This window comes from Tauraco erythrolophus, chromosome 22 (assembly GCF_009769465.1).
Source record: "Tauraco erythrolophus isolate bTauEry1 chromosome 22, bTauEry1.pri, whole genome shotgun sequence".
Taxonomy (NCBI): Eukaryota; Metazoa; Chordata; class Aves; order Musophagiformes; family Musophagidae; genus Tauraco; species Tauraco erythrolophus.
In genome coordinates, this window is record NC_141486.1 from 1,032,263 (window position 1) to 1,320,620 (window position 288,358).

The window sequence follows — 288,358 nt, forward strand, 5'->3', positions numbered from 1 at the left end:
TTCCCCAGTCGTTTCTGGTTTGTTTGGAGGTGGGTCCTGGAGGTCCAAACAGCACCAGCAAAGCTGCCAGTGACCCCCATGGACCACCGCATCCTTGTGACCCCGCGACACTTCGATGCAGGTCAAGACTGACACAGCCTCTGAGCAGATTCCTGTCCCCTTCCCGTATTTCGGCTGTCATTATACAGCTGCCGAGGTCCCCGTCCTGTGGAAAGGAGTGAGCCTGCCCAGTGCCTGCCCAGTGCCTGCCCAACGCCCACACACCTCTTCTCCTGCGGAGAAGGCAAGTTTGGACGTGGAGCTGCTGACCTAAGTGAAAACCTCCGCCCACGCTGGGCAGAAACATGGTATGTGTGAGTCGAGAGCGTCTTGCCCAGTATCAGCTTGGGCTGCTTTAGCAGCATAAACCAGCTGATCCGAATCCATCCCGGTGGTGTGAATACACACGCTGCATCACAACACGCCGAACCCTTCCAGTTGGCCAAGCAGACCCGGTTAACGTTCTGCTACATCTACATGTCTCACTGGTGAGAGGAGCAGGTTCACCGTGCTGGCAACCAAGCGTGAGACAGAAGATGCTCTGGAAAATGCTTCAGGGAGCTTTGGGTGCCCCGGGGATGCAGGGAAGAGCCCACTGTAGGGTGTTACAGCTGATAAGGTCCGTCAAAGAGACTGCTGTGGAGATTTGGGTCACTTTAACAGATCCTTTCCCTCTTGGCAGCAAGACACTCTGCACTGGGTGATGTCCCGTTCACGTGCGTGAAAAACAGAAAAACCCAGACACTTTTTTTTTTTTTCCTAAAGGTTGTTTTATTGTAAAACCATAAATACAACACTGACATGAAAATCCTCAAGCAACGGATGCTTTCTTACAGTTACAGTTTGTCTTCTGCCTTGGCATCAACTCTGAAAAGAATGTTGCAGAAACATGTCTCTAAGATATCTCCAAATAACTGAGCTCTGGCCTGGAGTGCTCAGCTCGTTTGGAAGCTAAGTGGAACTATTCCTCCTCTCTTGTGGAATATTTCCATTCAGACAGCAACAGACTTGTAAAAACAGCAACATTTAAACACCTTGATTTTTTTTTTTTTCTTTAATAATCCTTTTCATTTGACGTCAGTCTAAGTTTCAAACAGCACTGAACTTATTTAGCTGTAAAAAAACCAAAACGAAACAAAACAAAATCCTAAAAAGGAAAAAAAAAAAACCAAAACAAAACAGAAGAACTTGAGTTGGCCTCAAGAGTTCATATATCACAATGAAAACCAGCAACTCAACCCCGTGCAATATTGCTCTCTATTGAGTCATTCGATCCACACCAACAATACATGAGACTTCAAACAGGTTTTGTTTTGTTTATTAACACAGCAAGTGTGACATTAGATAACCTTTTAAATACAGTACATGGTACAGCGCGGGGCCAGCTGCCCGCGCTTTTCCTCATTATGAAGACAAAGCCAGCGGTGGCGGTTTATAAAAATATTGTGTTGCTACAAAAGTATAAATTAATGCTACCGGTATTAAGAAATATTAAACACATAAAACTTATAAGGATTAAGAAAAATATTCATTAATACCTGTAGAAAACTCTGGCCTAAAAAAGATATTTTTTTTTTTGTATATTTTTTGTATATTTTTTTTTTTTGTATTTTTTAAGATGACATGAGATTCTTGCACTCGCAGGTAGAGACACACGCAGGTGCATCTGTGGTATTGCCTCGAACATCTGCATCTACAGAAAGGAAGGAAACGCACACGAGTTACTGAGGGGAGGGGGGTGAGGAGGGAAAGGAGAACATTAATCGTTTGCTTGATGAAACAACGAGAATTCAGCTCCCAACAGGAGGTTTCGAAAAACGAACGCACGAACGAGGAACAGCTTCTCTTTTCAGACTGGCTGCAAACAAGGATTTCCCGACGGTTTGGTTTGTCGGCACGACACTTCTCCGCACGATGCGCGCTCCTCCTGTACTCACAGCCTGGGCTAGTCACCTCTCACCAATGTCTCAGTTCATCCGTTATCAGTTTTCCTTTTAAATAATTAAAAAAAAAAAAAAATTAAAGTCCCAATAAGTTTAAAGGGACCGTGGGAAACAGCTCCTAAGACTGTTGCTCCTTCCGGAACACATGCCTCGTTCCTTGAGCGGAAAGGTCCTTCTCCAAAGATAGCAAGAAAGAAAAGTAAATCCCTCCTCCCACCCGCCAGCCCACTGGAAAAAAAGAAAAAACCAACCCATCCTGTCCACACACATTGCAGAGACCGCCACAAGAACCCCCAGAAGACTGAAAAATCAGCATTCAAGGCCGATGAGGCTGGAAGTGTCTTTTTAAGGAACTTTGGTTGTAAAAAGCAAGTTTGACATGCCTGTCCTCATCGACCCCACCGTAAAATACTCCTATCGTTAAGGCTGCGCTGCTCGCCGGGCACCAAGACATGCTGACCGCTGTCGAGGACGCTCGAACGATGGGAAGGAAGAAAATCCTTTCAGTCAGTGGCTGCCGTTGTGCACCAATGAGCCATTGATGCGACTCATTTCAGAAGCTATTCTAAAAAATTCAAACTCAGCTGCCCACAGATCATCAAACCCTCAAGGGTCTACTGGATACACCGCTGTCTAACGTGAGCAAAACTCTTCTGTCAAGTTATAAAACACAGGACTCTAAGAGGAGTAGCAAAAAAACCCAACCAACCAGCCAAACAGAAAACAAAATTAAACAGAAATCCTCCAAACATTCAATATATGAAATTAAATTTCAGGGCAATACACTCTCATTGGTTCACCATTTCTGGCCTAGCGTAAGCAAACTATCCCACAGTACTAACGAGGCATTCCGCTCGGGGCTGTGCTTGGCTTCACCTCTCCGGGTTTTTATCGTTGTTACTTTTGTTCAGCGACATCTCCGGAGGCCCCAGGAAGATGACAACCCGCGGCACGGGGACCGGTCCCATGCACTGGAGAAAGGGAGTTCTTATTGCTACGGGGCGACATCTTCAGAAGGATCTGACAAAGGACTGAGTCTCAGCTGATGTTTCCGCGCATTCCCAACGGATCCCACGGGTTCAAGATCATGGTGTAGCACAGAAAACTTTGTAGCACAGCAGAAGCAGCAAAACATTTAACACTCTCCCCCACCTCGACTCTTCCACCTGGGCAGTGTAAGGGTTGACAAGACACATGCTCCTCAGCTGGTGTTTTCCCCTCTGTCTTCTGCCCATCAGCTGCCTCCCCCCTTTACGAAACCTGGTCACATACGTACTGGAGTGCTGGGAAGGGTTTGGTGCCGGTGGAGAGTGGGAGGATGAGGAGGAAGATGGTCTGTGAACCCTCCTGGACCTATCGGGCAAGACCGGACTCAACACACAGGTGATCCTTTCCCACCTCGACATCCAGCCTCTGCTCCCTCGGCAAGGTCCAAAGCAGCCTTGTGCCTTACGGAGTGTGCTCCACGTAGCTGTACAGCCTGGCTTTAAATGACAGGGCTCAAAAAACATTCCCATAACAGACTCCTCCCAGATAAACAGATTTCTCCTCCCTGAAAAGGTTTCCCAGAATCTGCCTTTAGTGTCTTTTTGTTCATTTTCATCCCATTACTCCTAATCATTCCATAGGGAACAACTTGTCCCCTCCCGCGTGTGCTCCCTCTGAATGCTCCCAGGAGCTCCTCTCCACCTCCTTTAGCCAGAGAGATGCAATTAGAGATCCGAGTCCTTCCTCGGCACAAAGCAGCACTCCCAGCCTCTGAAGAACTTTTTGGCTGCTCTTTTACTGTCTCTGATGTACCAGTAACTTGGTGCTGTCCAGAAACGCACACAGCATTCTCCGAGTAGCACAATGTCTCAGTCACCCTGCTCCTGTGCAACTCTACGTCCTGGCTTGCCCTCCGTGGGATCCAGAGGGTGGAAACGGCCCCTCAGACTGGGTAAGGCCGAGTGGACTCATCACCACTATGAACGTACGTGGTAATTTCTTCTCACGCTAAACCTTCCATGTTATTGCAAGCAGTTGGAGAAAAGCAAACCAACCGACCTGAGACATCTCACTGAACACTGGACTAACTCAGATACCACAATTTAGAGCTCAAGCAACTTTCAGAAGTGTGTCCCCCCCCCCGCTTTATTTTCAGTCATTCCCGAGCTTTGAGAGCATCTGCCACAACTTCATTTGCAAAATTCACGTAAGGGTCATGACTCCCTGAGCTGCTTCTGGACACATTCTCTGATCAGCAGGAGAGAACACCCAGCAAGCACAGTTAAACCAGTGCAGGAGGCTCACGTGGATGCTTAAACCAATTTATCTCAAAGTTAAACTGGTTTAACAGACAACTGAATTAGACAAAACCTGAGCCTGCAGTCGGCTTTCACAGAAAGTTTTCCAGATTGCACTAGTTCAAACACAACCGAATCAGTTTTCGTAGAACAGACACAGAGCTTTGACAAAAGGAAAAGCTTACTTCCATCTGGAACTGACCCAGGCACAAGAACCCATCTTGCAAGCCAGAACACAACTACTGTCTACTGCTAGAGACATGGGGAGAAGAGACAGACACAGGAGACAAATCTGGGCTCCACGTTCTCCACTGACTCTCTGGCTGCTGTACTCACACAGAAACAACCGTCTGTTTTGAAGAGCTCTGCCTTTGTATCCCACTTTCTCAGTGTTCTAGTAACAAGGATCTTCAGACAGGACTGGAAGGTCGTTCATTCCTTACAGCTCATCTTCTGTTGGTGCCTTCTCCCCACCTGAAGATCATAACCCCTCCCAAAGCAAACTGTGAAGTCAGAAGTCTTCAAGGTCAGGCACAGAGTAAGCAGCAGAAGCAAACGAGTGCCTGGAGGACACATACAGCATTTTTGTATCCCAACATGAGTACAGGAAGGAAACAAGCAGAAGACAAATTCCCAGCATGACCTACCAGAGGACAATGCCAATTCTGAGGACTTCTCCTCCCAGCTCAAAGGGAGCAGAACCTCTTGACAGCTCTGGCCAAGCTAAGAGATGCTCTCCTCCCTGTCTCCCACCACAGGATGGGGAGTGCTCCTTACAGCACAAGTGCTGCCCATACCACTGAGCCAATCCTACTAACCTGGCAAATTAAGAGTTTCCAAAACTCAGACCTTGATAAAGTATCTGTGCTGCCTAGAACGTGAATCCAAGTCTTCAAGAGGGAAGGAGAAACAGGAGCAAAAGTTTGGCATTTAGGGTAAAAATGTGTGCTCCAGATGTGCTTCTCCTTTTAATGAAGCATAAGTACATCAGACAAACGTCAGCCCTTAGGACACAGCATGAGTAGCTCCTCCGAGCAGAACACCTTGTAACCACGTTTGAGACTCATGAGAAGCTGCGGCTTCTCCCACTGACTCGGTGGGGAAGGAGGCTGGTCAACCAGCTCCTCTTCTCACTGACTTCCCAGATTGCTCCGTTTTAGGGCTTTAGGTTTTATTTTGCTTTTTCAGCTGCTAAGTTGAGTTTTTAAGTCTTTGGGAGAATTTGGGAGAAACGAGATTTGGGAGAATCTCATTTACCAGACAACACTGCATGTCTGCTTAACATCCATCACTGGTGCAACTATAACCAAGTTGCCCTGGAGGTGACAGCTACTCGGACGGGGGAGAGGGCCAGTCAACCCCTCTCTTTGGTCGTCACAGCAAGAAAGCTCCAGATGGGATGTCAAAACCACACTGTAAAAAGGGGAAGGGGAGACCTGGGAGTTGAGGGTGACTGTGGCCTGTTTGCATGACCTGGCTGCGCAGCCTGGCATCAAAGGCTTGCACAAACAACTGCAATTTCACTTCATTCTCAATTCTGGGGCTTTAAACCTGTGCTAACTCAGCTTTGTCCACCGCCCTACCCTCAATGCCTTGCAGACAGCCAACACAACAAGCCTGAGTTGGCAAATCCCACAGAAGTTACCAGCCTGCCCCTTAGGAAAGGAGTGCTTGGGTTTGGAGTTCTCTTTTCAAAGGAACACAAGGGTTTTTGCACATTCACCCCAGCACCAAAGAGCCTGTGAGCAGCTCTCAGGCGAACCAAGCAAAAAAGTGTAACAAGCCATTAGGAGAAGGAACTACGAACCCTGTCCCCGGTTCTGCCCATCGGCTGAGCCGCACGGTACACACTCTGCAACCTCAAAAGCTAATCGTGCTTTGGATTCATCCTCCAGCCAAGTCTTCCTGCTGCAGGATACCTTGTGCTTTTCAGCGGGAACAGCAGCACAGCACAAACGCTTTGTAATCGGCACGCGTCTCACTTGGGTTTTCTGTTTGCAGTTTGAGACTTAGTCATTGCTTCTTACAGGCTTCTCCTGCACCGCAAGTGCAAACAGATGTGTTCCCACGGGCTCAAGTGGAGGCTGGGCAGGCAGGGTTTGCACGGGAGAAAATAAAACCAGCAAGAAGAAAAGTTGGCCCTACAACCAACACCTCCATTCGCAAAAGCTACTGCCAGAGAAGTAAGATGTCCAAGTGCCTCTGCCCTGGCAGCTCATTTTCAAGTGCTGCTACCCCTCGAGTTGTCAGTGGGGTTGTAAATCGCGTCTTTTAAGATCTCCACACGCAAACCTCACGTTTAGGAGACTAGTTTTGCCCTGCTGCCAGTAACAGCGCCGAGAGGTCAACCCAAAGGCTAGACTCAAGCTAACAGCAGGTCCTGTTTGCAGGCTGAAAAGGGCAAGCTAGCTGGGTGCCAAGAGCCGTCCTCACCGACCTGGACCTAGGGAAGGTCTCCAGCACGCAAACTGGCCCCTGTCTGAGCCCCGTGGCGGCGAAGCTGTCGCTTAGCACCCGTCAGGTTCAAGGCATCTGCAAACAAAGCCCGAGAGACTGGGTTTGCCATTTCTCACGTCTTGGGACTTGCAACTTCTATTACAGCCAGAGACGGGCAGGTGGGATCTTGCTTTAACATCTGTTCAACAGCAGCATTTCAAAAAGGGTCCCCAGTCTCACCACCGCATTGTCTGCAGCCAGAAAACGCCCCTGAGCTGCCGAAGGGCTTTGGCCCCCAGCCTGCCCCCTCGGAGCTGAGCGAGTCCATCCTCCCGGACCTCCGACGCTGCTCTGCTGCCACTGTGCCCGCAGCTCCAGAGCACACTCCTGGAAGCAGGAGAGACTACTTCAAAAATAAAGAATTTGCTTCAATTTGCCTCCGGGATGCAAGTCCCAGTGATGAAAAATTAACAGTTTGGCACCAGCAGTTGGGAATTGTCCAAGAGGCACCAAACCTGACAGCCTGCAGAGACCCTGTGCAGCACCCAGGAACTGTGCCTACGGGCACCGGACACAGCGGAGCACTGGCCTTGGTGGACAGCAGAGTGACTGAGATGTTTTTGCGTTATGATGATCTCTAATTGCATTTGGGGTGAGCCAGTAAGTGTGAACGTTTAAGGGCCCGTGGCCTTCCTAGCCAGAAGGATTCAGCAACATAACAAGTAGTGTAATGCACTGTAGGTATTAAAAAGACATTCGTGCTACTAGAGGAAACCATTCCAAATAAAATGGGAAGATATTCTTTGCACTCAATCAGGAGCACTTACATTCAGAAGGATCTTTGAGCCCATGCACTTCTCTAAGCTTCCTTCAAACCCCAGTTTGACAAAACTGATGATCTTTGTTCCCCTGAAAAATCATACACCTTGGTTTGTCCTTGGCCTTGTGAAAGTCGTTTTGAGTGTGTGTAGTGAGAAACTTTTTTACAAAAAGTTTAGGTACCAGGGTTCTCAATGGCAGCTGGCAGACCCTGGCAAGCTTGCTGGTGGCCCACAGACATCTGAGCTGTCACCGCTTGCTTGCTTTTCCTGGTTTCTAGCTTTTCCATATAAGCAACTGCTGTGGTTCCCATAAGGATATTATTTCATCACAAACGGGCTACGCTAGAACAAGTTTGAGAACCCCTGATGTACAAAATTCACAGAGAAGCTAATTAATGCTGGGAATTCAGAAAAGAAGTTAGGCTGTAAAAAAAGAAATCCAAGAAATGTAACAATTAGAGACATTTTCTGCCATGAACCATTTCTCTTAGTTTTAAATCAAACTTCTAATCACTAGCTAACATGTTAAACTCAAAACTGAGAGTGGAGACAGAAGAGTCACTTTTGATTTTTGGAAAAACCATGTATGAAAAAGTTAAAAATAAAACAGAAGAACTCCTTCAAGTCTCCCTTCTGATTTCTAAAGATACTGGTGTTCATAAAACACAGCTGCCCTGATAACATGCACTGTATGTCAAGAAGGCTGCAGACAAACGCCCTCAAGGTGTACAGTTATTCAAAGGAGCAAAGTCCAGTGCAGAACTGGTCTGTTCAATGTAGTCTGATTATCCATGGCAAGATGGCCCAGGGGACAAGAGGAAAGGTGGGGTGGAGGAGAAACAAAAGAAACTTCAAGTCACTTTAGATCTCAGCTGCCTGAAGACTTTAGAACATCAGCCTCCCATTGGTCTGCCCACTTGAAAACATGAGAAAGTCTGTCAAGTCCACACACTATCTACGGAAAGGAGCACGTTCCTGGCAGAGGGCTGTCTCTCTCACGTGCTCAGCTTTCCTTTCAAACTTAATTTTATATATATTTATATTTTTATATATATATAAAAAAGCACTTGGTTTCCAGGGGCATTCATAATGAGGTCCACAGTGTTTAGAACTTAAAATTCTTTTTCTTTGTTTGGAACAGTGTTTTAAAGTTTTGTTTTAATTAAAAGACAGTCTTAAAGCATGTTGGACTTCAAAAACATGAGTTTGTTCATGTCTTCTGGACTGAGTAGCCGTCTCCTTTTGATTAAGAGAGCCTGCTCACACATATTTACACATTCACTTCTGGCACCAACAGCAGGCACTGCTAAGAGCCAAAAGGCTAGCTTGGCTAGTTTTGTATGCTTTTGGGTAACACACGACCAGTACTGAAACAGGTCAGGGGTGGCCTGGAAGAGAGGTTCTTGCAAATAATCATAGACTTCATTTTTCCCGAACCAATCTTCTTCCTGAGCTGCTGTGGCTTCCCCTGCTGCCCGAGGCTTCTTGGTTGAAGGTTCAAATTCAGTTTCTTCTGCCCAGGACTCCTTCACCTCATTGATCAACTCACAGACCTTGCCAATGATCTCTTCGTGCTGGTATGGTGGGACGGGCCGCAGCTTCTGCTGAGGGTCTAAGATCATGGCTACCTTGTGTGCCGAATGAACTTTGAAGTTCTCCTTCAGCGCCTCCAAGAAGAGGTGGCAGAGTTTGCTGACTACGCCAGCATCGTTCGCTTTGGAAGTGAACAGTTTCTCCAGTTTGACGTAGGTGGGCAGTACCAGCTGCAAGGTGGGCCGGCTCTCGTTGCTCAACTCGATCACCGCCTGTTTCACCGGAGCCAGGATGGCTGCCAGGTTGCTGAGCAGGTGTTTGTTCAGGTTTTGGATGAGGTTCATCTTCTTGGCCCTGCTGTAGAACTCGCAGATCTGCTCGTAGCGCTCGTGGACGAGCAGGAGGGAGTCGGTGACCGAGTTCCAGCAGGGTGGGGGAGAGGTCTCTTCCAGGGAGCCAAAGGTCTCCTTCGAGAGGCCCGTGGATCCTGCCAGATCTTCACAGACATTCAGGAGCTCGATCACTTCGTGCATATTGCGAGCCTGTAGTGTTCGCTTGTTCAGCACGCTCTGCACTACCGAGTTCAAGGCACAGGCCGAACAACGCAAGCACATACCTGCCTTGGAGAACGCAGAGGAATTGACTTTGCAGTCTGTGACGTACACCGTCCTAATCTCCGACATCACAAACTCCGAGAGCACGTTCTGGACCCAGTGGTGGATAAAATCACCATTATCTCGAATGTCTACACCCTTAATTCCCAGGACGTAGCTCTTGATGTGGTTGCCTTCCACCTGATAAGCCGTCAGGATGTAGCAAGAATCGGGGCCGACGCTCTGGGAGTGGCAAGTGACACCGATGCCAAGGCACGCGTTGCTGCCCAGGGCGCAGGTGACTTTCACCTTCACTTGGTTGTACATCCGAGGCAAATGCTTCAGAGCCAGTGTGTTGAAATTGCCGAGGATTTCGGTGACGGAGAAGGCACCATAGCGAGCTCCGCTATCCACCAGGGTCTGTGCTAGCTTGATGAATTCCTTCCCGCTCACCACGCTCAGCGCCCCAAGGTCAGTGCACATCACCCTCAGGAGCCTCTCGGCAATGTTCTGCCGCTCCTTCTCTGGGATCGCGCTGTTCCCTACCGAACCGCTCGCCGATGCTGCAGTGAGACAGAAGGAGGGAGAGAAAGCACCAGATGAGAATCGCTCCTCTGCAACGGGACAGGGGAGGAAGTCTCAAAACGATTCTGAGAGAGACCCAAAGAGGTGGAACGTGTCCAGATGATGGCAGAGACATCTCCAACCCTGGATTTCTTTCCCCAAGGGTTTCTGGACAGAGGAACCTCCAGACACAGGTCTTGCCCTTGCTTACAGGAGCAAGGAGCTTACCTGCACGCTTTCCCTGGTGTGGGGACTGAGGCAGAGCACACACTACCTACTCACAATCCAGTGCCTTAACGAATGGCATCTCTGTGGTGTTCACTGGAGAAGTGCCTAGGTAAGCTATAACCACGTGTGCTGTTCGCTGTCCATCTCTACGGGCTGGCCGTCACCGATTAGGCCAGCTGGAAAGCTGGACATCTTTCCATTTCTGTGATTTGAGCCTTTTCTTTGAGACAGTTGTTTTAAGAGGAGTTGCTCCCTCCACCATCTCAAACAGCACTGAAGCCCAAGTTTCCATTTCTTCCTCTCAACTTCAGCAACCCCTTTTTGTGGCTCATTTCAGGCAATGTCAATGTCAATGTCATTTTTGGCTACAGCAGAACACAAAAGCACCAGGCTTTTCTATCACCCTTCCCTTAGGCTGCTCAGCTCAAGTGCTCTGGAACTGACTTCCCACAGGGCTGTACTTTACCTTGTCCCGTGCTGAAGCACAAGCTCACAGGACAAGCTGGGGATAAAGCCAGACACTGGCTGCCTGCCAGCCCAGCGACTGACAGGTTATGCCTACGTCACACCATGATGACTGAATTAGTTTTTTAACCCCAGGTTGGGAAGTCTGACCTTGGATCAGAAGTTAACTTCTTCCAGGAGTTCCCAAATGCATCTTCCTTACAAACCTTTCCTACCACCTCCCCAGGGTTGCCAGTACTTTTTGCATATGAGCGCTCCTGTAACGCGAATGGGTGCTCTGCTCTGCAGGACACTACATGAATTATGGATGAAATCAAGTGCAGTTAGGTGAGCACAAGGGCCTCGAGCAACGCCCATCACTGCTGCACCCTCTCTGACAGTGACTTGTTCAAAGCAGACAGGTAAGCCCAAGATGGAAGAGCAAACACTGCTACGTACTATTGTTGGCGTTATTTCTTTGGAGCTGTGGTTTCCACTTCTCTTCAACGACAGCTAGAGGTGATCTGGGCTGGCTAGAGGCAATATTGTTCTCGTTGTCAGCTGTGGGGCAAGAGACAGGGAGGTGTTAAAAGCACAAGATAATAACACTTAAAGCACAAAGAAGGGGAAACAGTACCCATCTGCTTAGCATTTACTTACGGTTCCCTTAACTAAGGTGACACCAATCTACTCCCTTCTCTGTAGCTTTTAAGCAGTTTTCAGTGAGATGGCACAGTGCCATCAGAAACTGTCTTTGCATTTGCAACCTATCACCTCCCAAACTGGGGCTGAAATGACAGTGGCTTTTCCCGTGCGACAGTGACACGGATGCCATCAGCGCACCTTGAGAAACGTCCCCCGGTCACCTGAAGCTGCACACCAGGAGGAACGTTGCTCGTGCAGCCCGACTTGTGCAACTTGCTCACTTCTGGAATGAAAGTGGGTGTAACAAACATTTATTCTTCTGTTGCCTTACTGCCTCTTTCTGCACCACAGGTGGCTTCTCTTTTCTTCACTGTTCAGTAAGTACTTTGTTTTTCAACCTACGCTCAATTCCTCTCACTACAATCTTCATATCTGGCTTCCTCCCACTACAGAGGGGGCCAACCTCCTCTCGGGCTGCTCCCTGCTGCCTCAGACTGGAACAAAAAGGAAAAAAAACCCCAAGTTTCTGGAGTGTGACCGAAGATCATTCCTCCCTATGACTGCAAAGATACCAACCGCCTTAGGGGTCTTTCTGTTCAGGCTCCCGTTTCTGTGTAACTGGGCTAAACATTTTGGCTGCCAATCTGATGGGATCTTTCAAGGAAATGCAGTCAAGATCAGTAAATTTTGTATCACATCCATGTTCTTTCCCCTCCTGTGCCCCAGGAACCTCTCCCCACACTCTAGAGGAAATTTTCCAGTTCTTAGTACGCTTCACTATGAAACTGTGCTCTGAAATAGGCTGTGAAGAAACAATAAAGCACACAATGAAGAGAGGTGGAAGAGGAAGGAGAAAGATGGAGAGACTGATGACTAGGCCGAACAGCAGGATGGAATTAAAGATGACAAAACAGGTCCTTTACTCATCACAGCTGGACTCAACTCACCTAAATTGTGAACATCTATTAGACACGCCTCTCTTCAAAGTGGCCCCTTGGTGCTCCTTTTACACTCAGTGGTGCAAAACAGGCTTAAGAGTGTGATTCATTCACCCAGGCAGAACTAGATGCTTCTTGTAGTACAAGATCCATCATGCTCTGAACTCACCTGGAGTCAAATGACTTCTTCTCCACTGATTATAAAGGGAGTCCAAGCTGATCAGCTCAGGTGCCAACATCTATAGCCTAGGCCCACCAGCAAGCAGTGAAATGAATCCTGCCCCAGCACTCCAGACAGCAGAGCACGAATTAGAGGAACATCTTATTAAGGCACACACAGATGCTTTGCTCTGCAGCCCAGGCTGATCTGGTGCTGGGCAGAGCAGCGTGCTGCCCATCAGAACAAACAGGATGAGGGCAAAGTTGCTCTCCTTCACGTGTAGCAATGACCTGGGAGAGAAGGGAGACCAGCCAGGATGTAGAGACAAGCAATGATGTGATGCAACTGCAGTGCCCCTCTTCCTTACGAGCAAGTCCTCTCAAATTTGAGCAGCAGTGCATGTTAACTGCTGGGGCATTCACAAACCTTGCTGATGAACAGCCACAGACCACAGCTATTATTAGGTCTGGGTGCTGCACTGGCCACAGACTGGATTGATACCTAAGAGCAATGCAGGATATGACAGAGCCAGGACAGACTCTGGGACTGCCTGGAGGACTGTATATGCCCAGGGAATTCCCTGGTCATGGCTGGTAGCTGGGGAGCACTGCCATGCTCAGGACTGCAGCCAGAAGTCGGTCCTTGCAGCAGGTGTGGAAGAGATGTGAAGAGCAGGAGGTGCTCCAGTGGATGCCAGCGATCAGATATGACACATCACTTTTCCCTCAGCATTTGCCTAGACCCATTGCTCTTGAGCTAATGCCACCACTGTCCTCAACTCCAAACACCTGTGGGTGGGCAAAGGAAAATGCTGGATGTTGCCTACTAATTTTGTTCATGGTTCAGGCCTTCCTTGTCTTGGTGAGGGGTGGGCAGAGGGAGAAACCCTCTATATTTCATCCCCCCAACTCTTTTATCTATTTCATAATAATTGGGGATTTATTACGTACAAGTATCTGCTGGCATTCAGTACGGCGTTAATGAGATTTGTGCATTTCAGCCTCATCTTCCTTATCAGGCAGTCTGTGAACTACACAGATCATGGTTCTTTAATTTCTCTTCATGCCTCCAATCCTTTAATCCAGGTTCAGCCTAGTCGTCCTTTTATTTTTTCAGCTCTAGATTGTAGGAAGGGCATTATATGGTAGCACTCGACCTGAACAAAGTACTCTAAAGGGAGTCAAAGCTGTATATTGTACAGTATAATTACAGAAACAAATTCCTTTGCCTGGTGTTCTGCTGTTCTATTTCTGCCTTTCAGCCTCCAATTTACATTCTAATTGCTTCTTCTCATTGTGTAGCTGCTTTATGGAGCTATAATCTCTCCTTATTACCTTCTAGCCTCCAGGCTCAGCCCTCTAAATGACTCAAGAGCCAGTATGTCCCTGCTTTTGCTCCTCGAGGCCAGGAGCACCTTTCCTGTCTTCAGCCACTTGTGAGAGGGGCTCAGTGGATGCATCCCATTCAGTTGGAAGAGATTAGCCCTTTGCATCAGGCACGATAAGCCAACTGGACTCCTGAACACACTAACTGAGGGAGTATTTGACCCATATGGGCTTCCTGTATCTCTGCATCCCATAACAAAACATTCCTTGAGCCAGGCATAGGGACTGGTACAAACAGCTACTATGCCAGCGTCTCCAGTAAGTGCATTCTATGGCACCAGTTCTGCTGACTACTGCAAGGTCTCTGCACCCCCAGATTTCAGAGACGTTGTGCCGACTCTGCTTCTTGGATACGGAAATCCCTGAGCTGTGCCAGGCTAAAAGGCAACAAACTGCAACCAGAGTCACTGCAAGTCCTGGGGAACCTCCAGGGCTGCTTTGCTTAAGTACAACATGCAGAGCTGCACACCCACCGAACCTGGCTGTGGCTTTCAAACCTGTTCATTTTATTTCACCCCCGTCCCACAGTAGCAAACCCCGCACCGCTCGCCCCCGGCTGCACGGATCTGGAGGAAAAGCTGCTGTTCCTCCAGAGGAAGAGGCAGGAGCACAGGACTGGCAAGCACCGTGCACAGGGATGCCACAGCCCAGGACGGCTGCTTTCACAGCGGGCAGCCTCGGTGACGCATACAGAAGACACGGACAAGCTTGCTGTCACTGTACCAGCGAGACGTTCGGGGGAAGCAGCCACGACAAATGGACTTACAAACGGAGCAGAGAGAGATGAGAAGACACAGGGTTTAACAGGAGTAATGCTGAGTTGGAGAGAGGGGATCTCTGCTGACACTACATGAGCCAGAACACCGATATCTGCTCCCTCCAGTCCTGGTCTGTGTCCAGAGTAACCCAGGTGAACAAGCCAAGAGGCCACAGGCCATTTGTAAAGAAGAGGGAAGGAAGCAGCTGCAGACAGCCCTAGCTGAAAATCTTCAACAGCTCACACCTCGCCAGTGAATTGCCATTCTCCCCTTTGATGCCCTGGCCTTGGTCCCTCCTTTGCAACTCCTCTACCCACTGTCACCAAGAGCTGTAGCTCCAAATGCTGCATTTCAGCACCGGAGACCAGAAGAAGGAAGAGGACGGTCAGGACGCAGCTTGGAGGGAAGCAGAAATTGCCACTGACAAACAGCAAGACCAGATCCCAACACCACGGAGTGTCGGCAGCGACTACCCTGAGCGGAGCTGCACCGCTCCTCGGTGTAAGGTGGAGTCCAATCACTCCACGTTAACCAGCTTACGCTCTAACAGAAAATAACATCCACAAAACTCACACCATCTTGTAACAAATCACCCTCCATGTCTATTCATAACATTACAAAGATGGTAAATAAAGGCACTGCAGAACAACACACAAAGCCTGCGCTAAGATTTGCCAATGAGGACTGAACTGGAACCGAGGAACCACATGGATGAAGAAGTCAAGGGACACTCATCAAAACTAGGACTAAAACTAAAACCCCAGAACAAGATAAGAGCTTCATTAAAATTACTGTTAGAGAATGGAAAATATGCTTTTCCTCAAGCTATTTGCCCTTCTGTGCCACTCCCCCCAGGGCTTACCTGCGGAGTGAGGACAAACGCAAGCACTGAACATACATCTCTGTCAGAGAACACAGGCCTGTCAAAGGTGAATTAGTGTGTAAACCTTTGTTAAACCACTTAAATTTTCATTCGAGAGGAAAAAAAAAAGAAAAAAAATTCTGCCAATACAAAAAAAATCCGATTTCTTAATTTTCGGATATTCTGAATGCTGTCTTTGAAACAGCTTTGGCTTTGAAATTTTAAAATTGTCTCTTATGTATTGAGATAGAAAACAGAAAAGGTGGCTTAGAAACAAAGTAGTGGAACTACTCCCCAGAATTTTCTTTTGTAGATAGCTGAGAAGAAAATGAACACAACTGATGAAATGGCAAATTCTTCTTCTGGGAACACATTTCAGTCCTTTGCAGAACTGCAGCAGACACAGTACGGCAAAGGGCTTGTGTAGGCAAAGGCTCTGCTGCCCTGCAAGTGGTTTTGCCTTGTTTGCTTCAATGAGGACTCCCCTTTTTGCAGGAGGAGGGATTTACTCGTTGTAGGAGTGACCCGTTAATGCTGACACAATGAGCATTCCCTAGGTACCTCTGGATAAAGGGAATGAGTAGTCTGATGTGCTCTGTGCATGGTTCCTCTCTTTCTATGGGAAGCAGCAATATTTATGAGATGCCCTGAGCCTCGCACTGTTGCAGCCACTGCTGTGTACTTCAGCCTTCGAGTACCTTTTTTGCTGCAGGTGAAGTTCCTGGGGCTTTGGAAGCCGTGAGCACAGAAAGCTCTATTGACACACAACGGGGTCAACACCAGGCAGCAGCGCAGAATTTAATTCTCCGCTTTAAGCGAGTCAAAGTGCCCAGCTTACCTGCGTGGGACTGCATGTGCTCCAGGAGATTGTTATAAAACTGGAACTGGATTCCACAAGCTCCACAGGTGTAAGGCTCTGTTTGGGAGAAATCAGTTCAGAAGAATTACACAGAGTACGCGGGGAAGCAGCACACGTGCACACTTCAGCTCGTACAGCAGCGGGGCGGCGCCTATAGGGCCCGCTCCTCGTCCCCTCAGCCCACGTGTGCATGGCACAGCAGCTCCTTAGAACCGAGCCCGCAGGGCTCGGGCTGCGATTCGGGAAAGCGGGAGGGCACGTCACTGCTTCCCGGGCTGGGGTCAGGCATCCTTCCACGTGCTTCCCTCTGCTGCCCCGAGAAGGCTGGGAACGGCAGAGGGACAGCTCGGGCACCAAAGCGAAGCACCTGCTGGTGTGTGTGCTGGGATCTCGGCCAACCTGCACTAGGGTTTGAGAGGCTGCCCCCTGACCGGGGCACAAGCTCATGCCTGCTGCAGGCTGCTTTAAGCGTATCCTCATTCTTTTCAAGCCTGAAAGCAAAGCATGGTGAATTAATGTTACATCCAGTTCTGTCAACTTCAGTCTCTGCTGCCTTTCCTGAGTAAGACAAGGAGCATCGGGTGGTCAAAACTCCTTTTTCTCAGAAGTTGGGGCATGGAGAAGTGCCGTGGGGGAGCTCAGCTTGGTTTTTTTTGTGGCTGTCAACAAGTGCAGCGAGACTGGGGAATGGTGAGTGCCACTGGGCTCGGCAGCAGCAAGTCGCCGGGGTTAAGCAGAAGTGGAGGGGAAGAAGCACAGAAATCAGAGCTGTGCCAGAAGGCTGAGAGCAGAGCAGGAGAGCCGTGTTGCCAGAGTAATACGGATGAGCTGGAGTCAGGAAAGAGCTGGCTGCAGAGCTCCCCCATGAGCTGAAAGAGATGCTTAGTTCTGTTCTAACAAGTATGTTGAAAGTGCGTTTTTTCCACTGAATTAACCTAACAGCAAATGTTTGCAGTTGCTCCTTTAAACAGCATTAGTTGAGTGCATTAGTTGACAGATGTAACTGATATCAAACTACAGCAGCTGAAGTACGTTAACGTTGCAGTTTGCTTCTGTATCTCCAGGTATACCAGCACACTGCCACCATTTACGCTGTGGCATTTTGTTTTGGAACAGCAGAATGGACAAATGCATTTGGTATACAAAAAACTTTGCATGTAAATGCCTGGCACACACACAGAGCAAGGTCTATTGCTACAATATGCCAGAAATCTGTGTCTACGTTCAAAGGTAAAAACATATTCTGCATCCATGAAACTTAAGAAATCTATTGCACATAAGCAAAACCACCAGCATCCAGGATGGAAGAACCAAAATACAGGAAAGCCCAAGCCTGACGTGGCTATAATCTCTAAGATGTCTATCTCAGGTAGCAAACCCCAGAATTCATCAGATGGCTACGGGAAGCTGTGAGGAAAAACATCAATGACACCACAAGTGGTCTGTATAAGCTACAGTTATATGCCATAAGGTTAAACGCCCTGCTGTGCCTTTCCCACAGAACCTACAGCCCGCTGGAAAGCTGGAGCCAGCTCCAGCTGGAGGAGCTCTGCTTAGTGCTTTATTTAACTCACTGTATTTTCTTGTGATGCTACTCCCGGGCTTGGCTGTAGTGAGGAAGTTTGGAAACGTGGTACTTAAGTAGCTGCTTGTGAAAAAAGGGAAGGCTTTGGCAGCTGAGTGGCATACTTTGGAATTTCAAGACTGGGAGGATTAACATGGACTGGCTGTTTCGGTTGAAATCATCAGTAGTGAAAGTCAGCTGTGGTAAAAGGCCACAAGAGGCACAATGTAATCTAATTGTTTAGACTCCCTTTTGTAATTATCAGAGGACCAGACCCCACAGGGGTGCAGACCATCCCCCTAAGTACATATTTCCATGTCAGATGACTTGTGTTACAGATGCACCTATTTGCCTCTCCTGCTTACGGAGCCCAGGCTGCTCAGATGGAAATGTCTCAAACTAAGTGGGTTGACTTCCCCTTCAAAGTGTCAAAATTAACATTTCCTTATTCTAATGAAAGAAGTCACATTTCAAAGAGCCTGCTGAATGCTGCTGACAGGTTCCTGGCAGGGTCAGAGGAGCTCCGGTGCTGCAGCCAGGGCAGCTTACAAAGCTACCACCCCGTTCCTTCCCCACTGCTTTGCTGGAGCCCCTTCCCCTGGCACAGAGCTGGGAGAACACAACATGCTGTACATCTCCGGTGCTTCAGAAAGTCTGAAATTTAGAGATGTCAAACCACAGTTCCCTGGGACACTTTCAGGTCTCCGTGTGCCATTCAAACGTAAGCAGGCATATCCATTCCCTACCCATCTCTGCCTGTAGTAACCTTGGCCAGAGAAAGTGGTGGTGGAGCAATCCATGCTTCTCTGCTGCCATCCAAGGACGCTTTGCTGCTCCCAGACAAGTACACAAACTCCACGACTCCCCTAGAAGCAGGTTTCCAAGCAGTCACCAGAACAACTCTTCCCCCACGCTCAGTTACAGGGGAAGTAAATCACTCACACCCAGCACTCTCCAAGCAGCACATTTCTCACATTCATTTTTCTCTCCTGTTTCACTACATCCTCACATTTCCTCCTCTGCTTATTTTGTCTCACTGAGCTGTTTTACCTTCCTCCTGTTTTATTCTCAGCTGTTTTATCACCATAAAGCTGTGCTGTCGTCGTTCTAGCTCTCCCCTTGCCTGACTCCTCTTCACTCCCAACCAGTCTTTTCTGGGTTCTCCCCATCTCCATCCACCATGCAGTGACCATCAAGGTCTCCACAGTTCCTTGTCTCAAGCTCATCCCTCTGCCACTACAACATACTGTGTACGCAGTGCACTCAGTGACTCTAAAAGATCTCTCAATTGTGATTCTTCTCAGAAAAATCCTGTAGATGTTTCATCCCATTTCCAAAAGCCTCCACTTCTGTTTACTACAGAAACGTCCACCCCTGGAAACGAAACCACTGCCTACTTTCAAAACCTAATTTTGCATTGTTAAAACATTTTCTGAATACTTTTGAGACAGAGAATCATAGAAGTCTACAGTTTGCCAGAAAGGAAAATGAGTTAAGTTAAAACTAAGGATAAAGTTCAAATACATCCAACAATTCAAAAGTCTTTCCTAGGAAGGAGGGAAGGGACACTTGGGAGGATGTGCAGAATTCCCGTGCGAATATACTTCCCTGAGCTTTCTCAACCCTCACACTTGAGATTTCAGCTTCTAAGCCCCTCAGGCTCCACAGCGCAGAGAGCTGGGAACAGTCAGACCAGCTGAAAGGAGGGTGGGATGCATCAGTGCTAGGAGAGGGAAAGGGATCTGGAAGGTGGAGAGAAGAAAGGGGCAATCTGCATCTGAAACCAGGCAAAAGCCACCCACCGCTGCAAAAGAATTGCTCCTCCAGGCTGGTGCACGCAGCAAGTAATTCCCCCCTCCCTTTGATTTCTGCTTGCAAAGCAGGGAGAGCAGCTCTGCTGTCAGCTCAGAAACGGCACAGAGACTTGCAACCTGCAGCAGGACCACTCAGACAGCCCGTCTCACGCTGCCGGAAACCTTCTCCTCACCTCCTCAAACCCTTCCTTGCTCCTCAGCAACCAAGTCCTCTTGCGTCTCCACATCTGAGAGGGTGGGATTGTGGCAGGAGCAACAGCACCCCTTTTTGATGAGAAAACCCAGCCATTTACCCCATGGGCTCAGACATGTCCTGGGCTCTCCCCTGGGCCCGTGGGCCTCTCGGCAACACCAGGTGCTTTCTAGCTCTGCTCCCTTGGCATGTGCCGGGGAGAAGGGTGCTCCGCTCTCCCCAGCCTTGCTCTGTTTGCATCCCCCACAGCAGACACGGCTCCCTCGCTCTGTACTCGGCTTGCTCAGGCTGCGGGTTGGGACTCTGCACCTGCAGCCACAGCTCCAGAGCCCTGAGCCCTCCTGGGCTGGTGCATCATCCCAAGACCCCAACAACACCCAGCGGGCACGCAGGGCTGCCACGCTCACACAACCTTCCTTCACACTTGTATCCCAAGGGAGTGAAGGATAAATTCACCAGGCTGCATGAGCAGCTTTCCTTTCCTCTCCTTGTTTTCACAGCTCGCTCCCAGTAACCACTGCTCAACCCAGAGCAGCTGGGTGATGGGAGGGTCTGAAAACAGCCCAAAGCTCACCTTACACAGCCACCAATGGAGGAAGGAGACAGGCACAGAGCTCGCCGAGGCTGCCTGCAGAGGACTCTCCCCTTTACAGCCTGAAATCCCGAGCTCTGGTTGCTCTCGCCTTGCTGGCTGGGCTGGGACCCAGGCACAAGGTCCTGCAGTTTGCACGGAGCAGACCGTCCCCTACCGCCTGCCGCTAGTGCATCCTACAGACTTCACGTTAACAAATAAGCCATTAAACCCCTGCAACGCTCAACTCTAAGCCTGTAGCTGAGCTAAACGTCTCGGAAGATGGAATGCCAGGCTGCTATCGTTCCTCTACCCACCTCCAGAACACAAGCCTTTCACATAGCCAAGACCAGAGCTGTGATGCTGGGGCCGCAGTTGGAGAGACTGTGTTTTCTGCAGGCCTTGGGATACATCTCAAGCTCTCCCATGGGTTTATATTCAGTCATAGCTATGATGCACGTCCCTGCAGTGGCAGGAAAAGCTGGAGAGCCTGTGCAGCAACAGGGAAATGGCTCTGCCGGACCCCTAAAACACGCTGCTGCGCAGGGAGCCTTGCAAACAAGGTTCTGGGCATCTCCTGTCCTCTGTGTTCTGCCACATGGCTGAACGTGCATGGGAGAGGTTTTGTTGCAGAAGGAGTGGAAACAGGCTCTAAGTTTTCACAAAAGGATAAGAAATCATGAATTGGACCCTCAGAGAGTTCAGGCCACCACATTAGCCCTGCTGCCTCTCTGGCTCTGTGTTGTTGCTGTATCTTCAGAAGCCCTCTGCAATCCTGTGGCCTAAATTTGGCAGCAGAAAGTCTGTGCATGAAATGGCAAATGTTGCGTGGGCCAGACCTGTCTGCGCAGCACCAGGGAAGGCAGGGAGAGGGTACAACAGCAGCGTATGGCAGGCGACCAGCTGCACAGTGCCTACGCCAGCCGCTTGCTATACATCCACCACCATGATCACATACCTCCTCCTCCGGTCCCTCCACCCTGTCCGTCCCCTTCCACTCAGGGCTCGTGGCACAGACCCAGCTGCCCCCTCCTCCCACCGCCTGCCATGCCGAGGAGCAGACCCCAGCGCTCGGAGACGGCCGTCCCTGAAGCAGCACTGCTGTCCCCCCTCCAGCGACCCGAGGATCACACTGTGCTGAGCCAGGATCCTGACTGTCCAGCTCTTCTGAGGTGAAGTACTCGGAAATTTGGGAGGAGGAGGAGGAAATCACTCTGAGCATGTCCTGTCTGCCGGCAGAAAAGGGCTACTCTACAGCCAGTGGATCTCAGCGGAGTCTGACTCTCGCTCCTGAGCTCTCCCACAACGTCGAAGGGTTATACAGCGGAGAGCACAAACGAACCTGCTGCGAGCAAGCAGTGCCGTCGGAACCGCAACATCCATCCCAGGGCACTTCCAGCAGCCTCTTGCAAGGCCAGTGTCAAACTCAAGCATCGCAGCATCCCTGAACAATGGCATTTCATCCTCCTATCAAGCACCGAAGAGCTTTCCCCCCAAAACAGAAGAGACATGACTCTGAGGTGCACTGGGTGTTGGCTGCTGAGCACCAAGCACTCCTCCTCCCGAAAAGCATCCTTCTCCAGAAAAAATGACCTGCTTTGTGAGTCAGGACTCTCTGCTCTGAACGAGATGTGCCATCACATCACCCTTACTGGGTGCCCAGGTGCCCTCTGATAACACCTTTACAGAAACCTACAGCACCAGCAGCTGCTGAAGCCTCTTCAGTCTCTTGAGCCACGCAGAACTAATGCTCGCAGTTGGTTGCACAATTTAAAACATCTCTCCCCAGGGCTATTATTAGACACTTTTATTAGTGCTTTATATATTCCCAGTGAAGAAGGCTCCAGAGCAAGGCAGCGGGCTGTATAAGCCAAGAAAGAGAAAAACCAGTACTTGTGCTTCAGTTAAATAAATCACTCTAATTCCCATGTTAACTCTCATTGCCACATCTAAGCCAGCGAAAACAGCAGAGCCTGGTTTGAGGCCAGGAGTGAAGACGAGTTGAGAGCTTTTAACAAAAAGTTTCAACAGAAAACGCCCTGAGCTGCTTGTGCACGAGTGAAACCCAGCTGCCAGCTCAACGACCGATGGCAGCGCAGGGAGCAGACCCCCAGGCCTCAGCAGAAAGGACCCACATTTCAACACTTCTGTCCACATTCTGATGAAAAACAAATGCAGAAGAACTGTAAGGGAAACTTCTCAGTATTTTTTGCCAGATGTTTCCAGCTTTAGCTTTAAGAACAGTGTAACTGCATCTTCCCATACCTTTGACATAAACTGATGAAACAATACACTCGACTCAGCAGCAGTCTCCTAGAAAAACACCATCACACACCGAAATAAGTTTAAGTTTCTTGAAAACAGGACTTCTTCCACCTGCACCCATGTCAGACAATAAAAGAGGTGCTACATAAAGAGGTGCTACGAAGCATGCTTTAAACAGGGGAGTCCTGAATGCAACAGGGTTGTCAAATTTGTTGGCACTAACTGGATTTCTCTTCCAACGTGAACCCTCACGTTCTGAGTAAAGCTCTCACTTCTTTCTCAGATTTGTAAGAGAAGAAAGAACAAGCGTCCTCCACCCCCGTGGCCATGCTCAGGGTGCAGCACTCAGGGCTGTCCCACACTACGGGACAGCAGTCCTGGGTTACGAGGTTGGTGCAGACAGAAGCACCCCTAAAATCCAGACGCGAGCCGAGCAGTAACCACAGTCAGGCGAAGGAAGAAGATCCGCCTGCTGAAAGCATCAAGGACACGGGGCAGAACCTCGAGCAGACATCACCTGCGTCTGCCCATCCCAAACCTGCTCTCCTCCTCCTCCTGCTTGCTCACCACCATGTCCCGGGCTCCTGTTTCGCACCTGTGCTCTCAGGCCAAAGGGAATTGTCTCTGCAAAGGTGTTTCGTGAGCTGAGCCATCGAGACAAGTTTTCCTGGGCGCAAACGTAACTTAAACATGGGTTCATTTTCAGTCGTCAAACCTTGGTCTCTCAGGACATGTATTATGGGCATATTTCACAAAACTTAACTCCCAGAAGGCTGTAAGTGAGTCTAAATGGGCCAGTAGCCACGCACTGCACGGAAACACCCTGAAGGATTTCTGTGGCATTTAAATCTGCAACCAGAGCCACAGAAGTGAGGCGTCTTGCTCTTTGACACCTGGACTCATAATAAAAAAACATTTATTCACGAAAAATGCTAAGAGGGCAGGCCAGCACGGCTGCAGGGTGGAAGCCCCCGCCTTTGCGCACCACAGACATCCATCACACTTACTTTGTAAAAGCGGGAAAGGATTTGTAATCAGGGGACTCGTGGTTTCTGCAAAAAAGAAAGAGATTTAAATATTGAGACTGGCAGAGACCTGGCTGCATGCTACACAGCTCTGCCTATCTGCTCACTGCGCCCTACCCTTGCTCTGCACTTCCACGTCTAACCGTGGCAGGGTGGGGGTCTCCGTTTACTGCAAATAATGACACGTCCAGCTGTGAACTTCCTCAGTGTCTTGCTAAGGTTCTCATGGCTGGGAATCCACGGAATCTGCGTCTTTCCTTCCCATTTTGAAATGTCCAGAGATTTTAATAGACACTCTATGCTACAGTAATGGAAACGGTCACGTGGGGAGGGCCCGCAGAAGGGGGCAAGAAACTCTTTACAAATGTTTCTTTTGGAATCTCAGATGCAAATTCCCAGATTGACCATGCAGCTTCCTCAGACTGAAGCAGGGAAGGAAAAGCATGGTGTTTTAGCCTCACTGGATGGAATGCCGAAGGACAGAGTTCCTAAGCAGCGCTCGTTACTTCGGGCTGAGAACACAGCCTTTCTGTTGAGCACACCCTGCAGACTGCCTCTCTTAGGAGTTTAAGGAAAGGAATTTTAAGGAAAGGAATGGAAACCCTGGATGCTCAGGGAGCCCCCTGGTCAACCAGAGGCTGTCTGCATCCACTCCGCGGTGCGCTGGAGCAGAAGCGACTCTCAGAGTGTCAGACCCTGTGCAGTTTCCTGCAGTTTCCAGGTGTGGTCCTTTAGTGTCAAACCCCTGCAGAGGGGAAGAAACCATCAGGGTTAAATATTCCACCATCAATTCAGGGCATTTACAGAACGGTTCCCAGGTCCAAAGTTATGAAGTGACGCATTGGTGAATGAGGCTCTCAGGGCTGACTGGGACTGGTTTGCTTGGAAGGAAAATTGAACTCATCGACCTCATCGGTCGAGCACAGTGAGCCTTCGCGCGAAATATTTCAACCTGAGCTGTTGAAGAGGGCTTCAGCTGGCAGGGCCAGCCAGTAAGGAATGAAGATGAAGGCATGGATGATGCTTGGCGAAGACATGAACAGACAGTGCTATGGAACGGGTATGCATGGAAGGCACCAGCTGGATACAGAACGCTGCTGATCGCTTAACACACTTCTATTACTCAACGTTGCAGTAAAAGTGCTATTTGAAGCTGATGAGGTCTGTATCTGGAGGAAAATCTTCACTGAAACAGGCTCCTACTGTGGTCCTACTGAGCAGCTGCACAGGGCGGGCTCCTCTAGGTACCATTCTTTCACTACTTGTGCCCTCTGCCTCAGGAAGCATTGTACTGACTCAGGGAACACATGGATGCCCACTGGACTGTCGCATGGCTTTAGGCTTTAAAGGGCTCTTTCAGCATCCTAGAGGCAAGTAAGCTTTTGAGGGCCAAAATCTGACATTTTACTGTCCCCCTAGAAGTCAACTTGATCTGGAAGAGGCACACAGCAGCGGCAGACACCACTTCATACACCACAGTGAATTCCCAACATACTCTCTGGCTGCTTTCCAGCCAGAAGTGCTAACGGAGTCTCCTCGTTTTGACTGACTTCCTATACACATGAAAACCATGGTCAGACTGCAGCAGGAGTTCAGGCCACTTGCTAAACATTGCTACTATGGTATTTTAAGTGAAGAAACGCTGCTGGGATTTTTCTGGTCTTTATATTATGGGCCATTTTGTTATCCATGCACTGTAATGTCTCTGCCTCAGCACAGTCAGTCCCACTAAAGTCAACTACTCAGAGAACAGTCACGGAAGCGTCATAGTTTGAATGATTAATGATAATTTGTCTTGCTTTAGAGATCTGCTAATCTTTCACTCCATAGATTCTCCAGGCAAAACTGGAGCAAGAGTTCACCTTTTTCTGCCCATATATTGGTCTATCAGTGACCTTTTTTGCCACGTCCTGCCCAGCCCCAGCCTGGCACAGTATCTGTGCTTGAAGTCTGCAATCCACAGCTCATATCACTGGTTATTTGCTCCCAGTTTTGCTGACTGCTCACACTCTTGCCTCAATGTCTTTCATTGTATTGTCTCAATGCCCTTCCCAGTGTCCCAGAGCTCCTGAGCAATTGGCAGGATTTCACCCACAGAGACTTGCCACTGAGCGGTTATTTTAACCGAGATATCCTTCTTCCTGTCTACAAGTTGTCTGTTCAACATGTCAAGTCTCAAACAACCTAAATAGATGTGGCACCAGAAACAAACAGTTCATTCCTGGAAAGCTCAGTTCCACGCAAATGCCCAGCAGACACAGCGATTCATATTTACGTGAGCGAGCAAAGTGACACTTTATTAACTGAACCCTCTCCCTATGTCACTCTTCTTCTACTGGTGAGAACTGCACTCAGATGGTAATCCTTCATCTGGGGACATCATTTTTAGGCTGCTTTGAAAAATGCAGCCCTATGCTCGTGCAATTGTGCGGCCCCTTCATCAGCATTAGGTGCTCTGCACAGCTCAGTTACGACAATGTGGGAGCTCACATCGTGACAGCCTCACCCTCTTCCTCACTCTTCAAACTTGGTCATTAGCAGGATTGCACCTCCCAGCTCAGTGGAAAGGCAGCAGGAGCAGGCTTGTACCGTCTGCAAACCAACTAATAGATGAGAAAGAGATTTATCAAAAGATGAACCACCTGAATGAGGTTTGTATTTTGTTCTTCAGTCCAGCTGACATAACCCGCAAGACAGCTGGGTGCAGAGGCGTAGGGGGCTGGCTGTGGTAACATCCGACGGCGATCAACAATCAAGAATTATTATGCCCCAGGCATTAGAGCTGTATTCACCCACCAAAAAACCCGGCCCCAAAGTCTTGTCTTCCCAGAAGAAATCCAACCAGGTCTGAAGCTGCTGTATGATCTGTGCTCTGCGTAACTACAGAGAAAGCGCAGAAGAGGATCTACGGCCAACAACAGAGAAGGAGGAAGATCCCAGTGTTTGTAACGCACCTCGCTGACTCCTCCCATACGTGCACCATGACCGCCTCCACTCTCAGTGCAAACCAGCTTTTTTGGACTAGCTGGCAGTTTGAGGACCTGAACATCCTTCATCTGTAGCAAGACCATCCACTTGCTCAAGCCTCATGAACACACAGTAATGCTGACAACAGTCTCAACATAATGATGATAGTCGCTTCATCCCTGAAGTCCGCAGTGGGCACTGCTGGACGTCTTAGCCTGGCTTTTCATGTGGGTGCACTGCAGGACCTGGCATCCTAAGGGCAGGAGTAGGAACCGAACTCCTGTCGCTGCAAGAGTTGCATGGGGGACTGAAGCAGACATCATGTCTGCTCCCATCACCAGCTAACAAAGCTTCAGAAGAGATTTATATCACGAGTTTAACGCTGACTTGCACTCTGCCTTCTTGCTGCTTTCCATAAAACTAAAGGTTAGTTCTGCTCAGTTGCTAAGCAGGAAAGACACACTACCTATTTCTGTTTAAGAGACTACCCTGTTTAACACCGCTAAAACCACTGGTTTTATGTGGCAAGCTGCGAATGAGACATTTCTAATTATCCTTCTGCTTGAAACAGTTCCATGTTACAACTGCATGGGAAAAAGGATCCACAATATATTAGAACCATGGAATGGTTTGGGTTGGAAGGGACCTTCAGGATCATCTAGTTCCAACCCCCCAACACCTTCCCCTATATCAAGCTGCTCAAAGCCTCATCCGACCTGGCCTTGAACACTTCTAGGATGCTGCTTGTGTACATTTTCCCTAGCTAGATACAACTATTTTAAGTGTGTTGCATACACAGGAAAATAAAGTGCACTAGTGAAAAAAATGTTTTGTGCTTATAACTGGTTCACCAAAAAGAAATACAGCACATGAGATCAGGAAAGGACAGACTAACAAGTCTGTCCTTTCTGAAAATCCCGCTAAGTGTATGTTTAAAATTTGGTCCTACGACCTTTGAATTTTGAGAACTGGTACTTCTCAGTCTTTAAAAAAATTTTTACTTCTAAATTGAAAGAAGGAAATTAATTAATGTCTTAATCTCACCTTGGCTTGGCATGAACAGATCAAAAAAGAAGATATTTCCCTCACTCCTCTAGCCAGTTGGAGACAAACACTGCTGGGAAGAGAAGCTTCCCTGTGTAAATATGAACGAAAAGCACTGACATTTTAAAAACCATAAATGCTACAATTTATTTCACTGGAACTTATGACAGTAATAGTTACCTAATGCAGCAGATGAAATTGAGACATATTTATACAGCTTAAATCAACCTTGAAAGTTAAAAATATTTCCCAATTCCCTACATAATTTTAAATGTTGTCTCATTCACATTCAGAACATTTAGCAAGTTTAGACATCAATACACACTGTCAATTTCAATCAGTTTTTTGCTTTTAATGGCTGTATTTTAAGTTATTGAACTAAAGAACTTTGTTTTTTTCCATTTTGCTTTATTTTTTTTTCTTAAATCTCACAATTTCCTTTATCCCTCTTGGCCTACAGGTGGTGCAACTGCAAATTCATTTTACTAAGGGGTCACCTTTAGTGTCCAAAACAACAGATCAAGGCTGGATTATGTTGCAAGTTAGAGACAGTCGTTGCCCCTGAGGCTTTCTGAAGTCAGACAAAAAGTGAGACAATGGAGAGACCCAAAAGCTTGGGAAGTAACACATCTGTGGTTACACACGACATCACCGCAGGGCCAAGTCTGAAGAGTCCCAGTCAAACGCTGCTCTACCCACTCCAGCCACACACGGTGGCAGAGGAAGGCAGCAAGCCTTCACTATCACTGTAGAATGGTTTGGGTTGGAAGGCACCTTGAAGACCACCAAGTTCCAACCCCCTGCCATGGGGTTGGAACTACACCAGGTTGCTCAAAGCCTCATCCAACCTGGCCTTGAACACTTCTAGGGATGGGGCAGCCACAGCTTCTCTGGGCAACCTGTGCCAGTGCCTCATCACCCTTAGAGGGAAGAATTTGCTCCTTAGATCTAATCAAAATCTCCCCTCTTTCAGTTTAAAGCCATTGCCCCTTGTTCTATCACTACACGCCCTTGTAAAAAGTCCCTCTCCAGTTTTCTTGTAGCCCCTTTAGGTACTGAACACAATAGGTATTGAACACAATACATGTATTTACCCCTTTCCAGGGCTTTTTGCTTCCCACGCTCAGGCTGATAATCACTACCTTTTTTAAGAACAGTATTTCACAAGCTGGCCTTCAAATATTTTTGGAATTTAGTACTTAAAAACCCAGCACACATCAAGACTCAGCAAAATTACTACCATCAAGGAGAGTTTTCCTGAAAGCAGCTTAACAGCATCTTAGATTATTAACAGTTTACACATCACAACGAGCCAACTCCCTCTTTCGAGATCAGGGCATGTCACTGTTTTCTGGACCCTGCTTAGTTCAGCAGTGAATAATCACAAGCTTCATGAGACTTGGGACCTCTGTGTTGGCTGCCTGCACTCCAGACGCGGCACAAGGAAGCAATCTGCACATTTTAATGGACATTATTTTTAAAGCACTGTGAAACTTCCAGGTTTCATCAAAAAGGAAGTTTAAGGGTCTGTGGAGACTCTTTCCCGTTAATACAAAGGACACTGTCCCAGCCATGAGGCGGACAGCAGCGGAAGCCCTCCTCCACCCACTCTGCGGCTCCATCATGCCCTGCCGGGAAAAGGCGGCTGTGCTGGTAGATGGACTCAAAACACAGCCCCAAAGCAGTGTCTGCACTGCAGAACAGGAACCATTGCTGGTTTATGGGCAGTGAAGACGTCAGGTTACTCAGATACGCCAGGTACCTGCACTCACTGTGACAAGGACTGGGGCTGTGTATAGGGAAGAGGCATCTGAAATCCACATTTTGCCTTCTAGTTGTCTTATTCCCACTCAGGAGTCCCTACAGCATCGTGCCCAAGTCTATTTTAGGTGCCTTTAGCTGCTGACCTTCCTGCTCTGCTTGTCCTCCTCCTCACTCCAGACATGAGGTGGTTTGTGGCACTGCAAGTCAGGATGGTGACACAAGGAAAGAGCATAATGTACCCGCCTGGGTGGCCTAAAAAACCACTTCTGCTCTCTTTGATATCACTGTGACACAAAACTCACATCCACAGAAAGCAAGTGCTGCAGGGAATCAAGCATTTAACAAGGAAGGCCAAGCCACACAGCTCTCAGGCTGCTCAGCTGGGACCTACATTTACCTCCCAAACCTGGGACTGTTCTTCACAGCAGCAAGAGCTTGGTGATAAACAGCAGATGGGAGTGGGGAGGACGGAAGTGTCCGTCCTTCTGCCATTCTCAGCCACATTATCACCAGCTGCTTCTCTGCCTCTGTGAAATCTGCTGGCTGGAGCACAAGAGAGGACAAGCCAACAATGCCAGAATTACTCCCAAGAGTTCACATCACACGTGAACACTGAGCCACACAGAGTTTGTCCCACCACTGAAATACAGCCACGGAAAGAAGGAAAATGGGGAGGTAAGGACAAAAATGGAAAAGTCTTCAAAATGGAAGTTCTCGAGAGCTCTGCTTGGACACCCAAGCATGCAGATGCCTGCAGAGCTTTCCATGGCCTCTCTAATCACCTGTGCCACTCAGAGTGTGACATGGCGATGCTCCCTCAGGCTGCTATCAATCGGAACATTTAGACTGACTCCTAAGAATAAGAATAAAAGAGAAGAAATGGTTTGGTGAAAAGAGTTGGAAAAGAGCACTGAATGGGACACACAGGAAGCAGCACAAAGATGGAGTCAAGGGGGGAAAGCAGGCTGAGGAAGAAAAGAGGATGTGGGATAGATAAGGGAAGGGGGAAAGGGAAGATGTTTATACATCCCCATGCACCAGTCTGGCTTTGAGGAATGCGGCAGCTGCCTAATGCAGAAAAGAACTGCTTCCAACCAGAGCCCAACTCCCCTCAAACCAGTCCTGACAAGCTCCTTCCGTTTCCTGGCTCAAGAAAAAGTTTAGGTGAGGACCCTGCAACCCCCCTGAAGCCTGCCAGGCCCTAGACTAAGCCACTAAAATAAGCTGACCATACACATGGTGCAGACAGAAACACTTCTTACAATGAGGTGAGACGAGCAAATCATAGGAAACTCACTACTCAATTTTTAAGAATTTCTGGCTTTGTTTTGATTTTTACTGTGAGCTCATGTGCTTTAAACATTACAGTTCAGGTAGAAACATGTTCAGAAGGATGAGTGTGATGTGAGCTGGTACAAGGAGATGGCAGGGAGAATCTGTGGGATATGTCACAGCAGCAATGGGTCAGCATTTAGTGTGTTTCAGACAGAATTCAGTCTTGGGCTATTCAATACAGCCACTCTTTCCTTTTGTGTGCGTCTTGCCAGTGGCTGCTGGACCCCTCCTGTACTAGAAGTTCACTTCCCCTCCTGCAGCATTCTTGGCTTTGCAGAGGAGCTGTTTGATACGAAGGAGGATAATTCTGTCACTCCTCTGTAGGCTCTGCAGGGCTCGACAGGAACAATAAAGGACCAACGTAAGGCTGCTGCTTTCAAAGGGCCCCAGAGGAGCCAGGAACCCAAACGGTATATTGGCATTTAAAGACATGCACTTAAAGGCTCTGAAAGCCTTCAGACAAACCACTCATACTACCCACAGAGGACAAGACACGAGGAGGAGACCTGCTGAGAGGCAAGTGGCCACTTTCAGAGCAGTAAGTCAGGCTAGTAACTCTTGGCAGTCAGAGAACTTCACTGGTTTGTGTCGTGTCTAATGGCCTGGCTGGGCTGGCGGCAGAGAGACGCGGTCAGCCCCTAAGGAGTCCTGACTGCTGCTACCCAAGTGGAACAGGACTGAAGAGTACAAGGGCCTGAAACACAGACAAGCTCACCTGATGGGTTCTGCTTACATCTCTTTTCTTTAGGTTTTTCTGTCCCCGAATGAACAGCTGTAATTGTGGTGAATGCTCAGATTAGTACAGGAGTGTTCTCCAAAACATAATGCACAGTATTTTAGTAACAAGTAACATTCTTCCCATTCACTGTCACCCAATCTGCTATTGCACGTTGGTTTTCCAACACCACTTCGTTCCTTATCAACATGGTTCCAGAAAGCCCCTTAATTCCTTCAGAGGCAGACGTAAACCTCCCACAACAGATGCTATGTAACCTGCTCCAGGGAGAAACCCCTTCCCTTACCTGTCCATCCCGGCTAGCAGCATTGCAAACACCACATGTTCTGGTACTCTTGAACGAGAAATGGAGGGAGGCCAGCCTTTTCTGCTGGCGTGCTATTTATCTCTGCATCAATATGCCGAAATATTTCATCTGGTCTGTCTGTTATGCTCCAATTAGGGAGCATAAGACAATGGCAGTGTCCCACTTCAAGGCAGGGGGACGCATTGGCCGGATAAAAATCTTGTACAGAAAACTGCAAATGGTGTACCTAAACAAAATTGCCTAGGCCATGGTCACATTTAGTTACTGCCACTTGGCCTTAAAACTCAAAGGGGGCTCCAGAAGTGGGGTACATTTGAATTCCTTTTAGCACGTGTATCCTGGTCCCACATCTACACATTTGATAAGCTGTGACCTCCATGCAGCAAACCCAAACAGCTGGACTGCTGTTACAGTGATATGTGAATAACCTGCCACATTTAGCATCGCTGCAATACGCAAACTGCTGCTCTACTCATAGGGCTCAAACTTCTCTTACTTGTTGTGAATGGCTTTGCTTCACAAGGACTTCACTCGTGCACAGACAAAGAGCGAGTACGGCTTCATCTCCGTCCATATTCCCCTTTCTCTACGTCTTTGCTCCCCATTGAATCATCTGTGTTAAACTACACGGATCTTGGGAGCAGGATCCCCACATCATCATTTTTTACAGGCTCTGGAGTGCCAGGAACCTGGGGAGGACGGCGAAGGTGGCACCACCCCAGGAAGGCTAGCTGCCTGCTAGCTTAAAGGAGGTACCCCAAATACATAAACAATCGCTGGTCACAGCTGAATCCTGCTCTGGAGGGGAACGTGGTAAGCAACAGCAGGAGGGAGTGAACACACTTACCGCTGGAGTTCTGAGAATTGCTGTTGGTTTCTTCAAAGTTGTTTTGCGCTTTGCCTTCCACTCTCCTGCTGAAAGCACTTTCTGCTGGGTGGAGAACAAAGCAGGGATGGTGACTGGTCAATACCGGATGCAGAACCACACACACAGGAGGCAAGACAACATGCTCCTGCACCACATCATCGCATACCCTGAACACAGCAGAAAGGTCAAACACCTCATTTGGGAGGCAAATGGGCCAGACTCATCGATGGGATAACAGGCAGATACTTTTCTTGGATGCCTTCTGGCTGAGGTGGCCCAGATTGGCTCTTAGGGAGCCCATGAACACCAGTCCTGACTGAACCACAAGGGTCATGGCTTCCTTCCCTGCCAAAAACCCCAAACCCTTATCTTCCTCTTCCTTAAGACAATATGCAGCCCTTAAAGTCTCTGGCACAGGTGACCAGGCCTGCAGAATGAACATGGGTCGTCACCACAACATGCAGAATGTCACCCACAGAAGCACTATGCCAGCTCTCTCTGTGCTTCCCAGGAATTTGCATTCCCTTCCGAAACACCCTCCCTGAAAGATTCAAGCGGAGGACTGACGGGCTGTCTCAGAGGCCGCCCACAATGTCTGGAAAAGCTACGGTAGATCCTCTGGTCCTCTGTGCTTTCCAACAGTGAACTCCCTACCCTACCCGTCCCCACGGCCAAGCCTGCAGGCCCTGCTGCTCTGCACCGTGCTGCCAGCCGGTGCTCTTGGCAGTTCACTTGCTTCGCACACTTCAGCAACAGCACAGGGCAATTTCCCAGTAACTGTAATGGGAGGGCTCCTCCAGCATGCAGAGGTGGTTCCTGACCCTGGCAGTAGCTGCAGTGACCTGAAATGTCACTGCATGGCACAGCTGAAGTCCCTCCCACCTTCATAAGCTGGTGTCCATAACTTCAACAGTTCTAATAGGGTGAGGTCTCGTCTCACTTCAACTAGGTTTGCAGTGTCTGGGCAAACGTATTTACTGTAGTGACTCAAAGGATAAACTAGAAATAAAAAAAATGAAAGGTGAACTGGCCAAACTAACGTGTGTGGTCTATGCTGTATAGACTCTTACCACATGTGGACTCATTCATGGAGTCCACTATCACCCAATGGGTTCATCTGAACGTGGCTTAGCAAGGCTCTGCTGCGCTCAGCAGCGTGCAAACCGTACAGGGAGGGAGTTTGGGGAAAGAAGTCTCTCATTCAGGAGCGACGGGGACTGTTGAAAATTGGTATCAGATCATGACTCCATTACGTATTTCTGCAGACCACTGGAGTGGTCAGAACTGCTGTCATGACTTTCATAAACGGGACCCAGCTCCCTGCAGCCTCCCAGGCTCCCTGTGCTGAAGCGTGGCTCAGACACATGGGCTTTACGTCTGCTGTGGCTAGAAAAGCCCTCAACTGCATGAAGTTCCCAGTCCATGAATTTTGGTCTGGCCAGTCCTTAGTGGACCCTTCCATGCCCTGAGCAGGCTTCTCTTCTCAAATTCTCTATCTATGACATTCCTAACTCTTTCTAAAATGCAGGAGGACAGGAAAATTTGGTAATCAAATCAGTTAAAACAGAATCATATAAAACAGAGCTGAAAAGGAATTGGAGACATGATCTAGTCCATCCTCCTTGACAGATAAATAATAGGAACAAGAGGCCTTGAGTAAGTAGAACATCAGATGGCACAAGGGGAAAAAGACACCACGACAAAATGGATTAGGCCAATCTACCCATCAAGAGACCCAGGTTCAAATCCTGGCTTACGTCACAAGTGAAAGTGAGTTGGAGGTCTCAAAAAATGTTTGGAAAAAATTTGCCTGGTGGTTTTGTCCTCGTCCTCTACCCTTTTCTTTTTCTTTCTTTTTTTTTTTCTTTTTTTTTGCCAAGTCTGGCAATAAATAAAACTGGTTTAATGCACCTCCTTGGACTTACTGTACCCATCAAACAGAGGAGAGGGCAGCTGTGTCTCTGTAAAGTAAAATTATCCATGCAGAGTAATTAAGTGCTACTCTACTAAGCGTCTGTGCACAGTGGCAGTGGAGTGGTACTCCACCCTCTCTGGTGGTACTCCACCCTCTACCTACCCAGGCCCACGTGGAACACCTCTAACTGCAACACTCGGAAGGCATCCCTTCTGGAGACTGTCTTCCTGATAGGTGCCATGGTCAATGTGTTTGCACCAGAAGCTCAAGAAGCCGCTCAGATTGCATTTGTACAAGACACATCATGGAAATGATGCCACCAGATAGACGGGGTGGAATCCCCAGACTGATGTGAGAAGATCAATCTACCAGGCTCAAGCATCATGTGATTCCTTCCTCCGTACAGGAAGAGAACAGCTCAAAGCTTTAACCAAAGGTACTGACACACACTTCGTTAGAGAGGTGGGGGGAAAAAGTGCTTTTAAAATAAACATCTTCCAGTTAAAGCTCAGATGAATCTGGCCTCTGACCCAGGAAGGCTCCAGTTTTTCCACTTTCATAAGAGACATGAAACTGGAAGAAGTTGTTGCAAGTTTAAGCAAATAACGAAAAATATTTCATTTAACTCCTAACTTGGTTGAACTCAATGGACCTCGAATTAGTAATAAAATCATCTAAATGTTTAATAGGTTCATAGCAACATGGAATCTCAGGGCTCATTGTAAGAAGACTCACTCACTTTAACATCTGGTAGCTGCAGATGTGCGTGTCATCTAACAAAAAGCATCCTTGTTCAGCATCCTGTGGCCTGGAGAGCCACCACAGCCACCTCTGCTACTCGGCTTCTGGCCACGCCAGACGTTTCATGATCATTTAAACACCATCTGCTTAACCAGCCCTTCTTCTGCTCTGAGATGGAACATGTACCTACCAATCCCACGGATTTAAGAGACTGCTTCTCTGCTGCCTGGACATAGGAATGCTATGTCTCACATCCTACTTATTAATAGTTATTTTTCAGTGCTCTTTGCATTCTTTTTTTTTTATCTTTTCTCTTTTTTTTTAATGTTTGATCTTGTCTGGAAGGAGGAAATGGGGACTATGGGAGGATCAACCTTAACTTGAGTCTTCTAACACTTCTGTAATGGTTCTGTGCCATTAATTTTTCTGCTGGAGCCCAGCTTATCTCTCAGTGGTTCCTGTGGGGAGTGGAGCACTGTGAAACCACCTCGACTCCAGTTCACTTCCTCAGGCCTAACCCTGAAGATATTGCCTTGAGGGAAGCAAACACTAAATGCCAAACAAAGCTGAAAACCAAACAAAAATCCCCGTACCTGACAAACCACTACATCAATCCTTGTCAGGAAACTCTCCTCAGTTTGTGACACCAGGATTTGAAACAGGGTCTTTTGTACCTCGTGGTTAGCATGATGCTTAAAAAAAACCCAACTTGTCACTGGGAAAAGGCTATAAAGACCTACTGCTGATCTAAATTTCTATTTATAATGTGCCAAATGATCTAGTCCTCTCCACTGCTTCTGCGACTAGCTTTTCTGGGACAGTCATGGATGGAGCAGACTGAGTCCAGGAAGGGTCAAAAGCCAACTCAGGGTGGGACTGGACACTAAGCAGTTAAGAAAGCTGATGGTAGAAAGGCAATTGGTACCTGTAATGGCCTTGCTTCCTGGGGATCCAGAATTTGGAGCGCGGAACATCTGGGATTGGGATGCCGGTGGGACACCGGAGGGGGTGCGGTGCAGGAGGGTAGAACATCGATTTATTGAAGCCGGTGTTTTTTTGCTGGATTGGCTCGCCTGTGTCTTCACTGCCACGAAGAGTGGAGATCGAGAGAACTCTGGATATGAACACTCAGAACTAGTGCCTGGACAGTCAGTCAGCTCCCAGATCGTGTGCCTTCTGGGAAGGCTGCTTTCTAACAGCCATGCTCGTCAATCCCTTGCACAGGGAGCTGGCAGCAACTGTGGATCCACCGATCCCATGTAACAAAATTGTTTTCCCCACTCACCCAAGGGGACAGTTTCTTGAAGCTTGTTCCCTTCCACACCTTTATCTGCCACGTGACCAACCCATTCCTCCTCCAGCAGGAATCACCCCATCCATCCAGGAGTACTATCTGATTGCCACGGCCTGGCTGGGTGTACCTGCATCTCTGTCCTCCATTTCTACGTATGCAAGAGCTTGAATTTTGAGAGCAGGTTTCTATGTTATACTCAGAGCTCTGAATAGGGAGAAGTTTACGTCTTTGTTACCCGAGCCTTGCATAAATCCTAGAGATCTCCAGCTACATTCCTTGTCTCTTTAACCAAACACAAAGGAAAGGGGGGTGTTGGTAATGGAACGGAATTAGGTGGCAGAGTTCTCGTCCTGCAAGTCAGGAAAGGCCTTTTGGCTCCCATCTCCAGACAAGTACTGGTGATGTGGAGAAATTCTGAGTATGACTGGGATATGCTCTTTGAATGTATCTGCATTTCGGTCTCTGCAAGGCACAGTGAGGATCAACAGGAATTTTCAATGCCAAAAGTCATATGCCAAACCTTCACGAGGACAGCCCTTTGTCTCGGCCACACGGTCTAAAAAACCAACCACAAAAATGGAGAAACAACCTAACAACCCCCTTCATTCCGCATCGGCTTCCTCTGCGGAAATGGCTCCTGAAGCCCAAGTCCCATTCCAACCATCTGCCATGAAGAATCACTAAGAAACAAGGTTCATATAACCCACAGCCCAAGCTCATGACCGGTAATTTCTACAGAGTGATATTTTGGGATGCTGGATGGATTAACTCTAGCACCCATTCATCCTTTACAGTGTAAGTCAGAGACACGTAATCCCATTGAGCAGTTCTCCATCACGGACTGCCAAGGCAGCACAACAGCCTGTCTATCAAACAGGTGAGGAGAAAAGTCACCCAGTCTGGGACTGGATGCTCATTTCCAAAATTCCATGAGACATTATACACCCAGAACGTGAAGCGATCTCATCTTTCCCTGTCAGCAGCCAGCAGCACTACAGAGCGAGAAAACAGTTTTTTGCCTTTTTTGATCTGTTACACAGATCCCAGATGACATTTCCTGTAAATGTTATTGTACTCCTGCTGGAGATTCTGCACTAGCTTTTGTCACAGTTTACGTCAGAATACTTCTCCTCTGCTTGGTATCTGGCCAGTTGAATGGGCTTGCTTTTGCTTCCTATACTTCCTTTCCATCTCCATGGATAATGCTCCTCCAGCTGCCAAACTACCAGCAAAAATGTAGTCAGATATGACAATTTTCACCTTATGCGTCATCTAGTTTCCCACGAGGCCCCTTCCCACCATTGCTGCCTTATTCCCCATCTCTGCCAAGAGAGGCAGCAATCAGCCAACTATTCAGTGTCAGAAACAAAGAGCATCATCATGACTCCTCTGCACTCCAGATACTGCTCTCTTTCTGAGATCTGAAGAAAAATGTCTCAGTGCTATGAAGACCTCCAAAATGACTTCTTTTTCCTCCCAACTTAAACAAACAGCAGGTCTTCAAATTCAGGCCCAGCGAGAAGGCTGCTCCATCTGACACCAGGCAGCGTTTGAGCCAGTGAGGCAAGACAGACAAAAGAATTTAGTTCCAGCAGCATGGAGAATGCTAATAATTCATTGAAAAAAAAGTTTTAGTCTTTAGTTCAGGAGATGACAAATTCCCTCTGAAGACTACGCAGTGCAAGTAGAGACAATCACGTAGCTCCTCTGTTCTGCTCTTGGAAAGGCATCTTCACTGTGGAACTCGCTGCCTCCACCTGATGAAAAGGCCAAGTTCAAGGTATTTCCAAAAATGAAAATACTGAGTTGCTGAGTGGTTAAAAAAAGCCTCCTGCCTCAGAATCCACAGCTAGACAGCAAGACTAGAGACAGCATTGAGGACAGATGATCTCTTAACTGCTGCTACGAAGTTTTTTAAACTTTCTCAGAAAGCTTTTGAGATATGCCTCAGTTAAGGCTGACATATGGGAGAAGAGGGCAGGAGAGGACCAATGTAGAGGGTGAGTCTCACTGAATGATCTCCAGTCACTTGGTAAACTCAGTGCACTGTGCTACAGCTGCACGGAACGGAACATGGTGTGCTAAAGGATACAGATGATACAGGTGATACTTAAAAGATGGGGGACTCCACCCTGGCAGCACAAAAAGAGCTTGTTCATTGCCATGCATGGTCATGATGGCTACGGAGGAGCTCCAGGGGCAATGCTGTAGCTCAAAAGACTGAGGTACTCCTTGGGTACGCAACCAGGGCACTCTCTAAGGGGACTGGGAGGACAATGTTAACTCTGAGTTCCTCCACCAGACCCAGTGTTGGTGCACGCCCTTCACGAAGGTGGTTAACAGACCTGAGAACATTCAGATGAGAAAGCATGAGGATAAATAAAGGATGAGAAAAGCATACCTTAAAATGGAAATATCAAGGTACTCCCTTGGCTTAACGGGGAGGCTGGTCACTTGACAGCAGGCTGTACAAAGCCCTAGTAAGGACAGACGTTTGGTAACTTAGTCCTCCTTCCCCTGGCAGACAAGTTATAAATAGGATCCAGTGTCTGAAAGCTACAGCTGGAGATATTTTTAGTCTTAATTTAGTGAGGGTAATAATTCATCAAAGTAATTACCTTAAGAAGTTGCTGCATTTTCTGTCACTCTTACCAGCAAGATTAGCTGTCTCTGAAACACACACATGAGCATTTATCAAGGCTCCTATAGCACACGTCACTCTGGCCAGTCCAGAGATCACCACGGTCCCTCCTGGCTCTCCTGTCTTTGATAAGGCCTTCAAGCTCTGCGAGTGGCAAAATGTGACAGTCAAGTAGAAAACCTGGCAGACATTTATTTCAATACGTCTCCTCGAAAGACAGATAAATCCACACACTACCATGATGCACCACCACAGTAGAACAGAGATCAGATTAGCTCAGTAACTTCGTTTCTTCCAGGTAAAAATTCAGGCTAATAATTTGTCTATCACATTTTTTTCAGAAACATCTTGCCAGGATGCGTAAGGAACCAGTTGGATGGTTCAGATGGAATTACACCATCACCTCTAGAGAAAATCTTATCTTTAATGAATATGATGGAGTATGATTCCTTAACAATGGCCTGAAATTCAATATGCTGAGTGGAAACCTCTGCTATTGGTAAGATGTCTTTCCACAGGAAAAACCCTGTGCTCAAACCTATCAAATTCTTAATGTGCTTCTTGACACACAGAAACAAATATTGGCAGTGGAACCTGTTGCTAAGGCACTGTGGGATGAGAGAGTGGGAAAAACATCTGAACTCACAGATTTCACTCACTGAGATGGAGGAAGCAAAGACACACCATCCAACTGGAATTTGGATCTGTTTTTCTCTTGGTCAGGCAGGGCCTGTGTGGAAACTAGATGTGCTACCAAAAAGGATCCCTTTCCCTAAGAGAAAAAGCCATGATGGCAGCCTTTAAGAAACACTGTCTTTAGGCACTTTTGGTGAACAAATTCTATCCAGTGTCCTTCACAGTAAGAAAAGTAATTGAGCAGAGAGGCTTGATGAACTTGCTTTAACTTCTCAGGTGTCACGGTGGATGTAGGTCTCTGTCCCCTAGGGAGAAAAGTAAGATCACGGGGCTGTCAGGGCAGGGTCTTTGACAGCCCTCCCCCTGAGAGAGGGAAGCAAGTCAAGACCAGAGATGACAACCAGGTTCAACCAAGAGTCCAGATCATCAGGAAGTTCACGGTGATGAGACAGATCCACGGTCAAGCTAGAAAGTCAGTCCAGAGGTCACCGCCAGGATCAGCTCTGGCAAGGATAACCAGGGCCAGGCACATACCAGTGATCCTCAGGAGGTCTTGAGAGATGAGACAGCATTGACGTCAAGCTGGGAAGTCACTCTATGGGTAGGGGTGCAGACTGATGGGATCCATCATGTCTATGACTGAGCTGGAGACCAATATCTTACAGTGCAGCTCAGGCAGGGTCTGACGATCCAGAGCTGAGCTGAAACAGGGGGTATGAATGTGGGTGGAGGCCCCATGCGAGGCTGGTCAGGGCCATTGAGATCTATTAGTGCACTCAGGGCCCTGACATCACTCAACATTCTCATTCTGAAAGCAATGGACATGGATAGATGTGCAGGTTTTAGTGCTCTCACCACATACCTCCATGACCTTGACTGTTGCCTTCTCTGCAGTTACCAGAAGACGATTCAGTGAGTGCACACTCCCGAGCTTGGACTTACCAAGCTAAAGCCCACTCTTGGTGGCTCTTCTAGCCAGTCCACATCCCAAACACACTATGTTTTCTCTGCACTGTAAACATATCATCTAAGAACGATCACAATATCCCAGTCTCTTGCAAATATAATTAAATAATTCCACCTTACAGAGCCAACAGAGCCTGGAGAAGGACAGAAAGAAATCTCTGGATCCTCCCCCTGTGCAGCTCCGTTCAGGGACATTTCTAAAACTGGGACAATGAAAGTGCCTACAATCCACTTCTTTTGGAAAGAGCCTCTGACACCCGTCTTAGAAAGAGTGAACAGGCTGACAGAAACAGGCTAAGAATATGTATTTTAAAAGAGTAATAGCCCAGTTCTAAGCATATGAGAGAGTCCCTACTCCTCACTAACAAAAGGGAACTTTCGAAGGAGACATTTGGCATTAACAATTCCAGGGAACCCCACAGCAGACCTCTTTTCCAGACAGCAGGTATCCAGCAGCATCGACCAAAAATCATCCTGCAAGGTCCTATTAACCATGCAGGATATGAGTCCAGGTTTTAGCCCATTTTCAGCAGTTTTTTATCCACTATTAGAGAAAACCACAAAGACAGGCTCCGGAAGGGAAGCTTGCACTCAGGCAGAGACCCAGAAAGCTGAACTGGTAATGCTGAAGCGTTTTCCTTACCCACTCCCACTCCGGCTAATGTTTCAGCATTTGCCTTACAACCACATGAACAAGACCAGGGTAAAAACACAGTCTCAGCTCTACTGGACTGCTAGGGCCAGAGAAAAGCCAGCTGAGCTTTTCAAAAGTCATGGTGTTTACAGCTGCCTCACAGGACGTTGGTTTATAGGAAGAGCAGAGTCTGAGCAGTATAGAGGTGGGAGGATGTACTGGCCAGCCTGTCTTGGGAGGTAATCATGCCCTCTCCTGTATGTTCATCAGGTTAGTGGTTTATCACTGTAAATCATAAATCTTACTGGTCATAGGAACTAGGAGAGGAAAAAAAAGTTTATTAAAAAAAAAAGGAAAAAAAAAAGTTTATGGGGAGGGGGTTAAACCTTATGAAAATATTATCCTGATCTGATCTGAAGTGTCCTCATAGTTCAAGGTATTTGCTGAAAGGAGTGGAAACCTATCTGCACATCTTGGTGGCTGCTGGTCCAGTCTGCAGCAGGGGCAGCTTCTTTTGCTTTCACAATGGTTACTGCAGAAACCATGGTGCAAGAACGGCTTCAAACCCAGCAGCCAAAAGAATGTGCTTCCTCCTCCAAAACTGGCTGCCAGTAGTCAAAAAGTGGCCATCAGGACCCCGCACCTGCACTCTGCAGAGGGAAAAGGGCAGTATCTGTGTGGGCCACTCGTACCCGCAGCCAGACCTGCACGGGCCACTTCAGGCAAATACCTCTTAGAGAGGACCAGTTGTGTTTTTCTTTTATGCTGGAGAGCCTGGATCGGAACCAGCTGTTACTACAGATGGTTGGGAAGGTGGAGAGATATCCATAGCGATAAACCCTCTTGAAATGGGAAGTACTGGGAAGATAAGAATCTGCTGTTGCTGAGCAGAGATCCGATGCACAGTCCTCAGAGCACACTGCTCCTTAGCTATCTGTACAGGGGTGGACTAGAGACACCAAAACCTTGGTGTCTGAGGGCCCACCTATACTAGGAGATTGACCTACTGCTGATCACCACCAATGGCTTTTCTGAGGACCTGAAAACACCTGAATTAAGAGGCAGAGTTTGGGGGTGCAGGGATGTTTAGAAATAACTGTTATGTGTGCAATCATCAGCAGTGGGTTAGTTCCTTCAGGCAGATGGGAGATAATAAGACTGACTTTGTGATGATGGTGGTAGAGGTATTTTCTGCCCTACACCTTCTACCACAACCTTGGTCCATCTCCATGCTTCAGAGAACCTGCATGGGAACTGGCAAGAGCCACCAAGCCTTGAACCACCTTAAAAGTGAGAGTCTGGTGGACTATGTTCCCAATCTATTTCTATGTATGTCTAAAACTAATGCTGCCTTATTATCATAACTTAAAAACCTAACTAAAGCTGACTGTGGCGAGGAAGGAGTGTGCGCTCCCTCTGCTGGCTGCGGATGAGCAGCTAAAGAAACCCACGGAGCTAACGAGCTCAGCTCATCCATCCTCATCATCAGCCAAAATGCTGGCAGCTGGACGGGCACAGGCGACGAGCAGCCGTGCTGGCTCACAGCACTCAAATCGCAATAAAGCACAGGGCAATGCTATGAAAGAAGCATGAAGTTCAGGCGTAAAGAACTTCTCTGAACACTTTTAAAGCATCCAAACCAACATGTGGTAAGAACTTCTCTCAACTATTTCACTAAAATTTTGCACTGAGTTATGCTTAATAGCTCATTAAAACCTCCCCTTTGTCTGGGGAGTGCAATCGTAGTGTCCCTCCAGAGTGCGGATCGTAGTGTTGTGTAGTATGCTGAGAAGTGCCTTTTCCCCCAAAATAAATATTCTCTTGCCTGTGATTTAGTAGCAAGCTGCCAAGGTAATTAAATGATTTTGAAAACCAGTTTTAACTCACTGTCTGAAATAATTTCTCAGAAGCTCATAAGAAAAATGCTCCTTCCTTGGCACGTATGTTCACTTACGATTTAGGGGAGCCCAGTAATTCTGTGCATTGCTTCAGCTCAACAACAAAATCAAGTATCAAACCCCCAAGGAACATGGGTAGAATGGCATGGACTCTGCTAAAAGTTCAGTGACATGACAGACCTAACAGTAACAGTGCCCCTCTGAGAGGAGATTCCAGCTCAGCCTTACAGTGCCCTGGCCAGCACACGATCTACGTCCTGTCATCTGCAACCCCACAGGTCCAGTGGAAGGATCCACAAGCTCCTGCAACCCTCGTGCTTACCACCAACCACTGTACATGACAGTCTGTAACGAAATAGATGTGCAGCAGGATACTCACTAATAGGTGCATGCAGCGCCACATGCTCTTGGTAGGGAGTGTAGTATTTGTACTGCTTGCCACAGAATTCACAGGTGTAATTGCCAGTTTCTGTGAAGATGAGACAAATACAAAGATCAGAAAGGAGTGCAGCATCCTCACACAATCACTGACTTCCTCATTTTTTACACAGAAATCGGCCAGGCGACAAAAACTAGAGCATATTCCTCATGCACTTGGAACTCATCTGCCCTGTAACTCACACATCCTTTTCCCCAACAAAGGAGACAGTTAAAGCTGGTGTCCAGAGTGACGGACCATGCATAAGAAGTCCAGTAGAACTGAACAAGCTACAGGAGATTATCCCAAAATTACAGCAAGTAAGCATGCAAAACAAAGGAGAGAATCCATTTCTAAAGTCTGTATCACAGATGACACAGTTTTGTCTTCCAGTTACACACAGTCTGTGATGTGTGGACAACAGGAACAGTCAAACTAGAAACAAACTGTCAAGTTCAAGTCTTAATTACAGAACTTCTATATCAAGATTGTAGATTTCTCTTGCAGGAGGAAGGGCTTTTCTGCAATAACTGCACTAATTTCTGCTTTAGGGGTACTTGAAATAATGACGTAGCGTAACCACACACTGACACCTCCTGCTCCTGCCCATGCTGGGAAGTATAGAACTAACAGCAAGCTGCAAGCCAAAGGAAAATCCAGGGTTAATCAATAGTTTCCAAAATGGAGAATTCAGAGAAATACTTCGGCAAAGTCTGGTCCTCCCTTTGTTTCACTCTGATCTGTTTGATGAACTCACCACAAAGGCAGTGTGAATGTAACCACCTGTCAACCCTGCCAAAACACCTTAAGACCCTCTCCAATTGCTACCAGTTTGCTTTTCTCCTGAACCTCTCTCTTTCTTCTCTTTGCAGACCTCTTCAGCAGAAAACGTCACAAAGCTGAATTTCTTGGGACAGGGCTGCTGGTGTTTGGTGTTCATTTGAACCTAATGTATCTTTCAGCATCCCTTATGTCCCAACACCTCTGTGTAACACAGTGCCTTCTGGTTTTCCTAGACGTACTCCAGCTCATGCCAGATTTGAAACCCCTTGTGCTTTCTCTTTCACATTGGAAGGTATATAATAACTCATACTTGGACCAATCTTCTGGAACGGTTCCGGCTCCTCCTCCTTCACTTCATCCGCTGCTATGACAGCCTGGTCATAGGGGTCTGCAAGAGAACAGAAGCAGCAAGAGAGCTGACAACACCCTCAGGTTTTCCTTCTACAGCTGCACGGGCACTGAATGCTCCTGCATCTGTAATGACATTTTGATCTGTAACAAGATTTCAAGACAGGAATTATAAACTCAGTGACCCCTCTGTCTGACTTGTCCCTCCTCCTCCTCAGGCGCCCCAGGACTACCCCGCTTCCAGCCCAGTAACATGCCTAGTTCTATCATGTTTAAAAAATACAGAGAAAGACTGATCATACACATTGCAAAGCCTGATCCATATTTTCTTCCAGTGCATCTGCTCTCTAATGACGTTATACTGTCTTAAAGTAGGCACGGTAATGCAGTCTGCAAGCAAGTCAGCTAACAAATACTGACCAGTGACTTTCTACCACCTAGCACAGCTAGCAACAAATCAGAACCAACCCAACCCATTTTATAAAATAATTTAATTTATGCCTTGAACAATTCACTACATCACCGAAGACATGAAACACCTGCTTCTTTTTACTTTCAGAAGCCTGAACAATTGTATGTACAACAAAAGCCTGGTATCTACTAGGGCTGGGCATCAACCTACTGTCTGCAGACACAGGGAGGGAGAGAGGATGCTCCCTCTCCCGCTGCAATCCGTGACAAAACTCCCTTGGCTCTTACAAGTGTAGAATCGGACCTGCTGTGCCCGAGCTACTGAATGCTTGAAAAGGTTTGTGAAATAAAGCACACGAAGGATCTCAGCTTACCTGCCCGGTTTTCTGGGGCCCCTTCCACACTAAAAACTAATACAGAATAGAAGAAGGAAGGGAAGAAACAAAACAGAAATTAAATCCTCTTAAACGGCCTTGTTTTCCTCCTGTATTTCACGCATCGCTTCAGCATATGTCAGCCCCACAGCAAAAACCAGGCTCTGTGCCCCAGTCCCTCCTCTTCCCAGCAGCATCCACACGGGAACTACTGGAGCATGCCCAGCCCTAACACACACAGATTTTCACAGCCTTTGTTCTGACGCTGACACAGCCCCACGTGAAGTTCAGACGCACAGCTGCCCCGCACTTGTGTTTGCCAAAACAAAACCAGCCCCTTGGAGGAACCGCGACACAGTGTCCCTGCAAGACACAAGTGGAAGCGGTTTCCAAAGCCCTCTCGTGACCCTAGGCAGAGCGCCCTGAACCACAGCTACAAAGACACGTTTCTGACAGAAGCAGACATGTCCATCTCACAGTGACTTTCAGTCCCAGTAATTTAATTTTGGCTCCCCATGGGAGGAAGGGAGCTTGCGGTGGTGCACTGCAAGAGAATGCTCGCTGTTCTTAGAGCACGTTCAGATGGCCACACATTCCAGTTAAAAACAGCAATTTTTTTGGACATGACGTATTGTGAAAAAACACTTGTTTTTCCAAGACGGTCCAACCATTCAAAACCTTCAGCTTTCCAAGCAGCCTCTTTCTAAAGCTCTGCCAGGGCTCCCTCTTTGGCCAAGTGAGGACAGGCTTGCAGCATACACAGTGAGGGTTTGGAGTATCTGTGGCCTCTGAGTCGAGGAGCTTCAGACGCCCAGGAAGCAGGGGGCAAGCCAAAGACAGTATGTTGTTGCTTCTATTTCTCCCAACATAGAAAGAAGAAACACTGCTTTGGGAGGAGAGCATCTGCTTCTGTCCCAGTGTCACCAGCCCAGGCCACATCTACATTCACAGAGGAAAAACTGGCCTGTAAGGTCCACTGACAACTGCATCAGTTCACTACCACAGTGAATAACAAGAACGAAACAACATTGCTCCACTCTGAAATGAGATTTCTCACAGAGGAGCATGTTGGGAACAAACCTGTGAAGTCAGAAACCGAAAGGCAACCAACTCTTGCCCAGCGAGTAGCCAGACTGCCACTTCACCTTGAGGCACTCAGTTCTAGCACAGCCATCCCAACCACGAACCCCAGTGCAGGTCCCAGCAGAGGGTGTTATGTTGATGCACACAAAGAGAACCACGCACAGCAAACTTCTTCCTGCAGTGCCCGGGGACTGTGCCACCACTGAGAAAGGCGAGCGAGCCGCGCCGCGCAATGTCCGGTACATCATGGGCTGCACGGTCCTGCAGAACCACGTTTTGCCTTCCCCAATGACTTCCCTTTCTCGTTTGGGTGTCTGAGTGTCAAAACAGTACTCACCATCCACGGCGTGTAGGTCTCTGTGCTCTTGGAAGCAGCTGTAATATTTATATTTTTTCCCGCAAATGTCACACGTGTACCTAAAATTGTCTGTAGGAAGAAGAAAACAGGCCACTTTAGAAACTATGAGGTAAAAGGCAAGCAGTCCAGACAACGCTGCTCAATCAGACACCTCCATGCAGTTCCACTCATCCCACCTGCTCTGTCAAATCTCTAAGGCACACGGACAACCACTGCTCCACCACGTCCCCCGCGTGCCACACGCTGTACAGCTTGGGGCATATTCTGATTTGTTATTTCCTATTCCGGCAGCTCTGCTCTCCAGCACAGCCTCCAGAAGACCCCACAGCATAGAAGACACAGAGCAGCAGGCCCTGCTGGAATCTCCTTTGGAAGTTCAGGGCTGCACTAGGCAAGTACTTGTCAGGATGGAGATTTAACTGGCAGAAGTGAACACAGAGTCAACCTATGAGCTGTTGGAAGTCAAGGTCTTAATATGCCAACTACAACATGGACTAGATGTGCCTACGTGCTCATCCCACCCTCGGTTCTCACTGCTGCTGCTTGCTGATCACTAACTGCATCCAAGATCCCGTATGGGCACTTTATAACAAACAAAACTGAAGAGAACCAACAATCCAAAGCACGCGGGACAGTAAGGTGCTCAACGCACAGGACCGATGGAACCTGGTTTCATACATTTGTACCCTAGACCGCCTCTCCCTTCATGCCAGCAACAACAGACCCTGTTCACAGCTGTGTGCAGAAGACAGACAGATGCAAAAAAGCTCAAGATGCTTATGGATTCGTTCTGGTCTGACTGAGGACAATGAATCTCTTCAGCTCAGCTGTCACATCAGCGTAAGAGGAAAATGCCACTTGTCGACTTGGTGGTGTTTTCCACCTCCTGGTGCTGGACAGACCCCTCGGGGTACAGACCAACACCCTAAATCATCACTCCACTGCAACCTGCAGCACCGTACTTGCCCAGCCGACCACAGCAGCCGATGGGTTGCGTGCTACCAGCCCACTGCAAACAAAGTGAAGCACATCAGCTCGTGTGGCCACAAAGGATCTCGAAACCAACGTGTTTTACTTCACAACGGAGCAAGACAGGAGTGTGCACATCAGCTACCGTGACTCCACAGATGAGCTGCCCTTCAGCGAGCTCCCCTGCAGCACCTCGGCTGTTTGCATTCATTTATTTTACTTCTCAGTAATTTTATTTTTAAAGTAAATAAATGATTTTAAGCTGGCATGCATTGGTACAGTCTAATCACCCACTTGGGTTCACTACTGCAGTCCCTCAGCACATGGGGTTTCAACACTAAACGAAGAACCACTTTCCGCCCTTTATTCTGCTTGGTGGAATAAAAATAGAAGCTGTGGTGATCTATGAGATAAAAATGCCAAATATAAAAGGTGTTAAACAGTTGAGCACTGGAACTTTACCCCTGCTACCAAAAAATATTGGTATCTAAGTAATGCTAAGCTAGATCAAGGGATTTTTAAAAGTGCAGGCTGAACAAGTGAGACAGAACCCAGGTGGATACGCTGAGATGAAAAGGATTTGCTGCTTCAGACAGCGCCCTGCTTCAAGAAGAGAAGGAAGAGAAGTAAAACAGACTGTGAGAAGATTCAAGTGATTAAAGCACTGGTGGGTCAAATTTAACTATGTTTCATTATATAATCTCATGCAGTCTCCTTCTGTGGTCACACAACAGCGCTGAGGGGCTCAGTCTACCCTGGACTCTTTCCGACAACACAAAACATCTAAGATTGCTAGTGGGCATCTGTATACCTGTTGCAAAAAAAATAGTCAATTATTGGCAGAGAAAATTCATAACGTGTCATTAGTAATCAGTCCCTCATCGCTGGGGACCAACCTCCTTTCCGAAGTGCAACGAGCCACGCGGCAGCTGAACTGAAGACTAATTCTTCAAAGGAGTACCAAGAACCAAGCACTTTCAATATCTCCATTTGGAGGAAGAAAACTATTCTGGCCTTCATTTGGAAGAAAAGTGCTCAGTTAATAAGGAGAGTTGTTAGAACAGAATAAAACTGAATGCTGGGGGCACACCACTTCACAGACTCAGAGACACGGCTCGTTGTAGTCTCTGTAATTTAGGAAAGATTTTGGGATTCTCCCTGTCAACAGTGGAGACTCGCGTAGCACACGCTGGGTATGACCACCTCCTTCCCTAGGCAGTGTGGGGAAAACAAAAACACAATAAAAAGTGTGACAGCACGCCCCAAGAGAAGAGGGCTTTGCTTGTTTTGTTAGGGGACTTTTTCCCCAAGGAAGAAGGACCTCCAGAGATCACAGTGAAACAAGTCGTCAAGAGAAGAACGGATTTGTTCCAGCTGGTACTGCTGGTACTAAGCTCTGCCTTGACTCTTTAAAGGAGATAACACCCAGCAGACAGTGCCATGTCTCAAAGAGGTTTATGGAGAATTCAGAAAGTATCAAGAGACTGTCGACGTGTAGCTAAACTTTACCCTCCCTGAACAACGGTCACTCTTCCAGGGCTGCACCCAAGTGCCAGACTTCTTCCTTCTCACCCAATAAAGGTCTTGCTGCCAGCCACCAAACCCTTCCAGTGCTGCTCCCAGCAGCAACAGCTTTCTTGGCTAGAAACTCATGGAGCAGAATTAGCCCACACGCTATTACTTTTCCTGCTCTGGATTGTAACTACTGCACCAAGGCAGACTCCAGCTGGGACACCAGACCCAGTAAATCTAACAACACAGCTTTCAATGGGAAAAGCTACAAGGGACTCCAAGTCCTCAGGTGTGCCTGCAAGCCCACGCTGAAACTCTCCATCCCTAAACCTCTGAAGAGATGGTACCAGACACAGCTAAAACAATGCTACTTGGAATCACAGAATCATAGAATGGTTAGAGTTGGAAGGGACCTCAAAGATCATCTAGTTCCAACCCCCTGCCATGGGCACGGACACCCTCCACTACACCAGGTTGCCCAAAGCCTCATCCAACCTGGCCTTGAACACTTCCAGGGATGGGGCAGCCACAGCTTCTCTGGGCAACCTGTGCCAGTGCCTCACCACCCTCAGAGGGAAGAATTTCTTCCTTAGATCTCATATAAATCTGCCCTCTTTCAGTTTAAATTCATTGCCCCGTATACTGTCACTCCACGCCCTTGTAAAAATTCCCTCTCCAGCTTTCCTGTAGCCCCTTTAAGTACTGGAAAGCTGCTATAAGATCACCCCAGAGCCTTCTCTTCTCCAGGCTGAACAGCCCCAACTCTTTCAGCCTGTCTCCATAGCAGAGGTGCTCCAGCCCTTGGATCATCTCCGTGGCCTCCTCTGGTCCCGCTCCAGCAGCTCCATGTCCTTCTTGTGTTGGGGACTTAAACACGTACTTAAAACACATCTGCCCAGATTCAAGCTCTCTATCACAAGGTAGACATTAATGCAGTGCAGCTCCACCAAAAGCAAAAACATACCAATGGGCACTACTAGGGCTTAAGGAAAAATACAGGCAAAGATACTAATCAGCCCACTATCACCGAGGTTCAGTGCTGTCCCTTACTGATAGAATCACAGAATCATAGAATGGTTAGAGTTGGAAGGGACCTCAAAGATCATCTAGTTCCAACCCCCCTGCCATGGACAGGGACACCCTCCACTACACCAGGCTGCTCAAAGCCTCATCCAACCTGGCCTTGAACACTTCCAGGGATGGGGCAGGCACAGCTTCTCTGGGGAACCTGTGACAGTGCTTCACCACCCTCTGAGTGAAGAATTTCTTCCTTAGATCTAATCTAAATCTCCCCTCTTTCAGTTTAAAGCTATTTCCCCTTGTCCTATCACTACCCGCCCTTGTAAAAAGCCCCTCTCCAGCTTTCCTGTAGGCCCCCTCTAAGTACTGGAAGGCTGCAATACTTAAAGGGGGCCTACTGGAAATATTCAGGCACCAGTCCTGCAGAACACGTCCTTGCTGCAACCTGAGCAATCACCATATTACACTGCTGCCAACCTACAGTTTCAAAATGCTTAAAAGACATCCAGTTAGAAACCAGACTCCAGCAAATATCATTCCTCTTTCAGGCTCCTGCATCCTTCCAAGGGGAACAGCGACTCCAGAAAGAGGTCTAAGGAGTAATGGCCTTATACACTTGATCAGCCTACATTTAATGCTGTGAAATACACCAACCAACACACAGCATCACATCTTACTAGAAAAAAAGGCAACAGTCTTGTTGCAAGGCAGTTCCTCAGATGTAAAGGACTGATGTACTGACATGGCAAACAAGCAGGTTTTTCACATACTCCAAGATGGAACTCCATGGGACCCGAAAGCATTTTTGACCACTCTGCTTGCAAGTGCACCTCCAGTAAAAGACAGGGAACGTGCTGCTCTTCTCTGCCTGTCTCCAGGGGCTGCTGGCAGCGGGCTCCTGGCGCACAGTCCGTGTTCAGCAATGACTTGTAGCTGGTGCAATACTCTGCCCGAGGGATGATCAGCCAGGACACCTTTCTTCCCAGATGCTGAATTAAATATTTTGAGATTTTTTTTGGTTGTTTTGTTTCAAACACTCAGCACATAGGAAAGCACGTATTTCATTTTGGCAGGAGAGAGAGGGCAGAGAACACATGCCCGACAGCAGCAGGCAGAAGAGGCTTCTTTCCTTAGAGCACTTGGCCCAAGGCATCATGGATTTTGCTCTAGAAACCCAGGAAAGGAATGATAGCAGCTAGAAATTTGTTGAAAGGTCGAGACTTCTGTATCACAAGTTAAAAATACAGATCACTTAATCCACCCTCCTACGTGCAGGAATCTGAGACCACAAAACGGTGTGCAAAGCAGTTTCTGCTGGGTTCAAAGAGCTCTGCACAGCATCACAGAAACCCAAACTGGGAACAGTCACATACATCATCCAGATGACACGTCTTGTTGAGGGTTCAGAACGATGGGGTCTCCAGATAGCGAGCTATGGGAGCTTCTTAAGGACTTCTCCAAGGTAAAGAACAATTTTCACCCAACCCAGAGTTCACACTGACGTTTCAAATGGAAGAAGCTGCAGAACCTACTTGATTGAGGAGCTCTCATAGCAACTAGGCACTTTGCAGATACTCTTGAATCCAAAGTGATCCTACTCTTATAGACCACTGCAGAAATAGTTGTCTAGTAGGAACAGCCTCCAAATGTGGAAGGGCAAAACTGCTGAATATAAATAGGTTACAACGGCCTGTTGAATTATTCCTAAAATCCAGCAGTGTTCCAGGTCCCAGCCAAGAAAAAAGCAGCGAAATTAAAAAAGAAGAGAGGGCAGCCTGGATAGCACTACTTGCCTTGTGCCACGGTCAGAGTGGCACCTTTACACCAGAAGGTTTGCGAACAGCAAAGAAAGCACCAAACTCCAGGAATTCCACATTCCTCGCTCACCTTGGGAAACAAGATTTCCCAAACAGTTCAGAAAGTCCAGCAGGATCTCTGAAAGGAGAGGGAGGCTGGATTTCTTACACTTAAGCCTGCTGCAATACATTTATCTGTCATCTCTCTATCTGAGGTTGTGATGTTTCTCCCCACAAAGAGGCTTTCTGAGTGAGGCTTATGTGACAATGGGATATCAGCATCATCCCTCCAGCCATGGCCAGTGGATTGCAGGACAGTCCATGAGATGCTCTGATGCTCAGTCTCACACTCCCTAACTGTTTCCTGAAAATCTGCCGGCAGATGCTGGAGTCCTTACGAGTCCTGCTGGTAATGAACACAGAGAGCTGGAGCTGCTGAATGGCTGTGTAGCAGTACCTGAAAAAAGCATCACCTTTCCTGGGATGTCTGCCTCACTGCAAGGAACCACGAGCAACTCCCAACACTCTTCAGTAAGAGCCAAAGCCACCACGACTAAAGCACCTGATGCAAAGAAACAGGAAAAGCTGGCATTTTCTGAGAAATGCTGAGAAAACACCTTTCCGAGCCGTGTCCAGAGCACAGACTACCTGAGCAGCCTCCCCAGAAGAAGACCCAGAGTGCAGCTACTGCTTCCATACAACACAGCAGGGAGTGAAAACGTCTGGGACCCTCACTTGTTTCTGTGGATTCCACCCAGGGCAGCACAAAGACAGCTCTGGAGAGAGGCTTCTTCTCCCTTTCCGCAGCCAAAGGGGCACCTAGATGGAAAGGAACATATTTATGGTTTCCTAAGCTAGCATGACATTCCCCGCGCAGGTTCACGGACAATTCTTTTGACCTAACCCTGTGGCATCTTTAGGGGCTTCCTTCTAGATGCTGGACTGGCAGTGGCGAGAGGCAGGATGCAAGTTTGCAGACAGAGAGCTCACTGCCTGTAGACCTCCACCTACTCCTCCTTCAAACTGTGCTCCAGCACAGAAGTTACTGCATTTCACAGCCAAGTAGAGAGTTGTCAGAAAAATCAGTTGCAATCTACATCAGAGCTCAACTTACAGGTGTCTAACGGCAGAATTCCTTGAAAAGGGAGCAGGACTGAGCCCAAAGTCAGCAGCAACCCCTTAAGAGGATTAAAGTATCCAGAGTTATATTAGTAAGGATTAAATAACAATAAAATCCAGAAATTTGGAAAGGACAGAAACCCTCACGCACAAAGGCACAAGCCAGCTCCTAAGTGGGGGTTAGGAAAAAACTTTCCCTGTGGGCAAACTATTCCAACATCACTTATTTCATCATTTTTCACTTCCTTCCCACAAACACTTGGCCTTTGTCAGGAACACATTGGCTTAACCGAGCCCGCTGCCTCCCATGCTTGGCAAAGGGGGGTCCTCAGGCTGCAAACTACCAAGCCAAGAAAAAGGTAATCCCAAATCCCTTGAAATTACCAAAAAATGGTGCAAGATGTTAGCTCCCCTTAAACTGGCAAGGGGCTAAGTGGCAGGTGAGAGGGCACGGAGCCACAGGCTTGTGGTGGGCTCTCGCTGAAGCATTTCAGAGCTAATCCCAGCTCCTAAGAGCAGTTGCAGGTGCACTCAGTACAGGACTGACTTCACCTTACAGTATTTTTTAAGCTGCTTTCCAACAGGTGGCCAGTGAATCCTATGAATTCTGTGATACTTCATCCAAACCACGTGTCAGCTGAATGTATCTGCACGATGGAGATGTTAATGCTGACCAGCCAGGGCTGAATGTAATCCCTCCAGGTTTGGAAACTTGATGCCAGACTAGCAGGAACTTCAGTACGGAGGGGAATCTCCTGAATTAATTTCTGAAAGACAGCTCCCCTGTTCAAGCTAGTCTGATGGTCATATATGGTGATTTTTTTAAAACACTTTGGGGGAAAAGGTGTTTTGGGTACTACTCACTGGATGTTGAGAAAGAAAAGACTTCCCAGGCATTCTCAGGATGTTACACACCGGTGAATTTCCTTCTCCCACAGTTAAAAGTGTGTTAAAGTTGAATCCAAACAGACAGCAAATATCAGCAATTTAAAGCAAAAATATTATGGCATTTTATGATTACCCCTAAAACCAGCATTATGAACCAGGATATTCAGACTCCATGACAAAATTCAGACACACCAGACAATATAATTAACGCCAGCAGATCTGGTTTTGTATTTCTTCATTCTGGTGTCACTTCAGGGCAGTGTTTGATTCTTTTTTATTCAAATTGTAACTAAGTGTAAGATAAAAAAACATTGAAAAGAGCATGTTAAGGTGCTACCACAAGCAATTTGGTGTCACTTCAGTGTAGTATTTGATTCTTTTTTATTCAAATTGTAAGTAATGTAAGGTAAAAAATGTTGAAAAGAGCATGTTAAGGTGCTGCTACAAGCAATTTGACAGTGAACAGCCTCAATCTTGCATAATTAAAAAAAAATAGGTGTACTTGTACATACCCGGCGTGTTGATGCTGGAAGATTTATCTTTTATACCAATAAGGATGCTGAATCTCCATCTTCAGTGAAAATCTCAACTCAGCCCACATTGTGGAGTTATGTACAACACACAATAAAGGCCGTTTCATTTTAACCTCCTTTTGGAATCAAAATGGTTCGGCTGGGAACACACCACTTCACTACTTCGCAACTGTTCAGATTAAATGATGCTGCACAGAGAGTTTCAGAAAGGGAAAGGAAACCTCACCTTGACTTTTTCCTACTCATTTGTCCCTGACTAGAAACTTTGTTCTTACTGTGATTTCCAGATGGGAATTCACATGGAGTATCACTGCCTGCTTTCCAAAATGGAAAGGAAAAGTGATATTAAATGACAGAGCAGCCCTGAAGAAGAGATCCTGGCTCCATAAAACTTCATAAAGAATAAGACCAAATTAAAATAAGCTAGGAAGGATGCAAACTCCTCCTCTCTCCAATCACCCACGACAATCAAGAACTCTAACCTTTTTGCTTAGGTTGAAAGGACGAGGTCTTAGGAAGGTAATCCCTGTATTGCTCTGCCTTTCCTGGTTACGAATATCCTTGGAAGTGAAAGTACTCAGAATTTAAATACTTAAAATACTTAATTTCTATGCCATTCAGGTTCAATGTTTTTGAAATGCCAACAAGTAGCTCAACAGACAAAGGTTCAGGCTGAAAGAATTTGGAATAATTAATGGCATTGCTGTTTGTACACCTTTTCTGTGGCTGAATTTCAACCCATGTTGGAAGATGGAAAGTGTACCCCTTCTTAACGAACGGTGGAGGGATGTATTTCTGTCTTCAGTAAAGCTCTCCTGACATTTTGAGGACAAAGTGATGGATGATCAGAACAGTCTGGGATTACTAAAATTCTTAGCCTTTTTTATTAGAATAAATCTATTTATCCATCAATTTTGCTGCCTAGGAACTCTGTAAGAGATCTGTTGCAAAGTATTAACATCTGGATTTCTATAAACATGGCCTATTTGGTCAGTATTTGGGAAAGGGGCAGAAATTTAATTTCTATGGGCATATTAGGAATTTTCTGTATAAGATCATGAGAAGATCACAGATTTATAGAAAACTTGAAAGCCTCCTTTTCTAAAACCTTAGATTAAAACAACCTTCAGAGAAACTGGTCCTCTCCACAGTTATGGAACTGCAGAACTTGCACAAACATCAAAACTTCCAGCATGACTGCAAGTGTGTCATCCTCCTGAGCACCTTATGTGGCTGCAAGGCAAGACACTCAACAGGATACCCAAAGTGAGCACATCCAGAAAGAACTCTTAGTATAACAGTTATGTCAGAAGAGCAACTTCAAATGCACCCCATTAAAAACCAAGTCCAGGAACTGCTACCTATTTCACCCAGCCTCAAAAAAAGATGTTGGTGCTGTAATGTGAAGGCACTGGGTCAGAACTAGCAAACAGCAGGAAAGAAAGGCAAAGGGAAATCGATCTCCCACGTTACAGAAAACTGGGGAAATGCAGTGATGAACTCTGGAGCACCTTTCCTATGAGGACAGGCTGAAAGAGTTGGGGCTGTTCAGCCTGGAGAAGAGGAGGCTCCGGGGTGACCTTATAGCGGCCTTCCAGTACCTCAAGTACAAGAAAGATGGGGAGAGGCTGTTCAGGAGGGCCAGTTGTGATAGGACAAGGGGTAATGGTTTTAAAATAGAGGCAGGTAGATTCAGATTGGATATTAGGAAAAAATTTTTTACCATGAGAGTTGTAGAACACTGGAACAGGTTGCCCAGAGAGGTGGTGGATGCTCCATCCCTGGAGACGTTCAAGGCCAGGTTGGACGAGGCCCTGAGCAACCTGATCTAGTTGGAGATATCCCTGTTCCTTGCAGGGGGGTTGGACTAGATGACCTTTGAAGGTCCCTTCCAGCCCTAACCATTCTATGATTCTATGATTCTAACTCTCTCCCATTCCAGCCCTGCCACGTACTCAGAGAAGGAGAATGCAAGAGCAAGACAGGAGCAACCTGTGTTAAGGTGCAAAGGACAGCACTGCACCCTGCCAAAAGTCTTGTTCCAGGGGAGAATGAACGACCCCAGTCCCAGAGCGGCGAAGAAATACGCTTTTGTGAGAGGCAACAACTACAGCACTGAAGGAACACCCCTCAGGCCTTAAGGCAAACAGAGCTAAATTCCTTATTATTTTTCTAATGTCCTCCTCCTGCACCAAAATTTATCATTCTTGGTCTCAGCCCACTGGTCATTTAAATTTGAAGATGAACATATTCATCTCCTTGTTAGGCAAACGGGAATCTAAAGAGATTTTACCTACTTAAAATGCAAACACATTAGAAAAATAAAATTCATTTTTAAAGCTCTCCCCAAGGAGCGGGAGAATTATTAAATAAGAACATTGGAAAAATTAATCACAAAAGTTGTAGATGACTAACCGTTCACTCTGGCACGTGTAGGTGGGTGTGCAAGCACACACACATCATTTACATCAGGCTCTTAATTGTGTAATAAGTTTTACTGAGTACAACAGTGGAATTTTCCAGTTTTTGCTCTGGTGCCCTCCAAAAAGTAAAAAAGCCAAAATTTACTGCAAGGAAACATTAATACTTAAAATTAATGAAGAAATGGAGATGCTAAAGGTTCTTCCTTCACCTTAAATTAACACCAGCAAACCACTATCTTTCCATCACCAGTCAGAACTCTAAAATCACCATATTCTGTATGCGTAAGGTCTGGGCAAGAAAACCGTAATTTTGGATATATTAATTTCATAGTTTAAATTCACAACTCTCAAAAAGTTTTTGCACATGCAAGGCATTAGCACTTTGCCTCCACAGTTACGGCATATTCCAGCCCACATCCTTGCTTCCAACCTTTCACTGCTTTTTCAAATAAATTCCCTCTTAGGCTGAACTTTCTCATGCTTAGTCAGAGCCCAAAGGGAAATATGTTTTAAAAGACCAGGCCAATCATTTTTTATTTATGGGGTTGTGAAATATTTACTATATATTCCATTTTGAAAAAAAAAAAACACAAACCAACACAATTTTCTTTTCTTCTTGTAACTAAATAATGCCACACAGTGGAGACACACACTCCTCCTGGATGCTGTCCTGCACACAGGTGATGGGTCTGAAGGCATTTAGCCAAGAAATTGGAAAGAAAAACATTTTGTTGGCAGCCTACGACATCCTCAAACCCAGATGAAAGTTAAGTGTCCCCCCTACAATCGAATGCCCTGTCTTAGCCCAGCATCCAGCTACAATCTAGCACACGATAAGCAAGTATCATACTACTATGAGTGGGGAAGAAGAAAATCAAGCTCACAGATGACAGCATAGTCATATTTCATTTTCAAAAGACATGCCCATCACCAATCTGATGAGAATTGCAGACAACTGCTAGGAGTTGGGATATATTCACAACTAAAACATATCTTGCATTGAGGCATAAATGCTTTGCTACGTCTAGGTACGTGGTAAGAGGGACTGAAGATCTGGCAAACAGAAACGACTCAGACATCGTAAGGCACCCACTAAAAAACTGCCACAATGTGGGAGCTTCAGGAAGAAATTTTTTACATTGAGGGTGCTGAGGCACTGGACCAGGTTGCCCAGAGAAGCTGTGGCTGCCCCATCCCTGGGATTGTTCAAGGCCAGGTTGGATGAAGCTTTGAGCAACCTGGTGTAGTGGAAGGTGCCCTTGTCCATGGCAGGGGGGTTGGAACTGGATGATCTTTCAGATCCCTTCCAACCCAAACCGTTCTGTGATTCTATGATCCAGCATGAGAGCGCTGAAGAAGCTGGCAATGTCCCTGGCAGCCAGTTCTGCTGTACCTATGCCATGTGCTTCCCTCTGGGTTATGGCAAAGCTCAAGCTGGGAGTCAGGCTCTGAACCAGGGACGGTGATGGCACTCAGCTACGAACACAAAAACTGAGATACTGGGTTGTCCTGTCTGCTCCATCACGTACATAGCTGGGACTGGAGTACCTCTTCTGAAGTTCACCTTGGTACCTCTTGTATTATAATGATATCTACCCTTAAACACAGGCACTTGTAACGCTGTGACACTGCAGCAGATCCCGTGCCTCCCTGCCTTCCTTGGCATCTGCTCCTATGTGACACAGCACAAGGAAAACATGCCGACTGGCTTTTCCTTCCCTTGATTGTGCTGGTAGAACTGGCAGTCCTGGAGTTGAAATGCTTCTCAGCATTTTATAATTGTAGCATGCAGTATAATTTTGGTCTGCACTACTGCAGTCTGTCACTCGAGAGGAGAGGGAAGTGTAGTTCCTCCCTTTCTCAGCCTCTTCTTGAGGGTCTGTTTTGAGCTGGAGAGGATGCTAAAGCCTGGACTGCACCAAAAGAGCTCCAGAACTCTTCGTATCACCAGCTGCACCCTGTCTTCCCTGGATGACGTATTGGTCTTTTTCTCTTTGTAGGACACCAGTACCTGTGTGAACCTTCAATTACACAAACTTTGTACCCCCAACGCAATGACACAACAGACTTCAATTAGGGAAAGCAACACATAATACACTAAAAAGTTGCTATGAACTGGGAAGGGTGATCAAGTCTGGCCACAGAGGGAAAGACAAGACTTTCAGTTTAATTGCAGCAAAGAGGAGCTAAGATTGGCTACTGGCAGAAGGTCCCACCTGGGGCTGGCAGGGAAAGCACTGGGAAAGGTCTCGTGTCTGAGAGGTTGAGGAACAGTCTGCACAGTGCACTTCTGAAGAACACATTAGAAAAACGACCTTGAGGATGCTCTTATCTATGCAGCAATGAAACCTTCTGGAGCCCAAATCTACTTTTAAAATTCTTGCAAGCTCACAGGTGTCAATGCCAGCCCAAATTTTTGACAGTGACAAGTACCAATACCACCTAGCCATTTTAACCCTGTCTTTGTGCAAGGGGAAGGAGCCCTCTTGAGATGACCAGAAGGGAAAGTGCCTTCAAACGCCAGCTCAGAGTCATGAACGGTAGTTTCAGGAGCAATCAGCAGCTACTCCTAATGAACAGACCCTGGCTGTCCTCACATACAGTCTGATGAATTCCAAGGAACTCAGGCCAGCGCCTTGCAGCAGGCTGAGCTTGTCTCTGGCACGGTCCTTCCCACACTTCCCGCACCAGGGTCCCTAACTCCAGTAGCTCTGCCAGTAAGACCCCAGCACACGCCACGTTTACCTGACCACGGGGCAGCGTTTCTCCCTCCCTCAGCAAGCCCAGCTGCAAACCACCTGCTCTGTGGGAGACAAGAGGGAGGCTACAGACCTGCCTTCTGCTGCCGCTGCGCAGGGCAGGGGGTTACTGCCCCTCGGCTCAGCTCTGCGGCTGCTCCCGCTGCGGCTGTGCTCTGCCAGCTGCCACCGGCCCCTGCTCCGCAGGCTGCTCCAGCCTGGGGGGGCTGGGGCTCCAGCCTGGGGGGGCTATGATGCTGCTGACCATGGCTTGGATGTAGCCCCTCTCCCATCTGTGCTGCCGCTGTCCTCAGCCTTGCCTCAGGCACGTCCTTGGTTCCACCAGTTCCCATATACCTTTCTCCCCAGTGTCCAGCCACAGGACCATTAAGGGCTCTGGTAAATTCATTTTTTTCCAATAAATACAGTCACTTCTCCGAACCCTTCAAAGGGCAACATGGAGAGACTCCTGCCTCTTTCCAGGAGAGATTCAGGCAGGACACTCCCTCTTCAGTGCTAGAACTTCCCACCCACTCTGGAAAAACTTCACTCCATGATGGTCTGGGAAGAGCCGCTCCTTGGGGTATATGCAGGTGATGGAACACTGTGACAGAATACCCAAAACCCACTTTTTGCCCCTTCTGCAACTTGATAATAATAACACAGCAGGGTGGTCTGAAATACCTACTAAATATCATCAGTTGTGAGAGATCCTAATAAGGATTTTCAAAAATTATTTGCAAACAGGAATAATGGGTTCCAACACAACAGAAAGGCCAACAGACACAAAGGAAAAACAGGCTGTGTTACTTGGGATCAGTCTTGGGATTTTGTGGGATCTGACCCAGGGGTTTTCAATCTGTGGGGCTGGCCACAGCAAGCACAAATGTACTAGGAAAGTTGCTCCCATTTACGCTAGAATTTCAGGCATGAGTGAAGGAAGCTCTCAGGCGCTGCCAGGCAGAGGATGGTCTGGGCTTTGATGAAGGGAGTGGAGCATCTCCCTTCTGAGAAAAGGCTGAGGGAGCTGGGTCTCTTTAGCTTGGAGAAGAGGAGACTGAGGGGGGACCTCATGAATGTTTATACATATGGAAAGGGTGACTGCCATGAGGATGGAGCCAGGCTCTTCTCACTGGCATCCAATGACAGGACAAGGGGAAATGGATCTAAGCTGGAACAGAGGAGGTTCCGCTTAAACATGAGGAAGAACTTCTTCCCAGTAAGGGGAACAGAGCACTGGAACAGGCTGCCCAGAGAGGCTGTGGAGTCTCCTTCTCTGGAGATGTTCCAAACCCGCCTGGACACATTCTGGTGTGATCGGATCTAGGTGGTGCTGCTCCAGCAGGGGGATTGGACTAGATGGTCCTTTGAGGTCCCTTCCAATCCCTGACATTCTGGGATTCTGTGACACAGACAGGATTTGTACGCTGGGCCCTCAGGCATCTCCCAAATGGGGGAGTCTGCCGAAGAGCTGTGTTGGAGTAACCTGCTGGCAGCATGAGCACAGGGATCCGCTGAGAGAGAAACAGCACAAAATCCAGCTTTGCCTCTTGAACAGAACTGCACGCACACAAAGCAGGAGACAGGAGACAGAAAGAACGGGATCTACCAGAAAACAACCATTAGTGGTCTTTAACCGCCAGCAAATGTCACTGAATTGCCATAGTAACAAACTGCAACACCACGAGGAATGAGAGCAAGCGGAGCGTTTGAACTGGCTGTTTTAGTAGAACTGTTTTTTCACGTTGTCTTCCTGCACATCCCAGAGTAACTGGCCGGTGGCATCCCAGCAGTCCGGCAGGGCAAAGCTCCCACTCCCGGCTAGCACTGCCTGTGAGCAGCCTGAGAGCTGGTACTGATTTTAAACTACAACTTGCTGGTCATGGTCCTCAAAAAAGCTGTTACCAGGGCAGAAGAACAGCGCCAACTGCGCTATCAGCAAGCTCCCCTGAACTCAGCCAGCCTGGCTGGCACACCGGAGATGAATTCAAGGTTCCAAAATCACTTCTTCTTGATTCTTCCCAATTTTAACAGCATTTTATTTAAAGATTACAGGGATGGTAAGACTCCTCCCCACGAGACTAATCAGCATTACTGCATTGGGCTCAGGACTTCTTCCTTGAGAAGAGGAACACTTAATAAGTCTCCAACAGCTAACCAGACACACATGAAGTTAATAAACCAGCTACACTTTAAGGAACCTTCAGCTTTCAGCAATTCTTCCCCTCCCACTTCTCCATGCATTTGTTTTCTGCTTTCTCTCACAGGGCACAGAAATGCAATCCAACAGCGCACGGCCGTGCCCAGCAGAGAGGGACTGGGCTGCAAGCCCAGAGCCCTGCGCTCTCTTCCTTTGCCACTCGCCCGCTGGTTGCCTCTGGCAAATCACTTTCTTTCCACCCTGCTGCTTCCCTGCCTGCCTGCAGAATACCAAACTCCTCTGTAAAGTGATTCGATGCTCATCCAGGCAAAAGTTATGGTTATCTTGGACGTGCTCCTGTACATAAATTCCTCTTTCCTACAGAAAAGAATAATACCAAAATCCAATAGCCTCAATATTACAATCCATAATCTGTAGCAGAGTTACAGATCTGGAAACAGAGAAGGCCACCACGCTCTGGAGACCACGGCTGTGCTGGTGGGAGCTCGTACTCCCCTCTGCCTCCTGGGGACGAGCCCAGAACTGAGCTGTCAGCATGGAGACCGTCCTGGGTTTTCTTCTTAACCCAACCACAGCTCCCAGGTACAGCCACTGCCACGGGTAGGACTGCTGATCCAACCCTGGGGCCAGCCTGGCTCTTAAAACTATTGTCCCCAGACTGTGACGTGCACTGAACGCAGCCTGCTTCGTGACCCAGCACAGCGCCAACACCTGTTCACGTCCAAGGTGATGTTTCTCTCCCACAGCCGTGTCTCCGGCCCGCTGTCCCTGCTGGTGCAGGGCTCGCGGACCCCTGCTTGCCAGTGGTTTTATTTAGCTACCTGTCAGGATGCCAAGAATTTCCCGTGGTATGTGAGCAGCAGGAGAGAAACTGTTTTTGCAAAGTTTGTAACTCCCCTAAAAATGACTGGAATTTTCATGGAGAGTGATGGCGCAGATCTAGCCCAAACAGCACCTTCCCGAGGACTTCCAACAGTCTGGAGCAAATCACGGAGGCATATGAGCCTCTCAGAAGAGACTGCCAGACTCTTCTACAGGAACAGTCAGTGTCCTAGATGTCAAATTGGCCACTCTCGCCTAGGAAAAAATATCAAATAGAAAGTTCTTCTTCAAAATCTCTCTCCCCTCTGCCAGTCAAAGTTGGTAGCAGCTACACAAGCCTTTTTATTAACACATTAGCACTGTGGCTTGCATTGTTTTCTTCTCTCTACATGTGGGAATTCTGGTCTTGGACCCCGAGCCAAGGCTAGAAAAGTAGCTCCCAAAGCCATGCGACTAGGTCCTCATGAGCACACCCTCTCCTCAATATCACAGATCTGTGTCTCTTCAAGAATAAGTACAGAAGAAAAAAAAAAAAGGAGAAGTCCCAGAGATACAATCTATAGACTAAAAACCCCAAAGGCTGAAAACAACCAACTAAGTGCAATAGTTTTTCCTCAAGGGGGTCTTCAAAGTGCCTTCCCAGCTGGAAAATCTAAACACCACTGTCTCCTCTTTAAGCAGGCAGCAAACCAATAACTGGCCTCAGCTTGCCCCATGGCTCCCTTCTTTCCAGGAAAAAAAGGGCCAGGCCAGCCCTTCCCGCAGCAGCCCCTTCTTACCACAGCCCTTCAGACCCGAAGGCAGCAGCACGTGACAACTCAGCTTCACCCACCACGTCAGTAACTCACCCCGACTCGCTCTCAGGACCGATACAGCCAGATGCAGACTTTGCCTCCCAAGCACAAATCCCGCCTCGCTGCTCTCAGGGCCAGTCTCGGGAGCACAGCCCACTGCCACCAAAGCTCAGGGACTCCTGGCACCAAGCCACGGTGCCCTTGCTGTGCTCTGCAGAGGCAGCGGCCGAGATGTCTCCCCACTTGCCACGCAAGGTTGCCTTCACCAAAACGTTTCGGATGCCTGCTGTGGCCATGAGTAACAGCTGCCTCTAAAAAGTCACCACGGAGAAAACTGGAACAGCTTTTAAAAACCTGCAGTTTAGTTATTTGCCAGACCCACTGCTGGTCAAGGAAGCTCCTCACCCACACTAGTTTAGGATGGATGCCCAGAGAGAAGCACGTGAGAGAAAACGAGATCTTGCTGTATCTCCTAAATACTGAGAAATTCTGGAAGAAGGCAGCAAACCATGCCTGCAGAGACCATGGATCTAGAGGTTCCCAATGAGACAGAAATAGCACAGGAAGATGTGAACAATACAGATGTGTGCAACAGAAAGGGTGTAAACAGCCAAATCGGGTCGCAGAGGAATAGCAGTGGAGCAGCAGGCAAAACAAAAATAGCAGGAAAGGAAAGATAAATAAAAAATTCCTAAAATATATGAAGAGCAAACAGACTGACAAGGAAACAAGAGAGCCATTGAGTGGAAAAAGGAGAAGAGCCATGCAGAGCAACCAGGGTAGGCCAAGGATTTAATCCGGCCCCAGAGGGGAAGGCACAGGGAGGAAAGAAGACAGCTGAACTATTTCACTGCAGCAGCAAGGAGGGGAAGAGGAAGATGACTTTGTCAGGAAATTACAACCATCTGCACTTAGGAACAGCAGCACCGGCCAAGCAGTTTCATGTTCACTCTGTAAGACAGGTGACACGCCTGGCCTGTTCTTCCACCAGGACAGATAGCTGTGGTGGATCTTCCTTCCCCATCTCCTAGCCCACCACTCACCGTTTCCCTGCTCTGGTGGCTTGGTCTTGCCTCCAGCTCGTTCAGCCAGATGAGACTATTTTGGGATAGCAATGAGCGTGGCAGGTAAAAAGGGGGTTCAGCAACTCCTGCACTGGGGAGGCGGCCAGATGCGGACAGAAGATGCTGCATGAAGATGGAAGCGGTCCCTGCCTCTGCTCCCAGCTCCAACTCCGCTGCTACCATGGCAGCTCCTCTGAAGCTTGGTGCAGAGAGCAGCTGCTTGTCACTGACCTCTCCCAGAGACTTCTGCCTCTGACTTTCCCTTCTCCCTCGCTCCCCAGGATCTGGCCACCACAGCAGAGGCAGTTATGTCCACAGAAATCCCTCTATGGCTTGAATGACATGGGGTCTGCCCACACAGCAGAGGCAAGAACTCTCACGCTTTTTTCCTTCTTACTCTCCACACCTCACTCTGCCCTGCCTTTCTCAGCCAAAAAAAATGCTGTGACAGGTAAGAAGGGGAAAAGCTGAGTTACAGAAAAAAACATCTCTGCATAAGGTGGTTCCAAAGCTCTGGCAAAAAGGATACTATGCCCAAAACCTGAATAACAAGCCCAGGATGGACACAGACTAGCACAGAACACAGTGGGGCCCCATGTCAAAATTCAGAGCAAGGAGGCCAGGAGATGAGCCTGGAGACTCAGGGTAAGTAGAACACTGACAGGCAGCAGAGCACCTACTGAAAAAGAGACAACAAGAGAGGCAACAGGAGCCTGGGATGGAGTTTCCCTGCCCACACATGTCACTGGATCAACAGCAAGGGCCCAGCTGCAGAGCCCACCTCCCCTCGTGTGGGCACCAGGAGTGGGTATACACTGTGTGATGGTTGGATGCCACTGAGAGGTTTCGGCTCAGAGCTGAGGATCTTCATGCAGTCAGTCCTGCTTCCTTCTGCAGACAGAAAGCCAAGACACCCCTATGCCAATCCCAGCTCTTCACAGAACGGGCTTGAAGAAACAGATCAAAGAAGGTGGCATGATTGTACTTTTCAATTATCAGTTTTCTTTACTATCTACCTAACATTTTATACCCACTCAGGGCGAGTTTGGTGCTTCCAAGCTGACCTCTGTAACTACCAAGGTTGGTAACTTACCTTCCCAATGGAACCTGTGGCTCTCGCCTAACACGACATTCGCAAAATCCAGGTCAGCAGAGACCTCAGGAGTCTCTTGTCCAACCTCCTGCTCAAAGCAGGGTCTGCTCTGAGCTCAGACTCGGTTACTTGGGACTTTATCCAGGCTGGTCTTGTAAACCTCCAAGAACGCAGAAGATCTCTGGACAGCCTGCTCCGCAGCATGGGGAAAAGCTCTGGCCTTCAGCACAGCCTCAACTTCTCTTCTTTCCACTTCACGCTCACCATGTCTCACTCTCCCACCACTGCGCACTCCGTCTTCCCCATCACCCCCTCGCAGGGGCTGCCCCCAGGTCCCCCCGACCCACCTGCTCCGCAGCCCCGGGGCCTGCGCCGACCCCACCCCGCTTTACCAACGTCCCCCCTCAAACCGGAGCTTTAAGGCTCAAAAACCCTGCCAGACTTGATGGCGCCGGAGCGCCGGGCAGCACCCAGCGCGGTGCCCCCGAGGGGGCTGATGCGGCGGGAGCGCCGCTCGCTGCCGCCCGCCGCCCCCCCCAGCACCGCGCGGCTCCCCGGGGCACCGCGGCCGCCGCCGCAGCCCCTCTCCCCGCGCAGCCCGTGCCCGAGCCGGCCGCCCCGACAGCTCTGCCCCGGCGCCTCCCGCCCGCCGCCGCCATCCCCGCGGCGCGGGCCGCCCTCTGCCCGCCCCGCCGCCTCCCGCCCGGCTCCTCACACCGCCCGCTGCCCGCACCCGGCGCCGCCCCGCCACATGCCCGGGGTGCCGCGCTCTGTACCCTCGACGGGAGAGCGCCCGCACACGCCGAGCCCCGTCCCCCCGACGCCGCCCCAGCGCCATGAGTACTTACTGCCTTGTGAGGCTCCTTCCCCTGAGGCGGCTTCAGTGTCTGCAAAGAGAAAGAGCTGCACTTAGACCCGACGGCCGCCTCTGCCCCGCGGCGCCTCGGCCGCCCCCGGCGCCCCGCTCGCTCTCCCCCGGCTGCCGGCGGCTCCCGGCGCGGCCGCTCTGCCAGAGGCCCGGGGTGCCTCGACGGGGCGGCGGCGGCCGGCAGAGCGGGGAGCGAGAGGCTGCCGGGCCTCACCGGGCACGGGGCCCCGCAGCCCTTCGGAAGAGCCCCCAGAGCGGGGGCTCTCCGCCCCGGAGCTGTGGCGGGGGCCCGGTTTCCAAACAGGACGGCGGAAGGGCCGCGTGCGCGCAGGGAGCCGCTCCGAGGAGCCTCCGGGAGCTCGGAGAGGGCCCTGGAGCGGTGCGGGGTGTGCGGGGCCGCCCGCCGGTGCTCTGCCCGCGGCTCTGCCCGAGGAACGGCGCTGCCACCGCCCGTCCTCCCGCCGCAGCCCGGCCATGTCGTGTCGACCCCGGCCGAGGCGTGCACGGAGCGCGCGGACGCATCCGGACGGTCCCGGCTGTCGCCAGCGGAGCTCATGATGCCTTTCGCCATTTCTGCGGAAGGTTCCTCGAACTCGCTCGCGTGCTGAATTCCTGCACGAGGGCTGTCAGCCCAGGGGGGCCAGCGGTGCGCAGCGCACCCAGCTCGGCCGCCCACGGGAGATGGCACAGCCGGCCCCGCTGCCGTGCCTCCCCGCCAGCCACAGGGAGCGACCGCAAAGCCTCTGCACGAGATGGGCCGTGAGAATCCTGCCCTGGGATACACTGTCCTATCCCGGCCTTCCTGACGGCACGTGTAAGGATGGGAGAAAAGGCTCCCTGCGCTGTAACGAGTGGGACAGCAAGGAGCACACAGCAAAGATCACGTTCGAGCCCTGAGCGAATGCAGTGGGCAAAGCTGCACGCTGGGAAACAAAACCCAATGTTACAAGTCAAGGATCATAAATGATCAGGATTTCCAAGCCATTTTGAAGTGTTTCATGTTCATCCTAAATTGCATATACTGTATGTCACATTATCTAATAACATAACCGCGTTTCAAAGTATTCCGTATGTCTCCTGGAATCACGCTCGCATTACTCTGAAAACCACAGCTGCAGAATGTCCCAGCATTTTTGAATTTAAAATTTGCAACCTCAAGTAATGAACACTGTTTGCATTTAATTTCCTTATTTCTTAAAAATAATAAAAACAAAATGATTGTGGGTTTGTGAATCTGTACAGTTCTACTTGATTAACCTGCCTGATTAGATCACTTTTCGAGGCAACGATATTAATTTGGCGCAACTTCACAAACTGAGGGGCCAGATCAGAAACTCAGCACCATGTGCAAAACCCTCAACAGCCAAACCCCTGTGTTTTTCCACAGCTGCTACTTGTTTGAATTACCACCTATCACTCAGGGAAAAAGCTAGCTGTGGCACAACGGAGTCCTGCAAAATGCTGTCCTGGCGTTCACAGACAATGGCATAAATAAACCATAAAAGATATGTAGTATGCACGCACCAGGCCATTTCTGTCATTTAAACAGCTTTAAAAAGTACTTTAGTCAAACATTACAAGAACCGAGCAACACACAAAGGTTTAAGCAGCAGCCATTTCTGAACTGTGTTAAGAAATGTTGTTACTCTTAGTCGTAAGACAGACTAAAGTCTTCATGAATTAAAAAAAAAAAGCACCTAAAAATCCCCTAACAGCCCACTCTACTTTGGGCTGAGACCAAGTAATTACAGCTTTAAAACAAAAGACCAATTTCTGAGAAAGTTGCAAAAATAAGTGAGAGTAGGGAGGTCGGCAGGAAAGCTGGGAAAGAGGCAAGTTAACTCCTGTGTCTCAAATAACTTCCTGCATCTCCTATAAAAATCTGCTGCAGCCTGGGAAACGTGCACAGTAAAAACTGGATGCTTGGGGTGCCACACAGAGGGATCCCCCAAAACGCTCTGACTTTTCAGTAGCAGATAATCATACAAATGAAATCCAACTTTCTTCAGCTCAGAAGCACCATCTCTCCTCAGGAACGGTTATTTCACCATTAATTTTCAATTTCTCACCTCAAAGTTGGTTCAGTCACAGAACTGCTCCAACTCAGACTCCAAAAACGTGCACTTTGGAAAAACTTGGCGTTTTTCTGTATTCACACTTTGAACGAATCATCTTCCTTTTCGTATTTTTGGAATCGAGCAGAAGTCATCCTTAGAAAATATTAATCCAAAACTTGAAAAGCTTTGAGAAACTTTTTAACAACTGGTTGAACTAGAAACTTTGCCTGAAGAAAACAATCCCACTCCGGTGCATTCGGCACCCATTCCGACGACGGCAGAGCAGCCGCTCGGCTGGCACAGGCACACCCGTGCGGGATGGTAACGGAGGGCTGACCGGTGCAGAGAAAGGCAGCACAGCAACTAAATAATGGAAATAAATAATACAGAAAAACAACCTGAGCAAAATCATCGTTCAGCCCAGAAAAGCTTATCTGGAAGCAGAGAACTTCCACCAATTCTTAGAACTCTCGCCATATATCCTGCGAGGGTTAAACTTGAGCCTCGCTCTTTTCTTTCATTTGCTTTCTGAAGAATTCTCCGTTGGGTAAAAATCTCCCTTGCTTGGCCTCAGCCCAGAGGTTTTTAAATTTACTTTTTGAAAGTCTAATAAAGTAATTTCAGCCATATTTTTTTTTCGAGTTATCCAAAAGTGAAATAATTTTCCTGACCCAAAACACGCCGATGTTTTGCTGCTCGTGTTGCTTAAACACAACCCAACCGTACAACCCCGAACTTTCTAGCTGCCTGACTCCTGAGGGGAATCCAAACCTTTTAACGACTTGAAAAACCCCACGTGAGCTCAACAACAAGCCCTGTAAGCGACACGTTTTCAGGGCCTGGCTTGCACGTGGGCGAAGCGGCAACGTCCGTCAGCGCCGACGGCCGGGACGGAGCCCTCCGCCGTCACCAGGAACGCGCAGCCTTTCTGCTCCCGCGGAACCCCGGCAGGAGGAAGGAGCCGGGAATCTGCAGGGCTGCACAACAGCTCACAAAGGAGCCTTTCAGCTCGACAATGTAACTTGTTTTGGGTTTTTTTTGGTTTTTTTTTGTTGGGTTTCTTCTTTATTTCATCTGTGCGTTTCGGGGAGGCGAAGGGGAAGGAGCACAACCTTTTCATTTCTTCCTTGAAGAAACGTAGCGAGGATATTTCTTACCTACGTTTCTTGTTCTCTGCAGGACCCTTTACACGGGGTTTTCCGGGCACGCATCTCGGCTTTCAGAGCGAAGCAGACAGGGAGCTTTGCTCCTACGAGGCAGCACGTCTTGAACAAGAGCTGCCTCAACCCTTTGCATCTGCAAACTGCCAGGAGATCAATCGCTCCCTGAAATTCTCCAGCCAGTGCTGAGCACCACAGGGAAGGCTCAAGAAACTAAGAAAATGAGAAAATGCTCAGTTTTCCAATAAGAAACCACCCATTCCTGAAGGCAGACAAGGAAAAAAATCAACCTAAAGAACACAGGTCACCTCCACCACAGCTTCTCTACAATGGAGATCTAGAAAGGAGACAGGTGCAGCTATAAAAAAGCCCCAACAAACTAGGAAATTTCTCCCAAAAATGACCATTACAAAGAAAAATGCGATGTCACCACTGTGAGAGTCTTAATGTGAAACTGAACAACTCAAAGGATGAGAAGAAATTTAAGTTTTGCATCGGACAAAACGAGCGACTGACAAGCAAGGACTGACTGCAAGAGCAGAGAGGGCAACAGACCTCCCACCCATGCTGGCCACGAGCCACAAGCCCCAGGCTCCCCTGCTGCAGCTCCAAACTGGACCCCGAGATGTACAAAAACCAGCTTAGAAATATCCCAGTTCAAAGCAAGAACAACTTGGGACCTCTGAACCTGCCATCCCGGGGACAGAGGTTGTGTCACCGAATGATGACAGCGGGGCTGGTGAAACAGATGGGTTTTTCAGTTGTTCTGCCCCAAAGGTCCAAACCAGATCAACACAATGACTATTTGCTGTCCCTTTTGCACCACCAGCTCTGTCCATCTGCAGGACCAACCCACAGATTGGCCAAGGACCATCAGTGACACAGGAACCACACCAGAAAGCAAAAAGCAGAGGGCTGTTCAAGGGGAAGGGGTGTATCCTTCAGCAAATCACAAAACCCAGATTGTTTCTGCCCGAATGCCCCAAAAGCCCTGGAAGAAAGCACCTAATGAGAAGAAAAAGGGGCCTGAGTTCCCTCTAGCTACTCTGAGGCTGAGCTGGTGAGTTTACCCAGCATCAGTCAAACCTTCGGGGAAAGGCAGCTGCTACGTGACTGATGGGTGGCCCAGACCTCGGAGAAACCGCAGCTGACGCTTGGAAAACGCATCAGGCAAAGAGGGAATGCCAGGTCCTGCCGCTGCAACACGGCTCCTTCCTCGCCCAGCCAGAAAGAAAGGGCTAAAAGACTCAGGAGCTGAGTTGCTGGTGTGTAGCAAGCCAAGGCAGCTCCATTTCCAGGGCTTCGGGGACGAGCAGAGCCAGGAGAGCTGGCTTGCCAGTGCCTCGGCGTGTTAGCCAAGACATGGGCTGAAGACACGCAGGGAGAAGCATCGCTACAGGCTCGGGGAAGAGTGGCTGGAGAGCTGCCTGGCGGAGAAGGACCTGGGGGTCTTGGTTGACTACCGGCTTGATATGAGCCAGCAGTGTGCCCAGGTGGCCAAGAAGGCCAATGGGATACTGGCGTGTATCAAGAATAGTGTGACCAGCAGGAGCAGGGAAGTGATCCTGCCCCTGTACTCGGCACTGGTGAGGCCGCACCTGGAATATTGTGCCCAGTTTTGGGCCCCTCGCCTTAAGAGAGATATTGAGCTCCTGGAGCGAGTCCAGAGAAGGGCGACTAAACTGGTCAAGGGGCTGGAAAATAAAACTTATGGGGAGCGGCTGAGGGAGTTGGGGCTGTTTAGCCTGGAGAAGAGGAGGCTGAGGGGAGACCTGATTACAGCCTATAAATACTTGAGAAGGGATGGTGGGGAGGTGGGGGAAGGGCTCTTTACATTAGTGATGGGTGATAGAACAAGAGGAAATGGGCATAAGCTTAGTCAGGGGAGGTTCAGGTTGGATGTTAGGAAGTATTTCTTCTCTGAAAGGGTTGTCAGCCACTGGAATAGGCTGCCCAGGGAGGTGGCTGAGTCCCCATCCCTGGATGTGTTTAAGAACAGGGTGGATGATGTACTTAGGGATATGGTTTAATGGGGATTAGGAACGGTTGGACTGGATGATCTCTAAGGTCTTTTCCAACCTAGAAATCTATGAATCTATGAGAACATGCAAAGTGCAGCATCACATCCTCCACGTGCGTGTAACCACCCAGTTATCTCGCGCGGGGCACCACAGCGCAACACCAGCCCCTTCTTTACAGGAACCCTTAGATACACCTGGCAATAAAAGCATCTTCCACAAAAATTTCTTTCAGTCCTGCGCTCTTACGCTATTTCCAGCACTGTTCCGTGCACGATTCTCACTGGATAATATCACACAGGACTTTCCTCCATATAATCCTCTTTTGGTTTTTTTTCCCTACCTCTGCATCCCATGCACATCCAACGGCACGTTGTTTCTCCGCAGACAGGTACGCGGCCCGACTGCCTTAACTGCCAGCTCAGGTTCAGTTTCTCAGAGAATCACATTTACAGAGTTGCATCGAGTTTTCCGTTTGATTTCTTCTTGAGGAGTGTACGTGAATAAATATCTCGTTTTGATTTTTATTGTCTTAAGGCAAATCAAATGCGCTTTAAATGTTACTACTACATGCGTCAATGTACAGCAACATAAAACTCCCATTTTCTAAGGTTCACACATATAAATTGTGCTTCTCCACCTCTGATGGGAAAATTACTAATAAATTTCCACATTCAAAATTTTGAAAATTTCCATCGTCTATAGCTACACATTAAAAACGCTTTGGAAGCAAAAGGTAAAATCATGGCTGAGTTCAAGAGAAAACTATGGATATCAATTGTACATGTGGATGCCCATGCATGCACAGCATTTAATACATAGTTTGATTTCATGATCGAACAGAAATAAATGTATAAACACAAATCAACTGGATCACACACTAGGAGGTGACCTCATACTAATGTATCTCCTAAAATTCCAGATGAATTAAAGATCCCATAGTGCTTGGGGAAGAGAAGTAAAATAAAAGCAATCCTTGTCCCAAATCTAAATCCTGCAATTATTATTGCAAAATTGTTGCAATGCTGTGATGCAATAGCAAAGCACTCTGCATGTCAGCAAATCACTGCCACTTGCTATTATTTTATGGATTTTTTTTTCTTAAACTGTAGAGTGAAGCTACTTTGCAATTATATTTAAAAGACTTTGAGGAATTTTGTTGGTATTTAGAAAGGAATACGAGCCTTGAAAAACAATTCTGCATGTATCTAAGGATACAGAAGCAGCTCTGTGATGTTAAAGAGCACAGGAGAACTACGCAGCCATGCAATTAAAGGATGTATTACGAGACTCTGAAGAACTCTGAGAAGTTCAGGATGCATGTTAGCTTTTCAGCTATGCATTTGCTGACTTCGAGAGTTCACACACTTAAAATTTAATATTGCATTAGCCTTCGTTGTTCCTGGATTTTCAAACTTTTCACTGGGAATTTCCTTTATGCTCCTTTAGACATTCCAGTCAATCGTTTTATTGAAGACCACGTGCGCCGATACTGCCAGTTACAACTGAGGAGCTAAAGCAGATGCTCCTACAATTCTGACACAGACTTCAGTGCTCAACTCAGGTGAAAAAAATAAAACCACCAAAAGGCTCACGAGCTAGTTTCAAACTCCTGTTGTTCTGTTACTTCAGATATATATTTCTCCAGATTACACAGACTACACTAATTGTACAAAACACCAAAAAAACCTTTCCCGTTTCTGCACATAAGCAGCAGTGAATTGGCCAGACTTACAGAAAATTCCAATAAAAGTCACTCCTGACTAAGCACAAGACACTTCAGACACACAATACATTTGGAAAGTGACCTCAGCTGACAGCAGGTGTAAATTCAAGTATCATTTTGATTTTAACACAAAAATACAGCAGTATAGCAATGCCAATATCTGACTTGGTATCTTCCCATCCTGACTTAACAGGGATGGACCGAAACACCCAGCTGGGCAGGAGCACGGAGCACCCCGGGGAGATGCCTCCTCCTGCGGTGGTAACTACACTGCTGGCACCGTGGTACCTGCCAGGAGAAAATTCTGGATTTGCAGCTCTCCCAACACACAGCAGTGCCCCCAGAGAGCCCTGTGCCCCCAACGCCACAGCTGCTCCTGACCTCGGAAGAAATATCGCTGGAGCAGGGAGCCCCAAAGCTTAGACAGCCCCCAAATTTATCCTACGAACGGGCCACCCGAAAGAAGCGCTACCGATGAACACAGAAGCCGCAGAGAGATCTTCAAGACCTTCCCAAAAAATAGTCCCTGAACCTGAAAGTCACCCCAGGATTCCCAAAGATTTGAGCAGGAGTGAGATACCTCTGTGCGCTCGCACATGGGTCTGGAAACAGTTGTAATACTTGTATTTCTTCCCACATATTCCGCACTCGTAAGACCCTGAAAAACAAGACAGAAAAGCACACATCACCATATTAGATCAGGAAAAACAGCCTCACCACATACTTATCCATAAACTGGGGACAAAAGAATGTAGTTTGCAGCAAAGTAATTTTTGGAAGGTTCATGAAGATAAATGCAGGAAATCACTATCCCAGACTCAATTCTTTTTTCAGCCTTATTTAAGATTCCTTGGCATATTACCCTGAACTTACATTTTCAGTATATCTTTTTAACTCTGCTAACATGAAAGAGCCACTCTCAAAATAGCCTGACTTATAATTTTATAATAATGACTAATATTTCCTATGGACAGAAATAACCTTGAATTACTTTTCAGTAAGTTCCTAGTATATGGGAAAAAAAAGTTTTTCAGCTGAAAAAAGAAGGCAATATGTTATCTTGAGGCAAGGAGTTTTCAAAATTTCTCAAGAAATGCACAATGTACAAATTTCTCAAGAAACCCACAGAGATTTGGTAAATATCCACCCAGAGGAAACCAAATAGATACAAATAGAACTTTTGACCTTTTTAAGGAAAAGCACATGACCACAGCAGTCTCTTCTTAGTTTGCGTCTCTAATTCCAGAAAACACACATCTGCAAACAGTCATTTCAAATGAAACCAGAGAAACAGAGCTGGGAGAATCATTTGTAATGATGAAATTATGCAATGAATTTAGCCTCTTCTGTTTATTAGACAGGCAGACAGAAATTTCCTTAGATTTGCTATTTAAGTTGATTCAATCTTTTTTTTTTTCCTCACTCTGACTTGGTGAACAGGCCATAAATTCACCTTTCAAGCTCTCGTTTGCAAAATAAATTGCATTTCTTAGCTGTCCAGCAGCAGCAAAGTAACTGGGATCCTATCTGTGCTCTTCCGTAGGGCAAGAGCAGCACTTACTCGAAGAGGAGGTGGGAGGAAGAAGGGCTGAATATTATTTTGTGTGAACGTAGCACTTCGTTTCCATGGACGCTTCCTCGCGCATCCTGCAAACAATCTTTTCCTGACCGTGCAAAACAGTGAAACTCAGGGATGAGCCACAAACAAGAACAAAACATTCCCCCCCACATCCAAATAAATATTCCCAAACGTCATTTTACAGCAATACTTACCCAGCGCTACTCAAAGCGCGCTCTTTCTAGGAATGAAACCAGCCGTATTTTTGAACATGCCATAGCCATGTTCTTTTTTTCCCACTCCCGGGCCGTATTGCTTACAGCTTGGGAAGAAAATAACCCTCCTTCCAGTCTGTAACAGCACTGAATTCCCTCTCCATCACTGTCAGCATCACTCGGGACTGTCCCTGGGGCTTGGGAGGCTACTTTGTCATTGATGCTGAAAGGGGCAATTCGCTACAGTCCGATACACAGGAGTACACATCTGAGAAAATACTCGAAAATACTGATCTTATAGTCAGTTGACTATGTCTGATCTGCTCCACGGCCTTTTAATTATCGTAGCTAGTTGTATTTTATATATAGATATACGTATATGGGACAGTCATCACCCGTGGTCGCTCCCCACTGGCTTTTCCAAGTGAAATCCTGGACATCAGCAAGTTGGCAGCACCTGCCAGTCCTCATTTTCTGCGTTCAAGGACTGATCACATTCATCGCCAACCTCCAAAATTCTTTCCTGAAAACTTTTCCAGCTGGAGCCCCAAAGCAGCACCGCCAGAAGAGGAGCGCTCCCACCGTCACTGGGGCCCCACCAACCACTGACCCTGTGCAGCAGCTCCAGTTCAGCTCTACCAACAGCCGAACGGGACTGACGCCCACCCAGACCCCGACAGCGCTGCGAGCACTGGGAAAACAGAGGAAAAACAGTGAGGGGCTCTAGGTTGAATTATTTTCCCCACTTTTCTTATATTCCCCCCTTCCTCTGAAGATAAGTCTATGGCACATAAATGCAGTTGGTGGTGCAGAAGTTCTTCAAGAAGAGTGTAACAAGTAAGTGTGCCAGTGTGAAACCCAACGGGTGCTGCCACCCTCGTGCAAGGGGCTGTGCCTGGAAAGGGTCGGAGCCAAAGGCAGGACAGGGACCGGTGCGTCCCACGGCCAATGTGGATGTCCTGAAGCACCCTGGTCTCAAGTGCAACCCGGGGAAGGTTGGAGTCACCTTCTTCGAGGGGGTACCTCTGCCCACCTCCTACGTGCGGACAGCAGAGCACTGCCCCAGGAGGACAGCGAGTCTGTGGAGGGTGTAAGGGAGGTGCGTTACAGACCTGAAGTCCTGCAGGCACCGAGACAACTCAACAGCCCCAGCTGTGTGCTCAGCACACCACCGTTTGGGGGGCAGAGGCACAAATCCTCATCTTAGAGAAAGGAGGGATGGCTCCTTTCCTTGCCACAGTAAAGGTTATTAGCGTGGAGGAAAGACGAAGTGGAACAAAAAAAAAGACATCACCACGTGTTAAAGCCTTACAAAGAACATGTCCGTGTTGCCTTGGACACGCCACGGTGGCTGTGGTTTATCTTGGACTTTGTCCACATCAGGAGGTGTCATGCGGGTTAAAGCTGTTGGTGGCAGGAGGGGAGATGGGGAAGGTTTTTGGTTAGTTGGTGCGCTCAGCTTTGCCAGGCTTTTCCTAAGCCTCGCGGCTGGAATTTGGGCAACACACCCGTTGCATCCAGAGCTTTCCCTTGCTCCCTGATCCCTGGTTAGACTTTCACACCCTTCCATCACATACCGGACGTGTATCTCAATGCATGGTCAAAAATCCAGGTCCCTGAATATCGATTTCGTGTATATCCAACGGGAGAGCCACGTTCCACTGCTTTTCCATCTAAATTGTGCAAAAAAAAAATCAGAAAAGAGCCCTTAAAGTGGATGCATTTCCAAAGAATAATGATGGCTGAAGCCTATTAAAAACTGCCAAGACCCATCTGTCCCTGTGCCTTGGTAACAAGATGTCAGAGATCACAAAGAGTTTCTTATGGCTTCTGCAGCACTATTTTATTTCGTTTAACTAGGGAGAATCCAAAGTGCTCTTCAATTACATGTGCTGAGCAGCTCAGCAACTGAGACATCAGCATCACAGCATGAATCAAGCATGTGCATGTAAGATTGATAGTCTCAAAGCAGAAGGATCCACTCTTCAGTTTTTGTCTCAGAAACATTTATGATTTAATGCATTACTTGAAAAATTCTCTCCAACATGATTCTCGCAAAGCATGGACCAGATTGAAAGCTTAAATAGTCTTGTGTAACGCTCCTCCTGATCAACTCACAGATAACTCAGTTCTCCGAAACACAAACACTGACCTGACAGTATTCCCAACATTAGAAAACCATACAATCACAGAATGGTTTGGGTTGGAAGAGACCTTCAAGATCATCCAGTTCCAACCCCCCTGCCCTGGGCAGGAACACCCTCCACTACGCCAGGTTGCTCAAAGCCTCATCCAACCTGGCCTTGAACACTTCCAGGGATGGGGCAGCCACAGCTTCTCTGGGCAACCTGTGCCAGTGCCTCACCACCCTCATTGTAAAAAATTTCTTCCTCAGATCTAGCTGAAATCTCCCCTCCCCATCCACCAAACAGTCTCTCCCCCTTTCTCTCTGACTTAAAAGGAAAGTTCCATTTTCTTTCCTCTCCTTTCTAGACAGCTCCATGGTGGACCTCTCTGCCTTTTTTCCCCAACACCCCTGCCCTGAGAAATCTCAATGTGTTGGAGCTCTTCAAATGACCCTGGCCTGAGGCCAGCAGGTGAAGCTAGCAAGAAAAAAGAAGAAAGAACAGGAAATATTGCACCTGGGAGCCGTGCGGTGCCAGAAGCACAGCACCTCCGGGGCGGGGAGACCCGGCGGTACCACGGGGGGCACAGGTGGGTGGATGTGGAGGAGCGTGGGGGCCGCAGCGGCAGGTCTCAGTCTGCTGCTGACCGGACGCTGGGTTGGAGCCAACCTCTCCGTTGGCTTTCTTTGCCTGAGATGCCCGAAGCGAGACCCCGCAGGCGAAAGGGAAACGGCCCAAAACCACAAAGAGCAGCACCGGCTCTTCGGCTGGGGGACTGCGGCCACCACCACCACCCATCCCGCTTTGCCGCATCTGCTTTCATCTGCCGTGGGGTTTTGGCTGCTCCAAACAGGTGGAAACAGAGTCTAGAGCAGTTCCAAGTGTGGAGAGAGACACGGGAAGGTGTAACCGAGCAGGAGGCAGCACAGACAAGGCCTGATTTGATGAAAACACAAGCGAATAGCAGCAACGGAGCTGGGAATCCCTGTTATAAATTGCTCCGAGTAACAACTGAGAAGATGAATACAGCATGCTCCTGCAGGAGATGAGGGACTCAGAAGAGACATAAATCTTCCAACGTGTATTTCAGCCAAGTCCTGAAGCCGAGCCCCGCAGGAAAGCCGTCTGGCACCTGGAGCCACGTGTGCCCTGAAGCCTCCAGCACCATGGCCCCGGCTCCGACAACACCTCCCGCGTTTAACCGACCGTCCCCAGCACACCACCACAGGAGATGGTCTGAGTGTCGAAGGAGGGGGATTCACTCACTCCTGATTCACCACTTCATCCTGCATTACGAATTCCTATAAAAAAATAACCATTTTCAACATCTCTATCTCAGCTTCCTTGATTGAAGGCGAGGAAAATCCTGCCGGAGCCTTGCCCTTCCGCACGGCTGAAGTGGTTTAGATGCAGGGCTACCAGATCGCACCACGAGAAAGGCTTCAGGGAGAAAAACATCTCCTCGGAGTGCTGGTGGTCAGCAGCAGAGATCACAAAGCCTTTGCTCCAGAGGAAGGAGGGACTGGCACCTTCAGCTGCTGGCAACCTTGGGCTGCTCCGAAAATCGCCGGCGGAGCAGCAGGCACGGGACGGCTGTCGTGCGAGTGGCGCAGCCGTGCGCGGCGATGGAAACAGTGCCTGCGGCTTCTGCGGCGGCACGGAGGGCACCAGCAGAATTGACTGGGAGCCAGTTTCAGAAACCACAAGGAACTGATACCCGGGCACCACGGTGGGTCCGCACACAGCACAGTATGTGGTGGCCAAACAGAAAAGTCGTTCAGAGCCACCTCCCCAGCAGGCAGGAGTTCCGTGGATGGCGGATGAACAGGGGCACTTACAGGGCTCTTTCACAACGGAACTGGCCGCCAACTGCCAACCACCTCAGGACTAAGTTGCCTTTAAAGAAACCCAGTGCAAGGCTATAAAATAAAAAATATGATGCACGTTTTTCCTTTGAAAAGGCCCTTCCAGATAGAGGTTCTCCAGTTTACTTTCTACAGCTTTCAACCACCACTTGTTAACTAGTAACTCACTCTCTGTCCCCCTCCTCGCAGTGCCTGCATGTTGAATGGTGTCCCCTCTCACCCCAGCCTGTCCCAAAGTTCCCAGTAGGTACGACGTGTCGGTGTGCATCCAAGTTGGCCAACAGCAAAAGCCCGTCCCCTGCTTTGCATGACACTATAGTCAACTCAGGGGACATCATCTGCAGAGCAGCTGCTGCTGCCCAGCCAGAAGCCATGGGGAGAATGATCCTACATGACAGTCCTGATCTGCAGATGCTTTCATCAAGGGCTGGTGACCACAGCTGAAGAAGAAGCTCCTATTGCCTCCCGTCAGCGGTCATCTCTCCACCCATCCCTCCAGGGGTGCCAGAAACCTCTGTGTTTCAGGGTTGCCCATGCAGCGACCAACTTCTCAAGAGCTGTGGAGGCACAAAAGCTCTAAATATATACAGAGTATTTCCTTCGAATTGTCAGATCTTTAAGTTGGAAACAGTTACGGACTTCTTAGGCTTTCCCTGGATCTTTTGACCCTGCCTAAATGGCAGTGACCTCCAAGCCTGCCATTCTTAGTGGCTGTCCTACCAGGGAAAGGAGGACAGGAGGGACGACGATGCTCCCAGTACAGTCACCAGCTAACGACACCCTCCAGGGTCTCCTTCCAACAGCATGGACAACAATTAAGCAAAAAACAGGGGAAAATTTAACATCAATACCTCTTTTCGCTCCACCTGCAAGACCAACCAACCCCAACAGCAACACTGGGCAGCTCAAATTAGCTTTCTCCAGAGTCCCTCGAAAGTAACATGGTCCAACTGCTCTTTCTTCATTATATCTTCAACTGTCTTTGCCTCTCTAAAGTCACTGCTGGGGCCTGCTCCGTGTTGGAGCCAACAGATGAGTCCCTTTAGCAAGAGTGGTGCCTCTCCAGGATCCTGCAGAAAGCCCTTTCCCTGGAGCAGGAGGAGAAGACAGTCTGATGTTCACAGAAAAAAAAGAAAAAGCTTCTTCTCTTCATAGCTCTAGGTGGGGTAGGCAGCACTGTTTTGGAAGTGGCACACCACAGCCAGCCAAAAGTCAAAATCATTCCCACAACATTACCAGCGATCAGAAAAACAAACAAGGAGCAACCTGTAAAACCTGTTTTTTAGCTCAATCTAATGATTCACAGAAAGCAGCCGCTTTCCTCAAAGCATTTCAACTTTTTCTCAGGCTTTCCTCCCAACGGCCTCCTCAGCTATGCCCAACACAACCACCACCAGCCCTGGGTTCACCATGAATTCTGCACGTGGCTGCCGGGCAAATCATTTACCACGTCCGAAGAAGACAGTAAGCTTTTTTCTTACAGTTACCCTGATCTTGGTTGAGTCTTTAGGGGTGAGCAGATGCAAACAGATAGCGAAAAGTTCAAGGTGGTCAACAATCCTGAGCCAGGACCCTGAGACTGATGTGCACCTTGGCTCTGGACCTTCCAGCAGAGCCGAGCTTCCAGGAACAGCTCTCCAGAGCTTTGTTCCTCTCCCCACACCACGGATTCCGGGAACTGACTGGTGCGGTGCGTTATCCCATAGCTTACCGAGTGTCTGCTGGTTGCGGACCCCACCTATGACCACGCAGATCTCCGCGGGCACATCTCCCGGCCCATCTTTTATGTTCTTCTTGGAATCTTTGGTGTCATCCTGCCAGATCACCTCTTCGATATAGTCATCTGGTACCTCTGTTTTCACTTTCACCTCAGTCATCATTCCAGCCTCTTCACTGGGTGAGGACTGAGATGTCACCGAATCGGAGCCCTCCGCTTTGGGGCTCCGCGGGCTCCTCTTCAAACACTCCCTGAATGGGGGGAAAAGAGGAGAAAACATGAATCCTCACTGTCAAGCGCTCAACTTTCTCATCACTAGGACATAATTAAAGGTACTTTCTTTTTCTGCAATTCATTTAAAATAACTACGGGTAGGTACGCGCGTCTGTCACACATGGTAAGTAATCAAAATTTAACTAGAAAAAAGTAATAAAGCCATTTGCTAGTCATGAAAATGATCTTCACCATCACAAACAACAGCAGCAGTCAGAAACAGTGCGAACCCCTCAACAAGAGCACCGAATTCCACCCGGCTCCTAGCGAGCCAGGAGCACAACTCCAGCAGTCCTGGCATCAAGTGTTATGCCAAGACTAGTCCGTACATGCCGACGAAGCACCATATACTCTTGGCATTTTTAATTTGGAGCATCTCCGCCCTTGTGTACTTCTCCATGGGTTAATCTACCATCACGTCTTCTTTTAACCCTTGAAAGCAACCTACCCCTCATCCTACGGTATTCGTATGGCTTAATTTGACATACATGGTGATGATCAAAGGGGATCATCTGTAGCATGATATGTAGGGAGACTATTATGTTACGGACAGATCCAAGCATCAAAGCTGATGGAGAAAGTGTAATGAGTGTTGAAAGGCAGAGGGTAGAAAGGAGGGGTCCAGTGTATTCAGAAACAGATTAAAGAAACGGTATGTGTTTCCATCTTGGAAAGAGAAAGCTGGGAATTCATGGGAGAAATCAATCTAAATAAATAAATAGTCAAAACCCCTTAAGAAAAGGAAGGAAACTGGACACCCTGAAGCTGTGTCCAGCTTCAACATCAACATCAAAACAACATCAACATGTGCTACGGTGGAAAAAGGCAAAGGCAGTTCAAGCACAACAGACAAGGACCAGGTTAATACGCCAGTGTAGCTCCTTTTCCAAACACACCATCCCACCACTGATCATGGGCTCCCTGTTCTTAATACCAGTTATTAACAAATTCCCACATGCAATGCAAAGATGAAATAATTGCTGGTTCAGTCTGTGTAAATATAGAACAATAGCTTAGATTACCCAGAAACAGAGATTTTACAGTCTGTGACATATTTAGAGTCATGTAAACACTGGGAACAGCTGAAGGTGTTTGAAAACGTTTTAAGCAGAAGTAATAGGCAAAATTAAGTGAAAAATGGGTTGGATTTATGGATAAGAGCCATTAGACCATGCAAGAGCGAAAGAGAAGGAAATCGTAGAAACATCATAGAAAGTCAGAACAAAGCAGGAATTAAAATGTTAGAAAACCAACAGCTGCAATGGTTTCTGATACTGGTTATGGAGCTGGTAGGCAAATCAAAATGCTGCAATGGAGGGCGAAAGCACCCAGCGGGCAATCCTGGGAGGATGGAGAGGAGAGAAGCAGATGAACGAAGAGAAGGATCATCTGCAATAATTACTGCACAACCTCCTACATGGACATGGAGTTGCCATTTCAAAATGGGTCAGTCACATCGTATCACCAGATATTTTATTATTCCTCTCTCCATTCTCATGATGGAATGAAATGTACAATTAACAGCCCCTAAACAGAAAGAATCAGCCTTGACCTGCCTCCCCACTCATTCTCATCCTCCTCCCACACTCCCAGAATAACACAGGGCTTCTACAAGTGAGAAAGATGAATTAAGACAGAGAAAATATGGTTGAGAACTGGACGATCTTTATGGTAATATTATTGGATGTCCAAGAGGTCCATCAGTCCCACACGACAGCGGCGTGGCTCAGCACCCCTTCTAAAGCCAAGGGAAAGGCTTGGAGCCAAGGAGCACAAATACAAAATACTCAGCAATCAGAAAAGGGTGGGATTAATTGTAAATTAATCAAACTCAGAAGGTGTGAAATGCAAAAGACCAGCAAAGGCAGCAAAAGCCATGGGGCAGAAGGAAAAACATCCTTATAGAATCACAGAATGGTTAGGGTTGGATCTTCAAGATCATCCAGTTCCAACCCCCCTGCCACGGGCAGGGACACCCTCCACTACACCAGGTTGCTCAAAGCCCCATCCAACCTGGCCTTGAACACTCCCAGGGATGGGGCAGCCACAGCTTCTCTGGGCACCCTGTCTCAGTGTCTCACCACCCTCAGAGGGAAGAATTTCTTCCTTAGATCTGATCTAAATCTCCCCTCTGTCAGTTTAAAGCCATTGCCCCTTGTCCTGTCACTACACGCCCTTGTAAAAGTTGTCCTCCTTCGGTGAGGACAGTGGAGGAAGACCAGAATCAACCCAGTACGATTGCCACTAGTAGGCAGAAAGGTGAGAGCAGTCGGTGAAAGTCAGGTTTGCATCTGAAGGCAAGATGCCTCAGTTCCAGAGGGTACAGCAACCTGGACTTGCCAACCCTGGACAAAACACCACAAAAATCAATGCAGGAGCCAAGCGATGTGGAATTAAAAGCGAATACAACCAGCAGTGAGGCTAAGGACACGGCTGTCTGAGAGATTACCAACTGGGTAAGAATACAAGGGACCTTCTGACGACACGTGGCTTTGCATCGTGTCGCATTCGGACATAAACCAAATCAGCAGGACAGGGCGCAAGGCAACGGGCCACGTGCCACATGGCAAAACACTGTCCTCACTGGGTGTTGCTCCCGAGTAGGGGAATTTCCACAGGGCTCCTGAAATCGCTCCTGTGGGACAGATTTATTAATCCTCTGGAATTAAATTTAACATCACTGCTGCTAAAAATTACAGGTAACCCACGGAGGGGAGGAGAGCAACGCCCGCGGAAGGGACCCCAACACCAGCGGATCCACCAGGCCGTGCGCTGGCTCTGCCCAAGCCCAGCGGCTGTAGCGTAGTCAAAGGTGTCGGGGAACGTGGGTGCACCCACGCACAGCACCCACGCACAGCACCCACAGGCAGGGCACGCTGCAGCCGCACGGAGCCACGCTCTGACCTAAAGGGTGACGCGATTTTCGGACACAGGCGCCCGCGATCGAATAAGGAGGTCGTTTTCTCCCTGGACGAAGCTGTGGGAAGCCAGTCCCAGCGTGTGCAGGCAGACCGAGCACCCTCGTTTTCACAAGGTGATCAGAAAAGCAGGAGAAGGTTCAAAAAAGAGACACTGAAACGGTTCGAGACTGGGAAAAGATACTTTGTGCCTTTGCGAGACCAAACAACTTCAATCGGTTTCTCATGCCAGAAGGAAGACCGAGAGATTATTTGATTGCAGCAGATCATCATCTTCCTGGGGAGAAAAAACCGCCTTTCCTTAATTTGGCAGGGAAGAGTAGAGTACGAGCTCATCACTGGAACCAGTTGAAATGAGGCATAAAACATTAGCACGGATGGTGGTCCACCAGAACAACCATTTTCCAAAGGATGTGCTCAGGGACAACAAACCTCTCCAAGTCTTCAAACCCAGAGTATCTGTATCCAGGCAGCCCAGGGTTACTGGGCTCCGTACAGATGTGCACTGGCCAGATGTGGTGGCCTATAGCTGTAGCAATATATAGCCCGGACCAATGGACCCTGAAAAGCTTTGCTCTTCACACACGCTGACTTTCTGGATCCATCTCTGCCAAGAATGTAACTTCCCAGCTGGGCTGTCTGCTCTTGGGTGGGACCTAAACCTGCAAATATCAATTGAAAGCAACACTATTGCTCTGCCATTGCCCCGTGCGTTATAACCCTGAGCAGGTACGTGGTGTACAGGACACCAGCCCTAAAGGAGCAGGACATGACCCCACTTGGAGTACTGTGTCCAGCTCTGGAGTCTCCAACACAAGAAGGACATGGAGCTCTTGGAACAAGTCCAGAGGAGGCCACGAAGATGATCCGAGGGCTGGAGCACCTCTGCTATGGAGACAGGCTGAGAGAGTTGGGGCTGTTCAGCCTGGAGAAGAGAAGGCTTCGGGGAGACCTTCTAGCAGCCTTCCAGTGCCTCATGGGGCTACAGGAAAGCTGGAGAGGGACTTTTTTACAAGGGCATGTAGTGACAGGACAAGGGGCAATGGCTTTGAACTGAAAGAGGGGAGATTTAGATTGGATCTAAGGAAGAAATTCTTCCCTCTGAGGGTGATGAGGCACTGGAACGGGTTGCCCAGAGAAGTTGTAGATGCCCCATCCCTGGGAGTGTTCCAGGCCAGGTTGGATGAGGCTTTGGGCAACCTGGTGTAGTGGAGGGTGTCCCTGCCCATGGCAGGGGGGTTGGAACTAGATGATCTTTGAGGTCCCTTCCAACCCAAACCATTCTGTGATTCTATGAAATATTTTAGCAGCTGTCTTCTGCATGATTTCATAGTAACGAAGCCCTGATGGGAGCCTGCAGATCCTCTCAAAACCAAAACATGCAAAATGATGAAAAAAAACATAGCACCACTGGATTTTTACAACAATTTTACAACAAACAGAGACCTTCTCTGTCTCCTGACACTTTCTAGGAGAAAAGGCGGCAGCAGCCAGCAGATGTACTCAGGTTACAGACTGGGTACAGACGTACCCACTGAGTGTGCCAGGGAGGTGAACCCAGAGCCCCCCCGCAACGCTGCCCATCGAGCACCCTGGCATCGCGCGCAAGGCCAGGCGCTGCCCGGTGCCCCAGCTGTGCAGAGCCACGTCCTGCTCAGATCCCAGGGAAAGAGCTCTAAGGTGGTGAAAAGGGAATAAATTATAAGCATTAAGGTTTTTTTTTTCAGATGATGTGTATCTATAAAACCAAAAATACATGTAATATATAAAAATACACATAATATATGCACGCATGCCTACAAAAAGAGCTGCCACGTGTGTCTCTGGTGGCAGCCCCTCATCGCACCCCTTGCTGCCACCGCAGCCCCGGGACACACATTCTCTGCTGACACCCTGAGGTCCCAGCGTTTTATTGCATGAGCCACATCCTGCTCCACGGGGCCCCGGCGCCCGCACCGTGCCAGCCAAAATGCAGGACACACCATCCCCGAGTGTGAGCTTTGCTCTTGACCAGCACTGGGCTGGAATCTGTCCCACACCCCCTGAGAGCAGTTTTAGCCACCTTTTTCATGGCCGTTGCTGTTTGACTTAAGGCAGAGCTGTGTTCTCACGTCACTTTTATTATTTCGTATCTCACGGAAATTTTCTAACCACTGGCTGACGTCAAGCTTCAGCCAAACTTCAACTGCAGGCTCTCTCCAGCTCAACGTCCAGAGGAACACTATGGCTTTGCAGAATGTCTTAAAATAAAACATAATCAAACAGCAACACATCCCCAGCCCTCCTTCCCTCTCCTCTGGACGTGCTACGCAGGGGACAGCAGACCCAGAAGACCCTGACTGCTTCATATGATGCACGAGAGGGGCACCACCAGCTGCTGGTAACAGCAGGTGAAGGCGACGGACCCCTCCAACCTTCCCTACACGTGGAGAACATCCTCCTCACAGCCTCCAAAGGACTGACGGACAGATTGCATGGGAGAACTTGTCTGAAGACTACAGAACGAGATCCCACCAGGTGATGGGATCGAGTCTGAGTGGCCTCCTGCTAGCAGGGACAGAGCCATCGATCCCTGCAGAGCATCGCTCGCACGGTGACAGTCCAGGGACAGTTCAATCTCTCATCCTGCTTGGACACTGCAACCAAAGAGCTCCCCAAGCATGAAGGTGGGTCCTTTTCCTAGCCGGGAGGCACAGGGCCTACAGCGAGCTGCGGCTGCAGATGGCAGCACACCCAATGGGAGCCGGTCCAAGCTCCCAAAAATCTCAGGCGGTGTCACTGCTGGGGGCTACACAGCTCTGGAGGGGGGGTGGCAGCAGCAATGGTGATGGACACCTCTCCTAGCAAGAACCAGCATCGCTTTCTTCTGGTCCCACATGAAATCCAGTTAGTGCTCCTGTGGCTACAGCAAACTAGGACCAATCCATGCTTCTTGGGGCTGAAGCGCAGTTACCCAATTTGCTGAAGTGATGCTCTGCCCACCTGGGTGTAATGGTCCCCCGGGTGCAGCAGGGAGCTGGGCTGAAGGAACCACCTTCATGGGACAGCAGGATTTGAAGCCTCCTGGTTTGACTGAGGAAAAGTACCAACATCACGGAGCAAAACGGGAAAGAAAAGCCATGACAGAACCCATGTGCTGACCCAAGAGAGGTGACCCAGTGAAGCATCGTTTCTTTACCAGCCCTTTGGTCCTTGGAGGGTCCATCCCTTGCAATCCCTTGCTGCACTTGCTCGGTGTTGTGTCGAATTTTGCCTCCCCTGCTTCTGAGAAGCACAAAGAACTTTCAATTAGAGATGAGGATAAAGCAGCAGCAGATCCAGGGCCTACTTCTTCTCCAGAAATTCCCCGAGATCTGTGGTGACAGAGAACATGCTGCCTGGTGCAGGGAAGAAATCAGGCCCCAGTACCACCCTGTCCAGACCTGGTTCTGCCATTCCTCCCCCGTTTGCAGCATGGCCAGAGCTGATGCGTAACTACTGGAAAGGTGTCAAAAAGGGGATGAACAAGGCTAGGGAGTGAATTTTCAGTCTGGCAGATCTCAAGGCTGGAAGTGAGTCTTACTGGTTTTGGGTGGGGGTACATAGGGAGAAGATGACCACACAGCTACCAGGACACCATCTTCTGAGTTCCTGCGGGGCGTTGGTGGGTAACGCACCGGTACCGGTGATGGGTCAGAGCCTCCAGGTGGTGGAGAGAGCAGCGCACAAAAACTGAGGGAGAACCTGACATGAGTCAGATTCCACTCCTGAGTACCTGCAGCCATCCCTCTCTTGGTGGCTCTGAATGTAGTTAGAATCATAGAATGGTTTGGGTTGGGAGGGACCTTCAAGATGATCCAGTTCCAACTCCCCTGCCATGGGCAGGGACACCCTCCACTACACCAGGCTGCTCAAAGCCTCATCCAACCTGGCCTTGAACACTTCCAGGGATGGGGCAGCCACAGCTTCTCTGGGCAACCTGTTCCAGTGCCTCACCACCCTCAGAGGGAAGATATTTCTTCCTTAGATCTCATCAGAATCTCCCTTCTTTCAGTTCAAAGCCATTGCCCCTTGTCCTGTCACTACACACCCTTGTCCAAAGCCCCTCTCCAGCTTTCCTGTAGCCCCTTTAGGTACTGGAAGGCTGCTAGAAGGTCTCCCCGGAGCCTTTTCTTCTCCAGGCTGAACAGTCCCAACTCTCTCAGCCTGTCTCCATAGCAGAGGTGCTCCTGCCGTCAGATCGTCTTCGTGGCCTCCTCTGGACTTGTTCCAACAGCTCCATGTCCTTCTGATGTTGGTGACCCCAGAGCTGAACGCAGCACTGCAGGGGGGGTCTCACAGGAGCAGAGCAGAGGGGCAGTTCCCAGCCTCATGCCATCACTTCTCTGGGTTAAACAATGCAATTTTACAGTGTTCAAGTGTGGCCTTCCAGACATCAGCTGCACTTCCTTCTGCAGGTCCAACCTGCATTTAACATCCATGGCATGATGTTCCCTGGGAAGGGGACGTTCTTCAGACAAAGCGCTGTGGGACGGAAACTTCTCAGAGACATCAGACCAGAGATTAGCAGAGCGCACCTGGCTTAAACCCCACCTCCTTCCACAGGCTGCATCTAACTTCTTCTCCATGTCTTTGAGCTTTCCTGGGGAACACCAACCTCCTTTACTGTCTATCGTCTTGTCCTTACTGAGCTGTGGAGCTTGGCAATCCAAGAGGCTCTTCCTTGCCGAGGAGAGGAGGCAGAAGCCTTGGGATCACGCCCTGCTCACAGCATCGCTCAACAGCACGCCTGGCTGCTCCTAGAGGTGAGGCACTGTTTCACTTTCCAGAACAGACTCTGTGGATTTTAAACATTAAAGAGGCCAACAAACACCACACTTGCACGTATCACTGCTCTGACTAAGTAGGCCACGTAGCCAATTACTGTATCACCAGCTCTGCCATCTCACAATGCTCATTTCAACACTGCTGCCTGCTTTGATCATCAGGCTTTCATCTTCCGCTGACGTTACGGCCACTTTCATGTCAAATACGAGCATGTGAAGGCAGAAGAGACTTAAGGAGGCCTTGATGAAGACTCATCGTGGGGAACTGGAAAGGTAGGGGTAAAAATGGGTTCCTGGACCCATTTAGGTTCAGCCTCCCTTGGTCCTACACCCATGTCAGTCCGTGATGGCCCAAGGCTTTAGCACGGATGGATGATGCAGCAGGATAATACGGACAAATGACCGTGCCAGAGGGACAATTTTGGCAATGAATCATAGAATCATAGAATCATAGAATGGTTAGGGCTGGAAGGGACCTTCAAAGGTCATCTAGTCCAACCCCCCTGCAAGGAACAGGGATATCTCCAACTAGATCAGGTTGCTATGAATGAAGGTGAGTAGCCTGGACGATGCCTCACAGCACCAACGCGAGGGCAATGCAAGGAGATCTTCCAGGGAAAAGGATGGAAAGGAAGCGGCCGACTGGTCTCACCCGTCTCCTCTGAAGCCAGCGGCCCCCTCCCAGCCAGCCTCCTGCGGAAGAAGGCGAGGAGAAGGGGGCGCAGGCTGAAGAGCTGCGATACGGTGCCGTTTTCACCTTTGGAGAGCGTTTCCTTCCGGCTGCCACCAGCGGGACCGGCAGTGACGGAGAGGGAACGGGGCCCGTCAGCCGCTGCAGCCAAACTTGCGTTTGCAGTTTGCTTTTTCTGATCTGGAGTAGCGTGCTCATAAATAATGAAAGTGACTAAAAGCTACTTAAAAAACACACACTCCCCCCTCATGAAAGAATGAGAAAAAAACCCAATTATAAAAGGATGTTTCTCCCAGCTAGGAATAATTTGTCATGTAATTCTCTGAAGACAGCAAGAGAAACCCGCGTGCTCTGTGCTCCCTTTGGAGCGATCTGTGATCGCGTATGTTCTCAGATGGCTTCTAATGAGGCTATTTTTATAGCCCACATCCTGCTGAGCTTCTGGGGAGGGGCAAAGTGAGATCAGTGGAGGATCAGTCTTTCGACGTCAGCTCCTGTGTAGTTTCTCCTCAAAAGGAGAGGAAAAGGAAACAAACGTGGAGGAGGACACACCGCCCTGAACCCACACCTACAAACAAACCTCCTCCACCCCAGCAGCGAACGTGGAGCATCTTCAGCTTTTTCCTGGACACTGCTCAAGCCGGAAGAACCAGAGACACATCACTAACGCCTCGATGGTACCAATGATGGTGAGACCCAGCTCCCCCTTGGCGGAGCACGCCGTGCGCCCATTTACACCACCGAAACACGCTCTTGCACAGCCCTTGGTACGCTCGTCAGGTCTGGAGATGTTCCAAAGAGCGCAGTAACGAGGCTTCTGCCGTGGGCACCTGAGGGAAGATGCTTTGCAGAGTCCACCAACCAGGACAATATTATCAGTGTGATGTTACAACTTATCTTCTTGATACTGATGTGCAGTTGGCTCCTCCCATGCCAAACCAAAAAGCCTCAGCTGTCAGATGGAAAAGGACGCAAATAATGGGCGAGGTTGAAACTGGGCTCAATTTACAGATGTCTGCCATGGTTTTCAAAGAACCAGAAGGTTCCTGCCGTGACAGGAGCTAAGGGGACAGGAATGGGCAGAACAGATGTAAACGAATTCTCGTTTTACATGGAGATGATGCAAGCAGAGATAAAAAAAAGAAAAGATGTAAATTCAAAATCTACTTGTGTGATAAATTGTTTGTGGTGGCCGTCCTACCCCTTCGCCATCGCTCTCATTTGCTCCCTGGGGCAGCCCAGCTGCATGAACACTGTGCCTCACACCAGGAGGAGGGAGGAGAAATGGCTCAGGAAGCAGAGGAACCATCCGGTGTCCATCAGGGCCATCTCTTCTGCAGACATTACTCGACAAAAAGATTTTCAAGTTCAGGGTTAAATGAGAAAAAAGATGGGAGATATTTTTTTTCCAGTGTTGCAGCTGAGTACTTTTCTTCTAGTCTCCACGCCTCCTGCTTCACCTTTCAGATGTTCCTTGCAGACTTTGAAAGCCAAAGAGACCGACTGACCCATCCAACCCAACCTCCTGTGTCACCGCTCACAGAGCCGTTCCTCCCTCCAAACCACACCTGTGGCTGGAGCCAGCACCTCTGTAGAGCCCGTCTGGATCCTGATGCGTAAAGTGCCCAAGGAACCACCACGTTTCTGGGTCACTCCTCTGAGTGATTATTTTCCAAAACAGGCACCATACTCACGTTCCCCCCGGAGATTTCAGTTCTCCTCACAACTGCTATTTTCTGAGATGCCGTCGCATATTCTCAAAGTGTGGGGTTAACCTCTGAAAGCCAAATGTTATAGGAAAAATCTGTTCACTTATTCTCTGAAGTTATTTTAGGGAGTGGGAACTCCTTCCTCCATCAGTGGTAGAGGAGTGAAGGCTTGCTCAAGCAGAAAAAAAAGAATCATAGAATCACAGAATGGTTTGGGTTGGAAGGGATCTCAGAGATCATCTAGTTCCAACCCCCCTGCCATGGGCAGGGACACCCTCCACTACACCAGGTTGCTCAAAGCCTCATCCAGCCTGGCCTGGAACACTCCCACGGATGGGGCAGCCACAGCTTCTCTGGGCAACCTGGTCCAGTGCCTCACCACCCTCAGAGGGAAGAATTTCTTCCTTAGATCTCATCGAAATCTCCCCTTTCCATTTAAAGCCATTGCCCCGTGTCTTGTCAAGGGACAATCAAAAAAAAGCTGGTCAGAGCTTCAGGGCATCTTCCACATGCAACATGCTCAGGTGAATCTCATGCTTCAAGGACTTCCAAGGTCACTGCTACATTGCAAGTGTTACTTCAAACCTCTCTACTTGTTTTGTCCATGGTCCTGTAGGCTGAATCCTTGCTTGAGGGGTTGTTTTTAATTCACAAGGCTGGTAGATCCACCCTTTGCCATTCCTGACTTTCTTGAACGCACTGGTCACTTACAAACTGACCAAAATAAGCTGAAGCAAACCAAGATGAATGTGCAACTCTCGAAGGCTGTGAGGCCCATTCTCCAAATCAAGCAATTAGATTTGGGGACATCACACTAATTGGGTACGTGAAGCAAATCTCTGAGGCAAGAGAAGCGGCCCAAAACCCTGTCCTTATCTGGGACATGTTTAAGTTTTCTGCTTTCTCCTCTCAAAACAAACCGAAATCAGAGCACGAGACCACATCCTTGGCAGGCAGAAGTGTAACAGTAACGACCATTTAGGTTTTCCTGGAAGAAATTTGCTCAATAAATACCAATACTGTTACGGGGTTCATAAATTTAGAAGGACCAAAAGGCTTTTTAGAAGAGAGATGCCTCAAGTCGGATCACCACCCGCCTCTAAGGACAGCCAGCTCTTAAAAACGGAGGCAACAGCTTTCAAAAACCCCAAAATAACTAATTCGACACTTGGCGGTATGGTGTGGTGTGGTGTCAGTGCTAAAATCTGGGGAAAACAAAAAAAAACAAATAATTTTTCCAATGATCTTGGCCTACTAAAACACACAACCCTTCCCGACAACAAACACCGCTCCAGTAAGTGTAAGGGGAACCTAATCGCGCGTGTGCTCCTCAAGGGATGCTCGGCAGCTCCAAATCCTTCAGGAAAGGTAAGCTACAGGACCAAACGAGGCTGCCTCTCCTCTAGGAATTAAACATTAAAATACAAACCAGAACAATAGTCAAGAGCCGCAAAGAATTCCTAAGGTATTAGCAAAACAAATTCCCTTCAGCCCTTATTAGGAATATCTTGAGGATGGTTTGAGGAGGAAAGTTTAACCAAATATAAAAAAAAATGGGCTTATCCAACACAAAACAACCGCGCGCTGCTCGCCAAAAGCAAAAGAACTCAGTCAGATAAAAAGCACGACGCGCAAACGATGCAGGTTGAAAACGAAATTTAAGCCGATAACAGAATAGCTGCCAGCGTCTTTAAATTTTCAAGCGTGGAAACGTCAACAGAGACAAAGAAATTCAGGGAAAAACAAAGAGAATAGATTAAGGGTTTATTTATATCGGTGAAAGGGTTTATTTATATGTTGCTTGGCTGAGAAACGGCTGAGGGGGTGACATCTGCCTGTGAACATCCACCGGTCCCTCCGCACGGCCAGGAGGAGCCGTCGCCGGGCCGTGCCACCGACCCACCGGCAGCGGCACCGCACGGCACGAGACGAATGGGATAAAATGAGCAACGGTGAAAGGTGGACAGAAAAGCAAACAGGAGCTTGGGACTGGGAAAACTCCGCAGCTGGGGAGCGATACAAACCAGGTGGCAGATGTTCTGCTGCTGGAGAGACACATATTTAACGTAACAAGCGATGAGGCTCTTTGACTAGATGACCTTTGAAGGTCCCTTCCAGCCCTAACCATTCTATGATTCTATGATTCTATGATTGCCATGATCAGAACCAGCCCAAGATGGCCAGGAGAGGGGCTGACCCAAGGAAAACAATTTCCTAGGAACTCAGCTTTGCAGAGGACACTACAGCTACCACGACGCAGTAGGTTATGGCTCCATAAAGGGACGTTTCTCCACTCACACCACCCGAAGCCACCCAAGGCTCTGGCAATCAGCAAATTGGTGTGGACTGCACAGAAAATACGCCGGTCCCACGGGAGTCGGGACGCATCTAAGCGCTGTCATCTCTTCTCACGTGTACGTTTGACCTTCTGGTGGTCAAGGAAACCTGCCTGGGTTTCCTGCAGCCTGTGTGCTGGTCATAGTACAGAACTGAACCATCCATTTCTCTTAAATCAGCCAGAGGGGACTTTTGGGGGAGTCTTGTGCTGGTTGGTTGGTTTGTTTCTTTTTGAAGATGGCTGGTGGGAACCCTTCAGAGAGCACTACAGCTTGTTGAACACCTTGCCTAATTATTCATAGTTTTCTCTCTTTCTGACGCAGGAAGAGTCCGAAGCTCTTCATGCTCTGGGACTGAAAGTCTCACAGGTGGTCTTTTAAAGAAAGAGGAAACACTTGAAATTGTTTTGCTTCTTGGAAACACTGGCCTGTCCCACCAAGGGGTGTGGGGCCCTCTCCCAAGGTTAGGAAGACCACAACTTCCAGCTTGGGCATGCACAGAGGTTGTCTTCCCCGAACGCTGGGGATCTGGTGAGGACTGGTCAGCTGGGAGAGGAGTCTGCAGAATAGCTGGTGCCGTCCCAGGGCAGACTGTCCCTTGGGTTACAGGAGCTGCTGGGAGGACGTGTCCGCAAAGGACAGAGCAAGTAATGTGGGGAGGGAGAGGGAAAGATGCCACCAAGTGAGGCTGGAAAAGGGTGAACTGAGAAGGAGGTAAGTAGGTGCAACCACTTCTCAACACCTTCTCCTCCAGCTGGGAAGTCACATCTTTATTAAGACAGAGATGGAAACAACCAGACCACGTAAGCACCGTGTCTTGGTCTGGCATATCCGGGAAAACTGCACCACGTCAGAGCTGGGAGACCTCCATGGCCCAGCCTAAAGGACCTGCTGGAAACGCTCCAGCCTGCGCAGCACCCTGCCCTCCTCCAGGCCAGCACTCCAGAGCCTCCTCCTGGACCTCCACGAGACCTCCCACCCTTTCTGAGACCTCTACCACAGTGCTGTCAACGCGGCAATAAAGAGGAGACCCACCCGCGCCCTCACAGCCACCTCATAGCCCAGAAGGTCCGGGATTCCACCCCCGTTCCGCGAGCGGCTGCTCTTCCGCACAGCTACATCTGTGCCGCGAGCGGGTTCCCCGGCTGGTGACGGCCCCGGTGCAGACGGGGACGGAGCTTCCAGCTGGCTCCGTTCCCTCCGCAAACAGATGCAGTTCCTATCTCAGGGTCTGATTTATTCAGCAGGAGTCTCGCACATTAAGCGTAGTTAAGTCTGAAAACAAACCTAATGACTTTAAAATAAATAGCCAACGGAGGACTTGAAACTAAAATTCTTCCTTCCTCTGACACCCACCATATAAACAACAATAATGGCATAAAACCGTGTCTAACACATGACTACGCAAGGCGCTGGTGACCAAGAAAAGCACACGCTGCTTGTCAGACGTAATTGCACATTTGGTTTTTCAATTATTTCTTGTCAAGATCCAGAGCCCACCATCTGAACGCTGACATTAATTACTGGTAACTAGTTAGTTTTACAATATGATTATGGAGACTCCTGACGATCACACTGAGGTCTGCAGCTCCCAACGCTGTTCCCACGCTGCCCTTCGCTCCTTCTGGTCCCTCCAGGACCATCACACAGACTCACACCAGTGAGTGACACCAAATCTAGTCCACCATGTGCAGAAGGGGCTTCAGAAGAAGCTTCAAGAACCTTCCCAGCAGTCAGCAGCAGTTAACAGATCCCCCAGCAAGGTGCCTCATCCGCAAGACCCCATCGCCCACTGGTGCCATCTCCCACCACAAGACCCCGTCACCCACTGGTGCCATCTCCCACCACAAGACCCCGTCATCCACTGATGCCATCTCCCACTACCAGACCCCATCATCTACTGATGCCATCTCCCACCACAAGACCCCGTCACTCACTCGTGCCATCTCCCACCACAAGACCCCGTCATCCGCTGATGCCATCTCCCACCACAAGACCCCGTCACTCACTGGTGCCATCTCCCATCACAAGACCCCATCAAGCACTGATGCCATCTCCCATCACAATGCCCCGTCACTCACTGGTGCCATCTCCCACCACAAGACCCCATCACCTGCTGATGCCATCTCCCACCACAATACCCCATCACCCACCGGTACCATCTCCCATCACAAGACCCCATCCCTCACTGGTGCCATCTCCCACTTGAGTCGTCCCCAAGCCCCCTCGAGCACCCGTCTCTGCAGATGCCCTCCAGCAGCTAACTGCCCATCACGCCAGAGAAAGTCCTGCCTTTTTATCTCCTTTTAATTTGCTGCCTCTGAATTTTGCCGACTGTCTCTTCCTTTCCTTGCGCCAGGAGCAGAGAAGACTCTGATCTACCTTTTCTGGAGTGTTCAAAAACACGCACGGCTTTGTCACGTTGGCTTTAGTTGTCATCTTCTCCAAGACAAACAGCCATCTCTCTTCTAGCTCCCTCAAAACAAAGGTTTTTTTTTTCTATCCTCCTGATAACTCTCTCCACTTTTTAAACTTTCCCATGAACAGGCGCAGGGTGAGGGGCAGGGACCACAGGAGGTGGGTGCCAGGGCAGGAGAAGAGCGAGTGTCTCCGCCGCCGCTAAATCTCAGCTACCCACGTCTGCACGCGCTGAACCACCTTACTTCCAAAGCAGCAGCCGGGCCCCACCAGAGCTGGGGGGTGATGAGATCATAAAAATCCTGCGCCTTTGGAGCTTTTAACACTTACTTGAAACAGACTAAAATCGATCCAATACAACAAATAAATAAAAATAGGATCGACCCAATACTACGGTCACCACATTGAGATCAAGGATGCTGTGGTTAAAAAAAAGTTGCAGAAAGGTAAAGTTGTCCTGGTAAACCTTATTTTGCTTCTGTTTTTTACTGATACAAGTTAATTGTTAAAAGCTTCCTCGACAGTTTGCAATTAGTGAGAGTTTCAAGCAGCAACGACTTTGAAAAAAATCTGCCTTGTACCTCCAGCCACCGCCAGCCTGACAGATCCCATCAAAGCCAAACTTCAACCACTGACAGAGCTTTCCTGAAATATTACATTTTTATTCCATTTATATTTTTTTTCCAAACCAACTTGGTCACTTTCCTTTTGTTGACCATCTTTTGTTCGATCGGGTCGATGCTGAAGCGGATTTTTTTTATTTCCACTTTTCTAAAAGAAAAAAGCCACGGCCGGTCTCATGCTGCTTCTCCACATACCGACAACGGAACAGTGACCACGAAGGAGGTTGTGCCACCACAGTGGCATCTCGGGCACCTGCCTTTGGGGTGGCCACCGCTCGCGCCCAGGAGGATGCTCAGGCACTGGCTCCGAGGGCAGCTCCCGCACACCCGGGAAGGGGGGACACCACAGGGGACACCCCGAAGGGTCAGCTCCCACACGGAGAGCACCCACCTGCCCTGCAAAACCCTCCGGCAAGAGCTACGAAATGGGAGTTCAAAGTCAGGATAAGGAATCAAGGGGAGGGAAGCAGTGCCTGGTCCTTCCCCCTCGCTCCTCAGCCTTCGCCCCGTTTTCCTTCCAGCGCTTCCGTCAGGCTAATTCCCAGCGTCCCGAGAGCGAGCGCTGCCGCAATGCACTGACGAGCCACTCGAAAAATGGGAAAAGCAAAGTTTTCCTCTGCGGAAGACGCAGGATGCTGGTGCTGCTCCCCACTGCCTGCCCACCCCTCCGCCGCGGCACAGCCCAACCCACGGCACCCGGAGCCTTCGCTGCAGGTGGTGCTGCCATCCCAGAAAGCTGCCAGTACTGAGGGTACTTCATTTGGAAACGCCAAGTGGTGGCACCACGGCACCGGGCAAGGACCGCAGCGGGGAGCACCTGCTGGGCAGCGGGAGGCGGGGGAGGACCCTGCACCACGGCGTCTCGGAGATGAGAAGGACAGAGCGGGGTTTTAACGTGGAAGGATGTGTTTCACCTGACGGATCAAACTTCAGCAGCACTTCTGCGGTGGCTTGTCCCAGCTGGGGCAGCAGCACCCAGCCCGGCAGTGGCAACTGGCAAACCTGGTCCGGGTGCGCCAGCGGCGGTCTCGCTCCGCGCACATCACGCCAACGCGGAGACAGCGGCTTCTGCTGCACCATCGCAGCCACGGTGTCCCCTCGCCAAGGACTGGGCAGTGACGCTGATGGAGATGATGCCAGGATGGGTGCAGCCCCCCCATACCATGCTGACTTGCTTCCACGGCAGCCAAATTGGCTCTGATCTTCTATCGTCCATCGTCCCCTGTCCATGCTGATGTAACCCACAAATGTGCCTCCGGTGCTCGGTGGTCCCCTCAACAAGATGAGCATCATCTCACCATCTCATGGCACCTCCCTGACTTTTTTACCATCCTCTCCAACTCTGGTGGATGTTTCCGTGCTTGACTACAGCCCGCTCCCCTCCTCGGGCCACGCGCTCCCCAGGATATCTCCAGTGTCACCTCCGTTTCCATCCAGCATCTCTAATTTCCTACATCTCCACCTATTGTTACCACAAAACCTTTTAACGCTGGGAGATGATGCCACTTTGCTCCTGGATGGCTGAGAACCAGGAACCGGCTCTGAGCAAAGGCAGGACCAGGCAAATCCAACTGTCACCGAAGCCACGCTTTGCTCCCAGCTCCCACCACCTTGCCAGCGCTGCCTGGCACATCGGTGCTGCTCCGCAGAGGAAACGAGCTAAAGGAATTTGTGCCTGGGTGAGGAAGGAAAGCTGCCCCTTCCTCCATGCTTTCACAGCTCTGGATTGACTCCAGCAGCTACTGACGTTGGACAGTGGATGCTGCAGGACACTTTTCCAGCAGGTTCCCCCAACGCTGGAAGCACCTACGCGTGTATCACCCACCTACCATGGAAATGCAGCCATCTTGGGCGGGGGGAAAAGCCACTGCACACCCGATGCCGCTGGGTTTTGGGGGCTGCTTTGGTAAGCCCAGCACTGGTGCTGCTCAGCCACCACCAGCTCCAGGGCTGGACGTTCCCCATCGCCCACTCGGGCCAGGTTGCTGGCTGCTCCTCCGGTGATGGAGAGGGACCATCTGCAGTGCCCTGCAGAGACTCTCCAGCATCCGTGGAAGCCTGAGAGGCCACGGCACAGGGCAGAGCCAACCTCATCATCTCCATCTCCTTTGGCCTTTCCTCTCTCCCTGTGTGGGATCTGACATGTCCCATACCCACTAGAGCAGGTGCTGCAGAGACATCCCTTAGCAGGATCAGGGGCGGTTGGGGTGGGGGGGACACCCCTCTCCTCTCCTCTCCTCTTGTTTAAGAGCAGAGGGATCTGCACCCAGCCACTGCAGCATGGCCCAAGGTCTCCATCTGAGAACCTCATCCCATGACGGTCTTTGCACCGTGGCGCTGGGAGGACTCGGCCGTACCACCCCGTGCCGCATGCACAGCGCGTCTCCTCGCGGCCCCCAGGACCAAAACGATCCTTCTTACATCTACCTTTTTATCAAAATCCAGATGGGTGTATGGACACTGCACTCCAACAGCTCCCAACTCATCCTTCTTGCGTGGTCACCCTTCCCACCCACCTCCGAGATGGAGAGCTGCCTCCAAGCAGAGCCGCATCTGCCCACCACATCCCACCCCAGCAGAGAAAATCATCCACCTACCTGCTGGAAGAGCTCCTCCGCCCACTGCTGTTGCTCTCGTCGGCCTAAGATATCAAAAAGACATCAAAAAAAAAAGGCTGTTTAGGCAAAGAAAGGCAAGACCAGCTTCCAAACCCTTCCTGCCGGCGCTCCGCACCCAAAATACCCAAGGCTGTTCCATTCTGAGTTACGCACACGCCTCGCACTCAATGCTGGGGGGTCATGTCATGCACTGAAACCCATGTCTGCAGGAGGTCCAGGCAAGACCTCAGATGCAGCTCCATCCCAGAGGCCCCTTTCTCAGTCAATCCCCTCCGGTCGCTCTCGTGCCATTATTTTACGGCGCTTTTACCAAAGTTTCAAGTAACGACCCCTCCTACGCAAAAATACACAATTAGCAGGAGGGAAATAAGGTCGAAACAGCCAAATTCAACGCTGCATCCATGCTGGGATGGCCTTGCTCCTGGATCAGAGGGGCAGGTCCAGGGCACCTCCCTTCGTTAGCGATGAATTGCCTAATTGAGCCCCTCCGGGCTGTTGGAAGGGGCCAGCAGGGAGGAACCAGGGTCCCCTCCTTCTCGCCACCTTCCCTCAGCTCTCCGATGAGAAGCTTCCTTGGAAAGACAATATTATTCCAAACCCCGAAATTTTATTTCTGAATTTGTGCAAATACAAGTTAAAAGATATTAGCTGCATTTCCCATTTTGTGCAAATGGCAGAAACAGGCAATTCATGTGCAGCAGGATGGGGGCCAGCCAACGATTTCGATAAAATAAACCCTTTTTTAATTTAAATGCTAATGCACTGAATTAAAATTTAATAACTGAGGAAATTGAAAAGCTGAGCAGGAATATTGGAAATAAATCCAAGCAGAAACAGCTGAAATTAAAAATTCTAGAGAGTGGGAGGATAGCAGCTAAGCTGTCTTATATGATTACATTTTTTTTTTATATTTTTTTTTTTCAGAACGAAGGGGGGAAGGAACAAAAAAAAAATCCTATCTTTGGCTGGCTGTAGGGCAGTAAATCGAGAGTGCTGTGATTTATTGCTCAATTTTCCTGAGGGAAAAAGGCTTTCTTTCATGCTGAAATATTTCATAAATTTCAAGCCAGCATAAATTCTTAATTTAAAAGTTATGGAGGTCATATTTAGTGCACTGGTGCAATTCTGAAATCTTAAAGGAATAGCAACCAAAAATTGCAATTTGATTTTCTTTTTTTTTTTTTTTAATTCTTCAGGTGAAAATTTTGTTCAAAGGGATTCTGCGAGTTACACAAAGCACAAAAACGTCCTGGCTTCTGATGGTTTCAGAAATCCACCAGAAACGAAATCTAATTCAATTCCAAAAAGGTATTTTTTTATTATTATTATTATTATTATTGTCAGCCACTTGAGGAATTCCTGTTAAAAAATTTCCTCCCTCCATTGCCTGGGAAAAGCCAGAAGGGAGGAGCTGACAATGTAATTGCTTCTGTTAGATCTCCAATCTTTTGTGAGCACTGATATGTTCATTTGTTATACAGCTGTTCAGCTACAGAAAGGATGTCAGAGCACCCATAATTCAAAGCAATCAATCAAAAATTAATGATTTGTCATGCTTACACAATGGAAAAAAAAAAAAGAAAAAAAAAAAAAAAAGCTTTATGGGTTCCTGCAACTGGTAGATTGCTCAAACCTTCAGGGCATTTTCTAGAAGATTAGATCTGTGTGTACAGAAAAAAAAAAAAAAGGAAAAAAAAGGAAAAAAAGAGATTTAAAATAGAGCCAGGGCGGAAACCTTGTGGGGTGCTGGGGTGGGGGTGTTGCCCAAACCCCCCCCAAGATGGGGCATGCCACAATTCCCTCCGTTTAAAGAGCTTTTCTGCACAACCCACCCTGGGGAGCGACGTCCCCATCCGTGGGGGAAGCACCAACCTCCACTTTGGAAAACTGTCTGACGTTGGGAAGTTATTCATCCCCACGTAACGAAGGATTTTACATATAACTTCATCCTGGGAACGTGTCGTGCGGGGATCGTGCTCCCAACACGAAGTGTGTCCGTGTCACAGAATCCCAGAATCCCAGAATGTCAGGGATTGGAAGGGACCTCAAAGGCTCATCGAGTCCATTCCCCCTGCCAGAGCAGGACCACCTAGATCAGATCACACAAGAACGCGTCCAGGTGGGTTTGGAACATCTCCAGAGAAGGAGACTCCACAGCCTCTCTGGGCAGCCTGTTCCAGTGCTCTGTTCCCCTTACTGGGAAGTTCTTCCTCATGTTTAAGCGGAACCTCCTCTGTTCCAGCTTAGATCCATTTCCCCTTGTCCTGTCATTGGATGCCACTGAGAAGAGCCTGGCTCCATCCTCATGGCAGTCACCCTTTCCATATTTATAAACATTAATGAGGTCCCCCCTCAGTCTCCTCTTCTCCAAGCTGAAGAGACCCAGCTCCCTCAGCCTTTCCTCAGAAGGGAGATGCTCCACTCCCTTCATCATCTTTGTGGCCCTGCGCTGGACTCTATCCAGCAGTTCCTTGTCCTTCTTGAACTGAGGGGCCCAGAACTGGACACAATATTCCAGATGCGACCTCACCAGGGCAGAGTAGAGGGGGAGGAGAACCTCTCTCAACCTACTCACCACCCCCCTTCTAATACACCCCAGGATGCCACTGGCCTTCTTGGCCACAAGGGCGCATTGCTGGCTCATGGCCATCCTGCTGTCCACCAGCACCCCCAGGTCCCTTTCCCCTGTGCTGCTCCCCAGCAGTTCAGTCCCCAACTCCTACTGGTACATGGGGTTGTTCTACCAGACGCAAGACTCTACACTCGCCCTTGTACTTCATTAAATTTCTCCCCACCCAACTCTCCAGCCTGTGTCCCCGTGCTGTATTTATTCCCAGTTGCACACACGTCTCAGCTGGCGCCTCCCGGGCGATTTACCGTCCAGCCCAACGCAGGTATCACTCCGCGGAGGATCACGCGTGTCATTCGTTTCACGTTCCTTTTCATGTTTGGAGTTGAGCGAACGAATCCCTGGAAATAGATGACGTGGGGATCGCAGGCTCTGCGCTTCCCCACCATCACCACGCAACTGCACAGCACCTTCTGGGGCCAATATGCAATTTTATTATTTCCTTTTTTTTTTTTTTTCTTACATTCCCCATTCTGTCTGTGTCTGTGCTGCCCAATTTTCCCCTTCTGACCTTTTTTTTTCTAAAAATTAAAATTCTAATGCCAACGTTCTGGCTTTTTGACCTCATTTCATGAGCAATTCATGGAATCCCCTCTCTCGGAACGCAGCACACACTGGTGCAAAGAACAAGATGTCCATGAGGAGCACAGAATGGGAGGTGCGAGGGTGTGACCCTGCCAGAAAAAAAAGGAACTGCAAGAAATAAGCACACTTGATCTAGAAGGTTCCACATCAGCCAAGATGCTCTTGGAGAGGAGGCATCTCCCACGGATCCCATGGAGGAAACACTCAAAACCCACCGATAGCCATGGTTGTTCTGGGGCTGCTGCGAGTCCCCAGCTCAATTCTTAGTTTGGATCCATTCAACCTAAACACCAAGCCAAGTCTGAATGAAATCAGATCGAGGTGTCTCAAAAGTTTCTGGACAAATAAGATAAGCCCATCCTCACCATAGGTGCCACCAGCAGACACCTTCACACCACTCCCGTTTCCAAACGTGCCATTAACTGGCAAATTTTCTGTGCCAGCAATTTATCCTGCTTACAAACTCTTTAGAAACAGTTCTGTTCAGTTCAGTGCTTGTGCAGCACCAAGCACAGCAAATTCTGGCCCATCCTAAGGCTGAAAGGTGATTTAATCATAAATCACTGGCACCTGCACCACCCAAGACCATGGTGTGTCCAGCCAAAACACGGGAAGGTAAAGTCCTCCAATAGTACACGTGAAAAAGCGTAATAAAGAAGGGCCATGGTGTTCTCCTCAAACTTTGCAAAATAAACACAATTACAAGCTTAAAAAGAAAAAAATTATTACAGGAAAGTGTATATAAATTGACCTACATGAGCCATTTGATGTCCCTCAGCTCCCCATGAAAGAGGCAGGGCCACCACGGTGTGATGTCCAGGACCCTCTTAAGCAGCTCCAACCCTCAGCAGCCACAAAGCAAATCTCAAAAATAACCCTGACGCCAAAGACCTATGGACTCAAATCAGTGGGGTTGTTCAGCCTGGAGAAGAGAAGGCTCTGGGGAGACCTTCCAGCTGCCTTCCAGTACCTAAAGGGGCTACAAGAAAGCTGGAGAGGGGCTTTGGACAAGGATGGGTAGTGACAGGACAAGGGGAAATGGCTTTAAACTGAAACAGGGGAGATTTCGATTAGATCTCAGGAAGAAATTTTTCCCTCTGAGGGTGGTGAGGCACTGGCACAGGTTGCCCAGAGAAGCTGTGGCTGCCCCATCCCTGGAAGTGTTGAAGGCCAGGTTGGATGAGGCTTTGAGCAACCTGGTGTAGTGGAGGGTGTCCCTGCCCATGGCAGGGGGCTTAGAATGAGATGATCTTGAAGGTCCCTTCCAACACAAACCATTCTATGATCCTATGACATGTCTTTGGTGCCAGGCTGGGTGGCAGCACCCACCATGTCATGGGATGGGGCTGCCCGAAGAACTGGCCATCACACCTGGCTTGACCCCCTGGCAGTAGCCTAGGCAACTGTCATCTCCATGGTCAGCAGAACATCTCCACCCTGTGGTGGCACCACCCTGGCCTCCAGCCCACCACCCCACTGATGGGAGACCTCCTCCTCTCCTGCTCCGCCTGGAGCTCCCCTTCAGCACGGGGAAAAACACAGAGATGCGTACACATATTTTTTAAAATCTGGCTGAAATAAGCTTTTTTCCTTTTATTTAGCAGCCAGCGCACTTGGAATCAAACATGAAGGGATGATGCCTTCTGCAGGCCACGCCATTAATCCATTTAAAATAAAACATTGCATTTAAATTCTAAAAAGTGGCATTTAAGGACTACAAACACCCTGAGCAGGTCGAAGTGGTGAATTGCTGGAAATCACCATTTAACCAGAATGGGCTTTCAAGAAAGCAGCATCTTTGGGAAGGGTGAAGAGAACCCTCCTGCCCACCAGTCTACCCAGGGAATTTAATTTGGTGACTTTTTCATTTATAATTGAAAAAGCAGAGGAGCAGAGTTTGCATCTGCCTGCCAGGCGGCGAGCAGGGGCGGACGGACGCGGGGCTCCAACACAAGCTCGATAATTAGTCACGCAATCTCTCATGTAAAATAATTTACAATTCAAAACACGATTCCCTAAAGCTGCTTTCGTACGTACCGGGTACGTTTAAGGTAGTTTTGTTTAACTAATGCTAATAAATATCTATTAAATTAAAATGCACGGAAGCAGAATGTGGTTTCTGGCCATATGCTCCTCGACTCAAGTCATAAATAAGTGATAAATAAGAAACGTATCAGTCAACATCTAAAGTGTCAAAAATTAGGAGTCCAAGCAGATGTATAACTGACCTGAGAAATGCATGTTTAGAGAAAGGGCTACACTATATCGAGAAAAAACTCAACATTTTAGCAGTTACTGTGAAACAACAAAATAACTAAAATCCATAAAAACGTTAAATGAGATTTTGGAAGATTTAAGCACGAGGTTTCTGCCTGATCACTTAAACGATGATTAAAAACAATTATTCAAATCACTTGGATCTGCAGCCACGGACACCATGCACAGATCCGCTCCCACGGGCATGATGCCCAGCGCGGGACGGGGGGTGCCAGGACCCCCCATCCACCACCGCCAAAGCCCTCCCCAGGGGAGAAAAGCTTTTAAATCCATTTATTTATTCACATACAGCCACCCCCCACCACGATCTGCCTCCAAACTTTGTCCTGGCTCTGCCAAGGGGAGATGCCCCTAACTGTGCCCAGGGTTTGCAGGAGCCGAAGCCGCTCACCAGCTCCTCTCCCAGAGCAGGGACATCCCATTTACTCTCCAAATCCTTTATAAAAGGGTTGAATTGTGTTTTACCTGAGGAAAAAAAAAAGAAAAAAAAAAAAAACAAACCCCAAACCCACAACCTACTTGCCCTGAGCGCCTTCCCCAAGACAGCTGAGTAATTTTCGGCGAAAACACAAAACACACGTCGGGTTCAGAACCGGGCCGGCAGCACCCAGCGTGGAAAATTTCACCCCAAATAATCACAATTTGGCAACGGGAGAAGCAACTGGAAACAGGTCTTGCAAAGGAATGCGCCATAAAAAGGACTGCCGGCCGGCCTACCTGCGCTGTTATTATTAACTTCAGAGCAACAGCAAATGCAGGAAGTGCTTTTTTTTTTTTTCTTTCCCCCTTTTTTTTTTTTTTTTAAACAAAGGGCAAGACATTGGCAGTTTCCCATTTAATTTTCATTAAAGAGAAAAAAAAAGAAAAGCAGCCCCGCATCGCACCAAAACATCTGCCGAGCACAAGGACCCATAAATACGCTCGTGTCCCTTTTTTTTTTTTTCTGGATCTTTGCTTCCTCCTGGCTCAGGACACCCAACGCCTCGGCGTTTGTGTGGCATCGCAGCCCCCTCCATCACCCCCTCGTTGTCCTCCTCACCCCCCCAAAGCTCAGCCATGTCCCCCCAGGTTCCTCGGGCCGGAGGAATGTGCTGCCCATTCCCTCGGCTGCAGCTTCTCCTCAAGAAACAACCAAAATCGAAAAAAATATCTGCAAGGAGGAAATCTGAGCTCTACCCACAGCATCTTCTCCAGCCCCGTGGCAGAGCTCGACAGCAGCGAGAAGGACAAGGGAGGTGCTGACAACAGGTATCAACCAAACCCCCCGGGGACACGCGCAGGTGATGCTCCACACCTCCACCGCTGGAGCACGGGGACATCCGAGCCGCGGAGGTACCAAAAGCCCATGGAGCACTCATCGGTGTGATGACCAAAGACGTCGTCTGGGCTCTAACGCAGCGTACGGGAAAGTCTCCGGTGTGATGGAGGGTGCTCATTACTCCTGGGTGCACACATTGTTTAAACTCAGCTTTATTTGAACGTTGAGATTTCCCAGGTTCACCCATGGGAAGGTGCCATGATGACTGTGACTGGCGTCCCCAGCACCCCTGCATCAGACAGATGGAGCAGGGACACAGGGAGCCCGGCATTCCCCATGTGGCTGCTCTGAAGCCCCATGTTTGGAGCATGTTTGAGCAGACCAAAATTCACGAGGTCTATTGAGCAGCCACGTCACCCAGGTGTCCACCTCCACCACATTTACACATGTAAATAAACGCCTGCTGGAAACCGTTGCTCAGCCTAAAAAGACATCAGTGGTTTCTAGATGGGAACACAGCATCACCTAAGCTTGGTCAGGCCCCTGGCCATGCCACCATCTTGCTGGTGGCCAACCACCCAAAGAGCACACGCATCAAGGAAGACCTTAAGCCAGCAAACACCACCACAGAGGGCAATGGTGCCACTGAGGGCAATGGTACCACCGAGGGCAATGGTACCACCAAGAGCAATAGTACCACCAAGAGCAATGGTACCACAGGACGGTCATGCTCAGTGAGGACACCCATGACCCACCATCACAAGAGAGCGTTACAGCTGCAGAAGGGACACTCTTGCTCCCCATCCAGCCGTCCCAGGTGAAGCCGGCGGTCTCCTCCAGTCTCACCATCCATAGAGGTGTGGAGGGATCCACCTCTCCCAGTGCCCGTCCCTGCGGCACCGAGGACAACCAACAGCTGATGACATTTCTCACCGCTCGCCTCCCCGCAGGCTCCCAGTCACCGCGAAGCCGCTAGGTGCCTCCCAAATACCAATTAGTAACGAACACTAATGACAAAACCAGCCGGGAGGCTGATCAGCGCAACGCCAAGGTCAGGATGAACGTGGGATTTCACTGGAAAAGCCAAGAGGGGAGCGATCCTCTCCACTCTTGTAGTTTCACTTCTGACTTCACCCGGGGGCCCTTTCTACGCTGATTCAATTCTCTTTATGTTGGCAGGAGAATTATTTTAACTTCTTTCCTTTTTCCCTTCCTCCCCCCATTGTTTCATCTTGCAAATGGCTCAACTGAGTTTGCTCAAACTCCTCCCCAAATCCTGATCTCAGGCAGAGAAAGTTGTAGCACCGAGGTGAAAACTGTAAGTAGACAAATACTAATAATAAAAAATCTCAATTAAAATCTAGATATTATTCTCATTCAGTGTCACTGTGTTTACTCCTTGCCTCCTGTACCATTATCTTGCCATTTTATAATCTTAATTTAATAACTTGGGTGTGTTGTCTGCATCCGCCCAATTTCCGAGCTGTCTCAGGAACTCATAATTACAAGTTCTTCTAAAAAGTTTCAAGCTCAAAAGGTCGAATCCCTGCTGGAAAAAGCACACGTGGGCTTTTGCTGACGGGGAGAGCCGTGCAAGCACCAAAACTGGTGAGGCAGTGAAAAATCCCATCCCTAAATCACCCCCAGCCTGGCCACGTGCTGAACCACGCCAGCGCTCTTCCTCTCGAAATGGAAAAACCTGCCTTTGGAGGACCCGAGGTTTTGGTGGCACCTACCACCCGCCGCGGCTCCCGACACTTCCGATAGTCGCCGACATGTTTAAGGGCTGTAAGCAGCTGCCTTTGAGTCACGGGAATATTCACACGAGTAATTTTATGAACTTGCTGAAAGTAGTGGCACAATCTGTGCTTTGAATTTCAATTTTTCTCCCGTGGCAGCCCAGGGAAATTCAAGTAGCACACGCTCGCAGAAGTAGACCGAAGAAAGGGAACATTAAATAAATCTTAACCTAAAACTGCAAACGTTCAAACAAGTACTAAAAAGCTTCAATCTGACGTACCTTTTCTTTTTTTTCCCCCCTCCCAAACAGTCATGAAATTAAAATTACGAATTAAATCAGTGCAGCAAATTGGTCTGGATTTAAAGAGTTACTCCTTGATTATAAGCAACTGAAAAGTAATCAAAATATTTTTTCCATCTCCTGTTGCTCAATGCTCTTCTTACTCCGTTCTTTACGAGAAAAATAATCAAATTGAGGGTGAAGAGCAGAAAAGGCATTACTGATTATTTCTAAACTCTCATATTATAAAAGCTGGAAAATAAGAGTGACCGAGCAAACAACAGAATTATCTGCATCGAGCAGTTGTTTACAGATGGTATGAGTTTCCCAGCGAAAGAAACAGCTGGAAATATTTTTAAAGAATAAATGTATATGGAATGAAACCTTAGGGGGGAGGAGGGGATTATTATTTTTTACTTGGGGGGGGAAAAAAAAAGGAGAAGGAGCCACGTGATAGCATTTCAGAAATCCACCCATTTTTCCAGGTTTCCAATTTCACAGGAAACTCTCAGGAAATCAATTTTTAAAAAATCCCGTTCCAGGCACTTTTCCAAGTTGATAAAACAAACATATCTAACAAGCTATGAGTGCACACTCACACACAAAAAAATTAAAATATACACGGAATCCCCCACGTTTTACTGGAGAAGTGCCGCGGAACACGCTTTGTTCGGGCGTTTGGGAGTGGGCACCTCTCCCGGCGGCGCGTGGGCAGGGTTTGCAGGGGAACACCACGTTGGATGGGGCTGAGACAGCTTCCCACCGCCCCAGGCACCCCCATGGCAGGAACCACCAGGAGCCACCCACCCGCAGAGGTCCTGCCCTGCCCTGCCCCGCTGGAGGCCAACACGACGCGGTGGGAAAGACCTGGAAGACAAGTTGAAGATCAACCACCTCACCAGCGCAGCAGGCTGGGAGCACGTGCACAGGCTCTCACTGTGGCTCAGCTGATGGGAGGCCACCTGAGAAACCATCTTATCTCCACTGCATGTGGAAGAACTCAGCAGAAGTTATCACAGAATGGTGTGGGTTGGAAGGGACCTCAAAGATCACCCAGTTCCAACCCCCCTGCCATGGGCAGGGACACCTTCCACTACACCAGGTTGCTCAACGCCTCATCCAACCTGGCCTTGAACACTTCCAGGGATGGGGCAGCCACAACTTCTCTGGGCAACCTGTGCCAGTGCCTCACCACCCTCAATGTAAAAAATTTCTTCCTTAGATCTAATTGAAATCTCTCCTCTTTCAGTTTAAATCCATTGCCCCTTGTCCTGTCACTACATGCCCTTGTAAAAAGTCCCTCTCCAGCTTTCTTGTTGACCTGCAACAGTTTAATCTACCTCAAAATAAGCCTCTGTGCAATCACAGCGAGAGCAGGGGTTTGCAGTGGCTGGAGACATGCAATGGGGTGCTCAGCCTCCTGGGCAGTCCCAGTGTTGACGTGGTGGTCATAGAGCTCAGCATGGTTTGGTCAAAGCAAAGATGAGCCAGGAGACACCTCAAGGTCTTGGACAGGAGGATGTCCAGATCCGTGTCCAACACGGACACTGCGCAGGAGCGTTTTCTACCATCACTTGCCTGAACTCCTCATGCACGGTAAAGCACGACAAGTACCTGAGAGCAAGATGGCCCACCGGACACACGCCCACCTGCATCATGAGCTCTCAAATCCTGCTCTCTAAGCATTAAAAAGGATGCTGGGAAGAGGAAGCCAAGCCTGTATCTAGAGGAAAAAACATCTCCAAACTGGGTAGCTCCCATCTGCCCACAAAACCTCTAAGTTCCGTTGCTGCTTCCCAGCGTGAGAAGAACAAAGACTCACATGGATCATCCTGCTGCTCCCTCACCAGAGTTTGTGACCTTCGAGAAGCCTCAACCCAAGACATGAGGAAAAATTAAAAACAAAAGTAAAACCAACTCTAGTTAAGAACATCTTCAGAGGACTGCTCACACTGGTGGGACATCTCACAGCCAAGAAGGAGCCCAGTGATGAAGCACTTCTTGGAAGAAGCTTTCATAAGACTAAAACTTTGCCCTTGAAATCTGCAGAGGCTGTGAAGCATGTCCCAGGGGCGCTGCTCCCGCTCATGGTTAAGTCATCTGTGTTTCGGTGGGAGTGACACGATCTCTCTGGACAGAATTGTACATTTTGGAGTTGGTTTTACCTCTTTTTTTCTTTTTCTGTAAATTTTGGAGAATGCTTTGGGTCCCTCCATAATTAACAACGTGGCACAGATGCAAGGTATTGACAATGCTCAGGTTAAATCTGAGGTACGTAATGAAAAATTAAACATTTGCCAAACACACGATAATCCAAGGCAGAAAATTAGTATTTAGAATATAAAAATGCCTAATTTGATAAATGCTGCAGTGAGACGGTGTTAGGAAGAGGACCATAAGGAGGTCCAGCTTGGCCAAGGGTCCCCTGCAAAGGGAAGGCTGTCCATTTGCAAAACAAAATTTTTATTTTTACAAACAAAATCCCTCGTAACATTTAGAGATGGGTTAAGAGGCTGAAACTAAATAAACATTTGCTGTTGGCAGGTTAACTAAGGCATGTCATCTTCTCTCCCAGTTTTGTACAATTGGCTTTTTTAATAGCATAAAACGGTGGTAATTTTACTTTGGAAAGAGAAAAAAAGTAAAACCACATTGATCTAAAAGTAAGAAGGGGGGAAGGCACACAAAGCCAGATAATTTTTTCAAACTTAAAAAAGAGCAGTAATTACAGGGGGAAAATTCAGAAAGAGTTTAGTCTGCCTGGCTCCCTCGAAAAAGAAAAAAAAAATAATGAAAAAAGTAAGAAAACAAGAGTAAAAAGAGAAAAAAGAAGAAAAGAGAAGGAAGGGGGAAAATGAAGGAAGTTGGAAAAAAAAAGCAGTCTTAAAGTAGAAATCTTAGAAATTCTGCTTGCAAAATAACTCCCATCAGCAACCACAAACCCTATAAATATCACCAGATTGACTCCCCAGGCAGATATAAATCAATAAATAAACAAACAAACCCCCAAGATTCAAAAAAAAAAAAAAGAGAGAAACCAAAATAAAATTTAAAAAAAGACCAAAAAACACAGCAGAGCCCGGCTGCTGTCAGCCAGCGCGGGGGGCTGGGACTGCCGGCTGCCCGGGACAGGGGCAATGTGGAAAATAAGGGAAAAGGAAAAAAACTTTTCCTGGGTGCACTGAAACCCACTGAGGCTGCAGCAGTGACCGAGTTGAGACATTGTGCATCTCCTTGAGATAACCCAAAGATGGCCCAAGGGCAGAGGGGATGGTAGATCCCCTTGAACCTCACCCAGAAGTCACCAAACCGGGCGCGGCGTTGGGAAGAGCGGGACGTCACCCCGTACCACTGACCTTGGCTTCTGGCACTCCCAGCTCGCCATCCATGAGCAGTCGCTTGAGCTAAAGAAACTGCTTTTCAAGGAGTTTCCATGAGATTTCGATTAGATCTAAGGAAGAAATTTTTTACATTGAGGGTGGTGAGGCACTGGCACAGGTTGCCCAGAGAAGCTGTGGCTGCCCCATCCCTGGAAGTGTTCAAGGCCAGGTTGGATGGGGCTTTGGGCAACCTGGTGTAGTGGAGGGTGTCCCTGCCCATGGCAGGGGGGTTGAAACTAGATGATCTTTGAGGTCCCTTCCAACCCAAACCATTCCATGGTTCCATGACAAACATCATCTGGACCCAACCTGGGAGACCTTCGACTCTTTATAGTTCATGGAGCTGAAAAAAACTGAGGGCATAGAGATGCAGGGAAAGTATTTTAATCCAAAAGTGTAGCTCGGGCAAGATGGACCATCGCATGGATTAGTGTCATTTTTGCTGATCCATTCGTGCAACAGAATACGACGCTCACTTTCAAAAAGTGGAAGTGACACACTCTGACATTTAAAATTTTCTGATTCATCCAGGCAAAATATCTGTCCTATTTATTTTTTAAAGCAAGAACAGTAAGATGTGTTCAAAATCTAAACGAAGCACTCGGAAGCCTCAGATTCTGTTCAACTGGAAACTACACAACCTAAACCGGTAATTCTTTATTTTCTGGTCAACAACAAAAATTAAAATCAATACATTTTTCTTTTGGCTCAACCTGAAAAGGAATTTTTCAATTTGTCAGAGCTTCAAGGGAACCAAAAAAAAAGATTCTATTATTTGCACAGCCCTGCCGCCAGAGCAGCATGGGAGAACTGGGATGTGAAAAAGCTACAAATATTCTTATGGGACCCATTTTGGGGTTGGATTTTGCAGGCAGCATCACTCGTTCCCTGCCGGTCTGCGGGGCAGCGGCTGCTGCAAACTCTCGTGGAAGGAACGTCAGCAGGTGTGACTGCGGCCCCAAAATCCAGACGCAGCCCCGGGTCACGTTCTAAAAACTAGAGAGAAATCCCCGAGCCCAAGTGTTGAAGCCCAATTTCCGACCAAAGTCTGGGTTTCCCTGCAACACGGGCTGCTGCCGCCGGAGCCAGACCGGGCTGGTTCTGCCTCCGGGTTGAGACAGGAGCAATAAGCCCCCTGAGATGGATCTGTGGTCCTTCGCATGAAAAAAACTACTGGGCTGAGGGCTGTTTCTTCCTCCAGATGTGTGACCAGAAATCCTCCAACCGCCAGCCTGCTCCAGTTGTCCATGAGTACCAACAGCAGAAGATGCTGGGCTGGGTAGAGCTCACGTGTACCAGCTTCCATCAGCTCTTCCATTAAAAATGATGTTCACCTACACATCATGCTGTGGCAGCCCCACAGACAATTACTCACCTTGGGTTCTTTGTTTCCCACTCAGATCATATATATAACCTCAGCAGCAGCCATGGCTATTTGCTATACGAGTTGTTGTGTACCTAAGGAACATGGTTTATCACAAATTTTGGGACTGGCTTCAAGTACATCATCTCCAATAAATTTTTCTACTGAACATCCAGAACATTTCTTCAGCCCAAGAGTTGCTTTCTGCACATAACACTCCCAAGCGTGGGATTGTGACGATTCAGGGCACTCGTGTAAAAGCCCAGTGAATACTGGGGACTGTCCTTGAATCCCCAACCTCCAACCTGGGTGAGGGACCTCTACTTGGACACACTTTGCCCCAACATTGTCATAAATACAAAGGAGGACACAGGACATTCCTGAGTCTAGAAGAAGGTTGGCTGGAGACAGATGGGCACACGAGAGAGACACGCCCCCAGGCACAGGCAGGACGGGGTGAAGGGAGTCCTTCAGAGAGCTTCACCAAATACTCAAAAGCGTCTTCACTCCACTCTTCTCTTGCTTTATTGAGTTGGCAACTTCATTAGGGCATCTCCAAGTCTTAACAAATGCCATACATCATCTCACCCATTGCAACACGTCCCTGAAGGGGTGAGTAGACCCCCCAAGGCTGGAGCTACAGACAATGTGTGCTAAAGCTACAGCAGGTCAGAGATCTGCTCTGGTTCCCTGGACACCTGTCAATACACCAGGACACCATATTTTCCACGAAGAGGAAAGAAACAGGTAACTTGTATCCAGGCTCAGAGAAAAAGTAAGGTCGAATTGCTCCAGCATGTTGGGGCACAGGCTCAAGAGTCCCATAAGTGTCCCATGGACAAGCTTTACCCTTCCAAGACAAGCTGAGCACCTGTAGCAGGCAAGATGGTGACTGAACTGGGACCAGAGATAACCTAGGACATTACACTGAAAATAGTGCCTCCTCACACATTAGTGAGTCCTACAGACAGACATTACTCAAACCAGAGGAACACCCACCCTTCCACCCAATTCCGTCACATCTTTATCTGGCATTTATTTTAAAGACAGATGACCAATATCCAGTTAATTACACTGTATTCCTTTGCCAACTGCAACCCCAAAAACCCACACGTAAGGGACACCACCTCCCTACGCACTAGGAATGATGCAGAGAACTTTTAATGCCTGCAAAGGTGGTTTTGAACCAGTCCACCTCAGCAAAAAAATGGAAAATTCTTACTAATGGTTATTTATTGGTGTACAGAAAACTAAACCTGTAAGCTGCCTTCTCCGTCGAGCTCACAGAAGCTCCAGTCCACGAAGCCACAGCTCCAAGGGATGCTCACTGCACTCCTGGTCAGCAGTGTCCGCAGAGAAGCCAAAGAGTGGGCTGTCCAGGGGAATATCTGCTGATATCCCCACAACATCTCCTCCAGGAACTGGTAAACATGTGAGAAAGCATCTTGCAGACCTATCACAGCTCCTGAAGAAGGAATTGTCTAAGTATTTCCCTGTCTAAGCTCCCTGCTCCCAGAAACCAAGGTGCCTATAGATCATGGCCAACGTGAGCAGAGATGTGACCATGCTGGTGTGTATGTGGTGCTGCTCAAAGATCCCAGCTGCTTTAGCTCTGGTTATCCCTAGCTCTTTTTCTTAAGAAAGGGAAATACTGTTTTATGTCCACCTGATTGATCCAGGAAGGATGATCAAGCTGGTGCTCCTCACTAGATCTAGATGTTCACTGCCACTCACGCATGGAGACAGGATCATACAGCTCTGAGATGTTCTAGGATCCACAAAGACTGGTCAAACTGCTTGAGCAGAACTTCCATGTCCTTACTGGAATCAGTGCGGGCAAAAGAGAGTCAAAACGAACAGCCGTTTCTGCAAAGGCCGACCATGTCTACAGCTACTCGCGCCTCGTCTGCAGCAACCGTCTGTCAGAGTCACCAGCCAACCTCAGAACGTTGGGCTCCAGCCAAGTGCTTGGGTTCCCCAGCAAGATCCGAGATGCCAAAGCAGCTTCCTGGCTCTGAGCTCCGAGGGTCTCCACGGCACTTTGTGCCTCGCAAACACATTTCTGTGGACGCTGTGTGCTCGGCGGAAGACCATGGGTGTAATTCAGCTGGCTGCCAAGAGGGCACGTCCGCCTCCAAGAGGAGCTTCGCTACGTTGGCGCGATTCACTAGAGTAATTCTCCATCAGCGTTATCTTTCAGGGCTCTTATTTTCCGCTCGTACATACGGCGAGGCGGCAGCTTGCAGACTCCGTGGGTTGCTCTCTAGTGACTAACTGCCTGGGTAAGGCAAAAAACCACAACCCAAAACTTGTCAGGCCACAGCTACACAGCCACTATATCGCAATACGAAGTGGACACACTCTTGAGCGTCCTGGGATTCCTCGAAATTTGCAGCCAGGAAAGGCTTCGGAAAAAGGATGCTCAGAAGCATCCTGTAAGGCTGTAAGGCCCCGAAACGTGACCTCCGGACCTCCCCGCAGCCCCGAACGGGCAAACCCCGCGCTTGGCACCAATTATCGCGAGTACCCAAAATATCTTTACAACGGAGCTTTTCTTTCCGTACATTCGGAGCTGCTTTCCCCTTTTGTTTCTTCTCTAAACCGGTTAAAATGAGCATTAAGGGATATAATTATGTTGTTAGCTTAATTGCCTACTTAAAGTAGAATCTACAGGGGTTTAATGCAAGATTTGAAAAGGAGGGGGGGGGAGGAAATTGGGATATTAATGGATACAATTTTAAAAATGAACGTCTTGGGGGAGAAGTGAGTTTGGGGCACGGGACGGAGCGGCGGGAGGAGGAGGTGGAATCAGCCTCCATCGGTTTCTATCGCAAGGTTTTGTCGAAATGCAAATTGTTGGCCCGTTCCTTCTCCAGCAGTCTAAATTTGGAGAATTTGACCTAATTAATCATTAACCACCACGAAAAAAAAAAAAGGAAAAGTATCCCTCCTTCAGTTTGACACCTTAATGCTATAATTGGTGTGACACACTTAAGCTCAGGATAGGGGCTGTTACCCGCGACGTGCCCGATGCCGCAAGGACCAGCCCAGCTGGGAAAACTCTTGCTCCCAATCACCCAACGGACAAACAACTCTTTTCCACAGGCAGGGGAACACAAAACAGGACAACATGACAAATAAAATCCGCACCTTATTCCGATAGCTGCTGTCTAAAAAAAGTCACCGCTGCCAATACGCAAAGGCAGAAGGACGCTCATCGTCCCTAGGAGCCAACCCAACCTCTCCCACCCACGCTCACCCACGGGCCGTCTTCTGTATTTATTTAGAAACGCTAAACGAAATCTTCAAAGCTTTCCGTGCTTACACCGCCTCGTTTAACTCATTTTACACCAGTCCCAGACGAAGCACAGCGCAAAGCCCGCTGCCGAGCAGAGCGCAGCGCAACGCTTCCGGAGGCTGGAGAGTCGGCCACGCGCTGCCCACGTCCCACCGCTTCCCCGGCGCCGCTGACGGCATCGCACGGCTCCGCATGGGGAGAGACTTCTAAGGTGTCCGTAAAAACCAGTGGGGTTTTTCCCATTCGTGGTCTTAAATGCTTCTAATTTCTACATTTCTCCTCTGTTCCCACGGAGAGTGGCCGTGGCTGGTATTGGATCCGCTGTCTCGGCGACTGAGATGCTGCTTCTCGAGCACTTCTGGGCTCCTCTAACTAAACCCAATAGATTCAGCTTCTCGAGCACCGGGTTTTGTCAGACCTAGAATTAAGCCCAGCACCTCCCCGTGCCTCCCCTTCCCCAGCTCGCCTGCTTGATTTAACGTACAGCTCCAACCACAGCTAAATCCCACCCTCGGAACCTCCAGATTGAACCAGAAACTCAGTTTCTGCAGATTTTTGCTGACTTTCTTCTCCTGGTCCAGCATTCACTGTGGAGCTGGGCCACGCGGGGAGACACAAAATCGCAAGGAAAACCCCACCACCACCTTCACGAGGTTTTGTTGCCCACATGACCTGGCGAGGGAAAACGTCCGTGAAGATCCGATAATTACACGTGGGAAACACGATTCTGCGCTGGCAAAGACGGAGCAAATCTTCATCCACAGCATTTTCTCAGAAATATATGCAAAAGCAAATGCCACCATCTTCTCATTTTCCCAGAAAGAGAAACAAAGTGGTGATGGGAAAAGAGACACTTCCCACCCCAAACTGGAGCCCTCCAAGGGTCTGCTCCTTCGCCTACTCTGTCCTTCCTAAAAGCTTACTTAAATAAAATGTTGACATCTTTAAGAAAACATTTTATTATATATATTCATTATTCAAATATTCAATATATTATTTTGATTATTATTATATTCGAAATCTTTACGAAAACCATTTTGTGTTTTAAAACATAAGCAGCTGTTTCCTAACAACCTTCTGCAGACCCCGCACAGAGGCCGTTGCTGGGATTCTGGAGGACGACGGCGTTTGACGCGGACACGCGAAGGAACATCACGCTCCTGGATGAATTATCGGTGTACTCAAAAAAAAATCACAGAATTAACGTATTTCAGTGTCTCCTCGGGAACATCGAGCAAACGTGCATTGTTACAAAGTTTGATATTATTAGGAAGAATATGGATAGCACAAATTAAGGACTTCAGAGAAGAAGCCACCTTGGATCGTTTGATTAATACAGTAAGTACTTCCTATATCAGCGTAAGTGGATTTCAAACAACTTGAACTCAACCTAATTAGACAAATTAATAAAGCACCAGAATTAAGACATTAGGTTGGAAGGAAAAATGTGAAAGAATTTGGAAATGAGCAGATATAATGAAAGTAAACACAGGGACGCATCAACCCACAGGCTCATAAATCCTGAGGAGTCCGACGGTGACTCCAACTGACCATGACCACCAAGCACCATCAAAAAAATCCAGCTTTGAAAGTCCATACTGGAAACATAACCCCATGCATGGATCGTGTTAAAACCACACTGAAAAATAACACCATTTCAAAAATCGAAAGTTGGAAAATGCCAACATTTTGGTGGAAGCCACCCTGTGCTACGTGCCACCAGCCCGCCCCGCGCTCTGATACAGCCCCGAGACGCTTGAACACACACTGCTCCTTCCATGAGACCCTCAACTCCTCCAGCACTCAGTCTGATTTAGAAAAAAATAAAAATAAAGGGGAAAAAAAAGAAAATTTCTAGCAGACTGACCAACCTGGCCCTGGCCACTGCTGGATGGTCAGGTCATCGATTCTGCAGTGTTAGTGCATAATATTTTTTTTAATTTAGAATTAAAATGTTTAGAGTATTTTCTAGAAAAAAAATATAATTTTCTGCGGGGTTTGGTTTTTTTTTTGGTTTTCCCTCTAGTATTTGTGCTTTTCTCCGTACCTGGGTTTGGGCAATGTGGGGACACCGAGGACACGGGAGGGATGCTCTGCTCGGCCCCCCGGCCCCGCTGCGTGCCACCCTGCCTGCCCCTTGTTCTCGAGGCTTGGCTCAGCATTTGCACCTCGAGTACTTTCCGAGGCTAATCATTCAGCCGGATCAGGGTGTTTTCCCACAGTGCCATGTCCCTGAAATGCAAGAAGTTCTCCTGATTTGCCACTCGATGCCCAACAGCAGGTTTTGCCTCCATGCCTGGAGCAAAGCGCTCAGCGATCGCACCAGCCTCAAACCGGCTGCCCCAGCCCAGTGGGTCTAAGTAAGTTTAAGAGAGAAAGTCTCAAAATCCACAAAAATTCCTAAAGATCAGGAAAAGGCGAAAGATCCCTGGAGGGGCAGGGACCCAGAAATGCCAAGGTCCCACGCAACGCCCTTTCCCCCACGCCCATGGCAAGTTTTGGGGCTCACCGTGGGCAAACCCACCTTCCTCTGAGCCTGGTTCATCAGCCAGGAGTTTTTGCTGCAACTTCTCCAAACAAATTTTTCCCCTTAGGCAGACACCTGGGCTTGGAGAATTTCATCCGGAACACTTAGAAAGTTTTGGCAGAGTTTAAGAGTCAAAGGCAGGGGTTGGGCAACCCTCCCTGGCGGCAGTGCTGCCAGCTCCGCCGGCAACGCCGCCACCCGAGGGAGGCAAAGGCCAAAATGAAAAAATAAAAACCGAAAAAACAGTAAAGAAAAAAAAAATAAATAGGCTGAATGAGTCATTGTTCGTCAGAGGAGAGGAGGAATCGGGCTTTTTTTTGTTGTTTGTTTGGGAGGGGGGTGGCGCGTTGGAGGTACCGAAGGAAGAAAGGTTGGTTTGTTTTGCTTTGTTTTACAGATATCGCACAGGAAAAGCCTCGTCTCAAGATTAAGTGGAGCTATTAACGAGGAGCAGAACGGCTGTCAGTCACGGCCTGTACTCCCCGGGCGATGAACAAAGTCGTATTTTCATTATCCACAAAAATTGACGGGTCCTCCCCCCGCCGCCCGCCCCGGGCTCTCGGCAGCCCGACGCCGCGGGGACCCAGCGCCGGAGCGGGACCGGCCCACGCCACCTCCGGTGCCCGACGTCGGCCGGGGAAACACCGCTGAGGCCAAAACGGGGTGGCACACCGGAGCGGCCCGTGGAAATCCCTGTAACTACTGGCAGGGGTAAAGGCGACGCGAGGACGGAACAGCCGGTGCTGGCGGCACGCGATGGCACTGGTGGCACGGGACGGCAAACCGAGCCCAAACGGGCCTTTTCAGCTCTGTGTGTTTATTTTTATTTTTTTTTTCCCTTTTTTGATGAAGTGAAGAAGAACTGACGCCAATGAATCACGAACACATCACGTGCCCGGTGACCTCGCGGAGTCACCAGCGACTCGCGCTCATTTATTTTTCCAACAAGAACTAGGAAATAAATACAAAAGCATCGCCAGCCCGTGTCCTTCTCAAACGCAGCTGTCAGGAGAACAAAAAGAAAAGACGTTTGGGTAATAAGGAAGTCAGGAAAAATTTAACCGAACAGCCCCGGCACAAACCCACGCCCCGGCGGTGCCCGTCCCACCGTGCCACGCCGCAGCCGGGGGCACCGGCACCGCTCGGGGGCAGCCGCCACGCAGGTGCTTTGCAAATCCCATCCCACGCGCCGGCGCATTTGAATTTCGGGAAAGCCTTTAATACCTCAAGCTCATAAAGTCTTGCACTCAAAAAAAAAAAAAAAAAATTAAAAACATTCTTAGGGCTTTATACGAGGGTTTTTTTTGCAGTTCCTATTTAAGTTTCCAGCAAACTTACTAAAAATAAGTGACTGGGAGCTTCACCCCAGCAGCACCCCCATCTACTGAAACCACCCAGATCCTGATCTACTGGCTGACACCAGAGACGAAGTGCAGGGCTGTTTGGGGCAGAAAAGTACGCGCTGCCCGAGGGGGAGCGGACAGGTCCCTGTCCTGGTCCCTGTCCCTGTCCCTGTCCCAGTCCCGGTCCCGGTCCCGGTCCCTGTCCCAGTCCCTGTCCCAGTCTCGGTCCTGGTCCCTGTCCCAGTCCCAGTCCCGGACTCCGTCCCGGCCACTTTTGGTGACCCCATGCATGCGGAGAGCGGAGCTTTTTACAACAGCTCTTGCTGGCAGCACGGGAATGCCCATGTCACGAATCGTGTCCTTCCCTATAACGAGAGGAGAATTAAGCACAAAACACGGACGGTGAATTTTGTGACCTGCACAAGGAGGGTTCCCAGCGGCCGACGGCGCTGGAAGGAAGGCAGAGGAGATGGCACACAGTCATCAGCCACACTACTTTAAATTTCCTCTTGCATTGGCACCAATAATTTGAATTTTAAGGTCATCTTACAACAGTTTTTGAAACATTTTGAATCAAAATGGCTTTTTTTTCTTTGGTGTCCCCCCCCCCCTCCCCCCTTCTTTTTTTTTAAAAAAAATAAATGTTTCTGTGGCACATCATGGCCTTGGTTTTGTTTTCATTTTTTGGTTTTAAAGGGGAACTAATCCATGAAGCCTCCTTCCCAAGGCAGTCATAGTTAAGCACACGCTAATAGAAGTGCAAATCAAGCCCAGGCCAAGCGACATAATGACTTTCCAGCCGGGTGAATGTGCCGGCGGTAGGGCAGCCCATCTGCTGAGAAAACGAGTGGAACGACTGCTCCAATTTTTTTTTTTTCTTTTTTTTTTTGAAGCAAAGGTGCAGCAACAAACCCACAAAATAGGTTTCGCTTCCAGCAGTCAGCGCCTCAGAGCGCTTTTTATAATCCTTGTTTTTCTTAGATTATCCCAGTGTGGTTTTTCCCCCGTTTCCTTGTTGAGCACTATTTAACCAGCACAAAGTACGCAACCATTAAACCGCGCCACGCGGAGCCAACCGGCCAGCCAGAACTGACCAACAGCAGCAGAGTCATTTCTGAAACCACCGCTTTGTTGGTAAATCGATAAAAATAAAATCGCTTTCGGTGAACGCAATTCAAAGGCAGCACCAGGTGCTGGCACGGGTTTGGTTTTGGCCCCGCAAGACGCCGGGTGCCGGCACGGGAGGGCGGCTCAGCTGCCCCCGGTCCCCACCGCACCCTCCCGGAGCCTCCAGGCGGATGCAGATACAGAAGAAAGACTCAATTCTAAGCACCTCTACAGCGATAACCATTTTATTTAATAATTAAAAATAAAATCTGTTTGGAGGCCCGGCCCTCCCAGCTGGAGTTTCTCGCTCTTGCAAGAAGCAGACTTGCAAGGAGTGCAGTCTGGATTTAAACTAGATATTTAAACCAGATATGGCAAGTTACGGCGTACGTGCATTTTCCTCCACCCGCTCGCTGATGCACCGGGGACCACGGTGGCATCACGGGTGCCACCACCCGCAGCTCCACTCTGGAAAGCAGAGCTTCTCCTTTCATCTTCAGACTCTCCGAATCCCAGCAGAGCGCTGGGGCCCGCGATACCGATTTCGGAAGGAAGCTGGATAAAACCCACAGGCACTGGTCCTGCCCCAGCAGTGCTCACTGTACCGGGATGCAGGATGAGTGCTGGGACATGGTCCCCCTGCTCCAGTTCAGCTCCGTGCTCGCTCCGAGCAGTTACCAAGCCAAGCCACGAGCAGTCGCGGGGCAATCATTAACCAGGGAGGCCAAGAGGCACCGAGCCCACGTACCTGCCCTGCAGGGGAAAGTCATGTGAGGCTCCAATTTAGTGATAAAGTGCCTGTTCCCATGGAAAAATCCCAATCAGCGCAGGAAAAACACAAACCCATCGCCTTCTCCCAACTTTAAAAGATGTGATGGGAGCCAGAAGTGACCACTGCCATGACCGAGGTGTCCCCGTCCTGGCACCCGCCGCTGCGTCCTGCCCACGGAACCAGAGCGTTCCCCTCCCCGGCTGCCCCCGCACCAGCCGGGCTCCATCTCCCCTTTTATTAAGGGATTCAATTAATCAACCCACCGTTCCTCTGCGCTGGTATTTGCGCCCCGCGGCCCCAGGGTCCCCCAAGGCTGGCAAGTCAGAAAACCCATGTCCTTTACTGAAAAAAAAATGTCTTAAAAAAAGTCTGAGTGGGGTTTCGGGAGCAGCCGGAGCCCCTCTTTCGGCAGCGTCCACCCATTTCTCTGATCTCAATTTTACAAACACGACGGTGGCCGAGCCCGGGGGTGAAGCCCACCACCTGTGCCAACGCTGCCCAAATTATTCCGGGTGTGCACATGGAGAGAGTGGGGAAGGTCGGCGTCCCCCAGCCGGCGTGGGGACCCCCACCTCATCCATTTCTAGAAGCACAGGTACATTTCTCCTCTCATTTTCAGGTTTCCCCAGCGCACTGAACCAGTTTTTCCTGTTTTCCTTCAAACTAATGGGAGGGAAACCAGTGCCAGGCGCTTGCAAAAAGCGCCGGCCACAGTGCAGCGTGGTGGAGCATCTCCTGGGTGTTGGCACTGGGAAACGCTGCAGAAACGGCCCTTTTGGGGCACTGGATGCCAAATTCCAACGCCTGCACCAGCACATCCCTCTCCTCCCCACGCAGCGGGCACACCACGGCGGCCAGCAGCACTTGTCACTGCCACCCCTCAAGTCCCCGCGCCAACTCGGGCAGCTTCCAGGAGCCCTCATGTCCCATTTAGTGATAAAGTGCCTGTTCCCATGGAAAAATCCCAATCTGTGGCCTCTATGAAGCATCTGTGGCCTCCCCCAAATCAGTGCGGGTTTCCCTGGGCAGGGGGTTGGTGCCACTAAAGCAATGATTACCGTGGCACAGACGCCCTCCTTGCTCCTGCTTCAGGAGTCACCATCCAGCAGGTCTCAAGGTCTTCACTAGGAAACAAATTCCTCCATGGTAATGATTTCTGCTCAGGTACCAGTCATTTCCATGCAAAAATTCAATGTTTTTGCAAAAACAAAGGGAGGAATTCCTGCCCACAGGAATTCACAGGATCCTCCAGCACATCCAGCAAGATTTTTAAATAACTCCAAGGTGAAGAGATGGTGCTGAGCCTCTTCACTTGTAGGGCCTCCACACACAGACTCATAGAATGGTTCGGGTTGGAAGGGACCTCAAAGATCATCCAGTTCCAACCCCCCTGCTATGGACAGGGACACCTTCCACTGCACCAGGTTGCCCAAAGCCTCATCCAACCTGGCCTTGAACACTTCCAGGGATGGGGCAGCCACAGCTTCTCTGGGCAACCTGTGCCAGTGCCTCACCACCCTCAATGTAAAAAATTTCTTCCTTGGATCTCATCGAAAACTCCCCTCTTTCAGTTTAAACCCATTGCCCCTTGTCTTATCATCAACTATCACCTCATGACCAGCCCGTTGTTTTGAGTTGCTATGGGGCAAAACATTTAGGCATCTGATTTTTAACACTTTTCTGTAACTCTCTGTATGCCTACATGGTAACGAGTTTTAAAATGCATTAGAAAATACAACTACTGAGAAATCATTAATTTTGTTGTCTTGCTTTTAGTGGAAGAAAGCCCAAAATGGAGGCTTTGCAATTTCTCAAATACAGAATTTCAGTTCCCAAGAGATTCTTAATTTTTGTTGGGTTGTTGTTTTTTTTTTTTAAACCATGCAGATGAATTATTTTGTAACAAAAATACTGAATGTCCAAACTAAGTCAAAAGTTAAACATGCCACTGCCAAACTTCTGCAAGGCCCAATCGCTATATTAAGAAAAGAGATCATAAAACAAACAAAAGTCCAAACAACCTACGGGCCACGATAACCAACATCCAACAGCAATACTTCTTTCCCTATGTGTAAATTTCTAATTATAACCTCCTCAAAAAAAAAAAAAAAAATCCCTCCAAATCCAATCAGAATCTTTCCCACCTTGTCCCCAGAGACCAAATGTACCCAATCACAGTTTTAAAAATTATTTCCATATGTTAATTATTTCCTGTAAAAGATTAACTCACTTCTCTTTTGTGTTACAGCAAAATCCATGCAAAGGGCTTGAATTCAGCCGTGGCTGAGCACCAAATTATGGGACTTTTCCAAGTTTCAGGCCCAAAATAGATGCTCACAAAGCAAAACGTAAACCCGAGCGAACTTCCAACCCAGCCAGGTCTGTCCTCACCAGCAACCGCACGATCAGGCCAACGTCTGTTTAAACATTCAGTTGGGACAAGGAACATGAAAGTATTTATTGATGCCCACCAAGGAGAGCATGCGACAACCTTCCTACAGAAAGCGTCTTTAATTAAGGTTCAATCGCTCCTCTGCGCTAATGAAGATGAAGACCTGGGTGATTCAAGCACGTTTTGGGGATCTTTCTCATCCTTTAGCTCATCCTTCTTGTCCTCCACCCAACGCAACCTGCTCTCCGCTATCACAAACCCAAGCACTCCCTCCAAGCTGGTGCTGATCCCGAAACGTGTCCTCCAGCAGCCTGACCAAGCTGGTACCCACACAAACATCCACCCAAAGGGGATTTGATTTCTTTTTTTTTTTTTTGGTGGTCATTTATTTCAGTCCTGAAGGGTGAAAATGGCCCCAAACCCCTCCTGCATACCCAGAGACAGCTCAGGACTGGAGAGGAGCACTGCTGCTTCCAACGGCGGGGAAGGGCTCAGCCACCTCCGGTCCCATAAACTCAAACCAATCCATAAGCCTGTTTGCTTTGTCAATACCAAAGTACAGCATAAAGCCTTCAGGCACCAGTTAAATCTCAACATCGTTGTATTTATAGTTATGAATAATAAGAGCTTTTCCACAGCGCTGCAGCGGCAAGGCATAACTCAACACAAATTCAATTTTTAAAGGATGATGAATTGTGATACACTGAGATTTTTATGCTCCTATGACTATTAAGAAGCCCATGATATTCATTTTAGTAAAGCAAAAATTGAATATGGCAAAGTATTGTTCACGACTCGGGTAAGAGCACCACTACTGGCATCTGCACACATCTCCATCACAACTGGGTAGCAGATGGGCAAGCTCAGATGACTCCTGGGCTGACTCATCACGGATGTCAGCTCTGAGTCTGGAAATCACTGAGCACTGGAATCTTCCCGAGCACCTCCTCCAAGAGGCCACTGTCCCTCTCCTGCATCACACCGTGACATGTTCATTTTGCAACTCTCCTTTTCATAGAATCATAGAATGGTTTGGCTTGGGAGGGACCTCAAAGATCATCTAGTTCCAACTCCCCTGCCATGGGCAGGGACACCTTCTACTACACCAGGTTGCTCAAAGCTCCATCCAACCTGGCCTTGAACACTGCCAGGGATGGGGCAGCCACAGCTTCTCTCGGCAACCTGTTCCAGCGCCTCATCACCCACAGAGGGAAGAACTTCTTCCTTAGATCTGATCTAAATCTCCCCTCTTTCAGTTTAAAGCCATTGCCCCTTGTCCTGTCACTACACACCCTTGCAAAATGTCAATCTCCAGCTTTCTTTTCCTAAATTCTTTCACATTTCTCTCTCTGATTCATCAAAAACTCACACTCGACTGGTTTTAAAGCCTTCTCCAGGCCTTCTCCCATCACCTAGCCCATCTCTCCAGCAATGACCTGAGGAGCACGACAATAACTCCTAAGCAGGTCGTGCCATGCGCTACACAGATCTGCTCTCTGATCTGTTGGGTCTTTCTCGAGAACCACATAGAAGTTTTGTCCAACTAGGATTTTGTGTTAGCTCATCTGGGGCGCCTACAGCACCTCTTCTTAAACCAAGCACTGCTTTTGCCTCTGCAGAGCCAAACTCCCCTCTTTTGTTACATCTCTCCAGCCCACGAGTCAATTATCTTCTCCTTTAAAGCATCACCGGAATTCACCTCCCAAGACTTTGTCCCCTTCACACAAACCAGCCGTGGGGATGAATCGCAGCAGCAGAAGTGATGTCCTGACCGTGGCACTGCCATCGTCAGCTGAAAGGCAGCAAGAGGCGAAAAAAATTCTGCAGTGAGCAATTACAGACCATCCCGTGCATGAGGATGCGTCTGCTCAATGTGATCAGCCGGTGGCTGGCTTCTACCCTAAACTACAGGGGTTTCTCTAATAAAAACCTTTATACTCAAGCTGTACTAACCACCGAGGCTTTCAGCATCCACATAAAGATGGTTCAAAATTCTGACGCTCTTATCATCACTGATTTCCAGCAGTAGGCTCCGTATCACAGCACTACGTGTCACTTTAAAGGGGCTGATTCACCACCAGCCTTCATTTTACCCATAAAGGCAACAAAGCATTTCAGCCCAAGGAATGAAAAACGAGCGTGTATTCACAGACATTCACACGAACTGGCTTGTGCTTAGGCTTGGTACCTGCTGCCAAGCTCTTTGTTGCCTTTGGGTCCCATTTAAATGTAGAAATCAGGGCCCAGGGCTGATTCAAAGATTCATAGAATCATAGAATAGTTTGGGTTGGAAGGGACCTTCAAGATCATCTCGTTCCAACCCCCCTGCCATGGGCAGGGACACCCTCCACTACACCAGGTTGCCCAAAGCCTCATCCAACCTGGCCTTGAACACTTCCAGGGATGGGGCAGCCACAGCTTCTCTGGGCAACCTGTGCCAGTGCCTCACCACCCTCAATATAAAAAACCTCTTCCTTAGATCTAATCTAAATCTCCCCTCTTTCAGTTTAAACCCATCGCCCCGTATCCTGTCACTACCCACCCTTGTCCAAAGTCCCTCTCCAGCTTTCCTGTAGCCCCTTTAGGCACTGGAAGGTGCTGGAAGGTCTCCCTGGAGCCTTCTCTTCTCCAGGCTGAACAGCCCCAACTCTCTCAGCCTGTCTCCATAGCAGAGGGGCTCCAGCCCTCAGATCATCTTTGTGGCCTCCTCTGGACCTGCTCCAACAGCTCCATGTCCTTCTTGTGTTGGGGACTCCAGAGCTGAACGCAGCACTGCAGGGGGGGTCTCAGGAGAGCAGAGTAGAGGAGCAGAATCATCTCCCTGGACCTGCTGCCCATGATTCTCGTGATTCCTGGCACTGTATCACGTGTTTGCAACACGGGGTAGGGTCAGCTGCTCACCGTGGACCTACAAGGACACAGACACCCCACAGGACCCAAAACCCTGCTGCAACACATGAACTCTCACATCTCACTTCGCAAACATGAAGCGGACCCAAACTCTCCATCCCTCCCACACCTGTATATTTGCTGAGGGCAGTCACGTAGACAGTACCTGCCCAAAACACCATTGGAGAAATACTTGAAACAGATTAAATAAGGAGCTTGATGCCAGAAGAGGCAGATAGTGTAGATATGGTCCTTCCACTCATCTTACTCCCAACTACATCCATGGGATCCCCACTGCCCACCCTCTCCTCCTGTGTTCACAGCCTCCTGCCCTAGAGCTCAGGGAAGAAGGTGAAAAAATCTCACATCTTCAGCACTCCCCGACCCCCCTAAACCCATACAGACACACTCAAAAACTCTTATTCCCATCTAAATCTCATCTCAAGGCTTTTCAGCTTATCGAGTCTTTCACTTGAGTTCAACGACCTTTGGAGAAGGCTCACTGAGCCCCTTAATGATGCTCCACGGCACACGTAGCTCCTGTCTAACAACATCTTTTGTAGGCAACGTGTTGGTCCAACAACAGGGCAATTCTGCCCAAAAGTCTGGTCTGATGCAGACTCACACGGGGGACGTGTGACTGTCTCTACAGGTCAGACGTTACCCACCAACACCGACCACATTCTTCTCCAAGAAAATACTACAAGGTCTATCTAGAGAAGCCATTGACTCCTCAACACCAGCTCCAACGCGGGAAAATTCACTGGGGAGGCAGGTTTAATGACTTTCACAGCCATTCAACCAATGGGTGCTGCCAGTGCGGCTGAGGTAGGTGACTCATTCCAAGCCACCGAAATCCTGTCACTAAACACTCCGGTTGCACCCGGGAGGAGGCTCAGAGCTGACCCCCACGTGAGCCGTGCCCTGCACGGCGTTGGCAGCAGTGTTTCAGATGAGTTACAAATGAAGGTCTTTAAAAAACAGATCTAGGCAGGAGCTATGAAGACACCTACAACTTTCCACACCACTTTCAACCAATCCAAATTAGGAGTTGTAGGTGACCTCTCTGATCATCCTCACTGGGGGACAGTCATGCCACCCCATGCCCAGGCATGTCATAGGCACGAAAGAGCTGGGGCCGATCCCTTGGTGAAAATATGGTCATGACCACAAGGAGGGTGGAGGGACACCCATCCCTTTATTCACCTTGGACTATTCCCAGGTCCACACTCTCCTCCTCAGACTCCTTTGAGACTCCTAAACAAGGACTGGGTTTTTGATGGACATCCCTACCACGTCCTGCCACACCAAAAGTCAACAGGTCAGGTCACAAGGAAACAACAACACAAACTTTTAACACAGACAGAGCTTCGAAACAGTTCAGCCTGTTTCTCTAAGCACCGTGTGACATTGTCCTCCTCAACAAAAAAGGTAGAAAAAGTATAATTATGATGGTAGTTACTGTGTGATGCTGCCAGACCACGGAGAGAGACTCCTGACAGGTACAACACACACATCTCAGACAGAAAAACATGGGGCAAGGAGTCAAAATAGTTTTTCTGCAGGTGTGAACACCCTGTGCCAACCTGGCTACAAATCTTAGCAAGACATTCAGCCTGTGGGTCTTCATATGGGAAAGAAGGAATAAAATGAGCCTTGTCAAATTGACTTGGCATTACTTCCTGATAAGATTTATGGTTTTGGTTGAGAAAGATAACTATTTTAGCACAAGAGACTTAGATTTTTGCAGGGCTTACTATTGCACAAGATGTTGATTCAAAAAAAAAAAAAAAATCAGCCCTAGAAGAGAAATCAATGTAAACACATACTAAATAGATTAAAAAATAGCTATTTGATAAATTTTGAAAACTAATTGTAATGGGGGAATCCTCATTTCTTCCAAGAGAAAGCAATCCCTGAAAGGATTCAATATCTATCGATGATTTACAAGCAGCCAGGAAATCATTCCCAGTCGTATTTGCAGAGAACATAAAATTAAAAATTAGTTGCACATAATTAAAGAGGACAGGTCACTAATACAATGCCATCTGGATCGATGGGTGTGCTGGACTCATTTAAACAAGATGCATTTTTATGCACCCAAACACAAAACTCTACAACCAGGGAAAAAAAACCCAAACCAACATGCAGCAGATGGACAGCGTCCTAGAAGAATGGCTGGAAACCACTCAGTTGTGGTGGTGGAGACCAAAGGGAGTCCTGCTGCCCACGTAAGGCAGAGGAGAAGGAGGTCAGGAGGGTTCAGAAGAGGACGATGAGTCTGTGCAACGTGCTGACACCATCAGTGACATCGTTATTTTGTGCTGTTTCCATTTCTCGTGCAACCATCACAAACGAGATGGGAGAGAAAGACACACATCCACCACTCGACTCCTCATATCCTACAGCAGGTACCTGAAATGTGCCTGTCCCTCCTTGTTGACTATGGTCATGGATATTTAAAACTGAGAGAGAGTAATAGAGATCTTTTTCTAAGGATAAACTTTGGGCCAAACAAAACCCATGGGTTTCACTCTGGAGTTGCCATCCTGGGCAGCGCAGGAGGTTGCAGCTGGATGATCACGAGCCTTGAAAGCTACAAGTGCAGAAAGGTGGACAGAGCATCGTCAGGACTAACACTAGTGCTGTTCAGATATTTAAGCCAGCTCCATTTTCCTCAGCCCTTCCTGGACTGGATGACTGCAGTCCAAGAGCTTGTTTATTTTTGCTGAATTAGTCAGATGGGTTCCTGTCAAAAACAAAGCTAATTCTCCAGCAAATTTAACCACATCTAACAAAAATCTGCATAGCTCGGACTCAGAGATCCTGACTTACAGTTGTAGAACCCAAAGAAAGAAACGAGGAATGAGGTAGCAATTATTTTCTTCCCACTTTATGTCTTATAAACCCCTTTTCCTCCTTGGCTGCCCAATTTATTTTTTATTACTGCCCTAGATGGCAGCTCCAGAAATGAAACACTTAACCTCTGCGAGTCGCTTCTCTTAATGAACACGCAGCAGTTTGCTATTCATTACACCCAAAAGGAAAAGCCAAATCTGTTTCTGCTGCATTAGCCAGCGCGGCTGTTAAACGCGGCACGGAGAGTAGCCATGGCGACCTTCTCGGAAAGGAAAACCGGACTGTTCCAAAGGCTATTGTCAGCGCTCAAAAAAAACAAAATAGAAGCAACTTTTTTATTATTATTATTTATTGCTACTTTGGAAGAGAATTCAATGCCAGTGAAAGATGGCAGACTGGCAGCAATAAAGTTCATCCACAGACTGAGCATAATATACTCAAGGTGTTGGGAGTTTATTGTTGGGATACCTCAAACCTGACCTGGAAGTAAGCACCTTCCCAACGACACGGCAGTTGATCTCCTTGTGTACCAAAATCCCCGGTATCTCTGCTAAGCCTGCTGGCTGATGCTCAACTGGTTGCTTACCTACAGCCCATAAAAAATTGGGTCAAGTCTACCAGGACAAAGCCACCTTGAAGCAATGAGATGGTAATTTTTTCTACCTCTAAAGAGGACAAGGACAAGGCAAATGAAGACAGCTTCTATGGAAAGAGGGCTCCAGAGGCTCAAGTAAACCTCACTCTGACCATTCAAAGCTATGAGAAACACCAACCAAGATGTCTAAAACATCTTGATGTCTCCTGAACCCTCATTAATACTGACAATTTCGATGTGAGCTGATGAAGTAATTTCTTTTCAGTTCTTGTCTTCTAAGACAGATTATACAACTTGCCCAGAGCCACTGAAAAAAAGATTTTGTGAGAACCAGACACTTATCTCTTGAATTTCAGTCTTGCATTTTATTCACAACATCATTCCTTCGTTTTGGAGAGGTTATTCAAGTGCCTAGGGTCATCCCCAGCCTCTCCTGGGTAGTCAAAACATCCAAAAGCCAATAGGCACAATCTGGTCAGTAGAAGGAAAAATATTAACAGCACTCCAAACAGCTGATTGTATTGCTACCGCAATTGTTATCAAATGAAAACAGGGCCATTTGATTGCTTTCCAAAGCTAAGAAGGGTGTTCCAGGATGGAGGGATCCAGGTGGTGAACTCCATGATGGAGAACACTATCCAAAGAGAGTTTATGCAGACTGACACACAAGAAACTACAATATACAACCAGGTACCACTCTTTCGGGTCTGTTGATAGCTTTCGCTCAGAAGAAAAATGAAGCTTCCTGAAGGGCTCCCGTGTGGCAGGTAACAGACAGACACTGTCATCAGCTGCCAAGCAGAAACACAAACTCAACAAGCAGAAAGTTGCCACAGCTTCCTCCTTCTACTAAACCTGACATTTGGACTTGGCAAATACATGAATGTCTGAGACCCAAAAGCCTGTTCTGGCCTCTCCTTGTTAACCATCAAACAAGAGCCCAGACCTCACTCTATCCCCCTGACTCATCCACTCTGGCTCTCCACTGAGGCCCAATCTTCAGACAGCCAGAGCCTGGGCTCCAAATCACCCCAACACAGTAACTTCTTGCAACAGAAGTGACATTCCACACCCCATTCTGCTAATCAGTCAAGTCAATTTGCTCTTCAGGCAATTGGAGGTGTCCTCAATTCCTGTCCAGCTATACAACACAACTGTAGAGCTTTTATGGCCAGCAGAGACAGTATTCCTACTGGCCCGTGACGCTTGCAGAGGTGGCTGGGCATCCAAGCACGTTGGCCAGGCATCAAATAGTGCTGGCCAACACACGTGGCTTGACATGCAAACTGCCAGATCAACCACTTCTGGTCTTCAGGCGCTAATCTATGTCCTTGCAAAGCCAATGCAACTACTGTCTTCCTCCAGCAATATGTAGGAAAACATAAGATTTGAACACAAAGCATAAATCTCGACCCATTCATGTTTGGTGGATGTAAGATTTATTTTTCTCTGACCATCTTCCATAGGTTTGAGCTAACTGGCAAACACTGCTGAAGACCATAAACAGTTCCCACCATCTGTGACCACCCACAACTTTGAGGGCCTACAACTCTGGGTGTCACCAGTTCACACCAGTCTGAAAGAGCACTAACTCATTTTTAATGAACTGTAGAACAAATCAACCAAAATAAGCTGATGGAAAGGGCAATTACACATGCCACACAGACCTGCACTCTTCCACATCTTACCCACGTCCTTATTTTCAGAGCTAAAGACTTACTCCATGTATTAATTTTATGTATTTAACTTCCAGCACTACACAGCTCGTATCTTTCAAGCTTCTGAATACCAGATGAGAAAATCCTCCTTCACATGGCACCTTAGCCATGTAGCTGAGAAACTATCCATCCCAGCTAGTTTTAAGACAGACAGATGAAGATGTCTTGCTGGGAACTCTACAATGAGGTTGCCTACAAACCCAGACTCTGTAACCAGAAGGTATTTTCAGAATTACACCCTATGGCTCAAAGGTCTTTGCCTTTATTGACTCTCTGACGTTCAAACCTACAACCCTGCAGTCATCATCGAGAATCTGGACTGCTGGACAACACTGGTCCTTGCTCTCCTGTCAGTGACCCTGTTAGTGCTTAGACAACCCTTGCAAGGGCACACAGATGAGCTGCAGAGCCAATGAAACAAGTCCTCATCCACTCAAAGTTCTTTGCATTCTTGGAAACTGGAGACTGACTATGTTGGAGCAGTTATGCCCAAGTGTTGGAGACCAAAAGCTTTTTATCATATGAGGAGATACATTTGGAAGCATCAAATAAGGGAATTTTACCCTTTTTTCTTTCCTTTATGGAACAGAAAATACAGATGTAATGTGGGAGCACCTTCACATTCCACAATGCTTAGAGGAAAAGCCTACTCCCGCATAGACATGCGCTTTCCAGGACACACTCTCTCCTTTACAGAGAAGGAAAGCCTCCGAGCAAAGCTCAAAACCATCTGAAGGAGACACCAACGCATTTGCAGAGCCTGAGCCTGCGCTGCCCAGCACTCTCAGGAAACGTACCAAGTGATCCCACAGTAAGAGGGCCAGTGCCAGGTCTGCCAGTACCCCTGGAAGGTGCTCCTCATCACTCCCAGACACACCTGAGAAGTTCAAGACACCCATACAAGTCATTTCAGTTGCACCTTAGACCAGAGACAAGGCAGAGTGATAGGACAAGGGGCAATGACTTTGAACTGAAAGAGGGGAGATTTCGATTAGATCTAAGGAAGAAATTCTTCACTCAGAGGGTGGTGAGGCACTGGCACAGGGTGCCCAGAGAAGCTGTGGCTGCCCCATCCCTGGCAGTGTTCAAGGCCAGGTTGGATGAGGCTTTGGGCAACCTGGTGTAGTGGAGGGTGTCCCTGCCCATGGCAGGGGGGTTGGAACTGGATGATCTTTGAGGTCCCTTCCAACCCAACCCAACCCAACCCAACCCAACCCAACCCAACCCATTCCGTGATTCTGTGATTTCTAAGCAGCAGCGCAGTGAGGCCCCTTGAGAAGCGACGCCTGCGAGCGCGGCCGGGCACCAGCGGCGCGGGGAATACAGGGAACAGAGGGAACGCTGGCAGCGATGCCGCGGGGACGACGCGCAGACCACGCCGGTTAAATTCACGGCTCGGCACCCGAAACAGGCTGCAGCCACATCCCGGCTTTTTGCCGCGCCGAAGCCACACACCGCACCGCCGCGTCGAGGGGAGGGGGCGGGTTTTTGGGGTTTGGGGTTTTTTTGCAGCATACGAGGCGCGCAGATTTTTTTTTTTTAAAGAAAACAAAAAATTTGCAGCACACCTGACTGTTACCGAACGTTTCTGACGTGCGCAGGGGTGGGCTCAGTCAGATTTCGGACCCAAACGCTCAGATTCCCGGGACAACGCCGAGCGGGCCCTCGGCACAAGCCAAGGCGCTGACCACCCCAGTCCCATCCACACACCATGACGTACCTGCAACTTACAGTAGTCTCAAAACAAAACAAAAATCAAGATTTCTTCATTTTTTTTTTAACTTTTAAATGAACTACGCAAACTTAAGGACATTAAACCTTCTGCTCTTTTTTTTATTTATTTCACTCCTATTTTTTATGGCCCAGTGTGACAGCGCTTCACCGAGCAAAACATTTTGCTGAACTGCTCCTGGTCTCCATTATCCAAGAGAAGAGCTGAAAGAGTCGACAGGAGACCAGGTTTTAAACCATTATCCAGTATTTGGGCCCTTCAGAAACAGTGCCAAATAATTTAACACTTGACATTCATTATTTTAAAGCTGCCGGCGGCACAATTGGCAAAGTCTATTTCAAACTCTATTTCTACTAGAAATATTTTTCCGATTTAATAAAATTAAAACGAAAACTGGGCATAAGTTTCAATATTGCTTTCGCATTGCCGCCTCCAAAATTCTACCGTGCTGTAGTAGTGGAGGAGAACCAGAAAATGAAAAGCAAAAGTGACCTCAGCCTGTTTTCATCTCAAGGTAGCAGAGGCAAAGGAGAGCAAATTTTTCCCAAATAAATGCCGATCTCTTTTTTTCAAAGGTTCGGCGATGTCGAGCCATCACAGCCCGGTGCTTGGCGCTGCCGCCGCTTCCCGCGGCCCCGCAGGAGTGACTCCCCACACCCGGGAAGGGACCGAAATCAGGCGGCACAGAGACCCCCCAGCGCTGCCCTGGCTCCGCGGGGAGGGCTCGGCCCCGGGCGGGGGGTCCCGCAGCTGACGGGTGTTGCACCCCAGCGGCAGGACCGCGCCGCAGGGACGATGCCAGCGGAGGCGGCCGGGGCTCCGCCGGCCCCGCGGGGTCGAGCGTTTCACGCTACGGCAGAGTTTTACAAAACTTTTTCTCACCGTAAATTAAACTCAGTTGTTTTCTATTGCAAAATATGTTTCTGTATCTAAAGGGACGCCCGTGCTACATGGAAAAGAGCTACGAGGGCAAAGCATGGGCAATTCCTCATCTGCTCATCACCCATAAACCTGACCAGTACCCAGACGCCAAAAAGCACAGTCACCTACCGCACACGTGGGTACCACCCGTAGGACGTACTATACAGAAATAAATTTTATTACCCAGCTCCATGGATGTTCCCCATCTAATACCCAAAAGAAAAACCCCTCTGGCAAGAAGCACTCGAACGCACGCTTACTGGCACACGGCCCTGCTGGTACCCGATGTTACCATCGGATAAAGGTATTTTCCAAACCCAGAACTCTCTCCAGTAGTTTCTGAGCAAAACTAGATCTACGGTGGTTGGTAACATCTGGTGGGGAATACAGATTTATTGCTCCTCGTAGATCTCCAAGTCCCCTTAGCTGAAGCAGGAGAAAGCTGAAGGACCCGCCACGTACCAGCATCACCAAACCGGCAGCAGAGACTTGGGAGCAGGAACAGAAAACGCAGTCGCCGTGTCCAACGCAGGGGATGACAAATACTCAATTCTTCATGGAGTAGGAGGGGATGCACTTATTTCACAGCTGCTCTCTACCTAAAGAGACGCCTTGGCACCGAATCTGGACTACGCCTCCAACGCTCCTACGAGACCATAAAGGCGCTTTGGGGGATCATACGGTGTTACTGTAAATATATTAAGAAAAGAAATGGGGCGTTGCTCCCACTGAGCAACAGTAGCCATCTCGTGCAGTCCATTACAGACTGCTAAGTTTGGGGAAAACCTTGAATTTTCATCAGAGACGACCAAAAGGTCAGCCTTTCTTATGGGATTTCAGCCGTTTGAGTGCCCTTTTGAGCTACAATCTTGAAATTAGGAATAATTCATTCATTACAGACTGCTGATTACAGGGGGGAAAAAAAACAGAAATTTGACATTTCTTTCCAGTTCACCAAAAGGTCAGTCTACTGATTTACAAAATTTATATTAATTTTAACTGTGAGGCTGTCACATTGGGCATGAGGCATCCAATTTGGAGAAATTAAGGTCACTTAAGGTCTCTACTTGCATTTATGATTTTGAATGCAAAAAGTTCTTGAAGGCAAAGGTAATGCTGAGGGAGTCAACAGCCAAAGTCACCCAAATTGGGGACAGCTGCTGATTTTAATACACTAAAATGCGTTTCCATTTAAGAGAATCCAGGCTTCAACTCTCTTCTTGCAGCATGTTGCCATACATCATCTGGCACTGCTCCATGAAAACAGACACAAACCACCTCCCATGTCAGACCCAACAGTCCTCAAGTTATGCTGCCCCTCGTCTGGGCTCACACCAGCGTCGGGCGCTGGTGCCACCAGCTCTGCTTGCCATCACCAGCCAACTCAACTCCTGGAGATCCTCCATTCAGAGCTTAAAAACACTGAGATGATGAGGAGGAGAAAGAGGAGAGGGGAGCATGGAAGTCATCACCTTGAGTGGCTGGAGCAGAGGAAGGCATGGTTTAGAGTTGACTCAAAGGCCCTGGGAGGAAGGCGGAAGGTGTCTCCCACCAATGGAAAATATTGCAAAGATGCAAAGGATGAAGCAGCCCTCAGAGGCACTGCTGGAACTCCAACAGCCATCGGGACGGTCCAAACACAAAGCTCAGCCACCTCACGCTGCCATGTGGGAGCGAGACGAAAAGTGAAGTTCAAGCGATCCCTCCCAGAAAATACCAAACCCCATGACCAACCTGCTGAGATTTACAAGTCCCGTTGTTGGTAAATAAGTCATTTGTGGAGATTTACAGCACGATAAAGCCCACTTCATGCAACAGCTGGATCCCTACAAAAAGCCTGAAGCCCCATCTGTCCCTCCCAAGGAAGCTCTGCTTGGGGGCAGCTCTTCATCAAAAAGCATGGAAAAGCATGTTCACGTTTACAAAGAGCAGTAGCAAAGATGGAGCAATCCCAACACCGGTTTTCCTGCCGCAGGCACGATGCATCAGTCACGATGGCAGCCCAGACCATATTCCCACACCAGGAGCCATCCTGGCCAGGGGACGGCTCCCAATTTAGGAACAAAGCTACAGCCAAGGCCAAACCAAACCCATTCACACCAGCCAGCGCTGCTCCCTCAATTCTTTTTTAATGGAAACATTGCTTTTTATTTTTTTATAAAGACACACTCATAAGAAAACCAAGCGGAGGTCTGTTCGGCCGTACCCGGCAGAAGGCTGCGCCGGCTGCCGCAGCCCGACCGTGCAAACGGGACCGGTGCGCTCGGTGCTCTTCTTCTTCAAGCAGGAAAAATTAAGGAAATCATCTTGACATGGTGGTAATTTTATGCTCCAGCTCTAACCTCTGCCCGTCAAACCTCTTTCCAGTCTACCGGTGCTTGTGCTGTAAGTAGATTTAAATTTTCTAACTTCTTAAATACAGAAAGTTGGATTTTACAACTTTCCCTCTACAAAAACAGTCCAATGTTTAGTTTTGTATTAAAAATTGGCCTCGGTACAACTAGATCTTAAAATCAATCACTACTTTTCAAACTATTTGAAAACACTAGTTCCTCTTTGTATTTCATTTCTTCGGGGGAAAAAAAAGATAACTCCAATCCACAATCAGACATTTGCCTTTTTTTCTCCTTTTTAATTCAGTAACTTGTGAATTCATGCATCGACCCCGTCGAACAAAGGGCAAAGACTGTAAAATTCCAGAGCCCAGGAGATATTCGGTTACTCATTCAAGGTCTTCTGCAGAGTTTAAAAAAAATATATAAAAATGAGACTTAGTGAAGAGAAGAGGCAGATTTGGAAATGATCCTTTTAAATCAACAACTGAAAAAGAGGTAAACTGGGAAGAGATTAGCTGCGTGCTGTGCCGTGATGGGAAGATGGAGAGTGGGTTGGAACTCATTAGCCCAATTACATAATAAATCATTTTGGCCAAACTCGAAGGCAATAAAGCAGTGAGAGAAACCAACGGTGGGTAACAGCAAAGGTGGAAGAGGTGGAGGACAGGAGGAAAAGAAAAGGCTTTTTACAATTTCATTCGTGAAGCTTCTTTGCAAGGTCTCCCTTCAGCAGGGAAGCACCAAGCAGAGGCAGGAATGTGGCAAATAATCAAAATATGGCTAGGGGTGCCCATGGGCGCGGGGGCAAAGGCGACGGCAGCGGGTACGGTGGGTCCGTGGGGCTGCGGTGATGACGGGAAGGGAGAAAAAACAAACAAAAAAAAGTATTTTTTTTCTCCTTGCTTGGTTATAACTTGAAATTTCTCTGCCTTCCCTTCCTCCTCTCCCTGAAAATCACATTTCATTGAATTCAAAAGCATTCTGAAATTTTACTACTTTAGGAAAGATTGAATAAGCATGTAATTAAATTAATTACAGAATCACTGCTCTGCATCCTACTGCAGGAATAGCAGTGAATCAACCAAATGGATTCAAAATCACTTCCTAAATGCTTTCCAGTCAAATAAAACTTCAAAAACAGTTTCAAACCACTTACAGCGCAGTCCAGAAAAATCCAACCTTTCAACCCGTTTCCTTCACCCGTACAGGGACACGCTCCTAAAGGGCACGACCCGACGTGGAGCATTTCCCTTCCTAAAGAAACAGCAGCTGCTCAAAGCCGGGTGCCTCCTCTCCCTGCCCGCAGCCCCTGCCCCCCACCACCTCCCACCCGCTCTCCAGGCCAGTCCCTACGGATGGCCACCACGCATTCCGATCAATCACCTCTCTGCGCAAGGAGGAGACAGGAGAAATCCCCCCATGAGCTTCTGGCTGAAGAGTGCCCAGCAAAGCTGAAGCTCGAATTGAGGACGGACGGGTGGTTCCCAGCGGGACAGGTGCCCCCAGCCCCACGGACGCAGTTGGCATGCCCTTGCCTGCACTGGCATCAAGAGTAGCAGAGTTGAGACTCAGAGGTCTCCAGTGAGGGCTGTGCGCGGTCCAACAGAGCCAGCTGTGCTGGCACAGCCGGAGCAAGGTGTCCAGTCTTGGGCCATGGGACAGGGCATCATCTCCCTTAGCCGGGGGATGTCCAAGATCAGAGGAAACTCTTTCTCCACTACGGGAGAGCAGAGGAGTGCGACCAGAGGCGGATTAGCTCCGAACAGCACAAGCTGCATCCCAGCCCCGGCAAACACGAGACCACAAGCAGCGACACGACCGCGGGCGGCGCAGGGAGCACCACAGGCATCTGCTCTTCCAGGAAAACAGGAATAACCTCGCGCTGCCTCACCCGCCGGCCGGGGGCACGGCTGCCGTTGCGGTAACGCTCAACGGGAAGGCAGTGTCGCGTGTCGCCGCGGCTGCCGAGCACGTCGGGACAGCTGCCGGCAGCGCTGGACGTGGTGGGACCATCGTGGTGCCAACGAGCCCCTTCTGCAGCGGGGGGTCACCTGCTGTCTCCTCCGCAGCTCCGTGCCCAGCAGAAGGGCTGAGGGAAGCGGACCGCGGCGTCTCGGGAGCAGCAGTTTGATGACCGGGTGTGAGCTCTCTCCTTTGGACGTCCACCCCCATTCCACGCAGAAGTCAGTGAACTGGTGACACATGCAACGTGTCCTCCACCCCCAGCAGCACCTTCCAAAGGTCCTGGAGGCACGCACGGGCAGCGGGTGACGGTCACACACCTCTGGGCTGGGGCTGGACCCCCAGCACGGCCGCAGGAGCGCACACGAGTGCTCTGGGAAAACCAGGTGTGACAGCTCAGACCAGAAACCAAACACAAAGGCTAACCCAGGTGACTTTGCTCAAATTAAGTGAAGTAAGCTCTTCCACCAGCATTGCTGCTTCCAGGAAGATGTCCAGCCTCAGCCTCAGTCAGGAACAAAGGCAGCAGCCAACGCCAGCTTTCATCCCCTACCCTCTGCGAGATGCTGCCTCAAAACCCACCTGAGAGGTGTCAAAAGTGGGAAAAGTCAAACAGGAAACAATTGCAGAGCTGCATCCCCACCCAACAGGTCCTCAGGCAGCAGGACTCCAACACCACCTCGTGCTTGCTCAAAGAGAAACACTTCACAAAAAAAATCAAATAAGAACTCCAGGACCTCCTTTGTTTTCCATAACCTGATGGTCTATTTGTCCATAGTAAACCTTACCGACTTCCCAACAGGCACGTATGATACCACCTGATGTGATCAACCACGATCTACATCTTCAAACAGAGCAAAACCAGCAAGTCAGTGGAAAGCAACCAGCTTTGAGGGCCGCAACTAGAGCTTGTTGACCCAAGCAGGAATGAGCAGAAACAAAGATATCAACAGGGAGCTCCTCTAGTCTCCTGGGGTTGCAGGAAGGGTCCATTAAAACTCAGTAGCTGATGAAGCAGCACGTCTGTAGCCATGTGTGCTGCCTGATCAGCAAGAGCTGGTCATGACCAGCCCAGAAGCCACCACGGGCTCAATAATGGGACAGGCTCCAATACACTGCACGGATCTTCCCTTAGCCCAAACACAGCTGCAGTGGGCAGCAGGACCTCCAGCAGCACCCAGGACACATACGTAGCTGCTCCTCTTCCTTCCTGCAGTGATATGGGATGCCCAGTGGGTACTGAGCATCTCTCGTGCCGCTGCCACTGCAGGTGGAGACCACGCTCATGATACAGACTTTAATCCCTCAAGAAAGCTGGAGAGGGACTTTTTACAAGGGTATATAGTGACAGGACAAGGGGCAATGGCTTTAAACTGTAAGAGGGAGATTTTGATGAGATCCAAGGAAGAAATTTTTTACATTGAGGGTGGTGAGGCACTGGAACAGGTTGCCCAGAGAAGTTGTGGCTGCCCCATCCCTGGAAGTGTTCAAGGCCAGGTTGGATGAGGCTTTGAGCAACCTGGTGTGGTGGAAGGTGTCCCTGCCCATGGCAGGGGGATTGGAACTAGATGATCTTTGAGGTCCCTTCCAACCCAAACCGTTCTATGATTCTATGAAAGACCACGTTAAAAGATGTGAAATGCTTCCTTCCCACACAGGCACAGCCATCTTCAGGGGCTGAAAGCCAAAGCTCTCCTTGGCTTAACTAAACCAGCCTCCAAACCGCCCCACGAATTGATGGCCTGGGTCTCTCTGGGGCTTACGCTGCCCCTGGCTCGCTCCTCGTCTGCACCCTCGCGCCCCCACACACAAACAACCACATTTGCCCACAGAAATATCAGCAAAGATCTTCAGGACACTGTCAAGAAGGTTTCAGAGTGAACTGGATAAACCGAGCGGTAAGAATTGGCCAGGACCAGACAGCACCGAACAAAACCTTGTGGAAAGCAAAGACGGAACGGCTGAAGGGTCCCCTGCGCTGACCCCGCTGCGACGGGGAGACGGGAGGTGCAAAGCCCACCCAGGGACCTTCTCAAAGCTCTGTGGGTGGAGATGCGGGGGACTGCAGACCACCAGTGGGAGAATGGGCAGAAACCACCAAAAAAAAATCAAGCAAACTGCTCAAATCAGAGTAGAATTACCAGAAAAGCAATAGGTCCGTGCTTTGTGTTAGCAGAGCGTCGAACCTGATCTCAGTTGAGCATCGTGTCTTAGATGTGCTCAGTGCTTGTTGGTGGCCAAAGCAGAAAAGAGGTTAAGGAATTATTACAAAAGGCAAAATAAAAGGCAAAATAAACAGAAAACACAATTGTGCCACGTACACAGCCCCACCACACCGGCACTGGGAACTCTGCCTGCAGGTTGGGCCATCCGGTCCCAAAAACGGACTGTCCCCAGGGACGGCAGAGAGCGAGGCCAGCGGCAGCAGAACTAAAACGAACTCAAACCTTTCAGCTGAGAGGGGGCAACAGGGGAAAAGAGGATGGGCCACCTCGAATGGGTGGGAGAAGCTCAAATGCCTCCTCAGGCGCTGCGGGCGCGAGCGCGGGGAGGGACCGGAGCTGCACCGCTCTCGCGCTCCAGCCTGGACACCACCAAGATGCCGCAGACCCGAGCCGGCGCGCGTGGTGATGCCCACCACAGCCTCCTGCCACGGCGGGGGAGAGCAGAGCCCACGGCAGCACCAGCACCGCGGTGCCAGGGCAGACCCCAGAGCGCGGCCATTACTCTCCCATCCAACACGTCGACGTCGCGCTCGGAGAGAGGTGCAGGTTTGTACCGCTCGGCCCCGTTACGGCTCACCGGGGAACGTGCTCCGAGTTAGAGGAAAAGGAAGCGGGGGATGAATTATGTGTTGTCTGACCTCGGCAACGGAAATCCATCGAGTTTCACTACTTCATCACTCCCATGCTGCCAGCTGCGGTGCCAAGATTTCTGCCGGGACCAGTGCAGAGGCAGGGGAGGACACAGCGGTGTCATTTCGGGCAGAAGCTTTAAGTATTCGTTACTTGGGAAATGGGGTACAGAAGTACAAAATACGTTTCCTTAGATATTCAAGCAGGTTATCCCATTTTTAAAAAAGACAATAGTAGTGCTTTAAACCAATAATACCTATTTTCACATTCTTCAGTTTAGATCAAAAGGCTCCCAGTAACAGGGTGAAATCTTAATGTAAATTTAAGCAGCACGATGTGTGTCAATAAACCTTTTAAGGTACCTTACACTAAGGGCATCCACGTGTAGCCCCGGCCACCGGCATTTTACCAGAAAATAACCCTAAAGTGTAAAAGTAGCGTGTGCCTTATCGCAAAATTCAGGAGGCAAAAGGCCCTTTACCTCCATCTCCAGCGCTCGGGATCAGCAGTCCCGTCCTCATGGCACAGCCAGAATTACGGGGAAAGGGTAAGGCAGGTGCTGAGGCTGCCCAGCCAGGCTGCGTAAAACGCCGTCGCGAATTCTCACCGTAACAGAAAAATCCAGCGGGTTCGTTCACGTCCCTCCCTGCGGCACCACCAGCAAACAAAGCGGAGTTTGCTCAGAAGTGAGTTCGGTCCCCGGTGAAATCAGCTGCTGCCTTCCATTGACACTCTCCCGATAAAGAGGTTTCGCACCAAGAACAGCATCTCAGGAAAACCGCAGGATTTACCTAATTCTGAGATTTTGTCCTCCTCCCTGAGGCACGGAGCCGACGGAAAGCACGCCCCAGCACACTGGCCAGTGCTGAAGCTGGGAACAGAAGGTTGATTTCATCTCATTTCTTGTTACCAACCCCAGCAAGCTACAGCTCGTGAAGTCATTGCAAATTTTGGAAGAAATAGAAAGAAGTACTCTACCAGTGAGTAGAACTACTGCTCTGGAGCTGGCCAGAGCACCCCTCGCTTCCCAGTCTCTTGGAGAGCACAGACCAGACCGCAGGACATGAAGGTCGCCCTCATCCCACGGGCTCCGAATTAGTGGGCGACAGCCCAGGAGCCATCACTCTGCAGCAGGAGCACCCGGTGCCAGAGTACAGGAGCACTGTCCTGCCCGTGGGGATGGGCTGCCCGGCATGAGCCACCGCTCTGACCACCACACCCAACAGCTCTGCTCTATGTGAACCAAACCAGACGGTGCTTCTGAAGCAACCTGCTCACGAACCACTTCTGGAAGCAAGTGCATCAGCTCAAAGCCAACATCCGAAGGGTGCAGCAGGACTGTGGGATTTCTGGAGAGGGCAGAGGGTTGGAAAGGGCGATGGGAGCAAGCCTGAGGGTTTCCATGTGTCTTCTCGGAGTCTTCTAGGACTGCCCTGGGGCTGTGAAGGAGCTCAGGGCAATGCCTGGCACATCAACGATTGCTGAGAGCAGGAAGATACTGAGACACAAATATTTTTATATAGCATGGGCTAAAACAAAGTTCTTCATTTCACTTCATCGTAAGAGTAGGATTCACCAGCTTCTTGGAAAACATGGACTCCAATGGCCGCTGCATGGTTACAGGTGACCGTCTGCAACGCAGCAGCTCACCAAACTCTGCAGTGATGCCTGCAGGCATAAAATACCATTAACGCAGCAAAAATCCAGTGGAGGCCACGCAGCAGCTGTACAGGTGACTGCATGGCTTGGAGATGTTTCTGTCCCAGGACTCTGTGGCATGACAGGAACTTGCAAGTGGTCTGGTCCAAGGTCAGTGGAGGTGGGGTACGGTGGGGCAGCATCGGGAGATGTGGCACTGCTCCAGGGCTCCGAAATCCAGGTCCTGTTCCTGCCCATGGCTCTGGCACCCTGGGAACGGTTTATTCTTCAATCATTTGTAACCAGACCAGAAACTGTGTGACTCTGCGGTGCTCAGCTCCATGGGACCTGACGTCAGCCAGCGCGCTGAGGAGCTGACCCAACGCAAGGCAAAAAGCCACTGCTACCAAGTCATGCCAGAAAAGTGCTGGACATCTGATCCTGTGACCAGAGAGGGATGGTGATGACTCCAGATTCGGTGCCGAGCCTGAATCCATGCCATGACCTAAAGCACATGGCAGGAACGGAGCGAAGCCCTCTGCTCAACATCGTGGCCATGGTGGCTGGGATGGGCTGCAGGCAGGACAACTGTCCCCAAACAGTGGCAGCAGCACACCTAGAGAGACAGCGAGGCCAAGGACAGCAGAGCTGCCTGACAAGTGGGTAATTAAGACACAAGATGTTGGCTTCTGCTGAATGACGCTGTGGCGACATCCCCATTCAGGTCACCGCAACCCACAAGCTGCATGACAGCAGGTCCAACCACATCCACGTGAGCTGCTGCCCCTGCTGCAGAGAAAGCTGCTGAAGGAAACTTCTCCCTTGACATTCACACCACTGCTGAACTTCAATCCTCTCTTTATTTTCAATGCCACAACCCTCAGCCCCTCACACCGCACCGGAGGTGAGCCCTTGAGTGGCTGAAGTGGTCTAACGGTACAGAGTGTGATGCCTTCCTCCTCCCACCCATCCTCCTCCTCTCCTCCTGCCTACCCTCCACTCCGGCACCCCTCCATAAGCCAATTTACTCAACAACCTGGCAGAAAGCCCTGCCTTTCCCTCCTCTCCATAGCTTTTTTTTCTTTCATGTGCTTTTCCTGGGTTAGGGATATAAATCAACTCACAGAAGGCTCCGGCAAACACTACCCCACGAGATAAGCAGCAGAAGAACATGGACAGAAGGCACAGGACCAGCACCTCCGTCTTTTGGCAACAGCACGCTCTTGGCCAGGCTCCCTACCCCATCTCGCAGGCTCCGCTTGCCACCCACTCCTCCCTTCCACGGGATGACTACCAGTGTCATCGACACCCAACAAACGAGGGCCAGGGGAGTTCACGCCTCCTCGAGTTATTCAGTAACGCTGACGGCAAACTTAAGGAGACTACAACGTGCTGGTCTGCCTTCAGACTGCACTTGGAAAATCCTCCTCATAAAAAGTGCACAGCTATTTTTAAAGGAAATCCTGGACGCTGCTGAACGTGAACGCAGCAGGCGGCCGCAGAAGTACGTCAAGCCAACGAGTCAACGGGTTGGATCTGGTAACGCCACGGCGTTACGCCACTGGAGCGGCAGCAGCCAAGCAGGGAATGAGGCTGGAGCACCAGCCAAAGCCACGGTCCTGCCGATGGATGCCAAAAGACACAAGAGCGTAGCCAGGAGCATGGCAGGAGGATCTCCAGGACACATCAGCTGTTCGCTGGAGGTCAGAAATCACTAACGCAAGGCAGCGCAGTGCTGACGGCTGGTACGATGCAGTGCACGTCATGCCGAGCAATGCACGAGATTATGGATGCAGTTACCCTTCGGACTGCTCTCGGAAGAGTTAACGCAAACAGGTCAATTAGTGAAAGCTCACTGGGGTGAGGATTTTACTGAAAATTACGTTATCCAGCCTTTAAAGGCTTCCAGCAATCCTTTCATGGAAGAAATGATGAAGCAAAAGGATTAATCTCTAGAAATAGCAGAATTTCTTATTTTTCAGAAGAACGTTTCACTACAAATCCAGTAACTGGGACAGATCAAAACCAGCAAGACCTCAAACAAAATGTCTTTGAAGGACAGGACTGTTGGAAAACATCTCACCAACAGAAGAGAGAAGAGACAGAACAGTTCACAGAGTGCATCTTAGGTGACACCTTGGTCTCATCCATTGTGACTGGTCCTACAGGCAGAAGATCTACACAACTACCTCTCCCCTGTGAGGAACTGAGCTTCAGAGACGCATTCGGGTCTCCCAGAGCAAGGTCTCCTGAGAGCAAGGAGTCCCAACAGGCCTCCTGCATTCCAAAGCGATGCTGCTGGAGCCACTCACACCTGTGCCGTGACCCCAAAGGCACTGTCATTAGGAGACTCCTTTCAGTCTCTCCTTCCTTCCCCATTTCATTTGCATTTGGCCTGATGGAAGACACGTTTCCCATCGAAGCGCATGGGGAGAGAGCAGAGGTATCAGCACTGTAGAGAGATTTCATTTTCACATGCGTTTTGATGATCAAATTGTTGAGTTCCATCAACAAGGCTGACCCTAAATTAATTGTATCACCACATCTTAGAAACATTGCACATCCATCTCACTCTTGGTTTTCTCCCACCTCCTCCATCAATTTTCTCCCTTCTCCTACCCACGCCCGCCCTGAGACCCCTCATACCACGGCAGCGCGGTGTGACCTATCCAGCAGAGTCCCCGAGCATCCCTGTTCTTCAACCCTTCGGAAAACACACAGACTGTCATCTCCTGCTTCTTCCTTTGCTTCGTATCACTGGCACAACTTCCAACGCTGAACCACCACTCAGACTCTGTATCAAACACCTTGTATTGTCACAGGCAAGAACTGCAGACGTTCAAAAGAAAGATCCTGCAAGTTCACAGAAATGCACCCTCCATCTGAACACTCCAGTGGGATCTTATCCCAAAGAGCCAGGAGCCGTAGCCTTGGGGTTGACCTGAGCCTTAATAAAATGACCCCGGAGCTGAGTCTTTGTGTGGTTTGAGAAAGGTGCTTATGGCAAATCTGCACCATGGAAAGAGACAAATTTTTCCTGCACCGACCCTGCAAACGTGCCCTGGCCAAAGCTGAACCCCAAGCTGGCAGCCCAGCCTGTGCATGACACAACACATGGCTGTGGTGCCTCCCGGACAGGTTTGGGCTCCTCTGAGACAGAGAGCCTTCATGTCTCGATGAACCACACAGTCTTCCTTGGGCACCTCTTACTGTCCGTCTACAGACAGGAATAAAACCTCCCGGCCTCGCTGCACCATGGCAAAAGCAGCCTCAAAGTCCTCTGTGGCTGCTGTAACAGAAGAAGCTTCTTGAGAGTACCAGATCCTGTACATCCTTCCCTGTCCAGCTGATGGTGGGCAGAAGGTGTCCCTTCACAGCACATTTGTGGCTCCATAATCTCACAGCAAATACCAAGGATGAACTTCCTAGGAGGCTACAGAAACAGAGAAAGAAGCTCTGACACAGTCTAGACAACAGACTAATCTCATTTTCAAGCTTCCTTCCTCAATTATCTTCCACGAAGAGGAAGAAAGACAGGCCACAACATCTGAAACTTTCTCTAGGGTTTGTTCACGTTTTTCCTTTTCCAATTACTGAACCAGAAGAGTCGATACGAGAGTCCTGCCCTGCTGCACATCCAAGCCAAGCGACACAACAAGCCCTGCCCATTCTTCCCCAGAGCTTAACTGCTCTACAGTTCTACAACCAAGTCACATCTTCTGGTTTGCTCTTGTTCCAACTTCAGCCCCTGTGTTCAGTGAAAACCACCACCTCCTGGTCACTCCTGCTCTCAGAGGAGGTCATCTGACAACAAGCACCGTCAGTTTGGTAGCTGCAGCAGTCAACCCTGGGGTGGAGACAGCAAAGCTGGCTAGCTAACCCTAGATCACTGCAGGGAAAACAAAGAATTTGAGACCAGGTCTGCCAAAATTTCAAGTTTTCACTACTCAGGACGCAGTTCTGCTTTTCCTACAAGGCAATCTTAGGTCCAACAAGGTAGGTCAGACACAGGGCCCTGAGGTTGGGCACTTCCACATCCTCTCACATCTGAACACTTACTGCAAGGTCTTCTCGTCACCCACGTGCGTTACCGATACCGAGTCTGCACCACATAAACACACTCCGAGAAGCTGGAACGCGCGCGGGTCCTCTGCTGCAGGCACGCTGGCAAGCAGTATGTTCCCTTTGCTCTCCAAAGCCGGCGGTGATTCGGAAACAGCAGCGGTGCCAGCTCCAGCGAGCCTCAGTGCACTAACCACATCTCATCAGCAAACCATTCCCTCCATCAGGATCTCTCACTTTCGTCTCTTCTTTGGGCTGATGGCTCCAGGACTCCGTATCCCTCCTTTTCTTTCCCAGTACAGCACACAACTTCCTCTCTGGCCGATTACAGCTGCTGGTTTACAAAAGCTTTTCCTCAAGAGCAACATTACTTTTGCACAAGTATCTCCCACATACTGGGTTTCGACTTTAATTTAACTCTTCTGTCCTTGAATCAAATTACCATTTTCCTCTGATCATAATTTGGTCGAATGAAATACAAAGTTGAAGGATATCGGATTCGAGGAGAAGAGGAAAGCAGAGCACAAGGACGGACACGGCGCACTCTTGTCTTGCTTTATCTCCCATTCAGGCCAAAAGACACCCTACTCTCATTAGCACTTAATGCAGGTGAAAATACAGGGGTTTAATATTAAAACAGTGTGGGCACACGGAAAGCATCCACTCTGGATCTGTTGGAACTTGCCCAATATCAATGCTAAGCTTTTTCTCTATAAGAGAAGGTCTTTCACTCTAAAGACTATAACTTCTTATCTGGGCTAATAATGTTCAATATGAAACCTCTCAAATTCCATTTGAAAACTTAAGTATTTGATATTTAGGACATTTATCCACTCCATTAGAAACATAACAGCTTAAAGAATACTATCCTGCTGCCATCAGGAAATGTGCAAACTACTCATCTGCTCGTTACACCCAAACCCCAAGGTGTGAATCCAGGGCACTGCGGCCGCTCTCCCACCCCACCAGCTCATTTATAGAATCATAGAATGGTTTGGGCTGGAAGGGACGTCAAAGACTATCTAGTTCCAAGGCCTCTGCCATGGGCAGGGACACCTTCCACTACACCAGGTTGCTCAAAGCCTCATCCAACCTGGCCTTGAACACTTCCAGGGATGGGGCAGCCACAGCTTCTCTGGGCAACCTGTTCCAGTGCCTCACCACCCTCAGAGGGAAGAATTTCCTCCTTAGATCTAATCGAAATCTCCCCTCTTTTAGTTTCAATCCATCGCCCCTTGTCCTGTCACTACATGCTCTTGTAAAAAGTCCCTCTCCAGCTTTCTTGTAGCCCCTCTAGGCACTGGAAGGCTGCTATGCTTTATGTCGAAGAAGGATCTTGCTATTTCACTGCCTGCAAAGAAAGGAAGGGTTGTGCAAGGGAACAGCAACCAGGAGGCCCAAAGGCCTCTCCGGGAGGAAGACACGTGGTGTGGGCCGTGTGGAGAGCAGCATCAACGCCGTGCACAGCTGGACACCTCATTCAAGCAGACGGAGTTGGCAACCCTGAGCTCCACACACCCCGGCAAGCTGAAACGCTCTGCGTAAGTGTTGTCATGTTCTATGGGACAAGCCATCATCTGCGAACAATAGGTCTGGTCGCACTCCCGACAAGGCGAATTCCACCCTCCAGTCGGGATGCGACACCAGCCGCTCAGCGCTCGCGGACACGGAACCTCAGCGTGTTGGCGCGGCACTGCCCGTGCGACCACAGCACCCCGGGAACGCGACTGCAGAGCCGTGCACTGCAGCCGCCTGGAACGCTGCTCGTTTCCTCTCAAATTTGTTGAAAGGCAGGAATTCAAACCCTGGACTCCAGAAACGCCCTCAACCAGCCAGCGATGATGGGGCAAGGACCCAACGGGAGGTGTCCACCGCTGGGACAGCCTCCCTGCCGCAGGCTGTGACAATTTATCCGGCGTAGTAACACATGGAATCCACTCCCTTAAACACAAAAACCAGAACAAAACAAGATCTTGTGGCGTTGCTAATCCCACTCTCCGAATGAGGGGGAGCGGGCAGAGAGGAGCCCACAGACCCGTCCGCCCCTCCATCAGCCACCAGAAGAATCTCCGGTTTCCCAGCGTGTTAAAGTCAACCCGTTTGTGTCAGAGGAACATTAACCACAGTGTGATATCAAGATAGAAGACGGGTTTTAATTACTTACACAAAGGCGTTTGTAGCACTCCAGCTCTACTGCAAGGGCAGCTTGCTGAGAAAAGCAACTTTGATCAAAGCTTCCAGGCCCCTTCCGTAGACCATAAAAAGGAAAATCTAGTGAGCTTACCGAGTAACTGCATAAATTGTCCGCAGGTTTTTATGCACAAGACTCATGAGCTTCTAGCCAGAACACATTTCATTTGTGGCATTATCTTTTTTTCCGATTTATGTGCCTGTTGAGCTTAGAGAGGGAGGATTTTGGAGGCAAAGTATACAACAAACACACATACACAAAAATAACAATTTTTACCAGGAATGCCCGCTTGCAGATGACAAGCTTTGTGTTTCTGTGAAAAATATTTATATATACACTCACACAATATCATAGAATTATAGAACAGTTTGGGGTGGAAGGGACCTCAAAGATCATCTAGTTCCAATCCCCCTGCCATGGGCAGGGACACATTCCACTACACCAGGGTGCTCAAAGCCTCATCCAACCTGGCCTTGAACACTTCCAGGGATGGGGCAGCCACAGCTTCTCTGGGCAACCTGGTCCAGTGTCTCACCACCCTCAATGTAAAAAATTTCTTCCTTACATCCAATCTAAATCTCCCCTCTTTCAGTTTAAAGCCATTGCCCCCTGCCCTGTCACTACACACCCTTGTCCAAAGCCCCTCTCCAGCTTTCTTGTAGCCCCTTTAGGTACTAGAAGGCTGCTAGAAGGTCTCCCTGGAGCCTTCTCTTCTCCAGACTGAACAACCCCAACTCTCTCAGCCTGTCTCCATAGCAGAAGTGCTCCAGTCCTCGGATGATCTTTGTATATATGCAAATATATGCAGATATAAATACACACACATATATATATGTACCCGACAGTCATGAAGGTCATAAGAAAAAGCTGATCCTTCAGTATCTCTGTGGCATGAGGTCACCTCTGCACTTGGCAGGTGACTGCAGCAACGAGGCATTTTTCTTCTGCAACGAGAAGACTTCCAAGCTTCTTGGCAAGCTGCACATACCCCTTAGTGTAACAACAGTATCTGCACAAAATGAACATGCCCAAGTGGTTTGCAGCTCCCTTTGGTGACCCTGGAGTTCCCAGCACGTGACACAAACTGGGTCCTGGTTGCCGGCATGCCTAGCACAGACCAGAGGCAAAAACACCTACCAAGGCATTAAACAGCTCACTTACAATACACCATTCCCATATCTCCCGCCTCCAATCGCTATCATCATCATCGTCAGTGGACAAGCTTCCTCTGCTAGCTTCTCTCTGCTCTGAATAGATCTAAAGAACCCTTTGAAGTCAAAATATTCTTAGCAATTAGATCTTCTCTATTTCTTTTTGCCTTCCTAATTACCCTTTTAACTGCCTTCTGCTTATTTTAATAGATCTTCCTATCCTCCTCCTTACCAGACTGTTTATGCTTTTTAAAAGCCTGCTGCTTACTGCTCCTAATACTGTTTACATCTTCACTCAGCCACCTCAGCTCCGTTGCTGCTTTTTGCCTGATTTCAGACTTAACCAGGGGAAATTTCCTCTCTGATCTCTACAGTAGTTTGTAAATACCTCCCGTCTTTTTTCTGCAGTACACTTCCCTTGTATCTGGGAGTGGGAACGAAGTCTGCTCCAGCCCATAAGGAAAAATCCATACTTTTTATATATTGCTCTAGGCACACTTCCCTCCACTGCTTTGCCTATCGCTTTTGCATTAGGAATATTAAGCAGATTATTAATGACTGTGTCCCATGTGTTCCTTAACTACCTTATTCATTACCATTTCCTGCCTGAAAAAGTAAACAAATAGCCTTTTGTGCTCCATGTTACAGGAGATTACCTATGGATGTCGTTAGTTATATCTCTACTAGGGGGAAAAAACAGTTGCAAGCACTTTGGTTTCATGCAAGCGCTTATGCCAGGGGGTGTGCGCGCACGTGCAATGGTCCGACGTTGGCACCGGAGGTTTGGGAGCATCCCTTAGGGTTTGGAAGTGAGAGCAATTTCGGGTCCATTCAGCAGGAGGGAGAGAGTATATTAAAGGGAGGCTCACTCAATATTGTCTCTGTTCCTTATAATCCTTCCCCAACCATCTGCTACTGGACACTGGGAAACAGGATCCGAAAAGAGCGGGACAGAAAGCGAGATCTTTTGTTTGAAGCACAGAATAGCCATTCTTTGTAAGACAGCAGGTCTCCCCTGGCTGACCACTAAGCTCTGCCAGAAAACCCCGAAACGTGTAGCACAGAGACACGGAGAACACGCAGGAGCACGGAGATCCGCAGCGTCCACGCTTGCCCCGCTACGGACAGCTCATCTCTCCTGCTCTTCTAAATTCCCACCCCCTACTCTTAAAAATATTTTTGCGTCTTCATTTTGTCATCTGAGTGTTTGGATCCAGCTTCCAGGTATTGTTTCTTGCTACGCGGTTTGCTAAAACGAAGGTCTCTTAAATCCATGGAGAACTGGTTCCATGAAGATAAAAATCAACAAGTGAGATTTTTCTGCTCCCCCTCAGACTCGTACTGTCAGGGAGAGTTTCCCAAAATATGGTGGACTTCCCCAGATGTTTAGGAACAAATTCCACTGAGTATTTCCTTTGACTCCTTGAATGGCTTCACTCCCCTCACACGGTCTGTGTCTTCTCCAGCTTTTCAGCATCTCTTAGAGAACTGAAACTGAGGATCTTGTGCTAAAGCAGAAGCCACAGGAGCAGAGCGAACAGCTGTGGTCACACAGCTCCCCTGTTCCGCACACCCGTGGTTTGCACTACCCCATTCCCACAGTCCCGGTGTCGTTGCTTATGCTGCAGCAGTTGCCCCTTTGTCACCCCAAATCCTGCTTTAGCATCTCTTCTCCTCTCCAGTCTCCCCATCCCAAAAGCATTCCCTCCACCTCTCACCTCCGGATGCACAAATCCTACGATTCATCGTATCAAACAAAGACCATCCGATGGAGACTAACCAATAGTCAGGGGAGATTCAGGTTGGATGTTAGGAAGTATTTCTTCTCTGAAAGGGTTGTCAGCCACTGGAATAGGCTGCCCAGGGAGGTGGTTGAGTCCTCATCCCTGGATGTGTTTAAGAATAGGGTGGATGATCTACTTAGGGATATGGTTTAATGCGGATTAGGGACGGTTGGACTCGATGATCTCTAAGGTCTTTTCCAACCTAGAAATCTATGAATCTATGAATCAATAACCTGAACCCCTCTGAACAGCTACACTCCCTCATTACCTTACCTCCACCAACCCTTCGGACATCTGCAAGGATGACCATTAGCCCCCAGCACCGTGCGGCTGGACCTCATGGGGCCATCAGCAACGCATGTGGTCATCCGAGAGCCTCTTCACAACCTGTTCCACATCAGCTACCAGACAGAATTTTGGTGCACGACACCAAACCATTTCACCGGTTTGGCCAATGACACATCCTCCATCATGTCTGCTGAAGAACAAACCCAATTTGATAGTCCCATCATCTCCTCCTCTACACTTCGTGCACTCTTGGGCTTTCTCGGTCCTTATCCCCAAACCGATGTCAGGCTCACATGGTACCACTACAGCAGTCGGTAAATTTTCTGGAATATTCTGACTGTGTCTAAGTGGCACAGGAGGAGAAAAAAGATGGAAACCCAATAGTCAGATCCCGCAGAGTCCCCAGCAAACATCATCCACACGCTCCCATCTCTCAGCCTGTGCTCAGCACCCACCCTGGGCACAGCAGCACATCATACCCCTTCCTTACAAAGAGGGAACAGCAATATTTATGAAACATGCCTAGTTTTTCTGCTTTATTATGCATTTTACCTTCCCTCAGTTGTGATAAGTCTACACAAACCATTATTAGAATTTCTTTTGTTCCTAATACAAACACTTTCATACTGTTCCTTGCACTGACAGTCAGAGATTTTCTCCCTTGTGTTTTTAACTTCCTTTATCAATTTTCTGCACTTCTAACTCAAGGATAACTGTCATCTCTTCCTTTTATTACTCCTTTTTTTTTTCTTTTTCTTTTTATTTTAATTCTCACCAGCGCAGCCCTGCCCAGCTCACACATGGTGGGCAGTGGGACAGGGGAGCTCAAGGTCCCGCACAACACAAGCTGCATCCTCGTTTTAGAGTCATTTTAAACCCAAACGATGGTTCTCGTTTCATGGCAGCGACCACCCTTTGCTAAAAAGCACCCATGAATGACACAAAGGACACCAGATCCTAAAAAAGTAAAGCTCGGGACCCACGCGGTGCCTTTTTGTGAAATCCCATGAGGACCCACCTGTAGGTCCCGGCAGGTTCAGGGGGTTGCAAGGTGTGATTAGGAGAGCTTACAGCAAAGGGGACGGAGCCCCTACGAGAAAGCCAGACACCATCAAAACCAAAATGAAAACAGATGCCAGCGTATAAAGGCCTATTTAAACTAAAGCCTGAGAAAAATCAAACAAAAGTAGGAGAACAAGCAGTTTGAGTGAGGCATTTTCTATTGATGAGGTCATAAATGTACCGTATCCCTGAAAAACTTTATCAAAATTCAGGTAGGAAACAAAAGACTCAAGGCATTACGGTCCATACCCACATTATGTAGGAATGATGGAGTTGTGTTGACAGATAAGCAAAGCGCAGCCCAAAAACTTAAACACAATTATTATGCCAGTAGGTAGCAGAGAACCTTTATGGACTGGAATCCCATCCAAGAAATGCCAAACACACCTACAGCATCGGAGAGCAGAGAAAGATGGTGACAGTGTCTACAAAATGCCAAGGAACACCCGAAAGGCCGCAGGTCTCTGCCAGGGCAGAAAATACAATGATGATAAAAAGCTGGAGAGGGGCTTTTTGCAAGGGCATGTAGTAACAAGACAAAGGGCAATGGATTTAAACTGAAAAGAGGAGATTTCAGTTAGATCTAAGGAAGAAATTCTTCCCTCTGAAGGTGGTGAGACACTGGGACAGGTTGCCTAGAGCAGTTGTGGCTTCCCCATCCCTGGGATTGTTCAAAGCCAGGTTGGATGAGGCTTTGAGCAACCTGGTGTGGTGGAAGGTGTCCCTGCCCATGGCAGGGGGGTTGGAACCGGATGATCTTGAAGGTCCCTTCCAATCCAAACCAGTCTATGATTCTATGACAATGGGAGAATTCAGTTAAACGCCCAGAGACTCGCACACGTGAAACCAGGTTCAATGCAGACATGATGCTCCAGGTCACATGTAGGACCTCTCCCCGCACTGTGTCCTCATCCAATGCACGTTGGGAAACGGAGCTGCCCAGGAGTCCTGCTCTGCTGTTCATGGACAATGAGCCTTGGCATAAGCAGGAGGAAACCAGGCATTGCCAGGGATGGAGGTACCGTCTCCATGGAATTCCTCAACCCATGTTCAGCCCTGCTTCTCCTGGACCCTCTGGGGCTGGTCGCATAGATGTGACTCAAGACATACCACCAAAACCCAGCCCTGCTGTAGGGCCCATCACCCAGTCAAACCCCAAAGTCTTCAGAAAGCCACACAAAAAAAGTCCATTACAGTAACACTCAACTAAAGAAAAGGTACTTAAATGGGAAAACATGTTAGAAGAGTATTAACAGGGCAGCTAAAAGGGCTTGCAGAGGTGGAGAACTTGGAGAAGATGGTTATCACCTACCAAAGGGCGCTTGTTAAATAAATAAGCACAGTTTAATGGGAGAAACAAAAAGACATCCTCAGAAAGAAATAAAAATTACAAGAATGTAAACTCAAGGAAGCCACACTTAAAGGTGTAAAAAGCCAATCCAGAAAAAGACTGCTGAAGGAATAAAACCTTTCTTTTTAAAAAATAAAATAAAAATCAAACATACAAGCACCACAAGTCTGACAGATTCTGGTAGCAATCAAGCACTGAAGAAAGATAAAACCACAGGACAAAAATTAAACTTCTTTGCACCAGTGCTCACTTGTGAAAGGGCTCAGCAATTCCCCTCCCGGACTCTTCCTTCATCAGGTACAAGCTGAACATCTGCCTTGAACCGCTGGGTCACCAGAAAAAGGTGTAGACCTGCCTAGTAAAATTAACAGGAAAAAAAAAAAACATCTAAAGGGCTGGACAGTATCCATCCAAAAGTCTGAAAGGCATTAAGCTATTAAAATTACCTAGCTACCACAAAACCACTGGTATCAACCTCAGGACCTAAGAACCAGAAAGTAATGAAAGCAATTCTGCCGTTTCAGAAGAGCTACAGAAGAGATCCAAGGAACTATGAACCACAGAGCTTCACTTCTGTAGCAGAAAAATTAGTACAAACAGTAATTAAAAAAAATAACAAATAAAAATCAGCGTTCACACAGACAAAAAGGAAACACCAGGAGTCAACATGGCTTCTGTAGATCATCATAACTCACTAAGCTCTAAGGACCGTTGGCCAGGGTCAACGTGCAAGGAGAAACGGCTGAGGGAGCGGCGTAACATCCCTGGGTTCCCAAAAAGCCTTGGATAAATTTTGTCTACGAAGGCTCTTACAGCAAATGCACTCGCAATACTTTCGTGTGCACGGGATAAAGAAGTCATCTCATTGATTAACGACTGATTAGAAGATGGAAAATAAAGGGCAGGAATAGTTTGTTATCACAGTGGGGTCTCACAGTCATCTGCTCCGTGCACCAAGGAAGACCATAGAATCATAGAATGTTACGGGTTGGAAGGGACCTCAAAGATCAACCAACAATATACAGCAAATCAAGGTCCCTAAATTAGACGTTGGCATTCACAAAGGCAGCCGAGGAGCCGCCAAGGGCACCTCTCCAGCGCGCGTCCAGCGGCACCCGGCAACGACTGGTTGCGAGCAAAGAAACAGAGAACGTTCCGATGCACAAAGCTGTGTCCATAGCAGGGAGCAGAGTTCTGGTGGGTCCACCTCGAAAGCAACTGCAGAAATAAAATGGGAAGAAAGGAAGCAAAGGAGACTGATGATTCTCTGATCAATGAACTGATGATTCCATGAAAGGAGGGTGACCGAGAGAAGCTCCCGCGGTGCGCAGGGTGCCTACGAACAGCCCTGAGGAGCAGCACCCCAAGGGCGGGCAGGGAGAAGGGGCAGGCAGGACGGCTGGTTGTTGCTTCCCAAAGCACGGAGCTAAACCCCAAAAAAAAACCTCACGAGCAAGGGAAAGCAAATATTTTTCACGCTCCCATTTGCCTAAATAAATTCCAGATGCTGCAATTATCCAACTCATTGCCTCGGCGGTCAGCAACGCCAACGCCAGGCTACTGCAAACCCACCTAACGAGGGGCTGCAGGACGACCTGGGGACGAGATATGAGGAGCCTCCAAAGGGTGGGCACAGCGCTGTGAAGCAGAGGTAAGAAAGAAACAGCTGGATGCTAGACCTGCCGGAGCAGGAAATCAAGTTATTATTAGTAAATCATCTGTCCCATACCTGGAGTTACACAGGACAGAGGTAAAAGACAGCGGGGAGCTCGTGCAAATGGATGGATCTGGAGCTGTGGCTTAGGGTAAAACTTCCTCTGCCTCAAAGTACAGAGACAGGGAAATACAGCAATGCAGCAAGTGGAAGGAAAACACTGGAGGGTGGATTCATAGAGGTGTCCAAGAAGGGAAAAACGGTTATGATCCAACATCTCCCCTTCCTCATGCAGAATTACTAACAGTTCTCACACAGAAACCAGTAACGGAGCCAGCGCGTTCGCTGGGTCTCCAGCTTCGCTGGGGGATGCTCTTCAAGGCAGCTTTGGGTCACGTCTGAAACGCCTGAACTATCTCCAGAAAGAAAGAACGGCCCCAAATTCTTCAGGTTTACAGCTCGCTGCGATGTCTACTCGGAAAAATCTAACAAAAATAATTGGGCAAAAAGTTCAAAAGTGATGATGTCCAAAAAATAAAAATAAAGTTTCTGCAGTTTGCTTTTGAAACATTTCCTATGGCTTTTTTGGGTTTGTGGGATCATTAAAATAGCTGAGCTGGGAACGTCACTTACTTTGTTGGTTTTGCTAAGAAAGAGCACCTTCTGGGATGGAACAGTGGGATGTTTATGGGGGAAAAAAGGCTTTTTGTGAATAAAATGGACCCAACTATTGATATGCAAAATAGACCAAATGATTATTTATAACATAAACTATTATAACGTGATCAAACTTTAAATATCAAAAAAAAAAACCACAGCTCAACACTTTGGCAGAAAAGGAACTAAAATGTATTATTCCTGGTGCCACAATATTTCTAAATTAAAGCATGTATTAATGGAATATATTGCTTGTATTTACTGCGAAAGGGCTCTCTTGCCATGGAGAGAGTTAAGGTAGAGGGACGGTGTGTTCTGGAAACAACGTTGGCCAAACACTTGAAAATTACATAAATCCAGAGGAGACAGATAATTTTTTTTTTTTTTGCTATTTTTGGGTGAGAGGAAGGAAGAGGCTTAAAAAATGTAAATATTCTAATGCCATTTTTCCTCCAGAATGGTATTTTGCTCATGATAGTAGTCACTTAACGGAACGAAATCCTTCTGTCCTGCCGAGTCCAAAGGGTAGGAATTAGGTACCATTTCACTGACTTCAGTCGAAGATATTTGTGGGGAAATTTAACCACAAGCCTAACTCCCTGCAGGACTGGTCCCTAAGTGAATTCCTAAGCAGAACAAAAATTAAAGCATTGAAGAGTAAAAATAAAATTAAAAAAACCCTCCGCCACACATCCTATGAGGAAAAGTCAAGATAGAAATGGAAAATTCCTTCCTGGCTCCAAGGATGCTAATTGCGTACCTTATGCTAGGAGCTGAATATCATCAATTTCTACATATATATTTAATTAGGTTAATTTGTAAAACTTAGACATACGTCTGCTTACAGTAGACAGGAACGTTTGATTTTATACATTTTAACCACCACCTAATGAACTACGCTCGCAAACGGTGTTTATGCTGGAGCAGGAAGACCAAAGAGCTCCCCGTAAAAAGCAGGAAGGCACAAACAGCGACGAGTCAGGCAAACACCCACAACGTGGGACCATCATCTCCTCTGCGTTAGCAGAAACCAAGAGCAACCAGAGCACTCTCAGCGAATCTATTTTTTAGCAACTAAACCAATTAAGACTAAGGCATTAAAAAAAAAAAAAATTAAAATTAAATATATGCAAAGTTTCAGGAAAAGGCTCTTATTTTTCTCCATTGTGGGTCTTTTTTCTCATTTTTGAATAGCAACACTATTTCCACTGAGGATGCTCCACTGGACTCATGCCTACATCCCTCCAACGCCTCCGAGCCGCTTCCAGGAGCGGGAATTGCATCGCTGCTCTCGGACCACGTGCGATACAACTTGGATCCTGCAAACTTGCTCCAGATGTATTTTGCCTCCACCTAATGCAATTCCTTTGCATACATTTGCATTTTCTATTTCTCGCCCAGAGTCCTCCCTGGCTCGCGGCGGAGCAGGTCCCCCTCCAAGGCCGTCTGCCAGTGTCCCAACAAACCTGATTAAGGAGAAACGCTAATTCTAACTGCTGTTATCATCAACCAGCCAAATTTATAGGCCTCTAAAATAAAGACAGATAAGAAGGTAAAAATATCCCTCCCTCAGAGTTAATACGTAGCATCCCTCGGTGGTATTAACCACAGCCAGACAGCCGAAGCCACGTGCCCCAAAGCAGTCTAAACTTGACAGAGAGTCATAATACACCCAGGGACGGTCTTCCTGGTGTTCAATTATCAATTCCTTTGCTGGCCAAGTTCATCTCCAGCTGTGCCAGCCCGCACCAGTCCCACCAGCTCACACCCACCGCCAAGCGCCCACCCCGGCAACCCCCGGGCCACTGACTGCCAGGTCCCACCCGGTCCCTCGCTGTCATCCCAAGGATGCACTTGAGCATCTCAAGAGCCCAACGCGGGCTCCTGTCGACAGCATCACCTGACTGCAAAGAGAAAGCCCGCTGATTCCCAAGGGGATTTTCAGATCCCTTCTGCTACCAGCCCAATCCAAATCCAGCTGTGACTCCCTACACGGGTTTCAAAAACACACAGAAATCCAAAAAGGTATTTTGTTTCCAGCAAATAATTATCTTGTGTCCTCACAACCATCCCTTCCCACCCTTGAAATTACAAATATCCCAGATGCCGGTACAAAAAAGCTCAGGATTTGCAGCCCATAGGTTACAACACATCAGACCTCCAGCGACAGATTTACACCCAGACGCAGTAGCTGTTCCTGGGTTTCAAGCAGGGACCCACCAGGGTGGCTGCACGCTGTCGGCCAGGACACTCCCAGCTCGGTTCCCAAACTACACCCAACAGTCTGCAGACTTAATATAGGGAATTGTACAAATCTGCTGAAATAGGGCTTCATCCTCCCCTCATGCGGCCAAGTATGAAGATATCTCTGCTATGGAGACAGGCTGAGAGAGTTGGGGCTGTTCAGCCTGGAGAAGAGAAGGCTCCGGGGTGATCTTATAGCAGCCTTCCAGTGCCTAAAGGGGCTACAGGAAAGCTGGGGAGGGGCTTTTTACAAGGGTGTGTAGTGATAGGACAAGGGGCAATGGATTTAAACTGAAAGAGGGGAGATTTAGGTTAGATATAAGAAAGAAATTCTTTACATTGAGGGTGGTGAGGTACTGGCACAGGTTGCCCAGAGAAGTTGTGGCTGCCCCATCCCTGGAAGTGTTCAAGGCCAGGTTGGATGGGGCTTTGAGCAACCTGGTGTAGTGGAGGATTTCCCTGCCCATGGCAGGGGGGTTGGAACTAGATGATCTTTGAGGTCCCTTCCAACCCAAACCATTCCATGATTCTATGATTCTAAGTAATCAAAATAGTAACAAATAAAAAACCTCACCAAAATATGGACAACTGAATTTCAAGTGTGCACCCCAAGGGCTCCACAGCGCCCCGAGCCCTGGACCACGACCACGCTTGGCTCCCAACGGGGTCAACCCACATCGCTTCAGGTTTTCCTCCAGGTTCCCCTCCCAGCTCTCCCACGCCAGCAGAGTCGTGGCTTTGGTCGTAGAGTTTTCAAAACTGAGGTTTAATACTTCTAAAAACAGGTCTAAAGCAATTAAATAGTTGTACTAAAATTGTTCTCGACATACTGGAAGCAGAACCTAAATGACAGGCCTTCAACACAAGCACGCTCAACTTCTCAAAACTCATTCCTGTTGCTATTTTCGGGCAGGAAAGGATACCGACACCCACACGGAGTGAAAAATTAACTTTCGAAAAATTACTTGCTGCCTCAGTGTACGTAGTAAAATGAAATCACAACAGGAATTAAAACCTGAAGACCCTGGAAGTGCGGTGGTGCCATCAAGGCACCAGCACCAGGATATGACCGTGTCCAGCCCATGGCAGCTGTCGAGCGCACGTGTGCTTGCTCGGCCCACTGCCGATGGAATGGTCTGACAAACACGGCTGTTCCCACTCCTGCCACTTGCTGAGATACTGGACCTTGTGTGATAACATCCGTGATCTCTAAAACAGCACAGAGGACACCGATGGCTGGCTGAGGTCTGACTCCTCTGGTCAGGAGGCTGGTCTGGCTGGTCTGTCTCCTCTGGTTGAGGAGCTCCGTGTCGATACGGACCACGCGGCATCCCAGACTCACCCCAGACCTGTGCTCTGCGTCGATGAGTCCCATCTCTCAGACATGTCCACACGCACGGACACGTTCACACACGTATCGATCCCTCACATATATGGTGCCTCGTCGACAGCTCCAGCAGCCACCAGCCTCTGCTCCACGCGCCGACATTCATCTTTCCCTGTGTCAGCCCTTTATCAGCGCCAGCAAAATCTCCACCACCGCTTTTCCACTTCCAGCATCATTTTTCACACTGCACCAGCCAAACAGATACAAAACAAACAGGAGCAGAGTGAATCACTGGAACAGGTTGCCCAGAGAAGTTGTAGATGCCCCATCCTTGGGAGTGTTCAAGGCCAGGCTGGATGAGGCTTTGAGAAACTTGACCTAGTAGAAGGTGTCCCTGTCCATGGCAGGGGTGTTGGAACTAGATGATCTTTGAGGTCCCTTCCAACCCAAACCATTCTGTGATTCTATGAATTACACGCAGGGAAGGCCCGGCCTGCATCATTACATTTTTGCAGGTACAGTTCACCAGCTAAACCTTTCCATACCCACACTGAAGAGCACCTGGGCAATATGGGTCAGAGAAACAAACACAGAGGAGAAAGACTCCCCAGAAGAGCCACCGCAGCAGAGGAACTGGTACAGTGACACCAGTCCCACCACCAAAAAGCATCACTCACAGCCACCCCGGGCTCTCTGCAGGGTGTGCGCAGCCCCTCACCCGCCCAGGCTGTCCCAGAGATCTGCAATTTCATCCCAAACGGGCTGCGTGGCCTCCAGCTTCCCTGGAGGCAGCACAAGTCTCAGCATCTGGCAGGAGCTGGAAACTCTGCCCTGACCTCATCCCAGAGCCATCCGGGTCCATTGGCACCCACGGGGGCACAGGCATGAGGATTCAGTGCCCTGTGCCCCCCACCTCCACTCCCCGAGCCCCCCAACGCAGTGTCCCAGCCAGAGCAAAGCCTTCCCGTGTGCTGGCACGAGCGCTCGCAGACCGCTCCGCGAACCGGAGTGACCTGCCCATCGATCGCCAAAAAACACCCGAAAGGTGCAGAGCACAAAAACTCTCCTGTACGGGTACAGAGGGGGTTTAAGTGGGGGTGCAGGGTCTAATCTGTTCATCTCACTTCTACACAACTCACACCCTCAACGCTGCACCATTCCCCCAAACACACCTCTCTGGACAAGAAACTTCTTTGCAGTTATGCTTTCAAAGGGTACAGAGAAGGACTTTCTCTACTTAACCTCCTTGTTCTGCCACGTCTTACACAGCTTGCTTGGGGAACAGCAAACAGATGCTCCAGTAAGTAAAACACAAGAAACTCAGAAAAGCTCTCATGTAGCTTGCCTGGCACCTCCACATGCATTTACACACTCAACAGTGTTGGTGTACAAAACCCACAATACAGGAGATGAACTATATCCATCATCTTGGTATCTGACCACCACCAAATGCACGTTTTGGAGGCCAGCAAAGTCATCTCTGCACGGGAAGAGCCAAAGCTGCCAACTCAGCCTAAAAGGAAGACCAATGCTCATGCTCAGCTTCACCCGCCACCGCAGTCCCACCAACAGCAACGGGAGACAGCACCTAAGCCCTGGGACTGTGGGAGGACTGATTCAAGGTCTCAGTATCCAATGTCAACCAAGGGAAAGCAACCCTGCCGTCACAAACAGCCTGTCCAAGGAGCACGGCATGGCAGCTCTGGCACCTCCAGCATGGTATCTCATGCTCCACAGACAGGGCATGTCCTCCAGCCCTTCCCTTCTTCTGAAGAAGACACAAGCGCGTAGGGATGCCTCCGACATCCCATGACTCACGTGCAGCAGCTACGGGTGCATCTCAGCTTCCCCGAGACGAGGCCGGGATGGGAGGCACCGAACTCTGCTCCAGCCGGAGCCGACCGTGCCGCTGCGGCCACGGGCTCTGCGGAGAACCAGCTGTCGCTGAAGCCACCCATCAACCCAACCCGCTGCTTATTATTTGTGATTATGACATGTTGCACGCTCTCGATTACGTCCCCAAATGAAAAGCTCTCTCTATATATGTTATATATTATGTTACATATTGTGTGTTCTATAGCATATTTTATATACCATATTGCATGTCTGACATTATATTGCGTTCTATACTATATGCTATATATTGTATGGTATGTTTGACATTATATTGTGTGTTCTATAGTATATGTCATATATCGTATGTTTTTCATTATATCATGTTCTATAGCACATACTATATATTGCATTGTTTCATGGTATACTGTGTGTCCTATAGTCTACATTATATATTATATGGTATGTTTGACATTATATTGTGTGTCCTATAGTATATGTTATATATTTATTGCATGTTTCATATCACATTGTGTGTTTCATAGTATGTTTTATATTATATTGTGTGTTTTCTAGTGCATGTTATATATTTATTGTATGTTGGACTCGATGATCTCTAAGGTCTTTTCCAACCTAGAAATCTATGAATATTGTGTTTTATAGTGTATGTTATATATTGTATCGTATGTTTAATATTACATTATATATTACAATATTATATTATGTGTTATATATATTAATTTCTTTCCACTCCCTTCCTGCTACAACTTTACCCCTGTCCCCAGAGCCAACCAAGGCAAGCGGGAGCCACGGGCCGTGCCCATCCCACGCAGGGCACGTACTCGATCCCTTCGCCGTACACCACGTGCCACTGCCTTCCCGGGTCCCCCTTCTCGCTCCTGGTGCCACGGACCAAAAACTCAGCTCTCTCTCGAGTGCCGAGGAGGCCGAGCCGCTGTGACATGCCGCACCAGAGCCACGTGCCACTGAGGAAAGACACATGGCAAATGGTTATTTTTCATACACGATCCACGGTAAACAGCGTCATTCATTTCTACTCCCTCGCTCCACACAAACCAATGATTGTTAATGCAAAGTCAACACGTCCAGATGTAGTTTGCATACTAGTTAACCACTAAATTGGCATCACATAGTACAAAATAATCAAGAGACATTCAAGGAACCAAACAAAAGCAAAAAGGAGGCAGATGACTAGCAATTAATCCATAAAAGACCTTTAAAAATTAGAAACTTCTTCCCCAGAAAACGCGGTATGGCCAAACCGAATTTGTAAATGCGAAATTCTAAATATACGTAACGCTATATGCTCGGAAATTTAGGAATTACAAGAAATAAATATCTCCCGGTGCCATTTACTCACGTCCCTCACCAAAAAGCAACCGCCACCTCCAGCCGCGCTGGCAGCCCCTGCCCAAGCACCCCTGCCCCTCCTGCCCGCTCCGTCCGCGCTCAGCACGGCACGCGCAAACAGGGCCCGATCCTGCAAACGGCACCTCTGACAAAGGTCCTGACTCCGGGCAGCTCCCCACGACCACGGGGCTCACTCTGCCCGTTCCACAGCCCGCGGCACGATTAGGGCACAAATAACCGCTTACGTGGAGCCACGCGAGAACCGGAGCGACCCGCGGCGTCCTGCGGACAGCAGCCGGCAAAATGGGATCCAGCAAACTCTCCGCACGCGCGAGATGCTCCATGTGTGCAGGGAGCCCCACGGGAGCCACGCGGGGTGGGCGACCACGCGCTCCCCTACGCGGATAACACCTGCACCGTGCCACTCCCGAAATCCCAGCGATGCCCGAGATGCTCAAGCCGGGACCGCCGGCGGCTCAACCCGCCGTGGCAATGACCCCGGAAGGTGCGAGCCCCAACACGACTCACCCGCCCGGGGCCAACGTGGCCATGGGGAGCCATGCCATGGGGACCAGCCCAGGAGCCAGAACCGGGGACCCGGCCCCACCATGCCACGGTGGGAAGGTCCAAATCCTTCAACAGGCAAAAGAAGCAGGCACAAATCCCAAATCCATATCGGCACGACCCTTCCAGCAGGCTTCGACCCAACAAAAATAAATAAAGAATTAAATAAAGAAATAGAATTAATCTGGTTTTTAGAACGCTAATTGCACTACGGCACTCGCATAATCGCAAACTTGACTTGTGCATCACCGGCGCCACGTGACTGCGCCCCTGAACCGAACTGCTCGTGGCGTTGCATTATGGCAGTGATATATATTTAAATTATTCTGGAGTTATGCGAATAGCATCGTAAGGTTTTATATACGGCACTTGTGTAAATATTATCTACTACTTTAATAATATTATGTCTATTTTCAGCCAGGGATGAAAATATGTCTATTTGCATCCTCGCTGAGGATGAGGTACTTGAAATTTTTCTATTTTAAAAAAATACATTTCAGTTATGTCACGAGAAATCTGTTGGTATCGCTCTGCCGGGCTCCCTTCCTCCCCCTCCCCCTTCTCAGGCTGCCAAACAGCAATTTTTAAAATGATAAATATTGATCAACTTTCCAGGAAAAAGAAAAAAAAAATAAAATAAAATAAAATAAATAAATAAATAAATAAATCCCCCTGAAAGCAGACTGCGATGACAAATTATGAAAATTTTTTCAAGCAGGAGGAGGCTCCCCCTCGAAGGACACCGGCACACAGAAAGGTTCGATTCAGAAACCAGTTACAACCTCAAAACCCGAGCTCTTCCTCACCGGCGGAACACAGAATGGAAGCCGTTGTTTAAAAGAAACTGATATACAGAGAGTTAAAAGATTGCAAAGGTTGCGGCGCGCACACCTACGGCACGACAGCATCCCCCCAAGTTGCAGGCGAGGACTATGGCATCGCGTTTGCAGCGCCGCAGAGGAGACGTGCAACACGCAAACCCACTTCAAACAGCGACAGAAAATTCACTTATTCCCACGGCAGCCGAAAACACGTTAAAACAGAGATAAAACCAGGGCCCTTCAAGTTTCCATTCCTGTATTTCAGGAGAGCACGAGAAACTGTAAAGATATAACTGTAAAATGTTGGCGTTGCGACCCAAAAATGGAATATGTGTCATTATCGGTAATTCGAACGCAGCGCCCATCACCGTGGCCCCCCCCCCCCCCCCCCAACCCCGAGGCACGGCCACGCTGCTGCTCCCCAGATCTCGGGGTGAGGCTGTGGGTTGGGCAGAGAAAAAGCAGCGTCAGAAGATGCTGTTTGGAAAAAATGCATGAAACCTTAAAAAAAAAAAAAAATTACAATTACAGTTAAACAGTTTCTTTGGGTATAATCATAGAGTTAAGTGAAAGTTACGGGGTGCAGCTCAAAGAGGGGAATTCTTGGAGTATAAGAATATGGAAAAGCCACCACGTTAAAGCTTCCTGGATGAAACCATGAATAAAATTTTCTCTGGGATTGTTTAATCCAATTTGGAGCACTGTGTGTAATTTTTGCCCCTATGTGCCACCCTGCTCTAATTGCCCCACCGCGGGTCTGGCACCCGGGTACTCACTTCATTATTTGCTAAAAAAAAGAGATTCACAAAGAGGGTGGGTCCTCTTGGGGGGGGGGAATAAATGTAAAAATAAAAATATGAAGTTCATATTTGAGAATATTTTCTCCTACACCCAAGAGTTATCCTGCTTTGCAAATTTTTTCCATTGCTCCCCCCCCCCACCTTTGAGCAAAAATGTGAAACAAATAAAAGGAAGGAGGGTGAAAACCAGCCCCAGAACCCTGAATTCACCAGCCACTCCTGCCTAATTTCAAGCAAATATCAATTTACAGTGAAATAAAAATCAAAACACAAAATAATTAAAAAAAAAAAAAAAAACAACAAAACTTTTCGGGGGTTTGAGATTCAGATTTAAAAATTCATTCCGGATTGAAATTTTAATTTTTTTTAAGCGCTTGGATTTCAGCATTTGTGGGTGGGTGCCCAGCAGCTCCAGAAACTCACTTCTGAGTTCAAAATTTAAAAATGCCTTTTTTTCAAAAAAAAAAAAAAAAAACCTGCTGCAGCTGTGGAGCCAGCCATCTTGCTATTTTGTCCCCATTTTAGAGAGGAGACTGTGTCAAGGTTGGTAAAACTCAATGTTGACCTAATCTTTCCCTTCCTCTCCCTCCCCCACTTTTAGGTGGAAAGGCCATGTATCTCTCTTATATTGCGTTTTTCTTGAAACAATGCATGTTTCAGTGCTCTTTTGTTATTTATTTTTAAAAAGATCAATACCAAGACCCCAGCATTCAAGGGCAACCCTACAATAATAAACCAGTGTGTGCACAGTCCAGAACTCACAGGCACTCCGTAACAGCAAAATAATAGGAACATAATAGCATTTAAAAAAAACAAAACAAAACAAAAACAAAATTATGAAAAAATAAAAGATTTTCGATTCAAACTCCAGGAAGGCTTTATTGTAAGAGTCAAGGAGAAAAAGGATTTTGAAATTGTGAAAAATATCATGGCTGAGCCTTTTAAAGGCACTTTAGTTTTACTGGTTAAAAAAAAAAAAATCAAAATCACTGAATCTGTAATTATTTTTTCACAATATTGTTAATTATGCATATTCATAATATCATGGCGGACCTTATAATGAACCTGTGTAAATACTAGATTTACATGATCCACAGGATCTGGAGTTGTTACAGCATGTGTGTTTAAAAAAAGAAGAGAAAAAACCACCTAAAAACCCTACTATGGAAATTTTTTTCTTTACAAAAGAAGTCGGAAATTAAATGCTGGAAACTATGTTTTAATTATGCCAGGAGAAACCATCAGAAAAGCCAAGAAATTCAAAAATAAAACTGACATTCGACTCTTAATTTTGCTTGTCCTCGTGTTTTCCTGGACTGTGTTTAGAACCTCATTGTTTAAGAGCAGTTTTGCATGAAATCCAAAATCACCAAAAAAAAAAAAAAAAAAATTTGGGTGTGTCCACAGCAAATTTTCTGTGCTCTAATTTTTCCTGCAAAACTCCTCATTTGAAACAAATAACTTTAAGCACTGCAGAAAAAAAAAAAAAAAAGGGGGGGAAAAAAAATCAGTTTTGGCACAGCGTGCTGCACAAGTTCAAAATTACAATGAAGTACAATTCATAATTGCTCCGTTACAGCAATTCTCCCACTTTCCCAAACTAATCATTTTATTGCAGCTCGCCCAGGGGTGCCCACCTCGAACTTGAATTACTTTTCATTCCCGACCACTCTGCTGCTCCCAGACTCCGTTTTCCTCCAGAAGAAGGGGTTGGGGGGGGGGGGGGGGGGGGAACCTGAATTCATTCAAATTCCAGCTTAATTTTCATTTACATATTCGCTGGGTTTTGCCTCCAAAGGGACAAAAATGAAATTCGTGGGGCGAACGGCCGCGCCCGGGGGCTGCGGTGGGGGGACCCCGGCCCCGCCCCGCCGGCCCCAACTTTCCTGAAAAAATAAGAAATAGTAGAATATTTCCTTTTTTTTTTTTTTTTTTCAATTTTAATTTCTCTTTTTTTTTTTTTATTTACGAAATACTCTCCTCTAGGTGGCGTCGTTTTAATGGAAAAAAAAAAAAAAGAAAAAAAAAAACTACGGTTCGGGAGGAAAATTAGAGAAGGAAAAAGAGGGGGAGTAAAAAAAAAAAGAAAAGAGAAGAAGAAAAAGAAAAAAAGCCCCGAGAAGGGGAGCGGGGGAGCGGCGAGAGGGAGCTCGGCGGGCGCGGGGCCGGCCGGGCCGGGCCGGGGGCGGGCGGGCCGGGGTGCGGGCAACGGGCCGGGCCGGGCCGCGGCCGGCGGCTCGTCCCCGCCGACATGGCTGCTGGGCGCCGCTTTGTTTTCCGCCCCGGTCCGAGGGGGGTCGGCGGGGCCGGTGCGGGCCGCGGCGGTCCGGGGAGCCGTGCCCCGGCGGCGCCCCCCGCGCACTGCGCCAAAGCGCCGCCGGCGGGGGCTCCGCGACGGGGCGGCTGCGGCTGCCGCCCTCCCTCCCTCTCTCTCTCTCTCTCTCTCCCTTCCTCCCCGCTCCCTCCGCCTCCCCCCGGGGGACACGCCGCCCGGCCGCCGCCGTACCTGCGCTCCCGTCGCCGCCGCCGCCGGAGCGGAGCCGTCCGGCTGGTTCATGAGGCTGGGGCGGGAGGCAGGCGAGCCCCGCGCCGCCGGGGCCTGCGATCCGCCGCGCACAATGCCGGCGCCGCCGCCGCCGCCGCTGCCTCCTTTCCGCCCTCCCAGGAGCGGCGAGTGGGGGCGATGCCCCCGCTGCGCGGGTGGGCGGCTCGCCGGGCTGCTGCAGCCCCCCTTCCCCCCGGGGGCATGGGCCGGGGCGGCCGCCGCGGGCACGGGCGCTGCCGCTAGCGGCGCGGCGCGCAGGGCTGGGCGGGCGCCTCCCGCTGCCGAGCCCGCGCCGCCGCCGCCGCCGCCGCCGCCATCACGAGCCGCTCTGGGGGCAGCTCCAGCCGCAGCGCGCTCGCAGCCAGCGGCGGCGGGAGAAAGGGGCTGAGTCTGGCCCAGCGCGGGAGCCGCGCCGCGCCGCCGGCCGGCCCCGCGCTGCCCTCCGCCCCCGCGCGGCCCCGGCCCGGCCCGGCCCCGCGCCGGGCACCGCCGCGCCGCGGCCGCACAGCCCGGCCGCTGCCGCCGCCACCGCCCGGCGGGCGCGGGGCCGCTCCGCGCCGTGGGGCCGCCGCCGCGGCGCCCCCCGTGGGGTGGCCCCGCGCGGGCGACGCCGGGGGGGAGGTGTAGGGGGGGGGGATGCGGACCCCGGCCCGCACCTCGGGGCGGCCTCGTCCCGCAGCCCGCGCCCAGGTCTGGTGGCCCCCGCCTCGTCTGTGCCACCCCCGCCCGGCCCTGGGGGCGTCGAGGCGGGAGGCGGGGGGAGAGCCCGGCGGGCTGCAGCCGGGCTGAGGGCGCTGGGTCCGGCACGGCACCCCCGAGCGTCCTCCCCGAGCGGCGCCGTCGGGCACGGGGCCTGCGGGGGGGCCCTGGGGCCAAGCGGGCCCCGAGGGAAACGGGGTGTGAGCAGACCCGGGCAGCGCTGCCCTCCCCTCGCTCTTCGCCCCCCTGCCCAGTCTGCCCTTCCAGCGCCGAGGCTCCCAGCCGACGGCGCGTCCCGTCTTTGGGAGCTGCTTCGCCAGGATTTAAAACGGGGAAAAGTCTTTCCCCGTCCTCATGCGGAACTCATCCCGCCACCGGCTCCCTCCGCAAAGAGCTTTTCCTCTGCACGTGCTCATGACGCTCGGTGCCGCCCAGCAAACTTCGCTGGTTTCCTCCAAAAAGAGGAAAAAACCGCGGTGCTTTCCTTCCCCTGCAAAACGCGCAGCACAGACTATCAACGTAATTACATCTTGTGCATACCTGGTGTTTTTCTCCCCTGTGAAGCGCTGCCAAAAATAGTTATTAATAGTATTAATAAAATCATCTGAACTCGCGGGTTTCCCTGCCCTGGCCCATGCAACCCTCATTCCCAGGAGCTCCACGAAGCCGGAAAATTTGTGGAGAGTCAAACGCTGATTTTGTTCTCATTGCCCGGACTAAAGATAGCTTCAAAGGTATTGCAAAACACAAATTTATTTTTCTTAATGTCTTTCATGCAGGTTTCATTCTAATATGCTGTACAGTCCGATAATGTAATTACAGAGCTGAAAAAATCCAAATAGGCAGGGAGATTGGTGGGGACGTTGGGCAAGGGAAGACGTTTTCCAAATGAGCTTAGAAGGGATGTGGGAAGTCGAGAGGCAAAACCCACTCGTGAGGCTCTTTCACCCCCACTGTTGGTGTGAAGAGGAGCCAGAAGGAATCCTCCGTGGGCCAGAAGTAGTATAGTTTGAGGAAGGTTTGGGAAAAAATGTGCTTTGGCGTGGAGTTTGCAGGATGAGAAAGTGTGTAGAGATACCCTCAACGGCCTTCGGGAAACCTGCTCGCTGCCCTCCTTCCTGAAGCCAAAGCCTGCAGATCTCCACCCTTCCGTGCACCGTGATGTCTAAGGGCCCGGTTCGAGCCCTCACTGTGTGCTTTGAAGCATCTTCAGCTATGGAGAATCCATCACAACTCATGGTGGCTTGGCCAACCGTTTGTCACCTCCACTGCTAGAAGACGAAGCTGTGACTCTCCTCTAGCCTAGCCCTGGTTTGCTCCCATCCGGTTCATTTGTGACATGGAAAGGCTCCTGCCATCCCGTGTCCATGAGCCGTGTGGATAAATCATCCCTTTGCCTTCTTTTGGAGTCTTTCTTCCCTCCGGAAGGGCAGTATTTGAGCTCTCCAAGCTTCCTCAGACCAAACCTTCTTCCATTTCTTCTGAGCATGGACACAGAACGGAGGCAGGAATTGAGCAGCAACCAGGAAACTGCCAGAGACACCAACCAGGTCTTCTTTTTCCTGTGTATTTTTAAAATGGCCTTGCAGTCCACTTCGGCTGTCCAACTAACACGGCCATGGTGCTGGGTGGTGGGGTTGGGGCTCCACGGGAGAAAGCTGCCAGTTCTTGGTCAGATTTTGGAGTCTGAAGCCTCCTGAGGGATTTGGCTGCTGGTTGGTCTTGGATTTGTGAAATTGGTCCTCCAAAACCAGCGTGTGTTTCTACTGCCGCGCGTGGCTGTTACGCATAACAAATACCATCAAGCGGTGACTCCGTTCTCCTCTCTTGGGGTGAGGATGCAGAATTTCTACAAGTCGAGACATTTTGAGTTAGGGAATTTCTATCGATTAGGTCTAAGGCATCCAAGAGTGTTTTAATCCTGGCAGGACGAGATATCCGTCGTGTCACTCAGGCTGAAGTCCCTCATGATGAGGTGGCCTTTTCTCCTGCGTGTTAGGGACAGACGTTTTGGCCATGCCAGCCTGGCACTCCAGTAGCGTTCAGTGGGTTCTTCTGTCCTGACTGGAGCCAAGTTTTTACTTTCTCTCTCAAAACTTCCCCATGATCAGTGACCAGAGCCTGAAAACCCACATCTTTACTTTTTTACGGGCCCGTTCCAGCCGGGAGCTCTCCCCACCACATTTCAAAACTGGCTTTCCAATAAAGATCAATCTCTTTTCTCTTCTTATGCCAGTTCCTGATGTCTGTGGGCGGAGGGCTACAGAATTCCCAGCCTGGAAGCCTTGAATTCCTCCTGGGACCTTGGCATCTGTGCAGCAGCGGGCTTATCACAGGTAACTCAGTGACTTCTTTCTGCTTTCCTACCTGTAAAATGGGGCAGCAGTAATGCTTGCCCATTCCCAGGGAAGCTCTACAGCCACTGCAGACTGGGAATGCCATCCTGGTAGGAACTAGCAGTAGGTTCGTGGTGGACACTCACCTCCCATGTGCGGGAGGAGGTGGGGTCCCAACTGCAAGAAACCGATGTGATAAATATGATTAAAGATTGTCATAGTGCACCTGCGTGCGAGGGCTGGTTCCACAAGCTTGGTGGTCGTTTGCCATGCTGGGTTTGCCTGTCTCACCCCAGCAGGGATTTTTCGGGCTGGCAGCACAAACCATCGCTATTCTGTACGAGCGTCCCTGCCCGCACAGCGTCTGTCGTGATGGAGCACCTGGGAGTCGGTGTGCTGCGGGGCAGAGCTCTGCTTGAGCTGTTGAGTCAAGGATGTTGGTGTTAGGAGAAGGCTGTTGGGTGAACGAGTGAGGGAAGATGCCGCTCAGCCCCTGGAAGCCGTGTTGCACGGCACAACTAACTCCATTTTGCAGAAGTGTGGCCGAGGATAAAGCCGTGTCGCAGTGCGGGCGAAGCCCGGCGAGGTGACGAGGATTCTGCATAAGGCACTGGTGCTCAGTTTCCCCGAGATGACCCTCTTCACGGGGTACGTGCTCAATAGTCTGGAGGAGGAAATTACTGCTCAAGAATAGTCCTCTTAATCCCACCACGGTGCTTGCTCATCTGCACCAAAGGTTATCCCGATGGGACGTGGGGGATCCCTCTGTCTCAGTGCCCGCTCCGAAGCCTGAACTCTGTGCCCGAACCGCTGAAGCCGAGCCCCGCGCCGGGGCCAAACGCTTCTCGTGCGCTGCCGTAAATAAGGCAGAGTTGGCAAACCACAGTCAGGAAATGGCAAAAGGGCTATCTATAATCCCCACTATCTGCAAAGATATTTGTGAAACCAGAAAAAAAAAAAAAAAAAGACGAAAAATCCTCACTTTCGATGACCCCAGCGCTGTCTGTTTGCTTCGCTCGGAGGCGTTAAAGCTCATTGGAAAGGTTTGCCCATGGTTATATAAAAGGAAGTGTTGGATTGTGTTTGTCCTCGTCAGCACTGAGCTGCTCCTTCCCTTTCTAGCTGCCATCCCTTTCGTCCTCTCCTTTGCCGGTGCCTACGGGTCCCTCGGAAGGATGTGCCATCATCTTACACCCCGCGCAGACTGAGGCTCTCTGCGATGGGCTGATACCCGTAACGCACCGAATAACCACCGGTGTGCAACAGGAGCCCCAAAACCGTACGGTTTGAGGTGCAATGCCTTTCCCTGCAGGGTGATTAACAAGTTCTTCGTTGGCATCGAGGCCTCTTCGGAAATCCCAGCGGCTGAGTCGTGAGGGTCGGCTCTGTTTGGGTGGGGATGATAAACCCCTGTCCTGGGGAAATTCCGGTGAAAGCCGTTCCCTCAGGCCGCGGAGCCGATGGCGTGATTTCGGACGGACACGGTGCTTTGCCCCCCCTGTTCTCAGGGGGTTTGTGAAGAGGCCGGAGCTGTGCGCGTCCCAGGACGCGGCTAAACTTCAGGAACAAACACGAGGGTGTGGGAGCATTTATAAGCGTGTGAGCGTATATTTTACCTATATAAAAAAAAAGAAACCTTTGGTTTTAAAAGCGTTAAGATTGTTGAAACGCGACGCTCTCCGGAGCAGACTGCAAAGCAATAAAATCCCAAGCCGTGGGCACCTCTTGCCCATTCCTTGATGACCGCACAGCACATTTCTGCTGACGGTGAGAGGTTTATTGCTACAACAAAGAGCTTTCTTCTACTTCCCACAAATACCACAACAGCCACCTCCCAGCGCGGGAGCCTACCCTGCCTTCACCTGGAGGTGCGAGGCAGCAGATCCCCACCTGTGGGCCCACCAGAAGGGCTGGCAACTGAAAGTGCTTGGCCACTTGCCTTTATGGAAGGAGGATGCTTGGAGCCCCTCTGCCCCCCCGGGGGCTGCGCCGGAGGCAATGTTGGGGTGCGAGGGCTGCGGGAGGAGAGGGAGCAGCTCGGCCTCGTCCAGGAAACATGTGCTAGACTGGGGGAGAACATGGTGTGGATGAAGCCCCCAGGTGTGGTCAGCCTGGCTGGTCACCCCAGGAGATGCTGAGGTGCCTGGGCTACAGCTCGGGATGCACATTATGCCCAGCATTGTGTTTGGCAGGAGAAAGGTGTCCAAGAAAATTCAGACGCTGAAGCAAAGAACCTTAATAAATGGGATTTAAATAATAGATTTAGCTGAAAATCCCCAGAAGACGGATTTTTTATCCGCACATCAGGTGCTGTAAGCTTAGGAAAAGATAACAAAATGTTCCTCAGACAGAAAAGGTTGAGTTTCTGCTTTAATTGAAAAATCGTATGTGGTATTGATATTCCTAGAGAGATGTTGCGTTAAGAAGGAGTTTATACCAAGAGATGTATCATCACTATTTTGGGGTAAATTAGATTAAAGTGATTTGCAGTTATCCCCATGCTAAGTAGTATAAATGGAAGAAATTGAAAGTTAAAGTTGTACTTAGAAGAAGTGCACACAGTTCGCTGAGGAAACCCTCGCCCTGCTCTGCCATAACGCGCAGCCGTTATCTGAGTGTTAGAGGAACTGGAGCTTTCTGGGCCCATAATCAGATCCATCTCTCTCTTCTTGCCAGTGTCATGGCAGAGCAGAATTAAGAATATTCACATGCCTTAAATCGAGTCTTTCTGTTTTCATTGTGTAATTATGGAAATCACTATTTAGGGATCCGTAGTTACGGCTGCGTTGAATTTTGCACTTCAGGCAGACGCACCATCTCCTTGTTAAGAGTGTTCCCTGCAAAATCCCAGCATCTGCTTTTTGAATATCAAATACATGTCCCAGGTACGTATTTTCAAATTCATTAAATAATTATCAGTTAAAACTAATTACAAAGCAGTCCTTCAACAAATCTAATGCGTTGTGTCAGACCTGTCTTTTTTTTTTCCTGAAGATCCTATTAACAGAATGACACAGACCCCGCAACCTTCCTGTGTAATTAATACTCCCTGAAATCTTATACAAAAGTTTCACTCGGAGAATTTATCTTACAAGATTAACCTTCATAACTGAAAGTTTATTAAGTGAGGCTGGTTTGCAAGTTTTTCCCTCAGGTTCCCTTAAGGATTTGCCTCCCTCCCAGCCCCCCTGGTCCCCGGGAGCAGAGTCACAAGCACAAGCCCAGCCCGTGTTTGCCAGGATGCTCTGCCGGAGCGAAGCTTCACGGAGCAGCGAGTTCCGGAGGTTTGTGGCTGCTCTGGAGCAACACGAAGCAGCTGGACTCATGGGAGAGTCAGGCCGTAAGGGTTAGTTGGAATAACGAACATGAGCTGTCTTTTGAAGTCATTCTAACACCTTTGGTACGTCGCAGGTGGGCCGTGGGATGGGAGGTTGAGGAAGTGCAAGATTTCCTGGCTATTTTTTACCGTCCCATATACAATGTACTAAATACGTGACTGAACTGGTATAATTAATTTTATTAACACTCCTCTGGGGTGCTCCAAAGCATCCACTCACCGCTTCACCACGCGTGAGTAATACGTCCGTCCCAGGTGCACGCCAGTAAAACCCTTTGTGCCGCCCCGCCGCAGACGGCAGCACCTCCGAAAACAGCCCGTAAACTTCCACGGGCTTATCCAAAACAAAGAGCCTGACCAAAACACAACATATTGTCATCTATGGTCCTGCCAGGGCTGCTGACCCAACCTGGGTACGTCTGGGCTGTGCCCCATCCACTTGTGCAACTGGCAGGAGATCACGGATCCTCACCCGGCGGCACTCGGTAAAACTTGGGATTTCTTTAATGGTGATCATCGCTGACGGCACTCAGCTCTCGCTGGAGTTTGCTACCCTTCGGAGATGGACTGAGGAACAAAAGGTAAAACTGAGTCAGTCAGAAAAGGGCACATTTAAAAATGCATTTTAAAAAAGAAGCGGTGGCGTGAAGCTCCCCTTGACCGAACCGCGCTGGGTTCCCCGACGACGTCGTCTTCCGTAAAGAGATTCCCGTTCCTTCCCCGGGCACCTGTGCTCAGTCGGTACCCAGCAATCAGGGGCTGTCACCGCTCCCCACGAAGCAGGGCTGGCAGCCCCATCCCACCCAGGACCCTCCGGATGCCCCGCCGAGGCGGGACCCCCTCGGCACCGGCCCCTTTCCCGGCGCTCGTCACCCCGCGCCGCCGAGCCTGCGCTCGTAAATTAACAAATTGCAAATCCAACATTAAATAATGGCAAACGCATACTAACAAACAAACAAATAAATATTTCCAGTGCTTTATTAATAGAATTTTGACAGCTTCATTAGGTTGGTGGAATTTCAAGATACTTAATGAAATAATGCTTCATCCCTTGGCTTGTGATATAAATTCTAATGAAATGCGCAGTTCCAATTCATCACCAACAAACTGCGATGCTCTGCTCGGAAGGCACCATCGTACTGCCAAGGTTTTTATTTCCCTGACATTACCATCTTAACAATTTTATTTTAATGGTTAGAATGGTGGTGCCTAATAAGTTAAACAGCAGAATAAAAGATCCCTCTAGAAGGAAAAAAGTATATGTTTAGGTGGAAGAGACTTCAGAACAGATTATGGGTTGTTTTATATTCTAAATATGACACATTAATATCTACTCATTTAATACTATAATTTTTTTAAAGTTCCTTTCACCGAAAGATGATCTTTATTTCTCTGAAAATTGCCTAGTGGAATCCCCACTTGTGCAAATGATAAGTGACTGCCGCACACCAAGAGCTAAATGCTCCAGAGCTCAGTGGAGCTGCCCTTAAATGAACAAAGTAAATGGAAAAAAATTAAGTAGAATTAATATTATTAAAGATAATAATATAAATTATTAGTAGTATTCTATTAAGGTCAGATTAATCCCACTACAATTCAATTGGAATAATACATGCAATTTATGCAATCACAAATGTTTTAACATTTAAATTACCTTTTTGGCATTCTGGAAACCCGTATTTTACATTCCAGAGCAAGGCGAACACTTCCCTGTGCCAAGACCACAGACCCCCCCCTCACCCCGGACCCGCTCTCCTCCCGGAGGAGGCTGCTCCCCGGCGGGGGGCCGAGCACCCCGCGCCTGGCCAGGGCAGCACAGCGGGGCCGGTGGCACCCACGTGGCATGGGGTGGCTGCCTGCCCCTTCCAGGGGCTGGGTGATGAATCGAGGTCTGAAATTCAGCTGCAGCCTCGGATCCGAAATGTGGTCCGTTGCCCTTGGATGCTGAGATTTGCACCCCTTGGCTCTGGCTCTGGGGTACCCAAGGGACGTGGGCTCTCCTGCTCTGCAGCACTACAGATGATTAGTTGAGAAGTCATGACGAGGATTTATAAAGCTGTATGCCTGGCTTAGCCCCCAGATCACGACATGCGAACGTAGCGTGTTTGCAGGGATCGCACTGTCCCGTGGATGGGAAGCTTCGGTCTCAGCATCTCCGCCTCCATGTTTGTACTGGAGAGCCCTGCCAGGGGTATTTCAAAGTCGTGTAGATGTGGCATTTAGGGACACAGCTTGGTGGTGGACCTGGCAGTGTTAGGTGATGATTGGACTCGATAACCTTAAAGGTCTTTTCCAACCTAGATGGTTCTACAATTCTACGAAAAAGGCTCGACTCCAAAACACAAGCATCAGATCGGTTTGCCCAAGTGGGGACCAGTGTCTTGGTATTTGCTAAAAAGTCAGGCCCATAGTTGATGTCTTTGGGGAGGCACCAAAAGCTCAAGGTCCCCAAAGCTGCTGGTTTGAAAACCTCCCTCCAAGCAAGGAGGTCCACAGGAGACCCGTCCCCACAGCTCCGAGGTGTGCAGCATTGCTACCAGCTCCACCTGCAGCACGTGGAACTGAAACCTGCTCTGAAATGCCTTGGGTTCATTTGAACCATCCAGAGAGCTGAACAGCTTGGCAAAAAGCAGCAATTTTAAATTTTACTAAATACGGCTGATTTCTGAAGCAGTTCTTTCCTCGTTTTCCACTTGCTGGAGAGACTGGAGGCTCTTTGAGACAGGGACTCATCTCATTCGACGTTTGTGCAAAGGCTGGGAAGGAAGCCCTGCTCCCAAGGGGGATCTCCTGGTACTGTAGAAATGCAGCTAATAAGACAGTAGTAAAATTTTGAATCAAAAGGAGTTTTGTGGCTGTCTGTGGGCACAGGATCCACCTTCACTCCACTCACTTTGCAGCTGGACAATTACACAACCACCGTGGCTGGATGGTGACACGGTTGAGGGCTCACAGATTGAATCCACTTCCAAACGTTTTGCAAGCCCCTTGTGTGCCATGGGGCTCTTGTCTCATGCTGGGTCAGTGTAGGAACACCATTAAAACCACCTGTAACAGCCCTGTACTCCATCACCATCCACCCTTTACCCACAGTACTGGGGTGTTAGAGCTGGAGTAGCTCAGGGATGAGGCCAATGTCCATGGCTTTGTAGCACGGGGGTCAGTACAGGGTAGAAGACCTGCTTATGAGCTCAGGTAGACACTTGGGCATGGCCACGGTGCTGGTGGGGACATGGCTGTGGCTTCGCTGGAACCGCTACAGTGGGAGCGTTCCCAGTGGAACCATTCCCAGTGGGACCTGTCCCACTGTTTGTAGACAAACCCTCCGTTCTGTCTGTGTGAGCAGCACTGGAGACCTACGCCGATCTCGTGCTCTGCTTCGTTGCTTCTTGCAAGGATAAATTTATCTGAGACTGCAGCGGGTTCAGCTATTTTGGTCAGGGTGGTTATACTAATAATCTCGGGTTTAGATTAAAAATAATCATAATTTTGTCGGCTTTTTACAAAACGTTCTGCAACAGCAGGCCATAAGCCAGCAGCTGTCCCTAGATAAAATCTATACAAAGTAAAAGAGGGCAATTTGCCATGATTTTTGAAGACGTGTTTTTAAAATACTGCAAGCACAATGACAGAGGACAAGCTCGGAAACGCGGAAATCCGTGGCATGGTTCACAACCGCGGCCGAAGGGTGGGAAGCGCCGTATTCCAGGGAGTCCACAACAAGCAATGTATCATTTGCAACACGGCCATGAAGCCCTCAAAGCAAAAAGTCTTTTGTAGACTCTAAATTTAAGCTTCCTCCAATGCCCTGAGGAGCTTATGAGCTGCTTGACCAAGATAATGACAGTCTGACTTTTTTGGATCTACTCTGTGTCACTGTTATTAATTTTTAATTTTATCCTTTTTATCATCTTTTTCAAGTAGTCGGTATATACCACAATTAGAATTCTTTTTCTTGTTGATAATAACAGCTCCTATTATCTATAACTCATCAGCTAGATTTTTCTTTAGTGCATTTGGCTACCCTTACGGATTTTCTGCCGCTCAGAAATGTTAAATTATCTTGATTACTAGTTTTTCCCTTTTTTCCATTCTTTGTCTGCTGTTTCTTTTTCTAATTGCTGCTTTCACTTTCACCTAGAAAAATCTCAAAATCAAACACTATTCTTTTAAAATTACAGTGGAAATAGAACTTTTTAGCCAGGTTGTGAACTCTCAGTGGGAATTTCCATTTTTCTCTTGTTTACTTACGTGTTTATTTTTCTTTCCAGTGGGTTTCACTCATCGCTTTATTCAGCTTCTCAGATCCAGGGAGAAGCACCAGGTATATGTTACTGGTTGGGACTGTCTTTTATTATCCCATAATTAATGTAATCAGGTCATGATCACCGGTCTCTAGGCAACCACCGATTTCTAGTTCAGTGATCAATTCATCTTTATCCATCATAATAAGATCTAAAATAGAATTACCTCACGTTAGGTGCCATCCCTTTTGTGTTAGAAAATTATCATATATAATTTTTAGAGATGCCACTGATGTTTTATTACTGCCTGCAGGAGGTCTCCAGCACTCACCTCCCACAACAATGTCCCGCAGAAAAGGGCAAGTTTTCTTTTGCTGCTCTACAGACAGGGGCACCCGGCGTGGGGTACGATGGCACGTGCCAGCCCGCAACCAGCCTTTTCCCACAATGTTAGTTGAAACGTGGTGCCATGCTCGTGTTTCTGCTTAGCAAACTAGCGAGACTTGCCACCTCCTCGCTCATTTATGGCCAGATATCACAACTATTTCTTCTCTTTATATTCCTTCCTGTCTTGCTTCGATATGCTCATGACCCCCTGAATTTCTTCTGATGAAGAAGATCCTCCAATCTTCATAAGACCCTCCAACCTATCCATCCCCCTCACTGTGCAATGTCAGGCAAGCACAGATCCACAGGCATGAATGGAAGAGCTTCAAAATTGTGTCCCCATCAGAAAAATGGAGGCAATCCTATCCAGCCCATCTGTAATATGTTAAGTTATAAAGATGTTTTGAAATATTTTTTGATCAATTAGTGGGATTCCAAATTTTGAGAAGTGTAATGAAAACTGGTGATTTAAAAACTCAATCTTACTGGATACAACTGACTTTTAAATCAACATTGTCATCGTATTTCCCTCCATTATTATTTCCTCTGGGTTGGTTTGGGTCTCAAAAAAGACTGACTTTAGTCGTCGGAACTTATCTGTGTAGATCCTTGGAAAGAAATCCTGTTCCTGTTTGGCATATTTGAATGGCATTGTAAATGAAATGGTAAATACATCTGTAATAGTTATATTCAATTTCCCAGGAGTCCTTTGTTAGCAGCAGAACCAGCGCTGGAGTACAGCTGGTATCTGCCACGGTCCTGAAGGCTAGGGTAGATCTGCTGAAGCTTTCTGTCCTAATGTGGACAGGAACACACGGGATCCCAGGAGGTGAGGAGCAGATGAGCTCATCTGGGCTCTCCAGCTTCCAGAAGGTGGATCCTCCCAAGGCCGGTGGAAACCAACGCACAGAGCATCTGTCCTGGTTGTCCAAAGAGTTGGCATGAACACGTGCACCCACTGCCACTCACGACAAATATTGCATTGTGCCCTGGCAGCCCTGTGGCAGGGGGTGTGAGGCCATCCCTTGCCCCATTGCTGGTAGGCATCATGGTGGGTCCTGTGTCCCTTCCAGGGGCAGAGTGAGAGGTGGGTCTCTGCCCTCCCTCGAGCCTCGATCTGTCTTGGTGTCCCACTGTCAAGATCAGCCTCTTGTGTGGGACTCTGCAAGGAAATATTTTCAAGACTGTGTCAGACTGCCTGAGCAGAGGGACAGAAAGATAGCTGGATGAAAAATAGTTAGAATAATTATTTGAAAATCAATAACTGTCTGAAACAGCAATCAATTAACCTGGAGACATTTCAAAATGAGATCTATACTGCCTGGGCAACCAAAGTCCAAATAATGACTTTAAATTTGCCCTGCATAACCTTAAATTGCCTTTCACCCTAGGTCCACCACAGTCAGCAGCCAACCCTGAATCACCAGCTGCCCCGGTTTCAGAGGTGGGAAGAAGAGGGCTTCCTCTTCATCAGGGCTGTCCCAGGTCTGTCATTGCAGAGGAGGGATTGGAGACATCCCTGCAAAGAAGTCAAGAGACATACGAAGAGAAGCATGTCTTGCAGGCTGAGGACTTGCCTCCTTATTCAGCAGGAGAAATCTGGGAAGGAAATTGTAGGGCATTTGGATTTGTAGCCCCAAAATAGGGGCAAGATGGGTCGAGTCTACTGCAAAACAGTTGTTTTTAGAGGCTCCTGGAGGCAGATGACCTCTCACAGAGCCCAGGAAAATTGGCTGGTTTATTTTTGAATCCTAGCATGTGTCTAGGAAGGTCTGAATAAAAATGAGGGCTGTTTTCTCAGATTAAACAAACAAACAAAAAGATTTCACAGTTGTGACCTTCTGTGGACTGACTACATGAAAACTGCAAAACCAGCCTTTAAAACGTTCAGCAAACCCTTTTCTCGAGACTCTGCCGCATACTCTACTGAACATCAAAAGCAGTAAAAAAATAGAATCATAGAATCATAGAATGGTTAGGGCTGGAAGGGACCTTCAAAGGTCATCTAGTCCAACCCCCCTGCAAGGAACTGGGATATCTCCAACTAGATCAGGTTGCTCAGGGCCTCGTCCAACCTGGCCTTGAACGTCTCCAGAGATGGAGCATCCACCACCTCTCTGGGCAACCTGTTCCAGTGTTCTACAACTCTCATGGTAAAAAATTTTTTCCTAATATCCAACCTGAACCTACCTCCCTCTATTTTAAAACCATTACCCCTTGTCCTACCACAACAGGCCCTCCTGAACAGCCTCTCCCCATCCTTCTTGTAGGCCCCCTTGAGGTACTGGAAGACCGCTATAAGGTCATCCCGGAGCCTCCTCTTCTCCAGGCTGAACAGCCCCAACTCTCTCAGCCTGTCCTCATAGGAAAGGTGCTCCAGCCCTCTTATCATCTTCGTGGCCCTTCTCTGGACCCTCTCCAACTGGTCCATGTCCTTCTTATGTTGGGGGCTCCAGAACTGGACGCAGTACTCCAGGTGAGGTCTCACGAGGGCAGAAACCCAACAGTTGAAGAAACCCAACAGTTGACCTAAGGCAGAGGTTATGATGTGACGTCCCCGTTGCTGCTGCAAATTCTTACCCCGCTCTCCGCAGCCGCTCAGGTGTTCTCTGCCCGGGTGAAGGGGAAGGTCATCTCCAGGTTCGGCAGTAGACACGACCCACAGCACGTCTGTGCTGTGTGTGATGTGGGCCAGGTCCCAGGTCCCCCCTCCACACCCTCCTTTGAGCTCTGCCTTGTCTCCCTGGCCGGTGAAGCGATCCACGTTCATACTTTGGGCTGAGTTTTTTGACGTGCTCTAGGATCCAGTGACAGGTGTTGAATATTTAAAGCAGGGAAGGGGGAAAAATGAGCAGGTAGCTGCCAGCTGCTCCGCGAGGAGCTGATCGCTCTCCCCTCGAGGAGCCCGGCTGGTCCTCTCTCCCATTTCACGTTAAGCTGGGATTTTTATTTTTTTTTTAATTTGACTTCTCTGCAAAGAAAACATGGGAAAGGAATGATGCAAAGAGTGTATTTTTTTCTTTTAATCTGGCAACTTAAATAAAATTAATAGATATAACCCGATTTTTTTTCCCATATTGATAGTCTCTGGCTAGTCCCTTATTGTTTCCTCAGGGCTTGAATTATGGGGCAATAATTCACGCTGAGCTGCATGGACGGCACTCGGCTCTCAGCCTTGTGCCTGACAATGCTCCAGGCATGAATTATTGTACTATAATTCACACCTTGTCATATCTTATTGCCGGAACATCCCCTAAATGACAAAGCTGGATTCATTAAGTAGAAATTCAGTCAAAACTTGGGAAAGGCAGTTGCTGGCAGGAAGGACCATGTACTTAAGATCTTCATCTGTGTCATTTCAGTCTAGAAAGGAAGAGCCCCAAACAATTAATGTAGGGGAAGAGGTTTGTACATCCGTGTTTCTGTGCCTATGTGTGTAACTATCTTGGGTGGAATTTCTCCGAGTAAAGAGAGATGACTTTTCCAAACCAGATGCCTATTTGTGGTCCAGATGTATTGACCAGCTGGTCCACAAAAGGCTTTTCAGCTGTCTAGGTTCCCATTTGGACAAAAGTCTGCTTCATGGGGACATCAGCAGCCATTTGCATGTAGAAGATGCTCACAGGGTGGTCAAAAGTTATTAAACCCCTTCAAGGACACAAGCACATGAAGTCTCCTGCATACTCTCTTCTGCACACACTCCTCCTCCTCCGTCACACCTGCTGCAAGTAATTTCTGCCAGAGGACCTCCGATGTGTCTCCCTGTCTCCCAGGGCTCACCCATAAGCCAAGCCCCACGAGCCATCAGCACCACGTGCCACGGCAGGAGGGAGACCTCAGGATCAGACTGTGCCGAAAGCAAAGGTGCAGCTTTGCCATCGCTGCGCGCGAAGCACTCCTCCTGCTGCAGCCCAGCTCCGTGCCACCGCCAGGACTGCATGGGGACGGTTGGCTGGTGTCACACCCCCACCCCTTGGAGGGCACAAGTACAGCTCCTGCCTTCCTGGTGAGCCATGTGTCCTTGGGAAGGCACAAGCCTGCCTGGTCCAGGGAGTGGATCCTGTTTTTTGCAGCCCAAGCTCATAGAAAGGCACTTCTTAAGGAAAAAAAACAGATGTGGGTAGAAATGGCTGTTGTGACAAATAGTGATAGGTGGCTGGAAAGGCAGCAGGGACTGGAAGACATCTCGAGGAGGTGAATCTCAGCATGTCTCACCCTGGGCTGTGCACGGTGAACCAGCCCGTGGCAGACGGCGTGGACACCTTTCTGCGCAGAGCGTGCTAAACGCAGTCGCTCGCAGAAGCAGCATCTTGCTGGAGTTTGGGTAGTCGAGAGGAATCGCTGCCAAACATCTAGGTGCCTAAAACAGCACCAGGCATCTGCTGTGAGTCAAATCATTCACACCCTTCATGCCCGCTGCAGTTTAAAACATTTCAGTCGAAATATTGCCTTCTGCTGAGCCAACTCATGCAGGAAGCAGCTTGTGCTCAGACGGTTTGTGTGGTGTCCCCCCCCCCATTGCTGCTCCTCCGGCTCTCCCGGTCCTGCTGGCAAGGCATGAGCTCACTTGCAAATGGATGAAGTGGCAAAAGATGTGGTTACTTCCACAGCTACTTGTTCCTGCCCATTGACCAGCCCTGCGGGATGCAGGGGCAGTGGGAACGCTCCCAAATCCACTGCAGGCAAATCGAGCGAACGTGCTTCTTTCTGCCGTCGGAGGGGCAGGAGAAGGGACAAACAGGGAGCGACGAGTGGCTGAAGGTGACAGGATCTTCACTTGGAGGAGCTCAGCTTCTTCTGCAGAAGCAGGGCATGTAACACTCAAGAGGTCTCGTGGCAACAACCGGTGCTTGAAATCCAGCGCCTGGACATCAGAGCAGGTTTGCAGCACCGTGGTAGTGCCCACGTGGCAGAGCTCGGACGTGGGGGCTGCCACCAGCAGGAGCATAATCACTGAGCACTGGGATGCCTCACTCAGTGGGAACGTCAAGGAGCAGGATATACCATGGATTTAACAATCTTCCTCAAGACTGCAGACAGGCACTTTGGTGGGACAGGCTCCAGACTGTGCTGAGACCCAAAACTCACGGGGTTTCATCTTAAAAGCAGAGGAGCAGTGGCAGTGCCCATGTGCTGCCCTCAAGCTCGAGAGGTAGAATGCTGTAGACAGCACAGGTCAAAATCCACCGAACTTCCCCAGGTTCTCCTTTGCCAGGACATTTGTGCTGCCCTGAGTTGAAAGAGCAGCTGGAGAAAGCGCAGGGCAGCCCGTCCCGGCCGGCGTCCTGGCACGGCGCAGTAGCAGGGAGGTGTTTGAAAATAGACAATAGTGCGAAAGCAACAGCCTTTTGGCTTACTCTTCCTGAGGAGGCCACTTCTGACTTGCCCGTGGTCCTCAGTACAGATGTGAGCAACGTGCCTTACACGGCGGGGCACGGCTCGCCTCGGGATGCCCCAGGGGAGCCCGGTGATGACCCCTGGGCCACAGTGAACCTCCGAGCCAGCTCCCCGTTGGCCGTCAAGGCGGCAGAATGCGACAAGCCCGGCTAGAGGCACAACTCGGAGACGTCAGAAATCCCACCAGCTGGCACACGTGCTGCATCCAGCTGGCAGAGGCGAGAGCACAGAGCCCTGAAGAAGCGAAGACAGCCAGGAAGCCTGGGCACCGTCGCCCTGGCAGGGCTGGCAGTGTTTGTGCTAGCACACAAACTCAGCTCGGTGCGTTCCTGGGGGATGTTGGCGCCTCTAAAGCGTCGGCTGCAGGAGCGTAGGAAATGTTTACTGATGACTGGGAATAAACATCTATTACCATTAGTTATCCATTAATTAGTAGGCTAATAACCAGTTAAGCCAGCTTGTTACTTAATGGCTGAGTCTTCCCTGTCACCCTGGATTATTATAATACTAACCATCACTGTGCGTGCTCCTGCACAGCGCCGCTGGGCACAGCATCATCCGGAAGGCAGCACAGCGCAGCCTGCAACTGTCCTGCCACTCCTTTCACGCCTCGCAGAAAACCCAGTCCTGCCAAGCACGGTGGCAAAATACCATAAAGTGCCGTGAAACCAAGCGGCAGAGTACGTGCAAAGTGCAGAAGCCTTCGAGGATGGCAGCTGTCACGGTCCCGGGGCAGAGCTTCACACCACCTTGCACCGAGGGTGAACCCAGCCGTGAGATGCGGCAGAGACGGGCAGCCAAGAGCTTCGAGCAGGCGAAGCTCGCTCAGCCAAACTGCCCTAGCTGTGGCACCCAGCCAGATCGTTTTCCTGACCACAAGGAGCACTTTAGCCTGTCAAAATCCCCTCCGGGGTATTCTACGGGCCTGTCACTGCAAGAACACGGGCTCTTTCCTCCGAGATTGTTGACGTAGCTTATTACTGAATACTCATCTGTTTGCAGATGTTCTATATTTTCCTGACATGAAGTTTCTTAACATCCCTTTTAAATTGTCTTTATGCTCACAATGTTGATGCATAATCTCTTTTTTCCTTGAGAAGTTACTGTAAGTGCCTCGTGCCGTGATGAGATGAAAGCTTTCTTTGTGTTCCTGCCAATCCAGTTTGTATGCCTCTGTTTGTCACCTGCAGATAAAAGCTCAGGGATGTTGTTTAGAGCCAGTCTATGAAGTAGAGACTCCACTGGAGGCAAGGACAGGAGGAAAATATTAGCAAAGCAACCACCTAATTCTTGACAATCCCAGCACCAGCCATTGTGAAGCGTTGCCCAAACAAGAATCCCTGCCCAAAGCCTCTTCGGGTGGCTTAGTGAGTACATCACACTTCAAAGAGGGGACACACAAGGCCAGTTCCTGTAGCTCAGCTGAGGAGCGGTGGCTCATTAGGCCACACCAATTTGGCAGGACTGTGTTTACTTGTATCTCAGCCGGAGCATCCCATTTTGTGAGCCATTTTTTCCCAAACGGAGCACACACCAAAAGGTTTCGAACTGTGTCAAGCTGATGAAACCCGGTCATATAGACACCATCGCGTGGCTTAAAACCGACGTCTTTCAATGATGAAAGTCTGCCCATAGACCCTTTCATTAAGTATGGGACCAAGTTTCCTTTGTTTAGTTTTAGCCAATTAGAAACTGGCTTAAGCTAAAGCAAAATCATACCTTTTTGTGACAGACACAAAGATGAGCTAGGTGGACACTGCCGTGTAGGCACGCCGATGTTAGTTTACATCCCAAGTCACCCGTGTCATGATTGGGCACAGCCAACACTTTGTCCCTTTGATGGTTCCTCCCCTCCACCTCTACGCACCACAGCACCATTTCCATCATCATCTGCCTGCATTTACTCGCCAGGACACTCCATCATTGCTTACCCGTAGACCAAGACAGTTTCTCAGTACCTTTTGCAGCAGCCTCTACTGTGACCAGTGATAGGGTGGCCAATAAACCTCCAGTGAAGAAGATGATGTCCATAGGAACAAACTGTTTGAAGAGGGAAGAGACCAGAGGATGACTGCTTTTCCAAAAGTCTTACAATCTTATCATGGCCTTGCAGACAGGACCTTCACCCTCTCCAAGAGGTAAACCTTTAAATATCACCAGACTCTTTGGACTAGTGGAGATTTAGGCTATGCTCAAGCCTAGTTAGCACCACTTGAAGACACTGCTGTGTTCAACTGCTTGCCCACCAGCCAGAGAGTCATATTTAGAGGCTTTCAATCTCTTCTCTCTACCTGTGGCACACTGCATGTTTGCCAGCATTTAAAACTATTCTGTCAGAGCCCTGCCCAAACAAACTGGAGCTGTATTCTCTCTGTCTGGGGAGTGGTGAGTTGTCTACACCAACAAGTTGTGCAGCTCCATATGAGCAGATGTGTAGAGTGGCACAGCTGGCACAGAGCAGTCAGCGTCCATACTGCGTGAGTTCTGGTGGGGTTATTTTGGACTATCTCTAGCGTGGTCCTGTGACACATCAGTGGATGGAGAGCACCAAGTGATGCTGGGACACATTTCCTGGTTTAATTTAATTAGATAGGACACCACTTTGTGTGCTCTAAGTCCACTCTGCAAGGTGAGCCAAGTATTTGACTTTGGTTGCAGCAATTTGGGATTTAACAAAAAGAAAACTGAGCTGGCTCACAGTGTGTCCAGAGTTTCTATATTGGTGTGTGCATGTGGGTACTAGAGTGAATTTTAGCTTAGTAGAGAAGTGCGTGAAAAGAACCATCACCAACAGCTGAAGTCAGCTAAATTTGCATTGGAAACCAGGCACAATTTTTTGCAACGATCCAATTAATCATTGGAACAAACTGTTTAAGAAAGAGATCAAGCTCTCTCTTTCCTCATAGATTCATTAAATCATAGAATGGTTTGGGTTGGAAGGGACCTTCAAGATCATCTAGTTCCAACCCCTTTGCCGTGGGCAGGGACACCTTCCAGTAGATCAGGTTGTGCAAAGCCCCATCCAGCCTGTTCTTGAACACTTCCAGGACTGGCTCATTTCTGGAGATGTTAGTCCAACAACTCACTGGTCCCAGCCCAATGGAAACAGGGTGAAACTGGGAGGTAAGACAGAAACTCCTCCCTGGTTTTGGCTCCAGTGCTGAGCACAGCCTCCTTTCCCAGCACAAGATCTCATACAGGCCAAAGGATTGTCAGCCATATTGATCCCACCTGAGAGGGTGCTACCATGGCTCCCACATAGCCATGTGGGGCATAACCGTGTGGTTATGCCACCCGTGTGGTGAGACAGTCCCCCATGACCACATCCACATTGTCTCTGGTTTGAACACATTTGTGCTGTAGGTGAAACCTCCACTCAGATCTCCCATCTGTCTGAGGCACACCAAGAACCAGCTCTTAGCTTGGGCTATCAAAGGCAAGCCTTGTGAAGTGGGACACAATTGTGCCATTTTGCACCACTTGCCAGGTTGCAGTTGTTCGGCTTGGTTTAGATGAAGTGCTTGTTTGGCCTAAGAGAGGTGAGGGGTGTTGCAGGGCTTCATAGAAAACACTGTAAATTTTTGGGGTGGCTTGATTAGAGTGGGAAAATCTTTGAAGTTTTGAAGTCTTCCTTCATTTCCCACTCAGATCTAATGGTGTTGGCAAAACACCAACAGCATTCTGGGGGCGGTGAGAGGAGAATAGCATTATTTAATGAAGAATAGAGCAGAAAGCATGGAGGGAGAGAGTCTTTATCTTAAACCATCAAGACAAACGTTGCTCCCCAGGCCTTTGGCAGAGATTATTAAAGTAGAATAAAACTGCTCTTCAGAGAAGCACATTCTTGAAGAAAGCTTGACGTTGGCTCAACAATCTCTCCTGCAGTCAGCCACAAGGAGAAGACTTGACTTTTGTGGGATACTTGGAATTTGAGACTGCTGTTGCCTTGAAAACATGTCAGAAAAGCACACAACAGCAAGAAAGTGAGAGAGCCCCCCATGAAGATCTCCCAGGTCCTCCTGTCCTGGTCTAGTGATCACGCCAGATGATGTCCAACAAGACTTTTACTGGTGTGTCTTCAAATGATCATACACCACTGGAGGCTTTTCTGAATCTCTTCCTCCTTTCTTCCCTCTGACATTTGGGAAGGGACTGAGATTATTGTATTTTTATCTGGTTTTCTGGAAGAATGCTTATGTGCATCCAGGTAGAACAACCAGTCCTTTAAAACATACAGAATATACAAAGGTAAGTAGGTATGTACTCTGAGGACGTAACTATGGAGCTGGAAGGAAAGTGCTCCACCTGGGCCTGTAAAGGTTTGTCTGTTCAACAGTTTCTTCATTTCTTCTTTTCCTTTCCTGATTTATCACATTGGTGGCCAACAAACAACATCAGAAAGCTCAGCCCAATGTTTCTTCTTCTTCGTCCTCTATATCTCCGCCCCTTTGCTGTCCTCCTCCTGTTGGCACCTCCAGCCACACGAGTTGGGCAGAATGCAGACTTTCAGGATTTTAGAGCTGTTTGCATTGTATGAAAAATGTACGTTTATTTTTTTTTTCCAAGGTAGGAAAATAGTGTGCTTTTCCTCTTCTCTCCCAATGCAAATGTGGCCAAATTGATTTCCCTCCAACTTTCCGTAAAACAGCCTCCTTCCAAGAGGAGAATTTTGGGAAAAGATACAAGTTTGTGAAGACAGAGTGTTCTCACTGAGGCTGAAATAGTTACTTTAGTGAGGACATTTGTGGCACATGGCCTGTGAAAGGCAGGGATTAAAATCAGGGTAGGGAATACCTCTGAACGGGATCCCAGATGGAAGAGGACGGCAATCGGATTAGAGGATTTACGAGGCAGATCAGCACCTTCCAGTGCCGCGGGAGGTGGAGATCTCAGCAGCACGGTGACGAGCAGAAAGGTGGCATGGGCTGAAGAAATCAAGTGTCCCAGTGCAGTTTCTATCTGGGTGCTTTCCAGGCGTGATTTTGTGCCTGTTGCAAGCCCAAGTTGCTCAGCGCTGAGCTCTCCACTCTGGGCTTCTCTTGGGGACTGGGACGTGGTGTCTCTGCACCCACAGAGCGGCCAGGACTTCTGCAATGAGACCAACACGAGTGAGACGATCATTTAAGTCAGATGCAAACACAGGCTGAAGTTTGCTCCGGGTGGTAGGATGGATAGTGCTCACAGTTTGGCTGTGATGCGTGTCCCAGATCTTCTAATGAGGGTCTAACGTTTGTGTTTTCTTTGAGCTGCTTTATGAAGCGAGGTCAATGAAGCACCATTGCAAATCAATTTAAACCAAGGTGCAGGAGCAGGTAACTCTGAACTCCCAGGTACTTAAAGTAGCTGCCACATCTGTAGTGAAGAACAGAGACCGAGTTATGTAGCTCCTCTTTGTCAACTGACGAAACAGCCTCCACATGGAAACATGCTTTTTGCATACATTTTTGCTGAGAACGAGTCAAGATTAACATAGGCCAACTCTCTCTCATTTCAGTTTTCATTTGAATTACCCCAAAGACTTGGGTTTTTGACAACTGCATGAGCGTTTGAATATAGTCACTCGACTGATATCGCTGCAAACTGGACGGAGTTGAACTCTGCGTGGACAGATCCATGAAAAGGAGCGAGGAGGGCAGTGGGCTGGGGCACCAAGAGAGAATGGTGGGGATGAGACGCCCAAGCTGTGAGGAAGCCCAGGCTGGGCAAGCAGGAGATGTTAGAGTTCCAAAAGGTCTACCTAAGTGCAGCAGAACATCTTTGGGGGTGGTAGGAAAGTGCCTAATTGCTGCTAATTTAGCCTCAAAGTTCATGTGGCAGGAGAGGCTGTGGGATCAGTCATGGGTGGTAGTCATGGGTGGTAATGGCTGGCCACCATCCTCCCAACTCCAGGACTTCAGTCATTCTACAAGGAGCAGGCAGCAGCTCAGGACCCTGCTTGAGGTCCCCCCCACCTGCTCAGTTGGGCAAGTGTGGAATTGCCATGGATGTGTGAGGGCAGGAGGCTGCCCTGGGGTGGGCAGGGCGCCCGCTGGGCGAGGGAGCAGAGCGGGCTCTCCATGGTGCCATTGCACGGGCAGGTCCGCAAGCTTTTTTGCAGATAACCTGTTATATGGGACTTCCCAATGTGTGTTGGGATTTTCCAGTGGGGTGGGGTTCGCTCCTGCTGCTAAATTGTTCCCCCAAGGCAGATGGTGCATGTGAAACCCTGGAGATTTAAAGCTGTCAAATGTTCAGCTTCTCTCTTGGAGGGCACAGCATGCTCAGACCACCCTGGCCAAAAGCAGAAGTGCTGTATCAGTGCACAGAGTGCTGTCTGGAGAGCTAGTGTCTACCTCCAGACCAGCCACAAACCCTCTGTGCCTTGAATCTAGGCAAGCTGAGGTTGTTGCTACACTGGTTTTGGGAGTCTTCCTTGAGTCTGAGGTCAAGTTTCCTGTGCTGAGGGGCATGGTGACCATGGCCGTGCTGTCCGTGGGCAAGGAGCTCAATGGAGAGTTATTCTCCACCACACTTGCAGGGTCAGCTGGGACCAGAGCATGAGGTGGCATTCGGCCAAGATGGGGTTCAGCCTGTGATGCTGTGAGCTCCTCTAGACGTGGGCTGAGTGCTTGGCACCTCTTCCAGGCCAGTCTCAGGAGGTGCACGCAGCTGTGGCCCATGGGCATGGTCCTTCCCCAGGAGTCTGTACTTTGCACTGGGCTGAGAGGTGCAAACCCTCCTGCAAGACAAAACGCCTGTCTTTGGCCTCGCAGGAGACATCGATGTGGGGACGTGTCCTGTGGGTGCCTTAACTGTTTCTGGTTTGGGTTTTGTGCTAATGCTCTCCCTGACCACCTAATGAGCAACAAAAAACCCCTTGCTAAAAGTACAATGAGCATCACCAGCTCTGATTCTGCTCAGCTCTGCCATAGTGAAATGGCAGTGAAGCCTGGGGGGTTACACTGGCATGGGGCTGGTGTGATGTGGCTCACAGCCCCCGTGTCTGCCCCAGCCCCCCTGGAGCACCTGGGGGACCACGTCACCCCTCGAGGTGCCCAAAACCAGACCCCGGGGATGAACTGGGTCTGACGGAGAGCTCAAAGGCTGCGATTCCCAGCAGCACCAGCCATGCCAGAGCAGACAGAACCAGTTGCTGTTACTGGAAGAACTGATGCTGAGATTTTGACCCTTAGAGCAGAAATGTGGTCCCAGATCAATACGTGTGGTATTTACCAGACCTGATGGCAGAAACCCCGATGGCTCACAGGTGGCCCTGGGAGGGACGCGGCTGCTCTGGCTTGTGAGCATCGTGTGAGAGCTCCGAGCAGCGCTCAGGTGCTGAGCAAATTGTTACATTTTCTCTCTTTTGCTGGAGAATTCAACAAATCTCATTTCTTAAATTTGAAGCATATCATCTAAGATGAACTGTGAGTGCTTAAGTGCACAGGGAACCACAACAACTAGATCAATGTTTTAAAAATGCAAAAATGTCTGGCAAAAAGAAATTTAGCACATTTCTTGAGCATCGTTACTTTAGCACTTTATTTAGTCAATGCTCTATTTCATTAGGTGCATTTTATGAATGAATACTACATTGCAACTGGTATAAAATAAACCTGTAACTGAGCAGTCCTTCTACAGAGAAAATTGAAAAAAAACCTTGCCAGTAGATGAAAAAAGTTGTTGTGTGGTAAATATTAGTAGTAAATTTGAACAGAAAAATTAGTTATGACTTTCTTCAAGTATTTCAACAAATTAAACCCCAAATATCTATTGAAAATTATACAGCTCTATGACACTTTTGGATCATAGAATCATAGAATGGTTTGGGTTGGAAGGGACCTCAAAGATCATCTAGTTCCAACCCCCCTGCCATGGGCAGGGACACCTTCCACTACACCAGGTTGCTCAAAGACTCATCCAACCTTGAATCTTGATAAATCTGCTTTTTTGGACACAAATTTCAGTCAGTTCTAACGTTAACAAGAAAAGTCATCACTTTTCTTGTTAGCACTAAGGGTACTTTTCGGGGAAGCGCCTTTGTTAGCCTGAGCACGGGGAATTCCAGGCTCTGCACACGCAGGGAGATGTGGTTTCACCGTTGGTATTTGCAAAGCTCCTCATAGAGTTGCTCGGATGCTCAGAAGAGCAGGAAGAGAGCAACATTCCAATCCTTGAGCCGTCTGTGAGCTGGTCTGTTAGACAGCGCAGAGAAGCCCGTGTACCTCTTGGGACTGCAGCCGTTCCACCACAAGCAAGTTCTCCAGCAAAGCATCCTGAGACCAGCACCGCGGCTCCGCTGGGCCGCGAGACCGGCGTGCCGGCCGTGACGTGTGCTGCTGCGTGGCTCGGATCCCTGCTGGGTGCACGTGAAAGCTGTCACCGAGGTGCCGTCAGGAGAGACTGCAGGGAAAGGTTCGACCTAAAGCAGGTGATGTGTAAGTGCCAGTCCGAGACCCTTTACAGAGCCCTTCTGGTACTCTCATTCCCATCCACAGTTCAGCACGCCCCAGCCCGTCTGTGAACTGAAATCACAGCAGAACGACCAGTTTCTACACGTTCTTTTGCCAAACTTGTCTCATCTGCACGGGATGCAGTGCATGGAGCTCATTTAGATGTACCATGTCCCCTTCCTCTCTTTGCCATGTTGTTACCTGTGTACTCAGGCTGAAGGACATGGAGCTGTTGGAGCAGGTCCAGAGGAGGCCACAAAGATGATCTGAGGGCTGGAGCACCTCTGCTATGGAGACAGGCTGAGAGAGTTGGGGCTGTTCAGCCTGGAGAAGAAAAGGCTCTGGGGTGATCTTCTAGCAGCCTTCCAGTACCTAAAGGGGCTACAGGAAAGCTGGAGAGGGGCTTTGCACAGGGGCGTGTAGTGACAGGACACGGGGCAATGGCTTTAAACTGAAAGAGGGGAGATTTATATTGGATATAAGGAAGAAATTCTTCCCTCTGAGGGTGGTGAAGCACTGGAAGCTCAGAGAAGTTGTGGCTGCCCCATCCCTGGAAGTGTTCAAGGCCAGGTTGAATGAGGCTTTGAGCAACCTGGTGCAGTGGAAAGTGTCCCTGCCCATGGCAGGGGGGTTGGAACTAGGTGGTCTTGAAGGTCCATTCCAACCCAAACCATTCTATGATTCTATTATTCCATGTGATGGAGAAGAGAGGAGACATTCACCAGGCGAGAAGCGGCACTGCCTGAAGTGTTCCCATCTCTGTAAAGGCTCTGGGATGGAAAGAGGAAGCAGTGAGCTTCATTTCATGGCATCATACCAAGATGGCTCTGGCCGAGCTGTGCTGCTGCTGGAGTGACCTGCTGGAAAACAGGAGCTGCCTTTTCATCTTGGTGGGGACAAAACCAGGTTTCCCTGCAGACCTAGAGGGTATCCTCATGGTCACTACGCCGTGTGGCACAAACCTTGACAATGCAGCTTCCACACACTGTGAACCTGCTCCGAAGGGACGACCTCGCAAATTTCTGTGCATTTTACTGTGCTGGGCAGTTCCCATCCGGTGTGAAAGGGCACAAGCCAAAGAATTTTTCCATGCTGCAAGCAGAGAAATAAAGGCAGAAGCATGAAATGTGAAAGATTTTGATTGGAAAGTTCTGCCAGTCTAAATAAAACTGGTTTTCGAGCTTCATGCCTTATCAGCTGGATTTGTGGCTGGCAGTAACAGAAGGTATTGCCAACCAGCCAGTGCTCCACAGATCTACCCAGGTGGGCCTTCTGCATCTCCCGTTTGTTTTTCATCACGGGAGGCTCAGTGCACCGTAGCCATCCTTTGCCCATCAGATAAGAGTGTAAAGTACTCAGCTAATGCAAATGTATAGTAAATCAATAACGTGCCACTACTAATACGCTTTAATTAAAGCACAACAGACTGCAGCTCCTCTGCAATTACGAGGAAGGAGAATTGGCTGATGGGGCAGCGGGAAAAGACGGCTCAGAGATTTGAGGATAAAGGAAAACGTGTCCTAGAAGTGGACTGGGGAGTGGGAGGGATCTGAGCAAGGAGCAGTGGAGTTCAAAGGGAGAAGGCAGGGAGTGGAAAACAACATGAGCCATGTTGCCATCGTACATGGGGAGAATAGAAATATCCCGTGGGCCGATGGGGCGGGAGAAGGACAATGGGGAAAGCAGTGCCCATGGAAGAAAGATGAAATGGATGGTGACTCACAGCTGCTGGAGCTGAGACCCTGAATGACTTAATAACATTTCTCTTTACAAAGAGAGTTTCAGTAAAACAAACACAAATGATGAGTCTGGGCTCAGTAGGGCCTGGGCTTGGTCTTAAAAAAATTATCAATTATCTGAACGTGAGCACAGCAAGAATATTTGTGGATTGCACGTCATTTGGAAGAGAAACAAGCATGAATGGGCAGCGGCATGATTTGAAAGGGCCTGGAGAGGTAGAGAGAGAGGGGTTGTCTTGATTTTTTTTCTCAGTGCTTTGGAGAGAATGATGTGAGAACAATGTGCTACCTGAGTAAGAAACCAGGAGTCAGAGTTGTGGAAAGGTTGGAAATCATGGAGAGAGATGGTGGGAAGGTGAAGATGGGTTTGCAGGGTGGTACGGTTGCAAGAAAGGCTGGAACAGTTTGGGAATGCATCCCAAAAAGCCAGAAGGGAGCAGTCACTGTCCATCTAGGGAACCAGCTCCTCCAGAAATATCCCACTAGTTTGGAATTTTCGAGAACTTTACACTGATCCAGACTGGAAATGTTGGAACCATCAGACCTGAAGCCTATAAGAAGCTTTCTGTGGTTCTCCATGTGCTGTGTATTCAGACCTGGAGATGATGTCTCTCACCATCCAGCCCTGGCTGCATCCCTCCCTGCCAGCATCTTCCCTTCCTTTGTGTGGGATTCGCTTCTTGGCAAGTATCAGACCTCTGGAAATCCGCAGGAGGTAACAGCTGGCTAAGTGCACAGAGAAGGCTGCCTGTTTCTGATATGCTGCTCCTGACATGTCTGAAGGACCCTCGTCCCTGGCTGCATTTCACTGCGTGAAATTTGAAGTAAATAACAAAAGTAGTTATGGAGCAGGATTACCCTGAAATTTGTTTCCATCCTATCATTGTGATGTGGTTGTTTATGGGCATTAGCTCCACGACATAATAAGCAAAGCCTCTGAAATACCTTTGTGAGAATTAGGGTTCTATAAATTAACTGATTACTGATAAAGCCTAATTATAAATTAGGTCTTATTATCAGAAGCTTCTGAACTGCACTGAGTGAATTAAAGCTGTAGGAGCAGAAATATTTCAGTTAACCATGTGAACTCTGATAAATGTCTGAAGAGAGACTGTGCTCTGCACTGCTCCTGCTCCGAGCCCGGGGCATCGGTGAGAAGTTTTACGAAAACAGGCAGGACTATACCCTGAGACACCCCCCTGCACCCATGACTCCCACACATTCAGCTACAAACTCTCCTCTGCTCCTTTCTCTGCCGTTTTCCAAGGGAACAAGGTGACCCCTTCCCTGGGGCTGAGATCGTTTCTCATCGGGTGGCAGGAGCACCCAACTGACCCGTTGCCGAGAGCGGAGACGCTCAAGGGAGGAAGCGCGGGGCTGCGGGAGGCAGCGAATCGGAGGGCTCAGAAATGGCTTTCCTCTCACTTTCCTTGGAAAATATCCCAGTTCTCACAAGCCACTCGCTAACCCTTGTCCTGCAGATCCTCGCTATGACCTTGCTGGCACTGTGCACGCACGGGGGCTGTAGAATCGGAGATGAAAAGAAGATTTGTTCAGTGATTGCGTCCCAGTCTGACACTCTTTTTCTTACTTACCAGGCAAACAGCGTTTCTCTGCCTCCATCTGATCTCTTGTCAATAAACTGCTTCATTTTTCAAGAAATGCTCTATCTTGAAGACATGTCAAAATATTCTAAGCTTTTCTTGGTAAAACTCGTAAAACTGGCTACTCTAAAGATGTTGGAATGCATGTCCTGTCATAATCTGCTTTACAGCCTTTCCATGTGCCTATCTAGGTGTATATGGAAACAGAGGGAGAATTGGGATGGTAACATCAAACATAGGAGTAGCATCAGCACCAGGTCCAAGGGACCATGTGTCACATGGTTAACCAGGTTCAGGGTGCAAGGGAAGCGTTGCTGCAGGATGGTCACATCCTGGAAGGGCGGGTTGGTGACAGCCCTGCCAGCAGCAGGTGCCTCCTTGACCTGGCTCTGATGGTTCACACGGGGTGTTTTTTTGGCAGAAGTGTTGAAATAGCTGGCTTCAGAACCATTTTTTTTTCTTCCTTTTTTTTTTCCCCAACTCTGACACCCTTGGGTTTTGAAGTGAGAGATGTCTCTTTTGATTCTTGTTTGCTGATGGACCTGTTCTGCTAATGCACTGTATTAAAGTAGGAAAATCTTTGATTCATGGGAGATTTCTCTCTGTTGTTGGGGACTGGAAATTTTAGGAATGGAGAACATAACATGGAAGGATCTTAAGCACATCTCCCTCAGTACAAGGGCTGTACCATGTTCGTGACAGTCCTGCTCATAAATGTTTTCCTTCCCATCTGGAAATCAAACTGACTTCTTGCCTGTCCCACCCAAACTCCAGTTCTCTGAGGGCTTGGATCCTTCAGATTAATTTGAAATTAATTTACCCAGAGAAGCTGTGGCTGCCCCATCCCTGGAAGTGTCCAAGGCCAGGTTGGATGAGGCTTTGAGCAACCTGGTGTAGTGGAGGATTTCCCTGCCCATGGCAGGGGGGTTGGAACTAGATGATCTTTGAGGTCCCTTCCAACTCAAACCAGTCTATGATTCTGTGATTCTAGGTTACAGCCTCCATTTACCTATGGCCAATGCATCTGTTCTTGTGCCACCATGGACTCATAGTTCAAAGAGCTCCTCTCCCTCTCTGATGTCCCCCAGGTAGATTTACGAACAGTAAATTTAGCTCATTCCTGTAAGAAAAGCTTCCCATTCCCTGGCAGCTGTGAGTGCTGGTTCTTGAACACGAGCAAGGAGAACTCAGTCCAGTTCAACAAACTACAGCCCAACAACCAGATCTGACACCATTCAAGCTCTTTTTTCTGTCACTTTCTCTCCTCTTTCTCATTCCCTATTCATGATTTTTAAGCAATCTCTACTGCCCTGAGTGTTGGCCCCACTGTAGCAGGAGGATGAAGGCAGCTCATGCCCCATCCCATCCCATCCCATCCTATATCCAAGCAGCACCCAAGGTGTGTGCATTCTCTTTTGTAGAAGGAGACTGGAGCTCACTAGCACATTCAAGAACACATTTCTGAAAAACACCCATGCTGCAGTGCTCTCCTGAACTGGATCTGTGACTGCAAAGCCTTCAGTTCAGCTACTTCCAACCCAAATTATTAGCAGAGCCATTCAGGATGGTGCTTAAGCAGTTTAGTTTCTCTTAGATGTATGATTCAAAAGATGTGGGTATTCTCGTCATTGGACTGGAAAATCTGCTGAGAGGCAGGCATTCATGGACTTCAGGCCATAGAGGACCATCACAACTGCTGGTCAGACCTTCTGCTTAACAGAGGCCAAAGACTGTTGCCAATAATTTATAGTTCAAACATGAAACTTCTCTTTCACGCCTCTGAAAAGATGGCAAGACTTAAGGGCTCCAAGTGAGGAAAAATCCACTGTGTCCCCAGGCATGCTATTTCCATGATCAGTTATCTCATCATTAAAAATTACACTCTTTCTGGTCTGAACATGTCTACCTTCAGTTTCTAACTGTTGGCTGTCAGTCTGCCTTTTCCTACTCTGTCCAAGAATCATCCACTGTTCGAGCTCCTCTCCCCATGGAAGAACTTGAAATCTGTGAGTTACGTCTTCTGGACTGATAAAAAAGGTTGGGTGGTTATTTTTTATTACAATATTATTTTCCAGCCTTTGAATCATTCTCATTCTCTCCCACCTGTCCAACGTGTGAACAGCTTTTTGATAGAGGAGCACCCCAATGGGATACGATTTCCAGTTGTGGGCTCACCAGTTGCGGGTGGGTGACCACATTATGAGACCTGTATCCCCAGGAACTGTCCACTTTTCTCACTCTGGAGTGGTGGTTTCCTAAAGGAAAAGATATTCAGTCTATGACTGAAGGTAGAATCATACATCTAAGAGACGCTAGGGTTCTTAAGCACTGTCCTGAATTGCTCTGCAGTCACGCACCTGAGCAATGATCCCTATGGGAATCCTACAAAATATGACGGTCTTTTTCCATGAAAAAGGTAATGAATGCGAACCAGACTCTTCTCAAAGTATTTTGTGGTCACCTGGGCAGCTTTGTTGCCTAGAGAAGGCAGTCACCTGCCTGTGGGAAGGGTGGTATTTGAGGTGGCTCATATCCTTCACCCATGCTTAGCAGAAGACTTTGTGTGTTCTGATGCCCCTGTGCAGCTGTAAAGAGCAGGGCATTGCTTGATTCCCGTGACTACCACTCTGCTTCTCTCTCACCATCTCCTTACAGCTCTATTTTAACTCCAGGGTGGTGGTTCCCTGGAGGTGTTTGGCCACTCTTGGTGCTGTAGCAGACCTCTATCCCATGGTGCAGGAAAATGTGCCATTACCTTGGAAAGTGCACGTTCTCAAGCAGGTGATTGCCGGATGCCAGCTGGGGAGCAGCATCCAATGCCTGTGAGTACGCTGAGAAAATAACACCCATCTGCTCCTCCAGTATGGAAAAAGCATCATTCGGCTTTTTAAGAAGTTCCATGTAAAGCTATTTTCATTCCTCCCCAGCAGAGCACGCAGATGGGATAGGATTGTTTTCATGATGACAAGTATTTGCTTCCTCTATTTGCCAGTGCAACCAAACATTTAATTATAAAAGCTCCTGAAATTAAGTAGATGCAAAAATTAAGATGAATATGCTCATTTTTGCCAATGCTGTGAAACGCTTTTGCTCTGAAAGACTCATTTCATTACAATACACTGTAACGGAACGTTAACAGTCACATAATGACCTTAAAACCTGCTTAGAATGCAGAAACAGGTCATTGCTGTTAGCTCTCTTAAGAAAAGTTATAAACCCCTAAAAATTGAGTTTACAATGGGAACACTTTAATTATAGGAGCACAACATGTGGCACCATAATTCTATGGCTCAGTATACAGTCACTTCTAGATTACAGGATACTTACAGGATATACATCTGTCTGAAGGTCACCGAGATGTGCTGTTTTCCTTATTTTTCTCTGCTCTGGAGCATTTGGAGAAACAAAAATTCTCACTTACAAGGATTTAGGTTGCTGCTACCATGTAGAGTTAAACCAGTCCGGTTAAATCAATTCAACCAATGCAAAGGCATTTTCAGTGTGGTTGCAGTGATCTATTTCAAATGAGCTTAAGCTTCTTCCTCATTATCTCAGGGAAGCCAAAAGAGGCCTGGCTGATATGGAAAAGAGAGTGCATGCTTCACCTCTCCTCTGGGTGACCCAAACTGTGTTGACATGACACCTTATGCTAAACAGGCACAGGTCCAAGCACGGACAAGACCCAAAGGGGTCATTCACCTGACGTCTCACGGAGAGGATAGAGCAGCCAAGAGGATCTCCTGTGCTGAAGCCCAGGTCTGTGGTGGGACAAAATGCACGCCCCAGATTTGAGTGTTCTGGCTCTGTAAATCCCGCAGGGAGACCTCCAAAGGCTGTGCACCTCCATTGACCGCCCCCTCCGCGAAGGCACCAAGCAGTTAGACATAATATGGGCCAATTACTCCCCAGACCAGCAGTCTAGGGCTAAAGAAAACAGCCTGGAACAGCTCAACTGCAACTGCCTCATCTTTTTGGAGGGAAAAGTTACAAGGAAACATGGTAGTAAGCATCAAACAGCTGTCATTTTGACCCAGATGTTAATCTGGGATGGGCTCCCTCCCAGAACTGTGATGCCATGGCTCAGCAGGGAGAAATGAGAGGCTGTGCTGGTGACAATTGCATCGTGTAGGGGAAAAGGTGTGGGTGTCATGAAACAAGTGGGGGTCAGAAAGCTTGCAAGTCCTGCTGGGACACATCTGGACTGCAGGTCAGGACTCCCTAGGGCTGCTTGGCCACCTCCATAGCTCATACACCCACATGCTCTGGGCATGTGCTGGTGTCACCTGCACTGCACGTTGATGTGTAACACGCATCCAGACCTCATCTCCCCCCAGCCTGGCAAAATGAGTCAGTGGGTGCACCTGAGGTTGCAACAGCAAGGGGTGACATTGGTGGGTCAGGTCTCTGGGACATCCCTCAAACGTAACAGCCTGTGTGCACACCCACTGTCTAATGGCAATAGCAGTAGAAATAGTGTGTCATGTCCCCTCCTCTTGCTCTGGTACCTAGAGCAACATCAAGCAGCTCTAGACCACTGAGTAGGTGCATTTGAGCCACCTCAACATTTACCTTTAACTTGTGCAGTGGTCACCAGGCTCCAGCTGAGAAAAGTGGCAAAGGAACTGTGGTACTCATCTGTGTCAGCGTGAAGGAGGGATGTCTGCAAGGCCAGAATGGAGCACCTCCGTTTCTTCAGTCCTCCCTGACCCTGGAAACCCAGAGCAGGTTGTGGCAGTTCAGACAGCCCACGCCAGGAAAGCTGCCTGGTGTTTTTCCCTTTGCAGCTCTTCTCAGCCAAGCTGCCGGAGCTGCGGGAGGAAAATGTCACCAGCTGGCTGGAAAACCCGTCAGAGGCCATGGCACAGGGAACCCCGGACCTTGCTTTCAAACTCCCTTGTTAAATAATGAATTTCCTGGCAGCAGTGTCTCAGGATGAAGGCTTAACATGAGGGTGCCAAAGTGACCCTGTGTGACAAAGCAGCTGGAAAATGCCAGAAGAATTTGATCAATCTTCTTAATTTCACCACTGAAAAACGCAGCCTTTACAACCGGACGGTGAGGCTGCCAAGCCGCTGTGTTTTACCTGGATCTTAAAAATGCATCCTCACATGAGGTCTTCCAGTACCTCAAGGGGGCCTACAAGAAAGATGGGGAGAGGCTGTTCAGGAGGGCCAGTTGTGATAGGACAAGGGGTAATGGTTTTAAAATAGAGGGAGGTAGATTCAGGTTGGATATTAGGAAAAAATTTTTTACCATGAGAGTTGTAGAACACTGGAACAGGTTGCCCAGAGAGGTGGTGGATGCTCCATCCCTGGAGACGTTCAAGGCCCGGTTGGATGAGGCTGTGAGCAACCTGATCTAGTTGGAGATATCCCTGTTCCTTGCAGGGGGGTTGGACTAGATGACCTTTGAAGGTCCCTTCCAGCCCTAACGATTCTATGATTCTATGATTCTATGCTCCTCAAGGGAGGAAAACTCATGTGAAGAAGCCATTCAGAAGAGCTTATGGTGAGGTGCAGAGAGATGACCCTGGCTCAGAGGGCACAGGAGGGAAGAGCTCCTCTGATATCAAAGAGCCAAATAATTAAAAAATGTCTTATGCTCCTTTCCTTTGCTGTAGCAAATGGTCCATGGAGTCGTCGGGCAGCTGGAATGTGCCAGGCAAGGCTGGAGGGAAATGTACAGCCAATGGAGACCCAAGAGCCATCAGTGATGCTTATGTGAGGATCTTAGAGGCATCAAAGACTGAGTACCAAGCTGGCAAGAGCACCTGTCTGACATTTCTTCACCTCTTTCTGCAATTTTTAGACAGGTTGTGGCTCTTGTGTCACCCTCAATCAGCAAAATATTGGTGTCAGAGTCCATAATGTATGGAGAAAGTAGGACCATCTGTGAATGCAATCAGGCTACCTTGCCTTTCCAACCTCCTGTTTCCAAGCCTTCTAGCTGGACACAGCTGAAATCCTTTTGGACTGATATTTTCTGGGCTCTGTCTCTGCTCCCAGGTGTGTTTCCTCTGAGAATATTACAAAAAATAGTGCAGCTGGCATCAAGTGTCAGGAGATAACAGTGACTCCTTGCTCATCAAACAAGTTCTGATGAGCTTGCCTGCAGCTGAAAGTGTAGAAATAGGCTGAAAGAGGCAGAAAGTTGAAGCTTGGCTGGAGATCCAGGGTCAGTGTGTTGTAGAAAATTTATGTCAGATACAGCTGAACTCCTGGTAAGCCTTTACAAACTGTTGTAAAGATGTAGGGTTGATGTTTCTCAGTTGTTTGGCAGAGTGGGTAGATGGGGTACAGCAGTTGCAGCCTCACTGCTGTCTGGATAGAGGTAGGTGTGAGGAGTTTGAGGTCCTCAGGATTGTCAGGATTTTGCCTTGTGGCTAACAGAAGCAAGGAGAGTCTGGGAAAAGGCAAACTAATATTCCCTTGCAGGCTGTTTGTGTTGGGTTTCTGCCTCCTGACCTGCTCCTGGGGGTCAGTCACTACAAATGCTGCTGCAGGTGCCTGCTCAGCCTGGGATTGGGGACCAGCGAATGGTGCTGAGCCACGCTGGAGCTGGCTCCTTCCAGCAGCTCCTGTTTGCCAGCAGCCACATTCCCACTTTGCAAAGGGTCAATCTTTTCATTTTCTCCTTGTGACTGTAATTGTTGTCAGTCCTGAGGATGCCTGGTGCTGAGACGGTGAGATAAATACCAGCACTGGCTTCAGGATAAATCACCGTCTGTGGGCCCTCCAGTTGTCTGGTGGGCGCAGTGGGTATCCAGTTAGAGTTGTATGATTGCAGCTTTGTATACGGTGTTCATGTGGAGCTGCTTTTCCTTCAGCACAGTCTGCTTCGGTAAAGGCGGGCGCTAAGGCAGATACTTTGCACAGATGGTGCTGTCATCAGCCTGGAAAGAGCTCACAGCCTGCTTAAAAGTAAGATTTCTGGTACTGGGATGGGATCTGGAGATCCCAAACTGGCTGCTGTGGAAGATCCCTAAAGACTGCTTTCTGAGCCAGGCTCAAGGGAAGCTCCGGGGCTGGCAGTGGGATCCTCTGCACTTTCTGACTGATGACCCAACAGCCACCACAGGACGGTCATAGACACACAAAAGTGGAGAAAGGATCCAGCAAAGGGCAGAGCAAAAAGAAAAGGGAGAGTGGGGTGTCTCCACATCCTCCCGACCCAAGAGGAGCTTAGAGCTAGTGGGATCTGCTTGGCACCTGGGGTTGCAATTTTGTCAGTCTGGGTCTTTTCTCCTCCTCTGTAGTGGCAGTCCTTTCTCCTGTTCGGCCATCCCTGTGGGTCTTTGATGTCAGCCTTGCACAGTGAGCTGCGTAACGCACATTTATTTTGCAATTCGAGTGCGTGGTCAATACAGACCTTGCTCCACTGTGTTATTCTGCAGTAATCGGGATCTATAATACGTGGAATATTCACCGTTTTTCCTTACAGCATAAGGAGGAAGGACTGTGTTGTGCTCTAATCCAACAGTGTACGTTGCACATGCCATAAATCTGTTGTATTTACCCCCATATTTATAGTGAAATAATGCTGTATCTTTGCATCTGGGCTGCCAGGCATTCGTGTTCCTTTAGTGCTGTCACTCCAGGAGAAACCCACCGCCGACAATATACTGTTGTCACTGCAAAGCGACAGGACTGTAGCTGTACCTGCGCTAATGCACCGCGCTGTATGATAATTACAAATGCTTTTCATATAGATACTTTTTTTTTTTCCCTGAGAGAGAGAGAGAAGTCTGAAGAGACTCTGAGCCGATTGCGCTGCATGAAAACCTTATTCTCCAGGAGCTGCTCAGCTGAGGACCAGTAAGTAAGTTATTTCCTAGTTTCAGGCTCACCACCATCACCTTCGCATGAGCCTCTGACGCACGCGCTATCACGCGCTCGGTCATGTCAGCCTTGGTTTATAAATAAAGAACTAAAAAAATGACATTCAGGAAGACTCTAGTCATCTGTTTTCCTTTCCAGGTGCCCAAAATGAATATGCATTTGAACAGCAAAATGGTGCTCAGACAGCATGAGTGGACACCGAATCCCTCGGTGCAAATGTATGTCAAGGCAAGCAGATGTCTTTTTTCTGTCCCTTACCATGTCGGGGCAATATGTAGCAACATCTATTAGTTCTGAACATTTTCACGTTGGCGTATCTCTCCCTTTATACTTCAACATTCTAAAACAGCGGCTTGAGGAGATTTCTTGTACTGTGGTGCTGATTTTGCCTGTTACAAGGGATGTGTTGATACTCAAGCTGGGGTAGAATCATACAATCATAGAAGGGTTTGGATTGGAAGGGACCTCAAAGATCATCCAGTCCCAACCCCCCTGCCACGGGCAGGGACACCTTCCACTACACCAGGTTGCTCAAAGCCTCATCCAACCTGGCCTTGAACACTGCCAGGGATGGGGCAGCCACAGCTTCTCTGGGCAACCTGTTCCAGTGCCTCACCACCCTCACTGTGAAAAACTTCTTCTGTATGTCTAACCTAAATCTCCCCTCTTTCATCTCCCCTCTTTCAGCAGGCTAATGTGAGTTTTTTCTAAGCAAGTGAGCCTGGCACAGCTTCTAATCAGGATAATGTTACTACCACCAAATGAACACCTAGAAAATCAACAAATATTGGTCCACGTGTTTTTATCGCGGTTAAATCCTGTCAAACAAATCTGATTTCCTTTTTTGCTGGAACTGGAAGTTGATTTGGGAAGCACATTGCCTGGATGCAGCAGATGTCTGCAATGCACCTGACGAGGCAGCTAATTGAGTGATTGGGATCACATGGACCCGTTCACATGTATTAATGTGAAGTCAAGTGCCAAGTTTATCCATTTACAGACAAAGAGGACCTTCTGGAAAACAATGGCTCCAAATCAGATTGAAGACCGCTGTGGGCAGGTGAGCAAATGTAAGGTGCCAGAGCCTGGAGAGTTAACGTAGTCTGGTGTATGTTAGCACAGGGATGAGAAAGAGTAAGGAAGGATTTCTTCCCTCCACATGCAAGTGCTCATGTCAAGCCTGGATTTTGAGATGCCAATCTGCTGTTTGCACTCGTGAAAGGGCACAGGAACTGGAGAATGTTCAGAAAAGAGCCACAAAAAATAAATTGAGAACTGGAGAAAATGCCCTACAGTGAATGGTTTTAAAAACACAATTTGTTTAGATCGTAGAAAGGAAGAGTGAGAGGTGACTTGATTAGTGCCTGAGTACCTTCACGGGGAGAAGATACCAGGTGCTAAAGGGCTCTTTAATTCAATGGAGAAAGGTGTAATAAGAACTAATGGCTGGTAGCTGAGGCTGGAGAAATTCAGACTAAATAAGGGACAAATTTCAACAATGGAGGTGATTAAACACTGGCACAAAGTCCTTAGGGAAGGTGAGTGTCCTCTGCCTCCTGATAGCTTCTGTTCAGGCCTGGGCTTCTTTTTGGGAAGACAGATTCTACCCAGACATCAAGGGTGCCCTTTCTCATAGGGAGGGATGGATCTCAACAAGGCAATGGGACCTCCTGGCTGAAAACTGCTGTGGAAAGTTGCTTTCCCAGCTGGATGTCCCAAGGGTAAAAGGGGGCCTACAAGAAAGATGGAGAGAGGCTGTTCAGGAGGACCTGTTGTGATAGGACAAGGGGTAATGGTTTTAAAATAGAGGGAGGTAGATTCAGATTGGATATTAGGAAAAAATTTTTTACCATGAGAGTTGTAGAACACTGGAACAGGTTGCCCAGAGAGGTGGTGGATGCTCCATCCCTGGAGACGTTCAAGGCCAGGTTGGACGAGGCCCTGAGCAACCTGATCTAGTTGGAGATGTCCCTGTTCCTTGCAGGGGGGTTGGACTAGATGACCTTTGAAGGTCCCTTCCAGCCCTAACCATTCTATGATTCTATGATTTTAATATCACATTCAGATCCACAGGGCTCATGGAGGTGGCTGAAGAGTTGGCAGCCCAGGATCTCAGTTGGAGTGATGCAGGTCAGCCTCTGAGACCACCCATTTAGCGTGAATGCTGTTCCATGCTGTTGGTACCTCATTTCTCGTTCCTTCTCCAGCTCAGACCTTCCCTCTGCGTCGACAGATGTTACCGTCAGGGCCCACAGACAGGTTCATCCTCTTCCACCCAGAAGCCTCTGGTCCTCTGAAGTTGAACCTCTCCCTGAACCCTGCAAGGAGGTGAACACGTCCCCTCCCAAGGCCAGGTTCCAGATGTGTAAACCAGCGACGCAGCCGTGGACTGAGCCGTGCTCATTCACACAATCCGGAGATCCAGCTGCCATTCCGTTTGTGTTTTCCTTTGGTGACCCCTTCTAATTCCACACTGGTTCACGTTAAAATTGTCTGCTATGGAAAAAAAAAAAAAACAGAAGCTTTTATTGCCCCAGTTGTATGCAGGATGTTCTCTTTGTTGTTGTGCTGTGAGATTTTCAGCGTATTCCCAATTTCTTTAGCAACGAGCAGCAATGTTATCGTGACTCCGTTGGCAGAACGCACGCGCTGGCACTTATTCTGCATGTGGTTGCTTGAAAATACTCTGCTATCCCTCCATCTATCTACAGACATTTTGGTCACCCAGTCATGGAGCAAAAGCAATACCAGGTGACTTATGTGATGGCTTATCCACCATAAATAATAAGTAGTGGAAGAAAAATACCACTGAATAGTTCAAAAGCCATCAGTGGACAGAAATACGTTCCCATGATAAGTACGTTGGGAATAACAGAGCCCACTTACACAAAACAAACTGTTCAGAGTTAATTTCTGAGAGAAAAAGAAATCCAGCGTTAATGGAATAAATGGCTAATCATGTGTCACTCCAGCTGCTTTAGGGAACTCCCACAAACCTTGCCCATTTCTGCAGAAAGTCAGTAATGTATCACGGTGTTTAACCACTGGACTGAGTTATTGCAATGCTGGTGGCAGCAGAAAGGTCAGGGCAGCACATGGATTTTAAGAAATTATTTTAACCAAGACAGACATTTCGAGAGGCAACCTCCCACCTGCTCAGGTCTTCAACCATTTCTGTTCCTGACAGCACGCTCAGGCATGAGTTTTGTGTGTATGTATCTTCACTTGTGAAAATTTTCCCTTAAATCTTAGTGATTTATCACTTAAGGGCAGCATTTCCTACTTCTCCACCTCTATAGGAATCCAATTCCTCCACCATCTCCATTGCATCTGATTCTCCTGTGGTCCTGGTATCAGGAGTAAGTCATTTGTATACAGACTGGTTTCTGGTTCTTGGTCTCCAGGCTTAATTTCTTCCACTCCTTGGTGGTTTGGTACAGGTAAGCCAACAGTTCATTTCCTAATATTAAAAATATAAAAATAGATGTACAAGAAAAGAGTGTTTTCCCTAGTGAAACTGGTTAGGGTTCTGATCCTCACAAAACTGTCAGAAATAGCACACAGTTTTCTATAGTGATTTGGCTCAATTTCTAAATTATCTTTTGCTGGAAAAAAATTATTGGCAGGACATCAAAATTCTCAAGGAATCTTATCAAGTGCTTTTGAGAAAGCTGCAGCTAGTCATTTTGGGGGATTAACTCTGATTTGTCACATTCATTCCTAATAACTTTGAACAAATCCAAAGCAAGCAGAATGCACATATAATTTTTGTTTTTCCAATAAGATTTGAATTTCTGTTCTGTTATCATTATCTGAGAGATATATGTGGAAATCCAGGAGATGAGGGACACCTGCCCAATGGAGACCACAAAATACTGGCTGCAGGATGTGATGTCCTGGATGGAGGATGCAGTGGGGAGGACCTGGTTGTTGGATGTTCAAATAGCTGCTCTGGGAGGACTGTGGGGCGAGACACAAAGGTGCAGAGCTCCTAAGGTGTCTAGCTGGGCTCCTTGTGCTGAGTAAAATCCATGGTGGTGGTCCGTGTGAGTACCATCGGCCGAGGAGGAATGGGAGAGAAGTGTTAGATGCAAAGTTTAATTTGCTAATGAGGATATTGTGTAGCAAGATCTCAACAGTATAATTTCCCTCATGCTCTCAGAGCCAAGTATGCAGCAGGAGAAGTAGAAGTCTCAAGGCATATATGAGAAAAATGTGTGTGTGACCAGGATCTGGACCTGCTAGATATTTAATGTATTTTTTGAATTTGTGGAACATGCCCATGAGAGGCAGGTTCCCACACAGCCAAAGCAGACCTTGGCTGGAGATGACATTTAAGAGTATGGTAGAAAAACCACCAGCTGAACCAATGACAAATATTTGTAAGTATGTATTTGAATATTGGAATTTAAAAAATTAAGATAGTTGAACTGGAGACTCAATTCTAAAGGAAGGAACTGACTTACCAGGCCTTTGAGATACCTGGCAGAGAGAGAGTAATCAGTGGGCTATTCCTACTGGAGTATAATTCATATAGTAACAACAGAGTAACTGGCATCAGTGGAGAAGAAACACTAGAGACATCTTAAAGGTCAATAAGGTAAAGAAGCACACTGCATCAGTAAGTAGCACACGATTCCTGTGGACTGAAATTTCATGCCTATGTGGGAAGAAATGATGCAGCTGTACGCTGTGCTCTATGGGAAGGCACCAACACCATGATGGTGCACGGGGTCATCAAGCACTGAGTGAAATTAATCGGTCTCTCAAGGCAGAAAACATGAAAATAAAAGTAGACTTCAGTTACCCCCATGGCGATTAGTGACTGTTACAAAGGGGTGAGGTGCTGAGACTACATTTTCAGGCAGCGTGACTGTTTCTTCAGAGAATAGGAAAGAGGAGAAGCAACCTTTGATTTAGTATGGAGCAGACCAGGAGACCTGGTTCAAGGTCTAACCATCAAAAAGCAGCTCCACAAGAGTGGCCATAATAGACTGAAGTTCAATACTCTATAGGAGATGGGGGGGGGGGACAAAGCAGAAATCACTCTGATAAAAGTTTAAAGGGAAACTACAAAAAAAATGAGAAGACTAGTTAAAAAGAATTGAAAGGAATGGCTAGAAGGGTAAAATGATTGAAAGTGGTGGGGATACTTTTGAAAGACATTGTGTTAGAAGCTCTGGAACGTTATTAGAAAACTTTAGATGGACAAAAATAATTCTGGTCGTGGTTATACAGCAGCATAAAAGAAGCAACTAGAGCTAAAGGGATACCCGTCAAACGAGGGAAATAAACCCTGGCAAGTTAATGTGAAACCATATCAACATGGGCCAAAAAATGTGTTTGAGAGATAACTTGCCAAAGACGTAAAAACTAACGATAACATTTCTTTCAGGCATTAGAAAGTGATTAAATGCTATAGGGGTAGTACAGCTTGTGGAAGATCAGAACTCAGTGGAAGTGCTGTGGAAGAAAAGGCGCAGCAAGAAAGTTAAATAAACAGAGGAATTTTGTAATGTTCCCACACGGGAAATTTTCATTACAAGGGATGAGTATAAGGAGCTGTTTTATATTTTAGGCTTGAAATTAAAAATTGAATAATAAAAATTCATCAAGACCAGATGGTATTTTCCAAAGAGCTGTGAAGGAATCAAAAAAAATGAAATTCCAGTCTATTAACTGTGCTGGGTAATCTGTCACTTCAAACTACCTAGGCACCAGAAAATAGAAGGTGGAGAACTTGCCAATTTATTAAAAAGAGTTAAAGGGGAAATATGGAAAGCTGTGAAATGAGAAGCCTATTTTTTACAAGGAAAGCTGGAAGACACTGTAATAAAGAGAAAAATAAGCAGGCACTTGAGGCAGAACAAGACGATGTCTCATCCAAAACTGACCAACAGAGCCCTCCAAGATCCTGGAGAGGAGAACAGTTGTAGCCCTGAGTACTTGGGTTTCCAAAAAGCCTTCAATAAAATTTACCATCAAAGCAGTTATGAGATAAAAAGGAAGATCCTTATATGATACAATGGCCACTTAAAGGACAGGAAAAAATGCAGGAATAAAATCCTTTGTGTCTCAAGAGAGTAGTGCTGGAGCCAGGGGAATCTGCCTACAGCAGTAAACAGTGCCATGGAACCTTCCTGAGCAGTGGAATTCACTAATTACAATGTTATACTATTAAATTTCCAGTCTGGCCTCTGGCTTGGATTATCTCAGCCCACTCTCTCCGTACCGAGCAATCCACAGGCACCACAGAGCACTCGGTGCAGCCCAGGGAGATTTCCAACGGTCGGTGCGGGTGCGACCGGTGTTTTCTGGAGGGTGGGGAAGTATTTATATAAGGTATGGACATGTGTTGTGCCATGCCAAGTGTGATATGAAGGTGCATAAAGGTATAATATGAAGATGTATAAAGGTTTAATCTTTATAGAGAGTTCTTGGGAACATCAACACAGTCTTTGGTAGTGCTTATCGAGGAGATGTTAGGAAACAAAGAAAGCATAAGGAGCAAGCAGAAAGAGATGGGCAAGAAGGATAACCAGGTATTTAGAATCACTTTTGTAGCAGGAGATTTTAGAAGGCTACCACACCTCAACTTGGAAGAAGGATGATTGCACAGGTAAGAGGAAGACTGTGATGGACAAAGTCCTACAGAATCACGAGTGGCATAGAAACAGTGAGTAGAGAACAGTTATTTTCCCAAACACAAACCTCTGCAATCAGCATCTCAAATTATCAGGCAAGATGTTTTAAACCAGCAAAGGAAAGATCCTCTGAGAATGCATAGCTCCACTTCTTAATATGATGTCTGAACATGTTGCTGGGTCCAAAGGTACAAATAGATTCAGAAAGCAGGGAACCAGATTTATGGACAAGAAGGATGTTGTCTGAAACATAGTGATGCAGAAGAACTTTCAGCAAAATATCCTTGAGCCCCTCTCTGCTGGCAGCAGGGAGACCCACCAGGGAAATGCCACTCCACGTTTGTCCTGTTTCTTCTGAGCATCCCATGGTGAGCATTGGCAGGAAAAGGTAATGGGGAGCATGGATCTGACCCAGGATGTCCCTTCTTCCATTGTTATTACATCCTGACGTGAGTTTGGTGACTTCCATTGTGTAGAGACTCTCAGTTGGGTGTTTTAACAGAAGCACTAATTGCAGTAGTGGGCAGCGGTGAATTAGAATTTCTGACAACAGGGGAAAAAGCGGTTCGTTATTCTGTTTAGAGAACTAAAAATACAACCAGTCTTTGGAAAAACTGGGACACATATTTGTCAACAGTTTTTCAGAATTAAAAAATGCACTTTTTAAAATGTATGCTGGTGTCACATCTGATTCAACAGTGACACGAGAAAATTTCTTGGTGTGGAGGGTGTTTTTTCCCAGTAACTCCATGTTCTAACGAGCTTATCAGGAATCACTGAACGAGCATCACTGACACATGCTTTGAGGATGCGACCAGCCCTTGACAGTATCTGCACAGTCTCTTGGCTTTCCTCTCTGTCCCTCACACTGTCTGTTGTGTTGAAAGCTGCCTCTACCAGGCTGCCTGATCCCGGTGAGCCCAGTCAGGTCTGGTCAGGAAAACAGTATGTCTTGAATAAACGTATTGTATGTTTTTATTTTAAGAGCTTGTCACAACGAATTGAAAAAATTTGATGCGGTAGGACACCAGAATGCCACCAAGCTAACTCAAACCCACGTGAAATAATAAATAAAGGGTCAGATTCTTGCACAGCGAGTTAGTCATCCGTGGCTCTTGAAGGCATCTAAATCTCAACCAGTGAATTGTCTCTGACATTCCCAGCGGTCTATTAGATTTAGATGGATGAAGCTCCTCAGTTGTTGGGTGGCCCAGCTTGCGCAGGTGCAGAGCTGTGCCCTTCACCACCTCTAACTGCGACCAGACCTTCTCACAGTTTGCCTTCCTCTCACCAAATGTCTAAGCTCTACCCGCCCCAGCTGCAAAGCTCTCCATGCTTTTTATGCGTGGAGGTGAGAAATGACATCTGTGGAGATGTGAGCTCAGTTATGACCAGGTCTGGGCCAGGAGGCTGGCGAGGCAACAGTCTGATGGGCTGGGTGAAGGAGGAACCGGAGAGGGGAGATTGGGTGGGATGACCAGCACTCCTGATATGGGGAGATAAGCAGGGAGATGCTGCTGCATCCAGGGACTTTATGCCTAAAGGCATGGCTGGACTGCCTTATGGAGCTGGCTTTCAATGTCCCTATGGGGGTGATGTGAATTTTTCACTACCCTCTGCCTAAAAACATGCACTTTTGGGCCACAGGTATAATTTTTCTTTCCCTCAGAACAGGGAAATCATCAGTCAGTGACCAGCCTCTAAGAGGCGTTAGCCACCAGGAGAAATATGGAACATGTCTGGTTGAGAGCTGCTCAGCAGCTTGCAGAGGAAAGCCTTCTTCAGGGAACGTGGGTCTTGAATTCTGGCAGAAAGAGGGAAAAAAGAAGGAGGCTGAGAATCTCCTTTCCCCCACAGTTTTGGTGGCCTTCCTCCTAGAAGTTCACTTCACCCTCCTGTCCCTGATGGACCTGGATGATGTGTCTCTGGACCTGGAAAAACCTCTGTTCCTCGAAGCCAAGGGAGCAGCATTTGTGCCGAGAGCCGCCGCGGCGCCTTCCCCCGTGCAGCCCGGCGCTGCGCGTCTGCTCGCGAGCACCGGCGCTAAATTAAACCCGATCGCGCTTTTCCCACTTTAGTAATTTAGATAAAAGTAACATTTTGTTTGAGAGCAGCAGCAATTATACCCTGGGGCTTGGGATTAACACAATTAATACTTTCTCCATCTCCAAATATCCCCCCTCCGCCCCCACTTCTGCTGCAATCAGAGCCGTGTCTTTCAGCGATGCTACGGTGGAGAGCGTTCCCCCAAAAAGGGGCTCCGTCCGTAAGCCCTTGTTAGGGAGAGTTGTGTGTGTTTTGGAAGGAAAAAAGAAAAAGCGAACTGTATCGCGATGCGTTAGCGTCTGGACCACATGAAAAGCCTGTCGCTTCACCACCCAGGCAACTAATGAAGATCCCAATTATACAGCAATAAAATATACATACGCAGTACAGAGGGGCTTATACATTTTTAATTTTTTTTTTTTTTTTCCAAAGCCAAATGCAGAAAGAGAATTCTAATTAGTGGTTTTGTCGTTTTTAAATAAAAAGGTACGCCGTAGCAGGAGACACCCAGGAGTTGCATTCCATCCCCCAGCAAAGCCGTGAGCAGGCAGCCCCCACCCCTGCCGGGGTCCCAGCATCGTCCCCAATCCCTGCCCTGCCAGCAGCTCCCTGCTCACCTGGAGGATCCTGGAAGGAGGAAACCACATTTTTTGGCAGTGACCCTGGCAATTCCCATGCCCGGCACGGCACACCACTACCAGCCAAGCCATCCTCTCCAGTGTCACCCCCTGCTCACTCCAAGGAAGCCCTTCACTGCTTCAATTGGCCTCGCGTTGCTAATGAAGATTTTCTCTTTCGCAGGGAGATCAGTGCGGCGAAGACCCGGCAGGTCATCTCTGGGGGTTTCCATGCCCACCCAGCGAGGTGGCAGCAGGACAGTGGTGGGCATTCGAGCCACCCGCTGCACCCTCCAGCTTGTGTTTGCTTCTCCTTTGTGGTTGTCAAAGCTGGGGGGATGGCTGTGATTGCCCAGCCCGACTCTGGCCTCAACAGGGAAGACCCATCGTTAACTGCACGATGACAAGAAAAACGTAGGATGGAGTTTCAGCAGCAAAACTAGCACTTTCCAGAAAAAATCCCCTTGTTTCTCCCTGGACCAGAGCCCTGGAGATAGTGGGGACTGGTGAATAGTGCCCCTGTTGAAAAATGCCTAGCAAAGGGTATTTTGGGGCAAAAGAAGTGAAAACGTGCCCTTTTCCTCCAACCTTTTGAGAAGACCTCCATTAAGTGATCATTCACTGTTATTTTCCGCGGCGCTCCTGACCTGCATGCCCTGGGAACGCAGTGAGCCTGCCTGGAGCAGCGGGCTCACGTCCCAGCCGCGTTCCCGCTGCTGCAGCCCGGAGCTGCCCCCTGGTCCCACCTCCCAGTGGGGACCACAGCGATGCCCGTCCTCACCTCCACACTATTCCTGGCACCTGGAGACAAGACCTGCAGGCACAGACCGCCCCGACTGCAGACAGCACGTACAGTGAAGACGGACTTTCAGACAGTTGAGCTGCACCTTCATGAACTTGTAAAAAATGAAGTTTCTTCTTTCTTGTGGTCCATAATATGTATAAATCTGGCTATTGTCCACAGGAACAATAAAACACATCCCTAGCCAGACTGCCATCCCTCCTCACCTTCAAATATGACTCCACAATTTGTTCAACAAAACAACTTCAAGAGCTTTTAACCGTTAGCATAGCAATATATTTCCCTTAATTACATCCAAAGAAATGATTGGCCTATTTGAGATTCCGTTTCCAAAAAAGAAGTATCTATAAAAGCATCAATCCGAGACAGGAACTTAACTTGGAAAGTTTCAGACAAAACGCTCAGGATCTGGCAAGGTTTGAAGCAATTCAGAACAATGTTTTAAAACGGAGCTGTCAGGAAACCTGAAGCGTAAAGCAGTTCTGCCAACTCCTCTTGTAATAAAAATAAATGATCATTTGTTGCTTTCTGAATTGTAATATGTAGATGAGTGAATATATTATACAATGTCCTATGTCCTAAACTCCATCTTCATTTAAATTTTAAAGTGACTATAATATGTTGCATAAATATAAGGGTAAAAAATAATTACTGATGATAGCATAATTCAGAAAAGTTTCCAAGCATGCAAAAAGCACGGGAATTGTTATTTTGACATTAATCAATGAGTAGGCTCTGCGCATATCAGAGTTGTGACAGACACAGGATTGTTATCACCAGACATGGCAGGAACTTTCATCTACCATGGAACTGTTGAGAGCAGGGAAAAATCCCTCATTTTTCCACCTACAGAGATACCAAAAATGTTTCAAATGCATATGGTAACAATAGCGGTTGAAATTTTTTTATTAAAAGATGCTGAAGGACAAATTTTCAGGGTAAAATTCACCCTCAGATAGCCCAGCTGAGATGTAGGGACCACTTAGTTCTGGCTAAGAGGACGCAGGTGATGCATAGATGTGGTGGGATGCGCTCAGCTCGGGTCCCCAGCCTCCTGCTGAGGATCACACCCGCTTCCATCAACGGTCACATTGAGCTTTCCTGCTCCTATGTGCTCTGCTGAGTCTCTCTGCAGGAAGGTAGATATGGTCCCCTCTCTGTTTAGCCTCCTGTAGCAATATGGGTGCTTTAATGCTGCTTGAGCCCTGAGAAGAAGAATGAAATGACTCAGATAAAGCAGACGAGGGCCTATGTTTTAATTTTTTCCCTAAGTCGCAAAGTTCATCTTGAAATCCCAGTATATACCTGACTGCCTTCCTAATTACTGTTATCTTAGCTAGTGTGCCAGTTTTAAATTGCAAGTTGAACGGGAATAAAAAGGAAAGAGAGTTTAATTAATTGGTTAATTAATTATTTCTCCCTTTCTAATGAAAAGATAATAGTCACAGAGAAAAAACAGGAGTAAAGATGGGTACTGTGGCCAGTTCACTGTGGTGGTGCTGGTCCTCATTGCCAGTGGCTGCCCTGTGGTCGTATGCCCTTGAAATCAGAGCCTTTTCTCCAGTTTGCCTCTCCTCCATCCTCCCGCTACACGAAGGAGCTGTTCACCCAGCAGTAAGAGCTGCTCCTGGGTTGGGTGAAGGGTTTCAAGTGGCTGGCACTAACAGAAAGTTTGGGAGAAAACAATCCTTGGGTAAAAATGAATGACTTGTTTGTTTGTTTGTGAGTGTTTCTCAAAAGCCTGCAAGCAGCCAGGACTCCTGTTGAAAATGTTGAAGTAAGGAACCATTAAACCATTGATGCCCAAGGAGAGGTCTACCCCTGGCAGACAGTACTCTGGATGACAGCCTCTTCCAGGGGGTGCAACAGCAGCTACCAAAGGCAGTTCTGAAATCTGCCCTGTATTGGGCACAGGAATGTCCAGGGATTTGATTAACTCACCCCTTGGCAGAAGTTAATACTCCAGCAGCAGCGTTTTGGCTGAGCTGGAGAGGTGTTCTTAAGAAATTCCCCCAGTAGGACAGTGCCAGAACTTCAGGGCCATGAAACCAAACAATGATCAATGAATGTTGGATAGATTCTGCCCAGCTTAAAAGAACCCAGCACCCTAGAGATATCAAGGGAGGAGGTTGTACACCTGCATTGCAGGTAGCTGAGCTATCTAGGGAGGTATTTAGAAGTCAAAATATTTGCAACACTGATATCCAGAGGCTGAACATGACAGCTTTGGAAATAGAACTGGGTAATTTTTTTTTTTTCCATCCAGGTAACTTTTCAGGGTGGAGGCAACTTCTGCAGCAATGTCATTTTTCACGTGGAGACATACAGTAAAAAATGTGATCGACTTCTTCTTGTGGTACTATTAATAAATACTGAATTTGGTTTGCTAAACAAATGCATCAGCATCACATAAGGAGATGCACAAAATTCAGCTGCCGTGATGAACGTACCAAGGTAGTCTCAAAACAAGTGAGTGGATGACTGCTCAGGAAGAATGTGTAAGGAAAGGCTTTGGGAGAAGTCCTACCATGACCCTTTAGCGAAGAGTTGAAGATAACACAGAGAGGGCAGGGTCGAGGCTGAGGATGTCATGAATAGGCTGGTAAGCTCACCCAGAGTGTTTTTGATGAGAAGGAACAGAAAAGTGGTGTTAGTGCAAGCAGAAAAACTATTCTACAGTGAACAAACGAGGTGAACGAGCTGAGAAAATCCAAGGTGAGGATTTGGGACAAGACGTGCATCAGCAGTCGGGTGTACGGACGAGCCTACAGCAAGGTTGGAGTGGACCAGATATAGGAAACAGTTCAGAGGGAAGACATGGGTCGTGGCTTAGGATGAGAAAGGGTAGAGAAGCCATAGAGAATTTCTGGCAGCACCCCCAAAGGGGTGGCATTTGCTGAATTAACAAACGTCAGTTCAAATTTAGATGGAGGGCTGAGCAGTTTCCAGCTAAAGCACAATGAGACTGGGATGTGAATGTTTGGAATTTGTGAGGGTTCTGAAGCACAGGGCAGGGACCACAAGGGACTCATGTCCCTTCAGACTCCACTGTGTCTCCTGTTCCCCCAGGACCGGGCTCAGAGCTCGCTTCTTGCAGGACAAGCCTTTTTCCAATACCCAGCTGACAAATATTTCCCTGATTGACATCCATCTGCTCCTGTGCTGCTGTTCCCAAACTCACTCTTCTCCTACTTGATTATTTTCCCCATTGTCTTTAGGAAAAACAACCCCACCCCTTATCAGCTTTCTTCATGGCAACACAAGTTTGTGTCGCCTCTTCTTGTCAGGGGGCTGGTGGCCCCTGAGCGGGTCCGAGCCCAGCTCTGTGGGTGATGACCAGTGCATTTGGCCACATCACACTTGCAATTACAGACTTCTCTTGAAACCATCCCAGCCTCACATTTGCCTTTTCCACGGTCACATCACACACTGGTTCTCGTGCTACTCATTAACAAAGACATTCAATACATTTGAATTCGGAACTATTTCCCTATGGCTTCCCTCCAGCCAACCCTTGCAGCTTTGCCCTAACTTGTCTCCTGAGCACCTTTTCAGACTGGTCCTGGTTGTCCCTTGCTGTAGTTTAGATAATCTTTTCCCATATGATGCAGAATCAAAAGCTTTCCTCCAGTGTGAGTGGTTAGAGGTACTACATTTCTTTACCGAGAAAACCACTTTTTTATTCAAAGTTATCAGGTTAGTCTTGCACCATCTAGCTTAACAAATCCATGTTGAGCTCTAACCTCTTTTCATTTATCCCACAGCTTTAATTCTTCTCTGTCCAAATTGGCTCTAGCAGCTCAGATACCGCAGGGATCAAACTGGCTGGCTGATAGGGGCCGGATTGCTCTTTTCCTTTGCCCTGGGAACTCCCCTGCCTACTCTTTGTTCCTCCAGTGCCACCCTCACCTTAGCAGATTCATTTGAAATAATCGTTACTGGACCTGCAATTTGATGTTCTGGTTATTTTTAGATGTCCGAGGTTGAGATTATCGGCCCCCCTGGCTCCAGTGCATTGAGTTTTTTCAAAAGTTGCTCCTCTGCAGATGTGATCAGCTCCATTTTCACACCCTCCTTCACAGCAGCGTCCTGCTGTCGTGTCTGCATTCAACGTTTTCTTCATTAGGGAAGACTGACACAAAATATATATGTAGCTTTGGGGCTATATCCAGAAGATCTTTCATCTTCACTGTTACTGATCAGCAAACCCCTGTCTTTCTTCTCTTTTTATTCATAACACAAATGAGTCCTTTACAATTTGCTTCAATTCAGTTTCATCTCAGCTTGACTTTTACCAATTCTCGCTTTTTTCCTACACTTTCCGAGATTCAAGATGTGGGTTTATTTGCTGCTCAGTTCTTTCTTCCTGTCCTTGCAGCCTCTCTGTTTGGTCCTAACAGACTTTCGGACAAAGTTTTTAATTGTGTTAAACCCGGAGCCCAATCCTCCAGGATTTTTCCGCTTGCTTTGGAAGCCCATACCAGATACTTTTGCATGTTTGATTTCAACACATTGCCCCTGCTTCCTCACTTATGTCCCTGAGCCACTCGGGACAGTCATCTTAATTCATTTGGCTTATTATCCTCTGCCCCCTGAAACCAAGAGCCTTGTTTTCAGATAATAAAGTAAGCCCTGAACTAAAATAATTCAAATAAAGTGATTTATCGGTGACTGGCTCTGCTAGCCAGATCCAAATGTAATGCTGTATCACTTCCTGTTGATAAAAAAGTTGTGGAGAAGGTGTGTTGCCTGTCACGGGCAGGAACATCTAGGGTGGTCCAGCCTAAAGAAGCACATTGTGAACAGCGTCTCACCTGCCAGAGGCGATGCTGACTGCGATGGAAGGTGCCCAACCTCTCTGCTTGTACTGAAACAGCTCCAGTGTCAGGAGCAAGAAACGTCATTTCCCTTTGGTGCTTTCCAAGAACCTGATTTAAGAGGCAGAGGGAGGACGCTTGGCACTTGGAAGGACCACAGAGGCGTACCTCACTTTTCTCAGAAGTGCATTTCGTGCCGTTTCTAGGGGCTCACTGTTCTGCAAATAACAAAGAGTGGGAACGGGACCTAAACTACGAGATGCTCATGATTGGGAGCACAAGTTACCAACTTCTGTTTGCTGGGAGTATGATCTAGGACAGGGGTGGACACGAGTGGACTATTTTAGCAATGGCAGCAGAGTAGAAAAGCTCCTCCATTTCTCAACTCGCTTAAAAATCACAACAAAGTGTCACAGCCAAACCCTATCTTGTCAGAGTTTGTTTTTCCTGTGTGCCACCCCCCCACGTCTCCACAGCTGGTCCCCATTGAAGCCACTACACTATTTGCCCTAGAGCCGACTTGAACTATTCCACCTCCATAAATTCATCTCAGCTACTTCCACCAGCAACTCAGGAATATGAAAAGTCATTAGCCTTTTATCTGAAAATACACTTGTCTCAGGAATTTACCTCTGCTTTTTCTCTGTTTCTCCAGTGAGAAATTAATGTGTCTGTCAACAAGTGCCCTTCCATTAAACCTGCACTTGTTTATTTTAAAATAAAAGTAAGCTGCCACACTGAGCGTAAAAACATGCAGCGTTTTATGTGGGAATCTGAAAGAATATTATATTAAAATGCACATTTCTTTGCCTCTCTTCTGAATCTCATGAGACTCTCTTCCAGAGAATCTCGGCTGGCAACTGCTTTCCTCCGCATTAATGTGAATCAAGCCTTTTCAACTATGAAAGTCTCTTTGAGTAATACACAACTCTGTAGTGAAGTTTGCCTTAAAATAAACAATAAAACAGTTCCTTAGCCCACTGTGTTCCTGCAGTAAAAGCTGCAATCACACACCCTGGTCCACCAAGGTAGGGCTAGAGAAATGTGGCCAAGTGCAGTGCCCTGATCCTGAGCTGGTAGACATCCCTGATTCTGAGCTGGTGGACATCCCTGATCCAGGAGCAGCCCAACTGAGGGAGGGCATTCCTGGGGGATGACACAGAGGAGGATCCCACTGACCCCAGTGCCTCTTTCCCTTCCACTGTGGAGTGAACTGTCCATGGGACAAGTCCTGGACGCTCAGCAAAATTTGCGTGGCTGGGGCGGTGTCGTGAAATTTGAAGGGTGTCATTCACTGCTAACGTGCCCCACTCAGGCAGCCCAACACGGGGATCTGCAGAGCTCCAGTTTCAGCCCTACTGTACGCGGATCTGGACTGGGGACATCATGCACTGGAGGTGTAAATCTTTCCCAGAAGACAGCCCTATGCATGGTTCTGCTGGGGATCTGCAGATAAAAGACCTGTGGCTCCTCAAGGGCTCTTGCACACAGAAGGACGGCTGACAAGACTGCCTGAGCCTCTGTTTTCTGCATTTTTCTTTTCTTTTTCTCTGCAGAGTAAAATATTGACTTTATACTGATGCATTTTCTGCCCCGTCCCACTATCCTGGTCACGGTTTCCAAATCAAACTCAAGACGAAGAAGAGGATGGCAGGAGCTTGGATGTGCGGTGGGTCTCCGCGGAGCACGAAACGTGGGCGCTGGCTTGTCAGAGAATAGCTGTGACACGGATGTGTGTGCTCAGCCTGCGAGGCTGCCGTAATTAAAAGCCCTGGCTGGGATTCTGGCTGACCCTCAGCTTTACACACGCACGGATGTCAAATGTCAAACTGTCTCCCCGGCTCCGGCAGAACTGGCCTGATGAGACAGCCGCTAGTGAGAGTCGAGCAGTCTATTGGGACATCTGGCATTCAGCGTAATTGTTTATGAGACAAAACTTGCCAGAAGCAGCAGCAGGCCAAATTGGAAAGAACTAATGGCTAAATATTGGGGAATTATCTGGCGGGAGCAGTACGGCCCAGCCTGGTTAATTAGGAGCTTGCAATGAGTGTAGAATTGCTGTTAATTTTAACCCACCGTGCCTTTCCTGGGGCGAAAGAGTGAGAGTATCAGTATTATGTGATTTGGTAAACGGTGGAAGGGAATGTTTAATAATGGTGGATTTTCTTCTTTATCTTAAGTGCTTCACCCTTCATCTAGCAGACACACACCCACTCCAGCGAGGCAGCTGAGCTGATGGCAGCAAACACTCCAGGATTTGGCCCCGAGTGCCTTTTCAGCCCCTTCTGCAGTAATTTTTCTGTGGTATCAGTACTCCGATGCCTGCTCATTGCAGACGGAGCATCCCTGTCCCATGCTGCAGGCTCTCAGCCCCATCATGGTTTCCCTCAGTCCCCGCAGTGCTGCCCCACCACTGGGTTCCTCCTCCGCTGAGCAGGAGCTGGAGTGTTGCTGCTGGAGGGGAGAGATGGGGAAAGGGGGATGTGAGGCAGGATGAGGGCGTTGCATATCCCAGATGCTGCTGCCAGGGTTGTCTGGGTGGGCAGGACAGGAAGGGGACATCTCCATGGGGGTTTGGGCAAGGGAGCTGCACTGGAAATGAGGGGAGAGGGGAAGGTCAGCAGCACTGAAGGGTCTGGGATCCATGGGTGGAGGGGGTTTGGGGCAGGAGAGACGTGTAATGAAGTGGGATAAGCTAAGGTGTAGGATGGGGCTAGAGGCATAGGTTGCTGGGGTTGAGGGTACAAAGGGCTGTGTCAGGGGGGCAGATGGTACTGGGGGACGCTCCTTGCCACTGGAGCAATTCAGTTCAGGGACTGGGACACGGACACTGGGATGCTGCCTCCACCTTGCACAAGGGGAACGGTGGTTTTGTGCTGTGTGACACCTGAGCTAAGCTTCTTCATGGGTGCCAAGGGAGTTCAGGTCATCTGCTGCTCCTCAGCTTACAAAGTGGCCACTAAAATGATGTAGGAAGGCTTTGTGGTGTGTACTGAGAGTGTATCCTCAGACAGCACAGCTAGGCGCTCCAGAGCAGTGCTGCCCGAGGATGCTCTCCTCTGGTCAGTGCACCAGCTTTAGATTTTGCCTTCCTCAGTTTAGACCCTAATGAAACAGCCGTGAAGGCCATGCTAGATGGTGAAGGAGTCTACTCTGTTCCAAAGGCATAGTTTCCTTCAAACATGAGTGCTGCAATGCAGAGGAACTCAAGGGACATGATGACAAACACACTAAAAAGCAACCTGCTTGTGTCAGGGCTTAGATAGATGAGGGTTGTGACACTGCAGATACCATATGAGCAGCTGAATTTGGTTCACTCCAACAGTCAGACACAGACCGGCCTGATGAGCAATGGAGAGCCCACCAAGCCTCAGCAATCCCTTCTGAGGCATCTTTGACTTTTGTAGGATCGGTCCAGCCTCACCATCACGCGGGGGGCTGTTGGTATGGCAGCTTGATGACAATTCAAGTCAGGTTGCTTTGAGTGAAATCTTCCAGCTCGTCAAAGGCGATGACAGATATTGTGTTATGCATTAACCCTCAAACAGCACCAGTTCCCAAAGAGCAGAGGTGATTGTGGTAGATGACTGTAACGAGTCTAAAACCATCTCCAGTAATTCTAAGTAAGAAACCACCACAGCCAGGAAGTCCATCCCCTCAACAAGCCAAATGAAATCAGTCTGGATTTTGGACCATTGCTTCTGGATACTTTCCATGGAAACATTCGAGCTTTCAGCAGGGTCTGGGGCATAGCTTGGCAAGGGAAACCTGCACTTATAATTCTCTCTCTGTTTTAGCACTGATTTGGGCAATCAGTCTTACATGTTGGCTTAGGCTCCCATTTCATAGTTTAATATCTCGAATTTCAATGTTCTCAAGCTGCATCCAGTGTTCTTGAACTGTAGCTTTGATCTCCTCTGGAAATGCCTGGGTAACAGTGGCTTCAATATTAGAGAGTGATGCACATCAATGCAGTATCACAGGAGGGTGACATCATTGATTGCTTTCTTTCTTAACTCGGCCATATGACTTTCCAAATGTTCACAAAAATTCCCTAAGTCACTCAGCAAATTCATCCTCCATTGAACTCATGATCGAGATGCTGTCCAAGTACAGCATGATGCATGAAATTATGGAAAGCAGAGCTGCTATGAAGCACTGAAATTTTCCCGTTAATGGAAAGTTCAAACAAGAGCTTGGAAGCAATACAGAGACTTGAGACAGGAGGAACTTTACGTGCAGGACCAGGTCTGTTGCCCCATCGCGTGGCATCTTCCATGTACTAACATGCATCCTCCAGCAAAGGCATCTTTTACCTTCCTCTGGTGTGTCTGGTCCTGGCCAGTCTCAAAAAGCACTTAATTTGAACCATCTGAGCGATTTTTACTGAGGAATATCTAAGAAAATATAAAATAATGATGTCTATTGTTGCACTAGAAAACAAGCCCTACCTCTGTGCAACTTCCAGCCTGATCTCTCAGCCTGTCACTGCTCTTCTTCCCCCACTCCTCTGAGGACCTTCTTCCTAGAATCCAGGGGAGCTGACCTGAAATTTTTAGGAAGGAAGACTTTTTCTGCAACAAGTTCCAAGTAACCTTTCTTATTTAATTTACACTTCAATTTATCTCATATTTCAAAATCTGAATGCGCCTGGCTGTAGAACATTTGTATGGGCAACAGAAAATAGAGCAAGTGTTGTAAAGAACTGCACTTTCCATATTATTCATGGCAAAGTATTTTTACTGGAAATTTCAAAACATGTCTGGTAGGACATCACTTGGCTCCTGTATCTGCTGAAGTGAAATAAAATACTGTGTTTTCACTAATAGCTGTGAAAATTCTTAGCAGGCGTTAATAAGTGGGAGAAAAATCTTTTCTCTCTTTTTTTCTCCCCCGAAGGAAGCAAATGGTTATGTCAGAATTTAAAGGAACTTAGGAACTAAAAATGCAGAAAGATACTGGGTGGGATTTACGAAAACACCGAGGCAAGAGACAGACCTTTGCTCCCCTTGAGGTGCGTTCCTTGCCGGTGCAGTGCTACAGCTGCACGCATTTTATACAATTTGTACAACGTTATCTTTCTTCTCAAATATTTAAAAACCTGTTACGCTGTTTGGAAAGCTCACTCAGGGATGTGTCATTTTAGCTTCTCCTCAAGCTCTGATGCGTATATTTGTTAGTATACTTTATAAAACAAGCAAGCATTCCTCATTCACCTGGCATCAGTCAGAGATGCAGAATTTTTAGTGCTGCCTCCTGAGAAGAGCAATCTCAGAGTGTTGAGATACTGGACGACTTGGACCAGGGTGAGATGGACTGGCAGCATTTTCTGCTCCAGAGTGTCCTGCCTTGCCGGCAGCAAAGAGAGGTGCTGAGCAGAGGAGAAATACCTGTGTGCAAGGCTGGATGAAGAGTTTGGAGCTGAAACACAAGGACTTTCACAAAAACTCGTCTGTTTGCACCCTCAAAAGCCAGAGGAGCCAGCACTTTGCAAGATGACTGGCCAGGACTGACCAATCTGCTCTTAACAACGGGAGACACAAGTTCCTTTAGCAATTCAGGCTGAGGAAGACTCCAGATGCCTGATCAATGGGCCCCAGTGGTAGGTCAATACTCCGTGTGTGCATGCTCACTCTTACCGATACATCCTCACCCTGGTGTTACATGGACCAGGAACATCAACACTGGGAAATCACTAGTAGTCACCAACTTAGAGAGGAAAATTGGTGAAGGAAACTGCCTGTGATCTGCAGGAGACACGGGGTCAGAGCCCCTGAGCAACCTGCTGCCCGCCCGTCCTGCCAGGCTCTGCCCACCCCACTCTCCAGGACCCTCGTGCGGTTTTCTCACAGTGACAGACAGGGTGGATCTTGCTAGGACAGGGGAGGGTGAGTTTGGGTGCCCCTGGTGAGGAGGGGATAATGGAAAACTCCTCAAGAATTAATCAAATGCATAACACACACAGAAAATGGGAAGATGCTGTAAAATGAAAGCAAAGGGTACTGGTGGAGCTGAGCGCTGGAGGATCTGAACGCGCCCAGTGTGTTGTATGAAGATCACCAGAGTATTTGAAGTCTGAATGTTAAAACCAGGTAATTCTGTCTGTAAAGACGAGTCCAGGTTAAGCAGAATCTGGGTGGCAGGAGCCCTGGCTGTGAATCCCACACCGGGTTTTGCAGAGAGGCAGTCAAGGCGTCTGCCCAGAGCCCTCCTCACCCGCTGTGCCCAGCTCAGTCTGCTTCCTCCAAAAAACATTGCCTTTCCCAACAACCCCCCCAGCTATAAACCCTCCTCTGCAGAGCAGATATGGGCCTTGCTGGAGGTCCTGCTGATCCTTGGTGCTTGGGAAGGCTCAGAGGGTCTTGCTTCGTGTCAAGGCATGGAGTGACAGCCGGGGTAAAGCAGGAGGCAGAAGTTCAGAAGGGACCCTCTGTCTGGTCCACTGTGCAAGCACAGCCCTCACCCCAGGCACTGAGTGCTGCTGCACATGGATTTATAGAATCATAGAGTCACAGGCTGGTTTGGGTTGGGAGGGACCTTCAAGATCACCTAGTTCCAACCCCCCTGCCATGGGCAGGGACACCTTCCACTACACCAGGTTGCCCAAAGCCCCATCCAACCTGGCCTGGAACACTTCCAGGGATGGGGCAGCCACAGCTTCTCTGGGCAACCTGTGCCAGTGCCTCACTACCGCCATTGTAAAAAATTTCTTCCTTGGATCTGATCTAAATTTCACAATTACGAGTTTTTTCAGCCAATTTTTGAATGGTCTTCAGCTCTGTGAAGATGAGCTGCAGATGATGTTCTATCAGCAAGTACCTGCATCCCCGGTGTGCACCTGTGCCAACGGGGCCGGCTGTGCCCGCACGGCTGCGGAGAACGCGATTCCTGCTCGTTTCCCACAGCGTCGGTGTCGGGAGCCTGGCGTGGCTCAAGTAACGGTGATTACAGCCTTGCATTTTCAGTGATTCAATTAACAGCCTGATTAGTAAGATACTATTCCATTTTATAATTAGATTAATGAGAGCATTCATTCAGAAGTTGTTATCTCACTTAATAATGACCTCACTGATTATTCTATCTCCTTTAACTGAGTGACTGATTTTGATTAAAATAAATATAGCTCACAGCACCTGGAAATCCATTCTTCTATTTCGAAGGAATCTGATAGAAAGAGATTCCCTTTTAAGAATTTCTTGAGAGTGATTAAATATTTTGGTCCTCCTGAGGCTGAATTTTCATGTTTTTAAAGATGACATTTTTGAAATATTTGATGATAAAATATTTATTAAGCCCTGTATTTATGTTTTCAATACATCTTGTTTCTACTTTGACTGTTTGAACGTAATTTCAGCAGAAATATATATTTGCATGCCGAGCTGATTTAAAAAAACACCCACAAGTGTTTATATACACGCACACGTTTGCACACACACACACACACACACACACACACACCCCATTCCGTTGAACCTCACTATTCCTTTAATCCTGTACCTCGCATAATAATTTCCAATTTAGGAACAAACACAGCCATCAGTCATTTAGCCAATTGAGTTTATCAGATCCCTGCTGCTTATGATGTTATTTTGTATATTAATCTATTTTCTAAAAGTGGTAAGAATTAGAAAGCACAACTGCTAAACATTTTAATACGAAAAAGGCAAACAAGGAGGCAAATAGAGCGAGCAGGTTTGTGGGAAAGGCAAAACACATCTGATTAGCACGGCACAATTAGTGGCAATCAGGGAATCTGCTAGTTTGGACAACTTCAGTCATGTCAGCAGCGGAGGGAAGGTGAACGTGGCCACTGACAGCAGCTTTTTCAAAGACTGTCTGGGCTGGGGACAAGCAGCCCCCCAGGGAAGATCACCCGGGGCGGTCTGCTCCTCCTGCTCCCCTGGGAAGGGACCGGCAGTAAATAGATTCTGCCCATGACTCAGGGGACTTGGTGCCTCTGTTCATGGGAGGACATGGAGCTGTTGGACTGAGTCCAGAGGAGGCCACAAGGATGATGTGCGGGCTGGAGCTCCCCTGCTATGGAGACAGGCTGTTCAGCCTGGAGAAAAGAAGGCTCCAGGGAGACCTTCCAGTACCTAAAGGGGCTACAAGAAAGCTGGAGAGGGGCTTTGGACAAGAACGTGTAGTGACAAGACACGGAGCAATGGCTTTAAACTGAAAGAGGGAGATTTCGATGAGATGTAAGGATGAAATGAGGGTGTTGAGGCACTGGCACAGGTTGCCCAGAGAAGCTGTGGCTGCCCCATCCCTGGAAGTGTTCAAGGCCAGGTTGGATGAGGCTTTGGGCAACCTGGTGTAGTGGAGGGTGTCCCTGCCCATGGCAGGGGGGTTGGAACTGGATGATCTTTGAGGTCCCTTCCAACCCAAACCATCCTATGATTCTATGGTTCACAGTCGTGGTGATGGGATGCTCAGGGCCATGGGGGATGGCACCCTGCTTCCTCCGTGCTTCACCCCTGAATGCCAAGGCCTCGCTGTGCCTCAGCATCTGCCCTTTTGTGTTTCAGTTCACACGTGCAATATCGCAGGGCGAGTCACTGGGCTCCTGCGCTCTCCCTCTGAAACACGTCTCCTTTCCAGAGCTGCATGGTTTTGCTCTGGCTGAGAAGAAATCACTTGCAAAGATACAGGAGTAACTAACAGCCAAGTTCAAGTTGGGTTAGTGTTTAATGAATTGACACAACAGTTTCCTCCAAAGGCAGCCACCAAGTCACTGCCAGCCTGATGCTGACGCGACAGCAGCATCGAAGCTCACCGCTGGTAACGGGAGAAAAAGCCATCACCGGTGCAGCACAGCTGGCAGTGGGGTCTGGGCCAGCACAGCCAGCAAAATGGGAAACTGCTGCAATTACCCAACTTCTCAGGCACCGAACAACCTGGCAAACAGAACCAATGCCCTGTCCTGATAGGAGCTGGTCATCTCCCACCACGGGGAGATGGTACAGCCCATGTTTGCACATCCTTCACACTGCGGTCTGCAAACAGCCGTGCTGCCGCCTCCCCCGGCATCTCTGAGCCGTCCCTGATTTTGCCTCCCACCCTCCTCTCTCCTTCCAGAGTAGACATTGCATCGCACCCTCTCGCCTCAAGCTGCATCATCAAATGTCCCGAGTATTAAATGCCATTCTGCCTGACGTCGCACATACTTCACATTCCTGGCTTCTCGTTTCTTGAATTTCCCTTTGTATCTGAGGTCTCAGAAAGCTTTGGTACCCGTATAAAACAGACACAGGTTTTAACTAGAATTGACTGTGCTTCTAAGTCACTCTTAAACATTTCCGACCCATCTGATCCATCTGCATCCCTGAATCCTGCTTACACGGTTTGCCCCTGCCAAAACGCCCGTCTGTAGCCCAGAGGCAGAAGGGGAAAGATGCTGCCAGAGCTGCAGAGGGGCATTGGGTTTGGAGCTGTTGGGGTCACCTCCCTGCAGCCAAAAAAACAGAGGAGCAGAGCAGCCACCAAAGGCAAAAGCCTCTGATTCAGTCAGAATCATCCATGCCAATGAAGAGAGGAGCAGGGTGGAAGCATCAAGCAGGGGCAGAACTCCTCTTCCCACTCTGTGCCCCCCAACTCTGCTTCAAAAGTCATTTCCCTCCCTAGCTTTTTTTCCTTATCTACCTTATATATATAACCTTTACCTAAAGGTTAAGAACCCCTTTACCTGTGAGTCAGGGAGGAATCTGATATACGTGGTGCCAAGGTGCTGTCTGGACAAAGGCGCTGTAATGAGGACCTAATTAAATGAAAGCTGCCTAAGGAAATCAGGGTGGACAGGATTTTTCTGCTGGTTGTCAGACTCCAGCACCTCTCCGAGCAAACAGGGCAGACTGGCAGAGCTCAAGGAAAAGATGGCACTCCAGAAACACAAAAATTCGTGTTTCCATAAATAGAAATTCTGGGAAACCTGCAGAGCAGAGGGGCGTTGGAGAGGACTCTTCTCCTGATGGTAGGCAAACACCTTGCTGCAGTCAAGAAGTCCTAAACCTGAGGACATACGACCCACACCAAACCTGGCCCAGGGTTGTACAGCTTTTCCCAGACTTTATTATTTCTTTGCATGTCACTACGTGCTTGAACTCCACCTCTACTCCTCCCCTGGGGAACATCACCCTCACTGATTCTTGGAGAGCAGGAGACAAAATGAGATCGCAGCCTCCAGTACCAGAGAAAACCTGTCTGGTCCAGCCCAGGTTTCTGTGATATAGATCCACTCGTGAAGACGACTCCACTGAAGCTCATGCACAGCTTACAGACATCATCCTATTTGTTTCCTCCCTTCCAGTTTTCAGAAGGCGCCCGTGGACTGGTCGTTGCCGCTGCAGAAGCAATGGGCTGGTGCATGGAGAACAGGGGGGCACTGGGCACCCTCGGGTCCCATAGCACAAAGCAAATGTCCCAAGGGGACAAGGAGACGTGCCAGTGCAGCTGCACAGACAGCACCCTATAGCCCTGTGGTCCTCAACACACCTACAGAGACACAGACCCGCCGCCGGCGCGTGCCCACCGCCGCACACCGCGGTGCACAGCTGGACGGCTCAAACATATCCAACAGAAAGAGCTGAGTGCAACATTTTTTTCGTTTTTTTGAAGGGGTTTTAGCATTCAGCTCCTTCCACCGTATGTGAAGGCTGTCTTCTAGTTTTCATTTTATTTTTGGTGTATTTCTTCAGCAGAAATCATTACGGATTTTTTTTTTTTTAACCTAGCATTTCAGGCTGGAGGTCCTGAAATGGATCTGACTGAAACAGCTTCAGCCACGTTTGACTCAGGTTACAAATACAGCCTTCGAGTCCTTCACCCCAGATGTGTAGTCACAGGTTCTCAGGTCAACAGGTTTGTTGGGAAAACTAAGCAAATCTAAAAAGGGACAGCAGCAGGCTACATCTCACTCTGAACTATGCTTCCGAAGCCTTCGGTCTCGTTTAAAGACAGTGGTTTCTCAGAAAATCTGTTATCAGGAACGTACAGCTGTCCTTGATCTTGTAATTCGAGGAGCTCACAGGGGAGCAACCTGTTCACGCCACCGTGTCCATGTACTGCTCACAGCCTGATCTCCTCCCAGACCACCACGTTGTCCTCTCCAGCCCAAATTGTCAAAGTGGGTGTCTCCCTTTTGCGTGCATGGATGAGTGTTTCACCATTTTTTTATCTTGAAGGACCACTTAGCCTAAGAAAAGAGGCAATAGAATATCCACAGAATATTTTCTGCAGTGCCTCCGCACTATTTTTATTTACAGTCAAACGAAACCAACATCAAATTCTTAAAGTTCACTTACAGTTTTTATTGTCTTGTATGCTGGTTTTCGCCACTTACTGACTCTGGAATTCACAAGTGTGTTTCCTACACTCTTTTCACAACAGCTTTGCAGAATATTGTCCAATCCGATATCCACAGAGATATGAAATTCTGTACGTTTTCAAAGCTAGAAATTGTACTGGCCACTTTGACCCACACAAAGAAGCAATATTTAGTGACAGAGAGACAAAAGGGAGGGGGGGGAGGGGGGAGGAGTGCCTTTTTTTATACTTTTACCAAAATGTAATGTTTCCTTTTGTTTGATCTCAAGGTTTCTTGCACAGTTCAGTTTATTTGTACACATACAAAAACATTTTCAGCATTGCTCTTCCACTCAACTTCCATTCTCTAGGCTGTTACACCTATTTCAAAATGCCCCAGAGGCTTTTGTGGACTAAACAGGACTTGAGTTTCTAATATAAAATCAAAATAGAGGCATCAGAAGAAGCAAAACCAAAGCATTACCAAAAAAAATTCCACAAACAGATTTATTTCCCTTGGCAGGTCTCCTTTGAACAGCCAAGGAGCTGTTGTGTGAATGCTACCCTGGAGTAGATATCCTCAGTTTCCATAGCAGTTTTTTGGGAGTACAACCATAAAAATACCCCCGGAGCCAGATTGTGCCTGAGAAACAGGAAGATTTGTTTTATTTTCTCCTGACTGGATAACAGCAATTCTGAACATTTTGAATTGAAGTGACGCAGCGGCTTGGCAGAGCCTGTCAGCTTCCCCAGAAGAACACGAGTATTTCTAAAGGAGCACAAGAGCTTCTAAAGGAGGTTGCAGAATGTTAATTGCCTATGGATACTGTAAAATGAGAACTAAAATACCAAAGGTTACTAGGTCCCCATCAGTCATTTTTTTTCCAGAATTCAGGCTGCAGCTCAGACTTGTTTTAAAGGTAAAAGGCTTTTTCTTACGTACCTGCAGATGCAGGATGAGACTTGTCCCCGTCTTTCCCTCCCAGACTCAGGTCAGAAAACACTATCTCCATCTACGGCATCTGTGCAAGATTGACATTCTCCTACATGCGTTTCTGACGTGCAACCTTTAGAGGCTTTACCAGAGCAGGAAATTAGAACAAACACATTAAAACCTGTAAAATAAGAAACACGGGCTAAAACAACTGGCTCTACATTAAACCTCGGTGTCCCCCTCTATCTGCTCTGCTCCAGACAGCATGTGAGAGACCAAGTTCTGCCCCATTTAAACCCTGAAACCCAGCGGTGCAGCCAGTGGCAGGATTCATCCCTGCTGCAGAAAGGTTGGAGAATGATGGGTGAATAGGTGCCTTCAGCGTGTGTGATGATTATGGTAACCATGACACAATAATGCCCACAGCTGAGCTCGGTCCCTCCTGAGCCAGCACGGTTTCATGTATCCATCACTGCAGCACGAGCCATCTCAAAGCCTCTGGCACCATCAGACCCTCTGTTGGATGGTGCCATGCCGGGCAGACATACCCCGCCTCGCAAGGGCACAGGACATGCCCAGTCCTGCAAAGAGCAAACTGAGGCAGCAAAAGTGGGTTACCCAGTGTGCTGGACTAATGAACTGAGCTGGTTAACTCAATGTACAGCATGTTATGCCTCCACTGTGTTCCTCTGCCAGTCCCTGATTTAGCTCCTCCAGAGCTAAGCTGGCTTTTTGCGTGGTCTGGCATGACCCTCTAGAGGAGGTAGAGTTACTCTCGGGTGCTCGCTGAGGAACAACATGTCATTATTTAGAGCTGGTCTTGCTTTATCAAAACTAGCTGAGTGTTAGATGGAGTCTGAGGATGCCACAGGAGAACAGCAGGGTGGACTCTGAGGAGCTTTAAGGCACTCATGATACAAAGAGATAGAGATGCCCAGTAAGATTAAGACGACTTCTATGACACCGATTTATCAATGATAGGAAAGGCTTTAGCCTCTGCGCTCTTCGGAACACAAGGAGGACTCTGGATTTGTCTTCCTGTATTTCAGTGTTCATGTTAGGAGGAGAGACAGAGGTCAACTCAATGTAAATACAAGATGAAAAACTTCCAGCTCAGCATCAGTATCTGTCTTGAAGAATAAGGAGAAATAGTCAGGTTTCTGAAACAGACCTAAATAATGAATGTGAGTAAAGAATGGCTCATTAAAAATGCTTTAAATTCTGCATCTGAAATACTTCCGTGTCCTTTGACAGAAAGCGAAGGACATTCAGCTTGGCCTATTTGTGCACTGTGAGAAACGCAACTCTTTCTGGAAATGTATAGGGTTCTTCAAAAAGTCTCTGTACTTCTGCCAAATAATGGCTCAATATCTCCCGGAACCACAAGCATGCATTTTCACAGTGGGGCAACAGCTCTGCCCTTCCTCCCTGCACCATCCCCACCCTTCTGCATCGTCCTGTTGCTGCTGAACAGAACTTTGATAGCTGATCTCCCAGGCTTTTCTGCTGGCAGAGCCTAACACTTAAGCCGTACATGCAAGTGTGTCTATCTGTGGTTATGACCATGCACAGAGACAGGGGCACAAAACTCCTGTCAGAGTGCCACAGCAAACTGAGTGCTTCACGATTGCAATCAGAAGGTCACTGGTGTCCTCACGGACCTGCCTGGTCCATCCTCTGCCCTAGGGCCAGATGACCTCAGTCCACGTGGAACTCAAGAGAAGTTTCTTTCTGTAAGACTGCCAAAGACACACACTTAACAGCCTCAGACACAGCAGTTTGCTTAGTTATCCTTAGGAAGGCTTTCCCAGTAGCAAATTCAAATTATCACTGGAGCAAATCCAGCCTCCATTTCTCATCCTGTCTGCCCCAGAGACTGGACAAGACCTCTTTGAAGATGCTCTCAGCACTACTGGTTCTGTCCCCATCCCTCCTTCTCCACTTAGCTTTCTAGGCTTCCCGTCACCTTCATCACTCTCTATGCCAACTGTCCCACGTTTTTCCTGAAGTGCAGAGCCCAAGCCCGGACCCCAGCTCTGGCTGAAGCCTCCTCAGTGCCAAGAACATCATCAGGGTTGTGGTCCATATCTGGCAGGTGAAACACCCATTTATAGACTCCAGTATGTAGCTTGCTCTTTTTGTAGCAGCAGAATATCACCGCTCACGCATTCCTCCATCTCTTCCTAAGCCCTGCTCTCCAGCCAGCTGTTCCACCCAGGACTGCTGGTGCCAAAGCACTACTGAGTATTACCCTTTGTTTTGGTTTTGATTGTTTTTTTTTTTTCCCCTAGACTGTCAAGTTTACCAAGAAGTTTTGAAATTTAACCCTGTTTTTTGACGTGTTAACAGACCCTTTGGACTTGGTGCCTTCCATGGCTTTAAAATATACATTCTTGCTTCATCATCCAGTTCCCAGGACAGACATCTGCAGAGCCCCTCTCAGTGCATCGCTCTGTGTAGCCACTGATGACCACTGCCCCAGTACTCGGCTGTGTGCCCACCTGGTCCGGATTCACTCAGATCTTGTTTTTCTCACTTGCTTACTAGAATGGGAGCGCTTGAAAGTCATGTCCTTAAAGTATGGGTATACAATTCCTTTTTTATCCACACAACTTCTTTCCCAGTTTTAGAATGAAATTAAATAAACAGCAGACAGTTTGCTCTTGTTGAATACAAATACATATCTTCTTCTCTTACAAGTCCTTGCAGATATTCAAGGCTAAGGACTTTGGTTTTAACTGTGATGTCTGTTTGACTGCATTTGAATTTTAGTGAATGCCAAAAAGGCATTACATGTTTTGGTCACCTTTGTGTCACCTATTGATATCTCTTACTCTACTCAAATAGCAGATCAAACCTTTCCTTCGTCTTTCTTGTGACTAATGTACAAAGAAAACGTCTTTCTGTGATGCATCACTGACTGTCTCATCTGTCCTCCACTTGCCCACCCATCTTCTCTAATGGAGTTATTCCTAATAGCCCAGCCCTCAGAGCAGCTATCTAACAGCTGCTATCAAAAACAAACTGAATTTTTGTCACTGAGTGTTTTGTTGTGTTGTTGTTTTTTTTTTTAATATGCTCCAACTTCTCTCTGCAGCGTGGCTGGTATCTTGGGAAAACATTAAAAATTCCTGACTTAGTATAAGACTTAAAATTTAACTGCTCACTTTCTGTCAAAGCCATTAATAAATGGTGTCTCCAGTAGGAAATAAACCCCAGCATCAGCAGTGTAAGTCTCCATTCACCAACATTTCAGTCTTTGGTTCACCAGGTCTGATATCAGTTGAAATGAGGCACATTTGTCAGAGGAGACAAGCCAGGTGAAGAGGGTGTCTGCACCCATAAGGACATCAGGGAAGTTCTACCAGCCTCTAAATGTGATTTAATGTGCCCAGAAACATAAATGCTTATTGCAATCATAACTGATACCCTTTATGCTGGGGCAGTTTCTAACTGTTTTTCAATCTTCTGTTCCCATGGCCTCCAGTGATACTTTGGGGCAATGGGCTGCACAGGACAATTTGTCCTTCATTGTCACCATGCGCACCTTAGTTTTCAGATTATTTCAAGAGCTGGCAAACAGAATTGCTCTGCTGGCTTTCTTGGGATGTTCATCCCTAAACACTGTTTGGAAGTTCCCCAGCCACCTCACAGTACTACATGGCAAACACTGGAACAGGCTTCCTAGAGAGGTGGTCGATGCACCAAGCCTGGCAGTGTTCAACAGGCATTTGGACAATGCCCTTAACAGCATACTTTAACTTTTGGTCAGCCCTGAATTGGTCAAGCAGTTGGACTAGATGGTCATTGTAGGTCCCTTCCAACTGAAACATTCTACCCTACTCTATTGTACTCTATTCTATGGCAGTAGCTCAGCTGCAGAGCTGCAATCACCTTTCCGATGTGGCACAAGACCAACATGCCAGCAGTTATTCATAGTCAGGTTCATGGGAAAGCTATAATTCATCATTCTTTTAAAATTACATGTCTACTTCAGGATTTCCATACATCTGCTCTAGCTGGCCAAAACTCTCACCTCAAAAGTTCGGGAGTTTGCCTCGGGATACGCAAGCCCTGCTTTGCATGATGTTTGATTAGCACAGCGTAGCCTGGAGCCTCGTCAATAAGAACAAGCATGGAAGAAAACAGCAGTGAAGGTGGCCCAATAATCAATCTTGTCCTAATGATTCCTCCTAAGCATGAGTCTGAGGAATGCCAGCAGCCCTGGGGAAGGATGCAGCCAGCAGCTATGGACCAAATTCAGACCCCACACTCCTCTCTTTTCTCAAGGGACATCTTTGCCTACAAATCAGTGCTTCCCCCAAATGTGAGTGTGGATATAAATGTGGGGTCACACTGCTGCTGAGGCAGGACTCACCGCCTCTCTGACACTGCTCCTTTCACTCTGTCTCCTCGCAACACTTTTCTGGAACAAAATGCTGGTAACAGAACTGAAATCAGATCCTTCGTAGGAGTAGGGCCGGTCCTTTAACACTAAACCCACTAAATACAGGGAGGTTTTTGAGCAAATCACTTTCACTCAAATCAGCCATAAACACTTCAGGTCTTAGAAAGAGTCTCACCCCCTGAGGGCAGCATTAGCCAACACAGTTGTGAGCAAAGGACTCGACATCCATTCGCTTTCTGCTGCTGAACAATCAAGTTCCAGAATCTTTTATACATTTAAATGGCATTCACCTAGCAAACGGCAAACGTACCACGGCTGCTATTACATCCTACTGCTAATGAGGAGGCAGTGCTGGCTCCCGGTTTCTGGGGGGTTAAATCCTGCAGATTTTATGCAGTTTTCTGGGAAGAAATTTGCTTGGATGGAAACTGGGGGCTGTAAGCCTGGCCATTATGGTACGGCGTTGAATGGCACCTCTCTATGCAGAGCTCACGCCATAGGGAACTGCCATTTCTTTCCCAGCATAAGTGCCTGCCGTTGTGCCGAGGCTGCTGTTTAGTTCAATCACTGGTTACATTGTCCAAATTAACTTCTAGGATCAAATTGTAAATATTGAAAATAACCATAATTCTGCTTCCCAGAGCAGTCCGTGTCTCACAAAGGACCCCACCTTCAGCTGTAAGTACCAGGGGATCTCAGCCGAAGTCAGTGGAGATGTGCTGATTTACACCAAGGGACCAGAGCGGTGCATTAATTTTGCAAATCAAGCGTTTGGACATTGGGAAATGCCTTTAGGAAATGTAACCAAGTTTCTGGTGCACCTTAATTGCCTATGTTCATTATGCTGATTGGTGAGCAGAAACGCCACTAGAGTAAAGGCTGAGGCTTACACAGTTTAACAAATGAGTTCTTCTGAAGTCTGTTTTATATGGAAAATTGATCAGGATAATTATACCACCGTTATAATTTTACCAGTACGACTCCCTCTCACGTCCCTTCCTACAGATGCTTTTTACAGTTTAGTGTCTTTGCTTTGCTTTGAACGCGATGCAAGATAAAACAGAAAACTCTGCTGCACACAAGTGCTCATGTGAGGAGTTTTACTTGTAGGAGTATAATTACCCTGGTGGAGTTAAGTTGCTGAATTTTCCTTTGCAAGCAGACTAAATCCCTGTGCTTACATCCACATGCATCCTTGGATGCCTTTGAAATTTATGGCAGCAGTGCTGTGATTTCTTCCGACTTCATGGCGATAAGAACAGGCGTTCCTGGGATTGGGCACCCTCTAACAACTCTTTTAGCCACTATTGTTTGTTACTGGGAGGCTGTTTTGGAGCACATCTCAAACTCCAAGGACCAGTTTGTGCTTTTCTAATGGACATGACCTGCTTGGGAAGTGCCTCCTGCTTGGAGGTCAGCAGCCTTCGAAAGAACAGATTAGAACATGTTTGTCTGTGGAAAAGTGGGATCTGCACTGAAACTTCATCTACACATAGATGCCAGGTAAAGGTGATATCCATATAAGCAGCAGGACTGGAGTTTTCTGCAGATGAGAGCACTGGCAGGCAGCTTAACATGATTACAAAGGGTCACATCCTGCCACTATTGACCCAACAAGGACCAAATACAGAACAAACTGATGGAAATAAAATTGTGTCACATAATCCCCACCCACATCTGCACTATGGGACTGTGTGTGAAAAGAAGGAAGGAGCTGAAAATCTCAGCAAGGACAGCCTATGGTTTAGTAGCTTTCTGAGCATCACAAAGTTCTGTTCCAAGGACTAACCTAAAACCAAATTTGGCACATATAGTCCCAGAATCCTATCATCTAACACTAGCATATGCTTTTCATAAAAACCTCAAATTCCGAGAATTCATCTAGTCTAGAGAAAATAAAGGATCTCATTGTTTCATCCTCAACAGGACACAGGCCTTCAGCAGACAAAGAGTCTGAGATAACTGCGAAGTATCATAATCACTGAGGTTGAGAGGAGCTCTGGAGCTCACCTAGTCCTGCTAGAGCAGGTCACTCAGGACCAAGTCCTGCTGGGTTTTGAGTGACTCCAAGAATGGAGACTCCACATGCTGCCTGGGCAACCTGTTCTAGTGTTGGACCGCTCTCACCATAACAAAGGAGAACGGTGCCAACCTGGTTATCCTTGATCGCTGGGAAAAGTCAAAGCCATTGAAGCACCTCAAGTTTTTTTTTGCCGTGAGTAGTGAGTATCTTGTCCAGTATGGGAGACCAAAAAAGCCTGTCCACATTGGCCTGTCCATACTAGGGCACGCTTCTAGGGACAGAAGATACTTGTTTAACTCTGCTGGGTCCAGGTTCTCCCTCTGGTCATCTCTTGGCAGAGTTCAGAAACCTCTGAACACGAGTCTGGATGAGACACAGAGTTTTGGCCAGAAGCAGACTCCAGTCGGGGTTGTAAGCAGAGAGGTGGTTATAGGACTTCTATCCCATAAAGCATAGAAGGTCTGAGTGTCTCCAAGACAAGATAATGGCTAAGCAGAGCATCAGTGAGTGTCAGGGGAGCCTGTGGGTTGGATTTAAGCAGCTGAAGTGATATTTAGGCACCAAAACCCATTTGTGGATGTAACAGATGACCTTCACTGAAATAGTGGTAACAAACCTGAAATGGGAGATTCTCTCCAGGGCTGAAGCTATGCACAAACAGCAGTAAATACTTCAAATGAAATTATAAGGTGAAAGTCATATTTTTACAGATCTTTTCTCTCCTAGGCTAAAATGGAAAATCTGGTATTATATGGCATTATAATCTCTTGACTTCTTGCATTGATATTACACAACTGTTCTGCTTGGCAGCGACTCTGGGGCTCTTTGGCCATATGGCTGATGGATCAGGGCAACCTTCTCACTGCTATTTTCAAGTTCTTTAGAGCCTCACTTTCCTTTTAATGAAATGTTTGGATCAGTTTCCTGATTTTTAAAACATTTTGGAGGAATAGAACCTGGAGTCATTCTTGCATGTACTGCTGTCAGAGTCAGGGCTACTAAATCCCCTAAACTACTAGCCCTGATCCATAGTGGCAATTTTTCAAAGCCAGTCTGAAGCAGACCCTGGTTGGGAGGGTTGCAACCCAAGTGAATTCAATTAGCAAAGTTATCAAAAAGTGAAAACTGAGTCTAATAATCAGAAGTGTCGGCACATTTAGGCATTGCTGCCTGCAGTTATTGTTGGTTTCCACCTTAAACGTTCACCCGGATTACATTTATTGCTGTTCTTTGTTTAGTGAATTTTCTTTAGCTGTCTGCCAATAGGGAAATACTCATCTGCACTACATGTTGGTTTTTTTTCCAGTGAAATATATTTCTGAAACACCCTACTGCAACTTACTCACTGAAACACCAAGCATTTAAAAAATAGATTGAACTATTTTGAAGGTAACATCCCTGTTGCATGGAATCCCATTTTCTACCACTTCTTTAATGTTGCTTTCTTTCTAGTTTGTTCTAAAGCCTGAACTCTTCTGAGCTAGGACCAACAACCTCCAGCTGCCTCTACCGTTTCCCCCCACCTTGCACATAAATTTAATATTCACCTCTCTGTGTGCACTAAACGTCCTTACTGGGCTTCTGATTTCTTACAACAGTTTTTCTAGAGTTGTGCAGTAGATGTTGCCATAACTTCTAAACTCTCTTGAGTGGGTGGTTGGGCCAAGCCTATCAAGCCTATCTGAGTTCCCCAAATATTTCCGAGGGACTTTACAAGCTTGAGTAGGCATCTGGAGCCCAAGTGCATTTGCAGCCCTGATCTTTCACCCGTGGGTTGGCTGTTGGGGTACGCTGTTGAGTTGCAAGAGCTGTGAGCTCAACCACCTTTCAGGCTGGGAGAGGGACTGACTCTCCTGCTCCCAGCTGTGCAAACACCCTTTTGGGGCATCCCTCCAGAGGTGGTCATGGCTCTCCTCTAGCTGCTACACATGTTTATTAGCCCTTCTCTTTGAGTTAGGTACACACCATCCAGGCATCCCAAATGGTCCCACAAGGGGAATTGGAATGGTATTTGGCTCAGCCAAGACAACTGCTCCTTTTGCTTTGAGCAACTGTAAGTTACATACATTAGGCAACCTAAATCCCAGCATGCATTGCCCAGGCGTACTTAGGGTAGGTTCTAAAGGCTCTTGATTCATCCTTTAGGGTGCAGGGAAACCGTACGGCAACAGAAACTGCACCACAGCTCACAATAAGGCAGAAGTCTGATTTTCCTAGCGTAACGATGACGGACTGGAAAAAAGCCCTGCCACCATTTCATTGAAGAAATCCGATCAAGCGATATATTTGAAGACATCCCGAACTGCTCACAGATGTTGCAAGAGGAAAAAAGATGCCAAAGCTGTGGAATAAATCATTTGCCCAATTCTGCTGGCAACGTGACACCAGATTACTTGGAAGTCCTGGGGTGTTTCCAGACAGGAAAAATGAGTTCGTTTTATTTGAGATTCCAGCCTCAGTTTGAACTGACAGCACTTCAGAGGAGAAGCAAAGCATCCAGCCATCCTTCCAGCCACAACGGCTGCGGCTGGGTTTGCAACTTGTTTTTTATTTTGCACACTTCGTTTCTCTTCGGGATGCTACCAAATTGGTCCGTGTGCTAAAGGGACACTTTGAGAAGGTGAGCTTTTATCTTGTTTGCAGAGATGAGGGCGATGGATCCGCCCACACGTGACTCAGTGACAGGAAGGTTTTTCATAACAGCTAAGAGGGATGAACCACGGGTGCCCCATGGGGAGGTTGGACTTTCTGTCAACAGTGTGTGCACAGGACCTAAGACAACGGAGGTTTGAAGGTAACACGATGCAGCTGCAGGATGTTTGTTGTTGAGTCTCGGTCAAGCCAGCTGAGGGTTGATCTAATGTTTGAGGGTTTTCCTAATGTTCACATTTTAGTAGAATAATAGGTGTGGTCTAAGGGAATTCCAAGGCGAGAAACATTTCCTCGACTGTATCTGGCAGCACAATCTCTGCAGTCTCAGCTCAGCGTTCAGCACAAGTTTGGTCCGGATCAAGCATGAGCGTTGATCACGTTCCTGTTGGATTAACTGGACCCTGAGACATTGTATTAATGCTTGTCTTTCTGCTGGCTGTGGGACAGGCAGTACCAGATCAGGGAGAAAGCCTGCTGAGGCAAAGAGCCCCTGTAAACAGTCTCCAAGAAATTTGAACTAGCAGAGTGTCTTATGTCAACTCAGTGCTTTGTATGAGCTGTTATTACATGTTTTGATATAGAGGTAGAAGATTTACCATGTCTTGGACACTGTTGGCATGAACTAACCTTGTCCTGCCATGTAGAAGACTGTTATTATGCCCATTTTCCAAACTAGAGGTGGGTCTTAGAGCAACTCGGTGGCTTGATCTCAGCATATGAGCTCATTTGTGCCAAGAGGCAAGATAAGAAGGGGAAAGCATAGGATGAAGAGAGAAAGAGAGCAAGTATAAACAATGGTAGAATCACAGAACCACTGAGGTTGGAAGAATCTCTGCAGACCAGCTAGTCCAACTCCCCTGCCCAAAGGAGGGTCAGCCAGGACAGCTTCCTGAGATCTGCTGGGCTCAAAGCACAGAGAGAGCTCCTATGGACAGAAGATGCTTCAAAAGGCCCTTCTGGTACCTTTGCTCTGTTTCGAAGCCACTTTGACTGCCCCTTGCTTTCCAGAGCTCACCGAGGTCAGAGGCACCAGAGGTACTTGCAAGTTCCATTTATTTTGCGTGGCAATAGGCGCTCCTGCAATTATGACCAAAGTGATCACCTAGACAAGGGATGTTTTAGATAGAAATAGCAAAATGTGTGCCGACTATTTCCTCATAGCTGCAGTCCTAAGAGGAATCCTACAAACCATGGGCTTGAGATCCAATCACAAGCAGGCCAACAGGATGGCAGCAAGGAAGAGGTAAAGTCTGATAATTCACAACACAAATGTATTAAAGTCCATCCAAAATAAGTACCTTGAACATCACAGCTCATCAAGTGTAACACATAGGTACGCTTCTTTAAGCTACTGGCATATATCAAAGATGGAAACACCATATTTGAGCAAGTTCCTGATCTTCCTTTGGTGCTGATCACTGGAACTTATCCCTGTACAATTTCTGTGCATTTTAAAGGAACACAAGGTTAATATGGTCCCAAGAGCAATAATTTCTTTTTTGCTCCTTCCCACTGCACTCGATCAGAGGGCAGTTGGGGAAGGGGAATGGAAGCTTGAAACTAGATTGGATTCAACTTTTTGGATGTGATAAGTTTGAGAGTGGCAGTTTCAGCGTCTCCTCACACCAGGATAGGGGCTCGAGTATAAAACTGGCTTGAATTAAAAGGTGAGGTACAGAGCTGTTCACAGGTTGAGGCAGGAATTTCCCTTTTCTGGCTCGCTAAGCCTTGGAGACAGACACTGTCATTCCAGCTGTGTTATTTTTTTGGCAGACGTCCTCACCATCCTGCACGTAGCAGGGGGACATCCTCAATCTCACCAAAAGATGAAATACCACTCCCTAATTGTGTCTTATTCTTGGCACCATGTCTGTGGTTCTGCTTGCAGACTGGGCTGACCCAGCAGGATCTCCCCATCACAGCTGGTCAAAATTTCCAGTTCATTTGATGTTTCAACATTCAACATTTCATTCGTGTTCTGAATTGGAACAAAACCAAATGCTCGTATTTCTCCTGTGAACTGGTTACGTCACATTTTTTTTAATAACACTGGCAGGATGACTCTGAGATAAAACTAAACAGGTTTTGCCCTCACCTCGGTCGCATCAGAACAGCTGTATCAGAGGACATTTATTATTTGTTCCAGGTGAATGAAGCTCCCAAATACCACCTCTGAGGTAACACACCTTATTCTTGCCCCAGCACAGTTCAACCTCCGTTATCAGTGGGGTTTGTTGCATTCTGAGTTGACCCTGTCATTTTGTACGGTTTTGGTTAAATTGACGCAATTTTTACAGACTCTCAAATGGATTTCAGCCTTCCTTATGATAACCTGAGCATCTGTTACTCACGCCAAAGTGACAGAGCAAGGTTAAAACTGATGATGATGTCCACACAAATGTGTAAACCTCTTTAGTTTCACCTGTTGGAGCCTGTGACTGCACATATCATATGATCTTAGACCAAGACGCTGGGAGATTGCCGTGGGTTAGGCCGATCCGGCAACTTAACCCCACGCAGCTCTCCCAGTCCAGTAAAATGAAGAGGAGAAAAATGTAATAAAAGAGCTGAGGGTCGAGACAGGAATAGAGAAGCACTCACCAACCACGGTCCCGGGCAAAAGAGGCTGTTTCCTTAAAGCAAAACTATTTATTAACAGCTACCTACAAAGAGAAAAGCAAACAAAAACGGTTACTTAAGAGAATAACAAGAAAACAAGGCCAGGTCTTAAAAAAAACACCACTCCCCCCCCTTTGCCTCTTCTTCCCGGCTCTACCTCCCCCCCCCAGCGGCGCAGGGGGCAGGGAATGGGGGGGTGCAGGTCAGTTCATCCCGTGCTGTTACTGCCGCTTCCCTTAAAGGAGCAGGAGCCCTTACACCATTGTCCCTTGATCCAGCGGATCCCCTACTCACGGCGAAAGCGTGAATCCTGCCCGCTGGGGGGCAAATCCTTACCCCATCGGATTTGCCCCAGTGCGGGCTTTACCAGCCCTGGACCTTTAAGGAGCTGTGGCCACTCGCCCTGCCGTGGGCCATCAACAGACTGTAAATGCCTCCGGCGTGGGGCGGCACAGCGACCCGAAACGCGGCTCCGCACGGACTGAGATGCGCAAATGGCCTCGCGCTGTGCCCGGGAGTCACAACAGGCTCCGGCTCGGGCATCTCCTTTAACCAAACCCCTCCCCACCGGCGGGGGCATCCCACGGGCTCGAGATGCACCGTGCTCAGGCTCTGGCATCTCTTCTCGACCTGGGTCCTCCACGGGCTGCGAGTGGGTCTCTGCTTGCCCCACCGAGGGCTGTTTGCAAAGGGGCTGCTGGCAAGGGGGGCTCAGCCGCGGCACACGCTGTTCCGTTCCATCTTCACTGACCTCTGATCTGTGCGGCCGTTTCTCTCAGATCTCAGCCCTGTCTGGGTGAACTCGGCCCGGTGGGCACCCTGGCAGCGGGGCTCCCCCCGAGTTCCCCAAGCGCCTCCGCCGCCGCCATCCTCGACGGGGCGGGCACCTGCACGGAGCGGGCACCGGCTCGGCCTGGGCCGCCGGCCCGGCCGGGAGCCGGGAGCGGGGGCCGTGGCCCCCTCTCGTCTCCTTGCCCCTGGGCACAGGCACACACCTTTCCGGTTCCTTTGTCCGACGTAAATAGGGCAATTCGCAGAGGCGCCGATTGGCTCAAGCCCCGAGGGGGATGGGAGTCCGGTGTGATGGGCAGCTTCTGCCACCCGGACCTCCCCCCCCACTTCAAACCATAACAGAGATATGTATGCATGTAACTCCGGAGGGTATCTGCTCGTCCAGAGATGCTGCTGCCTAAAGGAGGCCAGTTTAAATCCCTTTTTAATCAGCATCAGACTCGATTCAATTGACCAGGGCTGGAAAATATGCAGGTAAGGTGAACATTTGTGGTTTTGTTCATCTGCAGAGTGGACATCTTCAGTCGGCACAGTTCAACATGGCACCTGGATGCATCTTTGCTAGAACTGTTGTGGCAAAACCAACATGAGCTGTGAGTGCAGCATCCTGACTATGCAACAGGAAGAAAGAGGTCAGAAATCAAGTATCTAGAGCATCTCATATCAGTATGGTCTGGTACCTCTTGTGCATCCTTGCTCTTGCACCAATTAAACAAAAGACTGTCTCGTCCAGTTGGCTTTTTTAGCTGGGAAAACCCATTGTATCGTGCTGTCATTGATGTCAAATCCAAGTTCTGGTCCGCTGCCAAAACCTGAGCAGAGAGTTTTGCAGCAGATCATTTAAACAACATTTTAGGAGAGAGGTACTCAATGCCATTCTCCCGTATCTGTGGGAGGCTGATGATGCAAATCCACAAAACTCTGATTCTGTAGCTTATTTCACTGCTTGTGTTTGGGGTCACATATCGAGGACAGAATCTACAATGTGATACTACTGTATTCATTTAAGTATTTTAACACAATTAGTGCTTTCACTCTTTCTCCAAAAGCAAATCCCTGCAAAGTTTTTTCCCCTCAATTTTTTTTTTTTTTTTTTCACTTCCCTGACTTTATCAGATCATTCCAGTATGGAGAAGCCTTGTCCTGAACATTTTCTGTTTTGAGCTTCACTATAAGAAGCTTGAAAAGATTCATTTTCCTTGGGAAAAAAAAAGCCACAGAATTGGAGCGATTCAGCCATACAGCAAAATAAAAGCCATCGAGTTTGCCTGGCATGATTTTTTTTTTCAGCAGTCCTGCAGTTTATTCCTTATTGATGTTAGATACTGCATTCTGGTATCCTCCTCTGTCTCCAGCAATCAGTGCCGCAGACAATAACCTCAGGCAGGGCGGTATTGTGGGGATATTGGACTGGAGAGTATTTCTACCATTGCATAAAGCTGTGGGACAGACTTAGGATACAGCTTTGTATTCTCTGCAAAGGATGCCTCAGCAATCTGGACACCTCAAAAAGAAGAGGGGCTAATTGCATATACTTTGCCTGGAGAACAACCACACACATGCTTCTTTTCCAGCAGATTGCCCAGCAGTGGTACTTTAAAATTACTTTGGTAGTTATTTACTGTCAACAGGATATTTGAAAGTGGGAATGGCTATATGCAATAAGTATTTGTTATACACTTGGAAAGAAGGAGGTTGATGTATTTTTCCCACAAAAAGTCAATGAAGTATTTACAAGATCATCAGTAACCAAAGATAAAACATTATGCTACCTCTGCTGTGCAAGAACATTTTAAGATCAGCAGTCTCGGGTAGCTCGTACCAAAAGCCATAAGAGAGCTGACGGAGATTTCTGTCTTACAGACATTCATTTTTGACTCATTCGGGAGTTGGAAGCAAAAATCTAGAAAACAGAAGTGGTAATTGTACACCAAGAGGCAGGGAGGATACCTGAGGAAACTGCAAACCAGCATCAGTCTTGGCAAAATAATGGAAAAGGCAGAATCAGCTCCCGCTGCTAATGAAAGCAGAGCTAACGATACGGCGAATGTCAGTCAACAGGATTTTATGGAAAAATAGACCATTTCAAACAAACCTGATTTCCTCTGTTTCTCCCATTGCAAATGTGATTGCTGCTGACAGAGTGGGTGGAGTGTAGCGTGCCAGAGTGTCTGCACTGCAACCCGAGGGAGCGGTGGAGCTAGCGCAGTCAAAGCTAAGCTAATTTGAATTAAGCAGATGAGGAATTGGTAGTGAAGCTCAGCTTGGAAGACTTATGAGTATTTTCCCAAGTTTCCAAGCAGATTTCGCAGCTTAGTTTCTGTTTCGGTTACACCACTCTCCCATCAGGTGGGATCACAGCTGCTCCCAGGGCAGCTACTCAAGTGGTACTCACTGCTCGTGGTGCTGCAGGGCATTTGGGAGAACACACTGCACCCAGGGATGTCAGTGTGTACGAAAGGGATCGCTGACGACGAGCAATCATGGAAGACAGCAGTAACATAGTGGCCACAATAGCCTGGAGATGGCAGAAGGGGAAGGATCGTGGTGAGAAGTTACAGCTAGTGATGGTCAAAGGTCTGAACAACGGGTTTCAGTTCTGAACATTTACGGTCTTAGAGCTTTGATGCCTCAAATTTTTGTTTACCTTTGGGTTTTCTTTTTCAATGTTATCAATTCCTTTAATAAAAGATGAGATGCAGTAGGTGCTAGTGAGGAACAACATCTAAGACAAACGTGTTCAGTAGGACTTTGTTGGATTTGTGGTCTCAGTTTATAATAAAGACAGTAAAGTGAGTTAACGTGGAGAGATCTACTGTGTAACAAGAGCAAGGAGTTACTGACCTGGAAGATGAAGATGCAGCTCAAGCCAGTGGCTGGAAGATGAAACCAGACCTAACTGAAATGAGAAATAAAACTCAAGCTTCTAACTGTGAGTCACATAATCTACTGGAGCTAGGCACAGGGGAAAGTGGTTCTGCCACCTCCTAATGTCTGCAAGCCAGGGCTGCCTCCTTGGAAAAATCACCTTTGACCAATGACAAGCTACTGGTATCAATACACATGTACTTGGTCCCAATTTCTCGAAGCAGAGTGCGAGTCAGGGCACCCTCCTTCCACTCCTGAGAGATGGGAACCTGCAGACGTGACCAACAAGTTGGCTGACCAACAAGTTCTGGCCAAGTGTGCACTGTGCTGCTCTGAGAAATGCTGCGTACCAAGGGTTTAAACATACCAAGGGTTTAACCCTTGCTGTCTTCATGCCATCCCCCGCTGAAGACAACTCTCACTTTGCTCTGTGACCTGATGGGCTGCCATCCCAAAGGCACCTCCTGGGCACGGGAGCACCAGAGAGCCAGTGGTCACCAACAGCCTGGGCATCAGCATGTGGCAGGGTGGTACCTGCTCTTCCCCTTCCTGGTTACACAAAATATTTCTGGTCATGGTGGCTCTGAGATTTAAAAGCCTTCAAGAAACTCTTCAATGAGTTTGGAGACACTTGTATCAGACTGGCTGAAGACAAAATGTCTGAAGGGGTTGAACTGAATCTTTATCAGTAGAAACGAAATGGATAGGTTAAATCTTAAGGAACTTGGTGGTTTTTTGGTGGGTCTGGTACTCTGTATTCCTTCTTGCTTGCAGTGTTGCAAATAAGAACAATTCTGTTCCTTGAATACGTGGAAATATGCCAACAAATGGCATAAGAATATCAGAGTACATTAAAATCAAAATAAGTAAACATCAGAATGAGTTAAAATCCAAGTGAGTTATTGCTAATGGCTTTCAACCTTCAGTTTAGTTTTCCTTTAAAAATAACTATAAATGCAGAAGCTTTACAGGAAACTAAGTGAGGATGAAACTAATCCCCTGAGATTGGCTTCAAATTTCAGCTCTATCAATCTCTTTTCTCTTTTTGTGCAAAACAAAGGAAAAGAAGTAAGAAATAGTGGATATTCTATGTGTGATTTTTTTCCCCTATGGATATAGGAACAGTAGGAATAAATGCAACTTGATAGAGTTGAGTTTAATATCAAAGCATCCAGAGAACAGGCTGAATTTCAGAATTTGGAGTTTTACAATTTTTGTTTCATTTTAGCAGTAAAATACTTTGAGCTTTACTATGATTTTTCCTTTGAATGGCTCAACTTGTTATGTAAAATCCTTATGGCCTTGTCACCCAATCTTTCAACTACGCTGTGTGAAAGCATTTATTGTCTAACACACTGATGTGGAGAATATGGACCCCAGAACAACAGGAACTGGGCTCCGGCTGAATTTTCAGGGAAGCAGCTGCTGCTGTGAGATTTTGACCCAAAACAGCACTTACCAGCATAATTGACTGATCTCATGACTTTCTCACAGTTCAAAATAATGATAATTTTGTCACAGTTGGCGATCTTGATTGACCTACTGGTCAGAAAGTCCAGAAAGTGTGGCCAATGAGATTTAGACCCTTAATTAGTAGCTTTTAATAGATATTTATGAGTAAATATCTACAACTTGAATGCATAAGCACCTCTCAAATGTGGGTGCAAAGTAGTTTATAAAAACATAGGTGCTTTTGAAATGTTATTCTTGATGCCTACAGGTAGGGAATTATCCCAGACCACACCTTTCTACTGCTACAGAATACACGTTTTTTTTAGCCATGACAAAATGTAGAACTAAACCAGAGCAAAAATAACTGAGAACGAATCAGGCTAACCCATGCCAAGACATTCACTTTTTGAAAACGACCCTGCTGAACTGCACACAGATCTGGCCCTGTCATTCATCCTCCTGTGCACACCCTTAAAACACAGTGGATGTAGGAAAAGAAGATGATGTTACTCCTTGTGAAAGAATTAGGACTTTGCGAATAACTGAGTTTTTATTTCAGCTCCAAGTTGAAGGATTCTGTATTTTTTTTTGCACTCTATCTAAAACTAGTTCTATCTGAAATAGATTTTCTCTGTCCTTTCTGTGTCCTAAAACAACAAAGCTCTCTAAATGCAAAATCACTGAAATATTTCACCCAAAGCAAGTTGTTTTGGCTTGACTGGTGAGATTTTCTTCCCTGTGGTAAAAATTCCCATACCACTAAATTTCTAACTGAACTGCATGACAATGGAAAGTCAGAAATGCTCTCATTTTTCCATACGTTTATCACCCATTCTTCTTTCGACAGCCATTCACTACTAGCCTGGAACATCCTGAAACTGGATATTTGGATGAATAAAATCCAGATACAATTGTCACCCTAAATTTCAGGAGGGAGTTCCAGATCCTAGTTTTCTTGTTGTTCCTCCACAACCTGCTTCAACGCAAGGAATTGCTGTTTCTGTAGAAACAGTAGCTGAAGTTTATTTTAAAAGTAATTATAGGACACATATCCTCAAAACTGCCTGGAAAAATACGCCTGCTCACAGACAGTCCAATTTCTCCAAGGGTCTTAAACTTCAGAATAAATCTAAGAATCACCATCAAAAGCAGCTCAGATATTTTTAAGATCTTGGCTTATCAAAACTGCACTTTCCTTTGAATTCTCCAGCTCTAGGTTTATATTTGGCCTGTCATGTTGGGTAACATCAGTTGCAGTAGTTTATTATTGGATGTAACGCAATTTGACTGATGCAATGTGATGTGATAGGTCACAGTCTGATGTTTCATCTCAGTTATTAAAAACGGTTTGTAAAGCTGCAGCAAAGGAAAGCCTGGCTTGAAAACAAGGAATGATGTCTGGAATTAGCCTGTTCTGTTTTTATTTTTAAAACTCGTAGCATAATACAGATTCAAGTCAGGTTTTCCTTTCCGCTAAACACCAACCGAAGGACACAGCGTGTTTCAAACCACTCAGTGGCTGAAGACACTAAATTTGAGTGACAACATGCCCAAAATTCAGAACGTTTCTAGCGCCTTTCTGAACGTGGCTGCTTAGTTCTATCTCTTGGTACCAGCAGTCGTCATTTCACAAAATAATCTTTCCCCACATTATTCCATTCCTCCATATCCCCTTACACAGGGACATGGGTGGGAAGTGTGTGACATGCAGAAGGTCCACAAGCATTTCTCCTCTCCTCCTGGGAGGGGGCTGTTGGTCAGCCCTGCTTTGGGCAGGGAGGGATTGATCCGTGCCCCGGGGGAGTTATTTTCTCCACTCACCCTACACTCAACTCAGGCTCTTTCCAGCAGCCCCAGGCCCTTCCCCTGGCGATGTTCTCAGCCCTCAACTCATCACACGTGCACAGAGCTCCTGGCCAGGAGGACATGGGAGTCCTGGTGCATGAGGAGGAGTGCCACAAGGATTTGGGAGTGCTGGTGGATGAGAAGCTCACCATGAGCCGGCACCGTGCGCTGGCAGCCCAGAAAGCCAACCGTGTCCTGGGCTGCATCCAAAGCAGTGTGGGCAGCAGGGCGAGGGAGGGGATTCTGCCCCTCTGCTCTGCTCTCGTGAGACCCCCCCTGCAGTGCTGCGTTCAGCTCTGGAGTCTCCAACAAAAGAAGGACATGGAGCTGCTGGAGCGGGGCCAGAGGAGGCCACGAAGATGATCCAAGGGCTGGAGCACCTCTGCTATGGAGACAGGCTGAGAGAGTTGGGGCTGTTCAGCCTGGAGAAGAGAAGGCTCCGGGGTGATCTTCTAGCAGCCTTCCAGTACCTAAAGGGGCTACAGGAAAGCTGGAGAGGGACTTTTTACAAGGGTGTGTAGTGACAGGACAAGGGGCAATGGATTTAGACTGGAAGAGGGGAGATTTAGATTAGATCTAAGGAAGAAATTTTTCACTCAGAGGGTGCTGAGGCACTGGCACAGGTTGCCCAGAGAAGCTGTGGCTGCCCCATCCCTGGAAGTGTTCCAGGCCAGGTTGGATGAGGCTTTGGGCAACCTGGTGTAGTGGAAGGTGTCCCTGCCCATGGCAGGGGGGCTGGAACGAGATGATCTTTGAGGTCCCTTCCAACTCAAACCGTTCTGTGATTCTATGACATCCTTGGTGGTGAGAGATTTTGCCACTTGTCAGCAAAGCAAAATCCACAGGGAAAAAAAAAATAACGCAAAAAGAGGAAGAGGGCAGTTTTTATTCGAGAAAGTATTCCTTTATTCGACTGCACATCCCCACCCTCCTTTTTTTTTTTCTTTCTCCCCCCCCCCAGTGCAATTTCCAGCTTTAAGCTAATGTCTCTGTGGAAGCAGGGATTTACCCTGGCACTCAGAAGGCTGTACCTTTTGCATAGGTTTCCCAGGACCAAGTCACAAGGGAACCAGGATTCCTACCTAATGAAGAGGAGTGGTGCTTTCCTGCTCTGATAAAGAAACTGCAGGTTTTCTTTCTCATGGAGGTGAGAAATCCTGCACTTTTGGCTTCATTTAGATGATGTCTGAGGTCCCTTCCAGCCTATGCCATTCTATGACTCTATGATTCTATGATTTAAACATATTCTTACAGCAGCACTGTAGGTGGCCTTTTTTTTTTTTTTTTTTTCTATCTTTTTGACTGCCTGTGCTGGTTTAATTGAGGGTTGGCTACCACTGGTTGGGACACACAGTAAGCGTGGTCCTCCTTAAGCTGGGAAATGTACATATATATGTACCCAACCAAATCCAGCTCTTGCTGGCTCTGTACTACCACTGACCTTAATAGAGTCCAAGTTTTAAAATTAAGTTAAACTTCTCTTTCTCAGACATATTAAAAGCCAGATCAGATGAGTGGAATGGTTTAAACGAGAAGGGGGAGATTTGGGAGATGGAAAACTTATTCAAGGAGAATGGGAAGTTTTGGGAAGGATAGCTGGGTCCACGGGTCAGTGTCGTAATAAGGCTCACGATTACTCACAAGTGCTCACTTGCTCAACAGCAAACACCATGTTTGCCTGGTGAGTATCTATCATTTTGTGTGCAATTTCTCTGGTTTTGGTCAACTTTTCTGATTTATAAGTAAGGGAATATTTCAAAGTATTGTTGGCACACAGTTGTTAGAATGAAATTACAGATTGACTTTGAGAGTACGTCCAAATGGACTCAACAAGTTTCGATGAATGCCTTTTGACTGATTTTTTTGAATAAGTGGTGTCATTGTTTAACCCCAGCCGGCAACAAAGCCCCACCAGCCGCTCACTCACTCCCCTTCCAGTGGGCTGAGGGAGAGAATTGGAAGAGTAAAAGTGAGAAAATTCACGGGTTGAGATACAGGCAGTTTAACAGGTAAAGCAAAAGCCGCACATGCAAGCAAAGGAAAACAAGGAATTCATTCACTGTTTCCCATGGGCAGGCAGGTGTTCAGTTATCTCCAGGAGAGAAGGGCTCCGTCACGTGTAATGATGACTTGGGAAGACAAATGCCATCACTCCAAACATCCTGCCCTTCCTTCTTCTTCCCCCAGCTTTATATGCTACATCCCACCCTTCCTTCTTCTTCCCCAGCTCTATATGCTACATCCCGCCCTTTCTTCTTCCCCCAGCTTTATATTCCGAGCATGACTTTGTATGGTATGGAATACCCCTTTGGTCAGTTGGGGTCAACTGTCCCACCTGTGTCCCCTCCCAACTTCTTGTGCAACCCCCAGCCTACTCTCTGGTGGGGTGATGTCAGAGGTAGAAAAGGTCTTGATGCTGCGTAGACAACATTCCTCTGTCATCAACACTGTTTCCAGCACAAATCCAAAACGTAGCCCCGTAGCAGCTGCTGTGAAGAAAATTAACTCTATTCCAGCCAAAACCAGTGGGGAAAAAAAAAATATCCAAAGGACATGCTAAATATATTGCCCGGATTGTCTACTCGTCAGCCCCGCAGCTGCATTCAGTTCTGCTCAGAGCTGGGCTTTCGAATGCATCTAACGTACAAGTACAAGCCTCAGCTTTCCAAAAGCATTTAGAAAGCTCATTCCCTTCAATTTCTGTGGAGTTTAGGTGTTTAAACATCTTGGAGGGGATCACCTTTAGGCATCTCTGAATAGCAGAACTCCGTTTCAAAACAGGTATTACAGAAAGAGAAGGTCTCTCTTGTGGAGACAGACTTCGAAGATGGGGAGTATTCAGTTTTGAAGGAGACAACAATGTAGGGACTAGGCAAGGAAATGGGAAATAACAAACGGGCTAGAGGAAAGAAATAATTTTCTGATTCATTATTTTCATATTTGGAACACCAAAGATATTCTATGAAGTTGAATGACATGAAATTTAAAAATACTGAAAGAAAATGCAATAAATGATCACTCCGAGGGACTCAGTGTCACCATTTAGCCTTGAGGCCGGAATTTTAGCAGAGTCTATAGTGCAAGAAAAAGAAAAAACTTTTTTTTTTTCCTTTTTGTCTTTTTTCCCCAAGGAAGAAGAAAAGCCCCAAGAGATTATCTGAAACAAGGAAGTGAGGAAAAGATGTCTTCATTTTACGTGGAAAATATCTAAAATTTTATTTTGAACTGTGGTGAACATTGCCAGCGCTGGAGCAGAAACACCGACAGAACATCCAGATTGCTACTGATGTTTCTCAGTGCCAACTGAGACATGGGTGCAGGAGCCCATCCTCCTTCCATGACCCCTGCACACCCCAAAGACCATGAGGGAGATCCCAGCGAAGCCCTGTGGGGCTGACCTGATATTCCCATAGGCTTTTCCAGGAGGTCTCTGCATATTCTGTCCCCAGAAGTGACTCTGTTCTTGCTGGAATATTCCATGTATCAGCCATGGTTGACAACCTTGGAAGCAAATGCAGTCAGAGACACACATACATTTGTCATCCATTGTATTTCAAAAGAAAAAAAAAAAAAAAAAGAGCAAAAGTTTTCTTTCCTGACTGTAAGCATACAGATGCAGTTTCCCCTTCAAGACAGGGATCTTGGAAGATGACTTACTATTTGGAAAGAAGCAGGAACAAACAGCATGAGTTGACATATTCAGCAACTTTGCAAAAAGAGTTGATTTATCCTGAAATCCGTCTAGCTGCCATTTTAATTTTGCCCTACCCAGGCACCCAGCACAACACGCCACATCACCTGGTCCAGAATTTCATTTTTCCCCTGTGACCACCCACACACCTTAGGGACAGCCCTGCAAACTGATCTGTCCCCATCTACACTTCAGAAGTTTGGGAAGCAGCATCTCATTTCCCTGTAGCCATTGTCCTTCAGAGCAAGGGGGATGAGCCCTTGGTTGCACCTCATCTCCCCAAAATGCTCACATGTGCTACCAGTCTAGGGCTCTTCCAAGAGCTGTCCCCAGTCCCTGTATCCCAACCTAGCCCTACTTTAAAGGTATGTGTGCATTTTCCAGCCATACCTGAGACTCTGCAGTGGATGGACATTCAGGAATTACTACTGGACGTTGTGAATGGAGCTTCTTCATGCTATAACTAGAGCAGATGGCTACAACAGGGTTTTTGTGAAGAGTGAACACCAGTGTCATCCATCAGCTGGTGGAAACATCCCTGCTGATGTTGATAGACTCTAGAGTCATCTCCCTTAACATTAACATCTAAGATGACCATCTCCAGCTCAAGTCCATAGAGAGATAAAAGCTCCCTGGAGAAGGTTCAGCCTCCTCCTCCTCCAGACAAGGGAAATTCCCCTTTGAGGGTGTCCAACTCTCTCTGCTCGCTATAGAGGCAGCCAGCATAGATGTTTGGAGCAAGAGGAGACGTGTCCTACTGTGACACTGTGCATGTCCAACCAGGGGGTCCTGAGCACTGTGTGCTTTGTATGGCTGAATGCATTTCTGTAAATAACAGCAAAAGAAATAATCCTGTAGCTCAGACGAGAGGCTCAAGCCCACCAAGCTTTAGCAAGGTGCATCCAGCTCCTCTGAGAACCACAATGCAGCAAAGTGACACAGGTGTTTTCAGAGGCAGTTTTGTGACAGCAGAACAGGGTTTCATATGGCACGTCCCACTATACTGGACTTTGGAAGTAATTGGCTTTTGGGAAATCGCATCATTTAGATATACCCTAAAAACGTGTAAAAGAAATGCCAGCATCCCAAATTCAGCTGCTACTGTATGTTAGTACGTTTGCTACACACATTTTTCACAAGTAATAATGAGTGACAAAAATAACTGACCTACTTATATCTCTGCAAATACCTGTACCTCACATTTGGAGGCAGTGAAATCAGCGTGGAGACATTTAGAACAAGTCTATTCTTGAATACCCTTTTTTAACTCTCTTTAAATTATTCCAATTTGGACAGTTTTTAATGTAATTTTTTTTGTACACCTTGCAACTCCCTGGAGCTGTTTCTGTAGTTCCAGGCACGTCTGTACCAAGTACAAAACCCTGACAATCATTAATATTAAAAGAATTGGGCTCCTCCAGTAGGGCAGAGTCCATTCTTGCCGTCATACCCTGCTCAATGGAGCCCATGGGCCCGTGCCATGCCTCAAAGCAAGCCAATCCACTTTGTTAAAGGCAGATTTTCCCCCTCTGGCTTCTCCCAATGATGGAAAAGTGGCCTCTGAATCCCTCTGGTGCTGAACTGCTGCTCCATTTTGAGGACTTTCAGGGTCTGAGTTCTCACTGGCCTTCTCCATCACATCAACTTTCACTTTGCAGGTGGTGGGAGGTAGGTGCAAGACCTGGGTGAAACTGAAGATCGGGTGATGTCTTCTTATATGGGTACAACACCAGCAGGTCAGGAACCACTTCCAGCTTGGTCAGCACGGGACCCACCAAGCAGAGCAAGGACCAATCCTGTGATGCCCACCAAGTTGTACAACACACAGGGAACTCCTCATCAACTGCCCCATCTCCTCTGCCCTCCACCAGGATCCTTTTAAACCTCCCCACATTGGTCTCATTACTATTTTCCATCAGAGAAGCAAATGCAGATTTTTATTGGTGTTTGTTTTGGTTTGTTTAAGACAGCTTTTCCTCCTCCTTGGTTCTTGTGTGGATACAATGACACAGAGCATCTATTGCTGAGGATTTTTTAGGCCTTTTAACAGAATTATCCGAAGCCAGCAGATTGCTGCAGACAGAGCTGAAATGCTTTAACTTTGTTATTGTTTTCTCACACAGATGAGTCCCAGCTCCCACATTAATTATCATTGCCAGGTCCTTCCAGTCTCCATCCTACTTAAAATTCCAACGCAGCTGCAAAGCAACTGTAATAAAATGCATCTCGACAAGTTGTAGATATAAAACTCATCTTCCTCAAAAACCCCTGATGTTTGCTGCTCCCCAACCTGCCTGGTAGCACCAGTCAGTCAATCTGCTGACCGCTGTAGAAACGGTTCCCCACAGGTCCGAATCTCTGTGGAATGGCAAAAAAAAATCCCAGTCTTGCAGTTAAGTCCATCCCGTACGGCATGATTTGATCCACTTTGAAATAATTATTCCTTCAGGTCAGATGTGACCCAAGCAAAGTTCCTGAGGATGTTTCCATACTCAGTGCGTAGGGATTGACTTGTTGCATTTCTCCATACCGGTCTCTAGGGATGAATTCTTCCTGGGGGAGATTTTGAGGACACAACAACTGAGTCCACCAGACCTGAACACATTAGTCAAAATCTTAGTAAGAATGGACAAACCCACTCCTCTGATATGATAAAATACTGATATCACTAAAATCATAATTAGGTCTATTGGGGCTTTTGATATACCTTGAAATCCTTGAAATACTGTTCAAGGATGGCTGGAAGAGTAAAAATTACCACCAATATCATTACTGAAGGAAAATGCTTGAGTGACGGTGTTCTTTTTCTGTTTTGATCAAATTAAACATCAAATTAAAATTTGCAGCCATTTGGTTTGGATCTTCTGAAAAATCAGACAAGTTATCCAGCTCTGGCTTTTCATTCTTTGTCTAAAATCTGCTGAAAATTGAGGTTTTGTTCTTCTGACAAAAGCAAGAATTGCCCTGGTACATATGTTCCTTCCTCAAAAGCTTTTGACAAAATCTTCTGTTCTCTGACAATCTCTGTTTGAAACAACAGGACATTGATTCTCGGGTCATAATCAGATTTTAGAGGAATATTGAATATGTCTAGCACTGAAGGCAGACCCTTCAGAACTTATGCAGTATATTTCAAAAATTTAAAAGCAAGATTTTTTAATATGATTGTGGACAGCTCTGCTATTGAGTCCCCGTTTTCACAAGAGCTCAGCACTTGCAACTCCAGGTGAAATAAATGCCAGGTCCTGTGTTCAAACGGCGTTACTGGTGTGTGAACTGAATTTAAAATCATTGTTTAAATGCTGAAAGGCAGATACCTTTTTAGATGCTGCATTTTTAAATCACTTCCTGGAAGTTTCCAAATAAAAGTTATGTTGGAGTCTGTGCCGTTAATATTCCTTCCAGTATCATCTTTGGCATTTGAGTCTGGAAATGTGCTTCTCAGCCATTCTGGCTGGACGTGCTGCTGATCCAGTCAACCTTCTTCAGGAAATGCTTCACCCCAGCACCTCACAGAGGCTCGTTTCTGGTGCTGATGGAACGGAGGTTTTGGGAAATTCTAAGAGGTGAGTTAGTGTGAGCTAACTCTAAAAATAATTTAAAAATGCATTATTTATCCATTTTTGTTAGTAGATCCTTCAGGAATACATAAAAGAATTTTGCAGAAGTGAGGGGCACCTACTTAGAAACAATTAACTATTTAATTCAGTGCCACAGGACACAGAGCTCAGTCTTTTGCATTTTGAACGAACAAAGTTTAGATATTTTGCATTACAAGGGCCTTTTAGGACAAATACCTTGCAGAAGGTATACAAAAAAAATCTTCATCATCTAAAAACATTCAAGCCTTATTCTTCCTCAACATCTCTGAGGTAGACCTGGCCTTGGATGGGAAGGAGCCTGGCACAGAGCAGGTTAGGAGAACCCTCCAGGACCGCCCATGACAGCAATGCAGCTCGGTTCTCAGATCCCGTCCCTCTCTTCCTGGCTCATCAATTCCACTTTCATACACAAAATTGCTCAAGCAAACACGAGCATAAAAAAATCCAAGATGTCACCACCATCAAGCATTTCAAGCCCAACGCTCTCTTCACAGCTCAAAGCAGGAAGACTTGCAAACATCTAATACAAGCAGGAAAAATGAATAATATATGAAAGAAAAAGCAAAAACCAGGAAACAGTCAGAAGTCTGAGCCGCTAATTGCCGTACGTCCCCCATCACAAAGTGACAGGCAGGGAGCGGCGGGGCTGCTCGGATGGATGCGGCAGGCGGCACGTGTCGGCGGCACCGCGGGGCACGCGCGGTGACGATGGCACTGTGCCGTACCGGAGCGGGTGAAGGACACGAACAGGTGGATTCACGTGAGCATGTACAGTTTGATAAAACTGGGGGCAGATGCCACAGCCGGAAAATTCATTTCCCCCAGCGGTTTTGAAAGGTGAGACTTGTTCTCCATACCAACAAGATCTCCTTGGCCCATCTCACTGCCCTTTTCTTCTTCTTGCTCAGCTCTGCCGCACTCGGGGCTGGGAGAAACCCAATCGCCCAAATCGGTTTCCTGCACATGCTGTGGAGTGAGGTTCTCCATCCCAAACTGAGAATAAACCAGACTGGAGCCAACAGCCCATTTGCTCTCAAAAGTGGATGCATCCCAGTGAGCATCTCGTAGGTCCCTCACCACCCATCAGCCCACCCCGCAGCCCTGGGGGCTGCTATGTCTGGGGGGATGCAGGCAGGAGAAAGCCTGGTGTCTGGGGAACTCTCAATGCTCCAGAGCAGAGACATCTGTCAGAGAGCAGAATTTGCAGAGCAGTTTCTGGGGATTTAGCACCTTTTCTGCTTAAAATCCATCTCCCTCCCTGTCCGCTTCCATGGCACAGTGACCCCCAGCTCCTTCCCCACCGTCACCCGGCAGCCGAGCAGCGCCCACAGCCTTCCCCTCCCGTGTGATTCCTTCCACAGCTCTCCATACCCTCAGGAGCACATTTGTTAGTTGACAGCTTTTATTTTATATTTCATTTGCCATTTGTCAGCCTGGTAACACGGATTCAAGTTCCTTTTTGATGTTTTCATGTTATTTGCAAACGCTTTAAAGTCGCAGCGCTTGCTGGGCTCCCGAGCTCGCATCAGCACAGGCACTTCCCTCTAGTGGTCCAAAGGCAATCGGAGTTTTTCAAAAAGTGAAGCATTTTCCAGGTGTTGTGGGTCTATCTGGCTTCCACAGGCACTGGTGTGTGGGGATGACGGGTGAGCAGCATCACCTGTGAAAATGCCCACACCTCCATCCTTTGGGTACAACCCCAAACCATCCAGCTGCTGAGCCTTTTGCGGCGACACCGTCCTAGGGCTGCCTCAAATATCGCTTCTTTCCTGGGAAAACATGGAAATAGGCATCTGATGTCCCGTGACAAAGCTGGATTCAGTCCCTGTTTCGTGGTTCTGAGACCACAAGGCTCAGTAAACACGGACTAATAACCTAATTCTGTTTTGTAGTCCGTGGCTGTAGAAATCACTAGGCTGTGAAGTTGAAGTGTGATTTAAAATACTGTTAAGCTGGGAAAACTGAAATTAAGAGTCTATTAAAATTACAGAGTCGTGGTCGCTGTACCTGCACTTTATCTTCCCCGGTACTGCTGCTAATAAACGTCGTATTTAGAGTCGCGATACCAGCAGAGGCCGGTGGCTGACTCCTGGCCAGCCGTGCGCGCTGCCCTTCCTGCCCTACGTGATGTGTGTCCTCCTGGAGACTGTGTCCAGCACGAGACAATATGGGTGAGTGATTTAGGCAGAGGCATGTCTAGTTTAAGCGCTGTACCGGAAAAGCACTGCACATTTCAGAGTCTAAAATGATGATTTATAGATTTTCAAAGCTATCAATGAATGAATTTCCTTTACAGATAAGCCCATCTGTAACCGTCTATCTCACTGCAAAACTGCAGTAGGGAGACAGGTTATTTGAGAGAATTTGAACATGCTTTTTAGTACTTTTCTAGTAAGACCATAGGATAGCAACTGTAGATCTTGTAGATCTCCTTAAACCTATCTTCTTACATAGCTAGTCAGCATAAAATCCATTCAAGTTTCTCTGAAAAGAGAATTATGGAGCTCAGTCTGAGAGCTGAAAAGTCTGGTAGCAAGAACATAGCAGTTAGTATCATCTTATAGGCTATAGATTGGACAATAAATAGACCTATTAATAGAAGGAGTCAAGTATTCCTGGATGCAACAGTGACCACTTTCTTCATCAATTAGTCATGGAAACAGTAAGAGGTGGATGCTATTTTAGACATCGTTTTGGCAAGGGATGAAGACTCTGTAGAGGAACTGGTTATAGAAAATGACCTTGGATTGCATGATCAGGAGTTGATTCAGTTTGAATTAAAGGGAAGGGGAAAAAAAAAAAACAAACAGCTAAGTCTGTAAGTGGGGTTTTGGTTTCAAAAAGGGCAAGGTAGGAGAAACCAGGAAAACTATTTAGGGAAGTCAACTGGACACAGAGGCTCAGGGAGTTAAATCTGGAGGAGGTGTGGGATTTCTTTAAGTCAAACCATGGAATTTGCAAATCGATGGAACAGTGAGGAAATGGTAGGGAAGACTCCCAGGTGACACCACAAATAACCTCAGGAAGGATATGAGCAGTGAGTGGTGAGGTCTGAGGATGGGAGCAAAGGGCTGAGCAGCAAAGGTGGCACCATGGGAGAGGTGAGGAGAGCAAACAGCGGAGGAGGATTATGTCATGCCGTGGTGTTATGGGATACTAATAGAAAAGGTGGTGTTAGGTTTAATGAATAACAGAAGGATAAGGGAAGATGTGGGTCTACCAGACAGTAAGGTTGGATCAAGACTTAAAATAATGAGGTGTAACAGCTTCACACTAATAGATTAACTTTTGATTAGAAAAGGCTGATGAATGAGTTTTGAACTAGACATTCCTGTGCCTGAGGCAAAAACCTGAATCAGAACACTTTATACACTGAATTTCTGTGCTGAACTGAACAAGGTAGTGTGGAAACTGCAGGAACAATGCCATTTGGCCCCCCTGGTACACGGGTGTTTAAAACAAATTTCAAAAGAAAGATGACTGAAGTGAAGGTAGAGACTAGGAGGAAAAGGGACACCTATTCATCCAGGACAGCTCAAGACAAACTAACCCAGTACCCTCTTTCAATTAGATACCAGATAATCTAGGCAAAGGAAACGCAGATCTCATCTGCATGGACTTCAGAAAAGTATTTGATACAGAGCCTCCTGGGAAATTATTATTTAAGCTGGAAAAGACGAGGATTAGTGCAAGAACTGTAAGGAGATAAAGACTTAGCTAGAAAAAACACACACGCTTTGTGCTGAAAGGGGAACTGTCGGGCTTGGGGAGGGCAGTGGTGAGGTTTCAGGACTCAACCTTGGAGCAGATCAAACTGATCTTCTACTCAGTGACCTCGGCAGAGGAAGAAGGAATGAGGTCATGAAATTACTGCAGGCACAGAACTGGAAGGTGAAGGTGGTTCGGTGGAGGATCCAAAGGATTTGGTGACTTTGAAGACTGAAGCAACAGAAACATAATGGTATTCCCAAGTAATAGGTCATGCATTTGTGAGCTCAGAATCAGAATTTTGCTATATTATAGGGCTTCCAGCTGGAGGCGAGAGAGGTAGAGAAATACTCAAATACAGTCATTGTATTGCCACCGTCATGATGTAACTGAAAACTCTGAAAGGTGTGAGGCAACAACAGATAAAGTGTTTCCACAGGAGGTTTCGCATGTTAATATTGCTGCACAAACCCCATCTGAAACACCGTGTACAGCCGCGGTTCAAAAAAGGTGAGCAGAAATTGGAGCAAGTGCAACAAAAGGGCATGAAGAGTCTGTTCTCCAGGAGGAGATGAAAAGCTTGGCTTGTGAAGCCAGGTTGGAAGAGAAATGATTGATCTTTATAAATTAAACAGCAGAGTAAACTTTAGGGAAGGAAGAGATCTCTAAAGAGCAGTGATAGTGCAAGAACAGAGCTCTTCGGAGAACCATGAACAGATTTGGCTGGAGTTAGAAGGACGTCCTGAGCAGCAGGAGTCAAGTCACGTAAGTCTGTCTACAGGAGCCATGGCAATAGGACACATCATTGTTTTCAAACACATTTATTAAAGGGATAGAGGTGATGGCTGGAGACAGTGCAGGTGGGACAAAGTGAGCTGTACCTTCTTATTCTAAAAAGCACTGTAAAAATACATATACACATACTCCAAAAAAGCAAATCAAAGCTTTGTCGTAACTCAGATGGCTGACTTTTACACAAGAGATAATTAATTTTAAATGGATGGGTTTTGGTGAATATCAAGAAACACTTTTTTTTCTCTCCTTGAGGAGGCCACAATCCAAGTGGTCTCTGCACATTGAGAAGAGCTGTAGCTGATTCCACACGAAAGATCATTTACTGGTTCTTGCAGGCTTTTATCTGATCTTCTGCTTCAATTGTTACATTAACACTAACATTATGATTATTACCATATAATAAAAGATGCAAAATGCCCCATACAGGCACGGCCCCATGGGTGTAGTGTGGTGCCTGGCCAATGGAGCCCAGCAATTTGCCTCAAGTCTGCTGGGCAGCTGTGGGTCAGGCACCTGTCGTCATCAGCCCAGGTCTGGAGGGCATGGGAATACCCAAAATGACACTCTAGAGAGGATTTTCTCTTGTGCCATTGCTGAGAGCTGAGCAGAAACGAATCTGAACCCAGGCTTGCTGCTCTTGATGGATTCACTGCAAGGGTTTGCTGTGCAGCAGATCACTGCACAGACCAGGGCCAGCCCCAGCATGGGAAGCCTCACCCCAAATCGAGATGGCCACACAGAAGTCCAGGTGCTTGGCAGCAGCTTCTCTAAAGACCGTCTTTAATAAGAAGGGAGGTTTCTCCATCCTCCGCAGGGCTGTGTGGTCAGTGCCAGCACCAGACCTTCTTCTGCAGGTCACCTCCTTTCCCCCTTAATTTCTCTAAAACTTTTACTGGGATCGATTTGGCACAGGAATGTTCGTGTGGCTCTACCACATGAGCATATACTCTGTCCATAAACACACACTTGATCAGCCACTGCTGTTCATTCCCCAAGAAAATCAGCTGCCCTTTGTGTAAGGAACTTGCTATTTCTGTACCCAGACCCACGTCTCTCAGGAGAATCAGCCATTAACTGCCATCACACATCCTGCAAATGCTCCTTGCTCCAAGTAAGAAATAATTAATGGCTCCAAAGTACTAGGTGGATTCCCAAGTTCTCCGCACTATACCATAAGTATCAAGTCTGTTTTCTTCTCTTTGATTTCTAATAAAAGAGCTCTATTTCCTTTTAGTGTCCCTGTGTCTACAGTTGTAGTACTGATCAGACTTTACTACTACAGCAGTGTCTCACTTGTTCTGCACATGAAATAATGTTTAAAAAGAAAAAGTTTATAGCAGCCTTCCAGTACTTAAAGGGGACCTACAGGAAAGCTGGAGAGGGACTTTTTACAAGGGCGTGTAGTGATAGGACAAGGGGCAATGGATTTAAACTGAAAGAGGGGAGATTTAGATTAGATCTAAGCAAGAAATTTTTCACTCTGAGGGTGGTGAGGCACTGGCACAGGTTGCCCAGAGAAGCTGTGGCTGCCCCATCCCTGGAAGTGTTCAAGGCCAGGTTGGATGAGGCTTTGGGCAACCTGGTGTAGTGGAGACTTTCCCTGCCCTTGGCAGGGGGGTTGGAACTAGATGATCTTTGAGGTCCCTTCCAACCCAAACCAGTCTGTGATCCTCTGATTCTATGATTCATTTATTTTCTTGGCTTTTTCCCCTGTTATGAGTTCCATGCCTAGACTTGGGTAGGAAAACTATTTTCAGAGGTAGTGCAATCCCAGGTGACATCTCCATCTGAAGCCTGCTGCAAACACCTTGCTCCATCATGCTGTGCTCCTTGCTCAGTCCACTGGGTCCTTTACTCAGTTCTTGAAGTCAGGTCAGAATTAAGGTGGTTTCTATTGTGCATGGAAAATATTATTTTTAATCTACACTTTGTGTTTTCTTAATGATTCCTAAAAATACAAGGCTTCCTACCGGAGGAACTTAGCTCATTATTTCAGGGTGCCTGTAGTGTACGGGCTGTATTCCGTTGCAATCCTAACATTTTGGTTTTGGCAGGGACAATGTGTGAACCCTTTAAATGAGCATTATTTCCTTGGTTGATTTTTTACATCTGTTTTGGACAAGGTGGGAGGAAAGGGAAGTCCAATCACCAACCAACACCTTGAACGCTGCCTTGACAAGGACCGAAAAACCAAGATGTTTTCCTGTCTTGGGACACGTGAAATGCTTCTCGTTGATCTTTCTGTCCTTCTTCTCCATCCAGCCCAGGATCTCCAGTGCCATAAACACTGATGGAGCAACACCTGCTGTCAGTCCCGGATTTAATGAGAGGAACATCCATCAGGACTAATCCAGAGACATCAGCTTCAGCTCAGCCAGACACTCCTGGGCAGAAACTAGAGTTCCCTGGAGAGATACAGTCTCCAGGCTGGTTTTTGTTGGCCCCTCCCAATGGCCACCACAAACCGCAAACCACCAAGGGACAATGCGGCTGCAGTTCAGCAAAGTCTCCGGGTGACATTCCCCTCCCTGGGGAGCAGGGTCTGAAGCAGTTGTTGCCTTCACGCTCTGCAGGGTTTGGCATGGGTATTTCCAACTGGTGACTCAGCTCCTCGGGTTGCTGGAGCACTTGGGTTTCACTGTAGCCCCATTATTCTTTGTCTTGAGTGCCTCTACCTCTAGGCGATTCAAGGCAGGGCTATTTCTGGAGGCTTTTGTCCAAGTGGATGAGAAAAATCTCCATTCATGTGGGTTGGTGGGAACCCTGCGATGGGTTGATATAGTCCATATGTTTCTGCTGAGCTGGTAAGCACTAATAAGCTATTTTAGAAAATAGTAGTTATTAGCTTTTATCATGGAAAACTTGCATTTGTGGGACTCTATTTTTACCACTTCGTGTTACCACTGTTTCTACCACTAATTCATTGACTAGGCAAGGAAAAATGTTGTTCCCTTCATTGTATCTGTTATGATGCCAACATTGAGTTCATCGTGGCTCCGGCAGTTTCTTAATACGGAATTACTGTGTCCCATTTTAACTGGATATTGTCTATAAAACAGCACAGGCTGCTGAGCTGAGTAAACAGTGAAGGTGACTGGCTGGCCAATGGTTTTCAACGAAAACAAAAGGGCTCAGTTTGCTTGTGGTTTTTATTTGGGAAATTGTGAGAGTTCACCATATTTGCTAAAAACATCCCAGCAATGGCTGAGGCCTTCACGGAAATGATGGTGAATTCCAGAAGTTTCCCACAATTTTGGCTCGAAAAATTATTCTGACTTAAAAGTTCCTTATTTACTAATTTCTACTCTGCCATTTGAAAACATTTCATCCACTGATGTCAGGAAGCAGCCTGTGTGCTGTCGGTCTCCCACCCTCCCCAGCTCAGTCCCTGCTCATGGGCGCTCCCCAGACGGAAGGTCCTTCAAGCCAACTGGTAACTGCTAGCAGACATCAGACAGAACGAGGGTCTTTTTGAAAAGTGCACAACAGAAAACTGGAAACAAATCTTAACTGAAGCTAAAACTTGACCTTCTTGTTTGCATGATGGGGTAGGGTTTCAGTCACCTAACTTCTGCCTTGTCAAAGTTTGGTCTCTGGTCATCTGCGTAGGCTCCTGTGTAGGAAAGACAGATGTACCTGCAGAGTTGTTGGTCCGTCCTGACACAGAGCCAAATGGTCTGAGTGACCAGCAGAAGGAGCTGCTCTCTCATGGCTGATTGCAGCCACCAGGCAGTCAGGCAGCCAAACACAGACGGTGCTAATCCTGCCCTTATCACCACTCCCTGGTGCTGGTACCTTCTGCTTTCCACAGGAAAGGACTCAGGTACGGGGTGGACGCTGCCCATGCTCGCTGGACCCGAGTCCGCCTGTGCAGGAGGTGAGTTGTAGCCCACAGTACTCTGAGCAGATGCTGCACGTCCGTGCCACCCTCCGCAGGACGCCCACGGTTCCAGCTGTGCGTGCCTGTGTTACAATGGAACCCAGGACAGCATCGCTGGTGCCCGGGGACAGACGGAGACGGTTGGGCTGGGCACAGCGTGTTCAACCCACACGCAGCGTGCCCAAAGGCCAACACGAGAGCTCGGGGACACGAGCTGAGTTTGGACCCCTACACGGGCTGGGGGCTGCAGTCGATGTGCAGGGTGCCTCCCCAGGGCAGCCTGGAGTGATAACCTGCCTCCTCTTCCCGAGGTTTCCAGTGGAGATCAGCTCAGATCTGAGGCACAGGGTGGGAAAGAAGTTGTTTCTGTCTCATTTCGCTGTCTCCCCAGGGATTGTGAGCTCTTTGCACAGCCAGAGAGGATGATGCTGGGAGAAGGGAGTTGTGCACGGAGACACTTTCCTACTCTGCTGTTCCCAAGGCTTTGTACAGCCTTCCCAAATGGAGCGACACTGCTTCACGTGCCGTGCGAGCCACTGCTGGCTCCCATGCCAGATAAAGCCTGTTGCCTCCTTCTGCTGGCTCCACAGCAAGCATTTATTACATTGAGAGCCTACATGGGGAACAACCACCAACAGCCGTGCTCAGCACAGCACTGTGTTGGGCCTTTTGTCTTCAGGTTGCTCTTCTGTAGAGCATTAGATCAAATTCTCATGGACAATTAGAACTGGGAGAATATTAACAAAGGAGAAAATTATGCATTGAACATTTTGCTTGCAAAATTCACTGAATAAATTATTCAGATTTAATGTGGAAGAATAATGGGGGGAATAATTGAATAATGAAATCGTAAAATTAATGGGCTATTCTATTAATAATTTTACATCTTGGTCTAATACAATAGAATGAGGAACAAGAAACAAGAAAAAAATAATTTGAGCTTGTTTTGATGAAAACAGAGCAATGGGTCTGTTTATGAAACTGCGTGAAACTGTCAGTGCTTATGAATTTATCATGACCCCCATGATGCACAGTGCCTGGACGGGGCATTGAGAGTCCACATGCGAATCTCAAACTTCCACCTCTGTGATGACACCAAAAAAAAGTCGAAACAATCACCCGAATTTGGCCTGAACCCCCCACCCGTCCCTATGTATTACCCAGTAATTTTTAGGGCAATCTTGTGACCTTTCGAAGTTGACTTGCCATGAGGTTTGGGATCACATCAGTAAACCCTCAGGAAGGTGTGGAAGAGCCAGAGCAGCTGCTCCCAGCTGGGAGGCAGGGCTATGGAGAACGCCCACAGGGTTTGCTGGGCATGGGTGAAGCCAACGAGCAAATTGGATGATTTTCAAAGATCTGAAGTTAGGTGAGATGACCCCCACCTCAGGAAGACTCAATGGCTTAGAAAGACCCTTCAGGGCAGCTGCAGTGGATCATGGGTGGGAGTCTGGTCACTGAACTGCTCATCCCTTTGGTGGGTCCTGGGCATCCGTATCCTTTTATTTTGCCCGGTACAGTAGTGCAGACACCCCGTTTCACATCATTTACCCCAGAGCTGAGGTGGACCTGCCTCTGCGTGCGGCGGGAGGGCAGTCTTGCTGCAGACCCACGTAGCAAAGCTTACGTTTCATTTCATTCGTTACCATAACTGATGAACCCGCAGAGGGTCAGTATGTTCTTTAGCAATTAACTGAGCTCCAGAGACTGTAATTTGTCTTGTTCATGTTACAGCACCAAATGAATTTTGCTGTGTTTAATAATCATTCTAAAAGCAGATCACAGAGCCGGGAGGGAGGGAGAGATCGTATCAATCATTTGTTTTCTAACTCTTTCAAGGAATTTCCTACTGTGTTTAATTTCTTGCTGGTAAGTCCTACATGAGCCTCGGGAAGGCAGGCACTGCTATTATTATTCATTTTTTAATCATCAGAGGAAACTATTTAGCTGTTCTAGAAAATTAACACGCTCCCAAATTCAGGAGGAGCCAACAATTGGGAAAATGCAATTTTCACGGACGCTGTCATATTAGTCTAAATGATATAATTTAGGGCAGCTTCATTCAGGGATTTTCGAGGGAAATTTAGCTAAAGCCCTTGGATCCCTGCTGCAGAGAACCACTTTTGGGTTACGGGGCTGGGCCATTATCCCACTTTGCAAATGAGGCAGAGAGAGAAAAATTGGCGCACCCAGACTACCCAAGGGGTACTCCAGCCTCCCCAATCCCAGGCTGGGACCCAAGGCAACGGCTACCAAGGTGAGAGCACTTTTGTTTGTAAGGTACTGCACCTCTGTCCAGTCTCAGCCGGATAAGGAGGGGTGTTGGAAATAGCCACAGAGACACAGCTCACAAAATGGAAAGCAGACTACAATTTGCTCTGATTAAAGAGGAGGGGAAAAAAAAAAAAAAGAAAAAGAAAATTAGCATTTGCCCTGAAAGCCGACTCAGCTTGAAGGAATTGTCAAAAATCAGTGTAGACAAATCATCCATATTCTGTGGGAAAAGGCTGCTCTTACCTCATTCTGCCTGAACTCATCCGCTGGCACCACGCCGAGGTCAGCCTCCTGGGCTCAGAGGAAAATAGCTTCAGACAGGTCCTCTGGAGGAAAAGCACCTCCCTTCTGCCCACCAGCCTTGGCCATGTTTTTTAAAGTCTTCCCTTTCTGCTAACTACTCAATGCCCACTCGCAGTACCACACCTTGGAATTGGCATGGCAAAGAAAACCAAAAACCCTCCAAACCTCTTGATGATGCCCGTTGGAGGATACTGCCCTGCGTGATGTTAACAGCCCACAGGGAGAGCTTATACCATTCTGCAAGTATTGGTATCAGCAGAAAATGAAAAGGGCCATGAATGACTCAAATCATTGCTCCTGAGGACTTCTACCCTGAGCCAGGTGGCTTCAGAGCTGGCAATGTGTCCATCTCAATGAAACTCTGGCCTGATCCTGGTGCAACATGCTCTGGTTGAGTGACTGATGCTTCAGAGGGTGATGTCTACTCACAGCCATGCGCTCCCCCGTGCCTGAAGGCTTTATCTGAGGGCTCATCCCAGGATCTCAGCCCTGTGCACTGAGCTGCTGTCCCTGCGGCACTATACCTCCAACAGCAACGCTTGCAGGGAAGGCAGGGGGATGGAGGTGACCCAGCACCCAGCTCTGCTCTGCAGTGATTGCCATGGGTGCACCAGCCATCCCTTCCCGTTAGGGAAGCCTTCCCACACGAGCTGGGCTCTTCTCAGTGGGAGTTTCTCCTTGAGTTGATGATCTGGGTTTCTGCTGTGACATCCTGCGGACGTGACATGTTCCAGTGTGATGTAACTATTCAGTGACACCTGATAGGAGACATTTCTCACCTTGTTTTCTTCCCAGGCATCAAGTGTGCAAAATTTGAAACAAATAATCAGAAGGGAAGATTCCATAACAATGCTGAAATCTCAAATCTATTTGAAAAGTATTTAAATAACCTGTGTTTTTTAAAAATATTGAACAACTTTTAAAACAGCTCTTCCCTGTCCCTCTCCCTTCTTGCCATTCCCATGGCAAAGGCATCGCCAGCTTGGTCAGTGCAGGTGGCCCACGGGGAACACGCTTTCTTTAAGGCCTGGGGGCCAGGTTTGGGGTCCCTTTTTCAGGTGCACCGAGGTTGGGGTGAAGGAGAGCGAGCGCCGGGTCTGCACTAGAGGGCACTCGTGCCCTGCGAAAGTTGTGCTGATGTTTTCCAGAAAGATTTGGGTTGTTTCCAAGGCTGGAGTGGGACGGGAGCGCACAGGGGAGATACACGGCTCCTCCATGGGGAGAGAGAAGGGCTGCGATAGAGAAACCCCCATACACCTTTCTTCCTTCCTTCTTTCCTTCCTTCCTGCCTTCCTTCCTGCCTTCCACTCCCTGCCAAAATCTCTTCTGGGATCTGCAGGGAGATGGATGAAGTGCAGGTCTCACTGTCCTTGCAAGGACAGCCCTGTCCAGGAGGAGTTTCAAACAGGAGTAGGAGCTTCCTATTTCTTGGGCTTTTTCCAGCTCGCAGGGCTGTTAGAGGAGGGCACAGGGGCCAAGCAGGGAGGGTCAACCCAACACGTTAGGCCTGTTCAGACAAAAAATGAGTGGGGCACCCGGGTAAACATGATCCACTGGAGAAGAGTTAATGTGACTGCCCTAAGTGGAAATGCTGCTACATCAGCCTTCTGGAGACCTTGGGAAGGGCCAACAAGCACATAGAATCATAGAATGGTTAGGGCTGGAAGGGACCTTCAAAGGTTATCTAGTCCAACCCCCCTGAAAGGAACAGGGATATCTCCAACTAGATCAGGTTGCTAAGGGTGGTCCAGGGCCAAGGGTGATCCAGTTGATAAAGTCTACTTGGATTTCTAAAGGCTTTTTACAAAATCCTTATCAGAAGTTTTAAGGAAATTGAGAGAACAGAGGACAAAGGAAGGTCCTGGCATGGACTGGTAGTTGATAGCGGATGGAGAAGAGGAGTCGGAGGTGACTGGTCAGCTCTCATGGTGGGGAGGTCTCCAGCAGACCCTATGGGCTCTCTGCTGGGACCTGGGCTGTTCAACACATTCATGGCCTGGAGAAGGCAGTGAGCAGCAAAGTGCCAACGTTTGCTGGTGATAAATAGTTGCTCGAAGCAGTAAGAAGAGCAAAATGTGGCTGGGTTTAGGAGGACATTGCCAGACTGTGTGAGCAGGTTATGAAAGGGGGAGAGGAAATCTGCTGAAAATGAGTGTAAAGTGGCACAACTGGTGACAAACCCCAAGGGGCTCCAGGCTCACCACCACCACTTGGGAATAAGGCAATTTCACGAAAATACGAAAGTCTCTCTGCCACTGGAGCAGAATTTCACCCATCGTCCGCAGCGGTACCCGACACCACGTCAACCCTCTGTGGTGGGAACCACCGTGTCGACCCCCCAACATGCCACACATGTGGGGCCTGATCTGGCATTTGCTGCCGAAATCCAGTCCCACGGGGATCAGATTCCTCAGCGTTATTTTTACTTGCTGTCAGGGTTTAGTTGGGATGAGGTGAAGCATGTGTGGCAAGTACGCTCCCCGTATCGCATCCACTGCACGTCAGACACCAACTTTCCTGTCTGCAACCAGTTTATTTATTGAGGTGACCGATCCACCCGGGCTGCACTTGGAGTCTGGTGCTGCCACGTGAAAATCCTGCCTCAATCACCCCTGCCCTGCCCTTTCTTCAGGGGTAGAATAACAAATCCTTGTGCTGCCTTAGTAAAGAAGAAAAAAGGATCACATTTTAGATTCCCAAGGAGCTGGAAACTACATTGCCTGAATGGCTTCATTATTAACATTTTTTGCATTAACTGAGAAAACTTGAGGTGTCCCAACAGGGCTGTGGGTGGCCTGGGGAGAGGGGCAGGATTTGTGCTCTGCTTGATTAAGCGATGAGGGTCTGTGCATACAGCAGGCAGACAGGATGTTTTGGTAGATGGATATCTGCGCATTTCTGTACCTAAAATAAAATTTCTATACCTAAAACAGGCCCTGGCTGGTGTGTGAAGTAGTGGGTAAATATTGAGTTCATGGGTCCAGGTGTTTCTCACTGCAGGGATTTTCAGGGCTGGGCTTAATTCATTATTCCCCACCTGAGTCTGATGGAGTCCGGGCATCAGCAACCCCCGATGGGGCTGCAAACCCGATTTCTGGGCTTCTGCAAAAGCTCCTTTCATTAAACCCACCTACTGACCTCATTTCCCATGGCTGGTTTCTACCTGTGGGTGTTTGGAAGCTCTTGTCTCCTGAGCAGCTCTGTCCAGATGCACGTTGCGCTGTGCTGGCACGAACCGACTGATAAGAGATTTAATATGGAAGCCTGCTCAGAAAGGAGAGAAATAAGATTGTCTCAGCTGATAGTCCCAAGAACAGGAGCCCAGAGCTGTGCACAGGCGCTGTTTCACCCTGATATGACAGTTCTTCTCTTCTGATTGTTATTTTTTCTTGCTGAAGGCTTAGCCTCCTTACAGAGAGGTCGGTGTCTTCTCCCCATCCTCCAAGTCCCATTCCCTACTTGCTGGTTGCTGCTTTCACAACCCAGTGATTTATGGGCTTTCTTGTCCTTTCAAGACATTGGAGAACAGCTCCAAGGACATTCCTCCAGCCAGCTGCCTGGTTCTGCTCTCCATAATGGGATGCACATGCATGGGCTGGGGTGGAACACTTAGAGCAGAAGCCGTCCTCCTGCCCAAAACACTGTGATGTTTCAGTCTCTTTTAAGGAGGTAGGAGTTGGTATGAGAAAGACTGGAGATGAGGTGGGGATCGGAGACATAGAGACAACAGTACCACCACCGTTAGGACTTCCTTTCCTCCTCAGCCACCTTGCAGACCGCTCGCCTATGTTGGCTTCAGCCTGACCTGGTCATCTCGATGTTTCCCACCATGCACAAAGGGTAATATGTGAAGGACAGGGGTTAGTTCCATCGTGCCCAAAAGGATGCAGGCAGCTTTCAGCACACTGATGATACAACGCAGCCAACCCAACATTTAGTTCCAGGGCTTCCTTGTTAAGAAGTTCCAGGGGACATTACGTCCACCACCCAGCCTTGCCAGGCACCACCATAACCTTGGACACCTTTGACTTGATGGGAAGGAAGAAATATTCAGGATTATAGTGCTTTAACAGAGTATCCAAGAGTTGCCCAGCTCCATCAAGCCAATTCTCGGGCCAGGAGCAATGTATGGAGGTGAAGGACTGGCCATTACAGAGGACATGTGAGACAATCCCAAGGGAAGCAGCAGGGCCTCTCAGCTCAGATGGTGTCTGGTGCGTCAGGACATGACCTAGACACCCAGATTTCCTTGGTCTGGCCAACCTCTCGCTGCTCATAGCTGGGTGCTTCTGTCCCTTGTAGCCAGGGCGTCTTTTCACAAGGAACAACAAGACATTGCTTCTTCACAAGAAGGACCAGTTTTCCATTTAGTCACCGGGGTAGGAGGCAGGCAGTCCTTGGAGAGAAGAAAGGCCCAGGACTCAGCCAAGGCAGGGGGTGACAGGTCTTCCAGTCCCTGGGGCCAGGCTGGCAGAGACCTGCTGATGGCACTGCTGCCACATCAGTCAGCACGGGGAGCTCCGGCGTCCTTGAGCGGACTGGACAAGTGCAAAATGCTCTTTCCTTCACAAAGAGGACCGCACAGAGGGACAGGTCTGAGATCCAGCTGTATTTTAACGAGCTGGCAAAGCCAAGGACCGCAGTGTCTGCAGGGGAGCTCACTGCCTCAGCAGCACCAGGCGCTCGGAGCCGGCAGGTCCCAGCCCACGGAACAAGAAAAGGGGGAGCTTTAATGAGCAAAGCCCGTGTGTAGCTGCCATCTGCGCAAGCCGGGCTCCAGCTGGGGGGGCCTGGGGGGCCTGGGAGAGCATCGCACGGTCCGCCAGCTTCTCGAGAGCCATAAGAGGGCAAAGCGAATGCAGAGGGTCTTTCTTCCTTTGAAGTCTTATTTCACAAAACAGAGACAAAAGAAGAAAAGATTTGGAATGAAATAAAGGGTTGGGCCACAGGAAACTCAAATGGAAATATTTTAATTACTGCTCATACGAATGACTGTATTAGAGCAATATCACACTGGATGCAGTCAGAAAGTAACTCTCCCCCTCTGCCTCCTTACAGCTCAGGGACAAACGTCTTTGGGCAAGATGCTCTGTGCCTGCAGATCTGCGCCAGAACCATCTTCCTCTGGGCACTTAAACCGCCGTGCTGCGATGAGGCTGCAGCAGCCCCAGCCGGGCAGAGCCCCCCACCGCAGCACAAGGGCACGGAGACGGGGTCCCACACAGCACCACGTTCCTGGGGTCCATCCATGTCCCCTTTGTCTGAGCACAGCCTGACTCACTTCGCTGGAGGTGCCTTCACCTGCTGGAACCTGTCTGTGTCCTCTGAGCTCACCACAGCTTGGTACGTCCTGCTGTGCTGTCCAAAAGCTGCTTTGCACAGCAAGGTGGGACACGAACTTTGGAAGAGAGGTTGATGCCAACATAGACTCTCACACTGTAACCTTTGGAAGTTCAGTATAACGACCTCCCTCTCAGATTCTGCAGTCATGCCACCGCTTTTCCTTAGTCACGCCGTGATAACATGCTGCAGAAGGAAGCATGTATGTCCCAAAATACAGCTAATACATAAAGCCATCCTAGCAGGCAACCCAACAGAAAAACATCTCCAAGGAAGGTGGTATGGGAACCTCATGATATGTTCCCTAAAGCTCCAGCACTTGCCAGCTGCACAGCTAAGTGCAACCTAGCAGCCTTGCCAAAGCATGAGGAGCAAAATGAAAAGCCTGACATGCCAAGTCCCTGTGCTGACTGTAAGGCTGGTGATACTCTCTCCACCCTCCTCTGTCCCTGCAGAGATGCCTCTATGTCATGCAGTCATCTGGGAGACCTTCTGGAAGGGCTCATCCCCACGTGTAGGTCATGGCTGACCTAAGCCCATCTTGCATAAGCCAACATACTGAATCTCAGCTGTTAGCACGGCCAACATTTCAGAGGTCTGTCTAAACAGAGATATTAAGATCCCTGCAATCCTATCACCCTGCCCTTCCGATGATAGGCAAACACCTCTAAGTACATTGTAATTGATTGAGACACCATCTGTTTCTTCACTTATGTGAAGAGTTATTGATTTCAGGTTAATCCCTGGAGTGTTTATTTTGTAGATGGCTCGTTGTGAGCTTGGGCCTTCATTCTGAGATTACCCCGTCCGTTTGCTGATAGCTGCACCTACAAAGAGAGATCACAGATCCCCAGGCTGTACCTGCTCTGGAGGAAAGCCCTGGCTCTTGGCTTGTGCTGGATAACCTTCGTCAAATTGGGCAAACTGGGACTGCAAGGGCATGTCCCAGAGAGTAATGCCTGGTCCTCGCCTTTCACATGGAAAGTGCGCTGTTTCTTCCCCATAATTTAAGCCTGACGACTCCAAGCGAGACACATTTAATTTGCTGTCATGCTTTGCTCATTAAATCCCCTGAATTACTTTATTTACTAACATGTTTCTTCTAAATTACTTTATTACTTAACTAAATTTATTTATTTGCAATGGATGGCAGAAGAGAAAGACAGCCTTTCCTAACCACAACGTGATAGTGGCAGTGCAAAAGCCCTGGATTTTGGGTGCTGCCAGTATTATGTTGCATAAGCTCTGGACAAAGCAGCTAATGTGCCTCTCAGAAGGACGTTTCCCCAAACTCGGAGGCAGATTTTCGGATTACTTAATTGTCCCCAGATGTTGCTTGTCCAAATGAATACAAGCCAGACCCCCTCAAGCACAGATTTAGTGGTGTGAACAGCACAGAGTGAGCTATGGAAAGCCTGGGGCGATTCTTGCAGTATGTTATCTTCTAATTGGTGGGATTAACAATGGATTCTGTTGGAAGCCACTGAACTCTGAGGGACCAACTAAACAAACAGAGACAAAACAAACACTCCTTTAGCTTCTTCATTCCTACCAGTCATTCAGATGTGCAGAAGTTTTTTGTTTAGGTATTTTTTTTCTTTAATAGGGTCATTAGAATGACAGCAGCCAAGAAGAAGAGAAAACATGCTGGTGGCTCTTTGCAATGCCCTGAACAACAGTCTTTCCAAGAGACCCAGAAGGAGTTTTGCTCAGTGTTAAGACCAGAAATGAGGCTGTATGCTATTAGAGGGTCTGATGGGAAACACAGTTCAGGGACGGCTTCCTGGGGGGACCTACAAGACAGTTCTCCACCTAACTCTGGTCCTTCTAGATGAACAACATCTTGCTTAATCCTACAAAAGTGCCTGCTGCTGTCTTGAGAGTAGTTAGGAAAGATAGTGCCTCCAGCAATTGCAATAAGCCAGAGTGGAAATATTTGTTCAGGAATCAATGGTTCTACATCTACTTGGTGTCCAGTAAGTACCCAAGGGTTCATAATGGGGCCCAGTGAATTATACCATCAGCCACAGTATATAAGTCAGGGAGTCAGCCCTGGCAGACCCAATATTGAGTCAAGCTCAGCCTGCTCAGGTCATACGTCTTTTCTGCTGCAGATAAGAAGTTGTCTCCTGCCCTCCTGATCAGCATCGGCATTGCTCAGGCAATCAACATGCAACAGTGAATGAATTCTCACCGGGGCACAACAAAGAATTCTCACAGGCTGCATCTGTGGCCTCATGATGCAGTTTGGGTCAAACAAACTCCTATTGTTGCATCCCACCTATTCTGTCCCTAAAGTGTGTGCTTCTGCTGCCCACCATGAGCTAGGTCTGGGCCCTTGTGTTCAAGACGATAACGTTGGCATTCCAATGAGATTTTTACAGCACACAGTTTTAAATCTCCTCTTGAAACTGCATTAATTCTGCAAACTTACCATGTGGTGCTGTTACAGCTACAGCAGTTACAATCTGGAGTGAGTCTCCTGGAAATTAAACGGTACGAGAGATCCTTAACGTCGGGCAGCTGGACGTGTCCAGCATCACTCCTAACATATCTAGTGTAAATCTCATGGCACGTTACAGTGTGTACCTCTGCGCTAGACCATCTGTCCTGGTTTCCTCCTTTACACTGGGAATTGTAGAGCGGCAATGTGAAGGTCATCAGTGCAAGTGGGAGACTTTGCCACTGCCTTCAGCCTCGCCTCTGTGGGTTTCACAGGGGCAGATTTCCAGTCACAGAGTCAAGAATTTTCTGCAGTACCCAAGGGCTGCTGAGCTCTTCACCACCTTCTTGCTTTCATTTCTTTGTAGCTTATATTTGCAGGAAAGCAGAGAGTTTGCCAGATCCAGCCAGAGGAGGTTCTAGCATGAAGCATACCTTTCTGCCATTTAGCTATTTGCATTTGTTGCATTCCTAGTATTTACTTTTTTTTTTTTTCCTACAGAGCTGTGATGAGTATTTGAACTGTCAGTGGTGCTGTGCTTTCCCAAACCTTTCATCTGAGCCTTGACAAGCTGACTTTTTGCAGAAGTGTTAAACGAGGAGCAAACACCGATGGTGCCAGGGACCAGCACGGAAATTTCACCACGCTCTAGTTTGCATGATTTACACTGCTGGGTCTGATTTGTGACACAGCAAAATGACAGTGGCAATATTTGCTTATCTGCTTGCTGAAATACTGTGTTTCGCAGTGCTGAAGCAGTGCAGCACATACCTCTGCTTCTGCTGAAGCAGTTACTTGCATCAGAAGGGAAGTGTAAATCCTTATTTTTATGCACTTACATTATTAACCTCTCCTAGCAATTACCGCGTGAGAACCTGTGATATACTGCATCCTTTACCCTGGGGACAGGAAATTACTTTTATTTCTTCTCTTATGATTAACATGTAGATGAGCATTGAGACTTACTCAATAAACCAAAGTCATTTTTCTTCCGCAGCTAAGGCGAGTGCTGGGGGTTTCGACGTGGCTCAGAAACGGTTAAGCTCCTGTAGGTTAGCGACTCATCTATAATTAAGAGCATCTGTCCATAAAACATCCTCCTCTATTATGGGCTGTTGTGCTGACAGGTGCTAATGGCTGTCATTAGCGGAGGTTTTGTTCCCAGACAAAGACAGAGCTCGTTAGAGGCAGTGACTCTGCCAACCCCTCCTGGGACCAGGGGACCACCAGGCCCTTTGTGCGATGGCCACCAGCTCCCCAGAGCGGTGGCCCTGAGCTTGGGGTGCCCATGGGCAGAGCAGGCTGGTGGCCTGCACCTATTAAACGCAGATTGCCAGCTGGAGCGCAAACCCCCGTGCTTCTGGGAGGACTGGAAGTGGCTGATAGGATACTAAGAAATACCCATTTCTCTATGTTTCACAAGCGTTCTTGAAAATTCTTGGAAAGGCCATTTGACTTGTGCCTGCGAATCTCCTTAGGCCTGCACAGCACTAACAGCTACACTTTGTTCTCTGAACAAGTTGGGTTTTGCTCTTTGCTAATCTGAAGCGGGTCAAGGGTAAAATTTCGACCAACTTTGTATTCCAAGGGGGACTCCAGGGAAAAGCTACAGCAGCCTAAAGAGGGACAATGACATTCCAGAAATAACTCGTGTTCTCTCAGCACAGGGAACAAAACGGGCACCCTTGGAGCAGGATGTTTATTCCAAGCATCAGATGATTTTTTTCCAGAGCTTGAAGCAACTCTTACTGGCTTCCAAGAAAACTTTACAAGAGTACTTTAAAGGAAGCCAGTGACTTTAAGGCAATGGTCGCCACTGGGCTTCTCCCAAGCACCAGCAGGCAAGGAGAGCCTGAGCGAGTCAATCCAAACTTCAAGGTTCATTTTAAGGCCAGAAGGAACCCATGTAATACTGTATTAGCTTTTTCACCTTTCACTTATCTAGCTTCATTTTCCCACTGTCAGAATGATTAAAAAAAAATAATTTTCAAGTATGGCTACAAGAGCAATAGCAAGATCTGTTTTTCCTTTATGCATCAAAACAAATGTACTACTGAAATTTGCCAGGTTTCTTATAATTGATAGTATGCAGCTTATTAGCTTTTGGTACAATCGTTACCAGGGTCTATTCATGCCATTTACGGAGCCCATCACATGGTCAAGCCCTTGTTTGTTTGACGAGGTGGTCTCTCATCAACAGCATCACACAATTCGAATTGAAATCCGGGCTCCAGTGGGCTATTATTGTTGGCTTGCTAGAAATCCAACATGATGTAACAATTTCTTTTGCTGTAAATAAATAGCCCTGTAAATAATGTCACCAAAGCTCACTATTGCTTCAGGATGGATGTTTCCAGCTATGGAAAACAAACATCTTGGCTTTGGTTTGTTGCTTTATTGCAAGAGGTTCTGCCCATTGCGGAGCTTTGGCCTTTACATAGCAGTGGGAGGTCACTGTCCTGTGACTCCCTTTATATGACTTTTGTTCAGAAAATATTTTTGAAGATTGCTAAGATTATCCACGATTCATGCCAGTAAGGCCTAATTTGTCGTACACAAACATTTCCACTTTGTAGCAATTTCCCTGATCTCTGGGTAAAAGAAAAGAACATAGTGGAAGCTTTTATTTTCCATGAAAAGCAGAAGCATTTCAACTGTCAAGTTTTGCTTTTCATACTCCGCGTCTCATAGGTAAAACTGGGACAAGTCAACGGCATTGTCAAGCAGTCTGGATCAGAAAAAAAAAAAACAGGCATGCAGACAGGAATCATCTGCTGGGAGAAACAACCTAAAAGATTTTTTTTCTGGTGCTTAGATGGGAATCTATCCCTAGACTGGCATTGCCGAAGTGGTCAGCCAGTATTGAAGTTTGTTGCAGCTAAACAGATAAAGTTTAACCGACAGTAGCCAACACGGGTAAGCACAATGCATACTGCTCCATGAGCAAATAGCAGCCAGCATGATGGGATTGACCAGGGCAAAAGTCAATCATGAGAACTGGAAAAGCCAACTGTGTTAGATAAACACCTCAGCAAGATAGGGATTGCTGGGATAGAGACAATAAGAAATACACATTTCATCCCCAAATTGTGCAGTTACATGAAGTTTCCATACCTGACCGTACTGAATTCCTCAACGCTCACAGTCATCACCATCTCCCACCAAATTCTCTTTATCCTGATTTAATCACTAACAGCTGGACAAGGTGGGCTGGGTGTCAGAGCCCAAGCAGCCAGCTCCATCAGGACTGCTTCTAGATGAGCACTGAATCATGCCTGGCAGCAGGATGACCTCTACATCTTGTCACATGAAGAAGATGGAGGATCTATTTCAGAAGAAAAGTAGACTTATGTCAACAGCCCAGGGGAGCATCGTGCTCACATATAATGTATTGGTGCTGTTTTCAAACGGAAGAAGTATCTCATGTAGAAACGCTGGGGAGAGCTCTCTATCTTTTTGATAATTGAGAGTTTCTTAGAGTAGAAGCCAAACCTGGCTATAAAAGCAGCTTAGATCTAGACAATAAACTGCAAAAAAACAAATCAAGAGATGGTTCCTCATTAGCTTAACTCTCACTGAACAGGAAAATCCAGACCTAATGTCTTCATTAACAGTTGTGATAATGATCCTGGACAAACCTTTCATCAGGACTTGGCCAAGGCACTGTATGGAAGAACTTAAGGACAAGATGTTTCAGATCCTTCATACTCCACCAGAAGAAAGTTCCTTTATTATCAAGCCTGTAGGTAGCAGTGGTGGTCTGCACTGCATGGACCTAGCAAATAGATTAGCATTCACATCTCATTTAGCAATTATTATCCCTTCTAGTCTTCCTCGTTTCTCACAGTAGCATTCCCATCAGAGGCCCTCAGAAGCATCCTCCCAGCACTGCAGCAGACAGTTTTGCTTTGGTTCACATGGTCTGTGTGGCAGGGCAGGTGTCCATGTGTGCTTTCCTACTGGTCCTAGCTGCACTGCCACAATACAGCTGGCAATCTCTGACCAGCTGGCAGAGGATTATCACAGCTTTCCAGGATGGAGAAAGCCTGGAAATCTGGAAATCTGCTTCCTTTAAGGTACTCTTGTAAAGTTTTCTTGGAAGCCAGCAAGAGTTACTTCAAGCTCTGGAAATCTGGCCTAACATCACTTGTCTAACTGGGCCAGATTTCAGTGTATCCATGAAGGAGGCAGATTTGCCTCTAGGCTATGGGAAGTAAGCTGTTTGCAGGAGAGTTAGTGGTAAAAATGAAATAACTGCCAGTTTTGCACCCTCCAGGCACTTCATCTGAGGATGAAGGTGTAGTCCTACCTGGACCGTTGGTCACAAGGTAAGATGCAAACCTCCTGCCTGGCCTGGGTCTGATCTCAGCAGCCGTTTGCTACCCAAGAGGAGCTAATGCAGAAGAGGAGCTGTGCCAGGCGGGGCTCCTGTGATGGGCAGGGATGCTGGCAGGGGTCAAACGAGAACTGCAACGAGGGGACAGTGCTGTCAGGGCCAGCACTGGCTCCTCTTCCAGCGCTCTGTAGCGTCAGGGGCGAAAGTACAGGTTGGCAGCAGCAGCTCCTGGTGCCTTCGCTGACCTGCTCGTAAAGACATCAGCAACATCTGCTTTCCAGGACAGCCCTCGGCACTGCAAGGGTCTAGCACTGAGGTGAAAATATCAAAACTATCTCAGGAAACACTGACTTTGAGAAATGCAGTTGCAGCAGAGTTTTACTCAAGAAAGCAACCAGACCACCTTTCCAGCACCGCAAGCCTTTCGCGTTCACACCACTCCATCACTTTCCATTACCAGCAGAGTTTATTTCTCATCAAAGTGCTTCCAGCATCGGTACACATTCAAACTATATTATTTTTCAAATCAGGGTCTGAAAACAGCGTGTACCAAATTGTTTTCCCTGTTTCCTTCTGCCAACCAATGTCTCTCATGGCTCAGCCATGTGTTCCCAGGCTCCGAGCCCAGCTGCTCTTGTAAACCGCTCTCCAAGCACATGTTCTTACATGGGATACTCATTATTATTTTCAGAATTATTTTATTGGTATATGTCCTCACCGCATGCCCCCAAAGGGCTGCTTTCAGCAGGATTTGTACAAAGTTGCTTGATTGGCTTCAAGCTTCTTTGTGAGTTTACCCAATGCCAAGCTCAGGGCCTGAACCCATGCCAGGTAATTCATCATTTCTCCTTAAATGCTACAGACAGAACCACGCTCTTAGCTTGTCAGATAAAGGCCTGAGAATTGCTTTTCAGCCCACCTAATGAGGGTTTGTGTTTTTCTACGCTTGGGAGGATGGATGGTCTTAATTTCCGATTTCTTTCAAAGAGAGCTATTTTCTTCCACAAAAAAAGACCCAGAATAATAGATACAATGTGGCTTATTCTGAGTCACCCTTTAACCATTTGTACTGGTGTTTTCGCTTTGTACATCTTCCAACTAAGACCCTGAAATTCAGAGTCCTCTTTATCTGCTGCTGTACATTTTCCCCTGCCATGAGACATTTCTGTGCCTGTGGGCTTCATGCAGAACCAGTATCCTCTCCCAGACGTTCTACAGACTGACAGAGTCTCCATAAATATTGCCCTCAAATTTGTGGTGCTTCAGACCAGGCTTTTCTACCCCAGATCTGCAGGACTTGCCTACTTGATGTGAAGAAGCCAAGGCATAGTGCACAAGGAACTCTGCAGGGAAAGAGCTTGCTTTCTTCTGTGCCTGGAAATCATCCAAGCGACAGCCCAGTGCACAACACGAAGGTGGAGGCTCTATAGGAGGTCTCCCAATCAGCCTGGCACATATTTATCACTTCTATATGAATATTCATGAGGATGACAGACAGGGTTTCTCTTTGACCAACGCTGGTAAAATGCTAAATACGAAGTTCTGTTCCGCTCCCCTGCTTCTTCCTCTCTCCACACTCACCCCACTTTTGCCACTGTTTCATCCCCAGCTGAAACTTAGACAGTCACATAGACCATTGGATTCAATCTGTTTCCTGGAATTTGCATCCTGAGGGCTTACCAAGGGAGGATCTTTTTGTTGATAAAGCAGCAGGGAAGGGAGGAAACAAAAGCTGATCCATTCACTGGATGCTGCCCTCCTGCCACCTCTGCGATGAGGAGGAGAATGGGCTGAAGCATCCCTGCCTTGCTCGCTGCCAGTGGACAACCCATCTCAGTTCACCTCAGCCGAGTAAAACATAACCCAAAAAAGCAAATTCATGGTTCTCAGCCGAAAGAGCTCCAAGCAGTAAAGGCAGATGATGGAGCTACAGCTGACGATTGACTGTACCACTGGGCGCGATTTCAACACTGAAACAGGGAGTCCAGCAGTATCTCATTGATGGAAGTGATGGGTAAAATGTTGCCTTATGGCAAGAAGGTTTCCACTTTCCCATCTTTCCTACACGCTGGGTCAGACAGCAGCCAGATTTGGGCAGGCAGTGCAGTGGCTTGAGCAGCCTCTGGAGCTGCAACAGCTCCAGCTGCATCAGTGACAAACTGGCAGAAACAAGGAGAGCTGGAGGCAAGACTTTAGTTGGGTGCATATTTGGCCTCGAATGTGGCAACAGCCACAGGATGGAAAGTTGCCCCAGATCGGGCACCACTGTGCAGTGACACGTGTCCATCCACGGGCAGCTCGGCGTCCCTCGTAAGGCCACGTATCCTGACCATGCCTGACACAGCTGGCCACTCTGGGACGGTGCTTTCATCCCCTGGGAAGCCTTGGTGTACGTGTTGTCTCTCTTGATGTCATTTGAAGGCAATTTCTTCTGCAATCTCATTGCCTTTGGTTTTAAAGGAGAACGTTGTCATTCTGCCTGGCTGGCTGCGACGCTGTAACAGGGCACAAAGTTTGGGAAGTGTTGTGATGCTGAGGATGGACACAGAAAGAGGAGGAAACTGCAGATTATATCCATGAAAATCTTGGCACGGAATATCCCCTTTCTCCCCCATTCAGGCACCAGCTGACATGATGATCACTGTCATGATCATGACAGTACATGATGCAAACGTGATAAAGCACACCATGATGACCACTGGCTGACAACCATCACGTTACTGAAAACTCGCAATGAGTCCAAAGCAAAGGCAGTGTGCTGTAGCAGGAAGAAAAAACAAGCAGCTTGCGTACACCAGCAGGCTGCGAGTTGTGCTGCCCTGTGGGGAACAAGCCCAGACTTCACAGAAGTCCCAAGAATCACGGTTGGATTGAGGTTGGAAGGCACCTCTGGAAGTCATCTGGGCCAACCCCCCCTGCTCAAGCAGGGCCACTCAGAGCTAGCTGCCCAGGACCATGTCCAGGGCAACGGATCCTGTCCATGGCCATAGCCCCTCTCCAAATCAGATGGACCCCACAGGCCTTTGGAAGCGCTACAGACACCATCTTGTTAGCAAGGCCCAAGGCAATGGATCATGTCCATTGCTGTAGTCCCTCTCAAATCTGATAGACTTCGTAGGCTTTTGGAGGTGCCACAGTCACCAGCCAGCCAGCATGACCCAAGGCAATGGGTCATGTCCATCGTTGTAGGTCGGGCTGCAGCACCTCGACCAGGTCCTCTTCCCACAGGCTGAAGGCAGAAATGTGAAAGTGCACACACATCAGCCGTAGTGCCCAAAGCACATCGTGGACTCCTAAGAAAGAATTTGCATGTTTGAAGAGCCGAGAGGAAAAACCAAATACACAGCTGATTTCCAAAGGAAAGCAGCAGGATGTAAAGAGTTATTTTTCAGAAACTAATTCCTTCTTTGATAAATTAGTGCAACAGCTATGAAGAGGTAAAATATCATTGCTTCTTGTTTGTAAACTTCCCAAGCTGCTTGTCTGGGGAAAGGGGAGCCATTCATCATTCTTGATGTCCTAGCAGGGATGAGCTGGAGGAGAGCAAAATCCGGGTTTGGGTCAACCTGGTGTGCTGCTGGTTTTGTGACTCTGATATTTGTGTTGGTGCCAGTTGCAAGGAGCATGGAAAATCCTTGGAGTAGCACAGTCTAGCAGAGCAGATTTTGTTTCACTTCAGAAATAACAGAAAGGATAATTATATGAAATGTTCACAAAGGAAAATAGACATAAAGCTCAGAGGCTCCATAGCTCAGGGGTTAGAGCACTGGTCTAGTAAACCAGGGGTCGTGAGTTCAAATCTCACTGGAGCCTGGGGGCTCTGCACCCCCTGCAAAGACCTATGGCTTCATCTTTCTGTTTTTTTTTCCAAAATGTTTCTGGCATCGTTTTTTTGGAGCATCCACCCCAGTCCAGGTGAAATGCAAACATCATATAGCACCTGTACCGAAAACCAAGCAATGAGAAGCAGAGAAAAATAGCAATGGCCGGAGTAAAACCCTTGAAAGAACACCTTGAAATATTTTTGAAGTATAGCAATCAGAGATAGGAAATAGCTAACAATGGGATTTAAAGCCTTCTGAACCCTGCAGACATGGCGAAGCTCATTGAAGAACAAATCTGAAATGGCTGCAAGATATTTACAGTCAGATCTGGTTCATCTCTTCATACTTCAGCAGGACAATCAAATTATGTCTCCAGAGCTCAGTAATTATAGACTTGGATGAAAAAATTATAAATACAGTTTGTGGAGGAATGGTAACATTGGTCTTCTTCAGGGTTCTGCTGGGGGGAGGCTGGAAAGTTATCATTTTTAAGAAAAAAAATAAAAGCTGTTTTGCATCTTAAGTTCAATGAGCTGCCATCCAGATTTATGTGATTTCATACCCTGCCTTTGCACATTTCTCCTTTTTTTGTTTGTTTTCGAATAGACTTTCTATTTTGTTCCATCAAAATGCCCCAAACCAGTGATGTAAAAGGAGATTATGAATTTGAAAAGGGACTTTTCCATATGAGGGAAAGAAGGCTCAAAAGCCTGAAACATTTTTGTCTTGTGGAGCTGGACACTGGGTGCTGGGAGTGACATGATGCTTTGGTCATCCCTCTTCAGCCTGTTTCCTTACAGCTCTGTTTTCCCAAAACAGCAAGCACATTACAGCTTTGGTGGGTTGATGTGTTTTCTCCACATGAGAAGTGACCTGCAGGAATTTTCTAGCTCTTCTCTGTATATCTCCCAGTAAGGCTAAAGAAACAGAAGTCAGCAGGATTCCTATTAATCTGCAACCTAATAAACCAGCACAAGTTATTGTTATTGTAACCCAAGATACTGGAAAAGGGACAGATTTGTTTCACTAAAAGTGAATTTGTTTCTAGGCTGTTGTGGCTGTACGTCTATTTACCCTGTCCCTCATTCCTGCTCATCTCTTTATTTTGCTTTCATCTGACACTGCTGAGCAATATCCAAAAAGATCTTTGTGGTTCAAGTTCACTTTTGTGATCAGGCTCATGTTTTCATCTAAGCTGAGCCTGGTAGTGATGGAAATGATCCTTTGAAAAATTAATGTCTTTCATCTCTATGCAAAAATGACAAATGTTCAGGATATGTTTTGCTGAATTCTTAATCTACACAGTACTTAATATAAAAACTCTCTCCCCAGCAACCCTGCTGCAACACATAACACAAAACATACTGATGCTACTTGTTAAACGTGGGCCTGGTGGAAAGATCACTTTTAACAGTGCACCTTGGACCTGCCCAACCTAAATCCCTTCGTATCCATCACCCATCACCTTTTTCTCTGCTGAAAACAGGGCTTTTCAAAGATAGAGCTCCTCAGGAGGGGCGGAGAGGGCAAAGTCATTTATATCCATATCCTGAAGCCCATGTAAATGTGGGAAGGAGGAAGGGCGTCTCTTCATCTTCATCGGCTCGTGAAGTGGAAACGCTGCACGTGCTCAGGGATGCAGGGAAGGTTGTGAGCTCTGCCACAAGGCGTGTGACAAGGCTGGGATGCTTACGGGTTTGCTCAGGAAGAACTCTTGCTCTTTAAAGTCGTGACCTGCCCTAATCTAAATCTAGACAGTCTTTTATTGCTTTGTTTAGGGAAATTTAAAGGTATCTTCCTGTATATCCTAGAAAATTTGTTTTTCATATTTTCCTGAAAGCTTCAGAATACTGTTTCCATTTTTAAAAAACATCCTGGACGCTGTGCATTCCGCTGGGATGCTTTTCATTCCTGGGTCTCCCTCCAAGAGTTACATCAAGCTGGACAGAGAAATCATTTATTCTAACATAAACGACATCGAACCCTGTGCCCCCGCAGCCTGGGTCATCGAGCTGCCCGTGGTCGTACTCTGAATCCAAGGACCATGGGAGCAAATCTTCATTTCTGCCTCTAGTTCAGTTGTTGTGAA

At 48.0% G+C, this 288,358-nt stretch overlaps 1 protein-coding gene and 1 non-coding gene across 2 annotated transcripts; one reads left to right on the top strand and one right to left on the bottom strand.

Annotated features, from left to right (window-relative positions):
- Positions 1-8,668: 8,668 nt before the first annotated feature.
- On the bottom strand, positions 8,669-173,494 carry ZNF618 (zinc finger protein 618). Its single transcript, XM_086625442.1, has 18 exons — positions 173,422-173,494; positions 170,202-171,106; positions 100,059-100,102; positions 81,683-81,939; positions 77,558-77,653; positions 74,788-74,865; positions 67,227-67,265; positions 53,479-53,562; positions 47,426-47,515; positions 46,006-46,041; positions 45,183-45,260; positions 44,051-44,140; positions 36,528-36,716; positions 32,926-33,009; positions 31,751-31,807; positions 16,473-16,550; positions 11,346-11,447; positions 8,669-10,213 (listed from the first exon to the last, which is right to left on the bottom strand). The coding sequence occupies exons 1-18, from the start codon at positions 173,492-173,494 to the stop codon at positions 8,700-8,702; spliced, it is 3,894 nt and encodes a 1,297-aa protein (XP_086481568.1). The 3' UTR covers positions 8,669-8,699.
- Positions 173,495-286,185: 112,691 nt separating this feature from the next.
- On the top strand, positions 286,186-286,258 carry TRNAT-AGU (transfer RNA threonine (anticodon AGU)). Its single transcript has one exon. It is a non-coding gene; the product is annotated as a tRNA-Thr (tRNA).
- The last annotated feature ends 2,100 nt before the right edge of the window (positions 286,259-288,358 follow it).

Bases quoted from the DNA above. Each gene is read 5' to 3' on its own strand.
- ZNF618 (XM_086625442.1), bottom strand. From the start codon at position 173,494: ATGACAATCTTTAATCATATTTATCACATCGGTTTCTTGCAGTTGGGA. The intron at 67,266-74,787 runs GTATCTCACTCC...TTCTCTTTGCAG, and splicing joins CCATGTGCGAGCGCACAGAG to ACACTGAAGCCGCCTCAGGG. The intron at 47,516-53,478 runs GTGAGGGTCCCA...TTCTTCCTACAG, and splicing joins GGTGGAATCCACAGAAACAA to ACAATTTTAGGTACACGTGT.